The following is a 288,358-nucleotide window of genomic DNA, read 5'->3' as shown; positions in this document are numbered from 1 at the left end:
GGGAGTTGGTGGTGGACAGGGAGGCCTGGCGTGCTGTGGTTCATGGAGTCGCAAAGAGTCGGACACGACTGAGCGACTGAACTGAACTGAACTGTATCATTTATTTAAGCACAGTTCTGTTGAGGCTCATCTAAATTGTTTCCAATCTTTTATGCTTATAAATGAAGCTGATATAACCATCTGGTAACTAAATATTTGTACTCAATCACTCTTTCATTCTGAAGGTAAATTCGTGCTGCTGCTATGTCGCTTCAGTCGTGTCCGACTCTTTGTGACCCCAGAGATGGCAGCCCACCCCAGGCAAGAACACTGGAGTGGGTTGCCATTTCCTTCTCCAATGCATGAAAGTGAAAAGTGAAAGTGAAGTCACTCAGTCAAGTCTGACTCTTAGCAACCCCATGGACTGCAGCCTACCAGGCTCCTCCGTCCACAGGATTTTCCAGGCAAGAGTACTGGAGTGGGGTGCCATTGCCTTCTCTGGGGTAAATTCCTAGAACCAGTATTTTTCAATTAATGGGTGGGCACTCTTTAGCTCGTATTGTTGCATATTCCTAAAATATATGCACTATTTCACTATCAAAATGATAGGGTTTCTTTTCTTCCTTTCCTTACCCCTTGTTGGGAGAGATCTTTGGAAAGACAGAGGGAGTAGTCAGATGTTTTTAAAATATAATGATGCGGACTTCCTTAGTGGTCCAGTGGTTAAGACTCCACACTCTCAATGTACATGGGTTTCTGAAGGATATTATACTCATATCATAACAAAAAAGGAGTATACAAGTCAGGTTTGAGAGCCTTTTTGTAAGATAATAATAAATGTCCATGTATTAAATATAGAAATATTCCCTCTGGTCAGGGAACTAAGATCCCACATGCCACACAGCCAAGCAAACAAAAATAAGCTACCAAAAAAGTAAAATATATTAATAAATCAGTGTAATACTGGGAGATTTCATTGATCATTAAATTGGCATCACGTCCCATATATTTTAGTACCTTGAATTCAGCTGGCTTTCATTAAATGTAAAACATCATCAAGTTTAAGATGCATAATTATTTTATGTAAAATTGAGAAATTTTACAAATCTCTTCCAATTAAGTCACTGTGCAATGCCTTCATAGTCCTTTTAAATACCTTGATTGATCACACCATCCTTTGAAAGTCCCTTCATCTGTTCCCAGGGATTTGGCACCTTCTTTTACCGCTTGTTGCTTGGCTTGATGTGACAAGAAACCCTTTAGCGTGTATCTAAGTGACAAAATGTAATACAGCTTCATCTATCATGGATTCTTCCTTTTAGGGGTTCTGTCAAGATCTGGTTGTTAACTTTGCAAGAAAATATGAAACTGGAGTTGTTCCCTCAGACAAGAATTTGCTTCATAATGACCAGATCTCCACCCCTCTGCTGTGCTTGGGTGTCTTTCTGTGCACACAGAAACTTCCCATTCAAAGCCAACTCTGATCATGGCGTCATCTTTCTGAAAATACGTTAATGGTGATTGAAATCAACATGTGGAGGCTGGGCGGTGTACATGACTCAGCTGAAGTAAGGACCATCTGAACAGCTAGGACCAAGTTGGCTTGGGCACAGGGAGTGACATGAGATCACACCAAAATGCATCTCAGTTTCAGGGATGTTAAAATCAGAAAAAGCGTGCATTTTAGAATGGATGTAATAGGATTAGTGGGAGCCTCACAAAGTTAAAAGAGATAAATATTAACACAAGTGTGCTGGTAATTTTACTCCCCTTTCCACTCAGTGTGCCCCAGAATAGCCCTGAGATGGGAAATGTAGACCTGTTGCTATGACATTCAATAGCAAGAAAACTTTTCTTGAATGGCCACCAGACCTTACCAAGATCAAAGCACTGTGATAAGAGCTTTGCTGACTTCTTCATCCATTCCCCATGGCAACCTTATGAATTAGGAATTACTGATTTCCATGGTATAGATGAAGAAACTGAGATTTTGGGAGACCAAGAAACTAGCCTAAGATCACAATTTGGGAAATAGGAAGTCAAGTGAGGAGGAGACATGAATGGCATGAGGAGACAGGATCCCTGTTTGTATCATGTCTTACTTATTGCTGCATCACAAATTACCCCAGACTTAGAGGCTTGTGGGAATTCTGTACTTTCCACTTAATTTTTTCAGTAAATCTAAAACTGCTCCAAAATTGTATATTAATTTTAAAGCATATATCCTTGAAAACCCACCATGCAAAAACAACCACTTTTCAGTGATTAAACTTTCATTCTCATTTCCATGCAAATATATTTATGTATGCAATGAGCCTTTGCTCAGCAAGGGCATGCCCATTTTTAAGAGTTTCAATATAGAAGGTCAAACCCCAGGAAACATGAGTGCGGGGGGAGCCCTGCACCCTGAGCAGCACTGGAACTCCCCCCAGGCTCACAGGGAACCACAGGCCTCTTAGGTTTGTTTTATTCCTTTTATGCTCGCAGCAAGTGGCAGGTGCTGAGGGACGTCTGGCTGGCTGCCTGCTGTACCTGGCTGTGTAGAGGGATCAGGGGACGGAGTTCACCTTGGCTTCAGCCTCAGAGCCCCAGGCCTGGCTGTCTCTGCAGATCTCAGCTGGGGAGAATTGGAATGGAGGCCGAGAGGTGCTCAAGGCAGTTGAGTTCTGGCTTTTCGCCAGGATTAACAGTTGTCAATAAAGCTCCTGCAAAGTCTCATCAGGATCAAGTCCCACAGCCTCTCCACGTCTGCCCCAAACCCTGGCCCTCCTGAAACTATACCAATCAAAGTCAATTTGACAAGAGTCCCACGCATGATTCCAGTCCTAGGGCAAGACAGCCCAGGAGCGGGGACAGCAAGCCGGCCATCAGACAGACATCTCAAAGTGCAAAGCTAATGGTAAGTGACCCTGGATAAATAATCTTCCTCCAAACTATAAGGTTGAAAACAGCCCAAATCCTTAAGAGTGTTGGTAAGAAACCTAAAACAGAATGGGTGAGAGGGTCAGCCCCGCTGCTGACCTTCAAATCCCGACCCAACACTCAGCTGTGTCTCCTGGAACAAGTTAACCTCTCTGAGCCTCAGTTTCCTCATTTAGAAAATATCATAATGGTGCTCACTTGATAGGATTCTTGTGGGAAGTGAATGAGATGATTGATGTTAAGTGTTAGTCCACCATAAACCCTCCATTTAAAAAGCTGTTATAAATATTCAAGAGCCATTAGGGACCTGTGAATGTCATCCCTTCCCCACTGGTTTGCAGATTAGGTGACTGAGGCCCAGAGAAGGAAATATCTTGCCCAGAGTCACACAGTGAGTTTCTGACCCTGGCTAGAAGTTTGGCTTTTGAAGCTCCAATCCAGTGCCCTTTTGGCTGGACCCCAGTGGCCTTTCTTGGAAGTTGCAGAGTGTTCAGATCCTGACCTTTTCCAGGGTCCTTGGCTCTGTTTTGCCTCTGGAGGCCCTAATGAAATATGGGGCAGGTGCAGGCAGCATCTCAGACAGTAGCTCTCTATTCAGAACATTATTTAGGGCTCAAGCCTGTTCAGCATGAATTTAATCACTCCATCAACGTTGTAACAAGCTTGTCAGAGAGCTGGGGACAGGCTGGGAGGGACCTGGTTGCCAAGGATGCTTTCAATCCTTTGGTTTCTCCTTTGGATCTTCAAGAGCCAATCCTGAAGTCAGGGTTTAGGGGGGACCAGGGAAGTTTTTGGCCACCTCATGCGAAGAGTTGACTAATTGGAAAAGACTCTGATGCTGGGAGGGATTGAGGGGCAGGAGGAGAAGGGGACTACAGAGGATGAGATGGCTGGATGGCATCACTGACTCAATGGACGAGAGTCTAAGTGAACTCCGGGAGTTGGTGATGGACAGGGAGGCCTGGCGTGCTGCGATTCATGGGATCGCAGATTCGGACACGCCTGAGCGACTGGACTGAACTGAACTGAGGGAAGTTTCTCATCTTGGCTAATGGCTAGGAAAGTGGACAGGGACACTCTGAATGATCTGGTCCCTCTCTGCCTCCCTCCCAACCTCATCACTACTGTAATCCCTGGTGCTTCCTGTGCTCAAACCTCTCTGCTTTTCTTTTCATTCCTTGAATACACTGATCCCATTCAGGCCTTGGGGACTTTGCACCTGCTGTTTCCTCTGCCTGCAATACAGTTTCCAGCACTTTGCACAGCTGGCTTCTTCTTATCACTCAGGTATCAACTCAAATGTCATCTCCTCAGATGAACTTTCCTGATGATTTTATCTACAGAAATTTCCCTCTTCCACCATCACTCAACAATAACTCATCCCAGGTTATTTCCCACAATACCTGTCACCTTCTGAAAGGATCATATTTAATATTTGTTCATGCAATTTGTTATCTGTCTTCCTCCACCAAAAGATAAGCTCTAGGAGGCTAGAGATTTGGAGCTGTTTTATTCATTGTTACCTCCTTGCCTGGGCCCAGGAAAGTCTGTCATTAGTAGGAAGGAGGTTAACAGTTTTTGCAGATATGCGTATATGTCACACACATGTGAACACCTACACATATGAAATCCCTGCTCCTGGAGCTTAAATGTAATGGGTAAAAAGGCAATCAAATAAACCATACACTTAGGCATGTGTACACACAATTCATTCATATATATCAGGGGGTGGAATTGCTATTTTAAATGAGGTGGGATCCAGAAGGCCTGGTTGAGAAAGTGGCGGAATGAGCCACATGGATGTCTCGTGATAGAGTGTTCCAGGCAGAAGATTCGGCGAGTGCAAAGACCCTGAGGTAGGAGCACATCTGACGTTCTAAGGGAGACAGAGGCTAGTGTTGCTGGACAGAGTGAACAAGGAGGGCTGTGAGAAGAGCTGAGGCCAGAAGTGGGTGGAGGCTGGAAATTATACACGGCTTGGTAAGCAATTTGAAAGACTCAGGCTTTTACTCAGAGCATATGGGAGGCCCCTGGTGCATTTTGAGCAGAGAGTAACAAGCTTTTGCAGCACTTCCAGGTGTTGCTTTCAAAATAGAATGGAAGTCAACAACTAAGTTGCAATTTTAAATTTTTATTTATTTATTGGCCATGCTGCCTGGCAGGCAGGATCTTAGTTCCCTAACCAGGGATCAAACCCATACCCCCGCAGTGGAAGTATGGAGTCCTAACTACTGGACCAGCAGGGAATTCCTTAAGATACAATTTTTGTGTGATAGAATAAATTCAAAGCTGGCTGAGCATAATAGTGCAAAAAGTGTGTTGAATAGATTAAGACATCTTTAGGGGAGGGGAGAATAGAATAGAATAAAGGGACTGAGGATGCAGTTGGGAGACTATTACAATAATCTAGTAAGGAACTATGGTGGCTTAGCCCAGACCCAAGACTGCAATAGTTAACAATGTGTTTTCTAACAATTCCATGCTCGCCTTCTTCCATAGAGATAGATGAGCACATGGCTGCTTAGCTGGGGACTACATTTCCCGGCTTCCCTGGTGGCTCAGAGGTTAAAGGGTCTGCCTGCAATGTGGGAGACCTGGGTTCAATCCCTGGGTTGGGAAGATTCCCTGGAGAAGGAAATGACAACCCACTCCAGTATTCTTGCCTGGAGAATCCCATGGACAGAGGAGCCTGGTAGGCTGCAGTCCATGGGTCGCAAAGAGTCAGACATGACTGAGCGACTTCACTTCACTTCACTTCCTGGGTCAAGATGGAATTAACCAATGGAATGCGAGCACAAGCAATGTGTTAGCTAGTGCCACATTTGCTTAAAGGAAAATTGTGCATGGTATTCTTTTTCTCCCTTCCCCTTTATGCAAAGCACAGGGATGTGCTTGGATGCAGCCTAACCATGCAGATGAGGACAGTTCTGGGGAAAGAACCTGAGTCCCAAAAGAGGATGTGGAACAAGATCTGATGTATTCCAGACCACACATCCCAGGACTTCTTCACAGGTAAGAGCTTGTGCCTTCCTTAATCCACTGCATTTTGGGGTTCTTTGTTACAGCAGCTTAACCTTCACCTCAACTACTGCACAGACTTTGTGGAAGATTTGGGACTATCAGGAGTGAATTACAGCATAGTGTGAAATAGGAAACAACCTAACATACAATATTCATCGTCTCCATCCTTTGTTGTTGTTCAGTCGCTCAGTCGCGTCCAGCTCTTCATAACCCCATGGACTGCAGCACGCCAGGCTCCCGGAGCTTGCTCAGACTCATGTCCTTTGAGTCGGTGATGCCAACCATCTCATTCTCTGTTGTCACCTTCTCCCGCCTTCAGTCTTTCCCAGCATCAGGGTCTTTTCCAGTGAGTCAGCTCTTTGCATCAGATGGCTAAAGTATTGGAGCTTCAGCTTCAGCATCAGTCCTTCCGATGAATATTCAGGGTTGGTTTCCTTTAGGATCTCTGTCCTTAAAGCTCCTTAACTAAGACCCTGCCTGGAACTTCTTGCAGACTGGCTTTCCCCTTAGGTCCCTTGCCTGAAACCTCTTCTGATTATTCATCCTCACTCCCCCGATCTACATTCTTTGCCAGCTTCCCCAGTGCCAGAGGTTATTTTCTTAAACAAATGAGTATTTTCTCAATCTTTAACACAGACAAGCTCCTGAGCCTTCTTCAGTGTTAATCAAAATTCTTGGTGGTGCATCCTCACAAAAGATGGCGGCATCCAGTCCAAGTCTCCATCCTAATACTAAGAATTAGCAGAAACGTGGAAATCATGGTTTATGTTTTGCTTGTCTCATAGTGAATTTGTTGGTGGATTTCCCTTCCCTGAACAAATACCCTCAATAAGCACATAGCAGTGGGGGGATGGTGGCGCAGGAGAAAATATATCTTCCTCTAGCCTGAGAAAACTTTACTGTTTGCTTCTGGGGTTTTAAACCCTCTCTCCCATTTACTTGTATACAAATATTTATACAAGAGGCAGCCCTGGATCCTAATCCACGTGGCTCTTCCTCACAGGCAGACACTCAGGCACACACAGACTTGCAGAGAGCTGAGTCATTCAGGGAGGTCCCTGGCTGGCCACTCTACTGTTTGCCTTTCCAGTGCCAGCTCCTGAGCACACTTCCCTGCCCCCAGCTCTGTGTCCTTTCCGCTCATTGATTCTTTGGGTGCCTTACCAGAACTCTCGGTGGGGACTTTCTGCTGCCTCATTTCCTCCCTGCTTTTCTAGTCTGTTACATTCACTACTAACACTGTGAAGCCAGTTGTAACATGCATCAGAAACAAGGCCTCTTCCTAAAGCCCCCAGAAGCCAAACCCATGCTTGGCACAGTAGGGTTTTGCTGTCCTATTAGAAAGGACTGTCTTTTCCACCCCTGGCTAGGGCTACTGACCACAGGACACGTCTACTCTGCTGAGCACCCACACCACCCACCACCTGCTCAGCCAGTGTGGGGCAAACATGATGCGCACACTCTTGGAGAATGAGCTCCAAGACTCTGGCCCAGGATCTGAGCAGAAGTAACCCCCATTGCCTCCTTGGGTGTGAGGGGAAGGACGGGAATCAATCGGGGAATTATGTCTTTGTGTGCATGTCTCTGTGTGGACTGGTGTGGATGCCTGTTGTGTGCTGACCAGGTGTGTTGTTATGTGTTTACGGTATAGGTTATCTACATAGGCAAATCACTTCAGTATTCTTGCCTTGAGAACCCCAATATCAAATGTCAAAAAGATATGACACTGAAAGATGAACTCCCCAGGTCGATAGGTGCCCAATATGCTACTGGAGAAGAGTGGAGAAATAGCTCCAGAAAGAAGAGAGGAAGCCAAAGCAAAAACAACACCCAGCTGTGGATGTGACTGGTGATAGAAGTAAAGCCTGATGCTGTAAAGAGCAATATTGTATAGGAACCTGGAATATTAGGTCCATGAATCAAGGCAAATTGGAAGCGGTCAAACAGGAGAGGTCAAGAGTGAACACCGACATTTTAGGAATCAGTGAACTAAAATGGACTGAAATGGGTGAATTTAACTCAGATGACCTTTGTATCTACTACTGTTGGCAAGAATCCCTTAGAAGAAATGGAGTAGCCATCATAGTCAACAAAAGAGTCTGAAATTCAGTTCTTGGGTGCGACCTCAAAAATGACAGAATGATCTCTGTTCATTTCCAAGGCAAGCAATTCAATTTCACAGTGATCCAAGTCTATGCCCCAACCAGTAATGCTGAAGAAGTTGAAGTTGAATGGTTCTATGAAGACCTACAAGAACTTTTAGAAATAACACCCAAAAAAGATTCTTTTTGTTATAAGGGACTGGAATGCAAAAACAGAAAGTGAAGAGATACCTGGAGTAACAGGCAAATTTGACCATGGAGAACAAAATGAAGAAAGGCAAAGGCTTTTGCCAAGAGAACACACTGGTCATAGCAAACACACTCTTCCAACAACATAAGAGAAGACTCTACACATGGACATCACCAGATGGTCAATACTGAAATCAGATTGATTATATTGTTTCCAGCCAAAGGTGAAGAAGCTCTATACAGTCAGCAAAAACAAAACTGGGAGCTGACTGTGGCTCAGATCATGAGCTTCTTATTGCCAAATTCAGACTGAAATTAAAGAAAGTAGGGAAAACCACTAGACCATTCAGGTATGACCCGAATCAAATCCTTTACAATTATACAGTGGAAATGACAAATAGATTCAAGGGATTAGATCTGATAGAGTGCCTGATGAACTATGGACAGAGGTTCTTGACATTGTACAGAAGACAGTGATCAAGACCATCCCCAAGAAAAATAATTGCAAAAGGGAAAAATGGTTGTCTGAGGAGGTCTTACAAATAGCTGAGAAGAGAAGTGAAAGGCCAAGGAGAAAAGGAAAGATATACCCATTTGAATGCAGGGTTCCAAAGAATAGCAAGAAGAGATAAGAAAGCCTTCCTCCATAATCAATGCAAAGAAATAGAAGAAAACAATAGAATGGAAAAGACTAGAGATCTCTTCAAGGAAATTAGAGATACCAAGGGAACATTTCATGCAAAGATGGACACAATAAAGGACAGAAACAGCATGGACCTAACAGAAGCAGAAGGTATTAAGAAGAGGTGGCAAGAATACACAGAAGAACTGTACAAAAAAGATCTTTATGACCCAGATAACTATGATGGTGTGATCACTCACCTAGAGCCAGACATCCTGGAATGTGAAGTCAAGTGGGCCTTAAGAAGCATCACTACAAACAAAGCTAGTGGAGGTGATGGAATTCCAGTGGAGCTATTTGAAATCTTAAAAGATGATGTTATGAAAGTGCTGTACTCAGTATGCCAGCAAATTTGGAAAACTCAGCAGAGGCCACAGGACTGGAAAAGGTCAGTTTTCATTCCAGTCCCAAAGAAAGGCAATGCCGAAGAATGCTCAAACTACCACACAATTGCACTCATCTCACACACTAGCAAAGTAATGCTCAAAATTCTGCAAGCCAGGCCTCAACCATATATGAACAGTGAACTTCCATATGTTCAAGCTGGATTTAGATAAGGCAGAGGAACCAGAGGTCAAATTGCCAACATCCGTTGGATCATCGAAAAAGCAAGAGTGTTTCAGAAAAACATCTACTTCTGCCTTATTGACTACGGCAAAGCCTTTGGCTGTGTGGATCACAACAAACTGTGAAAAATTCTTAAAGAGATGGGACTACCAGGCCACCTGACCTGCCTCTTGAGAAACCTATATGCAGGTCAGGAAGCATTAGTTAGAACTGGACATGGAACAACAGATGGTTCCAAATAGGAAAAGGAGTACGTCAAGGCTGTATATTGTCATTCTGCTTACTTAACTTATATGCAGAGTACATCGTGAGAAACGCTGGGCTGGGTGAAGCACAAGCTGGAATCAAGATTGCTGGGAGAAATACCAATAACCTCATATATGCAGATGACACCACCCTTATCAGTTCAGTTCAGCCGCACAGTCGTGTCTGACTCTTTGTGACCCCATGAATCGCAGCACGCTGGCAGAAAGCAAAGTGGAACTAAAGAGCCTTTTGATGAAATTCAAAGAGGAGTGAAAAAGTTGGCTTAAAACTCAACATTCAGAAAACTAAGATCATGGCATCTGGTCCCATCACTTCATGAGAAATAGATGGGGAAACAATGGAAACAGTGGCAGACTTTATTTTGGGGGGCTCCAAAATCACTGCAGATGGTGACTGCAGCCATGAAATGAAAAGATGCCTGCTCTTTGGAAGAAAAGCTATGACCAACCTAGACAGCATATTAAAAAGCAGAGCCATTACTTTACCAACAAAAGTCCGTCTAGTCAAAGCTATAGTTTTTCCAGTAATCATGTATGGATGTGAGAGTTGGACTATAAAGAAAGCTGAGTATCAAAGAAATGATGTTTTTGAACTGTGGTGTTGGAGAAGTCCCTTGGACTTCAAGGAGATCAAACCAGTCAATCCTAAAGGAAACCAGTCCTGAATATTCACTGAAAGGACTGATGCTGAAGCTGAAACTCCAATACTTTGGCAGCCTGACATGAAGAACTGACTCACTGGAAAAGACCCTGATGCTGGGAAACATTGACGGCAGGAGGAGAAGGGGACAGCAGAGAATGAGATGGTTGGATGGCATCACCAACTCAGTGGCCATGATTCTGAGCAAGCTCCAGGAGGTGGTGATGGACAGGGAAGCCTGGTGTGCTGCAGTCCATGGGGTCACAGAGTCAGACACAACTGAGCGACTGAACTGATCTGAACTGAACCGACATAGGTGTGTGGGTCTACGTAAGTGTGAGGACCTCTCTCTGTATATTTATATGTTATTGCTTCCTGCTTATTTCTCCAGCCCGCCGCATGCTGTTCTTCTTCCAGTCCGCGTTCTAAACACATGCTCTTCGTATATTCCTCATTCTCTCCAATCCCTGTCCCTCTCTCAGGTATTCTCTTTGCATCTTTCTTTCATTGCCTCTTACTGTTTGTCCCTTTCTCTCTTAACTTGCTTCTCTTTCTTTCCCTTCTCCCTTCCCTTTTCCCTCCTCCTCCTCCTTTTTCTCCTCCTCACCTGCCCTCACCCTTCCTTCCCCCCTTCCCCCTACCCACCAGCGTCTTTCTCCACATCCATCTCACCTAGCTAACTCCTCCTTCTCCTTTGCCCTCAGCTCAGCAATCCCTTCTTTCTGCCTGAGCCCCCAGACAGCCTTGGCCCCTGCTGGGGGAGCACCCACAGGCCTCCCCTCGTCCCCCTCCATAGCTGGCTCCCCAGCTATGACGCTACTCCCTGTTTACTCTGCCTTGCCTTCTCAGAATCATCTTACATTGTGTCACCTTAGTTAAACGAAAATCTTTGCCCCAAACTGCCTTCCCTATACGGTTCTGCGTTTGAATCGGCCACGAAAGGATTTGAGGCAAGCTTCAGAAGGTCAGTGATGTCAGTTCAGTCCTGGGGGCAACTCACACCTGCTCTTATGGGTCTGGTGGTTCCCCTTGCTGGGGGCTTGTGGGCCAGAGCTATGACAGACCAGAGCTCCCCTTTTTCCTCCTCTAACTCCCAGCCTCAGTTTGGGTGCAGCTTTGTGGTCTTCCTGTAGGAGTTAGGCCAATGTGATTTTAGGAGAAATCTAGTCTGAACCCCCATCTCTGGCTCTGCTTTTTTGGGATCTTGATCTAGACATTATTGAAAAAACCTGAAACCTAGGTTCTGTCTTACTACAAAGCCTGGGGTTGCCTCCACACCCCACTGCATCCTCCTTTGGCATTTGCCTTACAATTCATGCTCATCTGGGTTGATTTTCCTATACCTTCCTCCAGAGGTAGCAATGAATAGGAATTGTTTGTTTGTCTAAAAGCAGAGTGGAAGCTAAGTGTTTTAGGCTGTGAAGCAGCGTAATGGTCACGGCGCCTGTTACATTACTTTTTATGGTTCTATAGCAATTACACTGCATTTTATGGTGTCATAACATATTACATTTTATGGCTTAATATCAGCTTTAATACAAGACATCATGGCCCAGAATTTTAACAAGGGAAGGCTTCTTCTGATGGGATGGTAATGGCCTTTCTGCATGATCATGTGCCTTCCAGCAGGAGGCCGAGGAAGGTGAAGTAGGGACCGAACTTCCCTCCAGCGTCCATAGCCACCCCCTCGCATGCCCTGTCAGTCAAGCCTGGCATTCTTGCTAGGGGTCTTTGGGCAAACTAGTTGAACAGACGGTGCCCTGGGCTTCCAGCACCGCCATCTCTCCCGCATCCTCATTTTCTTCTCCTCACGACAGACAGGATGGTCTTTCTAAAGCACAGAGGTGGTTCTGCCGCCTCTCCACTGAAAATCTATCCCTAACCTCCCGTTGCCTTCAGGGACGAGTCCCTGATCAGTCCCCACTCAGCCTGTGGTTCAGGGTCCTTCTGCTCCCCCACATCCTGTGCTAAACCTGCAATGAGCTTCCTGCCATCTCCAGATGTTCCGGGCCCTTTTGCATCCCATGCCTTTGAACTCACAGTTTCTTCTGCCAGGATTCCTTTCCTGTATCTTTACTTTTCTATGCCTGCATGGTAAGTCACTTCAGTCGTATCCAACTCTGTGCAATCTTATGGACTGTAGCCTGCCAGGCTCCTCTGTCCCTGGGATTCTCCAGGCAGGAATACTGGAGTGGCCAGGCCCTCCTCCAGGGGATCTTCCCGACCCAAGATTGAACCTCCATCTCCTTCCTTGGCAGGTGGATTCTTCACCACTGTGCCACCTGGGGAGCCCCTTATATGCCTTCATTTAACCAATATTTATTGAGCACCTGCAATGCTGGGCATTGTTCTGACTGTTAGGGATGTAGCCATGAAAAAAAACACTCAGTCTCTACTCTCGGGGAGCTTACTTTCTAGTGGAAGAGATGACTTTGTATCAGTCCTTCGAAACTCAATCATGTCACCTCCTCCAAGAAGCCTACCTGGATAAGCCTAGGCAGTGAGATATGCATTCCAAGGCCATGGCATGACACTCGGCCTCACAGTTGTACTCATCTGATCCCTTCTCTGACTTTCCCAAAGGCAGCGACAATATCTGACCCACCTTTACTTTTCTATTGTTATCACTAAGCAAAGTCCTTGGCCTGGCCCTTGACATTTCTCAACAAGTTGACCAAATAAATGAATGAATAAAGCAAGAGAGAATAAAAGATTACTGTGAATTAGAATAAAGCCAGTGAAAATCAGCCCCCATCCTGAAACATCTCCAGCACAGTTGCCTTAAATCCTCTCACTAGGAACTCATCACTTTGGGTTAAGCATTGCCCTCTTCCAGCAGGTCGCTTGAATGCAAATAGCCCTGAGAGTAAGATGTTTGCCTGGCTTATTCCATCGGGGCTCTTGGGAGCTGACTGGAGACTACAAGACTTGAGTGAGCTGCTCACCTGGACTAGAAGATAAAGAGAGGAGAAAAGGAAAGAGGCTTTGCCCAGGATTCCTGCCTGTGCTCAGGAAATTGGTTGCAGATGCTGACAATTACCTTGCGAAAAATGCCTTGAAGGGACTTTCGTGGTGGTCCAGCCGCTAAGATTTCAAGCTTCCACTACAGGGGATACAGGTTCAATCCCTGAGGAACTAAGATCCTGCATATTGCGTAGTGCAGCCAAAAAGTATATATTTTTTAATTAAAAAAAAAAAAAGCCTTGGAAATCTTAACACCAATAGAGAAGGGTTATGGGGGATACAAAACGCTCTGGGTTGGGCATCAGGTTCTAGCCCTGATTCTGCCACTGACTTCCTGTGCAACCTCTGGCAATACCCTCAGCCTCTCTGGGCCTTAGTTTCTTGAACTACAGAACTTGGAGGCTGGGAAAGATAGGATTAGAATCTCTTAGGAGTTAGCAGGGATCAGTGCTGACCAATGAACCATGAGGGGAAATCTGTCGGAGACTTTGGGCCAAGTTTCCCCTACTCTTAGAAAAAAGGCCAGTTCCTCTGAATGTGACCATTTCTAAGTAGGACACCAGGAACTGCGGTGCGGTGTTGGTGGAATGTTTATGACGGGCCAGGCCCTGTGCTAAAAGTCATGTGATCATAACAGTACACTTCTGAAGTATTACCCTGAGGCCCATTTTACAAATAAGGAAACTGATGTTCAGAGTGGTGAACGTTCTTCTCCAGGGTCATGTGGGGAGCAAAGGGCAGAGATGGGATTGGAAGCCAGGTCTGTCTGACTGCAAAACTAGTGATCTTAACGTCCTCTTCTATACTATCTCCATGCTAAAAAAAAAAAAAAAAAAGCTAATCCAGTTAAGCCCCTTCCTCTCACTGATCCATATTCATGCTGCTCAGAACCAAGTAATTGGGGCTGCCAAAGGGTGCCAAGAAGCCATCCTAATGAGCTTGCTCAGCTCCTCTTCTGAAACTACATCCCCTGCTGGGCTGTGGGGCCTCTTCTGTCAGTATTAACGCCTGTCTGAGACAGGCAGAAGCTGCCATGAACTGGGGAAGCAGCTGCTGCTGAGATTTAAAGAGAGAAAGGCAAAAAAGAAAATTACAAAACCCCTAACAACGCCACCGCTTGGCATTGCAGACCTAGCAAACCCCTGCACATCTGGAGAAACTGGGGAAGGAAAGTCGAGATGAGATGCCAGCTGACCTGCAAGGTGTGTGCTTGGGGTCCTGCACCCAGAGTCTATTACCCTACCCGTGGAAGGCTGGGGAATTCTGTCTGGCAAGGGGAAGATGCGTCTTTGCCAGGTGTGCTCCTGTGGGAGCTGAGATTTTAAGTTCCACAGCCCCTGGAGGGGCAAAGTCATGTTTCTGAGCAGGGGCAGAAGGGGAGTGAAAAAGCAGGGGTTTGGAACGGGGCTTTTTAAGAAGGATGATGTAACTGTGGAGTCAGACCATTCTAGGCTTGAACCTGTTAATAAGTGAGTACCCTTTCTGGCAAATGGGATTTATTCACTCAACAAATATCCATGCATCTGGAGACCAGGACAGTCCAAAGTCATGGGCATATAGGTAAAATACATAGAGCCTGGTTGCTTCCCTGGTGGCTCAGATGGTAAAGAGTCTGCCTGCAATGCAGGAGACCCAGGTTCAATCCCTGGATCGGGAATATCCCTTGCAGAAGGGAATGGCAACCCACTCCAGTATTCTTGCCTGGAGAATCCCATGGACAGAGGAGTCTAGCAGGCTACAGTCCATGGAGTTGCAAAGAGTCAGACACGACTGAGCAACTAACATAATAACATAAAAGTAATATAGAACCTGGTACCTCGTGTGTCCTTAGGAATGCAGAAAGTCCACATGGATCAGGCAGGCGTCATCACCCTGCCTGGATAAGGCTGGGTGCCCTATCCGTGGGGAGTAACATGGCCGTGTAACAAGAGCTTTGAGGACAGCTTGAACTCCAGCCACCAACACTGTCACACAACCTTGGATTATTATTCCTGTGATGGTTATTTTTATGTGCAACTTGACTGGGCTGCAGGTGGCCAGATATCCTGCCAAACGTTATTCCTGGTGTGTCTGCAAGGGTGTTTCTGGACAAGGTTCACCTCTGAATCAGTGGAATCTGTTTCAGCAGATTGCCCTCCCTGATGTGGGTGGCCCTCTGGGTGGTCAGGCCATTCAGGATGGCTCTTCTCTTGCTCCCTGCACATCCCCTGCTTGACCAGCCCCTGCTCCACTCATGTATCTATCCCGTCGTCTTCATTACAGCACTTGGTGAGAACTGCCTATGTGCTCGCTCCCTGCCCCAGCCGCTGGTTTCCCCGGTAACTGATAAGCCAACCTGCCGCCAATTCCTCCTATAAATAGTAGCCTCCTCCCCCACATAGCGCACGTTGTCTCCACGTCCTGCATATCATCTGCCATACATCCACAGAGGGGGTGTCATTCCAGGACCCTTCATTCTGGGTGTGTAAGATCCCCTATCTAAAGGGTATTGATGTCTCTGTCGCTGTCTCTACCTGGCTCTTTGGTCCTGAAGCTGGGTTTGCAGGCCTGCGGGGTACAGCCCAACAACTGGCCAGCCAGGAGGCCAAAGAAATCCCCACGAGCGCTGAGATGTCTGGAAATAAGGATGGGGAATGGAGAGTTGCAGGGGGTGACCCTGAGGTGGCCGTCCACTAGCGCGTGTGTGGGGCCTTGTGGCAGCTGACCACTCTGGGAGGTGTCTTCCATTACATTGAGGATATCCTGGTAAGCTCAGAGTTTCTTTCTGATTTAGAAGGAGTAACTCTGTGTTCATGGCTCATCTGACTGCCTGGTGATGGCTGGTGAATACACACAGAACGCAACAAACTGAATCGTCTATTACATAATTGGGTGTTATCTGGTCAAGAAAGACCAGTTTACCCCCAACCCAGCTCCCCTACACAATGAGACACACAGGCTTTAAGTATATTAACTCAGGGACAGGCTTTCGGATTGGACTTGGCCATGTACCCAGAATGTGAATAACAAGAATACCCTTGGGCTTTTGGTCCCAGTTCCAGTCCATGTTCCTGGCTACAGGAGAAGGCAGAACAATGAAGCAGAGGGATGAGACCATACCTAGCTACCGTCTACACTGCGTTACAACAGGTGCGAGACCTTACAGAAGGCCAACCCTGGGTCGTCAAGCACTGCAGAAAAACCACTGCTGGGAGCCTATAACAGCTGTGTGCAAAATGAAGACCCACCGTGGACATCAACATTGGCCGAGGACCGCAAAGTCCAGGGGTGGGCTGGTAAAGATGACATCCATCGGCATTTCCACAGCCTTACAACCCCACCGCTGCCGGGCTAATGGAAAAGATGAACGGAGTACTGAATGACTGAAGCAGGAAACCCATGTTCTCAACCTGTGGCCAGGAGGCTGATTCAAGCCCTGCGAACTGTAACTGAACATCTCAGGGCATCATCCCACCTGTTGTCTACTCCTTGTTCACCCAGAGTCAATACCATCTGAATTCAACTCTTAACCACCAAAGGAGCCAAAGGTTGCCAACTATCAGTCAAGACAATAGCTCACTTTTGCCTACAGGATCTCCCCCCAGAGGGGCACATTATAAATGACCTGGGACTGGCAGGTAAGTCCCCAGTGGCTGGGTTTGCCAACTCGTGGGGAATAGATTAGAAAGGGACTTACAGATCTCACCTGTTGTCTTCCCAGCCCCACTGAAGACTACTTCGGTAATTAATCTTGTCCCCTACTAGAGAAAGGCACCATTATATTATACCTCCAGTAAAATTTCTAATATTATAACCCTCCAATACTCAGCACCACCTCTGGAGACTGCTGGTGGACAGGTGACACAATACTGCTGGCCAGGACAAAAATCCCAGGTGGGGTTGGCATGATCTCAGAGTGCTGTTCCTGCTTGTATTCTGCTTAATGGTCATAACCTCCCCGGTGTTGTGCCTGTTAAGCATCTTCTATTTCCTCCCTAGTCTGAGTGGAGAGAATCTGCTTGCAGAGGTGGAGACACTGGTGGCCTCACTATGAAATGAATCTGATTGCTGGGTCTGCAGAGAGATGCTGTTGTCATCATCCTCTGGATTTTCATGAAAAATTGACCCGATAAGCACTTGGCCCCAAAGTCTCCTCACCTGTAGGCAAATCACTGTCCCTAGTTTACCAGGTATCTTAGTCTTGATGCTCCTTAGCTGCTGTTGCTTGTGTCACATTTGTGGTATTGCAGTGCACCTTTGTACACTTGACCTCAGGGCCGTCATAGAAGAGGGGTGCCCAGGAGTGTGAGGGTCATGCAGGGTAGGTGGGGTGGAGCGCACGAGCAGGCCATTCAACGTGGCTATTCTCTTGATCTCTGTTCACTCCCTGCTCATCCAGCCCCTGGTCCACTCATGTGATTGTTGTTGTTGTGCTTAGTTGTTCAGTCTTGTCCAGCTCTTTGAGACCCCATGGACCCCATGGAGCCTGCCAGGCTCCTCTGTCCATGGGGATTCTCCAGAAGAGAATACTGGAATGGGTTGCCGTGCCCTCCTCCAGGGGATCTTCCCAACCCAGGGATTGCACCCAGGTTTCCCTCATTGCAGGCAGATTCTTTACCATCTGAGCCACCAGGGAAGCCCCATTCATGTGATAGGCATAATCAATAACTGCCTACAGGCTTCTCACCTGCCCCGGTTGCTGCCTTCCCTGGTAACCGATGAGCCAACCTGATGTCATGTCAGTTCCCCCTATAAATGGTGGCATCCTTCTCCCCTGAGTGGTAAAGATTGCTCCAGGTCCTGTCTGCTATACAGGGTGTGTGTTGCTCCAGGACCTTCTGTTTCAGACGTGTAACACCATGTTGTGTTAATTTCTACTGTATAGAAAAGTGATTTACACCTATAAATATGTTCTTTTTCATCTTCTTTTCCGTTATGGTTTATCATAGGAAATTGACTATAGTTTCCTTTGCTATGCAGGAGAACTTTGCTCATCCATTCTCTATACAGTAGTTTGCTTCTACTAATCCCAAACTCCCAGTCCATCCATCCCTCACCCTCCTCCCCCTTTGGCAACCATGAATCTATTCTGTCTGTGAGTCTGTTTTTGTTTTGTCAGTAAATTCACTTGTATCATAGTTTAGATTCCACATATAAGTGTTATCATCTGACTTACTTAGTATGATCACTTCTAGGGCCATCCATGTTGTTGCAAATGGCATTATCTCATTCTTTTTTATGGCTAAATACTACTCCATTGTATATGTGCACCACATCTTCTTTATCCATTCACCTGTCAGTGAACATTTAGCTTGTTTTAATATCTTAGTTACTGAGAACAGCGCTGCAACAAACATTGAGGTGCATGTGTCTTTTTGAATTACAGTTTTCTCTGGAAATTTGTGGCAACTCTTTTTGTTCTCTGAAGAGTGCCTCTGAACCCTCCAAGGTGATGTAACTGTTCTATAGTGTTAAACTTCATTGTGCATATCCCAGGTGGCGCTAGTGGTAAAGAACCTGCCCAACAGCACAGAAGATGTAAAAGACATGGGTTCGATCCCTGGGTCAGGAAGATCCCTGAAGGAGGGCATGGCAACCCACTTTACTATCCTTGCCTGGAGAATCCTATGGACAGAGGAGCCTGGTGGGCTTTAGTCCATAGCATTCCAGAGTTAGACCTGGCTGAAGCGACTTAGCATGCAAACTTCACTGTAATAAAATGAGAGAGAAAAAAATGTTCCTAGGAAGAACTTGTGTTCTTCTGGGTGTTTTCACTGCCACCGCCTCACCGCCCCTGCCCCCGCCCCCCGCACCCTGAGGTTCATATGTTGAAATTCTAACTCCGAAGGTGATGGTATTTGGAGGTGGGGCCATTAGGAGTAATTGGGTCATGAGAGCAGAGCCCTCACAAGTGAGATCAGTGCCCTTGTAAAAGACCCCAGAGAGCTCCCCACCCCTTCCATCCTGTGAGGATACAGGGAGGAGTCATGGGCTATGAACCAGAGAAGTTGTCCTCAACAGACAGTAAGTCTGTCGGCATCTTCATCTTGGATGAACAGCCTCTAAAGCTGCAAGAACTGTCTGTGATTTATAAGCCACTCAGTCTGTGGTCCTTAGTCTGTTGGGGCTGCTTTAACTAGAAGCAGAAGATCTTAATTTTGATGAAGTCTGATTTGTCCATTTGTCTTTATATAGATTGTAATCCTGATGTCATAGCTAAGAAATCTTTGCTTAAAGCAGGGTCACGTGAGTGTTCTCTTCTGTTTTCTTCTGGAACAGTTTCTCCACCTTTTAGTAATAAGTTGGGCCAGGCAATTCTTAATAATTCTGTGCTAAACTCACTTATTAGCTCTTTTGTGGATTCCACAGGATTTTCTACAGAAATCTTCATATTAAAAGTAAAGGTGTTTTCCTTCTTCCTTTCCAGTATGGATACCTGTTACTTCTTTTTTTTTTTTTTTTTTTTTGGATACCTGTTACTTCTTTGCTCTTGTTTAGTTGATAAGTTGTGTCTGACTCTTTTGCAACCCCATGGACTGTAGCTTGCCAGGCTCCTCTGTCCATGGGATTTTCCAGGCAAGAATACTGGAGTAGATTGCCATTTTCTTCTCCAAGGCATCTTTCTGACCTAGGGGTCAAACCTAAATCTCCTGCATTGGCAAGCAGTTTTGTTTTGTTTTGTTTTGTTTTTACCACTGAGCCACCCGGGAAGCCCCAAATATCATTATTTCTTTTTTGTTGTTGTTCAGTTGCTCAGTCATGTCTGACTCTTTGCAACCCCATGGACTGCAGCACACCAGGCTTCCCTGTCCTTCACCGTCTCTTGGAGTTTGCTCAAACTCATGTCCATTGAGTTGGTTATACCATCCAACCATCTCGTTCTCTGTTGTCCCTTCTCCTCCTGCCTTCAATCTTTCCCCTGAATCAGGGTCTTTCCTAATGAGTCAGCTCTTTGCATCAGGTGGCCAAAGTATTGGAGCTTCAGCTTCAGCATCGGTCCTTCCAAAGAATATTCAGGGGACTTCTCTCGTGGTCCAGTGGCTAAGACTCTGAGCTCCCAATGGAGGGGACCCAAGTTCAATCCCTGGTCAGGGAGCAAGATCTCACATGCTGCAACTAAGACCTGGTGCAGCCAAATAAATAAATATTAAAAAAAAAAGAATATTCAGGATTGATTTCCTTTAGGATTGATTGATTGAATCTCCTTGCAGTCTGAGGGACTCTCAAGAGTCTTCTCCAACACCACAGTTCAAAAGCATCAATTCTTTGGCATTCAGCCTTCTTCATGGTCCAACTCTCATATCCATACATGACTACTGGAAAAACCAGAGCTTTGACTAGATAGACCTTTGTTGGCAAAGTAATGTCTCTGCTTTTTAATATGCTGTCTAGGTTGGTCATACCTTTTCTTCCAAGGAGCAGGCATCTTTTCATTTCATAGCTGTAGTCACAATCTGCAGTGATTTCAGAGCCCCCCAAAATAAAGTCTCTCACTGTTTCCATTGTTTCCCCATCTATTTGCCATGAAGTGATGGGGCCGGATGCCATGATCTCAGTTTTCTGAATGTTGAGTTTTAAGCCAACTCTTTCACTCTCCTCTTTGACTTTCATCAAAAGGCTCTTTAGTTCCTCTTCACTTTCTGCCAGAAGGATGGTGTCATCTGCATATCTGAGGTTATTGATATTTCTCCCAGAAATCTTGATTCCAGCTTGCGCTTCATCCAGCCTGGCATTTCACATGATATATTCTGCACATAAGTTAAATAGGCAGGGTGACAATATACAGCCTTGACATACTCCTTTCCCAATTTGGAACCAGTCCATTTTTCCATGTCCAGTTCTAACTGTTGCTTCTTGACCTGGATACAGGTTTCACAGGAGGGAGGTAAGGTGATCTGGTAATCCCATCTCTTTGAGAATTTTCCACAGTTTGTTGTGCCACACAAAGACTTTAGAATAGTCAGTGAAGCAGAAGTAGATGTTTTTCTGGAACTCTTGCTTTTTCTATGATCCAACAGATATTGGCAGTTTGATCTCTGGTTCCTCTGCCTTTTCTAAATCCAGCTTGTACATCTGGAAGTTCTTGGTTCAGGTACTGTTGAAGCCTGGCTTGGAGAATTTTGAGCATTACTTTGCTAGCATGTGAGATGAGTGTAACTGTGCATAGTCTGAACATTCTTTACCATTGCCCTTCTTTGAGATTGGACCGAAAACAGACATTTTCCAGTCCTGTGGCCACTGCTGAGTTTTCCAAAGTTCCTGGCATATTGAGTGCAGTACTATCACAGCATCATCTTTTAGGATTTGAAATAGCTCAACTGGAGCTATTTCCATCACCTCCGCTAGCTCTGTTCATAGTGATGCTTCCTAAGGCCCACTTGACTTTGCATTTCAAGATGTCTGTCTCTAGGTGAGTGATCACACCATTGTGGTTATCTGGGTCATTAAGATCTTTTTTGTACAGTTCTTTTGTGTATTCTCACCACCTTGTCTTAATATCTTCAGTTTCTGCTAGGTCCATACCGTTTCTGTCCTTTATTGTGCCCATCCTTGCATGAAATGTTCCCTTGGCATCTCTAATTTTCTTGAAGAGATCTCTAGTCTTTCCCATTCTGTTGTTTTCCTCTGTTTCTTTGCATTGTTCACTCCAGAAGGCTTTTATATCTCTCCTTGCTGTTCTTGGGAACTCTGCTTTCAAATAGGTATATCTTTCCTTTTCTCCTTTGTCTTTCACTCATCTTCTTTTCACAACTATTTGTAAGGCTGCCTCAGACAACCATTGTTCCTTTTTGCATTTCTTTTTTTGGGTGGATGGTCTTGATCCCTGCCTTCTGTACACTGTCACGAACCTTGTCCATAGTTCTTCAGACACTCTGTCTATTAGATCTAATCCCTTGAATCTATTTGTCACTTCTACTGTTTAATTATAGGGGATTTGATTTAGGTCATACCCTAATGGTCTAGTGGCTTTCCCTACTTAATTCAATTTAAGTCTGAATTTTGCAACAAGGAGTTAATGATCTGAGTCACAGTCAGCTCCTGGTCTTGTTTTTGCTGCCTGTATAGAGCTTCTCCATCTTCAGCTGCAAAGAATATAATCAGTTGGTGATGACTATGTGTAGAGTCTACCTTGCCTTATTTTACCAGTAGGATATTGTGAAATAGAAAAGGTGATAGTTGTTTACTGTTTCTGATCCTATGCTCATCTTATTTCTGATACTGGGGGAAAGAATCCAGTCTGTTACTATTAAGCATTATGTTAGCCATCTGGGGGAATCCTGCTTTATAGACTTTTTACAAACAACTTGTTCAGTCTGGAGCTAACTATTCCTCACCCATGAAGCAGGACCCTTCTGCATTCTCTATAGCACCTTGGGATCCATGAGGTTATCTGTCCTGGTTAATGGGAAGAGTCACTGTCTTGGGCCATTGGGATACCCCCCTCCAGTATCTCTAGTTTTTGCAGAAGAGTCCCCAGTGGCCCCAACCTTGGGGACTCACAGGCATGGGCTTACCAGGGCTCTACCATTTCTCCAGGTCTTCAGCTGTTAGCGAGGATGGAGTAATATGAATGAGTGCTCTTCTGATCTGGGAACTGAGCCACCATGGGTTCCCCAGACTCTCAGCAATGGCTTCTCATTTCAGGGGGTCCTCCAAGCCCGCTCCCTACACTGCACCCTGGAAATTCTCTCACGGAGGAATGCTGAGCTGACTTTTTGTTTCTTGCCTCTCAGGGATCACTGACCTTGTTTCCTGAGCTCCAATAGCTTGAAATCATTGTGGCATATATTGCATCAATTTTTTAGTTGTTTCAGGCAGGAGGTTATTCCCATTCATATTACTCCATCCTTGCTAACAGCTGAAGACTGTTCAGTTATTGAACTAATTCCAGGTTTTTGTTGGAGTTCCATTATTTGTTAAGAAAAAGCATTGTTATTATTAGTCAATAGCTTGTCTGATCCAGGAAAAATTGAGCCAGAGCACCTTATTTTGGTGTGCATAAAAAGTTGGGGAATGGTGAGAGATGGTAGTAATTCTTGTTAATTATATATTACTATGTAGTAGTTGTGGTTTAGTTGCTAAGTTGTGTCTGAATGTTTGCAACCCAATGGACTGTAGCCCACCAGGCTCCTCTGTCCATGGGATTTCCCAGGCAAAAGTACAGGTGTGAACACCTAGGGATAGAACCTAGGTGTCCTGCATTGCAGGCAGATTCTTTACCCTCTAAGCCACGAGGGAAGCCCCATATGTTACTACATATATATCATCTATTACTGCACCAAGTCTTACTACTACAGGCGAGTAATAGGAACCCAAGGTTAAAAGGAAAAGTCTTAAACCTGCTTTAATTCCCAAATATTCCCACTCCATTTCCTCCTCCAATTCATGAATATTCTTTTTGGAAACAACTGTTGTTTTCTGAACAGAAAAAGTAATGTATTATCACAGGAGAAAAAAGTTGGAACAGAAAAAGCTCATCAAGTATAGATATAATTCTCATTTTCTCAGAGGAACACAGATCCTTCCAGTCTTTTTTTCCCCCATGCAGTCATAGCCGTATACTCTCTTTCCATAAAACATATTGTACCATTTAGTGTGATGGGAGTATGGAAGGAGTGGCCAGGCTTTGATCACATAATGGAATATTTGAAATCCTGGAAAACTAGGGAAAAGGTCACCAACCAACTGTCCCCACCCCCCACTAAACTGAAGCTGCCTGCCAGTTTGGGTATCCTGATCTGTTCTCTCTACAGGCTATAAACTCCCAGAGGGGGAACCACACCTTTGAAAACTTTCCCCATAGGACCTTGAAAATACTAACAGTTAGAAGCTTTATGGAGAGATGGGCAGGTTCTTGTTAATACCAACAGCTAAGGTTTGCTGAGTACTTGCCATATTCCAGGAACCATGTTAAGAGCTTAACCTCTGTAAATCCTCAAAACATTTAAAGACCCAGAGGCTTCCCTGGCAGTCCAGTGGTTAAGACTCAGAGCTGCCAATGTGGCGGGTGCAGGTTCAATCCCTGGTGAGAGAACTAAGATCCCATATGCTATGCGGCATGGCCAAAAGAGAATTAAAAAAAAAAATCAGATGGTACTATTATTACCATTTTATAGGAGATAAAATTGAGGCTCAAAGAGGTTGGATAAATAAGCCCAGGGTCACAGAGCTCTTGGGCGGCGGTGGTGGTGGTGGGTGATTTGTGTCCAGGCACGTGTAACTCGGCTCCATTACTCTGACACTACGCTGACCACAGTGCCATCTGGGTTTGGGTCAGAGTTCCAGCCTTCTCTCACCAGCTGTGTGGCCTTCAGCAACTCATTTAACCTCTCTGAGCCTTAGTTCCCTCACTTGTGGAATAAGTATAATAAAACATCTGAGTTGTTGAGAGACAAAAGATATAGAGAGTGGCTTTGTGTCTGTTAACAGTGGCCACTGCAAAAACGCTAGAGCCTCTCCAACCCTTAATAACAATTCACTGAAAGAATGAAGATTTCCCCTCCTCAGCATGCAGAGGGTTAACTTAGAACCTCAGGCTGTTAGCACTTCTCTGATCTTGGCACTAATTCCATACAGAAATCATTTTGCCTCTGCCATGTCTAATGAAAGCGACTGTACAGAAATGGAATTTATCATGATATGTGTTAGGAGAGTTTTTTTCTTCTTTAAAAGACTACCTCAATTTCCCCCACTTTTCATTTCCCCTTCTCCTTGCCAGATAATCAAATACAAAAGTTATATTAACCTCCCAACCACTTCAATTAAAACGCTCATCCAAAATTTGAAAACAATTAAAAAACCCATTATCTCAGATTTAACGTTCTCTGATTCCATGTCTATTTTCTGCCATGGCGTAAATGGCAGGTAACATTATCACAGTAGGTGCCTTCTGGAAAGCATTGCCTCGTTCTCTGCCAGTCAGTCCCGGGGCTGCTCGCCCGGCACGGGCCTTATTAAAAACCCACATGCCCTGGTGTACTTTTGTCATGTCCAAATGCATTGAAATAATTGATTGTTTTAATGAGCTCTCCATCTGTCTCATTTTCTTCTGTCTTTCTCTACTCAGGAATGGATTTCAGAGAGAGGGAAGGACAGATCCACTCTTGGGAGGTCGTGGGCTGAAAGATGTGAGGGTCCTTGACTTGGATTTATTGCCCTGGGGTTCTGCATTCCGTGATGAAATTAGAAATGGTTCTCCCAAAGAAGAGCATGCCATGAGGTGTGTTAGGAAGCTGTGGTAGCTGCAAAGAACACAAGATGCCTAAAGTTGGGTCAAGAGAAGTAACGCTGTAGTCACTCCTTGTGACTTCAGGTTGTGTCAAACGTGTGCTGTGTGCCTGTTGTATACCAAGATACCATGACAAACAGTGGAGATTTAATAAAAAATAAACGAACAATAACAGCAAGCAAACAAAAAACCAAAATGCAAAAATCAAAACAACCCCCCACCCCTCAAATCCCCAAACTTCCTGGATCAGACACATTCATACACTACTCATGGAAATGTAAATTTTTGCAACCTGCCTGCAGTATAATTTAACAATAACTATCAAAACATTTAACAGATATGCATGCCTATTCACCTAGCAATCAGCCTTCTAATCATTTATGATAAGGAGATAATCACTTATGTGTATAAAGATTTAACTACAGCTGTGTTCTTTGCAACACTTATAAAAGCATAGGGAAAAAAATTGGAAAATCTAATTGTCCGATGACAAGGAATTATATAAACTAATGACATATCTGTAGAAAGCAATATGATGAAGTCATTTAAAAGCATACTAGAGAAGAAAATAAATTGAAGCAGTAAAAATGAAGACTGTGTTGTTAGTTCCCTCACCAGGGATTGAACCTGCACCCGCCACATTGGCAGCTCTGAGTCTTAACCACTGGACTGCCAGGGAAGCCTCTGGGTTTTTAAATGTTTTGAGGATTTACAGAGGTTAAGCTCTTAACATGGTCCCTGGAATATGGCAGGTACTCAGTAAACCTTAGCTGTTGGTATTAACAGGAACCTGCCCATCTCTCCATAAAGCTTCTAACTGTTAATATTTTCAAGGTCCTATGGAGAAAGTTTTCAAAGGTGTGGTTCCCCCTCTGGGAGTTTATAGCCTGTAGAGAGAATAGATCAGGATACCCAAACTGATAGGCAGCTCCAGTCTGGTGAGGGTGGGTAAGCGGGGACAGTTGGTTGGTGACCTTTTCCCTAGTTTTCCAGGATTTCAAATATTCCATTATGTGATCAAAACATGCCCACCCCTTCCATACCCCCATCATGAATCTCAATTTTTTCTTCTTTGTCTTGAGAAAAATGATCCATTTAATCACCTAGAAAAGTATTAAGGGTATTAGACTTCACCTATGGCACCCCGCTCCAGTACTCTTGCCTGGAAAATCCTATGGATGGAGGAGCCTGGTAGACTGCAGTCCATAGGGTCGCGAAGAGTCGGACACGACTGAGCGACTTCGCTTTGACTTTTCACTTTCATGCATTGGAGAAGGAAATGGCAACCTACTCCAGTGTTTTGCCTAGAGAATCCCAGGGATGGGGGAGCCTGGTGGGCTGCCGTCTATGGGGTCGCACAGAGTCAGACATGACTGAAGTGACTTAGCAGCAGCAGTAGGCATTGAAGTTGAAGGGCAGGTTTTGACCTTGTTTGGAAAAGTGAGGTTGCCAAGAATTTAGGCATCATGGAAGGTTTTAGTTTCCTGCATTTGGAGAAACTCTCTGGCAGGGCTTTAGGAGCAGGCAGTTTGGGGAGCTCCATCTACTCTTTTGGGGACAGAGTGCCCTTATCCAGATTTAAGTGTCTTCTCTCCCCTAAAACTGATGCTGCAGGCCAAGGGGGATTGGGCAGAATTCTCCAGTTTGTTCTTGTCCTCAGATTCCTTTGCCTACCAAGCAACAGTAAGGATCATTTATGGAGTACTTCCCCTGCGTCAAACGCTGGCCCCATATGTCCAGCCCTTCTCACCTGCCCCACGGTTACTACCTAGTCTGAGCCACCATCATCTGCCACCCAGGTCCTTGCAGTAGCAAGGAGGGATCCTAATCGGTCCCTCCGCTTCCTCTCCTGCCTTCTGGAGGCTATTGTCAACACAGCAGCCAGAGGAATTGTTAAAACCTAAGTCAGATGAAATGACTTCCCTGTGTGAGATTCTGCAACGAGTCATGGTCTCACTCGGATTAAAAACCAAGATCCTTACGATGCCATGAGGTTCACTTGATCCAACACCTGAGCCTATTCTGCCCCCACCTCCCACTGCCGCCCCCTCTGCTCACTGTGCTCCTGGACACTGGCTTCCTTTCGATTCCCCAACACACCAGACACATTCCTGCCTCAGGGCCTTTGCACTTGCCGCTCCTTTCCCATCACACACTTCTCCAAAATACGCACATGGTTCACTTGTCGCTTGTGGTACTATGGTTCAGAATAAATGTGTGTGTGTGTTTACACATATAGGGAGCAGGAGGTTTGAGGAGCTCCATCTACTCTTTTGGGGTCAGAGTATCCTTATCCAGATTTGAGTCTTCTCCCCTCTGAATTCAAGTGATGAAATCAACAAAGGTGTCTTTTGTTATGTTAATGAGGCAACTTTTGAACCCCACCTACCAATGGGAGCTGGTTGCTGGGAGAGCCAGTCTTGTAATTAGAGGGTTAAAAACTTTCAGTTCCACCCATCAACTTCCGGGGAGAGAGGAGCTGGAGGTTGAATCAATCCCCAACAGCCAGTGAGTCCTGCAGTCATTCCTATGTAATGAGGCCTCCAGAAAAACCCCAAAAGGATGGAGTTGAGAGCTTCCAGACTAGGGAACACACAGAGGTGCTGGGAGGGTGAGGGCATAGATGCTCTTCGTCCTGAGTGTCTCTTCCACTTGGCAGTTCCTGAGTTGCATCCGTTAATGCCTGTCATTGTTGGCTGACTCTCAGTCGGGAGAATGCCAGCTCCACAAGGGCAGGGAGTGTGGTCTGATGGTCTGTCTGCTTTTTTGCTCTATTCCCGGTGCCTAGAACAGTGCCCGCCATACCCTAGATGTGCAGTGAATGTTTGCTGAATGAATAAGTGAATGTATGAGTGAACACCAGAAGTGTGACCGGTTTATCATCCACAGATGAATGAGGCCTGGCATCCAGGGGTTAAACTTTAACAGGGGTTTAGGTCATCATGAGCCCAGGTGTATAACGTGCCTGGCATACAGTAGGCACTCAGTTCACAGCAGTATTATTGTTGTTGCTGCTGTTGCTCTCAGACTTCTCGGCTCAACACCTCTCTCCTCCATCTCGGATCCTCTCACATTTCTGGCCCCGTGTTCCCAGCCTCCCCATAGTTCCCCAGGGTTGGTTCCCACCAGGTCTCTTCCCCTCCGTTCTCCTTCCCTATCCACCCCTTGATTATCCTCTCTTCCTGTTCCTCAGGGGAGCAGTCAAATCCAGCAGGCATCTGGGACCTCATTCTGCCTCTCCGCTGAGTCTGTCTCACTTGCTGGAGGAGCAGATCATCAGGAGCCACTTCCTCCCTGGACCAAACATCAAGAGCATCCTTGACAACACGCACCGGTTCCGGCTGCCGACAGACCTTTTCAGATGGGACGAGCTTCCAATCAATTCTCATTTCTTCCAGGTGAGAGAAAGAAGCAGTTGGGTGACCCAGGGGACCCTGTGAACCTCCCACCAGAAATTACTTCGGCTTCTACTTTTCTGCTCAGCTGGGCTGCCAGTTTCTCTGCAAACTCAAGTTATTTCTCCAAATGATTCGCAGAAACCAACTCTCCCCAAAGGCAGAGGCAGGTCTACTCCTGTGAGCTGGCATCCAGTGCCAGAGTGCCATTCACTAAATTAAAAACAAGAAAGAAATGATGGTAATAATAATAATAATAAATTTTTATAAGGGTGCCAGGCCCTAGACAGATATGATAGCTTATTGAACCATTACCACAACTCTTCGTGGTAGATACTTCTCTATGTTATAGAGGAGGAAAATTAGGCACAGAAAGGTTAAGTAACTTGCCTAAGGTCACACAGCTGAAGAGTGGAGAAGCCAGGATTTCAACTCAGGTCATCTGGCTCCAATTACTGAATAGATACCATCTGGCCAGACACAGCTGGGTGTTGTGTGTGTGTGTGAGTTGCTCAGGCGTGTCTGACTTTTTGCAACCCCATGGACTGTAGTCAACCAGGCTCCTCTGTCCATGGGATTCTCCAGGCAAGAATACTGTAGTGGGCTGCCATTTACAAACAAACAAACAGAAACACAGAGCATGCCTTGATGGAGCTAGTGGTAAACCAGCAGGGGGGGGCATGAAAGCATTAAACATACAAATCAGTGTCTAGCTACAGGTTGCGATGATACCAGGAAGATAAGAGAACATGACAGGCCCTTTGGCTTCCCCTTGGAATAAATGCTGAGTTTGGGCTTTCACCAGGGCCCACTGGTACCTTTCAGACCCTAGTAGCCAAGTGGTTATTGTTTCCTGGGTACCCAATCTGTGCCAGGTACTAAATGGCATGATTTATGCCCAGGCTCCCTCTAGTCATTACTAAGAGGGAAGTATTTTCATCCCCTCTGACAGATGGGACCCAGAGACTCAAAGAGGCCAAGAGACTTGGTCAACAGACTTGCTTGAGGTCTTCTGATAGTGACTGGCAGAGCTGGGACTGACCACAGTGAGTTCATTCTTTCTTCCATATAAAAAGTCTGATTTCTCATCCTCGGTGCTATTGACGTTCTAGATTGGATAATTGTTTGCTGTGGGCTGTCCTGCGCTTTCTGGGATGTGGGGCAGCATCCCTGGCCTTCACCCACTAGATGCTGGTAGTGCCCCCTCTTGCCCCAGTACTGACAACCAAAAATGTCTGCAGACATTGCACCATGTGCCCTTTGGAAAGTAGAGACTCTTTCCTATTTAAAAACCCTTTCTTTATAGTAGCAGTAACCCTAGGAGCCCCCCCAAGCTTCTTCACGGCACAGTATTTTAACAGGGATTAATTGTTATTTCGGCCAAGAGGATGTCAACTGGCCTGGGACTCACTTCTCAACACCCAGGTCCTGCCATCTCTAGCTCTGCAGGGTGTGGCTAATAACACCAGCGCCCCCTCAACTCAGAATGTCCTCAGACTTGGGGACTGCTTTCCTATTTGTCTATTTCAATCAAGACAAGCACCAGCGTTGGCAGAGCAGATGTTTCCTGTTGGTGCTTTCTGTGTCCTGAGCAGGCGGTCCTGTTACAACCTTTCAATGAGGTCTTTATTCCTGGATATGAGTGATGCAAGGATGGGGTGGGCAGGGAAGGGGACTCTGATGTCAAATCCTGGCAGGAGAGGCTTTCTCATCCTAGCATCTTCCACATGCCTTCAAACAAGACAAAGATGTGTCCTTGTTTCGGGCACCTGGTGAAAAGCGTGGCATGTGAGAGTCACACATGGAAAGACCTTCAACACTTTACTAGTCCAGTGACTGTGAGATGATGGAAAACAGATATATTGGTCTCTGGCCCCCCAGCTTCCTGGCTCCTAAAACCCTCGTAATGTCCTAAGTGATGGGAACACTAGGAGCATTTTCTGTTCTAATGAGGCGATTTTAGGTTGCCACTGGTCGCCCAAAAGACCAAGTTGTAATTAGAAGCTTGAAATTTTCAGGCCCTGCCACCTTCTCCAGAGAGAGGAGCGGGGCTGGAAATGTGGTTAATGATTGATCACGCCTACATGAAGCAGCTCCACAGAATCCCAATAGTATGGAATCTGGGGGAGCTTCCAGGTTCGTGAGCACATCCACACACAGTGGAGTGATGCTCCCAGCTCCATGGAGACAGATGCCCCCTCGGTCAGGGCCCTCCCAGACCTCATCAACCCAGGTATCTCTTCATCTCTCTGTTATTTTCTATCCTTTATCATATCCTTTATTTTAAAATAATTATTTGTTTGGCTGCACCAGGTTTTAGTTGTAGCATCAGTTCAGTTCAGTCGCTCAGTTGTGTCTGACTCTTGGTGATCCCATGAACTGCAGCACAGCAGGCCTTCCTGTCCATCACCAACTCCCAGAGTTCACCCAAACCATGTCCATCGAGTCAGTGATGCCATCCAACCATCTCATCCTCTGTCGTCCCCTTCTCCTCCTGCCCTCAATCTTTCCCAGCATCAGGGTCTTCTCAAATGAGTCAGCTCTTCGCATGAGGTGGCCAAAGTATTGGAGTTTCAGCTTCAGTGTCTGTCCTTCCATTGAACATCCAGGACTGATCTCCTTTAGGATGGACTGGTTGGATCTCCTTGCAGTCCAAGGGAGTCTCAAGAGTCTTCTCCAACACCACACTTCAAAAGCATCAATTCTTCGGCACTCAGCTTTCTTCACAGTCCAACTCTCACATCCATACATAACCACTGGAAAAACCATAGCCTTGACTAGACAGACCTTTGTTGGCAAAGTAATGTCTCTGCTTTTTAATATGCTGTCTAGGTTGGTCATAACTTTCCTTCCAAGGAGTAAGTGTCTTTTAATTTCATGGCTGCAGTCACCATCTGCAGTGATTTTGGAGCCCCCCAAAATAAAGTCTGACACTGTTTCCACTGTTTTCCCATCTATTTCCCATGAAGTGATGGGACCAGATGCCATGATCTTAGTTTTCTGAACGTTGAGCTTTAAGCCAACTTTTTCACTCTCCTCTTTCACCTTCAGCTGTGGCATGCTGGGTCTTAATTTTGGCATGTTAACTCTTAGTTGCAGTACGTGGGATCTAGTTCCTTCACCAGGGATTGCACCCAGGCCCCTTGCATTGGGAGGGCAAAGTCTTAACCACTGGACCACCAAGGAATTCCCTATCATATCCTTTAATAAGCTGGTAAATGTGTTTCCCTGTGTTTCTAGGAGCTGCCTCTAATAATTAGGGTCATGGGAACCTTTGATTCGCAGCTACATCTGACAGAGGCTGTGGGTACCCTGAGGACTTACCACCTGGGGTAGGAGCAGTGGGTGGGACTGAGCCTTTAACCCATGGGATCAGCTCTCCTCCAGGTGGATGGTGTTAGAATTGAGGTAGATCGTAGGACCTCCAGTGGATGCCCTGGAGAATTGCTTGGTAGGAAAAACCCATGCACTTTTGGTGACCGAAGTGTCGGAAGTGAAGTGTACTGTGTGAGTAATTAAGAATACATCCAGGAGGGAAAGACTGAGTTGTTCTAATACAGTGACTTTCGAGAAACTGCTGTCAGCTCTTGGAGTCACAGCGCCTTCCTTTGTAGATTAGAAATACTAATATATCTCCTCTGATGCTACTAATACAGAGAGCTAGGCGCATTGTAGGTTAGTTTCAGGCTCTGTTGCAGTAACCTGGGGACTTACTTCAATTCATATATAAATGAATTGAAATCCTAGAAAAACCCAGGTGATTGGGGAGGTGATAGAGTGATTTGATTTGTGACATAAAGAACTGACTTGCTGACTTTAAACTGAAGTTAACTTGACTTACAAGGGTGTGGGGCCAGAAAAAAAAAAATAACCAGAACTTGCTTCTGTCCAGCTACTTCCTATGATAACACTGAAGGGAATTCCTATTTATCAAGACAATGCCAAGTTCCATCTCAATGCCTTTATTATCTGGAGTTTGGGCTCTGTGTTTTAATTGGGCATGAACAGGAAGTTCCTGGCTCAGCTTAATTGTCATGAGTTTTCTTCTTTTTTTGCCAAGAACAGAGCTGGTAGATATATATGAATGGTAGGAAAACTCTTCAGATTTCTAGACAAGGTGTTGATGGTATAAAGTTTGAAACAACAACAAAAAAAAGCCGTGACTTTATGTCGGGTCCCATGTGTCAGAATCTGTATGTCATACGGGTGTGACTCATAACCTCTCCAGTCCACGGTACAATGAACACTGTAAGTTGTTTCTGGAGACCACTCACTCTTTCCCACCAAGAGCACTCACTCACATTTCCCTGTGGGTAACTCCACCCCCACCATCTTTTGCTCTATTGTTTTTGGTGGAATTGATCCCACCCTCTGTTCTGGAGTGGGCTCTGGTTGGCTCAAACCAGTAAGTGCCTATATCCATCATCCATTGTGACTGGTTGAGAGGCGGGCATCTGACCCAGTTCACACCAGTAAGACACTAAGAGAGGTTTTTCTGATATTTCTGGGACAGACAAATGCCCTGTCCTCCATGAAGCCTGCCGCAGGAACTCATCTGTTCCCATTTTGGGCTTTGTGACATGAAGATGTGAGAATAGAAGGCCACTATGAGTCAGCCTGAGGATGAAGCCAACAGAACAGCAGAGAGAGTCACACAGAAAGCAAGCCAGAGCCTTAACAGCAGCACGGACCCCCCGATCAAACCAGGCCCGAGTCAGAACATGTCAGGGCAATTCAGCCACGTGAGACAATGATCTTACCGTCTCCTGCCCCCTGCAATTTTCTTTTTTCCTCAAGCTAGTGTAGGTTGGGTGTTCTCTCGCTTGCAACCATAATATTCCCAACCAGTACACTCTATTTTCTCTGCCCTCTTCCTTCTCACATTTCTAGAATGAAATGATTAAAAAAAAAATTTGAAAAGTAAGTGAAAATTTTAGGTAAAGTGTAAAGCACCATACCAAATAGATGTGGTGGAAATCAGAACAATTTTTCTTTTTGGCTGTGCTTCATGTCTTGTGGGATCTTAGTTCCCTGACCAGGGATTGAACCTGGGCCCTTGGCTGTGAAAGCATGGAGTCCTAACCATCAAGAAATTCCCGAGAGAAACCATTATCACTGCCTCAAGGACATCCTAGCTCAAAATAATTCAGTTTTCATCAACTTTAGAATACTTCCTTCCATTCCTCTGAAATATATTAGTTTCATTACATTGAAATTATTAGATCATGCATTGATAATGGTGCTTAATGGGTTCATAGTATTATTCTCCTGTAAACAGATATGTATATAATTAATAAGTATGTTAAGATTCCTTGTATTCACAGGTACAAATTACACCCCAGCCCTCATCAGTGTGCGTCCAATTTGAGTAATCTGAGTGAAAATAGACTGTCCTTAAGAAGATGTGTAGGAGGGCTCAGCATCTTCACTGGCTTCCAGTTGGTAGCCCTTGTTTGGAGAAAATAGGAGGCTCTGTTCCAGTTCTGCCATTGAACCTCTCTGTGACCATGGACATGTCACTTAGCTTCTCTGGGCTCAGCTTCCCCATATATAAAGTGAGGTGGTTAGACTTACTAGAGATGCTTAACTTTTGGTGAACACCTGTGAAGAAGCTGCTGACAACTGTGGGTCTTCTCCAGACAAGTGCATTTCTATATTTTATATATGGAATTGTTTACTGTTTATAGCAAAAGGCCCGTCAATTCAGTTCAGTCACTCAGTCGTGTCTGACTCTTTGTGACCCCATGGATTGCAGCACGCCAGGCTTCCCTCTCCTTTACCAACTCCCAGAGCTTGCTCAAACTCGTGTCCATTGAGTCGGTGATGCCATCCAACCATCTCATCCTCTGTCATCCCTTCTCCTCCTGCCTGCAATCTTTCCCAGCATCAGGGTCTTTTTACAATGAGTCAGTTCTTTGCGTCAGGTGGCCAAAGTATTGGAGTTTCAGGTTTCAGCATCAGTCCTTTCAGTGAATATTGAGGACTGATCTCCTTTAGGGTGGACTGGTTGGATCTCCTTGTAGTCCAAGGGACTCTCAAGGGTCTTCTCCAACACCACAGTTCAAAAGCAGCAATTCTTTGGTGCTCAGCTTTCTTTATAGTCCAGCTCTCACATCCATACACGACCACTGGAAAAACCATGGAAAATTACTTCATCTACCTTTCCTTTTTCACCAAGCCAAATAAACCTTAAAAATCCAGATTAAATGACCTCTGAGGGCCTCTTAAACTCTGTATTTTAAGTGTCCGCGATTCCATGATTTCTCAGAAGTATCAGGACCATTTTGAGTTTTAGAAAGATTACTTAATTTAAACATGGAAATTCTTTGAGCATGGGTATCAGTGGGGAGTCAATGAAGAAGCTATTGCAGTCATACTGGTAAGAAATGACATGGTTCAAAAGAGAATAATAAACGGGGATGGATTGGAGCCAGGATTGCTGGGAGACAGGGCTTGGTATAAGATTAGATGTAGGGAAGGAATTCCAGGATTCTGGCTGTCACTTAAAATAAGGCATAGCTGTGAGTAACAGAAAGTCCAAAACTACAGTGACTTATACAAGAAAGAAGAATATCTCTGAGGTGAAAGACGTCTGGAGATAGGCAGTCCAGGGCTATGCGGAAGCTCTTCAATACTTAGAAAACCTGGTTCTTTCTATCTGTTCTACCATCCCATCCCATTTGTTCTAACCTCAGGGTTCCAAATGACTGCAGGAATTCCAGCCATCACACTTGCATTCCAGAGTATAAGAAGGAGAACACGTGGAAGTACAAAATGGAGCCCCCTTAATGAGATTTCCTGGTAACAAAACTTCCAGTTTATATCTCTTCAGCTGGAACTCAGTCATGTAGCCACAGCTAGCTGTGGTGAGGCTGGGAAATGTAGCAATATAGTGATTTCCTGTGAAGATTGCCCAAGATTCTACTACTAAGAAAGGGGAATGACCATTCAGAAGCAACTAGAAGCTTCTGCCACAGGTCCCATTTATAAAGAGACAAAAGAAGGTGAAGGGGTGGAGGAGGAGAATCAGGTTTAGGGATGATGGTAATGAATTCACTTTGGGACATGCTGGCTGTGAGTGCCTGGTGGGACAACTATGAGAATTGTTTAACAGGTATTTGAATATACAGCTGGGAAAACTCAAGGAAAAGGCTTGGGCCACAGCTAAAGATTTGAGAGATACTACAATATGAGGGACATGTGGAATAAATCATCTCAAGCATCCTTACCATCTTTGAAATCGTTTAAGATCTTCTCACAGCTTTCAAAGATGAAAATTCTTAATGTCATCTACACTGATTTTCATATCCTGCCCTGACCACCGGTTTCCTCTAATACCACTTCCCCCTTTACTCTCTCAGCCTAGGACGTGCACGTCTTTCTTCAAGGGCCTTGTGGGTGCTGGTCAGTCTCGCCTGTCCACCTCCACCTCAGGCTTTTACTCTACTCTAGTACTTCTGCTGACCTTTATAAGCCTTGTAACTTGGGGAGATTGGAATACTTACCCCATTTTACAGATGAATATAACATTGGTTTAAAGGATGAAGGAATATTTCTGGAAAGAAAAAAGTGTTAGTCGCTTAATCATGTCTGATTCTTTGTGACCCCAGGGACTGTAGCCTGCCAGCTCCTCTGCCCATGGAATTTTCCAGGCAAGAATACTGGAGTGAGTAGTCATTCGCTTATGTCTAAGGTCACACAACTAGTAAGTGGCAGAATCAGAAATCAGAGCCGAAATCCTATAAGCAGCTGGTACCCTGTTCTCTCCACTAAGCACACCAGACAGCTACTTTTGGGTGGCTCTCAACTCTCTTTAACAAGAAGCACAGACAGAGAGATGGGGGCAGGAGTGGGAGAGCCCCAGACACTCTAAGCGCTGACTCTAGTGGAAGGCTTATTAAATCAGTCTGGACAAAAGCCTGCCCCATCACTCGCCTCCCACCTTTTCTTCCTACTTCCCAGAGGAACTTGATTAATCCATTAGGTTTAACCTCTCTTTAACTTCCTGATTAGTTACATTTATAAACTCCATTTGTTTTTTGCTTTCTCATCAAGCCAAACCAACACCCCCAGAAAAAATAGGGCAATTTTCGATGCCACTGATTTACTGCAATTTCTGAAAATCAGACCGAACTAAGGAGAGACACGACTGGAATTTCAATTTCTCCCGCTCCCGTTGCAGGCATCTTTGCTGAGTGGAAGAGAAGTGCAACAGAGAAAAAAGCTCAGTGATGGCAGGACCCCAGATTCGACCAAGGTGGCAAAATATCCAGCCTGTTAATAAAACATTAATAAATTCTGTAATTTCCATCTTCTGGTTGAGTAATAAAACCACAAAGTAAAATAACAACAAAGCCCAAGAGATATGTTTTTATGGGCAGAGCGATTATACGATTTTATGGGCAAAGTGCGGAGAAGGCGATGGCACCCCACTCCAGTACTCTTGCCTGGAAAATCCCATGGACGGAGGAGCCTGGTGGGCTGCAGTCCATGGGGTCGCGAAGTCGGACACAACTGAGCGACTTCACTTTCACTTTTCACTTTCATGCATTGGAGAAGGAAATGGCAACTCACTCCAGTGTTCTTGCCTGGAGAATCCCAGGGACGGCGGAGTCTGTGGGGTCGCACAGAGTCAGACACGACTGAAGCAACTTAGCAGCAGCATGGGCAAAGTGAAATACTTAGAATTATGATATTGGTTCCCTCCTTCCATTCCCTGCCCCCCCCCCAACCCCCGCAGTCTCTGGGTTCAAACAGCAGCTGGAGGGGATGTTTTAAATTAAATTACTTTTTTTATTTTGACAAAAATGACGCGTGTACATAGTTAAAAGCCAAATTTTATTATAAAAGTTTTAACAAAATTTCAGCAGTCCCCTCTACTTCCTCATAAAACATCACTCCCCACTCCTGCTCCATCAAAGCAAATACGTTCACTTTTGGGGGATGTCTTTTCTGGTATTTATCTCCACATTTTAAGTAATGTACTAATACTGTTATTATTTTCACGACCCTATTTACTTGGGGGTCTCCATTGCTGAGCGGGCTTTGTCTCCAGTTGCAGCGCTCCTGCGTCTCGTTGCAGTGGGTTCTCTGGTCGCGGAGCATGGGCTCCAGGGTGTGTGGGCCTCAGGAGTTGTGGCTCAGAGGTTCAGTAGCTGCAGCCCCCAGGCTGTAGAGCACTGGCTCAGGATTTGTGGTGCTCGGGCTTTGTTACTCTGCAGCATGTGGTATCTTCCTAGATCAGGGATTGAACCTGTGTCTCCTGCACTGGCAGGTGGATTTTTTTTTTAACCACTGTGCCACTAGGGAAGCCCTAATGCTGTTATTTATTGGGTTGTCAATTGTAAGCATTATCTATTATTTCTATTGCGGAAGATAATTAGTTCTCTTAGTGACCCTGTCCCCAGTTTTTCTTTCTTTCTGCCCCCCATATATTTCATAAACTATATTCCGTACAATATCACAATTTTTGTTTAAACTAGTATTTAGTGTTATCATTAGTAGAACTAGATGCCAGTAACACTCTCCTTCTAGCTGTGCCAACAGAAATACTCCAGACATTGCCACATGTGCCCTGGAAACAAAGTCATCCTTGATCAAGAATCTTAGGGTTCCTCTGCATGGCTCCAGAATTTGCCCATAGACTCGGAATATGGAGCATTCCTTTGCCACTGAAACTGGGGTAACCAAGGTCACTTTTTTTTAAGACCAAGATTTTTTCCCAGGGAAAAAAGTCCCCAAGCAGAGATATATTAATTCCCAGGACTGTGCCAAACAGTAGAATGGAGAAGACAATGTCACATATTCCATGCCTTTAATGATATCATGGAGGTCTGTGGGACAGTCAGGGTGGAAGGGGAGCAGGAAGACAAGATGAAAACCAGGAATTCCAACCCTGGGTGTGCCCAAGAGCTACCATGGAAGGAACGTATTACCTGGATGTGATCTGCAAACAGCATTTATTTTAGGATTAATTCTTTCCGTCTGGACCTACCTAACAAAGTCAGGGGTAGGACACAGGGTTGCTATGTTTTAAAAGAGAGTCTCTCCTGATGGGTGCAATGGCTGGCACTTGGCACATGAGTGGTGGCTACACTGGAGGAAACCAAGGGGGAGGGACAGAAGGTGCAGAGCTTTGCCTCTTTCTCTGCAGCCTCCATGGCCCCAGAAGACAGCCTCTCCAGAGTCTGCCACTCCAGTTCAGCCACTGTGGGCTCCTGGGAGCTCAGCGGGGGCATAGACCTTCCACTGATTAGCCTCAGAGGTGGCGGGGCAGCTCCAAGAGGCTGGAAGCAGAGGACAAGCAGGGAGTGGGGAGGTAGATGGGTCTAATTTTGCAGGAGCTGTTTTCTGTTTACATAAAAATATCTTGAGTAATCAGCAGTGATGAGCAAGTAGAGGAAAGAGCCTGCCTGAGAGTCTGAGGACGTTATGATCAGTTAAATGCCATCTTTCAAAGCATTTGCAGAGGGGAATTTTAAGGTGGAACTGACTTTAATTTGGCAAAGAAGACTTGAAGTGCTTTTCCTCGAGGATCCCAAATACATACATATCTGCCTAGCTCGTCACTAGCTTCGCTAAGGGTGTATGTTCTGCTCGTGTTAGTACCTCTACATTTTTAGAATGAGTTTTAAAAAAAAAACTTCTTTAAGTGATGAGGGTGCCAGGTGTTTTGCATATATTATTTCTAACCTCATGGAAACCCCATAAAGATGGGCAATATAAACTCTACTTTATAGGTAAGGAAATTGAGGCTTTAAGAGGTAAAGCAATCTCTCTAAGATGACCCAGCTAGATGGAGATATAGGGTCTGTTTTCACAGTTATGCAGAGTTGGTATGACTCTTGTGTTTTGTTTCCAAAGTCAAAGGCAGGATTTGGGCGGGGGGTGGGGGGCAACAAATTCACCGCTTCCCCTGAAGGATGGAAGCTGGGCTTGATACAAAGATGTTAAGGTCCCAACCAGACTTTTCCTCCACCTTTACTCCAAAGCCAGGCTGAGCACAGTGATCAACAGGCCCTTGTGGCTGAGGAGAAGCAAATATTTTGAGCCACAGACCCTGGGTGGAGAGCATGTGTATTTTGGAGCCACTTTCAAACTGAGTGACCTTGAGAAGTTACTCAACCTCGCTGAGCTTCAGTTTTCACCTAAGTGATTTGGAGGGGGACATTAAATCGACAATGCAGGATTCATTATGACGGTGTGTTAATATGAGTACTCAGCACAGAGGGTATGCTTATCAAAGCTAGACACCTTCCTGTCCCTTCTCTGTCACCCGTCCCAGGTGAACCCCAGGCTTGGGGCCCCTCTCTCTTTTGTGCAGTAATACCTGTCCCGTGAGGCTGTGCCGTGTTCAGAATTGGCTCAGGTGTGTGAGCTGAGCACAGACACACACAGGGCTCATCATAAGAGCACAACAATAAGAATTATGATCATATGTCAGCACCTATGAGAAGAATCATTCAAATTATTATTGATTGAAAATATGCTCCTATCATCCAAAGATAACCTCTATTAACTTTTTCACATGTATCCTTACAGATAGAGTAAAAGAGAGAAACCAGACGGTATACAACCTATTTTTTCTGCTTTGTTCACTTTACTTCTATACTAGACATCTCTTTTTGTGTCCACAAATATCCATTGGCTCCTTTAACTTGGAAAACCAATGTAGAATTCCTGTGCATTGACAAACCCAAATCCTTGACAGATATTTAAATTTACGTCCCTTTTGCTCCTATAAAGAAACCAGCCATGAACACCGCTGTAGCTAAGGCACCATACACATTCTTACTTTTATTCATCCAACAGTTTTAAAGCCCAGAATACAAACATGCCACAATTAATTTATATATTTATTTGAACCAACATCCTGCTGTTGTATGTTTAGGTTAGATATAACATTTTGACTCCTACAGATAATATTGATATGAATGTCTGGATATCCCATCTTCATATCTTATCTATTTCCCTGGGATAAATTCTAAAGAAGGGGAATGAATGGGGGGCGTAAGGAATTTTTTAAAAACTATTGGTTTGGCTGCGTCGGGTCTTAATTGTGGCTCCCGGCGTCCTCACTGCACCATGTGGGATCTTTCACTGCGGCCTGTGGGCTCTACGGTTGTGGCGCATGGGCTTCACTGCTCCGTGACATGTGGGAACTTAGCTCCCCAACCAGAGATTGAACCAGAGTCCTCTGCATTGCAAGGTGGATTCCTAACCACTGGAAGACCAGGGAAGTCCTATAATTTATATTTTTCAGGCTTTTGTCACACTCAGAAAAACTGTCCCTGTACAGGTTTATAGGGGTTTTTTCAACCATCATCTTCCTCAGTCACTTGCATTCATCGAGCAAACCCTGACTCAGGAGTCCTGCCCTCTCCCTTCTTGACACAGTGGTGCAGTGTTGCAGCCGGGCCCTAACTAGAAATGCAGTGGCCACTCAGCTTTCAGCTGTGTGGCCCCTTGAAGAAATTGCTTCACTTTCCTGGGCTCCCGTTTCCGCCACCTCACCAACATCCAAGCGTAGTGCAATGATCACATGGGAAGCGATATTTGAAAGAGCTTTGAGGCCTGAGCAAACAGATGGGACTTATTGCCAACACAAAGGGTATTTCTCATGCAGCATTCTCATTATTTTGTTTTTGCACAGAACTTTGTTTGCCAGGAGACTCCTTATTAGGTTTTCTTAACTCTCCCCTGCTGTGGTTACCAGGACACAGATCACATATAATTTCTTACAGAGAAAACAGGCCTAGAGAGACCCTGTGCTTTTCTCTAGACCATATCAACCTCAGGCCTGCCACCCCACCCTGCATCAGTCTGCTTTCTGAGTTGCCTTTCCTTTTCCTAGATTAGCAGCATAAAAATGGCTATTACCCCCCAAAGATGCACTTGATGCAGACTGAATCTGATGGTTCTAGCAATTTAAAATGTAAAGGCAATTTACCATTTAGTGTTTCTTAGCTGGATAAAACGCAGTGACCCTTTGTTTCTCGTACCAGAAGATTTGGAATTCTCTCTGAGCGTTGGAGTCTGAGGAGAAAGGGAAGAAGACTGCAGGTTTCTTGAGCTACTTGTTTCTGTATTTACCAAGGCATTGTCTACTTCAAAAAAATTAAAGAATGCACAATCTAAAAGTTGAGAATTATGTTTTATTCAGTGGGATTTTCTGAGGACTTAAGCCCAGGAGACAGCCTCTCACGTGGCTCAGAGGGACTGCTACAAAGAGACAAAGAGGGATCCAGGATATATAGAAATTTTTGCAATGAAATCTAGGCAGTTGGAACATCAAAAATTACTGTAAATTAAAGAAAACCAGACATCTCAAGTTAATGAATCTAGTGCTTTTCTATAGATGGGAAGATGCGGGAGTCTGGGCTCACTGAAATTATTTCTTCGATATGCACCTTAGCTCTCCAAGGCAGTATCCTGGGTTTGTTTTTTGTTATTTTTTTTCCATCCTGGATTGCTTCGGCGTGCACAATTTGAGTGGTGGCAGTGGCTGCTGGCTTAATGGCCGCCAACATCCTTTGTTTATTGACATGGAGGTGACATTCTTCCTCCACAGCATCTAGTGGCTCCAGATCCCCGTCTGCTGTGACAAGGAATAAGCACTGGTCTCAAAGCTTAAACCCTACAGCCTAAATGGCTTTGCTACTTAATAGCTGGTCAACTTGTCAGTTGCCTACTAGGTGTCAGACGCTGCACTAGGCACTGTGGAGCCTTGGTCAAGTTAGTTCACCTCTCGGAACCTTTGTTTCCTCTACTAGAAATCATAATTCCTACCCAATAGGAGAATAAAAGGAAAATATCCAGAGAAAATCTTGGTCACATAGTGGAGTTTCAATGACAATGTGAATCTGAGTAAGACTCACAGAATGACCTTTCAAATGACAGAGTAACATCTCTTTGTGCAAACATGTAATTGTGCATGGTATGTGGAGGCATCTATGAGAAACACCCCAAAACCTTTGACAAAGGGCAGTATCATTGTCCTCCTCGACTACCACTTCAGTGCACGTGGATAATGTGGCCTTGGTAACTCATGGCACACACTCCTGTGTCCACTCTCCCTTGCCCCGGGCAGACATTGCCTATCAAGCACGTTGATGTTTGCTGAAATCCTCCTCAAGAAGGAGTTCCAGCCAGCTACAACCAAGAGAACAGGGTTGACTAGTGTGATGAAACATAGCCAACCTCAGATTAAATTGATCAGAGCACAAGTATTTTAAGTAATCCTCCATGGAGGATTTTCTTCTTGCAGTTGCTAGAACACAATGCCCCTTTAAAGATGATGTTGGAGAAGTGCCATTTCCTCTGTACTGGAGATGTCAAAGCAAGCCTTTCAAGAGGGTTCAGACCTTGTAAAGGAGCCATAGAGTAGCTGCTTACAACTGCCGGGGAACGCCAGAAACTCCTTAAGCCAGGAACCACCCACGCTCAGCCTGGGTTTTAGTCCCAGCTCAGTCAAAGTGGTCCTTGTTCTCCCTCACACCCCTCCTCCACAGAGTGTGTCCAGTGCAAAGAGAAGCTAGCCTTTGTACTAAATGTTTGACCTTGCACAGGTTGCTGAACTTCACTGCCCCTCAGTTTCTTCAACTATAAAATAGGACACCGAACAGTGTCCACTTTACAGACTTGATGAAAACATTAAGTGAGATGGTGCAGGCAGAGCCCTGGTGCACAGGATGTGCTCAGCAAGCTTAACTTATTATGAGCTGTTATTATTAAGCACTTATCCAGTGCTAGGCATCATTGAGCATTATCTTAATCGTGTCTTGAAAACAATCGTATGAGGCAGGTTTTGTGTCGTTAAATTTTTTTGAAACTAATTGTTGCGGGTTGATTTGTACCAGCATATGGTGTTTGTTGATATAAAGCATTTAATGATGAGTTTGTTTAGTTCTTGCCCACACTTTCTTTCTTGGGAGTCCTAGCCCAGTACTGCGAGAGCATTACGGCAGGGGATATGACATCCTGTATTTTAAGTGGGACAGCTGTGTTGGGATGCAGTGAAGATTTGAGCCCAGGTTGTTTTGGTGCTGGGGTGCCTTCATTTGGGTACCTGTGATGCTGCTATGTGTTCATCTTCTCTGCTTTATGTCACTGTCACAACAGCAACCCTGAATGTGAATTTCCTGATGTAAGCCCTTACTAGCTGTAGGAACTTGGGTCAGTTGTCCATGTCCCATTTCTTTGTCTTTTTTTTTTAAAATATTTCTTTATTTGGCTGCGTCAGGTCTTACTGAGGCACTGAATCTTTCGTAGCTGCACACAGACTCTCTAGTTGTGGCACTTGGGTTTAGTTGCTCCAAGGCATGTGGGATCTTAGTTCCCCAACCAGGGATTAAACTTGTACCCCCTGCACTGCAAGGTGGATTCTTAACCACTGGACCACCAGGGAGGCCCCGCCCCATTTCTTTATCTTAATGATGGGAATAATGACCTCTACTGCACAAGACTGTCATTCACTCATTTGTTCACTACATGTTTATTGAGCATCTAACGCCAACTGTGCTATGGGCTGGATAGATACCAGAAAACAAAATGGGCTCCATTTCAGAATTCAAGGACTCTCCTCTTTGGGCTTAAATGAGATGATTTAAATACAACTCTTAGCACAAAGCCTGACAAATAAAACGTGCTCAATGAAAATTAACATCACGATTGCCATTACTATTGTGGCAGAATACTTTCCATAAAATAGATTTTTGTAGGGGGACAGCATGAGACAAAAGTAGAAGGGCACCCATTAATACCCAGTGCCTTCAAATGCTAATTTTTAAAAATATGTGCAATAGCAACCTGCCTGATTCCTTATACTTTCAAAGCATTGTTAGGTCTTCTTGTTCTCTTTTTCATCATCCACCCAAGCCAGATGCCTGCATGTCTTTAAATTTCCATAAACATACCCCTCTCTGTGGGGATAAATGTGTTTTCCCTTAAATGCAGACCCTGTGTGTTTGATTTGCCTGGAAAGGTGTGGAAGCCACCCAGACACGGTGCTAATGGGATGTGACAGCACTCACAGCTTCTCCCAGGCCTGGAAGGAAGAATGTTGACGAAGGGGAGTTTAATGAGCTTCCACCCACATTTCAATTATCCTAACAAGCTGCCAGAGGAAGTCCTGTTGGTGATACTGTATTCTGGAAGGTTTTGACAAGCCCAGGAGGAATCTCTCTGGGCTGAATCTGAGAATGTGTAAGGAAGGAAAACAGTCTTCCTCCAGGAGAGATATGTATGGATGACAAGGCCAAGCTGGCCATCAGCTTTGCCACCTGGTACTGGAGAGGGACCTCTGCTCAAAAACAACTGCCTCATTAGTTATCCCAGCGCAATTGTATCAGTTACCTGCTGCCAGCATAACACTGCATAACAAACAATCAGAAAGTGTCAGTGGCATATAATAGCAATTATTTTTAACCACAAGTCAGTGGATCAGCTGGGCATTTCTGATCATTGGAGCAGAGCCCAGTGAGGTTCACACACATCTCTGTGGACAGTTTGATGGCTTTGCTGATCTTGGTTGAGTAGTCTCACATGTCTCAGGACAACTGGGCTGACTCAACTCTTCTGTATGTGATCTCTCACCCTAGCCACAGATTTGCTCACAGGGCAGCAGAAGGGTTCCAAAAGAAAAGCCAGATTCCTGAAGGATCACTTGAAAAGGCTCAGGAAATGTATACTGCTACTTATGCTGCAGCCTATTGGTAAAAGCCTTCCCTAGTGGCTCAGAGGATAAAGCGTCTGCCTGCAATGCAGGAGACCTGAGTTTGATCCCTGGGTCGGGAAGATCCCTTGGAGAAGGAAATGGCAACCCACTCCAGTATTACTGCCTGAAGAATCCCATGAATGGAGGAGCCTGGTAGGCTACAGTCCACGGGGAAAGAGTCAGACATGACTGAGCAACTTCACTTTCACTTTCCTTGGTAAAAACAATTACAAGGTTAGTGGAAATTCAAGGTTTGGGAAATAGATTCCATCCTCTGATGAGAGGGGCTCCAAAGTCACATGGCAAAGACAGGATACAGGAAGACCTTTGAGTCCACAACAGTATAAAAATAACAACCACCTTTACTGAACAGAAACTCTGCAACCTGGTTGTTAGGACTTCCATAGTGGTCCAGTGGTTAAGAATCTGCCTGCCAATTCAGGGGTCATGAGTTCAGTCCCTGCTCCAGGAAGATTCCACATGCTCTGAAGCAATTAAGCCCATGAACAACTAGGCACACAGGCTTTAGCAACTACTGAAGCTTGAGCACCTGTGCTTTGCAACTGAAGAAGCCACTGCCATGAGTAGCCCCCACTTGCTGCAACTAGAGAAAGCCCACAGACAGCAGTGAAGACCTTGTGCAACCAATATTAAATAGATTTTAAATTTATTTATTTATTTTTAAAAAGAGGATGTTAAAGTGGAATGCTTTGGGTCTTGGTTTCAGCTGAGGCCCCCATGAACCAAAAGTAAGATGTGATATTCAAACAGTTGACATTTCAAAACAAGATGCCAGCCTTACAGTTTTTCCAGGCAAACACAGTTTTGTAAACGTTGATCCAATACCCACCTCCAGAGTATAAAAAACTTGAAGTTGGAAAATGGGCAGAAGATTTTTTTGGAGGAAGCATTCCAAAGTGAAGCGAGTCTCAGTCTCTCTTGGGAAGGGAAGAAGCAATTACTCCTGGCTGCAAAGTTGTGAGAGAAAATTCAGGGAGTCAACTGTTAACAGCTTGTTATGCCTTGCCTGGACTCCTGGTGGCTGGGCATCTGACTCAGACCTGGAAAGTGTATGGATTGTCATTTTGTGGCTGCAGCCTATCACAGGATGAGGGAAGAAGGTTGCAGTGGAAGCAGGTGCCAAGGGTGTATGTGTTTCCTGTGAGTTGAGTCGATGTGTAAAGATTCAGCACAAGCAAAGAAGAGAACACCAGCCCGATTGAAGACAGTCTTTTAAAATCACATCTCCAAAGTCACATTCCATCTTTTTACTGGAGTCTATTAATGTGAAGCAAGTCACTAGGTCCAGCCTTAGGGGTAGGGAATCACAAAGGGTATAAATACCAGGAGGAGGAGATAACTGCTGGAATGGGTGATGGGCGCAGTGGGGCCGTGGTCATCATAGAACTTTTGTCTACCACATATACTGATTTTATTAGAGCAGCGTACCACTGGCCAAAGATCAGTTATAAGCAAGACCCAGACCTACAGTGTCTATGATATGAACAGTTCCTACTGGTCTCTTATGCCATGTGTGCACGTATTAAGTCACTTCAGTCCTGTCCGACTCTGTACGACCCTAAGGACTGTAGCCCGCCAGCTCCTCTGTCCAGGGGATTCTCCAAGCAAGAACACTGGAGCGGGTTGCCATGCTCTCCCCCAGGGGATCTTCCCGACCCAGGGATCAAACCCGCATCTTTTATGTCTCCTGCATTGGCAGGCGGGTTCTTGACCACTAGCGCCACCTGAGAAGACTCTCTTGTGCCATACAACCTGCCAGTCACCTGTGGTTGTCTGAGGAGATGCTTTATCATCTTTTTCAAACATATTATTCTAGGAATTTTCAGCCATTTATAAAAATAATTGCTTCTCCCCTTCCCAAGAGTGACTGAGACTCACTTCCCATTGGAATACTTTGTCCAAAAAATCCTCTTTCCTTTTCCCAACGTCAGTAATATAAAATAAAAACAAAATAAACCTGGCCATTCTGGTTTCACTTATGCCCCAGCTCTTTCCCCACAAGCTGCCAGCTGTTAAAAAGCCGATCTTATACATCATGTTATGTCATCTGCAGCAATTCAACATGAATCTCCCCATATCATGTTTACCATCACAGAGTTAACGAGACTTCCTTAATTTCATCTGATACTATCTAGTCAGTGCTCGTATTTCTCCAGGGGCAGGGTTATAAATTCCTGAAGATGTAGATCTTTGCCCCTTTCCTTCCCTGCTGTGTTTTCAGTGTTTAGGAGAGTGCCTAACTTGTAGTTAGTATTCCCTCAAGATTTATTGGTTGAATAATATATTTAATATCAAACTTGTCATATGTTTGGGTGGTTGTTCAATGAATAACAACAGGCATTTCTGGAGAGAAAGGATGCAGGGAAAAGATTGACACAAAAATATTTTCTCTGCTTGGAGGTCTAGGATGAGAAGTTTGTTTGAAGAACCAAATAGCTGTTCCAAGTAGAACACAGCCCCTGGTCATTCTCAGACCAGAAGGGCCATCTGCTGCTGAATCAGCAGGAAAGAGCACCGGGGCCCTGGGTAAGGTACAGCTTGGCAGCGAGGCGGCGGTTTGGCTGCTGATTTCCTTCTATGTTTCAGCATAATTGAATTAGCATCCATGGAGACCGTCTCCCAGACATCAGCACAGGCACTGCTGTGGAACGGGCACTGCCATTCATCCACATTATGAGGCACTGAATTGCCATCCAATCCTCCACGACTCCTCATTGCTTTGTGTGCGCTCATTAGAGGAAATTAGGTGGATGCCACGAGCCTGGGAACAATTAAAATCTTCCCACTTCACCGGTTCCCAGCAGTGGTGCCCAAGTTCCCCTGAAAAACTCTCAGGTTTGCTCAGCTAGTGGGCGTGATTTTGTGGGCATGCTTTCACATTTTGAGTAATAGATACCCAATCGTTTGGCTCTAGCTAAGGTTATGGACTGTTAGGACGTAGAGGAAAGAGGATTTACAGGGACAGTCATAATATGAACCAAGCAGAATAGCATCCGTGATGGACAGTGCCACAAGGAGGAGTCCTGGGCCTCAGCCCAACTGGGAAGAGCCTTTCTCTAAGCAATGGGGCTTGACAATGGGCCAAAGTCAAAGGCTAGGAAGGTAGTGCCCAGCGTTGAGTCTAGAGGATAAGTTAAGGCTAGAAGTTGAGAGGATTAAAAGCAGGATGAAGTAGGGATTGAAGAATGGCATTGGGCAAATGACTTCGAAATAAGGTTGAAAACATCAGGAGATGGCAAGATTGAACACACTCTGAGGCTAGATAGGAGTGGCCACTGAAAGGACTTTTGTTTATGGACTGCAGGGAAAGGGTTGACAGCTGCTGGAATGCAGAGTCGTATGGGAGAAAAAGCAGGTCTTTGGAGAAATATGAATCTTAGATTGAATCCTAGTCTTACCATGATTGATTGGTTAAACAACTTCACCCCTAGGCTCTTTGCCTCATCAGTGCAGACAGGAAGACATCTCTCTTGAGAAATGTGGAGTATCAGGGTTGTTCTAAGGGTTGGAAGTATTATGTGTGTCATAGTTTGAGTTGCACCAGAAAGGGATGTTAAGGATTTGAGGGCAAGTAATAGTTTTACTTAGGAGATGATGGAGAGGGAGTAGGAGGTGAGGCAAGAAAGCCATTGAGGGTTTGGCTTTCAAGCCAGTGACCACTCTGGGCATCAGAAATCATCTGATGGGGAACTCATCACATGCCTCTGAGTTAATCCAACTTGGGAGTGAGGAATTTTTTATACTTATTTTTATTTATTTATTACTTATTCAGCTGTACCAGTTGTTACTTGCAGCACTCAGGATCTTTAGTTGTAGCCTGTGGGACCTAGTTCGCTAATCAGGGAGGAGACACAGGTCCCCTGAATGGGGAGCATGGAGTCTTAACCACTGGACTACCAGGGAAGTCCCGGATCTGGGAATTTTGCACATAGATTCTCACTGGTCATTGGCTCAGGGCTGCTCCTAGGGACTTTTCATTTCCTGGCACTTCTTGTCTGCCTTGGGAGTGAGACAGACTGGTCTTCCTCACCTCCCAAGAAAGTCCTCGGGCACAACGATGCCAATACTGTCAGATGGAAATTGGCCTTTCCACTCTTCCGCAGTAAGTTCTGATGGGACACTTGACAGTTTCTACTGCTGACTGACATGTTGTCCGAATTTGGGCTGGGTCCCCTAAGCAAGCGAGGAATGAAATAGTAAATGTCAGGTCTTCCTGTGTTCCAAAGAGAGGGATAAGATCCCCGACAAGATGGGCAAAGGGGACAAATATGTTTCATTGACCCTTAGCCTCTCACCTAACTTGAGGGTCCAAGAGGATTCAAGGTAACATATGAAGAGAGTAGGAATAAGAGAGGAGGATCTCTCTACGGTGAGATGATGGAGAGCTCCCCACTCCATGGGGGTAAGAGGACCGTGTTCCCTGATCTAAAGCCTAGTGGAAGAGCTTTGAGGAGAACACTTGCGAGCATGATCTGTGTCCCATGGGGAATGGAATTCTTGTGGACCAGAGTCTGACTTGTGCCTGAGAAATGTAAGGGGTGGAAGGCCGACTGAAGATGGGTGCAGTCTGAAAAGCAGCTGCACCCCCACAAAAGTCCAGAGTTTTCCTTGGTGAAGGAGAAGAAGGTGGGGGGAGAGTGAGAGAGAACGTGCTGACCTAGAGATATATGAAAGACACTTTGCCTAAGAAGGCTTCTTGGAGGGATGGTGAGACCCAGTTTGTGGAGGTGAACCACACTGAGTCAAAGCCAGAGGGAACATCATCACTGCACAATTAGACAGGCAAGCCTGGTGCCGGAGAAGCACAGGTGAGAGATTGTGCACACAGGGTCCCCACAGACAGGCAGACATTCAGTGCATCGGACAAAGTTTCAAGAGAGTGCATTTTGCAGAATGCAGAGCCACACGCTGCTCTCAGGGTGGGCACACCACTATGCGCTTGCAAAAATGTGGAAGGAGAAGGCTTTTTTAAAAAATGAATATTTATTTATCTGGCTGCGCTGGGTCTTAGTTTCGGCATGTGGGATCTCCTGTCTTTGTTGCAGCATGCAGGATCTCTGGTTGCAGCATGAGAATTCTCAGTTGCGGCATGTGGGATCTTTGATCTTCATTGTGGTATGTGTGATCTAGCTGCAGCATGCAGTCGCTAAGTTGCGGCATGTGCAATCTAGTTCCCTGACCAGGGATTGAACTAGGCCTCCTGCATTGGGAAGACAGTCTTAGCCACTGGACCACCAGGGAAGCGTTTTTCTAACTTGCAAAAGACAGTAAGCTGAGCACCCATAAGGCTGTGTCTGAAGGCAGAGGAGGTCTTTTTTCCCTTCTTCCTGTAAAGGTTTTGTTCTGTTTGGGAGCCAATGGAGACAGGTCCAAAGTTCATGCTAACAGCCGAGGAGGGAGTGGAAGCGAGCAGAAATCAGCTCACAGCAGTCCCGGTCAAGTGAGACCTTTTCCTCCCCATCACCGCCCCTCTGTGCCCTTGCCAACCCTGGGAGGTGGGCAGAGTGGCTGGCTAGGGAAGGAGTTGGAGGGCAGGGTTCCCCCTCACTTAGAGTAAACTCTAGAAGCTGCTCTGGTCCTTTCGCAGCTGCTTCTGCCAGCAGCGAACCTGAGGTAGTGAAGCCCAGAGGTCTGACCCTTGCACTGGACTGGACATATCCATTACTGAACTGAAATGGTTTGGGGGATCAAGACGTCATGTTTTTCTTACCTGCAGATAAGCAGATGAGCTCTAGGGCCTGTCTGACCTTCATTCAGAGACAAGGAAGACCAGTCCTGGAAGTGCTCAAGAATTAGGATCATACCCCACAAGCCCTCCTGTTTCAACAAACAGGTTATGAACAGAAAACCTCCCATAGGTGTTATACGTAGAAGGCAGCTGGTTGTACAGATGAAGTTTCAACCAGAATCTTCAGATGGTTAGAGTGAATCCCAGGGTGTTTGTATTCACTGATGAGCCACGGGCTGGACCTGCTCTCGCCCCCATGGGAGGAATGAATGATGGACAGCAGCATCTGTGTCACCAAGCAGATTGTGGGGGGCCCACGGATGACTGCTGTGAGTCAACAGCCCCAGAAAGGTTACATTTGCCCTGTTCGTGATGCCAGCTCGCGCAAGAGCATCTTGTTTGTTCCTATCAGACAGCAGTTAGAGAAGGAGACTTGCTAGTTATTCTTTCTGAAGCTAACCCTCAGGATAGATTGGGGATAAGCAGTAGGGGTGGGAGCCAAGACTCCATGCTGCCTGCACCAGCATCGGAGCACAGCCAGCTGATGTGGCCCCCAGCTCAGATCTCAGACAGGTGCTGACAACAAAATCGGAACTAAGACGAAGGGGTTCCAACCCACAACTGGAGCCCTCAGCCCTTCTTTCCTCACTGGAAAGCTGTGATATGCTCCTATGTATGTAGGCATGCTTCGAGATTCAGAGGAGAGCTCTAACCAAGCTGGTTCTTATTTTCTGTAAGACGTGGGGCTCTGTGAGGGCACGGCTATCTCAGTTCATCTCTGAATCCCTGGGACCTAGCCCAGGGCCTGGGCTAATATAATTAAAGGAGAGTGGGTTTTAAATTCATCCAGATCAGGGTTTGAATTCTAGCTCTGCCACTTACTCGCTGTGTGCCCTCAGGCAGGTCACTTCACCTCTCTGAGGTTAGTTTCCTCAGTGAAACCTGGAGATAAAAATACCTCCTTCCCAGTTTGAGGGAAGCATAACTATACTTAACATGCTGATTACAGTGACTGGCCCCCAGCAAAATAGAAATGCATCATCATTATCTCCATCATTTGCCATTGACATCTCCTTTCATCACACTTATGTTCAGACAGTTCTGGTTCTCTTATAGAATTTAGTGGGAGAGTGGCCGGATCAGTTATCTACTGACGACACTTTCCATTTTGGGTACAAATCCTTAGTTACACAGACTGTAGAGGTTGTCAGAGCTAAATATACTTTTTCATTATCAGATAAGAAGCTCCTTTCCGCAATGTCTGCATGCTCTAATTCTGTTCCCATTTGGTCCTGAGGGAAAGTAATCTTGCATGATGCTTTAGCTTTAAAGCTAAAATCTAATTTAGCACCCCAGTTCCTAACAGGGCAAACCCAACACATTCACACACTTCCAAAATGCCCAAGAGAATAGCTACATGTTTTGTTTCAAGCCAGTTTCCTCCAAGTCAGTTTTCTACTGAGTCATCTCTCTGAGCCTCAGTTGTTCCATCTGTAAAATGGAGCCAGTGAACCCCTCCTCTCTCGAAGGATTGCTCTGAGGACGGATGAGTGACCAGAGATCTCAGACCGTTGGGGTGGGCATTCCACTCAGGTCTGCAGCACCAGTGGAGGAAATCAGGCGCTAGTCCATCATCATTGTTGGCCAGCATGAGGTCCAGGCTGGATTTGATCAAATTTGCTCTGTTGAGCAAAGCTGATCAAGTACGCTTTTTGTGAATTCTGATCGAAAACCTGATCTGGTGTGACTTCCAGATCCTATTTAGTTTTTGCACTTAACCATCTCAGAGCTCTGTAAGTACAGCAGCATGGAAGGGAGGTAGAGCTCTTTAGGGGAGTAGAGGGGCCAGGTCAAGGGTCTCTGGGTGAGAATGGTTAGAGATGGAGCTAAAAGGAAGCAGGACAGGATGGGGAGGGTGAGGAGGCTGCCTGCCAGGGAAAGGCATCCAAATCCTCTCCCTTGAGCATCAGGGAGTAGGGAGAAACATTGAGACAGAAAATGCCTTTCCCTCACCCAACTCAACCAAGTGACCACACATGGAAAAGTCCCCAAGTAAAGAAAAAGGAGAGGTGAGAGTGAGTAACGCTGTGCATAGCACCTTATATATAGTATCTACTTAATCCCCACAGTAACCTGATGAGGTGGGTATTCCTATCCTCATTATACAGAGAGACGATTGTCGAGCTCAGAGAAGTACAGTTCTCAATATTCCCCAAATGATTCGATCTTCAGCAATTATTTACTGAGTGTCAGGCACTAGTCAGGTCAGATCAGGTAGGCAGAGAAGAGAAACGATTTCAGATGAAGAGTAGAGGTCCACAGAAGCCAGAACCAGCCTTTGTCTCCCAAAGTGCTTGGAATAATGGTGACAGCAAACTGTACCCAAGGGCAATCAGAAATAAAATAGACTCACAGACCCAGGATGAGGGGGGTCCCCTCACCTTGTCTCCCTGAATCACAGGCTTCCCGAAAGCAGAGAAATGACAGTAACACTCAGTAAGCACTTCGCTTTGTGCTGAGCTGGTTATGCGCTCACTTCAGTGCACCAGCCCTTGTAACCCTCACAATGACCCTATAAACTGTGTAGGATAATGGTCCCCATTTAATAGGTGAGCTCACTGAGGCTCAGAGAGGCAGTACTAGAAGTGTTGCACAGCTTGGAAGTGTTGACTGAGGGGAAAAAAAGGCAGCCTAAAAGTTGAGAATTATGTTTTATTTGGCCGACTTTCTGAGGACTCAAGCCCAGGAGGCAGTCTCTCAGATCACTCAAATGGACCGCTCTGAAGAGGTAAGAGAGGAGCCAAGATACAAAGGAATTTTTGCAAAACAAAAAACAAAAAACAAAAAACACAGGTAGTTGGAACATCAGAAGATTACTGTTAATTAAAGAAAGCCAGACATCTCGAGTTCATGAATCTAGGGCTTTTCTGTGCATGGGAAGATGCGGGAGTCTGGGCTCACTGAAATCATTCCTTTGATTTGCACCTCAGCTATCTAGGGCCAGTGTCCTGTTCTTTTCCGTCCCGAGTTCCCTCAGGGTGCACCATCTGGGGGGTGGCTGCGGGGGCTGAGAGTCTGGCAAAGGGCAGTGTGTTTGGTAATGACAGATGGCTTGATGGCTACGGCATCCTTTGTTTGCTGATACGGCAGGCTACAATTTTCATTCACAGAAGTAGCAGAACTGAGATTCAAACTCAGATGCACCCAACTCTGGAGTCTGTGTCCTGAATTCTGCATGTAACACCATCCCTCCCAGAACCCAGCAGTCCTGAGCCCACCCCACTTCCCTGTGGACAAGGGTTGACCCACTCCTGGCAGGTGAGGGCTACACAGTAGGAAGAGTAGCACAGTAGCCCTGCCACCTAAGAACTGTGTGATCTCAGGTCAGCAGATCTCAGCCTCTCGGAGCCTCAGTCCCCTCATCTGTAGAATGGGCACATATGGAATCACACGGGACTTCATACTCAGGAGATGTGCTCACTGTCCACGCTCCTTCCCTCTGAGGGGCTCTCATACCATCCTTACTGCTTCATGGGAAAAACAAAGACCAGGAGCCCCTGGAAAGGTGAAGCAAGGCCTGCAATTCCTCACTGCTGCTAGACCAGCAGACCTAGAGGCTGGGGCTGGGCCTCATTCCTCTTGTTTCCCACAGGGCTGGTCACATGACATGAACTCTAAAAGCACACGCACTCACATACACACATACACAAACACACACCAACTCACACATAGCACAGGAAGGAAATAGATCAGCACATTCTCCCCAGATATCTCTGAATTGTGACACTTTATCTTTCTTTTCGCTTATCTCCATTTTCTGACTTTCCTAGAAAGCACACATATTATGTGTGGCGTTATCTAAGATCTTGAAAGATGTCACGTTCCATTTGTACTATTTGTTACCTCTAGGAAATTGGATGAGAAGGACTAATTAGGAAGACTTTTTCACCCTATATTTGCATTTTTACTTTTCAAATTATTTTTGTAATTTGTTATAAAGAAAAATATAAGCACATGAAGACAGAAATAGTGTGACAAAACTTGCCTTTAAATCTGGGCTCATCTACTCAGTAACCTGTCTCAGTTTCTTCCTCTGCAAAATGGAGGTAAAGTTGTTATTTTGTAGAGTTCATTGTAAAGATTAAAGATAACGCGTTAAAAAGTAACTGAGCATATAGTAAGTGATTAGTAATTTAAAACAGTTACAGAGGACTTGTTTGGGGGTTATTTTTCTGTGGTTATTCTACACAAGCAGGTGCTTTTCTAGGAATCTATATGATGAAAAATACATCTTTATCAGATGCCTAAAATTCTACATCTCACCACAGTGAAAACATATTCAGTTCAGTTCAGTTCAGTCGCTCAGTCGTGTCCGACTCTTTGCAACTCCATGAATCGCAGCACGCCAGGCCTCCCTGTCCATCACCAACTCCTGGAGTTCACTCAGATTCACGTCCATCGAGTTAGTGATGCCATCCAGCCATCTCACCCTCTGTCATCCCCTTCTCCTCCTGCCCCCAATCCCTCCCAGCATCAAAGTCTTTTCCAATGAGTCAACTCTTCACATGAGGTGGCCAAAGTACTGGAGTTTCAGCTTCAGCATCATTCCCTCCAAAGGAATCCCAGGGCTGATCTCCTTCCGAATGGACTGATTGGATCTCCTTGAAGTCCAAGGGACTCTCAAGAGTCTTCTCCAACATTAGAGAACATAAAAGTGCATGTGAAATAGTTTATCTGCTTATATTTTCTAGTATTGAACTTGAGATGGTTAGATAGCTTCATCAACTCAATGGACATGAATTTGAGCAAACTCTGGGAGATAGTGAAAGCTAGGGAAGGCTGGCCTGCTGCAATCCATGGGGTTGCAGAATGGAACACAACTTAGCAGCTGAACAACAACTACATTGAACTTGACCCCTTTTGCTCCCATGGCTTCCTTCATAGCTCAGTTGGTAAAGAATCTGCCTGCAATGCAGCAAACCCCAGTTTGACCTCTGGGTCAGGAAGATCCCCTGGAAAAGGGATAGGCTACCCATTCCAGTATTTTGGGACTTCCCTTGTGGCTCAGCTGGTAAAGAATCCACCTGCAATACAGGAGACCTGGGTTCAATCCCTGGGTTGGGAAGATGCCCTAGAGAAGGGAAAGGCTACCCACTCCAGTATTCTGGTCTGGAGAATTCCAAGAACTGTATAGTCCATGGGGTGGCAAAGAGTCAGACATGACTGAGTGACTTTCACTTTCACTTTTTTTTCCTTGTGCTACCTTAGATTCAGCAGTCAGTGACAGATTTTGGACTTCTTCAAGCTGAGCAGAAAAATCTGGAGTGTCTTGTTTTGTTTATATTTACTTTCTTTTTGTATTCCACCACAGAGCCTTCCTCTGGCTGGAAAATTCACCAAGATCACCCTTCCACCCACCCTCATCCCCATAAGATGAGGAGGAAGTGAGCTTTGCCCCAGATACAGTGGTGAAGCTGAGCTAATCTTTGCTTCTGTCTTTGGGAATTCGCTTGCCTGTTGACCCAGCTGCCCTACACATGCTCACAAAAACCTTCTGCCAAACTTCATTAGCCATTTAGGCTTCTGCAGTGCTGTTCTGAGTCCCTTATTTTCTGGCATTAATTTAAAGCAACGTTTTCTCACCTCTGTAGGCACGCTGCCATGAGTTAGAGGCTTAAAAAAATGAATTGCAATGGATTTTGTCACAAATGGCTTAAAATCAAAATGTTTAGTTTCATCTCCTCTTTCATTTCCAAATGATGAACAGCAGCTGCCTGTAGCGCCTGTTAGGAAGGACTCAGACCATTCCCAGTCTAAACAAAAATAAAACAAAGAACAATACTGAAAACACACCATGGCCTTATTAATTAGTATCTTTTGTTAATGAGTTATGGATGTCTGCCTTGGGCATGAAATCAAGGGCTGATGGCACATCTGACACCACAAATGCAAAAAAACGCTTTCTCTTTGACTCCAAAGAAGCAAATTGGTGGGAATTCCATGTGGTATAGTATGGCAATAATAAGCTATTGTTTATGGAATGACCCTCTGAGCTAGGGGCTTCCCATACACAATCCACCTTACAGAAACCACTCAATTATCAGGACAGTTTTAGTTGCAAGTGTCAAATAACCAACGCACACTAGTTTAAGCATAAAGGGAGTCATGCAGAGGGGATTATTTGGATTCATGGAGCTAAGAGAACTGCATGCACGCTTAGAGTCACAGGGACCATCCTCCACAACTGGCTTCAGAAACTTCCTCTCTATAGCTCTCATTTTTACTTATCTCTTTTTGTCTTTGCCTGTTCATCACATTTCCCCCTACTGTAAGTAGGCTTGTTCCATGTGAAGAGGAACATGATTGCCATTTCCTCAATGAATATAAAGTGTTACTTCCTTCCAACATGGGTATGTCAATCCCAGGGAAAAGTTCTTTTTGGACTGTTCGGGTCACATGACCAATCTGTGACCCAATCGCTATTGCCAGAGGCTTTAAGCAGAATTGGGTTATGTTCCCATCCTTTGGGATGGAAGAGAAGAAAGGTTAAAAAGTCAAATCAAATAGGCTGATATAACAAGGCCACTGTGAATAGTTGTGCAGGTCACATGCTGCACAAGGGCAACCAGTAGAGGGGCTAAAAGGGAAATAGAAGCCTGCCCTGTGCTCTGCTCAGTAAGCCACGAACTCTGGCCCCAGAAACATCTGCTAGAAGAAGGAGTGCCTTTTCCTGATTTACAGAAAGCTTTCAAATGAGCCAGCATCAGCCCTGAGCAAGACCAACAGTTGCTGCTGGCCACTGCAAACTCTAGGAAGTAAATAGTAAGGATCTCATTTATATGATGAGGAAGCAGAGATCCATACAGATAAAGTGACTTCCCCAAGCGTATACTGCAGGATATTTTGTTGTTCAGTTACTCATTCTTATCTGACTCTGCAGCCCCACCGACTGCAGCACAGGCTTCCCTGTCATTCACTGTCTCCCAGAGTTTGCTCAAACTCATGTCTATTGAGTTAGTAATGCCACCCAGCCATTTCATCCTCTGTCGTCCCCTTCTCCACCTGCTTTCGATCTTTCCTAGCATCAGGGTCTTTTCCAGTGAGTCAGTTCTTCACATCAGGTGGCCAAAGTATTGGAGCTCAGCTTCAGCACCAGACCTTCCAGTGAATATTTAGGGTTGATTTCCTTTAAGACTGATTAGTTTGATCTCTTTGCTGTCCAGAGAACTCTCAAGAGTCTTCTCCAGCACCACAGTTTTTGAACATCAATTCTTCCATACTCAGCCTTCTTTATGCCCCGAATTCTTACATCTGTGCATGACTACTGGAAAAACCATAGCTTTGACTATAGGTACCTTTGTTGTCAAAGTGATGTCTCTGCTTTTTAATATGCTGTCTACATTTGTCATAGCTTTTCTTCCAAGGAAGAAGCATGTTTTAATTTCATGGCTACAGTCACCATTCACACTGATTTTGGAGCCCAAGAAAATAAAACTGCAGGGTATAGTATAATCAGGATTTGAATCCAGGTTTGTCTGGCTACAAAGCCCATGCTTTCACCATAAGAACCCATGCAGCCAATTGTGGGAAGAGTAGCGCTCACCAGTCTCCTAACAGCACAAGGAAGAAGTGAGAAAAGTTGATTCTTTGTGCCTCTTCTCTTTGAAAACCCAGCTAGCCCCACGGGAGCAGACAATCTAACCAATAAATCCAAGCCAAACCCAAGACAAGACACTTCACAAACACTATATTTGCAAACAGCTTTGAAAGTCATGGCGTTTCCCTTAAAGAGGTAATTTCTTGCTTGGAACAGTGAGAAATTAGATGCAATCTGTTTTGATTTCTTCCCAATTTAGGACACGCTTTAGTGACCAATCTGAAGACATGCTAGCATCCTTCTGTCTCGAGGATATGTTAGCTTGGTTTATGTCTCTGTTCACAAAGGAAATCTAAATCATCCAGCAGGAAAAGCGGCCCAGGATTTATATGGCAAGTGTGGAGACAGGCTGAGCTGCCTCTTTCTGGTTATTATTAATAATAATAATAATTACCATTCACTGGGCATTTACTATGTGTCATGCCTGGTACATGAGCCATCCATCACCACACAGCCCTATGAGAAAGTCAGGGTGGAGGGTATATTTTAGCTACTCTGCATCTGAACACCCTTCCTGTTGGGGGAAAATCACCCACTGGGAGATTCTTGGTGGGCATGGGGCCCCTCTTGCTCTACAGAACCAGCAGAGACCAGAACTCCAAGAGCTCCCCAGTATCCTTCCTGAACATTGCCTTCTTGCTTAAACTACCCAATGTCTGTTTTTGTTATTTGCATCCACACACTCTGCTACATAAAATTGTTGTTAATCTCCATCTCACAGATGAAACCCTGAGACTTAGAGTACAGGACTTGATTTTATTTAACTTTTTATTTGGCTTTTTAAATTTAATTATTTACTCATTTAGTTTGGCTGCACTGGGTCTTCATTGCTGCATTCTTCCCCTAGTTGTGGACAGTGGGGACTACTCTCCATTGCAGTGTGCAGGCTTCTCACTGCAGTGGCGTCTCTTGTTGGGGAGCACAGGCTCTGGGCGCTCAGGTTCAGCAGCTGTGGTGCCCTGGCCTCTGCAGCATGTGCAGTCTTGCCAGACCAGGGATTGAACCCATGTCCCCTGCCTTGGCCGGTGAATTCTTAACCCCTGGACCACCAGGGAAGTCGAAGACTTGGTTTTAAAAATTTGGAAAGCTCTAGAGGGGCAAAGCAGAGTTCCAGAAATGCGCTGGAGAGGCATCGTGCAGCCAGCACAAGCATTGCTTTGTTGTCTGATTGACTCGGAGATGAACGCCAGCTTCATCACTCCCCAACAAGGGACCTCCGGCAGGTCACTTCATCTCTCTTTCTACCTCCATTTCTTCCTCAAAAAAATGCAGACAGTGGTGCCAGTAGTGTGGAGTTCTTGAGAGCATTAAAAGAAGCCGTGTATGTACTGCTCCCAACCCAGCATCCAGCTCGTAGACAGCACTCAGCCTATGGAACCGACCCATCTGTCATTACTTTCTATGTGTCCTCTTTCTATCATAATTACGTTGCAAGTGGTGTTTATCTTTATCTGACCATCTAGTAAGATTCTATCTGCTTTATTTGTCATCCTCTCTCCCCTAGAATCACGGTTGTAGGAAATGGAGTGTGGGGTGAGCAATACTGCCACCAGCGTATCCTTCACTGGAGGAGTGGGGGTGGGGTGACTTCTGAAACCAGCCACATTCGCTCAGGTTCTCTCTGTGTCTCAGGAGGGCCCTGGCACAGACCAGCAGAGGCGCAGCCTGTGCTCATTGATCACACTAATGACGATAGATTTCCGCCCCTTTGCCACTTGACCACCAGCTGCCCCGGGTTTTATCACCGTTTCCCAGGGCAGAGCAGGCCACCCCCAACTCCCTCTCCCGCCCATGAGGGCCTTTTTGTCTTACTCTATGTCACCCAGAACAGAGCCAATTAAAGAACTCATTCATTTCTCCACCCTCCACCCCTTTAATTACAAACAGTGCTGAGAGTTGAATAACACAGAACAAAAGACGGATTTATTTACCCTAGGACATAAACAAGATTATCAGAAACCAGCATTCAGAAGCCCTGAGCCCCTGGGAGAATTTTAATTTGCTGACCCCTGCCTTACAGAAATCTCAGGTCTTTCCACCTAATTATAAAACCCCAAGAGCTCTGCCGGCTTGAATTATTTGTTGGCACACATTCACCACCCTGGCTACTTGCTCTCACTGGCCGATTATGAACATCTCTGTTGGGGCTGTAAACCAGGCTCTTATGAGACAACGCAGGAAGCCTGATAGAAATTCTCTTTTCCTGGTGAAATGTTCCTACTGTAGGCCACCAGGAGTGACTGAGGTATATTAACAGGAGCAGAGAGGGGGCAAAATTACATTGGTTAGTATGTGTTTGGTTACAAATCATTTAACCTCACATCAAAATGTCATTAAGCCCAAAAGGGAATCTGTTGGCTCCTGTAATGGAAGCATCCAGTATTGAAGAAATTTTTGAGCTCAGCTCAATTCAGGGGCTTTAAGCGTGTCATCGGGCATCCCTGGTGGCTCAGTGGGTAAAGAATCGCCTGCAGCGCAGGAGATGCAGGAGACACGGGTTCAATCCCTGAGTCAGGAATATCCCCTGGAGGAGGGCATGGCGACCTGCTCCAGTATTCTTGCCTGAAGAATCCCATGGAAGAGGAGCCTGGTGGGCTACAGTCCGTAGGATTGCGAAGAGTCAGACATGACTGAAGCGACTGCATGTCATCAGGCTCAATCTCTACATCTCCCACCTGTCCTTCTCTTTGTTGGCAACTCTCTCATAGGAAAGATGGTCCCTGTCACTCCAAGCTTCCAAACTATCATCTCCTAGAATAGAGTCTCACTGGATCACCTGAACCAATCACTGTGCCCTCTGGAGGACAAAATATACCCATTGGCTAGATCGGGGTCACATGCCCAATCTTGTATCTGGAATATGAGGCCAATCCTATCTGAACTATATGGACTGAGGGTGTCAGAGTGGTGAGTCCCCCTACCCTTCTCCCCTGCCAAAAATTTGGGATGCTGTTCCCAGAAGAAGGAAGATGGATGCAGGGCTGATAAAAACAATGAATATCCATCTGAGTACTCCTCTGGGATTAGGGGTTGCAGAGCACACCACAGTCTTCCTGGGGCAATTTAAAAATGGTCAGTTTAGTATCTGTTACAGGTTGTTGAATGGTGTCTAGGAAAAAAGGTACAATGACAATATTAAAAGTTTCCAAATGATGAGTGCCTACAGTGTAACAAGCCCCTTATATTGTTGCCATTTCAGTCCTCAACCCATATCATTATCCCCACTTCACAGATGTGAAGTCGGAGGCTTTGGGGGATTAATCAGCTGGTCAAGGTCACATGGCTAATAAGTCAAAGCTATGATTCAAACTGGTGTCACCGATTAGAACCCAAAGTCCAGGCTTCTTTCCTTAAAATGAAAGGCTACTAGGACAGACTTCAGAATATTTCCAATTCAACTCCAGACTTTACCACAGGGATAAGTGACCCCTCCTCCACTGACTTCCAGTCAAGAATATTGTCACCCATGTTGATCTTAAGGCATCAACATCTCAGTTCCAAATAACCATCTTAATAGTAAAGGTACTAGTACAATCATAACAACAAACGGCCGAGGCAGTAGCCATCATTTGCTGAGGATGTGCTATGCGTCAGGCACCTTTTCAGGTATTTGTCATTTCATCTTCACAGCTGCTCTCTAAAGCAGAAGCTTCATCTCGTAGAAGTGAAAACTGCACGGGTTGGGGCAAGACTTGGATTTGAATCCAGGTTCAACTAATTCCAATGGCTCTTCTCTTTCCATGCATGCTTGTGTGCGAAGTCGCTTCAGTCATGTCCGACTCCCTGCAGCCTACTGGACTGCAGCCCGCCAGGCTTATCTGTTCATGGGATTCTCCAGGCAAGAATACTGGAGTGGGTTGCCATGTCCTCCTCTGGGGGATCTTCCTGACCCAGGGATCGAATCCACGTCTCATGTCTTCTGCACTGGCAGGTGGGTTCTTTCCCGCTAGCACCATTTGGGAAGCCCCTTCTCTTTCCATGAGAGTTAAATAAATCTGCTTTCTCCCCAGCACCTTGTCCCTTCTTTCTGTGGATTTAGACATTGTAAGCCTTTAAATTAGTGCAAGTTCTTGGGAATGTTTGTGAGTTTCTTGTTTGAGCAGCTGTTTGTAGGTGATGAGGTACTGCGTGTGAAGATGAGCTCTGAGGATGGAAGACGCTCAGACCTCACTTGCCCGTGCATGGAGAGGAGGTGGGGCAAAGGACTGGCCTGCAAACCCTGGATGCCCTGCAAAACCAGAATGCGCTGACAGTGGGCAACTTGGTCCAGGAGTATGAAGCGTGATGGTGAATTGTATGTGTCAGCTTGGCTGGGCCATGGGGAGGGGCCCAGATACTTAGGGAAACATTATTTCTGGGTGTGTCTGTGAGGGTGTTTCTGGATGAGCTTAGCATTTGAATCAATGAGTCAAGAGGTCCCACCTCCCCAGTGCAGGTGGGTCTCAGCCTATCATCTGTTAGAGACTTCAAGAGTAGGAAAGGGTGAGTAGAAAGAGAGGATTCTCTCTGCCCGTCTCTCCTGACTATTCTCTCTGTCTCTCCTTAACTCTCTTGGAGTTGGGACATCAGCCTTCTGCCTTCAGGCTCAGACTGGAGCCTCATTGGCTCACGTGGATCTGAGGCCTTCGGGCTGGGATGGCAATTATACCATGGCTCTTCTGGGTGTGTTCTACTCAGCCTCCATGTCGTGTGAGGCAATTCTCTATAATAAATCTCTGCACATATATATGGCAACCCACTCCAGTACTCTTGCCTGGAAAATCCCATGGATGGAGGAGCCTGGTAGGCTGCAGTCCATGGGGTCATGAAGAGTCGGACATGACTGAGCGACTTCCTTTTCACTTTTCACTTTCATGCATTGGAGAAGGAAATGGCAACCCACTCCAATGTTCTTGCCTGGAGAATCCCAGGGACAGCAGAGCCTGGTGGGCTGCTGTCTATGGAGTCTCACAGAGTCGGACATGACTGAAGCGACTTACCAGCAGCAGCACATGTATACATATATACACACATGCTGCCATCCTCAGCATCCACGGGGGACTGGTTCTGCGACTTCCACAGACCCAAGAATCTGTAGATCCTCAAGTCCCATTGTCAGCTTTTGTATCCATAGTCTCACATCTACAGATTCAACCAATCATGATTATATAGTGCATGCACGCTAAGTCGCTTCAGTTGTGTCCGACTCTTTGTAACCCCATGGACTGCAGCCCGTCAGGCTCCTCTGTCCATGGGATTCTCCAGGCAAGATTACTGGAGTGGGTTGCCATGCCCTCCTCCAGGAGATCTTCCCGAACCTGGCAGGCAGGTTCTTTACCACTGCTGCTGCTAAGTCACTTCAGTCACGTCCGACTCTGTGTGATCCCATAGACGGCAGCCCACCAGGCTCCCCCGTCCCTGGGATTCTCCAGGCAAGAACACTGGAGTGGGGTGCCATTTCCTTCTCCTCTTTACCACTAGCACCACCTATATGTATTTATTGAAAAAAGATCTGCATATAAACGGACACTGGCAGTTTTTAAACCCATGTTGTTCAAGGGTCAACTATACATATCCTATAGGTTCGGTTTCTCTGGAGGACTCTGACTAATACAGAGGGCCACAGGGCAACATCTCCCTGATAATGGGGCTGGGTTTCGCCTGAAGGCAGTGGAAATTCCCACTGCCCACCATCCCGGAATGAGGTCAGACAATGAGGATGTGGAGAAGCAGGTCTTCGGCTGGGCAGTAGGTGCGAACACCGAGGCAAGGCAGTGTCCTGACCACCACGGGCACTGACACCATGAAGGGAGGCGGGGGCGTCTGTAAATGTCTGGAGAGTTGTGTCCATGATCTCTGACCACGTTCTCTCCAGTAACAGTTAGAAGCCGACACTTCACTTCCGCTCCCCTCCCACTGCCCTGGAATATTCAGGCAAGTCAGCATAAAAGTTGCAACCTGTTCTTTGCTCATGCCACCGTGGGTGGCAAGGTCTGTGCTGTGCTTGAGGGAAGATGTGCAGAGCAGAGTGGCAGCTGGAGGCAGAAGGAGGGGAGCTGAAGTAGAAGGAGCAAGCAGTGGTCCAGAGAACCATGGCTGGCTGCAGTGACAAGCAAGATGAATTTGTGAAACATGCATGTGGTCCCCAGTGGAGGAAATCTGACTTTACAAGGGAAAATAAAGAGAAGAAGGGGAAAAAAAAAAAAAAACACACACACACCCAGAAAGACAGGAAGAACGGGGAAGGGGGAGGGAGAGAAGCTTCTTGAAACTGAGAGGGTTAGCTTGAGCCTCATAATTAAGGCCTTTTAAAAGGAAGCACAGCACCACAGACTGGTAAAATCTTGGACCTCTTGGTGAATGAATGAATGAATTTTAAAAACTGTGTGCCCTGGTGCTGAACGGAGCCCTTTCCAAGGCTCATTCAATTTATTCCTTACAATGGCACCAAGGTCAGTATGCCTGTCTTACTTTGTAGATGAGGATATTGACACTCGGAGAGGTTTAATAGATTTCTCAAGGTCACACAGCTCAGAACTAATACAGCCAAGAACTGAATCTAATTCGCTCAGACTCCAAATCAGGGACTGTTAACTGCTACACTCAAGCTTCTTAAGGACATGATCTGCAGAACAACATACTCAAAGATCTCTGTTTAAAAGAGGAAGGGAGAGGGAGGGAGGGCAGGAAATCTGCCCAAATAAAATTGGAAAATGTAACATATTATCACTCACTTGGAAAGTCACACAATGCAGCTGGCAGGCTGAGAGGCTGTGAGGGGCTATTATGGTTAGCTATTGCTAGGTAACAAATCAGCCAATGATGGTTAATTTATGTACCAACTTGGCTAGACCATGGCCTAGCCTACTAATCCAGGTGATGTTGTGGAGGTTTTTGTTTTTTTTTTCCAGATGAGATTAACATTTATATCAGTAGACTTTCAGTGAAGCAGATTTCCCTCTATAATGTGGGTGGGCCTCACCTAATCAGTTGAAGGCCTCGAAAGAAAAAAGTGTGATGTCCTCTAGGGAGGTCAGGGAAAGTGTTAGTTGCTCGGTCATGTCCAACTCTTTGTGACCTCATGGACTGTAACCCACAGCTCCTCAGTCCATGGGATTCTCCAGGCAAGAATACCGGAGTGGGTAGCCATTCTCTTCTCCATGGGATCTTCCTGACCCAGGGATTGAATCTGGGTCTTCTACACTGCAGGCAGATTCTTTACCTTCTGAGCCACCAGGGAAGCCCCAGATGTCCTGTAAGGAAGAGGGAATTCTGCCTACTGCTGCCTTTGGACTTGAGAGATAGACATTGATATTGGTTTTGTTTATCTTGAGGATACTGATTAATACAAACCCTAAACTTAGTGGCTTAAAACAAGAACCATTTTTTTTATGCTCACTAATTCTGTGGTTTGGGATCTAGGCAGGGCACAGCCAGGACTGCCTGTCCTTCCTCCACAATGTCTGGGACTTTAACTCAGAAGCCTCTCCCAGCTGCAGCTGGAGGGTACTGCTGCCAGAGAGCTTTTTCACTTAACCTGTCTGGCACCTCAGCAAGATAACTTGAAGGCTGGGCTCTGCTGGGAACTCAGCCAGAGAGGATCTATGTGCCTCTCAGAGGGCTGGCCCCAGGGTACTCACACTTCTTAGATGCAGTCCAGCATTCCAGTGAAAGAGATGGAAGCGCTATGGCCTTTTATGGTCCACCTTGGATGACACATAGCTTCATTCCCACCATCCTCTGTCTGTCTCAGGGGATGGGACAGAGGCTGCAGCTCTCAATGGGAGGAGTGCAAGAGGTTTTTCAGTAAGGTTGTAAAAGCGCCACAGAGGCCCTAAATTAATCTGTTTAATTTTGCTGAACCCAGCTTTTCTCAGGGTTCTACTTAGCGGCTGTTATGGTTTGAACTGTGTCCCCCTGCCCCAATTCAGATGTTGAAGTCTTAACCTCCAGTATCTCAGAATGTGATCCTACTTGAAAACAAGGTCAGAGCAAATGTAATTAAAGATGAGGTCATACTGGGGTAGGGTGGGCCCTAATCCAGTATAATTGTGTCCTTATAAAAAGGTGAATTTGGGGCACAGACACAAACACACACATGGAGAGAATGCCACTAGAAGCTAAAGGCAGAGGTTGGGGTTATGCATTTATAAGTCAGGGAATATTAAGATTGGCCTGAAAACCACCGGATGCTAGGAGAGAGAGGCATGGAACAAATTCTTACAGCCTTCAGAAGGAATGGACCCTGCTGACACCTTGATCTAGGACTTCTAGCCTCCAGAACTGTAAAACAAGAAATTTCTGCTGCTGAAGGGCCTCAGTTCATGGTTCTTTGTTACAGCAACAAAGTAATACAGGTATAAACTCCATTCATTCATTCACTCATTCATGTAGCCAAATTCAAAGCCCTTCAAAACATGGCTCCTGATGATGGACACTTCTTTTCCTCCTCTTCCCTTTCATTCCCTGAAATTAAAATTTTTATGAAGACTGAATAAAATAATATATGCAAAATACTTGGTAATAGGAAGTACATTATAAATATCAATCCACTTTCTTTAGTCATTTGTCCTTTCTTGGTCACTCCTGCTTATTCCACTGACCCTGCCCTGCTGATTTGTTTTTCTTGTTGGGCCCTGCATCTTATGCCTCCCTTTCAGACACCCAGGTTCCCAGTCTCCTAAAGAGTTGGAGCCTGACTGTCTGTTCCTACACAAGCTCCTCCTTCTAGGTCTATGCAGAGGCCCCAGGCAGCCCCAAGGACAAGCAAGGGGCTTATAGGAGTAGGAGCGTCCAGGGAAATGAGTCTTTGAGACATGTCTGGCTTTGATGTAAGCAGCACAACCGAGGGAAGCCTACCTGAGTCATGTGGCGGGAACGTTGCTAAGCCATGGCAAGAGACTGTGCTCAATCCAGGCTCTAGCAAATATTAGCTGTTTGGACAGGTCTGGAAACTTCTCTGGGCCTTGGTTTCCCCATATATGCAACTCAGATGTCCTCAGGGATCTTCTTTCCTTTAAGAGCTAGACAAGGTTGATATGGACATCCTTTGTAAAATCGTAGAAAAATGTCACCCTCTCTCCGAGATTTCTGTGAAATCCCAGGAATACTTTCCTTTTGTTCTTAGTTCTATTTAGGGATCATTTGGATGTGCCTCTCAGGGAGTCCATTTCTACACTGGGGCAAACAAAGCAACTCAGAGCCCCACTCACTCTCTACTAAGTTCACGCCTCCCACGAGGTGTTGTGTCAACAGGCATGTATGTTGTGTTTGCCTCCCACCATTGGTTCTCCCATTGTGAACCCAGTTTTCTGCAAACCACTCCTCACCCACCTCAAGCCAAGAAGATGTGAATGTAACACTATCTCTAGATCCAAGCATGAACATGTGATCCGGCCCTGGCCAATCAGAGCTTTCCATCCCCCTGGCCACAATGATTGGTTCAAAGATGGTCATATAATCCCAGTCCATCAAATAAGAATTAGCCTGAGGTCTTTTTAGAGAAAACTATTGGGAATTAGGGCTTCCCTGGTAGCTCAGCTGGTTAAGAATCCGCCTGCAATGCAGGTGACCCCCGTTTGATCCCTGTGTTGGGAAGATACCCTGAAGAAGGGAACGACAACCGACTCCAATATTCTCGCCTGGAGAATTCCATGGACAGAGGAGCCTGGTGGGCTACAGTCCATGGGGTCACAAAGAGTCGGACACAACTGAAGCGACTTAGCACAGCACAGCACACATTGGGAATCAATACCTTAGAATGAACCAAGAAAAAGGGAAAGATATAAAAAAGATACCAAATGTCAGTGGCATTATTCGAGACCCTGAATGTCTGGTGTATTCAATTTTGTAAGTGAATAACCACTCCTAAGAGTCGGACACGACTGAGCGACTTCACTTTGACTTTTCACTTTTATGCGTTGGAGAAGGAAATGGCAACCCACTCCAGTATTCTTGCCTAGAGAATCCCAGGGATGGGGGAGCCTGGTGGGCTGCCAGACTGAAGTGACTTAGCAGCAGCAGCAGCAGCAGCTTATTTTTTCTTAATCCAATTTGAATTGTATTTCCATCACTTGTTGGAAAGAAATCTGAGTAATATTAAGCCTTACTGAACACCTGAGAGAGTAGATGGGTGTACAGCACAGCAATGCAAATAACAGAAATTCGATATTTGATATTCTTGTTCCTGCAAGTCCTTTGTTTTGTTCACTCAGGTTCTACCCCGCTCTACCATGTGGCTTGGTGGTCTCCATCCCAGATTTGTTTATTCCTGGCATGAAGTGGTTCAGCCACTCCTTCTACAGCAGCCTCCCCACTCAAAGCAGTTATAAAGATATTTCTGTAAACAAAGAAAATTTCCTCCCTGAGGGGAATTCTTGTACCAGCTATCAAGAAAATAAAATTTTCACTCCTCTGCGAATAAAAATAAGAGACTAGACAAAACCTCCTCTATAACTCCATGCAGCTTAAAAACTGTGGAGTTCAAAATACAATAAAGCTATTGAAATTGTGACCTAGGAGAATATTTTTCAAAATGCAAGTCACAACCCATTGCTGTGTTGTGCTGTACTTAGTCGCTCAGTCATGTCCAACTCTTTGTGACCCCAAGGGCTGCAGCCCACCAGGCACCTCTGTCCATGGGGATTCTTCAGGCAAGAATACTGGAGTTGGTTGCCATGCCCTCCTCCAGGGCGCAGCCCATTAGTGGTCTCAAAATCAATTACTGGGTCATAACCTGTATATTTTTAATGAAAGAGAATAAAACAGAAAATAACAGAAAACACCATACATAATAGTGGTGAATAGTGGTTCAGGAAAGTTTTATCCCAATTATAAATATATATGTACTATATGCACACATCTGAAATGTATTTCTCATTGTGGTACCAAATGTATGAAAGATAATGGTGTAACTCAGTATTTGCTGACAGGGAAAGACTTCAGTAGGTTTTAAAAAATTAGTATATTTAATACAGTCTAATTTTTGTCAAAATAAGAGATAAGATATAGATATAGATAAGATATAGATATAGATGTATCTGGAAAAATATGGACTTGTATATGCCAAAAGACTAAATAATAATTGCTGGATAGGGGGGTGGTAGTTTTTCCCCACATGTATACTTTTATCATATGAAACAAAATTCATTCTCAGTTTTTTTCTTTTTTAATGTATAGATCCTAGAGAATATTATACTTAGTGAAGTAAGTCAGAGAAAGATAAATACTATGTGATGTCATATGTGGAATCTAAAAAAAAAAGAATCTATATATAAGGTACGTATGCTTTCTAAAATCTAATTTTAAAGATACATATGTTACTTCTACAGTCAAAAATTTCTTAAAGCCTATTTTTATTTTGAAACATAAATATACTTTTAGAAACCTTCTGAAAAGAATATCTGGAAGAAATATACCCAGGTAATAACTGCACTTTTATTTTTGGTTAATTCTTTATAATTTTCCTACAACGAACATATGTTATTATGAAGTAAGAAGAAAAAAGTTCATTTTGATTTCATAATTGTTCAGTGGGAGAAAGAAGTTTGCAAACAAAAGTCAGAAACTTGGAAAACATATTTAGGGGTAGGACAGTGTGGGGGTGGCTAGGGGGTGGCAGATATGCAAATCCTTTGAATGGATTTTCCACTTCAATGAGTTCCTTTTCTTCTTTTAGCTACTGTCTGATGAAGGTATATGTTAGAATACAGCTATTATGTATTCCAAATGTCATATTCCTCAACACCTGTTTGAAAGAGCATATTTCATTGAGAAAGAAGTGTCACTGAAGCTAAGAGAAAGACAGTTTCTACCAAAGTGCCAGAAGTCGGGTGACTGCCAGACAAGAAATAGTTGTGTACTTCTGAGGCTGTCCTTGAACAGGACGCAGACAGCGGCAGAGGACAAAGCCAGAGAGAGCAGGCAGAGAAAGTCTCTTGAAGGTAGATGTCAGGAAGTTGAAAATTGGGCCACCCCATCCCGACTGTCTAAACAGTGATGCTTAGAAGAAGGTAAAAGCAGGAAAATTGCCTCTGAATGGGTAGTTGAATTGTGAGTTCAAAATTATAAGTTATGAAAAGAAATTATAGTGAAAACATGGGGAGAGAGGTAGGAAAAGGAGGAGGGAAAGAGAGGAAACAGCATAGTAAACTAAATTCTTAGCTGTCACTTTCCAGAAAAGCGGGGTGTGGGGGGGATGCAGCAAGGGGGAAGAGATGCTTTGGGGATCAGATAAACAAACATATGGACATTTCAACTTCATCTTCATAATGATCAGTCTAGCAGCCTTGCCTAGCCCACTGCGCCCTCTAGGGAAGAAGCTTGTGCCCACGGTCTGTACCTGGAACAGGAAGCCATTTGTTCTCTCTTTTTTCAGAGGATTATACTTTTCTCTTTGCTTCTGTGTGCACAGTGGGGAAGGGAACTGGCATTTACTTCTATTTGTGCCTTTGTAAAGTAATGCTTGCACATGGGCTAGGCAAAAAGTCCAACAGTGAGAAAGGCTCTCCAGTGTAAAGTAAGTTGTGCTTTATGCTAGTCATCTTCTGCTTGCTGCTCCAGACCCACTTCCGTGGCACCAGCAGGTTCTCATGCGCTCTGGCTTCTAGGTGGGTTGATTCAATGGGAGACACAGGCAGGAGATGAGGGAAAGTAGCCGCATGTGTTTAGGAAAAGGCAGCTTACAGCCGGCAATCCACAGCATTCCTCAGCTTGTAGACACATCACTCCATCCTCTGCCTCTGTTGTCACCTGCCCTTCTGTTGCTGAGTCCAAACTTGTTCTGCTTGCCACATGACAGGCCAGTGAATCAGAAGATGAAGTGTTGGGGCAAGGAATAGCGACTTTATTTGGCAAGCCACGAGTCTGAGAAGATGGCAGACTAATGTCCTAGAGAATTACCTTACTGGGCTCTGGGCTTTCTTTGATAGAACAAAGAGAAGGGAGATGAAGAGGTAAAGTACAAAGTGGTAAGTTGTTGAAAGTAGGGGGCAGGTTCTCGGAGATGGACCATTATGTTACCTTAAGGCAACATCCCTTTAGTGATTGCTGCTGCTGCTGCTGCTAAGTCACTTCAGTCGTGTCCGACTCTGTGTGACCCCATAGACGGCAGCCCACCAGGCTCCCCCGTCCCTGGGATTCTCCAGGCAAGAACTTGAAGCCAAAACAACAGAATACAAAGGTTAAAGTAAAAGAGACAGATCTAATATGGAGTCAGATTTGGTATTCCCTACTCTATTCTCCTTGCGTGTCCTCTGTCTCTATGTCCAAATGTCATTCTTCTCATAAAGACACCGATCATGAGTTTAGGGCCCACCCTAATCAGTACGACCTCATCATAACATGATTATAGCTGCAAATAATCTTATTCCGAATAAGGTCACATTCATAGGCGCCCCAGGGTTTAGGACTTGGATGCATCTTACAGGGGTAGGGGACATGGAATTCTACTCTTACAGGTAGGAAGTAGGATAGAGTGTACTGAACAGAAATTGTGAGCTACTTGGAAATCATGGGAATACGTGGCAGGGGAGTGTTCTCCTACCAGGGATGAGGGTGGGAGGGTGTTGATGAAGGTGTCTTTTTTGTATATGTGTCTTTTTTTAAATTGAAGTATGGTTGATTTGCAATGTTGAGTTAGTTTCAGGTGTATAGCAAAGTGATTCATACACACACACACACACACACACACACATTCAGATATATACCTGTGATTCATATATATGTATGTATATGTATGACATACGTATACATATATGAGATGTGAATTCAGCCCCTGAGTTGGGAAGATCCCCTGGGTGGGGCATGGCAACCTACTCCAGTATTCTTGCCAGGAGAATCCCATGGACAGAGGAGCCTGGCAGGCCCTAGTCCATAGGGTCATGAAGAGTCAGACATGACTGAAGCGACTTAACGTGCACCCATATTCATATGTATACATATATATATATGGTGGTGGTTTAGTCACTAAATCATTTTGCAACCCCATGGACTGTAGTGCCCCAGGCTCCTCTGTCCATGGGATTTCCTAGGCAAGAATACTGGAGTGGGTTCCATTTTCTTTTCCAAGGGATCTTCCCAGCCCAGGGATCGAATCCCAGTCTCCTGCATTGCAGGCAGATTCTTTACTGGCTGAGCCACCAGGGAAGCCCATAGATATAGATATTTTCAGATTCTTTTTCCCTTATAGGTTATTACAAAATATTGACTATAGTTCCCTGTGCTATACCGGTCTTTATTGTCTGTTTTACATACAGTAGTATGTATATTCTACTCCGAATTTCCTAATTTATCCATCCTCCCCATGGAGAGGTATGTGGATGTTAAGGGAAATCTCCCAGTAGACTTGGGAAGCTAATCACCCCCATGCCCCCCCCCCCGCCCCTGGTGGCTTTGAAATCCCTTGTTTTGGCATACCTTGCAGAGGTAACCCTAGGTTATTTTGCCGTGTGAATATACACACAACCACACACACACACACACACACACACACACCTTGAAGCATGTAGCCAGTGCGGCAGAGTGCTGAAAGAACCCACTAAATTCAGAAGCATAAAACCTGGATTCTCAGGCCACCTATACCACTAACAAAGTGCTAGATCCCAGGAACTTCAGTTTCTATCTTGGTAAGATGGGATTCACAATTCCCTATTCCAATCTGTCCTGCAGCCTCACACATGGCACCCTGAAGCGTGAAAGAATGGAAAGCTTTATCTGTGGAAGTAGCTTCCACCATATCCTAGCTCCCCAGTGGGGGAAATTCACGAAGAATGTTCCTGTAGCCCATACCACATCCCCTGCTGCTGGGTCTGGTGAATCAGAATAAAGAGAAAGGGGAAGGGAGCAAGGTTAACTTTACATTTTCTCCTCTTTGTTTACAAAGATTCAAATTCACTGCTCTCCCCCTGGGGTGTAATTTAGAGAATGGAGTCGGGCCAGAATGGGGCAAAGAGCCCCCAAGGGGCCATGCAGCAGGTAGTCATCCTTCTTTAATCTAATGAAATACAGGAATCAGTAGAGTTAGTGCTAATACACATAATCCAGTGATATTTCATCCTGGCAGCAAGTCATCAATAGATTTTGCCAGTTACCAGGTGTCATGGGAGCCCCAAGCTTTACTTTTGCCCTGGGCCCCATAATTTGTAAATCCAGTGCTGACATTTCAGTAAAAACACCCAGAAGGAGTTCTCTGGGTGCTAGATGCAACACAGACAAGTATATTAAAGATACTCAGAAAATGATGACTTTTCCAATAGGTTTTTAATGCTAGACATATGTAGTACTGACTGAAATGCAAGTGTTTAGCAGATTTGGAGATTTCACTTGGGCTACCCCAGCTGGCATCAGACACATTCTCAAATTTTTCTTCTACTTGATACATCTATTTTTAATCCCTTCAAATGCTTTTCTTTGGGGCAAATTGGGAGGATAAAATACCTGTCGCTTCACGTCTTTCAGTTTCCATTTTGCATAAATCAAGCAGGAATTAAGAATTAAACAATCACTTCATATCTGAGTTGTCAAATATTTCATTGTTGGGGGATGTATTTGCATATCTGAAAACACGTTGGCCTCTCAGTGTTTAAGGGATGTAGAGAATACCCAGAAACACCTAGAGATCTATCCATGTGGGCATAGATGAAGAAGCTGATGATGGGGCAAGAGGACCCAAGAAGGTCACAAGTCCAGATCTTGAGATGAGAAAGAGGGAAGATTTCCAGACCTGACTAAGTCTGACTTCCTGGTTATCTCAGTCAACACTGACTTAGCTTGGGTTCTGCAGAAACAGATGAGGAACAAGAGTTTGGAAATAACTGGGAGGCTGTCCAGGCAGTCCTAGAAGGGGAGTGGGAAAATGAAATAGGAAAGGGTAGAAGCCAATGCTGGGTCCTCGGTGAGCAGGCAAGTGCTGCAGGCAATGGGGTTGCCCCAGGGCAGTCCTGAAGGGGACCTCTGGGAGATCACAGAACATGCTCCAGAGATGTCCTACCTGAGGGGCCAGGAGGCGAGGGATTAGCCACGAACTCCCAATAGCTGTTGCTTTCATGTCTACTCACATGGGTGTTAACCTCTTGCATAAGCAGGCTACTCAGCCCAAAGACAGTAAACAGGCCTGCCCTGAGGTTCCAAACTGTGAGCCAAGGCACCCAAAGGTGCCACAGAAAATTCATAGGAGAAGATAAGGAGATTTTACTTTTTTGAGGGAAACACAACAACATCTATCCAACAGTCTGTGAGCTTTTAGTCTGAGGCAGCTCACTGTTATAGTTTGATTTGTGTCTTCCCCCAGATACCTATGTTGAAGTCTTAACCCCAGGACTTTAGAATGTGACCTTATTGGGTTGAATACCTCTGGTGCTGGGGAGCTCATTCTCTCTCAGTGGACCATACCCCTTCATGAATAGAAAAGGGAACTAGCATGTAGTGAGCCCTTGCTGGGTACTAGACTCTATATAGTCATCATTTCACTTAGTCCTTCCAACTGTACAAAGTGGGCATTACCATTACTATTTATATATGATACATGATGAAATTGAGGTTTGCAGAGGTGAAGTAACTTAACCAAGATCTCATTACCAGTAAATGACAGACAGAGCCAGGATTTGAACACAGGTCTTTTCTATTCCAAGACCCTTTCTACTTCCAGTTCTAATATGGCTCTGACAGGTGGTCGTTAATAAAAAAAGAAATGAGCTAACATTTATTGAGCACTTCCTTTTTGCTAGGCACTGGGCTTCACCGGATTTACTCATTTCGCTTCATCGTCCTATGAGATGGTCACTGAGGGTGCTTAGTGACTGGGTCAGTCTGACCCCAGAACTCATGCCTTTTATTTTTTTTAATTTTTATTGGAGTCTAGTTGCTTTACAATGTTGTGTTAGTTTCTGCTGTACAGCAAAGTGAATCAATTATATGTATATGTATATCCCCTCTTTTTTAGATCTTCTCCCATTCAGGTCACCACAGAGCACTGAGTAGAGTTCCCTGTGCTATACAGTAGGTCCTCATTAGTTATTTATTTTATACAAAGTAGTGTATATATGTCGATCCAAATCTCCCTGTTCATCCCACCTCTAGTCCCCGCCTTGGTATCTGTAAGTTTGTTCTCCACATCTTTGTCTCTATGCTTTGCAGTTAAGTTCATCTGTACCATTTTTCTAGATTCCACATACAAGTGATATCACACAATATTTGTTTTTCTCTTTCTGACTTACTTCACTCTGTATGATCATCTCTGGGTCTACCTATGTCTCTGCAAATGACACTATTTTGCTCCCTTTTAAGGCTGAGTACTATTCCATTGTATATATATCACATCTTCTTTGTCGATTCCCCTGTGGATGGACATTTAGATTGCTTCCATGTCCTGGCTATTGTAAATAGTGTTGCAGTGAACATGGGGGTGCATGTGTCTCTGTGAATTATAGTTTTCTCCAGGTGTATTCCAAGGAGTGGGATTGCTGGGTCATATGGTAGCAGAACTCATGCCTTTGAAAACAATATTTTGCTGTGTATTTTCTCATATTGAGCCTAAACCTTCCTATTCTTTGGGCTCATACAAAACTAGTTGAATTCTTCTTTGCCAAGCCTGTCCCTCAAAGCCATATGAAGACAGCCCTTTGTTCTGCTCAAGGCTGAACATGTTTCTCATTCTATCTTGTTTTTCTCATCCCCACCCCATATTCTGAACACAATTCAGTTTATCCTCATCCTGCAAGTGTTTGCTGATGGCTTAATGCTGCCTACAAAGAAAGCAGGAAGACCAAAACTTCCTGTAAAAAGGAAGGTCAGACTCAGTCTTTAGATGATGGCAGGAAAATAATTACTTCCAAGCATCAGCATCTGGAACTATGTGGCTGGGTGTTTTGAATTTTATGGAGAGTCATCTTGCAGCCATGCCTTCTAAAGAGAAGGTGAGGTCATTGTGTGGCTGTGATGATGTCATAATCCTTAGCCGCTCTGGGGTTAGAGATAAAAGGAGTCAGATTGATCCAGTGTGAAATAATGCCAGGGATAAAGCACATAAATCAGAACAGGTACAATCAATCTGCAAGCTGGAACCTATCCTATAGGGCTACTGGAAGGATTAAATGAATTAATGTATGTAAAGTGCTCAGTAGAAGGCCTGGCACAGAGCCTGTGATCAATAAATATTAGTATTAATATCTGCTGTGAAATGAACACTGTACTGCAAAAATGACTAATTCTTCCTGGGAATGGGGTGTCAGGACATAATACTAGTTGCCACTTAACTAGGCCTCCTCATGTGCTCAGCCTTTACATAATGATCTGCTTTAATCCTTGATACCTGTAGCACAGCTACTTTCCCCATGTGAAAGCGATGGAAGCTAAGCCTCATCCAAGTCAGGTGTCTTATCCAGGCTCATGTGGCTGAGAGGTTGGATTTTAGAATCAAACAGGTCTGGCTTTGAATTCTAGTTCACACACTTTCTGTGGGTCCTTAAGCATATCAATCTCTCTGAACTTCAGTTTTCTAGTCTGTAAAACAGGATAAGGAAATACCTTCCTTAAAGATGTGCTGTGAGGACTGAGTTAATATAATTAATAAGACAGCACAATATCTAGCACATCCCAAGCACTTAATTTCATTCACTTCATGGCAACTAGATGGGGAAACAATGGAAACAGTGACAGACTTTATTTGGGGGGGCTCCAAAATCACTGCAGATGGTGACTGCAGCCATGAAATTAAAAGAGCTTGCTTCTTGGAAGAAAAGCTATGACCAACCTAGACAGCATATTAAAAAGTAGAGACATTACTTTGCCAACAAAGGTCCAACAACAAAGCTCGTCAAAGCTATGGTTTTTTTACCAGTCACGTATGGATGTGAGAGTTGGACTATAAAGAAAGCTGAGCGCCAAAGAATTGATGCTTTTGAACTGTGGTTTTGGAGAAGATTCTTGAGAGTCCCTTGGACGGCAAGGAGATCGAACCAGTCCATCCTAAAGGAAATCAGTCCTGAATATTTGTTGGAATGCCTGATGCTGAAGCTGAAACTCCAATGCTTTGACCACCTGATGCGAAGAACTGACTCATTGGAAAAGACCTTGATGCTGGGAACGATTGAAGTCAAGAGGAGAAGGGGACGACAGAGGATAAGATAGTTGGATGTTATCCCAACTCAATGGACTGTGAGTGTGAGCAAGCTCTGGGAGTTAGTGATGGACAGGGAGGCCTGAGGTCGCAAAGAGTCAGACATGACTGAGCGACTGAACTGAACTGAATGTTATGCACACATAACATATACATGTATACATTTATGTGTGTGTATGTATATGTGTTGTTTCTATGAGGGATCTGAAGGATGAGCAGGAATGGTTGTTAGGTGAATAAAACAGAGAAACCTCACGGTCAAATAATTGAGGGGTTCAAGGCCCACATGGATCTACCCAACTCAAGGCACTAGAGAATTATGGCAGGACAGGGCAGAGTTTGGAAGGAAAGAGACGCTTGTAATTAGACGAAGAGAAAGGGTCAAGGTCTTCAGGCCTGAAAGGTAAAACCAAAGTTTGGAGAACGTGGTTCCCTGGCTAGCCGCCAGCTCCCAGCCAGGGGCCCAGCGGCCCGGGCGAGTTCGCGACCACGCCCCTATTGATCCCAGCCAATAGGAAGCCCTCCTCGGGGCGCGCCGTTGCCAGGCGACCGCGTGGGCCCAGGCCTGCCCGTTAGCGGCGGTGGCTTTCCCTTCCACTCGGCCGGCCGCTGCAATCCTAGGATGGATTTCGGGGGGCCCCTCCATGGGCCCCCCTCAGACTTTTTCAACGGAGTTTTATTTTTTTAGTTTCATATTTTATTTTTGTTTCTAGAAGACAAAGCTGTCCCCTTCCGAAACGGGGAAAAACATAAAAGTTTGTGACTTTCTAAAAAGTCAGTCCGGGGCTTGCCTGATTTCACCCCGCTGCGGCTTCCTTATCTTGTTGGTAGGAAACCCAGGAAGACTTGCTTTTCCAATTAATTCCTCCCCAGTCAGAAACCTGTCTGGAGTCTCATTAGGACCTGTGAGTCAGGGAGAAATTGCTGGAAAGCCCTTGACACCAGTGACTGCTGATGTAGAAGATTCTGGGGGGAAAACAAAACAAAACAAAACCTTCCCTGCTGGACACAGTTTAGCCTGAAGGATTTCCAAGATGACCAAGGTACCAGTCACCAAAAAGATGCAGAGTGCCCCTGCCTCCGGGGCCCTATTTCCCTTTTTTGCCTCAGCTCTCCTAACACAGGTGAGTCTCTTGTCTCTTTGCAAAAGCAGTCTTGTTTTCAAGACGAAAAATAGAAATTAGCCTCCAGACCAACCAGGGACATCGGGAGAAAGAAGTGTCAGGGTGTAATTAAATTGTGACACATTCCTGTTGCTATCAGTGGTTGGTTACTCGTGAAGAATGAAAATGCCAGCCAGAACGGGGAGCTGGGCCATCCTATTAGCTAGTAATTCCAAAATGATGGAATAAATCGGCAGTGACACTAGAACATCAGGAAAAAATTAAGATGAATTGTAGGCTTGCCATCGCAGAAATTATTTTCAGAGTTCCACTGTGCTCAGGGTACGTGCACATCCTCTCTCTTCGCAGAGAGACTACAGAGTGTCAAACTTCGGAGTTTGAAGCCTGATTTGGCGTCTCACCAGCTATTGAGATGAGTTGCTTAGCATCTCTGAGGCTTTATTTGCTCCTGTCTATGAAATGAGAACAGGAACATCAAGTAGGCAGAACGGTGTGAGGACTGAGTAAGATATGGAAATTGTTTAGGGTGATGCTAACACTTGATCATGTATGTATGGGACAAGAAATACTGTTGTTGGTTTGAAAGACAAATCAAAAATGAGTATGTGTTTAGTGCTGGGCATCAAATTGTTTCTGGTTTTTAATGATCAGAACTGGGCAGGCCAGTTTTGTCTGTGTTAAACATGTCTTTGTTATTGTATCTGCAAACCCCCATGTTTACCCCTACCTTGGCCAAGGTAAGTGAACAGTGGGAGGGGAACAAAGCCTATTACTGGCCTTCTGGGGTCCACCCACACTGGTATATCTTGTGGCTCAAGGTCCTGCCCCAGGAAGGAGGACTTTGAGAAAAGTCAAGGCACAGAAAAGAGTTTAAAACTCACCCATGCTAATGTGGTGATCCAAAGCGTTCCTGAGCTCCTACTTTCCAAGGATTGACACAGCTCTGTGCAGCCCTCATTGCTCAGCCCTCTTACTGAGTTCCCTCTGAAATATGCAGTCTTCACCAGCGTCCCCTCTGGTTTCAAGATGCTACACGGAAATGGGTTTTATGCAGAGCCCCCCGCCCCCCCGGGAATGAACTTCCCAGCATAGCAATGAGAGAAGGGAAGGAAGTAGATATTTCAGAATCAGCGGTGAGTGTGAGCACATGGCCAGTGGACCCAAATAGCCTGGCTTGAACCCTGGATCTGCCTCTTTGCAGCCCTGTGACCTTGAGCAAGTTACAGAACTTCTCTGCTCCAGTGTTGCCTGTCTGTAAGATGGGGATATCATAGGACCTCCTCTTGGGATTGCTGTGAGCATGCTCTGATATGTCCAAAGTTGAAGAACAGCATCTTAGGTCGTTAGCACTTCCTAGATTTTTGTTACATGGTTGTTGCATTCATTTAGTGAACTTGTTGAATTTCTCTTGTGTGCTGAATACCTGCTCTTGTAAAATTTAAAACTTGCCTAAAAAATATTCACAATCTGTAGTGTGTATGTTGGGGCAGAAAGTAAAAGAAATAGTTCACTGTAATGCAATGTGATAAATGGTATGGGAGGGATGTATCATTGGGTATAGTGGGAATGCAGAGGACAGGTAATTCAGGCTCGTGTGTGTGAGAGAGAGAGAGAGAGAAAGAGAGAGAGAGAACCTGTAACCAAGTTTTCCATCTTGGGTTAGAGACATTGGGGAAAGTGGAGGAGGACGCAGAGGTTGAAAAGATCATCTCTGTGTTGAGAGGAGCGTAGATAGGACTCTGGAAGGTCAAGAGCAGGGAAGCAGGCTTCTAGGCATCTGTTGGATAAACAAGACCTCAGGCACAAAACCACAGAAATCCTGCTGCCCACACCCCACTGTCTAGGAAATAATGAAGACCCTAGGGTGTCCCTGGCTAACATTTGAAATATCATGAAATACCTTTAGAAATTTCAACTTTTTAGAGCTACTGTAAAGCATTGATTGCTTCCCTGGTGGCTCAGTGGTAAAGAATCACCCTGCCAATATAGGAGACACAGGTTCAATCCCTGGGTAAGGAAGATCCCCTGGAGAAGGAAATGGCAACCCACTCCAGTATTCTTGCCTGGAAAATCCCATGGACAGAGGAGCGTGGCAGACTGTAGTCCATGGGGTTGCAAAGAGTCAGACACGACCTAGCAACTAGACCACTAAACCACAACAAATGCCAGGCAGCCAGGTGTCCAGTGAGGCGTGATTTGAGGAAGAATCTGGCTTCTCAGGGGAGGAAGGTGAGACCAGCTGGGCTTAATGGGAATGCCACTTCCTGCTGTGTGCTGGTGTAGTGGGTGACACCTGGCGGCGACTCCCAAAAGTGTCCTGAAGCCCTCTGGCCGTTTTTCTTCTCCCGGGGTTGAAAGTTGCTTTATCATAACTAATGTTACAACGGAACCTTTCTCAGCACAGCATCTTCGTGTAGATTTTTCGGCGGAGGGAGGGAGTGTAAATAATGCGTGCAAATCCTCTGCTTGAATGTCTTGTTGAGGAAACCGTCTAGCCTGCCCTAAGTCAGATGCCCTAATCTGTTTAAGGAGTTCCTTGTCCCCTTGTCCCTTGGTTTCTCAAGGAAGCAAAAGAGAAGTTTAATGGGATTAGCCATGGGGGAGAGACGGAGCAGAGCATATGTAGATTACCACGGGTCCACATTTTTTTCTTTGGAAGAGGCTGGAACAGAGAAGGGCACTTCAGACACCCTCTCCATGTTCTAGAATGGAAATGTAGGGATGCATTTGGCAAAAACTATATAAAGGCATGGAATCCTTTATAGAAGCTCTGTGTCTGGGTGGCAGAGGGGCAAGAAGGATCCTCAGTTTGGGCAGACACTGAAACAGGCAGGAGCTAGACTGGGTGCTTCAGTGAATCCTAGCTTTGTGATTAAAAGAGCAGATTCTTCAGCAAACGATATGGGTTCGGACCCCAACTCTGATACTCAGCTATGTTGTGGGTCCTTGAACAAATCAGTGCCTCTCTGTGCCTCAGTTTCCTCCTCTGTGAAATGGGTACCTTGTATTTGATCTAAGGCATCTTCCATTTCAAGAGGCATCACCATTTTCTGTGTGCCAACAAGAAACAAAACTCTACTGACTAAACTATGCCCTACTTTCAATTATAAGAAGTACCCCAGTTTAAGAGATGCTGAAATGAGTAAAGAAAATGCACATCTTAGAATAGAGGAAATCCAGCTTAAAATGTTCTGGTCTCATAGGGTTTTGTGGGGATTAGATGAATTAATATGGGTAAAGCTCTTAAAACAGGGCCTGGCGCAGAGTAAATACTAGGAAATGTTAGCCATTATGACACTGTTGCTTAATCTTTTAATTGACTCTGTGATAGAGTGTAGTTATTACAACCCCCTACCCCCCGCCAGCCCCCACTCCCACTTTGCACCTGAATAAACTGAGGCTTGAAGAGCCCCAGGGTCTAGTTCTCTGCTGAGAGGTAAGTTGGCAGATTCAGGGAGATGGAGGCAAGCTATATACAGTCCCATCTAAGGAGAAGACCTTGGCCTGAGCATCACTGTCCTGCAGCCACTACCATTCACCCCAACGGTGAGAATGGAGTTGCCCAGGGCAGTCTCAGAAGTTCAGCCCACCATCCAGTCGGGCTATCTGGAATCAAACAAGCACAGGTTTCCTCCAACAAGAGAAACCTTGACTCCAACATAATACATTTCCACCGCCAACATGAAGCAATTTTCCTCTTTGTTCAGATAAGAGAAATTGTGGCCTAAAGTGGTAACTTTGTTCGAAGTGGGCTCAGCACTGGGTAATTTCTCTAGTCTCTAATCATGGAGACTATGCCCCCTGCCCTGAATCAGTGATTACCCTGAAAAATAAAATAAATAAGAGATCTGAAGACCACTTGAGATTCAGTTCTAAAAAATCCCAGCCAGCTGCACCTTCATTTTTATCGTCACTCATGACTTTTAGGCCAGGAAGATAGCAACGAGTCCTTTTTTCTCCCCCAAGGGATTCTTTGGCTCCATTGTTACTGCATGGAGACAATTGCAGAGTTCGAGTTGTTGCTTTGTTTCCTTTCTGCCCTGAAGCTCTGGACTGGTGATGTTTGCCTCAGTGAATATGGCTGTGTCTAATCACAGACCCATGTGACAGTCGGCTCCCTCTGTGATAAATCAGGGTGCCAGGAAGGCATGTGTTCATTACCTTCTGACATGGGAAGAACGAGAGGCACTTTCTTTATGCTGGACGAAATGAAGTGAGTTCTTTGTCTCATCTGCGAAGAAGCAGCTGCTGAGCATGGAGAGGTGAGGGGGGGGATGGGAGGGGAGCAGCAGAAGAAAAACATCAGAGTCTAGTTGATATGATGCAAGCTTAGTGACAGGGTAAGTTCTCCGCCTTTGAAATCAGACAAGGTGGGCTCGAATGTGCTCTTTGACCCTAATGTGAGGTTCTGTGAAACGGCCTGAATAATAATAGGGTCTACCATGTAGATCTTTTGAGAGGATTAAATAAAATAGTGCGTCTGAAATACTGAGCGTGGCACTCAGTACACAGTGAACTCCTGAGTAGGTGATGACAGTTGTTATTATGACTCATGCTCCTTTGTCTTCTCTGGCTGGACACGTGTGCCTCCATCACTGTTCTGAAGATAGCCCAGATGTGAAGCCTGAAGGAAGCTGAGCATTAACTGTAAAGTCGCAGACTGGGATCCATCATTAGTGATGCCAAGTCCCAGTTTAAGGGTAGAAGGGAGGAAGCAGGCCTAGGCATATTTTTAAGAATTTGTGTGAGAGTATATTTTTATGGAGATCAAGCCAGTCCTAAAGGAAATCAGCCCTGAATATTCATTGAAAGGACTAATGCTAAAGCTTCAACACTTTAGCCATCTGATGTGAGGAGCCAGCTCAATGGAAAAGACCCTGATGCTGGGAAGGATTGAAGGCAACGAGCGAAGAGGGCAGCAGAGGATGAAATTGTTAGATGGCATCACCGACTCAATGGGCATGAACTTGAGCAAGCTCTGGGAGATAGCAGAGGATGGGGAAGCCTGATATGCTGCAGTCCATGGGGTCACAAAGAGTTGGACACAACTTAGTGACTGAACAGCAACACCATTAGCATAATTTTGTGAAGGATGAGATGCCTTGCAGGAGAGAGTTCATCCTGATGGCAGAAATGCATGACCAGTTCAAAAATCCTAGTTGTAGGAAAGGGAGTGCCCTTAAGAATGATTTAAATCCCTTGGTTTTAACTTTCAGCCCAGTCTCATTAGTCATGTTTGAATCCTATGGAGAGACAGAAGTGGCTAAAAAAAAAAAAAAGCCTTATGTATCAATTAGGATCATTCTTGGTTGCAAGTAAGAGAAAAAACTCAAAAGCAGGGTCGCAAAGAGTCGGACACGACTGAGCGACTGAACTGAACTGAAACAAATGTGGATTTATTTTTATTCTGTGAAAAGTCTGGAGGTATATGCCCACTGGCATGAGTTCAAGGAGGAACTAGTTAATATTAAGACTGGCAGGTCCTTTTCCCTCATGGTCATAGAATGGCTACCTCATCTCCACCCATTACATTCATATTCCAGTAGAAAGAGGATAAAATGGAGGGTAAGAACTATTTTTGTCTTTTAAATGAGGCAAACAAAGCCTTTCCAGGAAAATTCCCAGCATGTTTCCTCTTATGTCTCATCTGCTAGGGTACTGTCACCTGTCTTTTATTAATTGCAAGAATGGCTGGGGGTGGGGAAAAAAAAAAAAAAACAATGGCTGGGAAAGTGTGTACCTATCCTGAGTGTGGAAAAGCAGGAGCAAGAGAGAGGTGAAAGTATTGGAGAGAAGGGTCAGGTTGACTGATCAGCAATAACCAGCACAAATGACTTCACAAAAAATCAGATATTGGGTGGGTCCCAAGCAATACAGTAACCTAAAAGAGAGAGAGACAGCTCTTAGCCTGTACCACAACTGTGTAGGGATATCAAGGGCCTTTGTCCATAGAGGCACTTTTAAAAACTGGACAGAATCCACTGAAGGGCTGAGGGGGTCAGGATAAGGGGGAAGTCACCAAGTGAAACATTCATTCAGCTGCTGTTTACTGAGCTCCAGATATGTGCTAAGTGTGATTCTAGGTGTTGAGGATACCTAGAAGTGAAAAAAGACAATCACATGGGACAACCTTCCAGAAACTGAAAAATATAGGGAGTCAGATGAAAAGAGATGCAAGATAGTGGACTGTCTTTATTCCTTTGACTCCCTTCTGTTTTCATCATTTGGAGAGTGGAGGGTAGGGGGGCTTAAAGAATCAATCTCTGGTTAGATAAGCCTTTGCACAACCGTAGAAAGAGACCTATCCTTGACCCCTTTTTCAGCATTCCTGCAGCCTCTAAAGACTCAGCTGTCATCTGTTCAGTTCAAAAGCTGCAGAATCCACGTGGGGTTCAGTGGCAAGTAGCACTTACAGAAAATCTGACAGAAGCCAATTAAACCTTTCTTGGACTGAACAAATCAACATATTTTTCTCAGAGATCTTTCTGACAGTTAAATTCAAAATCATAATCACCAGTAATGGGATACCTTCTATCATGAGATGGTGGCATTTTCCCTTCTGAATTCCTGTTTTCAAACTCTGCTGAAAAAATTTCTTGCAGGTTCAATTTTGATCTGATGTATTTCTAAGTTGGAATTTATGCAATCGGGAGTTGTATTTAATAACTCAAAAGTTAGCTCTGTTTGGAGATCTGCCTGTAAGTGTGGAAGTGCTTTGGGATTTCTGGATTTCACTAAGTGGGAAGATTATACAGTTGGGATGATTTCTGGAATGGGTTCAGTGTTGTCAGGGGCTTCAAGGGGTCCATGTCTGGCTGCAACTCAGTGGCAGAAAGAATGGAAAGTAATGCCCCATTGTAGCCTGGTACAGCAGAGACGGCAGTGACAATGGCTACTCCAGTACTCTTGCCTGGGAAATCCCATGGACGGAGGAGCCTGGTAGGCTGCAGTCCATGGGGTCGCTAAGAGTCGGACACGACTGAGCGACTTTACTTTCACTTTTCACTTTCACACATTGGAGAAGGAAATGGCAACCCACTCCAGTGTTCTTGCCTGGAGAACCCCAGGGACGGGGGAGGCTGGTGGGCTGCCGTCTATGGGGTTGCACAGAGTCGGACACTACTGCTGTGACTTAGCAGCAGCAGCAGCTTCAGCCTAGTACAGGGTCAATATGACCCCCTGAGATGTCTATTAAATATATGACAGGTGTTTTGGATGCATTAATATGAATCAGACTTGGGGGCTTCTCTCAAGAAATCCATAATTCTGTTGGAGAGAAAATGCATAAATAATCATGAATCAAAATGGCTAATAAGTTAAAAAGGAAGGTAAAAGATATATTAGAGTTGGAGACAGAAGCAAGTTCTATCATGGGAAGAAAGGTGCAGTGAAGCCATCTGACCTGCAACTTCAGTGTTGGCTGGATGTGGACTTGGGGTGATACAAGACACTCAATCGTGGCTGGATTTTCTTATTTTCTAATGCATCAGGGTGAGGCAGAGTTTGTTGCCATTCACCCCCAAAGAACAGGTTCTTTCTTGATTTCCTGTTGGACAAAAGGCTGTTCCACAGAGCTCCAGCAGGTAAATCTTTCCATGCTCTTCTCCACACACAAAGTTACCCAAGTTTCTGTTCTGGGGGGGTTTCAAATTAGGGAGGATTTAGCTCCATGAGTTCCCGTTAAATCTTTCAATAACTGAAAAGTTCTAATGTTTTACTTCCTTTAAGACTATGAATTTCAGCAGAACAGGGTTTCTCAACCTTGACTCCATTGACATTTGGGGCCGATGGGCTGCCATGTGCATTGTAGGATGCTGAGCAGCACCCCTGGTCTCTGGCCATTAGACGCCAATTTTGACAACCACAAATGTGTTGATATTACCAAATGTCCTCTGGGGAGCAAAGTCATCTTGGGTTGAGAATCATGGCAGTGCAGGACCACCCAAGTCCTAAGTACCTTTCCCCAGCTGAATGGTGAGACGTTCCCCTTTAAATAAATGATGCCATTGTGTACCCAGTTGTTCAGGCAGAAACCTGAGCTTCATCTTTGCTTTCTCCCTCTTCATCATCTCTTATGTTCAATCAGCTGCCTCAGGGCAGGCACTCTGTGGACACTGCCTCCTTCCCCAAGGTCACTACCTGATCCAGGATGCCCTCATCTCCATCTCTAGCCTGGACTATTCCACTAGCCTCCCAACTGCCCCCTTTACCTTCAATCTGACCTTCTTCCAACCCGTTCTCTTTCATTACAAGTGTGATATTGTCATTTCCCTGGTTAAAACAATTAATGGCCCTCAAAATGAAGATGATTATCTTTAATAAGGTTTAAAAGGCTCTGCATGATCGAGTCCCTGCCGGCTTTTCCAGCTCCATCTTTGATTACTTGGTCTACTTGGAAGTCACACTGGGTTCCGAAGGTGCTGTGCCTTCCATCTTCTTCCTCCTTGTAGAACTTTCTCCCCTTTCCCTCCTCCCCACAAGAAACTGTAGCTTTCCACAGCAAGATGTTTCCAGGGTTCCGAACAGTGGTGGAATGGGGGTGGCCCTTGCTGGGAATTAGGAGGTCAGTTTGGAGTATGAGCTCTCTTGCTACATAGCTGTATGACCTTGGGCAAATCACTTCACCTCTGTAGTTTCTTCATATTCATATGCAGAACCGAGAACCCTAACCTCACAGTCTGGGGGTATCCTCCTTGCTATATGACTCCAGAGAGCAAATAATGGCTGCCACTTACTAAGCATCTATTATGCCCCTACTGTGTTCTGCGTATTTTATTAAAGTTAGCGCCTCAGTCCCATGGGGCAAATGCTGTCATTACCCCTGTTTGTAGAGATGATAAAACTGAGGCTTGGAGAGATTTTGTGACTTGCCCAGAGATACCCAGACATGTAGGTGATAGGATTTGAATCCAGGACCAACTAACTAGAGACATTCTATGCTCTTAAGATCAGTCTGGTTACCTGCAGTAAGAAGAAACAATAGACAAGTATCTCTCTACAAGGAGTACCTGTCATTCGCATTTTTAAAGAGTATATTCAGGAAGTCTCCAGCAGAAAAAGAAAAGTGCCAGTTTTAGCTGTAGGTGATGTAAACAAGAATGTGACTGTGCCCCGTGACCACAGACCAGGATATTTGCATTTTCTTGAGCTCTTGCTAAAATACGCCAGTGAGCTTTTCTGGAAGAGAAGCGCAGCTGGGGACAAGGAGGGACAAGGGTGGGGGGAACCCCTGTTTGTGGCTTAGATGCATCTTTCTAAATAATGCTCATTTCAATGAAGGTTTATCAGCCATTTCTAATTAGAGTCGCATTTCTAAGAAAGACGTGTTTTAATGCTGGGTCAGTACACTGTCAAGACCTGCTAGATAAAATGGCAAGGAAGACAGGCCCAGCTAATGAGGAATGAGGTTCTGGGGTGTGTGTGGCTGAGATGTTGATCACTGTAAACAGTTTAATTGGTTTGAATAATATGGATAAATATCTAGTTAAATGGATTTAGTCTAAATCCAAGCTCTGACCTGCTGAATTTTTTATTTTCTACCAAAAGGAAAAAATAACCCTACATCATAATTGCCTGTTAATTTGTCTGGTCCCACCAGTAGACTTGGAGCTCATTGAAGGGAAAGGACCCTGCCTTGCTCACAAGTCTATCCCCAGAGCCTAGCACAGTGCCTGGTGCAGGATTTAAGTTCGGTATGAGAATAGTCTGTATTCTCAGGACCAAGGATAGCTCTGCATGGCAAGTGAGGCATCAGATCCCCCAGGGTAACTGTAAATTTCACTTAGGCAAAGGCTGTAGGTGTTTTACACACCAGTACATCCCCAGCACATACTGGGTGCCCCATAAAGAGAGATGACATTCTAACATTTGCTATGTGTATGACTGGGGGCAAGTTGCTCTCTGTGTCTCAGTAACTTTATCTCACATACAGAAATAATAACAACTCTGGCTTTGGAGTGTTGTTGGGAGGATCAATGAGATAATACAAAGGAAAGCCCCTGGCACATAATAGGTGCCCACTGAATGCTCTCTCTTCATATTTCCACTTAGGGGTTGAAGCCATTGGCTCCCCAAAATATCAACCATTAAAACATTTAAATACTGACATTTCCAGAAATGATGACTCTCATGCCGATCATTTTTTTTATACATTCAGGAAATGGCAGCCAAAAGGGTAACATGACTGAAATGTATTATTTCCAAGGGCCCTTGAAGCAAATGCCCAAGCGGCAATTAGCACATGGTTGTCACCTGGGTTGCTCTTGCTTATTGGCTGATCCCATCTTCTGCTAATCAAACTGCTTCTCTGGTATTTTTAGACCTTCTTAAAAAGTTCTCTCAAAACTCAGGAAGCAGACGGATACCAAGGAATCTGAGAACATGAATCTGGCATTCTCGTAGGAAATGAACTTGGTGGATGTGGAAGAGCATTCCACGGGTGCATGGGAGCTAGCATGGGCAGCCTGATGATTCTTTAACCCTGACCAGTCTTCTCACCTTTTCCCTCCCTGCCTCGAACCAACAAATAACCCTGCTTGTTCCCTTTTTTGTGCAGCTCCAGGGCTTGGGATTTAAATTGTCTCAGTAAAAGGATTAATTCTTGAGCTTCCCAGTCTGGCCAGACAAACCCTTGTCAGGGTTGATTGACTTAGCACCTGGGCCACAGATCATTCCAGGGTCTGAGTCCTGTTGCTCACCTGCTCTGTGACCTTAGGTTATCTGCTTCTCCTCTCTGATGAACTGACCAATGCCATTCACTCCACAACACTGAGAGGTAGGCAATATTTACCGCACTTTGCAGGTGAGGAAACAGAGGCTAAGAGAGCTACCCTCCACCTTGCCGCCCTGCCCTAGAAGCACGACCCAGCCTGCTCCTGTCCTCTGGGTTTTCCCCGAAGGTATCAAAGACCAGCTCGCCAGCCCCCACCTGCAGGGGTCACATTTTATGCTCTTGAGCATCACGGCAGCTGGTCTCTCATTTGATTTGAGCTGAAGGATGCAGCCGCCTCCTCCCTTTGGGTTCACAATTCAAAGCGTCCCAGCAGCTGCTGTCAAGTCACTGCACAAATCTCTTTCCCTCTCCACTCTGTTTTTATATTCTCAGCGTGGGGATACAAACAGAGAGTCCTATGTGCTCCTACCGCTGCCTCGGAAATGCCTTCCAGGTGGTCTTTCTGACCTTCTTTTGGAGTCTGATGTCTGTGGCATCTTGGATCCATACAAGGACAGTGTGTACTGTCCTACAGCCTATTTTACTTGTTAGCCTACTGTTTATTGAGGATTCGGATTGTACCAGGTGATTTATCTTTGTAAATTTGTCTTACTTGAGACTTTATGACAACCCCATGATGAAGGTGTTGTCCCCTCCATTTTATAGCTGAGAAAACTGAGGCTCAGACACAGAAAGGGACTTGTGTGATGGAGAAGCTGAGATTCAAAACCAGACCAGTCTGGCTCCAAAGTCCCGTTTTGTTTTCCCCTCTCTGCATGGGGCCCAGAGCTGCTACTCTTTTATTTGCTGAGATGGAGACATGGCTTCACTTTCAAGCCCCCAGATTTAGGTCCAAACTGTGCTCCCCCAGCCCGCACCCTCCCCATTGCAGAAGCCCTTCCGAGCTCATCAGACATTATGGGAGCATCCTGCGGGGGCGGGGGGGGGGGGTGGTATGTCACAGTGTCCACAGAAGTCACTCCAAATGCAGCCATCTCTCAGTTCCTCACGAAACAAAGGGGCCCCTTTTCTTCCTTTTTATTGTTAGAACCTGGTCCTACTGCAAATAGATTTGAAACTAGACCTCGCCTGCCTCTGAAGGAAGAGAGCCCCTTCTGGCACCTAAAGGACCTGAATTTAGCCTGTGGTAGGGCCCTTAATGAAGTGGGTGAGGAGGTTGGTCAGAGGTCAGACACCCTCTAAGCCCCCAGCCCTGATTCAGGGAGAATCAGAGAATGTCACTCCACAGAGAGCAGTTTTCGCTTCACCACAGGTTTGGAGGCTGAGCGTGAAGTGTCTGTCTCCTCTCGCTCCCTCCTCCCTCCTCCCTCTCTGCTCTCTCCCCACCCCTCTCCCCTTTGCATCCTGAAGCCTAACAGTATTTGCTAGCTCCTCTTGTGCTTCCTTTTAGCTCCTTTAATTATTATAGCAATTTCATCTGTTGAAAAAGAGACAAAGGGAAAAAAACCCCAGGACAGCCTGGTCACTTGGACACCGAGGGCAGAGAGCGGTTCAGACCAACTGCCAAGCCATCCAGTCCTGCAGGCTCTTGGTTTCGTTAATGTTCTTTCATCTGCCCTAGATTGTAATGGGAGGCTGGTCTGTGATTGTGTACTTTAGGTAAATAGATCGTTAGGTAAGATTGATAGCAGAGCGGAGCAGTCCAGGTAATGTTTTAAGCCCAAAGCAAAAGAGCACAAGGGTGTCTCCAGCCGTAAATGACAGGACCACAATTCACGCAGTTTCAGTGAAGGGTGTGTCAGGGGCATTTTCAGCACAAATGGCCACTTTCTGAAGGTTTGTTTTTACTGCCTTCACAAAGGGAGACTTGCTTTTTCAGCTAGACACAGAGCCACAAGCCTTCAGGCAAATGAAGGGTTTGTTTTGATAATGAACTTGATATCGAGTTACAACTCATTAATATAGACCACACAATGTTATTGCAGCTAATTTCTTCATTTTACAAAGCCTGGTTCTCAACAAAGCATATTATTGGCCCCAAATGAATTTTTTTTTAAAGAAAGAGTAGATGCCACAAAGGCTCAGCGGGTTCAAGGCAGAAATGGCACAGCTGTGTGCAGAACGTGAATGCACCAGCGGCTGCTGCTTCCAATTCTGCCAGGGTCACGAGGCACTCAGACTTGGGCTTTGTATTCAAGGAGAGGTTTACATCAGAGCACTGGAACCAAAGCCAAAGCATTCCTCTCTTATGTTCAGGAGGCAGTATAACGCAGATCAACGCATTTCCCAGAAACTCTGAAGCCGGGGACTCGTCACCCAGAAGCAGAGTCTTTGGGAAACCCTGAAGGGTGTTTCGGCAGCTTTCTGCCTGCACCCAGAGAACGTGATGGTAACGTTTTCTGTCGGATGAGCCCTGGTTCTGCAGTTGCCCAGCTGTATGACCTGAGGCACGTCACCACCTTCCATTCCAAGCCTCAGTTTTCTCAAGTGCAAAATGGGGATGAAGATAGTCCCCAGGAGCCTCCATCTGGAGAGGACCGGCCAGATGTTGGTGCCGAACTTGGACGTGCTCTGGTCCTCTACACTCTCTTCCTAGTTGCTGTCGGGCAGTTCTTCCACGCAGCCAGCTTCCTCTGACTCCCTCCCTTGTCGCTTTTCTCCTCAGTTGTGTGGGGTGCCACGGTCATAGCCCTCATCACACACCTCCTCACAGGTCTGCACCACCGCCAACAGAGAGGGCCACCGACAAGGGACCATCATTAATCTTTGTATTCAGTATATACAGCCACTGTTTGCAGCACACCTGTTATGTGCCAGCCTCATGGAAGACAAGTGATAAATGTGTGTTGACTGAATTCATCCAGCATCTTCTGCAAAGAGAGGACCTGTTATCTCCTTGTACATCTACTTGCTCTGAACAACACAAATCCTATTTAAAATGTGTTGCTGGAATTCCCTGGCAGTCCAGTGGTTAGGACTCCACACTTTCACTGCTGAGAGCGTGGGTTTGATCCCTGGTCAGGGAACTGAGATCCTACAAGCTATTCGACATGGCCAAAACAGCAAAAAAAAAAAAAAATTGTTGCTTGTGGTATTTTTTAAAATTTCCACGCCTTGCCTATAGGTTTTCTGTTAATTCTAGAAGTCTACTTCTGGGGATATGGTCTCCTTGCCATCTTTGGTGAAATCCTTTTGAACACCTAAGTACACTGAAGCTCTGTGGAAGTCTAGCTTTCCTTAGGTACTGTACCCATTGCTTTATTATTTGAACTATGCATAGTTATTCATTTTTATTTCATTCATAGTTGTTAATTCATTTCCATTTAGTTCATTCATATCCATTTCCTTCCTTTCCTTCAAAATTTCATTTTCTAGCCTTGCCCACCCTTCTAGCGCCATGTTTCTTTCTAGAGACCTTGGCCATGAGGGCATATCACTCTTTCACCAAATCTTTAGAACATTTCTGTTTAAAGTCTAGTGAGGAAGGTGATGAGAATTCTCTTCCTTCTCAATACAATACCAACTTTCAGGTACATACACTGTGGTCACCTTTCCCCAAAGTTTCCTGCAGGGTTTCCTCCTCTGTTGATTCCCTGTCTGTTTTTCAGTGGACTCCTGTATCTGTACAGAGGTTAAATTTTTGGAAATGCAAATGAGAAATACACTTTGGGTTTATAGCAGAGGCCTGAAAACTGGCCTCTCACCACTGAAATACCTTGCATCAGGACCAATTTTGCAGTTTCTCATACTCACCTGTGTGTTCTGAAGCCTTTTACTCTATTAGATTTTTTTTTTCTAAATCATTTTACTCTCACTCAAATGCTTTAAAAATTTTTTCTTGAAGTATACATAAAAATGTATATAGATATGTGTACAGTTTGCTGAGTTTTTACATGGTGAAAAGATCCGTTCTCCTTCACCAAAATCAAGATGTAAAGCATTACCAGAATCCCCCAAGCTCCCCGACCCCCACGGTGGTAATCATCTTCCTGACGTCTATCACCAACAGTATGTTTTGCCTGGTTTTCAGTATATATAAATGGAGTCATGTGTACATACATTTTGGGATCTGGCTTCATCTGTCTATTATGAGATTCATTTATGTTTTCATGTGTAATTGTCATTTGCTCATTCTCTCTGCTGCTGTATCGTGTTCTTATGTGTAAATGTACTACAATTTATTTGTCCATTTACCCACTGAAGGACTTTTGGGTTCTGTAGTTTCGGAGGGAGAAGGGGATGGAATTATTACAAAAATGCTGTTATGAATGTTTTTTGTACGTCTTTGGGGGAACGAATGTTCTTGAATACACACACACATATTCTTGAAGAGAGAAAAGTAGGTGGGTAGATGTTGTCGTTGGTGAATCAGTAAGTTGTATCCAACTCTTGTGACCCCATGGACTAGAGCACACCAGGCTCCTCTGTCCTCTACTGTCTCTTGGAGTTCGCTCAGGTTAGTGTCCATTGAGTTGGTGATGCTATCTAACCATCTCATCCTCTGCCTCCTCCTCGTCCTTTTGCCTTCAATTTTTTCAGCATCAGGGTCTTTTCCATGAGTCTGCTCTTCACATCAAGTGGCCAAAGTATTAGAGCTTCAGCGTTAGTCCTTCCAATGAATATTCAGGACTGATTTCCTTTAGATTTGACTGGTTTGATCTCCTTGCTGTGCAAGGGACTTTCAAGAGTCTTCTCCAGCACCACAATTCAACAGCATCAATTCTTAGGCATTCATCCTTCTTTACAGTCCAACTCTCACATCTGTACATGGCTACTGGAAAAACCATAGCTTTGACTACGTGAACCTTTGTCAGCAAAGTGATGTCTCTGCTTTTTAATATGCTGTCTAGGTTTGTCATAACATTCTTTCCAGGGAGCAAGCATCTTTTAATTTCATGGCTGCAGTCACCGTCTACAGTGATTTTGAAGCCCACAAAAATAAAACCTATCACTGTTTCCACTTTTTACCCCTTCTATTTGCTGTGACATGATGGGACCAGACACTGTGATCTTAGTTTTGTGAATGTTGAGTTTCAAGCTACTTTTTCACTCTCTTCTTTCACCTCATCGAAAGGCTCTAGTTCCTCTTCCTGAGGTGGTACTATTAGAGTGATATCATCTGCATATCTGAGGTTGTTGATATTTCTCCCTGGCAACCTTGAACCCAGCTTGTGAGTCTTCCAGCCCAGCATTTCACATGATGTACTCTGCATAGAAGTTAAATAAGCAGGTGATGATATACAGCCTTGTCATACTCCTTTCCCAATTTTGAACCAGTCAGTTGGTCCATGTTCTGTTCTAACTGTTGCTTCTTGACCCACATACAGGTTTGTTTCTCAGGAGACAAGTAAGGTGGTCTGGTATTCCCATCTCTTTGAGAATTTTCCACGGTTTGTCATGATCCACACAGTCAAAAGCTTTAGTGGAGTCAATGAAGCCGAAGTAAATGTTTTTCTGGAATTCCTTTGCTTTCTCCATGATCCAGTGAGTGTTGACAGTTTGATGTCTGGTTCCTCTGCCTTTTCCAAACTCAGCTTTTACATAGGGAATTTCTCTGTTCACATGTTGCTGAGGCCTAGCTTGAAGAATTTTGAACATAGCTTTGCTAACATGTGAGATAAGTGCAGTCTTAATGGTAGTTTGAACATTCTTTGGCATTGCCCTTCTTTGGGATTGGAATGAAAATTGATTTCCAGTCCTGTGGCCACTGCTGAGTTTTTCAAATTTGCTGGCATAGTGAGTGCATCACTTTAACAGCATCATCTTTTAGGATTTGAAATAGCTCAGCTGGAATTCCATCACCTCCACTAACTTTATGCTTCCTAAGCCCCACTTGACCTCACACTCCAGGATCTCTGGCTGTACATGGTTATCTGTGTCATTAAGACCATTTTTGTACAGTTCTGTGTATTCTTGTCACCTTTTTAAAATCCCTTCTGCTTCTGTTAGGCCCATACTGTTTCTGTCCTTTATTGTGCCCATCCTGCATGAAATGTTCCCTTGGTAGGTCCAGTTTTCTTGAAGACATCTCTAGTCTTTCCCATTCTATTATTCTACTTCTTTGCGTTGTTCATTTAAGAAGACCTTCATATCTCCCCCTGCTATTCTCTGGAACTCTGTATTCAGTTGGGTATGTTTTTCCCTTTCTCCCTTGCCTTTTGCTTCTCTTCTTTCCTCAGTTCAGTTCAGTCACTCAGTTGTGTCTGACTCTTTGCGACCCCATGGATTGTAGCATGCCAGGCTTCCCTGTCCTTCACCAACTCCTGGAGCTTGCTCAAATTCATGTCCATCGAGTCGGTGATGCCATCCAACCATTTCATCTTCTGTCATCCTCTCCTCCTGCCTTCAATCTTTCCCAGCATCAGGGTCTTTTCCAATGAGTCAGTTCTTCGCATCAGGTAGCCACAGTACTGAAGTTCCAGCTTAAACATCAGTCCTTCCAATGAATATTCAGAACTGATTTCCTTTAGGATTGACTGGTTGGATCTCCTTGAAGTCCAAGGGACTCCTCAAGAGTCTTCCCCAACACCACAGTTCAAAAACATCCGTTCTTAGGTGCTCAGCTTTCTTTACAGTCCAACTCTCACATCCATCCTCAGATATGCAGATAGCACCACACTTACGGCAGAACATGAAGAAGAACTAAAGAGCCTCTGGATGAAAGTGAAAGAGGAGAGTTAAAAAAGTTGGCTTAAAGCTCAACATTCAGAAAACTAAGATCATAGCATTGGGTCCCATCACTTCATGGCAAATAGATGGGGAGACAATGGAAACAGTGACAGACTTTATTTGGGGGGGCTCCAAAATCACTGCAGATGGTGACTGCACCCATGAAATTAAAAGATGCTTACTTCTTGGAAGAAAAGTTATGACCAACCTAGACAGCATATTAAAAAGCGGAGGCATTACTTTGCCAACAAAGGTCCATCTAGTCAAAGCCATGGTTTTTCCTGTGGTCATGTATGGATGTGAGAGCTGGACTATAAAGAAAGCTGAGTGCTGAAAAATTGATGCTTTTCAACTGTGATGTTGGAGAAGACTCTTGAGAGTCCCTTGGACTGCAAGGAGATGGAACCAGTCCATCCTAAAGGAAATCAGTCCTGAATATTCATTGGAAGGACTGATGCTGAAGCTGAAACTCCAATACTTTGGCTACCTGATGCGAAGAACTGACTCATTGGTAAAGGCCCTGATGCTGGGAAAGATTGAAGGCAGGAGGAGAAGGGGACGACAGAGGATGAGATGGTTGGATGGCATCACCAACTCAACGGACATGTGTTTGAGTAAACTTTGGGAGTTGGTGATGGACAGGGAGGCCTGGCAAACTGCAGTTTATGGGGTCATAAAGAGTCAGACATGACTGAGCAACTGAACTGAACTCATATCCATACATGACTACTGGAAAAACCATAGCTTTGACTAGATGAACCTTTTATGGCAAAGTAATGTCTCTGCTTTTTAATATGCTGTCTTTTTAACATGCTTCTTTCCTCAGCTGTTTATAAAACCTGCTTAGATCACCACTTTGCCTTCTTGCGTTTCTTTTTCTTTGGAGTGGTTTTGGTCACTGTCTCCTGTTCAATGTTACGAACCTCTTTCCATAGTTTTTTAGGCACTCCATCTTCTAGATCTAATCCCTTGAATCTATTTATCACCTCCACTGTATAATCATAAGGGATTTGATTTTGGTCATACCTGAATGGCCTGGTGGTTTTCCCTACTTTATTCAATTTAAGCCTGAATTTTGCAATAAGGAGCTGATGATGTGAGCCACAGTTAGCTCCAGATCTTGTTTTTGCTGACTGTATAGAACTTCTCCATCTCTAGCTGCAAAGAACATAATCAATCTGATTTCAGTATTGACCATCTGGTGATGTCCATGTGGAGAGTCATCTCTTGTGGTGTTGGGACAAGGTGTTTGCTATGACCAGTGTGTTCTTTTGACAAAACTCTGTTAGCCTTTGCCCTGCTTCATTCTGTACTCCAAGACCAACTTGCCTATTTCTCCACGTATCTCTTGACTTCCTACTTTTGCATTCCAGTCCCCTATGATGAAACGGATATGTGTTTTTTTTTTTTTCCTTTTGGTGTTAGTTATAGAAGGTCTTGTAGGTTTTCATGGAATGAATCAACTTCAGATTCTTCAGCATCAGTGGTTGGGACATAGACTTGGATTACTGTGATGTTGAATGATTTGTCTTGGAAATGAACTGAGATCATTCTGTCATTTTTGAGATTGCACACAAGTACTGCATTGTATACTCTTTTGTTGACTATGAAGGCTACTCCATTTCTTCTAAGGGATTCTTGCCCACAGTAGTAGATATAATGGTTATCTGAATTAAATTTGCCCATTCCCATGCATTTTAGTTCACTGATCCCTAAAATGTTAATGTTCACTCTCGCTACCTCGTGCTTGACCACACTCAACTTACCTTGGTTCATAAACGTAACATTCTGGGTTCCTCTGCAATTTATTTACAGCACTGGACTTTGCTTTCACCACCAGACACATCTACAACTGAGCGTCATTTCCACTTTGGCTCAGCCGCTTCATTCTTTCTGGAGCTATTAGTAATTGGCCTCCACTTTTCCCCAGTAGCATATTGGACATTTTACGACCGGGGGGACTCAGCTTCCAGTGTCACATTTTTTGTCTTTTCATACTGCCCATGGGGTTTTCCAGGCAATAATACTGGCGTGGTTTCCCATTTCCTCCTCTAGTGGACCACATTTTGTCAGAACTCTTCACTAGGCCCATCTTGTGTATCTAGGTTGGTCATAACTTTTCTTCCAAGAAGTAAGCATCTTTTAATGTCATGGCTGCAGTCATCATCTGCAGTGATTTTGGAACCCCCAAAAATAAAGTCTGACACTGTTTCCAGTGTTTCCCCAGCTATTTCCCATGAAGTGATGGGACCAGATGCCATAATCTTCGTTTTCTGAATGTTGACCTTTAAGCCAACTTTTTCACTCTCCACTTTCACTTTCTTATTCTTTTTAATTAGTGGGTAGTATTTCATTGTTTGAATATATAATCTACTGATACATGCGTTACCCTTTGGTGGACATACAGTGTTTTCAGCTTGGGACTATCATGATAGTCTATTAAAGTCTATTAAAGCTATTTAGACATTCTTTTATATCTTTTGTGAGAATATACATGTACACTAAATTCTCTTAGGAGTTGCCGGGTCATAAAATAGCAGTATGTTTCGTTTTATCAGAAGCTGCCAGCATTCCACATTGTTGGCCATGGATGGGAGTTCTGGTTGCTCCACATCCTCATGAAAACTTAGTCTTTTCAGTTGCAGCCGTTCTAGTGGATGCACAGTGATGACTCGCTGTGGCTTTAATTTCCAGTTCTCTGATGAACAATACTCTTGGGCATCTTTTCAAATGTTAACTGGTCATTTGATTTCTTCCTTTGTGAAGTATCTGTTTCAGTCTCCTGTCTTTTTTTAAACTGATTTATTTGCCTTTTTATTATCGACTTGTAAGAACTCTCTCTATATTCTATATATGAGTCCTTTGTCACATGCGTGTATCCATCCAGGCTCTTTTGACTCCTTTGTGTGCATGGTCAGTCACTCAGTCGTGTCCCACTCTTTTCGACTCCATGGACTGTAGCCTGCCAGGCTCCTCTGTCCATGGGATTCTCCAGTCAAGAATCCTGGAGTGTGTTGCCATTTCCTGCTCCAGGGGATCTTCTCAACCTAGAAACTGAACACGAGTTTCTTACTTCCTGCATTGGCAGACAGATTCTTTATCACTGCACCACCTGCGAAGCCCCTTTGACTCCTTTAATGGTGCTTTTTGATGAGCAGAAGTTCTTTTTTGTTGCTGTTATTTTTTAGTTATTTTTTAAGTTGAAGTATAGTTGATTCACAATGTGTTTTTGGTATACAGTAAACTGATTCAGTTTTATAAATATATATATATATAAGTTCGTTGTCGTATTCATTTCCATTAAGGTTTGTTGCAGGATATTGAATATAGTTTCCTGTGCTATGCAGTGAGACCGTGTTGTTTATCTCTTTTATAAAAAGTAGTTTGTATCTGCTAATCCCAAATTCCTAATTTCATCCCTCCCGCCTCTCTTTTTCCCCTTTGGTAACCATAAGTTTGCTTTATATGTCTGAGTCTGTTTCTATTCTGTAAATAAGTTTATTTGTATCATATTTTCGATTGCACATATTAGGTGATATCATATGGTGTTTGTCTTTCTCTTTCTGACTTTTTTCACTTAGTGTAATAATCTCTAGTCCATGTTGCTGCACATGGCATTATTTCATTCTTTTTCATACTGAGTAGTATTCCACTGGGGGCTTCCCTGGTAACTCAGCTGGTAAAGAATCTGCCTGCAGTGTGCGAAACCTGGGTTTGATCCCTGGGTTAGGAAGATTCCCTGGAGGAGGGCATGGCAACCCGCGCCAGTCTTCATGCCTGGAGAATCCTCATGGACAGATGAGACAGTCCATGGGGTTGCAAAAAGTCGGACATGACTGAGTGACTCAGCACAGCACAGTATTCCATTGTGTGTGTGTGTGTGTGTGTGTGTACGTACCACACCTTCTTTATCCATTCACCTGTTGATGGACATTTAGGTTGCTTCCATATCTTGGCTGTTGTAAACTGTGCTAGCATAAGTTCTTAAATTTAACAAAACCAAACTTATGAATGCTTTTTATTATAGTTGTTGCTTTTTTCTATATTTATTTTAAGGCCACAAAACAGTTATTAATGTTGCTTTAAGCAGTCAGTTTTCTACCAATGTGAATGCATCTTTTACTCTTTCAGATCTCTTTATTCTTTCTGTGGGTCCCTATTTCCATCTGGGATCATATTCCTATAGCCTGACCACACACTTGCTTTAGCGTTTCTGACAGTGCATGACTGCTGCTGGCAAACTCCCTCAGCTTCTGTGTGTCCGTAATGTCTGCATTTTCCTATCATTTTTGAAGGATGTTTTTTATTGTATAGGTGGGATTATTTATTGTATAGAACTATGGGTGGGCAGGGTGAGTCTGTTTCTATTTTGTAAACAAGTTTATTAGATGGTTGTTTTTGTTTTTAGCACTTTAAAAATGTCACTTCATGGTCTTAACGGCTTTTATAATTTCCATGAAGGACATTTCTCTCTATGGATTTTTCACCTAGACTTTTATTTCCAAGCATTTCAGTGTCTTTGAAATATTATTTTTTGTAATTTATCTTTCTAAACCCGATGAGAACAATGAGTTTTCACTAACTGCCACATCCTACTTAGAAGTCTAGCTCCAGCTTGTGGAGAATTCAAGCTAGGAAACTTGCTTCCCCTCTTTCTTTCTTTCTTTCTTTCTTTCTTTCTTTCTTTCTTTCTTTTGTTTTGTTTTGTTTTGTTTGCTGCTTCATTATTTCCTTCCTTATTTAATTGTTTTTGCTTTTTTTTAAGTTTAGTTAGTTTTTAATCAACTTTTGGGGTATAATTTACACGCAACAAAAGGCAAACATTTTAAGTCTATACGAGATTTGACTCGTGTACATACTCCCATAATCAAGACCCCAGTAGACTAAGACTAGTTCAGTCATCTCCCGCACTTCTCTGCTGGCCTTTGAATTCAGTGCCTCCCTCCCACCCTCAGCCCCAGGCAGCCACTGGTCTACTTTCTATCACTGTAGATAAGTTTCGCCTGCCTTCACATGTCCTGTGAATTAAACCATACAGTATCTACTTTTCCATCTCTGGTTTCTTTCATTCAGTGTTTCAGACTCCTCCGTGTTGTTGGGTATACCAGTAGTTTGCCCCTCTTATCACTGAATTGTTTTCCCTCAGATGAGTATGTCAGAGTTTATCCATTCCTTTGTTGATGGATACTTGGATTGGTTCCAGGTTTTCTTCCTTTTTCAAATCTGAAATGATATGTGTCATTTGTGGTGTGTTTTATAACTGATGCACACAGAGCTCAGTCCCTACCCTTGCGTAAGCTTCAGACCAGAGGAGGAGGTGAGTGTTGGACAAGTAATTTCAAGCATAATGAGTCTTGCAGAAAGGCAAACACAGGCTGTCCTAGGAGCAAACAGCAAGAGCACCTAGTTTACTCAAGGGCTTCAGGAAAAGCTCCCCTGAAAGGCATTCAAGGGAAGACTCTAGGATGACCAGGAGTAAATGAGGAAAGACTGAGGCAGGCCCTGGGGCATAACAGAAAACCCAGTGGAGGTGGAAGGCAGGTGAAAAGTAATACATCACTGAACATAAGTGAGAGACACTGTGATAGGTATCTTTTAAAAATCTTTATTTGTTTCAACTGAGGTGTAATTGACAATACCATATTATACCGATTTGGGGTATACAGTGTAATGGTCCGATATTCATATGTAGGGTGAAGTGACCAATACAAATAGTCTAGTTAACATCCGTCACCATACATAATTACCGGATATTTTTCATTGTGATGAAAAGTTAAAATCTACTTTCTTAGCAACTTTCAAATATGCAGTACTGTATTATTAACTATAATTGCTGTGCTGTACATTACACCCCTATGATGTTATTTTATAGCTGGTAGTTTGTACCTTTTGTTTCATTTCACCCACCTCCAGCAACCACCAGTCTGTTCTCTGACTCTGTAAGTTGGGTTTGGGGCTGTTTTTTAAGAGTCCACATATAAGTGAGACCATACAATGTTTGTCTTTGTCTGATTTATTTCACTTAGCTTAATGCCCTCAAGATCCATCCATGTTGTCACAGATGGCAAGATTTCTTTCTTTTTCGTGGCTGAATAATATTTCGTTGTGTATATCTACCACATTTTCTGTGTCCATTCATCCATTAATGAACATTTACACTGTTGTCATATCTTGACTGTTGTGAATAATGAACATTTAAAAATATTTTTCATTTACTATTTCACTTAATGTACTATTTTAAGTGTGAGCATACAGTAAGCTCCATTTTTACCAGTGAACAGCCTAATATCCAGAAAGATGAGGACTTGTCCCAGGTGACACCAGTTGTGGTAGAGCAGGATTTGAACCCAGTTCTGTCTGGCTCCAAAGCTCATGCTTCCCCCCAACCTGAAGTCAACACTGGTTAGACTGACTGCAGTAGAGATGAAAGAAAAGAAACAGGTTAGAGAAGCGTCAGCATGCATGTCCTTGGCACTGCTGCTGCTAAGTCACACCAGTCGTGTCCAACTCTGTACGACCCCATAGACGGCAGCCTACAAGGCTCCCCCGTCCCTGGGATTCTCCAGGCAAGAACACTGGAGTGGGTTGCCATTTCCTTCTCCAATGCATGAAAGTGAAAAGTGAAACTGAAGTCACTGAGTCGTGTCCAACTCTTCGTGACCCCATGGACTGTAGCCTACCAGGCTCCTCCATCCATGGGATTTTCCAGGCGAGAGTACTGGAGTGGGGTGGCATCGCCTTTGGCATGTACTAGACAACAAAATATACACATATCTATTAAATGAATAAATATCTAAGAAAAGGAAACACTCTAGCATATGTTTATATTTACTTGTATTTATCTAATTTCTTAAAAATAGAGACAAATGTATCAAATATATCAAATCCTATCCATTCTTCCCTCACAATGTCATATTATGCAAATGTAGATTTTGGGTATGTGTGTGGGTGGGTATGTGTGTTTTGTGGTCAGAGGCAGGCACTAGAAGAAAGTGGGATCAGAGAAATACCAAGAAGTGTTTACAAACTAAAGGGCAGCGGGATCTATCAGTTAAGCAAAGTGAGATAAATGGAACTGCCAATTAACTTCGTATTCTCAGAAGCAGGGAGCAGAGCACGCGTCTCAAACAATGAAAGCGTTGCTGGGAGCTTTCATATTCCGTGTTGTCTCCGTGTAATTTGTTCCCTTTTACATAGAAATATATGGTATTAACTGGGGGATGTGATTAGAATACAGGCGGAGGCTCACTTTGATGGGAAACACACAGGCAGGCGCCTAACAGCCACTGGAGATCAGAGACAGTCTCTCTCCAGTAAACTCACAAATTGCAGGGCCCACAGTCTGCATGAGTGAAGAGCACTGGGGCTGAGACTGCAATGTTCAGAGACCCAAGCCTCCCACTGGGGTCCTGGCCTCACAGTAACAGTAATAGGCTGAGAAGCGCCACGAGCCCGCCTGTTCCTATGTGCTGCCTGCACTCAGGTGCTGTCCACAAACTCATCCGTTTCATCCTCAAGCAAACAGGAGGGAGATGATCCAATTGTCCCCACTTTAGAGATAAGAAAACTGAGGGTAAAGAGGCTCAAAGACTGGGTCAACGGTATGGAGCCAGGAGCTCCTCCTTGCTTTTACTGAAGCCCTTGGTTTCACCCTTTGCTCTATCCTGCGTCCACACCTCGTAGGGGACAGGGAGCAGCAGTGGGGTGTGGGGTGAGATCCTGCCCCTGCTGGAAGGCCTGAGAGACCCCACTCCCACACAGACCAAGAGACTGTGCTCTGGAGAGCGGGGTGATGACCCCAGAGGAAATCCCAGTAGTCGGAATCTTAACGCTCCTAGGATACATGCACCCGTTCTCCTAATTTCATGGCCAGGAAAACGGGTCCTGAGCAGGGCCAGTGGGTCTGTGAATGTTTCTTCCATCAAATATGGCCTTCAGGGTATACCCGTGGGGTCAAGGTAAGCAGCCCCCGAAGACCTAACCAAGGTAGTAAGAGAATTAATAGCAAACGCTTGTACTCACTGTATGCCAGGCACTGTTCTACTTTTGCAAAGATGAGCTACTTAGCCTCTGTTTACTCCTAAAGGGTAGGCATGGTCACCGTCTCCCTGTTTTACAGATGAGGAAACTGAGGCACAGAGAGTCTAATAGACTTCTTGGGGGTGACTTAGGTCCACGTTCCCACTCTCTGGAGTGTGTCCACCCCTCACTTTTCACACAAGAGCCGTACACCCCCCTAGACAGAGCCACCAAGTCTCATTCTTCCCCTTGTTCCTTCACGATCACTCGGAGCTTTCCCTCCCTTCATGATAATCCCCCAAGTTCCCCCAAGTTGTGCACTCGACTTACAGGCACTTCACATCGCTCCTCAATAACATGGAACGAGATCTCTGTTTTAGCATTTGTGTGCAGGAGCCAAGGAAACCACCCTGGGTCTTAACTGTGACCTTCAATAAGCTTATACGATGTGGAGATTGACACGTGAGCTCTCCCCAAGAGTCCATCAGCTGAGGAATGGATAAGAACGAAGTGGCACACCCACACAGTAGAATCTTACTGTTAGTCACTAAGTCGTGACCGACTCTTTGCAACCCCATGGACTGTAGCCCACCGGGCTCCTCTGTCCACGGGATTTCCCAGGCAAGAATACTGGAGTGAGTTGCCATTTCCTGTTTCAGAGGATCTTCCCGACCCGACGATCAAACCCATTTCTCCTGCTTGGCACGTGGATGCTTTACTACTGCGTCACCTGGGAAGCCTACAGTGGAATTTTATTTGACCATAAAAAGGAATGAAGGGCTGATGCATGTGACAATGTGGATGAACCTTCAAAACATGACACTCAGTGAAAGGAGCCAGACACAACAGGCCACATACTGCAGGATCCATTCATGTGAGATGTTCGTTGTGGGCAAATCTGTAAAGACAGAAATCAGATTGGTTAGTGGTTTCCAGGGGCTGAGGAGACTGTAAGGTTATGCGGTGATACCTAAGGAGTGTCTCTTTGAGCTAGTGAAAATGCTTTACACCGACTGTGATGTTCACCTATCTGAATGTACTAAAAATCATTGAATTGTACACTTTAAATGGGTGAATTGTGTAGTATGTGAAATATATCCCAATAAAGCTAAGAAGAAAAAAAGAAGAGAAGGGAAGACAGGGAGGAAATTGGAGAGAAGAGGGGGAGGAGGAGAGGGTGTTTTATTACTGTTTTTTCTTTTTTTTTTTTTTTGACTGCACTGTGTGGTGTGTGGGATCTTAGTTCCCCAACTAGGGATCAAACCTATGTCCCCTGCAGTGGAAGCCTGGAGTCTTAGCCACTGGATCACCAGGGAAGCCCCCAGGAGGGCATTTTATAGCCTGGATTCCGACTCCAGATCTCTCACTTTATAGCTGTGCAGCCTCGAGGTAGTAGCCTTTTCCTGTCCAGTAATAGCTGAAGATGAGAGCAAACACTATCAAAATGTTGGGCAGGCAGTAATGGCAAGGACACAGATCAGCTGTTAACCTTTTTGTTGCTGGATCGCGTGGTGCTGCAAGGGGCGTGCAGATGGACTGGGGTGACCAGGGGGCACCAGGCTTTGCCAACCAGTAAAGAATTATACCTTCAGTTCTAAACTCAGAGTGTGCTAACATGAAAGAAGCCACTTGAAATTCGATTTGTCATCAGTGGCGACAGAAGCCTTGACTTGCATGAACGCATCAAGGCCTACGGAGCCTGTTTCCTCCTGCGTTTTCCCGAGCGTGGTTTTCCAGTGCGGAGATTTCCATGTAATTAACATGAGTTCATCAATGTGCCCAACTTGGGTTTCCATGGAGACTCCTTGTGCTTAATTAACGTGGCCAGGGTTGCGTTGCTTTTCCCGGTTCAGGCTAACCTCCACTCGCTTGCCATTTTATTTTTTAATAATACCCTATGTTTAATCGGTGCTAATTATTTCTCCTCTGCTGGTGTTCACCTCATCACTTGGCAGTTCTTTTTTTCCTTTTTCTTCCTCTTTCTTACTCTTCCTAAATCATACCTCTAGAGGAGGATAAAGGGGGTGGGATAGGGGTGGGGTGAGAAATAAAACCTGTTCTCTTTGACAACAGAGGAAGAACCCTGGGAGGGTAAAGTACCAACATCCCATCACACATCTCAGCTGATAGAACTCGTGGCTGCCGAACTAGGGACATGGGAGATAGAAACCAGGCAGGCAGGTTTGTAGAAGGAGATGAAGACTACAGAGGCATGACCTTATATGGGGCCTTCCTCGCCTCTGCATGAGTAACGGACGCTGAGTCCAGGCCTGAGAAGTTGCCATATTTGGAGAGAAAGACCCTTGCCATGTAGATTTCAAAAAGATATACAGTGCACAAAGCTCCCAGGCTTATCTTCCAACAGTCTCCCTTGAAGCCCAGAAAGGGGTGAAAATTGCAAGCAGAGGGCTGACAAATGGCATTCCTCAGGAAGAGGGAGACGCTTTCTAGTTTTATTGGGTTAAAAAACACTTGCATGAAATTGCATTTCTCAAATCTGCAGAGCGGGTGAGCTTCAGAGGGCAGCGGGAGTTTAAAGCCAGATGAATCTCTGAAAGCTAATGTAAGCTCCATGGGAATCAGCCTTACCAGAGAAACAGTGGTGTATGATAGTTAAGGATATGGACTTGCCAGCTGTGCAACCGCAAGCAAGTTACTTCACCTCCCTGAGCCTCAGTGTCCCCATCCACAAATTGAAGATAATAATTGTACTTACTCAAGGGGCTGTTGTGAGCATAAATGAGTCATGAATTGAAGCAGCATCTGGCAAGTGGTAAATCATCAGCGAGCCTTAGTTCCTACTGTCCACTGCCTCCCCAGCACTCCTGCTCAGGGCCTGGCAAAGAGCAGGTGCCAGTGAATGATTGTTGAATGAATGAATGTGATGAAATAGGAGGCCAGAGCACTACCGAGGGCAGCAGTAAGTATCTGTGTTACCCAGACCTGTGTCTCTTAACTCATTTCCTAAGAGCAGGGATTTCAAATTTAAATAAATGCCTTCAAGGGTCATTCAGAAAATACAAATGCATAAAGTAGGCTTGGAGATGTGGACACACACCTCTCTGACACTGGGGGAATCCAGCCAGACCCAGCCTTGAGACCTGGTCAGAATCGGGAGTCTCTCAACCTGCCCAGACCTGCGGGGACCTGTGGAAACCCGCCCGCCAACTGGCTCAGCCCCACCCCCTATCGCTGCACTGAGATGATGCGGAACGAAACGCAGTCCACCTTTAAAGTTCAGTTTCTCTCCAGCCCGCAGTATCCGTGATGAATTAAGGAAAGCATATCACGCATAATCACGCGTTGCCGTTAACTTCTTGGCAAAGTTGCCAAATGTCAGGCAGCGGGTGCGCCCTTGGTGCACTCCGAATCTGGATGCGAGGCTTCAGTTGTCATCATAATGAACTGCCCTGCTCACTTAGGCTTGGGAGTGGATCCAGGATACCATGTTAGGTTGGAAAAGAAGTGTGTCACCAAGAAGCACACACCCGGTACCTTGTTCCCAAAGCAGCAACCCCAAACACACATCGCCGTGGGATGCGTGAGAGAAGAGTCTTTTCAACACAGCTCTTTACAGCTGTACCTGAGGGTCTCAAGTTTGCATGAAGGGACCACACAGGTAGAGCATTGCGCTCCTCCCTGCCCATCTCAGCAGTGTTTCTGACGTCTAGCCTAGGACTCAGAGGCTGAAATGCAGATGCTCAGTAATAACAACGTGGGTATTGGTGGTGGTTTAGACGTGGGGGCATTTGTCAAAAACACTTGCATTCCAACCATTTGGTTTAAAAGCTGTGAGCAGCTTTTTAATCAGCCTGACACCTGGAACCTACATGCTTCAGCCATTGGGTGCTTTGGCTCTCTCTACATGATTCCATTCCTTGGAACATTCTCATATTTCTTCATTAAGCGGCCGACGCTGGGGAAATGATTCCTTCTGTAGGAGAGCAAGATCGTGAGATTGTGTCTACATCAGCAGAATAGATATTTAAGATAATTAACAAAAAATGCAAGACCCCCAGGTGATGCCTATGTCCACTGGGGGTAGGGGGTAGTGGGGCTGAAATCCAGAAAATTCCAGGGATTTGTCTCCAGAGCCCAAATCTCAAACATCACTCCTAACTTATTCCCATGGCCTAATAGCTGTGGAATGAGTGAGTGAATGAATGAATGACCCAGTGACCTATGTGTCAGGACAAACAGCTACCTTTACAGTCAGAACTGGGTTAGAACCCCAGGTCTGTCACTTAGAGGCTAGCAGGTCGTGGTCAAGACACTTGGTTTTCTGAGCCTCCATATTCTCCCCCATGAGAATCTCAGAAACTCTCCTAAAGCTGCTATGTAGATTTTGTGGAACAAACCCCAGCATTCACCCGTTTCTCTAAGCAACAGCTGTGCTTTCTAACCCCAAGCTTGTTCATTTCATCAGGAGTAGGCTTTTCTCCAGACCAAAAAAAAAAATATTGCCTTGGAATTCTCTCTTCTCCCTCCTGCACAAGCTGGCTGGGTACTACCCCCGCCTTTCCATCCCTGGGGAGACCCCAGCATCTTAAGCCTACATCCACTATTAAAAGGCGTCTGTGCTGATTTCCTGTGACGATCATGCCCTACAGGGGCCCTTCCAAATCCGGCGATCCGAGATGGCAGATGACAGCAGGTCAGGGACCAGGGTGGCGGCTAGGCATCGTTTCTCACGGCCTAGGTTTTGGAGCTAGGCTAACCTGGGCTCAGAGCTGGGCTCCTCCTCTGGTCAGCTGTGCCACTTTGCATCTCTGAGTTCTCATCTGTCAAGTTGGGGTTTAATATATACCTTTCACGAAGCTTGAGGTCTGGAGCTGACGCATAAGGAGTATGGTGACTGCGAGCCATCCACCCTCCCTCAGCCCGGCCTCCAGGATCCCGGCATTGGTGCTAACTGGCTTCTTGAAAGTGCCAAGTCTCTAGAGTCCACGGGAGAATCCCCACTCTCAGAGACATCGTGGTGCTTGGGCAGGCCTCTTTGTCAGGAGACGGGACAGATTTCACACCACACTTGGGCCGTGATGCCTGGAGGCTACTACAAGCCACCATTGGTACAAAGGATGAGCTTTATATGTACAGCCACTTTTAATCTTGATAATTATGTGTTAATTTTGATGGTGCATTAGGAAAACTCAAGCACTTCAAAGGCATAGTGTCATGGGCATTATTGCTTAGGAAGAAAAGTAGATTGAGGTTTTTCGTTTAATATTAATGTAAAGAAAAATGTTAATGATAAAAGAAGTGGTATGTGAATGCCACAGTAGGCTATGATGACTGTGTGTAAGTGACTCAGTTTCAGAAAACTTGGAGTCAGGCCGAGGGGCGCACATGTCAGGTTTCAGTGGCAAAGCAGGTGGTGGTGTCTTTACAAAGTCCTGACGTGCGGGCGAGATGGCTGACCTTGACCCAACCCCAGAGCAGCTTTAACGCCCCAGTGTTAAGTGGGGCGCTCTGGACAGTCCTCTAGCTCCTTTTCTGTGATGACTTGCTGGCGTGTAGCACATCCCCGAAAAGCAGTTGTGTTCTTATTATGGTGCTTAAGAGGCGGTGATTGTGGCCAGTTGACCTAATGGGTTCAGATTCCTGTCAACCCCACCAGCAGCTGTGTAACCCTAAGCAAGTTACCTAACCTCTCCGAGCCTCAGTTCCCTGAACTGTGAATGGAGGTTTTCCTCAGACCAGTCCTGTTTATCAGAGGCAAGTCATTTCCATGAGAAGCTTGCTCCCAAATCACTTACGACCTGCCTATTCAGGCGGGACTCTGCGCCTGGCACCATGTCGAGCAATTTCTGCCAAAGTCAGACAGTGCGGTGGGGCTTAAAACCACATGGCTGAGAGTTTATACCCCAGCTCTGCTGCCAAAAAATCCAGGTAACCTTAGCAAGGTACTTCCTTCTAGGAATCTTGGTTCCCTGATCTGTAAAATGGAGGGGGTGTCCTTCAATCCTGTGCGTTCTCATTAAGCAAAGCTTGGGTTGGCCCCTTTGCTGCCATCCAGATGTTTCTAAAATACAGCAGTTCTGACACCACAGAGACCAAACATGTGGGTGATTATCTACGTTTTTCACATTTCATTTGTCATCTAGACAGGCTTTAAGCACATGGATAATGAACTCAGAATTCCAAATGATCTTCAACCTGTTCCTCTCTCGTTCTCTGTTTGAGGCAAGAAAGTTTTCTGTGAAGGAGATGCGGAGAATTTCATGCTTTTTTTCCTGCTCCCAGCAGAACTCCGGGGCTGGCCCAAGCCTGCGTGGTGAGAAGCTGACTTGCCAGAGGAAGAAGGTGGATGCTTCAGAGGGAGGTTAAGGTGTCGGTTGGACACGCAGGCTCTGGAATTCCAAAAGCCATGCGTTCTAGTCTTGCCTCTGCCACTAAACCACGGTGAGAGTTAAAATCTTAGGGGCCTCCTCGAATGGATAATAATGCCGGCCACTGGATTATTATCAAGCCTGGATGAATTAAAATAGCAAATATAATGTATTGTGCCAGTCCTCCAAGGCAACTGTAAAGAAACTGCCCTAGGAGGTTTAGTGCTATTCTTATACCCATTTTATTGATGAGAAACCTGAGACATAGAGATTAACAACTTGCCCAACTTCAGAGGTAGTCAGCCGTAGAACCAGGAAAGGAAGCACTGACTGATAAACATGTGGACCATTACAATTGCAAAGGAAAGGGTGTGAGAAGAAATGCCCTGAAGGGATCTGGGGCTGGGGGGGGCGGGGGGGCGATGCCTCTTAGGAATGGGTCCATTCCGACAAAAGTTTTTGTCCCGGTGACATGCTGATAAATGCCTAACAGCTCTGCAGGGAAAACAAAACCAAACAAACCATCCAGGTTTGTAGTGTTCACCAGGTTCTGCGGTGTAAACACTGCTCCCACTGTGGCCAGTTTCAAGCTACCGATGACGCGACTCCGCTGAGCACAGAGCGAGGAAGGAGACCTAGGCTCTCAACCCCCACACCGTCGCTCTCTCCTCTCTTTTGTCCCCACCTGACTTCTGATCATCTCTCTTGAAACCACCCTTCTGCTGTCTCTTCCGGGCCACGTCCCTCCACCTGTGCTACGAACCCTCACAGAATGTGCTGGTGCGAATGATGTGTATCCGTGGGGCCCCACCTTACCTCCCCAGAGGCAAGCTTCTGATTGTGATCAGAGCAGTCAAAGTGATGGGGTGTGGGATCAGGGAGCGATGTCCTTCCTTGAGCTCAGTGGTCCCTGCACACAGCAAAGACAGTTTTCAGCCAAATGGACAGCAGTGGAGCCGTGGAGAGAAGTGGCTCGGATGTCGTTAAAATTTCATGTACTACCGCTGCACGCAAAATGCAGTGGGGTGGGGGGAGAGACCCACCAGCCCCCGAGCCAGTCTTCAAAATGAATCAAGTCCACGGCTCCTTCCTGCCACAGCCACCCCCTCCCTTGGAGCTCTTAATGTAAAGTCTGACAAATGTAGAGCCACCTAATTAACTTGCCTATTGTCTCCTAAAAATACCTCTTCTCCTGGATTTCCTTTGGCGAAACGCGCAGAGTGGTAATCAGACGGAAAGGTCACATTATACCAAGAAATGGGACTGTGTTGGACGAGGGCCCGCACCCCCCACCCCGCTGCCCAGACGCATGTCTTGAATGTGGTTCCTGTCTGCATCTCAATAACCGAGAAAGCAAAGTCGCTTTCAAAGAAACCCACTTGCTACTGCCCCAGGGAAGCTTAGTGGAGGGACCCCTCTCCTAGCTGAAGGGTGGGGTTTTCCCAACTGCCTTACACAGCAGAGGCTCTTGCTTGACCACCTTGCTACCTCCCTCCCTGCCCTCCCACGAGCACGTACAGGGATCCAGTTAACCAGAGTGAAGACACTGGCTCATTCTGGCAGGAGGAACATAGGTGGTCGTTTCCATTGGGGTCCTTTGGGAAGCAGGTACCAAGACAGAGTTAGAAGGGTGAGGGGACTGTTGCTGGTCATGCCTGTGATTGTTCAACAGGAGAGGAAGCAGGATTGAGCAGGGCGAGCCTCAGACTGTGCTGTCTGGCACTGGGGAGAAAGGGGAAGAAGACGGATTGAGGAAGGAACACGTGAGGCTTCCATGCAGCTCTGAGCATCTTGGCCAGCCCAACACAGAGCTTCAGCGCAGCCTGCCTGTGGGAGGAGTCAGGCAGAAACGGCCAGCCCAGGACCCTCTTGGTGCTCTGTCACCACGGGGCTGTCCCGGCAATGAGTGTCCACAGCTCCAGTGCTTTGCTCTTAAATCTCTCAGGTGCTTGCCCCAAGTGCAAGCCTGAAGTCACCTCAGGATGCTGGCTTTGTCCGGTCCAGCCTCAGTCTTCCCCTCCATTCCTTTAATCAGTTTACCCTGTATTCCCAACAGCAGGCCGCGTTATAGGCAATGGAGTACCAGTAGCTCGGAGTGGGGGTTACTTCCCCATTTCGGAGTAAGAGGCGGGGGGGGGGGGGGGTGTTCTGTAGCTGCAAGGACTTAGGGCTAGAGAGAGACTTTTCCATGCCCTGGGATGGCAACCCTCGATATTCCAACCCAAGTCACAGGAGGTGGAGAAATAGGCTAAGAAGGACTTCCCAGTTTCCAATTTGACAATTTCCAGTTATCATAAAGCCTCATCTCTATGACCCACAAAATCTGGGAAACTCCAATAACCAGTTCTGTTTCCCTTTATTCTCAGTGTTTATATACATGAGTAATAACATAAGCACTCACCTTGTAAACAGTTATGGTACTGTAAATAAGGTTGATGTCATCTTTGACCATCATCCCAAAACAGTTCTACTGTAGAAGTAACTGTTGTCAGCCATTTAGTGTGACTCCTGCCACAGCCCTGCCCTCTACCCCCAACCCTTTTATGCACACCTAGCAATGGGGTTTCTCTTCCCTTGGGCGTGGGGTATCTCTTCACGGCTGCTCCAGCAAAGCGCAGCTGCTGCTCCTTACCTTGGACGAGGGGTATCTCCTCACCACTACCCTTCCTGATCTTCAATGTGAGATAGCTCCTCTAGGCTCTCCTGCGCTTGCGCAGCCACCGCTCCTTGGACGTGGGGTTGCTCCTCCCGGCCACCGACCCCTGGCCTCGGGCACAGGGTGGCTCCTCCCGGCCGCTCCCCCTGACCTCATTCTCGCGGGGTAGCTCTCTCAGCCACTGCCCCTAGCCTCGGACTTGGGTAGCTCCTCTCAGCTGTTCCAGCACCGTCGCAGCCTGGCACTCTCGGCTGCTGCCCCTGACCTCGGACATGGGGTAACTCCTCTTGGCCGCTGCCCTTTGGGCATGGGGTCCTCCTGGCTTCTGCCCCTGACCTCAGACGTGGGGTAGCTCCTCTCGGTCGCGCTTAGTGCACCGGTTCACAATAAACTGGAAAATTCTGAAAGAGATGGGAATACCAGACCACCTAACCTGCCTCTTGAAAAATCTGTATGCAGGTCAGGAAGCAACAGTTAGAACTGGACCTGGAACAACAGACCGGTTCCAAATAGGAAAAGGAGTACGTCAAGGCTGTATATTGTCACCCTGTTTATTTATATGCGGAGTACATCATGAGAAACGCTGGACTGGAAGAAGCACAAGCTGGAATCAACATTGCCGGGAGAAATATCAATAACCTCAGATATGCAGATGACACCACCCTTAGGGCAGAAAGTGAAGAGGAACTCAAAAGCCTCTTGATGAAAGTGAAAGTGGAGAGTGAAAAAGTTGGCTTAAAGCTCAACATTCAGAAAACGAAGATCATGGCATCCGGTCCCATCACTTCACGGGAAATAGATGGGGAAACAGTGGAAACAGTGTCAGACTTTATTTTGGGGGGCTCCAAAATCACTGCAGATAGTGACTGCAGCCATGAAATTAAAAGACGCTTACTCCTTGGAAGGAAAGTTATGACCAACCTAGATAGCATGTTCAAAAGCAGAGACATTACTTTGCCGACTAAGGTCCGTCTAGTCAAGGCTATGGTTTTTCCAGTGGTCATGTATGGATGTGAGAGTTGGACTGTGAAGAAGGCTGAGCACCGAAGAAGTGATGCTTTTGAACTGTGGTGTTGGAGAAGACTCTTGAGAGTCCCTTGGACTGCAAGGAGATCCAACCAGTCCATTCTGAAGGAGATCAGCCCTGGGATTTCTTTGGAAGGAATGATGCTAAAGCTGAAACTCCAGAACTTTGGCCACCTCGTGTGAAGAGTTGACTCATTGGAAAAGACTCTGATGCTGGGAGGGATTGGGGGCAGGAGGAGAAGGGGACGACAGAGGATGAGATGGCTGGATGGCATCTCCGACTCGATGGACGTGAGTCTGAGTGAACTCCAGGAGTTGGTGATGGACAGGGAGGCCTGGCGTGCTGTGATTCATGGGGTCGCAAAGAGTCAGACACGACTAAGCGACTGAACTGAACTGAGCGATGGGGAAACTTGGAATCAAACCCAGGGCAGTTAGGTTTCAAAGCCTTTTCGTTTCACCTCTGTACATTTTCTCCTCCACCACATGTCACTGCTCTGTGAACCCAGGCTCTTAAATGCTTTGCCAAGGAACATAAAGAAGTACTTACTGCATACCAGACTCTGTGCTAAGTACCTCAAGTAACCTTTGCAACAGCCCTGAAAGGGGGCAGTGCTGTTGGTCCCATTTTACAGACACAGACTGAAGCTCAAAAAGATTAAGTAAGTGGCCATAGAGCTAATGGATGTCAGAGATGGGATTTGAACCTAGGTCTGTCTGTGCTCTTGACAAATATGACACCTTCCTCCCAGGAGGGCTTCCCTGATAGCTCAGTTAGTAAAGAATCCACCTGCAGTGCAGGAGACCCCAGTTCAATTCCTGGGTTGGAAAGATCCGCTGGAGAAGGGATAGGCTACCCACTCCAGTATTCTTGGGCTTCCCTTCTGCCTCAGCTGGTAAAGAATCTGCCTGCAATACAGGAGACCTGAGTTTGATCCCTGGGTTGGGAAGATCCCCTGGAGAAAGGAAAGGCTACCCACTCCAGCATTCTGGCCTGGAGAATTCCATGGACTGTATAGTCCATGAGGTCGCAAAGAGTTGGACATGACTGAGCGACTTTCACTTCACCCTCCCAGGACATGGCTGAAATTTAACCTCCCTCCAGCAAGTGGCAAGTGCATTGCTGAAATTTATTTCTTTTGCCAAACTTATCAAGGCACAAGCCTAGAAAAGATCACAGGCAGAGCCCTGTGCACAGGTCAGGCTTGACGCAGGCTTGTCGAGACAGCAGACAGTGGCCCTGCTGGATGTATGTGGAGATCCAGGCCCACTGATGGAATCCTCCTTCCAAGTACGTGGTGTTGAGCCACTAATTAGTTGGTACATTAATGTCAGTACCAACTGATGCTCAGCTCACAGCCAGCACATTCTGGGTGGATCTGGGACCAGTACACATGGTCATTAGATGACCAGTTTTGTTTAACAGTTCTCTATTCATTCTGGAAATCCCCAGCTCAGCCTGGCCAGGTTATACCAGACAGTGGCCAATTCCAGCATTGAAGGGGGAAAGAAAAAAGGAAAAATAGCTCCTGCCAAACCTTTTCTGGGAAGCTAAAAATAGCCGTTGCTGTGATGGCCACAGATCGTGAAACCCATATGCCAACATAATAGCCTTTGTAAAATCACCCCATGTGGGGCTTCCTCCAAGCCACTCACAATTAAGCTTAAGTGGTGATATATAGGACGTCGTTTTTCAGGTGGAGAACACTCAAATGCTTTGTGGCCTGAGCACTCAGAAAGTGTTGGGAAGGCCAGGCTGAACTGAAGAAGAGCCAGGGCTAACATCTGGAGCTGTTGGCAGTCCCACCACCTTTGCTGAGTGTTGCCTGGGGACCCCCAGGACCCACAGCACTGTTCTGGGCTTCATGGGGGCACAGGGATAAAGAGAAAGCATGGCATAGCATGCCAAAGGTGGGTTAACATCTTGTGTTACAATTCTGTGAAACAGACACCGAGTCCATGGACATGAGTTTGAGCAAACTCCAGGGAATAGTGAAGGACAGGGAAGTCTGGCATGCTGAAACTGAACAACAACAAATAATCATATAATGCGTGGTGCATAGTGAACCCTCAGTGAAATGTTATTTATACCCAGTTCTTCCTTGAAAGTATCTATGGCGAAATGTGCAAACAGATCAGATGAAGATTTAATCACCACAGCAATGCACAGGAATTCACCTGCATATAGATGCAGATGGTAATTGACATGTGGGAGATGCTAGACCTTGAAAGGTGATGGCAGGTGTGAACTGACCCAAGGAGGCCACTGAAGGGGGCAATGATCCTCATGCCGTGACTTAAAAGTTAAGCAGGCAGGAGTCTGAACACTTTGCTTGGATATGAAGCAAAGCTACAGTTGAGAATATACAGCAGGTAGAATGCAGATGTGAATTAAATATAGATGTGCCGAAAGCAGGCGAGTTGAAAGTCAAGCCCAACCCTGGTGGTCACTGAGCTGTCTGGGGATGCAGGCAGGAGGGTACTTCTGAAGTGCTCGTGAAAGGAATCCGATCATGGAGTGGAACTGCAGGAAGTCTAGTCCATGCTTCCCATACACACAGGTCCTAGGAGAGGGCCAGGTGTCTCAGAAGCACTTAGGTTTCTAAGTACAGGCACACCTCACTTCATTGCTCTTTGCTTTATTGTACTTGACAGGCATTGTAGTTTTTTACAAATTGAATGTTTCTGGCCACCCTGCTTTAAGACAAGTCTGCTGGCACCATCGCATTCGCTCACTCTGTGTCTCTGTCTCATTTTGGCAATATGTCAAACTTTTTCGTCCTTACTGTATTTGTTATGGTGATCTGTGATCAGTGACCTCTCGTGTTACTGTTGCAAAAAGATTGCAAATCACTGAAGGTTTAGATAATGGTTAGCATTTTTTCTTAGCAGTAAAGTAATTTTTAGTTAAGGTATGTACATTGTTTTCTTAAGACATTGCTGTTGCACACTTATAGTATAAACACTACTTTCACATGCACTGGGAAACCAAGAAATCATGTGACTTGCTTTATTGCAGTGGTCTGGAACGGAACCTGCAATATCTCTGAGGTGTCCTCTATTGGAACTGAATATTTTGGATGCTGTTTATTTTATATCCTTAAGGGGACAACCACAGTGGGTGGAAATGTCGCGTGCTGGCTCCAGCTCATCCAGGTTCCCAGAGCCTATTGTCCTCAGCTTCTCCCAGAAATCTGCATTCAGTGACATCTTGAAAGTAGCTTGAAATCAGTCATGGGGGAAGTATTTACACCATAGGAATGGGCAAAGGCTTCAAGTCAAGGTTTTGTTTTGTTGTCTCGCTGGAGAACAGATTGTTTAATTTATCAGCACTACTGGGTAGGAAACTCATCATCAATGATATGATGAGCTCATAAAATCTCAGAGTCGGAATGGATTTTAGATCTTCTCTTACCCAGCCTCAGATCTGGTGCTGGAATGCTTCTCCTGGAGGTTTCCCTGAGGGTAAGACAGGTGCCACTAACAGTGAGATGAGTTTTCCGTGTGGCACAGACTAAAACATGAAATGACATAGTGGAAAAGGTCGTCTTTATTCAGTTCTCCCCTGTCCTTTTGTATTATGCAGAAGAGAAAGTCTCAGTTTAGTGCTCCTTGAGTCTGTAACCCCTCTCTAACCCTTGTAACTCTCCCTTTTAACCAGAAGAGGGCAGCCCCCCCCAAACTCAGAGCCTTGAGCAGACAACCTTGCAAGCTCTGATTGAATAACATTATTTTGTTTCATCGTATTTACTTTTATGGTTACCTTCTGTTTGAGACAGGCAGTAGCGACTTTCCACTTACAGGGCTGATATCAAGTTTTCTTTTTACTGTGTTTTTAAATGAGCCCATTTAATTATTCAGTAATTAAGAATGCAGGTGGTGCAGAGAGATGACAAATACCCTGAAGGTGGTTTGCAAATGACCAAAGTATGAGGACCCCAGATGTAGCCTAGATCAGGCAGACTTTACTTGAATACATCCCGTCAGAGAGGTCACCACTTCACAAGGCATCACTTCTGTTAACTGTCATCAGTGAGATGCCCCATTCAAATAAAACAGGATTGTTTTGTCTTCCTCCTTACCAGCACCATTTTAAAATTAAGTGTATTTTCTATACTGCTTTCCCATTGAACCAAACCCCATCTCCTCCCTCCCTATCCTCAAGATTTCCTGTTTCTACTCTTGCCCTATCTTTGGCTCAATTTTCAATAATTATCATGGACTTTTGAGCCTTAGTGGTGAATTGAGCTGTAATGTCCCTGAAGGTCTAATTCTGCCCTTGATGTGTCAACATTTTTCCTGTTAAAGCTATTCCGCTTATACAGGAGGAACTGAGGTTGCAGGTACCCAGTGAAAGTGGCAGGATAATGGGTTTCTATGCATATGGTGCCTGGAATTACATCCTGCAGCTCCTGCTCTATGCCCTTCAGAAACCAGCTTCTCTGTGTGATGTCCTGACATTCAGACTCGGTGGTAGCTGACGTGAGCTGCTGTAGGCCATGGCCCTGCTCGGTACCAGGAACCAGGCACCAGGCTCCAGGCTGAGAGCTCTGCATGCATCCTCTCACCCACACTTCACAGCAGTCCTATGGGCATCGGCTATTCCCACCCCGTTCTCCACACAGTTAGCTGCAGCTCAGAGAGGTTAAGTCACTCTCTCAGTCACCCAGCCAGTGAGCACCAGAGCCCAGATCTCTGAGCAGATCTGTGAGCTGCAGTCTTAGTCCCTGACAAGGAGTGCCCCTCTCAAACCCACAGACCTGCAGTAGGAGGCTGAAGCAGGTGACAAGGAGGGCTGTCCATGCTGTAACCAGAGAACCTCTGAGAAAAGGCCTGAGAAATCTTTAGAAGAATGTGCCAGTGAGCACAGAGCAGGCAGGCTGTCTGCAGGCAGCTGGCACCGCCTCATGATCTTCCATCCTTATCGTTAGCGACCAAGAGTGTGCGTGAGAGAGAGAGACAGAGAGGCAGAGACCCTGCTTAACCGTCATCTAGACAAACGCACACCCTTCGTCCTCCTCAGCAAACTTACAGCCGGTTTTCTGGTACTTTAGCCCAATTCTTTTTCTCTTGCCAGTATTCAGTCATTAAGAAATACATCAGTGAACAAGCTCAGTAGCAGTCTGTTGTGTTTGACCACGAGGCAGGGATGCGTATCTTCCAGCCCCCTTTTCGGCATGTACCCACGGAGCAGACATTGCCCACTGCCCTGCTGCATGCCAGGAAGCACAGTGGCCATCGTGGGTCGGCGGGAAGCAGGACGGCGCCATCTCTGCCCTCTTTGTGCTTCCCATCACGTGCTCACCACTATGGAGGGTGTGACAGAGGAGGGTGACAGAGGGTGCAGAGTGCTGTGGAAACACCTAGCCGCTGAGGGGGTAGAGGGAAAAGTGTTTTCTGCAGGCAGAATAGAGTCTGTGAAGGCTCTGAGGCCTGAGAAAGGAGGAGGGACTCCAAGAGGTCCAGGAGGGCCTGCACGGGAGGACTGGCCCATCCTGTGTTTTCAGTAAAGTGTGAATAAGTGAATGAATGCATGAGCAGAGAGGGTGAGGGGGAGCAGTGGGAGCTGGGCATGGAGAGGTGCACTCAGGTTGGGCTACGAGGTCTCTGTTACAAAAATTTTGGCCTTGACCTTGACAGCAAGGGGAGGCCTTAGAAGCATTCTGAACAACAACACTATGATCATATTTCTGCTTCTCCAGAAATGCTGGGCCACCAAGCTGTGACTGGCTCGCCTCTCACCCTCCAATTCCAATAGGAAACTTTCTTTCTCCCCTGGGCCATGAGGCAGGTGAAAATGCCCCAGCCCCATGGGAACTGTCTCTCCTCTGCCATGGGCCACTCCTCTGACGGTTGAGGTCTGCGCATGGAGGAACTGCTCCGGGCCAGCCTGTTAGCCGTGTTGTCGAAGCTCTTCTTGCGGGCATGGCTCCGGGTGGGGATGGCGCTAGACCCTGCTCCTGGGTTGGTGGACCAGCTAGCACACTGTGTATGTGCTTTGATTTTGTTTTCTGCAAAAGCAGAGCCTAAGACAAGGACTTGGGGGGCAGGGAGATTATTTGGAAGGTGATTCCTGGAGGAAGGAATTGAGGAGTGGGGGGCAGTGAGAAGATGATGACAGACCCACTCAGGGGCCCACTTTGGGGAACCCTCAGGGCAACTAGTGCAGAGGAATGGCCGGAGCCTTCATCCACTCGCCTCATCCACCGTGGGTTGGGGGTTGTCCCACAGGTGTTAACTCTGTGTTGAATCTGGTCTGAATTTGGTGTGAATCTGCACTGTGGGCTCAGCTGGCTCCTGGGGCTGTGGAGAGAGGACCTGAGGCAGAACTGAGGACAGGCAGGTGCTGGAGGTGGGGCAGTGTCACTGCAGGGGACCTGTCCCCACCACAGCAGCTGAAGTGGCGGAGGGCCCAGGGGATGGAGTGTGTCCCGCCAAGTAACACTTAGCAGACATTTCCCACGTGCGACCTACGTTAACCACGTTCAGACATCCCTCAACTCATTCAGCCCACCCAAAAATACCACGAGGGAAGTCTTACGACTCCCATTTGCCAGATGAAGACATGAGGCTTAGAGAAATTATGTAATTATGTAACTTGCTGAAGGCCACAGGTCTGGAGGTGGTTTCACGAATAACAGTTTAAATCCAAATCTCCTTTTGCCAGAACAGCATCTCTTTATGGCAGTTCTAGAGAAGTCATTCTGGCTCCAGCCACATTCCCTGTTTCCACATACCACGTAGCCCCTCCCTCCACGGCACAGATAATTGGACCAAAGGACAGCATCTGATACAAACTGCACCAGTCAGGTTTGGTGGGAATTTGGACTTTGGATACTGATCCAGGTGGCCACAGAGTCCTTACTCTGTGAGATGAGAAATGCTGGGGCTGGAAGCACCAGTTTGGCACCGCTATTATGGGCTCTGTAAAAAGGGAGCAGAGGGAGCCAGGATGCAGAGAGAAATAAAGCAGCAGACGTGCAGAGAAATAGCACGTGTGAGGGCCCACGTCTTTTTTGACGAGCTCAAGAGACAGAGCAAGGAGCTGAGCCTTCCCGCTCATTGGATTCCATTTCCCCCCCACCACTGGCGTTGGATGAATGTGTTTCTGGTTCTTCCAACCACAGATTCCTCCAATAAAATGCAATCTAAAAATGACAAGCACTATCAAGAGGGCATGTTTGTGAGATGCGTGAGTATGTTATGGGCAGATGAGAAGATGAGGGGTGTCCATTGGTTTTTTCATCATATCTTTGTCTGGCCTCTTTAAAGAGACAAAGCAAAGACGGTGTTCAGACAAGCGAGAGAAATGGGAGAGAGGTGTCAAACACAAGGCTGCAGGATGAAGGATGCTTCACTGGGGATCCAGCATCTGATTCTTACATAAAGGACTGCAGCTCAGGCCTCCTCTCCAACTCCTGCTTTACCACTAATAAAAGCAGCTGGTGATGGGTTTCTACATCTGGCAAATCCCACTCTGTTTTTCACCCCTCTGTTGGCTGCAGTATAAGACAATTCGAGAAGAAATTAATACTCGGAGTCGGTGTCAGCCCTGCCGACAGCAGATCAAGGCTGAAAGACAAATTGCTCATTACAGTTCAGGGAGCCGGAGCTGGGAGGAGACAGCCGAGCCGTCCCCGGCCAGCTCCAGGCGGCTCCCACCAGTGACTGACTCCAGCCCGGGACTCGCCCTGGCTTCTGCCTGCCTTGTGAGGGGGGTGCAGGGGGCTGACTCTGGGCAAGCAGCCTGTTAGGACTTCCTTGGGGGCCCCTCGTCCGCTCTGTTTGTATCATGTCACCAGCGTGACGCAACCCAGAGCTCTAGAAAAGCTGCCTGTCCTGGGCCATCGCAGTGGCCCTGGCTGGCAGCAAAGCCTACAGGAAGGCAGAGGGACCTGGGAGCAGTGAGACATCAAACATAGACACAGTCCCCACTGTCTCCCCTCACCTCGCATGCTCTGTCACTCTCCTCTGATTTTATTAACGTATGAAGCCGTAACTGCTTGACATTCAGGGGTATCGTGTTTTGTTCACTGAGTCCCACACAAGCCCGGACCCAAAAGGAAAGCTGATACCCAGACAGCGCTGCACGTACTTACCACATCCCCTGGCAAGGGGCTGCATCTGTTCAGAGAGGGGGTGTCTCTGTCTAATTTGCACAAGGGTGCTGCTGCTTGAACATATGAAGGTCCTGGAGACATTATGTTTGAGAGCTATTGAGTGTCTCCCCAGGTAGAATATAAGCTCCACGAGAGGAGGGACTGTGCTGGAAAGACTCCACTTGCCTCTCCAGGTTCACTGGCCACCCACCTCCTCCCTGCCTACTATGTGCCCCAGGGTGGGTGATGCACCGTTGGCATCAATGAGCAGCCTTGGTTGGATTCAACCAACAGGAGGCACCATTAGGAGATCAAAGGGCAGGGAAAGGGACTGGCCAGAGTACTGTTCTTGGTCTCCTTCCTGTCCTGCTGATGTGGTGGGTCATGAATCATTGTACAGCCGCGCGCTTGGGTTCTGGTCACTGTTCCCTTGCTCTGCCCCTTCTCACATCTCAGAGAGGCTCCCTGCTGCTCCTGCCCTGGTAGGTGTCTTTGCGTCCTGCCCACACCTTTGTGAACAGTCCCTTTATTCACCATTCCTCAAATTCCAATATGAGTGCACCATCTTTCCTACTGGGAGCCCTGTTAGGATTTGCAACTTTGCTTGGTTTGTTGCTTGGTGGCCCCGCTAGTGCCTTGTGCAGAGCAACTATTAATACTTATTGAATGAATGAATGCTTTTTTTTTTTTTTGGTAATATATGTGAGTTTTATTTCTTTTTTATGGGAATTTGTTTTACCTTTTTATTTTGTATTGGAGTATAGCTGATTAACAGTGTTATGATAGTTTCAGGTGAACCTGAATGTATGAATTCTGGAGCCCCAAAGTGGGGACAGGCTCTTGGTTTTTCCTGGTGCTTTGTCAAAGGCTCACTGGTATCTTCTTTATTCAGTTATTGCACAGTTGTTAGAAACTGGTCACCAGGACTGTCCCTCCCACCTCATCCTTTCCTGCTGAGCAGAACCCCACATCACCCCCACTGCCAACCCTTTATTTCAGGGACAACAGTTAAGACTCTGAAAAGTTTTGCTTTTCTCTCTCGCTGGGAATGGGGTGGGTAGGAAATAAGTGAAACACTTAGAGAAGCATCCTTTTTGATTTCCAGAAAATCAAATATTCCCTCCACCATTCGTTCCTTTGGCCAGACCTCATCTCCTAAGTTAGCACTGGTGGGCGCTACTTGGCCTGGAAAACGTGGGGCAGTCACAGGAGCAACAAAGCGAGTCAGTCTAGGGAGGCTTGGTGCAGTGGCAGCAGAGGCGCGAGTCCTCCGGAACCGCCATTCACGGGCTGTTGGGCGTGATGACTGGCTGGCGGCATTCCACCCTGGAGACCATGCAGGATTCTCCCGGCAGCATTTCGTAGGAACGACAGTGTCAGAGAAGACAGTACCTTCCTAGCAGGATGACAGCAACCTTGAGACAAATGGTGCCCAACCCAGGAAACGGGGCCCAACCAACATAGGCCACAACGAAAGGCAGTCGTCACTCAGCCCAGGCCCACAACACTGTCATGACCATCTGGGCATCCCAGGAATCCTCTCGCCTGGGGAAAGTCAGACTCACATGGTGCTAAGCGGCTGCAGGAGGAGGGCTGGTGCAGGGCGACACAGGCTGGGTCTCTGTGTAGAGAATTCTCCAGAATCATGTGGACAGCAGCCCACCCACTGCCCTTTCTCTCCCTCTCCTCCTCTCTCTCTTTCTGTGTCTCTTACACACACACCCCCACACCCACACCCACACCCACCCACCCACCCAGCCAGCCAGCCAGCCACCCACACACGCACGCCCACACACACCCACCCAACACAAATGGTGCAGCCCTGGGGACTTCCCTGGTTGTCCAGGGGTTAAGACTCCATGCTTCCAGGGACCCCGGGTTCCATCCCTGGTCAGGGAACTAAGATCTCACATACCACACAGCAAAACCAAAAAAAAAAAGCCTGCGTACAAATGATGAAGTCCTTCCACCTCCCAAATCCAGTCCCGCAGAGCTTTGTTTATACTGGCATTACCCACTGGACAAGCAGCTTTTGATTAAAAACACTGAACTCTGCCCAAGTCATTGTGCTGCATACAAGGTAAACATTTGAGGGCCTGAAGAGAAGTTCCTCTTTGTTCCCAGGAAGCCTGAAATCGTGGTTTAAAGAAAGAAAAAAAAAAAGACTTCTGGCTTGCATGGTCTGAACAAAACTTACATTCTGCCACATTTTTCTATAATGAGCATGTGGGATGTTTTCTGCACTTTAATTTTAATGGCAGAGGTCATAAATAAAATTCACTAGTATTGCCGGAAAAAGCATTAAAAAAGTAGAAGTCTCCTTTAAGTATCACCTTCTGTCTGTCTCCAGCTGGAGATCAATATTTTTATGTATGTGGTGTGGCTACCTCCATCCACTTTCTCTACAGGTATGACTGTAAATATTTATGAATCTTTACACAGATTTTGTTTTGAGGATTATTTTGCCTGTTCTCCCATATGTATAGTTTCAGAACTTTTTAAAACCTAAGAATGTATCTAGGAGATACATGGTGGATCCAGAGTATAAAGACTAACTTTATTGTTTTTATTGGCTGCCTGGAATTCGGTAGTGTTACCGACCCATAATTTATTTCCCTAGGTCCCTGCCGATGCATACTCTGGTTACTCCTAATATGTCATCATGGTACGTGGTGCTAACAATAAAATGCTGGTGCATTGACTATCTGGACATATGAGCCACTGTTTCTCTATGGAAGAGGCAGTTACATCAATTAAGATACTCTGGGCTTCAAGGAAAAGAAGACTCAAATGGCCAAACAACAAGGGCTTTATTTTCTCATGTTAATGAGAAGTCAGATGAGGGTCCATTACAAAGATGGTTAGTTCAGGGGTGTGAAGCCATCTTCATGGACCCAGGTGCTTTCTCTGATACCCTTAGTGAGTTGGGAATGCCTCCCCCTTAGTCACAGGATGGCTGGAGATGGCCTCGGCGACATGTGCAGCCATATCTTCAGCTCCCTCTGGTCCCACATACACCGGTTACTGGTGAGGGAAATGGAGCCGCCGTGACTGGCCTGGACCATTACGACTGTTCCTCAGGGGCTTGGAAGAAGAAGGGAGAGAAAATGGATTTTATTAATCAATTCCCTGATAGCTCAATTGGTAAAGAATCCGCCTGCCATACAGGAGACCCTGGTTCAATTCCTTGGTCAGGAAGATCCTTTGGTGAAGGGATAGGCTACCCACTTACTTCCCTTGTGGATTAGCTGGTAAAGAATCCACCTGCAATGTGGGAGAGCTGGGTTCAATCCCTGGGGTGGGAAGATCCCCTGGAGAAGGGAAAGGCTACCCACTCCAGTATTCTGGCCTGGAGAATTCCATGGACTACAGTCCATGGGGTCGCAAAGAGTTGGACACGACTGAGCAGCTTTCACTTTCACTCTCCAGAAAACATGTTCCAGCTTGCAGCCTGCCAGAGGTACTGAGTACAATTTCCGCACATATTCACCTACTCTAAATAAGATGTTTAAACTTTTGCCAATCTGATGGTCAAAGAGAGTGTCTCATCATGGCCTTCCTGCATTTACCTGATTCCTAAGTGATGGTCAGATGTCTGCATACTTGTGATCCATTTGTGTTTTCTTTTCTGAGGATTACCTTTTGAATCACTTATTTTCTACCGGATAGTGTGCTGTGTTTTTCTTGATTTGCAGCAGTACGACATATACATTCTGAACACACACAATCAAGCAATTTTAAAAGGTTGTTAAGAATGAAGAACACTTAGATCATCTATCTCTGTTCTTCCTTGGATTCTCAAGGGTTTCTATAACAGTTCACAAAACAAAGGAAGAAATCCCATTTCAAGGAAAAGGTTATGATGACATGCTTTCCAAACTCTGTGCTTCAGAACAGAAGTGCCTTGACAGATGTTAAAATGTGATTTTTAAACACCACATTAAAAAAAAAAAATCCGCCTTCAGAGTCTCACAATTCACAGATAGCATAGGGACCGGCTCTGTTTTGACTATGACTGCTTCTGAGCTATGTGACCTGAAGCCCATCACTTCACCTCGCTGAGCCTTGTTTTACTTATGGTCAGAAGGCCTCTCATGGCCAGTGGGGAGGGTAGCAGGTGCATTAGTGTTCTCCGTCTCCCCTTGACTCTTCCCAGGCTCACACACATCCACGACTTCCTACAGCAGCATCTCTGGCTCTCTGTCTTGGGTCTGGGGCAGTCCAGAAGGGGCAGGAAGGTGATGCCCTCCGGAGCAGCCCCCCTCTAGTGGCAGACCAGTGTCTGTGGAGAAGTCCCTGGCTTCACTGCCCTGAGATACAACTCCGAGGCCCATTCTGTGTCAGGAATTGACAGACAACATCTCTGCAGCTGAATCCACCCCATCGCCTGCTGTTATGAATACAGTTTCATTGGAAAACAGTGACACCCACTAGTTGACACAGGATGCATATTGCCTGTGACTGCTCTCCTATGTCACGTTGTGCGATAGACCGCGTACCCTGCAAAACCCAAAGTAGCTACTGTGTGGTCCTTTCCAGACAAGTTTGCTGAGCCCTACTCTGTCCTGTTCCCCATTGGTCCCAGCAGGATGAGCCCTGGGTGGCCACAGTGGTAACCTGCTTTCTCATTACAGGCTCTCCTCTCCTGGTCTCATCCCTCACTGTGCGTTCTGGGGTCTCCTCCCAAATATGCGACTTGTGCTCATAAAGTGGCAGTGACCTGGGCAGACTTGGAAAACAAGTAGAATAGAATGGAGAAAGGAAGGGCACTACAGACAAGAGTGGGTCTGAGATCCAGGGCCAGTGCATCTTGGGGGAGTGGAGTCTTCCACCTCACACAGTGAGCTTGCCACTTGTTTGGGACAGTCGTGTTGCTCCCATCTGTGTTAGGGGTTGGGGGCTTACAAACTAAGTGGAAAATGCAAAATGTGAAGATGCTTTTCTCTTCTCTGTACCAAGGAGAACATCCCAATCCTGCCTGGTAAGTGGCCACATGCACGAATTAGACTCTCAAAGAGAAATGCCTCTGTTTAGTCTGTGACTGTACTTATTTTCATAAGTGTAAGATAAACGAGTCATCAAACACCTCTGATCTAAGGGAAGGGGCCCTTGATGTCTCACTGTTACACACACTGTTGCAATAATGCCGGTCGCTATTCAAGGGACAAGGCTATAGTGTCTTAAACACGTTCAACATCCTCCTACCTCCAAACACCTGCACAAGCTGCTTCTGCTACCAGAACACTCCCTCACTAAAGACACTTTTATCACTGCTTGGATCTCAGTTTAAACACCACCTCCCCCAAGGAACCTTCCCTAATTCTCCCTCCAAATGCTCCTCAGTAACACTGTTTGCTGTGCTTACTAGGCTTTTCCATTGTGGTACTTACTTACCATAGTAACTAAATCAATGTTTGTGTAATATCTTTGTCTCCTAACAAGACTATAAACTTCATGGGTATAAAAGCTTCTTTTGAGTATCTACCCAGAAGCAGAATTGCAGGATCATGTGGTAATTCTGGATTTAATTTTTTTAGGGAGCCATTGTATGTTTTCCATAGCAGCTGTTCCAATGTGTGTTCTGTCGAGGTACTTTCAGGATTTATAGATACTCTGAGCTATAAACCTGAGTTCTTGGATAGTAACCATCAAATTGTTGGAATGCCAGAGAACAGATCAGTGCTTCAGGATTGGATGAAAGTGCTGGAGCTTGGAATCTAGTCTCAGACTGATCTGAGATTGGAATATCAAATCCCAGACTTCATAGCTGTGTGACTTTGGGCAAATTACTTAACCATTCGGAGCCCTGCTTTCTGCCTCTGTACAATGACAGCAATAAGAATCCTGACCCAAAAGGCTGTTGTGAATGTCCTGTGGGAGAGTGAGTGTAAAGCGTGTGGTGTGGGCTCCGGCGCGAAGCACAAGTCAGTACGTGAGAGCCGTCATCTTTGTTTCTATTGTTGCTGTGGTTGATACCCCTGGAGAAAGCTAAGAGAATGTTGACATGTAGATTGAAGGGGCTTTTCTGCATTAGAATAAGTGAAGGTCTGGTGTCTTTTTCTTCCTCCTGAACCCTGGGAAATTGCTCAGCCTGGGGTTGCCGCCCCTGGAAGCCTTTGACTGTGGGGTCCCACAACAGTGTGCCAGTGGGTGGCTCAAAACCTGTGTGGTCTCCTACTTCTCCCCGCTGCAGGGCGCAGCATTGCCAAAGGCAGAGGCCAAAGCTCAGGACAGCACCCTGGAAATGCTGAGAAATCTGTGACTTCAGGGACAGCTAACCCAAGCCCTCTTGGTCATCCATGACACAAACGCTTCCAGAGAAACTTGATCAAAATGGGGGATTTATCCTAGAATAGAGATGTCCTGTAGTTCAGTGGCAGAAGGTACAGTGGGGCATCTCTCCTCCCAGCCCTTCGAAGGCCTCTTGCCACATCCAGTGTCTGCAGACAAGTATACATGGAGGAAGGTAGCTGCTCCCAGAGACCTCACTTCTCTGAGAACTACCTTCTGCTGGACTGCATCCAGCTTGCTGTGACACAGCTCCACCCTCTTTGTCCAGCTGTGAGCTGGGGTGGACACATGACCCCAGCCGGGCCAATCAGATTCTTCCTTGGGAATTTGGAATCGAGGCTGATTAGTCTTGGCAGAATGGTGATCATAGTGGTTCTCCTTACCTTATGGGATGGTGGTAGAACTGAATAGGGAAATCCAGGCCAAGTTCAGCTCAACACGGGCCACATAGAAAGCACTCAGTAAAGTATGACTGATATTATCCTTGTCATCCCTAAAACCAAGCTCTGTAGCACACAGCCTGGGACACAGTGGTGCTCAGTATATATTTTTGGATGAATGGGTGAATCAGTCAGTCAGTCAACAACAGAATGCCACAGCCACCCATGCTCTTTAATGATGCTCAGTTACAACACACAGACTGCACGTTTGTGCAGAATTTCTCTCTCCCAGATATTTGACTTTGTCTCCTAAAGAAAACCAAGCTGAACACCCCACAACCCCAGACCTCATGGAGTGAGATGCAGGTGCTGTGTAAAAGAGTTTTGAGGGTTGCCAGGTGCCAATGATACATTTTACGGGTCATTAAACTTCTAGTTAGACAAACTCAATCACGTGTGTTCGTTGAAATGCGATTTGGGCCATTTCAAAGATTAGGCTCATAGTACAGGAAATATGGGTTATGTTTTCCCTTGACACAGAGGAGGGGGAAATGCTTTCCGCAACAGTGTTGCAGATTCCACAGCACATTTCTCATTTTATAGTTCCTGCAGTCATTCTCTGTCTCCGCCAAATGATTCCTTGCTCTGCTTCCCCTACTCCCAAATAGTATCTATTTTGTCTGAGTCTCCACCTACACCACGGGCTCAAAAATGTACATCCTGGGGATTTGTACCTGCATTGAAATCGGGAGAATGTTTATATTTTTAAAAGGTAGCTGGGGTAAGCGACTTTTGGAATGCACCTTGAACAAATACAAACATGGTAAATCAACTCGCCTTCAGAGAGGCAAGTCATAAGGAAAGTTTTGCAAATGGAATTTTCTCCTGGTGGTTTAAAAAAGAGCCTTCAAAGTGGTGCCTGGGTTCCCACCTGGGCGGATTTCAGTGAGGAGAGAAAGCTGAGTCGGGTAGCTCCCTGCTCCTGTGTGGCATCTTCAGCAAAGGGATCCAGCAAGGAAATAAGGGCTCATTTCACAGAACTCCCCTCAGAGGTGCAGACAGGATAACAGAGGGGCAGATGGCCTTTCTGGTCCAGTCAGACCACAATGAAGCCATCAGACATCAAGTACCTTCGGGAAGAGAGTGTTCGCACACCTTTGATCGCAAAAAACAGTGTTTAACAGCCCTGAATATCTCGAGTTGAAACATTTTTTTAGCCACCAAGATCCTAGAAGGATGACAGACCCTTTATAGGACCTCAGAAAATATTTGTTAAATTAATAATACTCCTTCCAGACCAAAAAAAAGAGAGGGATACCATTCACCAGCAGTGTCACAGGCCAGGCACTTCACATACAGTGTCTCATGGCACAACCACACTGCAAGGCAGGCCTTGCTATGAGCTTCTTCACCATGTCAGAGGTGAGAACAGAGAAGATAGAAGACTTGTCCAGGCTCACTCCACCCAGCAGTAGAAGACCGAGGATTTGAAGCCGATGTCAGCCTCTTGCTGATGTCCACCCTCTGGCCACTTGTCCCCTCCGCTTCTTAAGTGTCCCCTTTGGCTTCATAAGTGCATCTCCTCTGGTTCAGTCTGTCTGTCATGAAGCAGGGGATGACTCATGATGAGAGGGGTCCATGCCCTTAGCATCCACCCGCCAAGTTGTAGTCCATGTGAGGACCACACTCCTTGCTGCTTGCCTCCAGACTGTCCCCACCCCCCGACAAAGGCACTTTGCAAAGGCACCCAGAATGGGAAGGCTTCTGGCTCTACAGAGAACAGTAGTTCTCATGGGTGACCCCATCATGGCGCACATGGCAACATGGGCAACTGGCCTCCCCAAGACTGATTAGGAAAAGTTATCATCTTGACCCTTCGTGTCCTGGTCATCTTTGCATATATTCTGCCACCTCTCACCTTCGCATCTCCTAGTCAATGGTATCAGTTCCCTCCATCTTTCAGTATCCATTCCGAAGAGTTATTTAGTCAGTCAACAAACATGTATCAATCCCTTACAAAGATAAGACCATCTGATCTCAGAGCTCACAACTAGTATAAGCGTGGCTGCATCAAACAAATGGCATTAGTGTGTGAACTCAATGTTCAAGGGAGGGAGGCTTTATGCTGTCGGAACTAGCTTGGCCAGTGGAAGGAGAATAGAAGAAGAGGGTGTGCTGGGGAAGGCTTCATGGTGGTGGTGATATGTAAATTGGGCCTGGAAGGATGAGCAGGAGTGTTCCAAGTAGGAGAGGAGAGGAAGGGCCTCTCCTGCAGGAGACATGACATGTCCCAGGAGTACACACGTTTCCGAGGTGTTTAGACGGGAGTATGGGGTGTGTGTACCAGCAGATGCAGGCATGAGAGACTCGATGGAGTAACCCCAAAAAATTGGGACTCTGCTTTGAGGCCACTGAGGAGAGTGGTAGAGACATTTGTTTTATGGAAAGATGGAGGGTAGTTTCCTAGAGCCATTGTAACAAATTATCGCAAACCGGGTGACTTCAAATGATAGAAGTTGGTTCTCTCACAGTTCAGGAATTCAGAAGCTCAAAATCTAGGCCCGTTGGGCAAGCTTGGCTCCTTGTGGAGGCTCCCTGCTGGCTCCTTGCTACCAGCCCCTGCTGGCCTCTGGCAGTCCTCAGTGCCCCCTGGGTTGTAGATGGTTCCCTTCAGCCCCACCTCCATCTCCATATGGCCTCCTCTGCTGTCCTCTCTTCTTAGAAAACACCAGTCATTGGATGTAGGGCCCACGCACATCCAGTATGCACGCATGTGTGTGTATGTGCGCACACGCTAAGTAACTTTAGTCGTGTCCAGCTCTTGGCGACCCAGTGAACTGTAGCCTGCCAGGCTCCTCTGTCCGTGGGATTCTCCAGGCAAGAATACTGGAGTAGGTTGCTTTGCCCTCCTCCAGGGGATCTTCCCTACTCAGGGATCGAACCCGCATCTCTTACAGCTGACCTGCATTGGCAGGCAGGGTCTTCACTGCTAGTACCACCTGGGAAGCCCTCATCCAGTAAGACTTTATCTTAACTAATTGCATCTGCAAAGACCCTCTTTCTGAATAAGGTCTCATTGTGAAGTTTCACATGGGTGTAAATTTTGGGGATGATGCTGTTAAGCCCACTGTATGTAGATCATAAAGAGGCAGGAATGTCAGTGGGAGCCTGCAGGACTAGCTGGGAAGCCAGTCCTGCAAAGACAGCATGGGACCTGGATGTGGCAGCAGCAGAAGGACCCACCGCCACCCAGAGGACTTGCTCACGTGGGTCTGTGACCACGGGGAAGGGACACGTAATGACACAGCAAGCCCCGTGGAAGGGACCTTAAAGGCCAAATCATCCGCTTTTCCTCTGTTTACTGAGAGGCGTGGTCACAGATGCCATTACCTGGTGGAACCAGCATCTTAAAGCCAGACAGTTTGTCTCAAGGACCCATCTCTATTCTTAAGATTGTTTTAATGCACACTCGCTCTTCCTGGTCTCATTTAGACAGGGCCTTGAGCTGAGAAGCTTATTGGCAGAACTCATAATCGTCTTAATAGCCAGCATTTACAGAGCACGCGTTAAATGCTGGGTGCTATGTGAAATGCCTTGAATTCATTAGCTGTGATTCTCACAACATCCCTAAAAAGAAAAGCCGTATTATGGATGTCCTCCTTTTACACGTGAGGACACTGATTCTCCAAGAGGTTATAACTTGCCCAGAGTCACACAGCAATGAATTGGAATCCAGGGCCAAGTGATGCCAAAGGCAGTTTCTAAGCGAATAATAGTAATAATTTTAGAGACTTGCCTGGTGGTCTGGTGGTGAAGACCTTGCCTTGCAATGCAGGAGGTGCAGGTTCAATCCCTGGTCAGGGACCCAAGATCATGCATTATGGCCAAAAAGCCAAAACATAACACAGAAGGAATATTGTAACAAATTCAATAAAGACTTTTAAAATGGTCCACATTTTTTAAAAAGTCTTAAAAAAATGATAATTTTAAAATGCCTCCATTAAAAAGTATTTATATATATATATATATATATATATATATAATCCTATATATATGGGATTGCTGGAATGGGGTATGGAAATGACATCAATTCAAGTAGCCCCGATTTATCCCACTCCCAGAGAAAGTCTCCATGTCCCTAGCATGGGATAAAGAACCAGTTCTGGCCTGGATGACAAACTGGGGTCATCCCCCCAGCCTGCAGGGGACTTAAACGAGATGCACACAAGACCCAGAAGGGCATCTGTCTGTCAAGTGAGGGGCCGGGGCTCCAACTTAATTAATGCCCTTCTCCCTGCCAACATTTCTTTTGCCCTCCCATCTGTTCGAAGGAAGCCTTTTCCTCTCTGGGGATTAAGGGACCTTTTCGGTTCCAGCTTATTCAAAATAAAGTTCCTTGGAAGAAGTGCCCAATTTCTTTTTTTCCTTTGAGCCTGACATGCAGAGCCAGCTGTTGAATCAGGAAACTCTGCCAAGAGGGCCTGCCATGCCCAGATCTCGTCTGGTATCTGCTTGGGTGCGTTTTTGCTCCTCCCCACCTTTTTAAAAAAAATTCTTGTAGGGTTTTTTCCACTTAATTATTAGTATTCTTCCAAGGGAACCTGGAACTGGCAGATCCAGAAATCAAAGCCTCAAGAGAGGCTGTGTTCCTCCCTAAAGACATAAACAAGGCTCTGAAGACACAGGACCGAAGATAGGGTGGAGGTTGATGCCGTCAGCCTGACCGACCTCAGCCCTCCCTTTTCCCACAGCTTCCTGTGCTCATCTGTCTTCACCCGGGCTGGCTGCCTCTGGGCATCCTGACACACCAACTGGTCCCCTTTGTGTTGTGGCCAGAGGAGGAGGTTACCTGGGTTGAGGGTGGAATCTGAGGATGGAGCAGCTTGGTCTCACCCTAAAACATTCCCCAACACCCTAAATTTGGTATATACCTGAAATTACACCACTGACCAAGCATCCCAGTGGATTTGCCTGCTCCCTGGCCTCAATTTTCAGGGGAAGATGCTGCTAGGTGCTCTCATATGTTAGCCATTCCCACTTTAGTATGAAATAGTCTACAAGTTGGTTTCCATAGGTCAGAGCAGCACAAGAATGTTTGGTACCTTGAGGTGGAGGGAAAGGAAGAATTAAAGGGAAGAGGAGCATTTATACATCAGTAGAGAAAGAAAAGGAAACCCAGCGTTATTATGTGCCTACTGTATCTGGTCCTTTCCATTTTTATTATTTATATTTTCATGACAACCCTAAGGTTGTTCATTATCATCTACATTTTGTAATTGACTCACCAGTGACCATCATCCCAGCTGAGTGGTCTAACCCAGTGGTTCTCCAGCTTGGGTGTAAGAATCCCCAAGAGTGCCTGATGGGGATTCCTGGACCCCACCCCACCCCCAGGTCCTGTTTCACTTGTATGCGGCCCATGAATTTGCAAGTGTGATACACTCCCAAGTGATGCTAATGATGTTGGTCCATGGGCCGCAGCTTGAGCAGGACAGGTCTAGTCACGGCAGTTTTACCTAGCCAATGATGGGCCCGAATGACGGGCCAGGCCTGAGCCTACTTGGGCCAGTGAGACAGGGAAGTAGATTTGCCAGGGGCTTCTGGGAAAGAAGCCTTGACCCCGCTGGCTACCAGCAGTCATTTTACAGGCACACGTGGAGGATGTCTAAGGGTGAAGCTGACTCTGGACAGCCGACTCCATGGGAAGCTCAGTGAAACAACAGAACTTCAAGGCCAGCCCTGGATTCTACTCTGGAGTCCCTCTTACGTGAAGTAGGAAATTTCCTAATTGCTTATGCAAGGGTGGATGGAGTTGCCTGTTGCTTTGAGCTCAGAGCATCCTAACAGATATTAGGTCATATCATTGTCATTCTCAGATGAAGAGAGGTAGGTTCGGTCCAAGCCCAAGGTCACTCAGCCAGGAACACAGGTCCGTGTGATGCCAATTTGTTATACTTTCCGGTGTACACTTTCTTATACTTTCTCTCCAGTACCTGATGTGACTCCCCATCTGGCCCAAGTATTTGGGGCCAGACCCACTGAATCTCCCATCACCAAGAGGTTCAGGATTCCATCCACCCATCTGTCCATCCAGCTTCCACCCAGTCATCAAGTCAGCCTTCCCTTCACCTAGTGATTATCGTGTGCTTGGTGCACATCAAACTCTGTGCTCAATGCTTGTGATCCCTGATGACAAGTTTCCATCTTAGCCCTGAAGGAGCTCAAATCCAGAGGAAGAGAGAGCCCCACAATATCTGCATCTCTGCTGCATCCCCAAGACTTTGGCATAGCAGCCAGTCCACTGAGGCCGGATGCCCAGTCCTGTTGGGTTTCTAACCTGTCAGCATATCGTAAAAACCCAGTCTTCTTTTATTTAACTCAGATTTATATGCCTTTGGAAAGCTGGATTTCTTTTTGTTCGTTTGTTTAACGTCAGTAAAGCAATTCCAGATCTGCAGTAATGGGGATTATATACATATCCAGCCGTCACATTTCTATGTTTATAGAGCATCAAAGAGCACAGCACATTATTAAACTTCTAATTAATGCTCGTAATGCTCTGGAGTCATGAGCAAAGGGCGGATAATAACCTTATTTTACTGAGGGGACCAGCGGCCACTGTAATTCAGCAACTTGCCCATGGTCCTGTGGCAGATCACCTGCATTTTGCACCTTTGTTAACAGCACAGCTTATTAATTATAACAGTTACATGAACAGCTAGCATTTACTGAGAAGACCCCATAAACCCGGCCCCATCCTGAGAACTTGACACACATTAGCACTGAATCTCTGTCAGCACCCTGAGGTAGGCTCTGTGCACGAGGAACCCAAAGCTCAGAGAGGTATCGTATTTGCCAACGACTCTTGTCTGTCACGTTGAGAAGTGAGAACTTGTACATACTTGTCCTCAGTCTTCTACTACTTTGCTGTGTGACCTTCAGGAAATTCTCAGCCTTTCCAGATCTTGGGTTGCTCATCTGTTAGTGGAGCAGGGAGAGTACAGACTTTGGAACTAAACTGCGTGTTGGATCTGAACCCCACCTCTGCCCCCTGCTTGTCATGCAACTCTGGAAGCGCCCTTGACCTCTCTGTAACTCCATTTTCTACATCTGTATAAGGGAGGTGATGGACAGCCCTATCCCACACCCTTGTGTCGCAAGGGTGAAATGAGTTAATGCTGCACAAAAATGTTTGCAACAGTGCCTGGTACTTAGTAAGCACTCGATAAATGTCAGCCATTTCCTTAAAATTTTATTTTTTAATTGGAGGATAATTGCTTTACAGTGCTGTGTTTCTCCCGTTCAACAAAGTAATCAGACATAAGGATACATATGTCCCCTCCCTCTTGAACCTCCCTTGCACTCCAACCCCCATCCCACCCCTCTAGGCCGTCACAGAGCACCAGGCTGAGCCCCCTGTGTTATATGGCAGCTTCCCACTAGCTATCTGTTTTACACATGGTAATGTATGTGTTTCGATGCTTCTCTCTCAGTTTGTCCCTATTGGCCATGTTAAGTTTATCTGTCATGTGGTGAAAAGATTGTGCTGGGTGGTCTCTTAGCGCTGATACTCTCTGATGATCCTGAAATTAATGACCTCCCATGGGATGTGATTTAGCCACAGGGAAATAGTATATACAGCTCTCCTTGGGCGTTGTTTGGGGTCATCTAGACAAAATACTTGCCATGTGCTAACAAAAATCATGGTCAAGATTCTTTTCATTGCAAATGAGAGGAAAACCCAATTCAAAGTGGCCTAAGCAAAAGAGAAAATTGCCTCAGGTAAGCAAGAGTCCGCAGGTAAATCTAGCTTCTGCTTATTATACCTGCCTCTCCTTCCTCACTACTCTGCACCCCTACCCCACTTCCGTGCTCCACTTGGACTGAGCCATCTTCTGTGTCAAGTTCTCGGTCACCTCTAGGATTTTTCATGCACTGTTACGTCTGCCTGGAACTCCATCCTTCTCCTTCCTCTTTTACACCCTCCTAGACTTAAAGACCCGCTTAGACTAAGAAGTCACCTCCGTGCCCTGGCTACCCCTCTGTCCTCGATGAGTCAGACATGCCCGAAGCCGCCAGGCCCACCCTGGCCACAGCCTGCATAGCGCGGCGTTATGGATTGCTTAGTTGCCTACCTGCCCCCTTGGGACTCCGAAAGGGTGTGTCTATCCTAGTCCTGGGCTGGCCCCCTCAGAGGAGCTCAGTAAGCCTTTTCTGAATGAACGAATATCCAATGTGTCCTACACAATGGGGACGATTCATTGACAATTTCAAAGACTGGAGTGCCAGGAGCAAAGCCCAGAGTGGGCAAGGGAGTTAGAAAGCCCTAGACAACTGTCAGGAGACCCCAGCGCCGGCGGGAGCAGTGTAGGTCTGCACGAGGTTAGGCAAATGGGCACTCTTGAATCTCGCCTCTGGCTAGGTTCTTACCCCAGCCCGAACACTACATCCCAGAAAAACCTGGACTACTTCTCCCCGAAAGGTACATCCGAGGTGGTTTTATTTGCAGGTCCTGCATAGGATCTTGTGAAAACAAAAATAATCTCTCACCCACCTCTGTGGTGTTTGGTTCGCTTCCCTCTCATTTGCCCGACAACCCGCCTCTTTTCTGTTGAGGCCCAGGAAAGTGTGAAAATGAACATTTGCCACCATCAAGGGCATCCGTGCTGTCGCCTTTTTGGAGAAGCGCTCTTTGTTCAGGCTTTCACATTTGAGAAGCATACGCAGGTTCAGCTTCTGAGTTTCTCCACCCCAGGCTGTCAGCCACAGTCTTCGCCCTTCTCTGCTCATCCCCACCCCCTGCCCACGTTTGCTAACTCTGAGAAGGAGGACGTTTTGCTTTTTTAGACAAGCCTGAACCCCAATTAGTTTCTCACTAACTTGATACTCATTGGTGGCGACTGTGGTTTCTCATCTAGCGTTGTTATTGATTTGGTCAGAAGTAATTAAGGAGATAATTCTTACTCAATTACATTTCCCTGAATTTCCTGAGGTTGCCAGCTCTGCTCCCTGTCTGTATTTTCTTTTCCAAATTAATTTTGTCTTGACTCTGAAATGAGAACGGATATGACTGGCTTGTTGTGTTGATTTTCATGAGAACAAAGCGGGGCTCTGTATTTTAATTCCAGCTAGGGCTCCGACATTCTTTTAAGTTAGATTTTTTTTGAAATTCTTGATTTTTTTTTAGGCCGTGCTGCGTGGCATATGGGATCTTAGTTCCCTAACCAGGGATTGAACCCGCATCCCTTGCATTGGGAGCGCAGAGTCTTAACCGCTGGACCACCAGGGAAGTCCCCTTATGTAATTTCTTTGAGCTGATATACACAAGTTAAAAAGAAAAAATAGCACGGAAAGGCTTTTACCGAAGAGGACCCTGTCTTCCTGGCCCACATCTCACTCTTGATGCCATTCCCCAGGCAGCCTCGTCTAACACTTGTTTCCAGCGAGCCGCACCTCCAAGTTATTTAAGTTTTATCTCTGTTTCTCAGTTAATACATTTAAGGCTGTGATGATTTTCTATGAAAGATGAGGATCTAGTTTCTTTCTGGCCCTGGGCTCTCACTACCCACTTCCGAATCCCATCCCCTGGAGGACAGTGCTGCTTTAATAGTTCCGGTACTGGTTAATTTTATATCTTTTAAAAGTATGTTATCAGGTCAATGAATCTATTCCATGTGATGCGATCATGATAGACACATGACTTTAGACATCTGTGCAACCCCATGGACTACACAGCAGGAGCGAATCCTAATGTAAATATGGGCTGTGGGTGATGGTGTATCACTGTAGGTTCGTCACTGGTAAGGCGTGCACCGCTCTGGTGGGGATGTTGTTAGTGGTGGAGAATGTGGACGTGTGGGCCTGGCGTGGGGAGGTGGTGAGAGGCAGGGGGGTGGTAAGGGAGCTCTCTACACCTTTTGCTCAGTTTCGCTGTGAACTTAAAACTGTTCTTTAAAAAATTACCTTTAAAAGCAACTGTTAGACTTGTAGCATAGCTCTATTGACCCTGAAGAATAGGAGAGGAAAAGACTGACTCCTCACTGGGACTGCTCATGTCTGACTGCGGCTCTTCCATTGTCGAGATTGATAACACCTGCATTCTCTTCGGGACTGGTAATTCCGTTTTCCAGGCTTTGTCTGTGAGCTGAGTCTAAAAGTTGAAACTCAACAAACATTGCAGTTGCATTTTCACCCATTCACCCACTCGCTCAACCAAGAAACCTCTCTGTCCTTGCCATGTGCCAGAGACCGAAGATCCACGTGACAAGGCCACACACACTCCCTGCACGAACTGCCAGGCTGGAATTTAGAGGAGGAGCGAGGAAACATACAATTTACAGTGTAAGCATAGTAACCGCTTAAATCGGTGGTTTTTAACTTTGTGGTCAATACACAAATATGGAACCTAACAAAGAGGTAAGCTGAATATATAGCTAATATCTTAACTAGGAGCCACTTGGCTGTCTTTGTGAGCATAGGCAGAATCTCGGCCCGTCTGCCCCTTCCACTGATCCTCAGGCCGAAGCCCCAGCTCTAGAGCATTCTGCACGCCGAGGACTGAGAGGTGGTGAGAGGCGTCGCAGCTGCAGTTCTGTTTCACAGTTGTAAAGCCCCCACCAGGGAACCTGTGCAGCATCGGGTGCACTTGTCCAGGACACACTGCTGCGAAATAGCTCTCAGAGGACAGCTGGGGACAGACATCTGCTCATCGTGAGGGGTGCCAGACCCGTCTTGACGATGCCTGTGGCCCAGCCCAGGGCACCTGGGGGGGCGTCTCTGGGACCGTGGAGGGGAATATTCTGACTGCCTTTGACATGAGGGTCCCATCCAGGTGGGTGCGTGTGTGTGTTTGCTTACTGAAGTATAAAATCTGTCTGGAAGGATACAGAAGAACTTGATAACACTAGTCATCTCCAGAGAGGGAAATGAATGTCTGGAGGACAAGGTGGAAATAATAACTTTTTAACTACATACTCTCTTGTATGTTTTTAAATCATTTGAAAATATTACCTATTCAAAAAAAAAACTAAAATAAAAAATGAAGTGAAATGAAGTAAAACTCAAGGCTTCATTTTCAGTTCATAGTGAGGACCCTCATCTCTAAGCTTATCTTGCTGAAGTGGCTTCTCATGGTTCCTCGGCAGCGTTAAAGCTTTAGGCATCTTTCCTCCAGCTTGGGGATGTCAAGAGAACCCACATCAGCATCACACTCCACATTTCAGTTTCTCATGGTGCCTGCTGTTTGAGAACCTGTTTCTTCCAATCTCTGTGTTCAGTTCAGTCTGAAACCGGGGTAACAATCTCCCTCACCACCCCCAAGCCGTGTTTGGTGCCTTGATTTGTCACATTGTAGTTCAATTGCCTGTTTGATACAAGTCTCCCCACTAGACCATGAACTCCTTGAGGGCAGAGATGGTGTCTCATTCTGAGTCATGTCCCCAGCTGGTTGCTGACTCCCGGTAGGTATTTAAGAAACAGCGGGGCTACTCTTGCTCCTCACCCAGCCTCCTTAATGTGGTTCATGTACCTTGGAACTGAATAGCACCCTGTGGACAGCGCTATAGGGTTCATACCATAGCAGGCCTGGAGTCACACAAAGCCTCGTCCCAAGGGGAGAGGCCCCACCCAAGCTCTTCTGCATCTTGTCTGTTTTCTCTTTCAGCGCTGGCTTAGATACTCTGCTTCTGCTTCTTAAATGGAAGGTGAGCAGATATTAACCAATGGAAGGCTGGGTTTCCTTGGACCTTCAGGGACTTTGCCCAGATTTTGCAAAAAATGTTGATGTCATCTTCCAAGTTAAGAAAAAGAACTGAAGCTACATGGGGACTTAATCCCCTCCCCCCACCCAACCCATAGGCCCACCTGGCTATTGACAACATGAGGGAGATTTTCTCGGGTCACTACATGTTTCTTTTCTCCAAAATGAATTCCCAAGGAATTTGTTTCGTTTTCTAGAAAGGGAGTAAGTTGTGATGTGATCAGCAATACAGAGAGCCCCGTGATCAACTAGATGGCAAATTCTCACTCCTGTAGCCAAAATCCAGTCTTTGTACCCCTGTACTGAATTGAGTCTCGGAAACAGTTTAGGATGAAGTAGAAAAGAGTAGCTTTATTGCTTTGCCAGGCAGAGGGGGCCGCAGCAGGCTAATGCCCTCAAAACTGTGTGTCCCAACCCGGAGATTGTAGTGAGTAGTTTTATGGTAATGGTTCAAAGAAGACAGTGTGATGCATTCGTGGACATTCTTCTGATTGGTTGGTGATGAGGTTTCTAGGAGTCAGCATCATCAACCTTTTGGTTCCAACAGGTCTGGGGTCTGCATACTTGTGGGCAGTATGCAGTTAACTTCTTCCACCTGGTGGGGTTTCCGTATCTGCAAAACAGCTCAAAGCTATTGTTACATGTATCCCTTGAGGGGGACCAGGACCCTGCCCCAAGGCCACACTATTGTTTCCTGATTGTCTCTCTCTCTCCTCCCTGATTAGCTGCTGTTTGGCCACTGTCATCCAGGGAAGGTCTGGAGGCAAATGAAACCTATTTCCCATAATCAAGAAACCAGGGACACAAAAAGACTTTTGTGCCCAGGAGCCCCACAGGATCTTGCTAGGTTTCACTCTTACCAGCTGGGTGACCTCATCCAGGTTATTTAATTAATCTGGTTTCAGTTTCCTCACCCATAACATGGGGATAATAACAGTTACAGCCCTTAACTTTTGGAGTGGTTGTGAAGATTTAATGCGAAAACATATGTAAAGCGCCTGGTAAAGGAATGGCAGTCACGTGTCATGACGCTGATTTTCCTTCCTGGGACCATGGCGGACATTGATGATCAACCACAGAACTCTTTTCTGGAGAGATCCAACTGCAGGGAGCTACAGGCAGCCACTGCTACTAATGGGTAGATTGAAGCTAGCATTCAGCTTGGAGCCCATTTGCCATCTCTAGCCTAGTATCTTTCCAGACATTTGGGAGGTGCTGAAAATTCAGGCACTGTTATCATTATTAAACAGAAGCACCTTTGGCAAGGTGGCTGTTACATCCTGGGGCCCCTTCCCTGAATCTCCTTCAGGAGGTTGAGTGGCAGACTGTCATATACATTCCCATTGGCTACTAATGCTCAGCAGCTGGCCTGCTGGCCCCTCCTATTTAGTCTTTCAAAAGAGCTTATGAAATTAATATATTTACCTTTTAAAGAATTTTTTTTTAAACTGGGTGGTTAGCACATTTGCTGCTAGCAGGCCAGCTCAGTCCCAGGGCTGATGGGGGCTCACTGACGGTGGCCTCCGATTTCCATTTCTATCAAGAGCAGGGAGGCAAAGACAGATTAGGAGGAACCGGGACTTGATTGCAAGCTATGGCATCTAGCGCCACCTACTGTTATATCCCTGCATTGCTGCCGTTGCCAACTGCGTTGAAGTTGATAGCCTTACTCTGCCCTTAGTGAGTAAATGGGAATATTTTCATAATCTCACTCAAATTACATTTTTCCATTTATAACTTAATTTTGTAAAAATTCCAGATCCTCATGATGTCTTGGCAATGAAAGTAACATTTCCTTGGCATGTTTGGTTCCAAAGACCTACATACCAAGTGTGTCTTTTAGTCCTCATGTCTTTTGTTTTTTTTTGTTTTTTTTTTTTTTTAATTTTATTTTTTTTTTTATTAAATTTTAAAATCTTTAATTCTTACATGTGTTCCCAAACATGAAACCCCCTCCCACCTCCCTCCGCATAACATCTCTGTGGGTGATCCCCATGCACCAGCCCCAATCATGCTGTATCCTGCGTCAGACATAGACTGGCGATTCAATTCTTACATGATAGTATACATGATAGAATGCCATTCTCCAAAATCATCCCGCCCTCTCCCTCTCTCTCTGAGTCCAAAAGTCCGTTATACACAGCTGTGTCTTTTTTCCTGTCTTGCATACAGGGTCGTCATTGCCATCTTTCTAAATTCCATATATATGTGTTAGTATACTGTATTGGTGTTTTTCTTTCTGGCTTACTTCACTCTGTATAATCGGCTCCAGTTTCATCCATCTCATCAGAACTGATTCAAATGAATTCTTTTTAACGGCTGAGTAATACTCCATCGTGTATATGTACCAAAGCTTCCTTATCCATTCATCTGCTGATGGACATCTAGGTTGTTTCCATGTCCTGGCTATTATAAACAGTGCTGCGATGAACATTGGGGTACATGTGTCTCTTTCAATTCTGGTTTCCTCGGTGTGTATACCCAGCAGTGGGATTGCTGGGTCATAAGGTAGTTCTATTTGCAATTTTTTAAGGAATCTCCACACTGTTCTCCATAGTGGCTGTACTAGTTTGCATTCCCACCAACAGTGTAGGAGGGTTCCCTTTTCTCCACACCCTCTCCAGCATTTGTTGCTTCCAGATTTTTGGATCGCAGCCATTCTGACTGGTGTGAAGTGGTACCTCATTGTGGTTTTGATTTGCATTTCTCTGATAATGAGTGATGTTGAGCATCTTTTCATGTGTTTGTTAGCCATCCGTATGTCTTCTTTGGAGAAATGTCTATTTAGTTCTTTGGCCCATTTTTTGATTGGGTCGTTTATTTTTCTGGAATTGAGCTGCATAAGTTGCTTGTATATTTTTGAGATTAGTTGTTTGTCAGTTGCTTCATTTGCTATTATTTTCTCCCATTCAGAAGGCTGTCTTTTCACCTTGCTTATAGTTTCCTTTGTTGTGCAGAAGCTTTTAATTTTAATTAGATCCCATTTGTTTATTTTTGCTTTTATTTCCAGAATTCTGGGAGGTGGATCATAGAGGATCCTGCTGTGATTTATGTCTGAGAGTGTTTTGCCTATATTCTCCTCTAGGAGTTTTATAGTTTCTGGTCTTACATTTAGATCTTTAATCCATTTTGAGTTTATTTTTGTGTGCGGTGTTAGAAAGTGATCTAGTTTCATTCTTTTACAAGTGGTTGACCAGTTTTCCCAGCACCACTTGTTAAAGAGATTGTCTTTACTCCATTGTATATTCTTGCCTCCTTTGTCAAAGATAAGGTGTCCATATGTGTGTGGATTTATTTCTGGGCTTTCTATTTTGTTCCATTGATCTATATGTCTGTCTTTGTGCCAGTACCATACTGTTTTGATGACTGTGGCTTTGTAGTAGAGCCTGAAGTCAGGCAAGTTGATTCCTCCAGTTCCATTCTTCTTTCTCAAGATTGCTTTGGCTATTCGAGGTTTTTTGTATTTCCATACAAATCTTGAAATTATTTGTTCTAGTTCTGTGAAAAATATGGCTGGTAGCTTGATAGGGATTGCGTTGAATTTGTAAATTGCTTTGGGTAGTATACTCATTTTCACTATATTGATTCTTCCAATCCATGAACATGGTATATTTCTCCATCTATTAGTGTCCTCTTTGATTTCTTTCATCAGTGTTTTATAGTTTTCTATATATAGGTCTTTAGTTTCTTTGGGTAGATATATTCCTAAGTATTTTATTCTTTTTGTTGCAATGGTGAATGGAATTGTTTCCTTAATTTCTTTTTCTACTTTCTCATTATTAGTGTATAGGAATGCAAGGGATTTCTGTGTGTTGATTTTATATCCTGCAACTTTACTATATTCATTGATGAGCTCTAGTAATTTTCTGGTGGAGTCTTTAGGGTTTTCCATGTAGAGGATCATGTCATCTGCAAACAGTGAGAGTTTTACTTCTTCTTTTCCAATTTGGATTCCTTTTATTTCTTTTTCTGCTCTGATTGCTGTGGCCAAAACTTCCAGAACTATGTTGAACAGTAGCGGTGAAAGTGGACACCCTTGCCTTGTTCCTGACTTTAGGGGAAATGCTTTCAATTTTTCACCATTAAGGATAATGTTTGCTGTGGGTTTGTCATATATAGCTTTTATTATGTTGAGGTATGTTCCTTCTATTCCTGCTTTCTGGAGAGTTTTTATCATAAATGGATGTTGAATTTTGTCAAAGGCCTTCTCTGCATCTATTGAGATAATCATATGGTTTTTATTTTTCAATTTGTTAATGTGGTGAATTACATTGATTGATTTGCGGATATTGAAGAATCCTTGCATCCCTGGGATAAAGCCCACTTGGTCATGGTGTATGATCTTTTTAATATGTTGTTGGATTCTGATTGCTAGAATTTTGTTGAGGATTTTTGCATCTATGTTCATCAGTGATATTGGCCTGTAGTTTTCTTTTTTTGTGACATCTTTGTCAGGTTTTGGTATTAGGGTGATGGTGGCCTCATAGAATGAGTTTGGAAGTTTACCTTCCTCTGCAATTTTCTGGAAGAGTTTGAGTAGGATAGGTGTTAGCTCTTCTCGAAATTTTTGGTAGAATTCAGCTGTGAAGCCGTCTGGACCTGGGCTTTTGTTTGCTGGAAGATTTCTGATTACAGTTTCAATTTCCGTGCTGGTGATGGGTCTGTTAAGATTTTCTATTTCTTCCTGGTTCAGTTTTGGAAAATTGTACTTTTCTAAGAATTTGTCCATTTCTTCCACATTGTCCATTTTATTGGCATACAACTGCTGATAGTAGTCTCTTATGATCTTTTGTATTTCTGTGTCGTCTGTTGTGATCTCTCCATTTTCATTTATAATTTTATTGATTTGATTTTTCTCTCTTTGCTTCTTGATGAGTCTGGCTAGTGGTTTGTCAATTTTATTTATCCTTTCAAAGAACCAGCTTTTGGCCTTGTTGATTTTTGCTATGGTCTCTTTTGTTTCTTTAGCATTTATTTCTGCCCTAATTTTTAAGATTTCTTTCCTTCTACTAACTCTGGGGTTCTCCAATTCTTCCTTTTCTAGTTGCTTTAGTTGTAGAGTTAGGTTATTTATTTGACTTTTTTCTTGTTTCTTGAGGTATGCCTGTATTGCTATGAACTTTCCTCTTAGCACTGCTTTTATAGTGTCCCACAGGTTTTGGGTTGTTGTGTTTTCATTTTCATTAGTTTCTATGCATATTTTGATTTCTTTTTTGATTTCTTCTGTGATTTGTTGGTTATTCAGAAGTGTGTTGTTCAACCTCCATATGTTGGAATTTTTAGTAGTTTTTCTCCTGTAATTGAGATCTAATCTTAATGCATTATGGTCAGAAAAGATGCTTGGAATGATTTCGATTTTTTTGAATTTATCAAGTTTAGATTTATGGCCCAGGATGTGATCTATCCTGGAGAAGGTTCCATGAGCACTTGAAAAAAAGGTGAAATTCATTGTTTTGGGGTGAAATGTCCTATAGATATCAATTAGGTCTAATTGATCTAATGTATCATTTAAAGTTTGCGTTTCTTTGTTAATTTTCTGTTTAGTTGAATAAAGACCCGGCAGGTGCCTGCCCGCTGAGAGCCCTGGTAACTGGAGGGAGTGACTTGCCTGGGGTCACACCGCTGAGGGCCAAGGACTCGGGGCTCTGAATTCACATGCTTTTATTCTCCCTCTGTGTCTGTCACTCCTCCCCCCAGGGCCATCTTGGGACCACCTAGCTCAACACCTTGCCAGGCCCCTCAAAGCACAGTTTGCGTTCCCGTAGTGGATCCTGCTGGCTGATTCACAAAAGAGAGGAAGGGGAAGGCTGTATTGCGCCCCATGGAAGAAAAGCCAGTGAAGCAGGTCTCTATGCTTTTGCGCTTTTTTCTGAATGTCAGTTGTGCCCACCCCCACCCCAAGGCTCCCTCCTCACCCTCTGTAACACATCACTCTGCCTTCATTAACTGGAACGTTCATCCCCTCCGTGTGCTTCTCCAGAATCCATCATCACACTCGTCCTCCTTCTCGAGGAGACTGGATGGATGAGTCAGAGTTCTTCAGAGAAAGAGAACTAATGGGACACGTTTAGGTAAAGATACAGATTTGTCGTCGTTGTTCAGTTGCCAAGTCGTGTCCGACTCTTTGAGACCACACGGACTGCAGCACGCCAGGCTTCCCTGTCCCTCACCGTCTCCCGCTGTTTGCCGAAGTTCACGTCCACTGGAATGGTGATGCCGTCCAGCCATCTCATCCTTTGTTGCCCTCTTCTCCTTCTGCCTTCTGTCTTTCTACAGAGATTTATTATAAGGAATTAGTTCATGGACTTGTGGGGGCTGATAAGCCCCAAGACCTGCATTTGGCAAACTGGAGACCCAGGAGAGCTGTTGGCGGAGCACCAAAGGCCTAAGACCCAAGAGAGCTGATGGTGTAAGTTCTAGTTCAAAAGCTTCCAGACTCAAGACCCAGGGAGGGCCGACATTTCAGTTTGAGTCCAAAGGCAGAAAAAAACATGTCCCAGCTGGAAGGCAGTCAGACTAAAGGAATTCCCTCTTACTGGGGATGGTCTGCCTTTTATTCTGTGCAGTCCTTCCAAATGATTAGATGAGGCTCACCCTCACTAGGGAGGGCTGTCTGCTCTGTCAGGTTAAATCTTAAACTCATCCAACAGCATCCTCACAGAAAAACCCAGAATAACGTTTGTCCAAATGTCTGAGCAGCCCATGGCCCTGCCAAGTTGACACACAAAATGAATCATAGCACCAGGCGTCTGATCGTGCCTCTGCCAGCTGACAAGCTATGTGAGTGCGGATGATTGCCTCTCTGCTTCTGTCTCTCTTTCTGTACAATGGGTGGCACTTTCAGGATCCGCCACAGCTTTCACACCAAGACGAGGTCAGTCCATCAGTCCCCAGTCAGTGAGTCGTTTCTGCCCTACGCTTGGACTCCTGCCGGGGGCCAACTTTGCTCTGGAGCTCGCGTTGCACCGGCTGAGACTTCAGCAGGTCCCCATCATGGTCTGAGACTCTCTCTGCCCAATCCGGCTCACTCCTTTTCTTTCTCACCCTCAATAAGACTCTTGTGCCCCTGTCTCAGTGCCCACTTCCCAGAGGGCCCAGCTGATGTAGATGTTAACATTCTTAAGGAGTTCAGGTCATTTACTCTGCAGAACGACTGTACCGCAAGGTGATTCTAGTTAATAATACTGTATTACATATTTGAAAGTTGTAAGGGAGTCCATCTCAAAAGTCCTCATCACAAAAAAATATTTCTGTAACCGTGTAAGGTGACAGATGTCAACTAGATTTATTGTGGTGGATTTATCTTGTGGTAGATTTTTTGTGGTGTACTATACAAATATCAAATCATTGTGTTGTACACCTGAAACAATGTTATATGTCAATGATATCTCAAAAATAACAAATGCTGTCTAAAGGAGGCACCCTGCCTTTAGTGAAGAGAGTCTCTAAAGAATTCAGGAGCTCATTTCATATTTCAGTTGCAAGGTCTGCATCTGGATGAGGTCATTAGTTCAGGGTTATCCATACACTGTAAGTGGGTATCTGCCTTATACCCTTATGGCATAGAAGTTTACTCTCCCCAAAGGAAAGCATCGATCACCATCATAAAACCACCAAAAGCTTAAATATCAGTATGCAAGCTGAGACTCGTGTACACTGGACTCATGTGTACACTCTTCCCATGGACCCTACCCACTCTCTGCTTGCTTTGTTGTTTATACCTTGTCCATAATGAGTCTGCAGTTTGCTAAACATCTTGCCTATTCCTCAGTGTTCTCTTTTCCAACCGTCTCCCTTTCCCCCGCCCCCCTCACCACTTGACAGAGCATCCCCAGCTGTTCCCCTGACGTCTGTATCAACCCAAGTACATTTAGCAGGAATTCATTTCCATCTTAATCTGATTCAAGGAAGTGGATCATATTTTAAGAACTAACGAAGATGGGTTTAGAACATGCTTTCATAAAAGACAAGAGAACAACAGACATTTCAAAGATTGCCTCTCTGGCCTTGACCTTCAACCAATCATTCTGATCTTCTGCCGTATAAAAATTCTTATGACAAAATCTAACAAAGCGCAACGGGCCAGCTTTGGAGGCAGCATCCATAAATTAATAGCTGTCACTGCTATCCCTTGTCTAGCCCCTGCCATGCAAAATTGGGAGCAGGGTAAAGTAGTGGTTAAGAGCACATGCTTTTCAACAAACAGCAACAACAAAACCCGATTGAAAACTAGACAGAGGATCTGAACAGACATTTTTTAAGGAAGATGTATCCCGATGGTCAAGAAATACATGAAAAGACATTCGGCATCTCTATAATCATCAGGGAAATGCAAATCAAAGCCACAATGGGATATCGCTTCACACCTGTTAGACTGGTCACTCTCTAAAAGGCAAGAATGGGAGAATGTGGAGGAAAGGGAGACCTTGTATACTGTTGATGGGACTGCAAATTGGTGCAGCCACTCTGGAAAACAGTATGGAGATTCCTCAAAAAATTAAAAAGAGAACTGCCATATGAGACCTAAACGTTCCATTTCAATAGCCAAGATATGAAAACAGTCCAAGTGGCCATCAGTGGGTGAATAAATAAAAAAGATGTGTGGTGTGTGTGTGTGTGTAGTACTTCTCAGCCATAAAAAGAATGAAATCCAGCCATTTGTCACAACATGGATGAGCCTTGAAGGTACTATGCTAAGTGAAAGAAATCAGACAGAGAAAGACAAATACTGTATGATTTCACTCATACGTGGAATCAAAAATCAATAAATGAAATAAAAACCAGATTAGTGGTTACCAGAAGGGAAAGTGGTTGGGAGGTGAGTGACACAGGTGATGGAGGTCACCTGTTTGCTGATGGATGGTTTTAGTCTTGTGGTAGTATCACTTTGTAGTGTGTACAGATGTCAAATTATAATGCTGTGCACCTGAAACTTATACACTAAGAGAGACAACAACAGAAACCTAAAACAAGACACGTGCTTTGATGTCACGTGAACTGATCTCAGTGCCTGACTTTGCCATTTAATAGCATGTTGTTTGCTCTTTTTGAAGCCTCTGTTTGCTCCTCTGTAAAATGGGAAGAATAGTAATGAGGCGAGGACTAAGTGGAATCATGAATTTCAAAGAAGAACACGCTTAGGCTCATGTATGGCACGTAGGTGAATGATGATGTCGTTGGTAGACAGCATTAGGGCCTTTTCACCGATGAGGAACAGACTCAGGGCAGATGTATGACTTGCCCGATTACCCGATAGTGAAGTGACAGAATCAGGACCCCAACCTGGGCCTTTTGGACAACAAAGATCTTTCCATGCATTCCTATCACCTCCGCTTGTCAGCTATCAAGTTAAGCCAAATCGTTTCCAAGTGCTACTGTCTAAAACAGTCCCAGCGCATGAGTATTAAGTGTGTGTGCATGCCCGAAGTCACTTTAGCCATGTCCAAACTCTGCAACCCTGTGGACCATAGCCCACTAGGCTTCTCTGTCCATGGGGTTCTCCAGGCAAGAATACTAGAGTGGGTTGCCATTTCCTCCTCCAGGGGATCTTTCTAACCAGGGATCAAACCCATGTCTCCTGCATCTCCTGCATTGCAGGCAGATTCTTTACCACTGAGCCACAGGGTAATAAGCCCCTAAATGTGAAGGTACCTGCCCCCGAACCATCCCTACCTCAGGCTCCACTATGGGTCTATACAAATGCATAATCTTTCAACCTGACACATTATAGGATGTTACGTTGCGTTTCTCACAGCCCTGCCCTCAGAGACCCATATGTAGATGAGAGGCAGGACACGTGATACAGAAGGGGACAGGGCAGAGATTCACCTTGGCTTTCCAGGCAGCAGAGAATGGAGGCGCCACCCACACTCTGCAGAGCAATGGAAGACCTGAAGGATCTTAAGACTAGGGGCACACTCAAGGGAAGCAAAGACAAAATCAAGTCTCCCAGGATAGCTTTTATGAAAGTCAGCTAGGGATAGTCACAGAAATTAAACAAAGGACATCCAGAGACATGGTGATAGGATTGTACTTGGCTTTTATTTTCTCCTTTTTTTTTTTTTTTTTTTTACCTCTTTCCCTGGTATCTGTTAGTTCATTTCTTAACCCGGTGATGATCTAAAACGTAGAGTTGTATTGCAAACGTGTTACCTCAGTAAGGAGACACCCTAATCAGTGTCTGTAGGGAGGAAATACTTAGCATTAGCTTGTTTTTCAGCAGGAAGGACCTAAAGGGTGTGGTACACAGAACACAGGAGTTTTGATACAAGCAGAGCTGGTCTCCGAGGTCTGGAATATACAGTACTTCCTGAGGGAAGAAACTGGGAAAAGTCGGAGAGTTCTGCATTTTCTCGAAAGGTGGGTTTTGATAATCTTGAGAGAGCTAGAATGATCCTAATTCTGGATATGCATCTTAGCCACAGGAAATTCTGAGGGTGTCAGGCTTAGAATCAAAAGATAAGGGATGTACAAAGTTATCATCTGCAAAGGGGTCCTCGGTTAAAGGGAAAACCAGCTTTATAGTCTAAAAATAACTGATCAGGACCTGGAGCCAAGGCATTTGTATAAGCTATAACATAACCATTGGTGGGGGGTGGGAGGAGTCATTTTCATTTCCTAGTCCCCGTGGAAGACTGATCCTCGCAAACTACATTTCCCAGGTACCCTTGCCAGCTGGCTTCCCTGTAGGTTTAGCCAGTAGGAGGTGGAGTAGGAAACTGGAGGGAGGGAGCGAGAGGGAGGGAGGGAGGGAGGGAGAGAGAGAGAGAGAGAGAGAGAGAGAGAGAGGGAGGGGGAGGGGGAGAGGGGGAGGGGCAGGCAGGCTACTGTTTTTCTCCCCATCTCTCACTCAGCTTCCGGTGGCACCTTCAGCTGAAAATACACTCTTCCACGAGTCCAGCTTCTGCCAAGTGGCCCAATTCTAGAGCTTCTGAAGGCTACCTTTTCCCTTAGTCCTTCCAGCACTGGAAGTGGTAGAAGTTTCATTTTGCTAATCTCTAGCATGACTTATCTTCCCTAATTTGGCTTTTCAGCTCTTCTGAGACCTTTGTAACTGCTCCCCTATATTTCAGTCTTGAACTGCATGATTTCCTACCTGTAGCCCTGCCTGATACTGTGTGTTAAAATATACTTTAATTTTTTTTTTAACTATAGTTTATTTACATAGAGGCTTCCCTGGTGGCTCAGCAGTGAACAATCTGCCTGCAGTGTAGGAGATACGAGAGACACAGGTTTGATCCCTGGGTCAGGACGATCCCACGGAGGAAGGAGTATTCAGTATTCAGTATTCTTGCCAGGAAAATCCCATGGCCAGAGGAGCCTGGCAGGCTACAGTCCCCTGGGGTCTCACAGAGTCAGACACGACTTAGTAAGTGAACACACTGAACACAGTTCATTTACAGTGTTGTGTTAGTTTCTGCTCTACAGCAAAGTGAACCAGTTATCTATTATTTATATGTCTATATATAGATATATCTATGTACATACGTAGACACACGCTGTGTTTTAGCTTCCTTTCCATGGTGTCATTGCAGAGCACTGAGGAGAGGTCCCTGTGCTGCGCAACAGGCCCTTACTGTCTGTTTTATATATAGCAGTGTGTATGTGTCAATCTCAATCTTCTAGTTTATCCCCCCCCACCAGTAACCATAAGTTTGTTTTCTGTTAATACATCTGTAACTCGATTTCTGTTTTGTAGATAAGTTCATTTGTGCCCAAAATAGACTTTTAAATTACATCATTCCAGGCTCTTAGATTACTCATTTAAAACAACATTAAAAACTTACATTTTGCTTATTTTGATAGTTAGAATTGCTTTACAAATAAGAACAACGCTATTATCTTATTATAAGTGAAAGTGAAGTTGCTCAGTCGTGCCCGACTCTTTGCGACCCCATGGACTGTAGCCTGTCAGGCTCCTCCGTCCATGGGATTTTCTAGGCGAGAGTGCTGGAGTGGATTGCCGTTTCCTTCTCCAGGGCATCTTCCTGACCCAGGAGTCAAACCCGGGTCTCCCACATTGCAGGCAGATACTTTACCATCTGAGCCACCAGGAAGATCTATTTTATTATTTATCATTTTATTATTAGATAGTTGATATAAGTAAACTATTTTAGAATCAGGAAAAAAATGTAGCCCAAATAAATATTATTATTTATCTACAATTCAAGCAGTCTAAGATAACATTCCTTTTAACAATATGTTATATTTACTTCCATGGGCTTCACCGGTGGCTCAGATGGTGAAGAGTCGTTCTGCTAATGCAAGAGACCCAGGTTCCATCCCTGGGTCGGAAGATCCCCCGGAGAAAGGAATGGCAACCCACTCCAGTATTCTTACCTGGAGAATTCCCATGGACAGAGGAGCCTGGTGGGCTACAGCCCATGTGATCACGAAGAGTCGGACACGACTGAGCGACTAACACTGACTACCTGCTGATACCTTGCCATGTATCAATATTTTAAATCATAGTTTATATCAGTTTATATATATATTTTAGGAATTTCTGTAGATTTTTATGAATGCAGACCTTAAAATTCTCTATGATCTAAGTTCTTAAACGCTTTGTAACATTGATTTTTCCCTTGAAATTATACTTCCTTCCACATCAGTTGAGTATGCATCTCAGCCACATTAAATAGTAGCACCCAATTCAGATCATCATACACCATTGTCTGGCTCGACCACAATTTATTCGCCCAGTGCCTGTTGCTGGACATTTAGACGTTTTTCACTATTACTCACACTGCTGTGGTAGACATCCTCGTGGATAAATCTTTTTTTATCCTTGCTGCATAATTTTCTTGGCTAGAAGCAGATTTGCTGGAGCAAAAGAACATGTATTTTTAAGACTTGTCATTACATATGGTGAAATTGCCCTCTAGAAAGGTTGTAGAGATGGCAGTGCTTGGATGCTTTGTGAACTTCTCATTGTGCTCACATCGAAGTGCGTTTATAAATATCCTGACAGCCAGTTCTCCCTCATTCAATGCCCATTATTACCAGTGGCTTATTTCACTTGTAATTAAACAGTTGTCACAATAAAAATGGTCTCCTAAGAATCCACGAAAATACTGCAATAATTTCAGCACTTGTGGAGCGCATCTTCTCCTAAAGCCTTGTGTCAAGCCAAGGACACAGTTGGGTTTTGCAGCTGTAAATTGTTCAGCACCAATCCCAGTCTATATAAACTCAGTCTTTTACAGTAGTGCGAATTCCTGGTGCACAGGCAACTGTCATTAGGTGAGATTTCAGGGAAAATCCTTGAAGTTTGGACAGTTATCATAGTTCCTTCATGAAGGGGGTGAAACCTGGGATGTTTAGGAGAGTAAAGGGCACACAACTGACACCAGGAAGCATTTCAGTCATAGATTTTCAGATTATGGCAAGGAAATCTGAATGTGTTCATTTTGTCTTTGTTCATAAATGTGTTCTAATCATAACATCTGTGATGAACATTGCTTTGGTTCTGAAAGAAGGAATTAATTGGATGCTCAACAAAGGGGAGGGGGATTAGAAAAAGGCAACCCTGATTTCAAATGTTTGATCTCGAAATAGGGCCAATATCATTGCTTTCACTGAAAAAACTGCACCAGAACAGGGATCATCTGGTCTTAATTTTCTAGAGGAGAAAGAGAACTGGTTGAAATAATTATTGATCTGTTGCTGCCCTGACACATCTAAGGGAGGAAGCTGTTTCAGAAATATTGTGGTTGTGAGGGAAAGAAAAGCCAAGTCAACTGGCTGAAAAGTAGTAAAGGAAATGTTCGTGAAAAGGTCAGGTTCTGGTGAAGGTTGATCAGTTCAACAAGGTACCATGGAACAGGTTTTTCTTTGACTCTCCTGTCTGTTCTTCCCCACATTTTCAGCTGGAGGGTGGCTCCCTCATGGGCACAGAATGGCTGCCAAAAACCCCCACAGGTATCTGCTTCTCTGTCCACAGTCTCTGAGGAAATAGAACTTCTCTGCCTGTGGTTCCTTAGACTTAAGAATCATGTTTCTTAGAAACTTGTAACTCATTAGTCCCAACTGGGTCACATGAGCATCCCTCAGCCAGCCTGTGATGTCAGGTGGGCTCTGTGCTGTCTGGCTTCGGTTAGGACCACCCCTGTTGCTGATACCATGAGTTTTTTCCGAGGCACACGTGCTCCATGGGAGAGGGGCAGGAAGTCTTAGCAGGCAAACCCATATCAAGAGGAGAGAAGGGATACCAGGAGTGTGAAAAAAGCCAATGTCCATTATTTAGAAGTTTTAAGAAGAACTCCTGGAAATTCTTACAGGGCTCCTTGGAAATCTACCTCTCCCCCCTCTTCATCATCCCTCAAGATGGAAACTGATAGATTTGCCATCAATTTTCAGCCAAGGGATAGAAACACCATTGTGTATTGGTATAAGCTTGATATATTACCTGTAAGTTATTGCTAATGATAGCTAGAGAGATAAAGTTTATAAATGACTTCATTGTTTCATGTCTGCTGCTGCTGCTAAGTCGCTTCAGTCATGTCAGACTCTGTGCGACCTCATAGACGGCTCACCCACCAGGCTCCCCCGTCCCTGGGATTCTCCAGGCAAGAACACTGGAGTGGGTTGCCACTTCCTTCTCCAATGCATGAAAGTGAAAAGTGAAAGTGAAGTCACTCAGTGTCTGACTCTTAGCGACCCCATGGACTGCAGCCTACCAGGCTCCTCCATCCATGGGATTTTCCAGGCAAGAGTACTGGGGTGGGGTGCCATTGCCTTCTCCAGTTTCATGTCTAGCAGAACTTATTCAAGGCTGTCTCAGATACCTTTTTGTATCCTCTATGCTTAATTTGGGCAGGTGGTGCCAGTGGTAAAGAATCTTCCTGCCAATGCAGGAGACACAAGAGACGTGGGTTCAGTCCCTTTTAACAATATGTTATATTTACTTCCATGGGCTTCCCTGGTGGCTCAGATGGTGAAGAGTCATTCTGCCAACGCAAGAGACCCAGGTTCCATCCCTGGGTCAGAAGATCCCCTGGAGAAGGAAATGGCTACCCACTCCAGTATTCTTTCCTGGAAAACTGGATGAACAGAGGAGTCTGGCAGGCTACAGTCTATGGGGTCTGAAAGAGTCAGACACTATTGAGCACACACGCATGCTATATTTAGTGGATAAGAAGGAATACCCTGGGGACTTGCAGTAGCTTCTCCTCCTCTAATCTGAGCTGCCTGCACAGGACGCATACTAGGTGACCCAGGAAACACGTGGTTCAGAATGAGGCAAGCCAGTGACAGTCCCTTCCCTCTACTCCAGAGCCCTCTCTCCATCTCCTCCATCCCACCAGAAATGTCGTTCAATTTTGCTTTGTTTTTTCAGCACTAAATTAACAGTTTATTTTCCTTATAGTCTAGATGTGCATGGGGCCAACAATTCACTTTATATATTTTTTAATATAAATTTATTTATTTTAATTGGAGGCTAATTACTTTACAATATTGTATTGGTTTTGCCATACATCAACATGAATCCGCCACAGGTATACACATGTTCCCCATCCTGAACACCCCCTCCCTCTTCCCTCCCCGTACCATCCCTCTGGGTCGTCCCAGTGAAAAATATTTTATTGGAGTATAATTGTTTTACCATGTTGTATTAGTTTCTGCTGTACAGCAAAGTGAATCAGTTACACAATATGCCTATATCTACTCTTTTATAGATTCCTTGTCCATATAGGTCATAACAGGGTATTGAGTAGAGTTTCCTGTACTACACAGTAGGGCCTTATTAGCTATCTATTTTATACAGAGCTGTGTGTATATGTCAGTCCTATCCTCCAAATCTAACCTCCGATCTTAACCTCCTCCATCCTATGATAACCACAAATTCGTTTGCTAAATCTGTGATGCTGTTTCTGTTTTGTGAATAACTTCATTTGTACCATTTTTTTAGATTCCACATGTAATCAATAGCGTACGATATCTGTCTTTCTCTGACTTACTCCTCTCAGTATGACAATCTCTGGGACCATCCCAATTCGTTCAGTTTTGATATGGATCCATTCCCTGCCTTCTTCATTCCACTCACAAGGCCCAGAGCAGCAGGTACCACAGCCCAGTCTTATTTTTGGAGAAAGTGGGTGATAATGGCTGCTGAGAAAGCACCACGCCTCCTCCCACGTGTCCACATTACTATGATTTCTGTTAATGAGCAGCTGACTTGTCCTCACTGTGCCTTCAGAAACCACTCTCAGTACAGTTCCACCCTCCACCATGGTCAGATTTCACTTGCTGTTTCTTTTTTCATCTTTTCTCTTTGTTTATTATATAACTGATTAACATTTACTGCAGAGCAATGGGGAAATCACATAAGCTAAGAGAAAATAATAAAATCTGCCATAATCCCACCCCAGAGAGAATTGCCACATGACAAGGGAGTTGTTTTTTTTTTTTTAATATCTTTTGATATGTGTACATCCAAACAGATCATTTTTCCAAAAACAAAGAATCATGCAATAGCTATTACTTTGTAATGAGTCTTTCTCAGAGAACTCCTCAGAGCATCTCTACACTTTAAATTGTTATACTGTCATTACATTTAATTGCTGCATAGCATTCTGTCCTTACGAGGCACCATGACTGCTGAACCTGTCTTCTGTTGTGAAGTTGTGATTTCCACGAGTTTGCTGTCACAGGCAGCATCCTAGCAGTTTTGTGGATGAACCTCTGTATGCGTGCAAGGATAGTCCCACAGGATGCCTGACAGCAGAAGAATCATTAGACCCAAGGGCATGCCCGCTTTTACAGCATTTAGTATGCACTGATGAATTGCCCTTCAGAAAAGGCATTACAATGTATTCTCCCACCAGTTTCTTCTGAAAGCATCCATTTTCTCATAATTTCTTGGCATTTCCTTTAATTAAAAAACCTAATATTACGGGAATTAATTTTAAGACAAGATAATCAAGTTAATAGTCTTGTTATTGTTCACCAAATTGGTGGCTGAGAAAAGTGACTTTTATATTAAAATATAGTTAATTGAACTCTCTTCTTTATATTGACCCAGGATCCACCTTTGAGTAATAAATCTGTCTTGTGAGGTTTCACCCGTGGCTAAGAAACGCAAATGAATAGCAAAAAGGGAAAGAAAAACCCATAAACAATTACTTGGATAAGTCACTCATAAAATCCTGCTAGGGGAGCAGTGGGAAGGTTACATTTGCATCTTTATATTGACAAAATTCAGCTGTCTAAATCCACTACCTCTGCCACCTACAACAATGATTATCAATATTCAACTTTTTGTCTGAGTATAATGCTCATAATAGAAGCTACTGTTTTTCCAAAGCTTGCTGTAAGTCAGAAATTTAGCAACTAATTTGATCATCACAACAAGGTAGGAAATGGTCCCCCATTCTTCTGCTGAAGAAACTAAGACCCAGAAAGGATGAGTAATTTTTCCAAGGTCACACAGGCAGTCACCAGACAGAATGAGGATCAGAGCTCAAATTCGTCCATCTCCAAAACTCTTGCTGTTTCCAGCATGCCCCAGGATCTCTCTTTGGTGGAGACAAGGATGCTGTGACCCGCAAGGGCCCCTCCAACCTGATTAGACGTCTCATATGAGCACACGGGCCTCCTGCAGCCCAGCTCTGCTGCTAACAGTTGTACTAATGCTTTTCCTCTCACTTCTTGACTTCCCGTAGGTCCCAGAAAAGCCAATGAGAAGCATCAGGTATATGGAGAAGGAAATAATAAACCTCAAGAAAGACCTTAAACGAAGCCGGTGAGTGAGCCCTGCACTGAACAACCCGCAGACAAGCTGATAGGGACGAGCCCATAGGCTTCGGGATGATGTGTGTGGGACTTTGCCCAGTCTCAGTGCCCCTCAGCCTGAGCCATAAGCCAGAGATTGGCAGGAGGGCAGCCCTCTGAGGACTGGGGACAGAGCCATTTCTTGGCTGGACTTTGCAGGGAGTACCAGGGTGACCTGCACCAGAGTCACCTCCCCATTCTTTCTCAGGCCAGTCCCGTGCCTATAATTCCCTCTGCTTTCCTTCCTGGGACTGAATCCAACTCAAGAGAGTCTTCATGTGCTCCAGAAAACTCTTCCCTTTTTACAGCACAGCCACAGCACGGTAGCCAAGAGTCAGACGGACTTGGTCTCAAATATGGGCCCAGCTACCTGCCAGCTGGTGACACTGGAGGAGCTACTTAACCTCCCTGAGTCTCTGTTTCCTTAACTGTAGAGTAAATATAATAATACGGGGCTGTTAGAAAGACACGGTGAAATAACACACTGAAATGCCAGAGCCTTGTATACAGTGTCACTCATAGCTTTTTCCACCCCACCAATTCCTTCCTGCATGGTAGCAAGAGCAAACTGAGATCTGGGACCATATTTTATTCATTGCTGTGGGGTGAGGTGGAATTTCCCTCTCCTCACCCCTTAACTCCTTCCTGGGACCTGTAACGTTCCAAGGTGGCATTGTACATAGGGCTTTTGGCAGAGCAACTCAAGGCAGGGTAAGAAATGGAGATTCTTTTAACAGAAAACACACAGGAGACATGCTCAGCAGGGGGTGCTACAGGCAGTGTGGGGGGTTGGCGGTCTGCTTTTCTTGCACGTCTCCCGCTCTGAGCCAGACCCCGGTAAGAATCGCAGGGACACGTTTCCTTCCTCACTGCTGTGGTCAGGGAGTCCTTCCTTCGCTGCCCACCCAAGTCTCTACTCTGTGTAACAGCACAGCTTTGACTGAATGGGATGACTCAACCCAAGAAGAGGCAGGAAGCTATGGGCTTTAGAAACTGGGGAGAAGGAAGGGAGGAAGGGAGGCATCAAGACAGGGCCCCAGAGAACAATTCCCCACCAATCACCGGAGGGGTGGCTGTATCAGCTCTGAGAGGGTCTCTGGATATCCACTGTCCAGCAGAAATATAATGTGATCTGTTCATGTAAATTAAAAATTTTCAGTAGCCCACATTGAAATAAAATTAAAAAGTGGGCAAAAAAAAGGTGAAAGTCATTCTTATAATATATTTAGCCAAATATATCCAAAATATTATCATTCAACATGTAATCAATATAAAAAGGTATTTTTAAAAAGGTATTAATGAGAAATTTATATTCTCTTTTGAACATGTGATGAAAACAGGTGAATGATGAAAATCCACAGTGTACAGTTACACTTAGAACATATATTAACTTAGACCCACCACATTTCAAGTGATCGGTAGTTATTATGGACTGAATTGTGTCCACTCAAAATCTGTATGTTGAAACCCCAACCCTCTACATAATTGCATTTGGAGAGAGGGCCCTTGAAAAAGTCAGTTCAGTCTCTCAGTCATGTCTAACTCTTTGTGACCCCATGGACTGCAGCACGCCAGGCTTTCCTATCCATCACCAACTCCCGAGCTTGCTCAAACTCATGTCCATCAAGTTGGTGATGCCGTCCAACCCTCTCATCCTCTGTTGTCCCCATCTCTTCCTACCTTCAGTCTTTCCCAGCATCACGGTCTTTTCCAGTGAGTCAGTTCCTCGCATCAAGTGGCCAAAGTATTGGAGTTTCAGCTTCAGCATCAGTCCTTCCAATGAATATTCAGTACTGATTTCCATTAGGATTGACTGGTTTGATCTCCTTGCAGTCCAAAGGGACTCTCAAGAGTCTTCTCCAATACCACAGTTCAAAAGCATCAATTCTTTGGTGCTCAGCTTTCTTTATAGTCCGGCTCTCACATCCTCTCACATACATGACTACTGGCAAAACCATAGCCTTGACTAGACAGACCTTAGTCGGCAAAGTAATGTCTCTGCTTTTTGATATGCTGTCTAGATTGGTCATAGCTTTTCTTCCAAGGACCAAGTGTCTTTTAATTTCATGGCTGCAGTCACCATCTGCAGTGATTTTGGAGCCCCCCAAAATAAAGTCTGACACTGTTTCCACTGTTTCCCCATCTATTTGCCATGAAGTGATGGGACCGAATGCCATGATCTTAGTTTCTGAATGTTGAGTTTTTTGTTTTTTTTTTTTAAGTGGAATACAGAGGAGTGATTGTTTTATTATTATTTTTTTTCAATTGGAGAATGAAAATTTCACTTAACAAAGGAAATGAGTAACACATCATCATAATTTATGACTTGATCTGCTGTTGTGATAAGTTAATATATACAGTGCTATTAGGTTTAGTTAATTTAAAACATACATATCACTTTTTAATCTCCCTAAAACTTTACAAAGTAATATCATTTTTCCCATTTTATGGACAAGAAAACAAAAAATCAGAGCAGTTTATAATGTGTCCTCACCAATCACACATTAGAAAGGAGCAGACTGAGTTGTGAACCAGTGCTCTTAAATACTATTTTTTACCACTTATAAACCAAAATCACTTGCGGTCTAAGGTAACCCAAACAGTTAAGGGACTCTGTTCTTTTCAAGCCTGTATGGCAGCTCATCTGTTAACAACATGGTTACTGAATATTTTAAGCCCCGTGTTGAGACCTACCACTCAGAATAAAAGATCCCTTTCGAAATATTACTGCTTATTGATAATGCATCTGGTCACCCAAGAGCTCGGATGGAAACGCAGGAGATTCGTGACGTTTTCGTGTCTGCTGACACAGCATCTGTCCTGCAGCCCATGGATCAAGGACTAATCTCAGCTTTCAAGTCTTTCACTTAAATGCATTTCATGAGGCTGCCATACATAGTGATTCTTCTGATTAATCTGGGCAAAGTAAATTAAAAATATTCTGGAAAGGATTCACCATCTTAGAGCTAGTCACCATCTGCAGTGATTTTGGAGCCCCCCAAAATAAAGTCTGTCACTGTTTCCACTGTTTCCCCATCTATTTGCCATGAAGTGATGGGACCGAATGCCATGATCTTAGTTTCTGAATGTTGAGTTTTAAACCAACTTTTTCACTCTCCTCTTTCACTTTCATCAAGAAGCTCTTTAGTTCTTCGCTTTCTGCCATAAGGGTGGTGTCATCTGCATATCTGAGGTTATTGATATTTCTCCTGGCAATCTTGATTCCAGCTTGTGCTTCATCCTACCAGCATTTCACATGATGTACTCTACACATAAGTTAAATAAGCAGGGTGACAATACACAGCCTTGACATACTCCTTTCCCAGTTTGGAACCAGTCTGTTGTTCCATATATAAGTTCTAATTGTTGCTTCTTGACCTGCATACAGGTTTCTCAGGAAACAGGTAAAATGGTCTAGTATTCCCATCTCTTAAAGAATTTTCCACAAGTTTGTTGTGATCCACACAGTCAAAGGCTTTGGCTTAGTCAACAAAGCAGAAGTAGATGTTTTTCTTGAACTCTCTTGCTTTTTTGGTGATCCAGTGGATGTTGGCAATTTGATCTTAAACGAAGCCTGTGAGCGAGCCCTACACCAAACGACCCACAGACAAGCTGATAGGGCCGATCTGATAGGCTTCGGGGTGATGCGTGTGGGTCTTTGCCCAGTCTCAGTGCCCCTCAGCCTTAACCATAAGCTGGAGACTGGCAGGAGGGAAGCCCTGGGAGGACTGGGGACAGGCCCATGTCTTGGCTGGACTTTGCATCAGAGTGACACCACCCCCCGCCCTCCTATTCTTGCTCAGGCCAGATCCTTTGCCTTTTCTAAATCCAGCTTGAACATTTGGAAGTTCACAGTTCACGTACTGTTGAAGCCTGGATTGTAGGATTTTGAGCATGCTTTGCTAGCATGTGAGGTGAGTGCAATTGTGCAGTAGTTTGAACATTCTTTGGCATTGCCTTTATTTGGGATTGGAATGAAAACTGACCTTTTCCAGTCCTGTGGCCACTGCTGAGTTTTCCAAAGTTGCTGGCATATTGAGTGCAGCATTTTCACAGCATCATCTTTTATGATTTGAAATAGCTCAACTGGAATTCCATCACCTCCACTAGCTTTGTTTGTAGTGATGCTTCCTAAGGCTCACTTGGCTTTGCATCCCAGAATGTCTGGCTCTAGGTGAGTGATCACACCATCGTGGTTATCTGGGTCATGAAGCTCTTTTTTGTATGGTTCTTCTGTGTATTCTTGCTACCTCTTCTTAATATCTTCTGCTTCTGTTAGGTCCATGCCATTTCTGCCCTTTAGTGTACCCATCTTAGCATGAAATATTCCCTTGGTGTATCTAATTTTCTTGAAGAGATCTCTAGTCTTTCCCATTCTATTGAAAATGTAATTAAAGTCAAATGAGGTCAGAAAGGTGGGGCCCTAGTCCAATAGGATTGTTGTCCTCATGCCAGGAACATGCACCCACAGAGAAAAGGTCAGGCAAGGCCTTAGCTAGTAGATGTCTTCTGAACTGTAGGAGGTGCACCTTGATCATGGACTTCTGGCCTCCAGAACTAAGAGAAAATAAACATCTGTTGTTTAGACCATGTGTTCTGTTCTGACAGCCCCATCAGACTCATGTAACTGTCACTGTTGTAATTACCCTGCAGAGAATGTCCCAGCGCAAGGGGGATGATGGCGTGCAGTCTGAGTTTGAAGCAGAGCCAAGCTCAGAGATGGCCTGTGTACTTCCCTCAGAATCAAGGGATGAGATCCACAGGGACCCCTCTGTTAGTTGTGGACACATTGCCCTGTACAGTGTGTGAACCCAGGTTAAAGGGCTTTGAGTTCCCCTGTGGCTCAGCAGTAAAAAATCTACCTGCCCTGCAGGAGATGTGGGAGATGAGGATTTAATCCCTGGGTCAGGAAGATCCCCTGGAGGAGGAAATGGCAACCCATTCCAGTATTGTTTCCAGGACAAATCCCAAGGGCTGCCATCCAGAGGGTCACAGAAAATCGGACACATCTGAGTGAGTGAGCGTAGAAGGCTTTAGAGGTTGATGGTTTGGGAACCCAGGAGCCCCAGGAACCCATGAGAGGTAGAGTTAAGAGGCCAGGAGTTACCTGTGTGCGGACATGCAGGCAGGCGGCAAAGAAAGAGGGCTGTGCACAACCGAGGGCACACCTCCCAGCGGGGATTTGTCCTCTGCTCTGCAGTCATGCCTGGAGGATGTTCCAGGCTTCAGAGGGAATGGCGCAGCCGGGAAACTGGATCAGAGGTGAGATTCAAAATACGGGACCATCACGTATGTCATGGCAGTAATTGATCGGAATAAACACTGGCCATACAGAACCATTATGACCGTGTCAGTTCTCACCAGCTGATAGTAGGCAGCCTTGAGGTAGATGACTCTAACTCAACATGCAAAGACACACCAGAGTCTCTGGAGCCTGGAAATGAGAGTTCCACAGTAATCTGTACTGTAGACTAAAGGCTGATAACTGTGCCTTGATCCATGAAAGTTCCAGATACCAGGACTCGACCCAGTCCGAGGAGGGCAACGAGCAGTAGTGAGTCAGCCTGTAACCAGAACTGACTTGCTAAATTTCCAGGAAATCTGCAAGCCAGTTATTAAGCACAGCTACTGTTAAGAATTAAATTATATAAACTTACATGTTGGGTTGTAAGTTTCTAAATCATATAAACTTAAATATTGGGTTGGCCAATAAGTTCATCTGTGTTTGTCCACAAGATATAACAGGAAAACCCCCAAACGAACGTTTTTGGGCAACCCAGTACATGATATTAAAACAAACGTGATAAATACTCGTAACTCATCACTCCTTAATGATTTCATATATTTTTACTGCTGGCTGTGCTCTTGAGATTACGTCTGTTTATAGTATCTGTGTGGTAGACATTACTGTAAAATGGGGGCTCCACATTCACTGACTTCATATCAGTAGCTCAGCATCAGCCACAGTGGGAATACATGTGCACAGAAATCATCAGAAGCTACAAATCAGGCTCATTGTCCCTCCAGAGAGGACCAGCACCCTCTGCGGACATGCCCCCAGATAACCAAGGTAGAGCTTTCCTCTAAGCCTGTAGAGCAGAGGGGTGAAGGAAAGGTGATAAAGACAGTGGCTTTTCTGCCATCCTTGGTTTGGCAGGCTGAGTCTGTCCTTTTTGCCAGACGCATCTACCATGGCTAGAATTTAACATCCTCATCAGACAGGCTTTAACATCCTTAGCCAAGTGCTGGATGTGAAGGACAGTGTGGAAAGAGCCAGACAGAAAAGCCACAAGGCAAGAAAACAAGAAACGACAGTAAAACCTTCCACCTGGCCATGCTCCTGGATCCCACTGACATTTAAGGAGCCAGAGATCCCCCTTCAGAAGCAAACACCTTGTTTTCCAGGGGAAATCACCCCTCTAAGAGATGCACACCCCTTGGCCTCATCACACAGTATTAAATGAGGTGAATGATTAGCGGAGAAGATAATGTCTTTTCCACTTACTGTTTTTAATATCCGTTTCACCTCCTGTTAGAATCCAGCCCACCTTGTGTCAAACACCTTCACTGTCTCCTTGATTTTTATTTAATACTTCAGCCCTCTTATAATTCAATTGCACCATCCCTGGTTTCATGGCCAATTTAACATGATGCTAAAAAGAATAAAAATCTAACTGCTTTCCTCCTCGCCTGTTCCACCAGATGTTCGGTGGCACTAAGCAGCCACCGTACGCTCACTTGCCGATTTCTCTTCCCTAGCAGAAGTTGACACCCAGGGCTTCTATGTGTGCCCAGTTCTAGGTCGACTCTTGAAGGCAATGGCATGTCTTCCTCCAAAGCTGTTGATGCTTTTTATTGCACATGTTTTAAGGGAAACAGACATCTCTGCTACTAAAACAACAGACATGTCGAAACTGAAGCTATGATTTACCCACACAAAGTTTAGTTAGGTGCCAGCAATTGCAAATAAGCAGTGACGAGTTAGCCCTCTCCCCCAGCAGAGCCCAGCAGGGTACAAGCTATGCAGGTGCTTCCAAGGTCTGAGGCTTTGCTTTCCAGCTGCATTTTGGGAGACAGCCGAAGCAGGGCAATGAGAAATGACAGAGGTGGGATTTGGGCACAGGAAGAAGCTTTATCTTTTTTATGAAGTTAGACACTTCTTCTTGGTCCCTCCTTAGTTTTCTGTGATCATTCATTTTCTTCAACAAATATTTATTGAATACCAGGAATCACCAGGTACACACCAGGCATCATTGTGTATACCGGAGACAGGGCAGTGAAATAGACAAAATTCCTGTCCTCAATGAATAACAAACAACAATGTGTGTTGAGCAAAAAGACAAACAAGTTAGCGAGTAAATGTACAGGACTGGGGTGGGGACATTGACCATATCCTGTGAAGAATATAAAAGAAGGTGATGTGCAGGCATACTCATTTTACCTCGCTTCACACGTACTGCATTTGTTATAAATTCAAAATTTGTGGCAACCCCACAAGTCTGTTAGAGGCTCCATTTTTCCAACAGTATTTGCTCACTCTGTGTCTCTGTGTCACATTTTGGCAATACTCCCAATATTTCAGACTTTCCCATTCTTACAGTATCTGCGATGGTGATCTGTGATGTGACTGTTGCAAAAACATTAAAATTCACTGAATTTTCAGATGATAGTCTTCTCCAGCACTGAAGTATTCTTTAATTAAGCTATGTACATTTTTTAAGATATAATGCTAGTGCATGCTTAGACTACAGTACAGTGTGCATGCTAAGTTGCTTCAGTCGTGTCCAACTCTTTGCGATCCTGTGGACTGTAGCCCGCGAGGCTCCTCTGTCCATGGGGATTCTCCAGGCAAGAATACTGGAGTGGGTAGCCATTTCCTCCTCCAGGGGATCTTCCCAACCCAACTCCCTTACGTTTCCTGCATTGGCAGGCAGATTCTTTACCAGTACAGTATAAACATAGCTTTTATATGCGCTGGGAAACCAAAAAAAAAAAAAAAAAGTGTGACTTGCTTTATTGCAGTACTCACTTTATTACAATGGCCTGCAACCCAACTCACAGTATCCCCGATGTCTGCCTGTACGCTGCAGTGGGGCTGATGGGGAACAAGTGCTGCTTTAGTGAGAGGGGTCAGAGGAAACAGTTTTGTAAAGGGGGCCATGGGCTGACGTCTGAATGGTGCCACTTGAATGGAGTATTTTATGGGACAAAAAGTGAATGGGTACCAAAGCCAGAACGAACCAACAGTATTGGAGAAGCAGAAAGAAAACCACCATGACTGGAGCAGATGAGGGAGATGGGCGCAAGCTGGAGCCTACAGGGCCTTCAGCCACACAGACCATGGGGAAAGGCTTGGGGTTTTAGTCTAAGTCCAGTGAGAACCCTCTGGAGGATTCTGAACAAGAGAAAAATATCATCTGATTTTTAAAAAGAACATTTCATCAGCTGCGTAGAGGTCAGTGGGAAGGCTATGGTAAGAGATGTCGATGGGTTGGATCACCAATAGCAGTGCCTTGGAGGGAAGTGGGTAGATTTGGGATTTTATTTTTTCTATTTTGGAGGCACAGGACTGGATCAGATATGGGAAATGAGGAAGAAGGTGCAATCTCTTCCTCCCTCACTGGGATGTAAGATGTGTCCTAACCTAGAATATATCATGTCCACCGTCATGGTTCCTGAGTGTTTACTGATGGGATATTAATTCTGTTGTCCATCCCTGGAACTTAGCAGTTAAAACGAAAGGGGAAGACCCGTATGTTAATTTAGGGGAAGTGAGTGAAGGAGACAGCTTATCTATAAATCTGTGGGATAAATCAGTTGATGAGATGGCAAGTCAATTGCTGTCTCCTTTGGGCCAGTCTCTCTCTTCCAATGCCTTCAAACTGGAGTGTTCACTTTGCCTTTTTAGGGAATGGCCTGTGATTGGGAAGAGAAGGTATTAATGTTGTCCTGCAACATAATCAGTCTGTCCTGCAAATCCCCAGGGTCTAGCTCAGTTCTTAGCATAGAGAAGTCCCTCAATAAATATTTGCTAAAGTTTATATTTGCATCATGTCTTAAAAATCTTCCCTGAGGCAAGCAGGAAAGTTCCTTTTGCTCCATTTCTCAGATGAGAAAACTAAGACTCAGAGAAGCTCAGAGATGTCCTTGCTGTCATTGTGACAGTTAGCTATCACCACATAACAAATCGCCTCAAAAAACCGATAACTTTAAAATAATCACATTTATTAATGACTGTGAGTCTGTAATTCAATTGGGAGATTCTCTGGTCTCCGCTGGGCTCTCTTGAGCATCTGTCATCAGCTAAGGGTTGTGTAGGTGACTTTGCTGATCTTGGCTGGGCTCGCTTCTAGGCTTGGAGGACAAATACCATAGGTGGGTCTAGGATGACCTTGGCCCTAACAGCACAGTGTCCCATTCCCAAGTGGGTCAGCTGGGTGAGAATAGGATTCTGAGGGAGAATGAAATTGTGTGAGGCCTCTGAAGCTTTAAACTAGGCAAAACATCACTTTGTGGCCAAAGCAAGTCACATATCCAGCTCAAATTAAAGGTGCGGGAATAGATTCTGCTTCTTGATGGGAAGAACTGTCAAGTTTCCTTGCACAAGGGCAGAGATTTCAGGTCATTGTTCTAGTCAACCACAGTCGGGTAGCCAGTTCCGAGCTGGCCCTTGACTCATGAGCTAGTTTCCCCAAAATTAATTTGTACAAATCAGAGTCTCCCTCTTGGGAGTGTAAAGTGGAAACCACATCAAGAATCAAGCAGGTGACAGTGAGGGAAGAAGCTACAAGGTTAGGAGGAAGGGAGGCCAGGGAGGCTGTGGAGAGCTGTGGGGAGCCAGGCCACGGGGCGCAATGACTGTGAGTGTGAGCGGATGCTGTGAAGAGAGGAAGGGTGGAGGACCCGAGCAGGAAGTGAGAGGAGAAGACGGCAGCAGAGAAGAGGGTCACGTCCAGGCTCAACCTGAAGACTCTCAGATCCTGCTCCGAGGACCCTGAAACTCTCTTTCTGGAGAAAATCTCCAGTGCCTATCTATGAGTTCCCAATCTTGGATTCCCACAAGATTTTTCAAACCCTTTATCACCTAATATATACTCTTACATAAACCCCTCTTGAGTGGAACAGCTTGGCAATCAAGGACCCTGACGACTGAAATGGCTTCTTAGTCTATAAAGACAAATAAATCCAGAGGGAACGTGACACTTTTATCATCCCACCCTGTTTCTGGGCTGCCTTATGAGTTAATGGTGTTTAATAAGGGAAATTCACTTTGAGTTATGGTTTGTGTCTAAGCTGGCAGGTGAACTTCTCTTTCTGAAACAAAAAGAGATGAAACTAATGATTTAACTAAAAGGTAAATCTAGATGGGTGGCACAGATATTCCCCCACCAGCACTTCTTTCTCTTGTGCCCAAGATAGACATCATTAATGGATCCCAGTACTCTTTCCACCTGAGCCCAGACTTGGTCTTGAAAGTCCTCTCAGACCAGAACGGCAGACAGCCACCACCATTGATTAGAGTTGTTACACAGAATGTAATTTATTTGTCATCTCTCAATTAGAAGACTCAGAAGGAAACATTGGTATCTGTAACAACGATTAATCCAAACTGAGGGATGGAGAGTAGGAGAGCAGCAGGAGAGCAAACCTTACCCAAATCCCTTCGTAAATGAGGCTGATTTAATCAGTGAATTTAAATATGTTGAAAACCTGCAGTTGACCTCTGACATTCACTGACAGTTCTCAATAGCTTTTGCATCCCATCAGTCAAAACCCAGGATCTCCACATATACAGCCTGCAGCCCAGAACGTCTTCACTTAGAAATTCAAGCCTGATTCTTCCCACTGCCTTCCCCTCAGACTTGAGACTTGCCTCAAAACCCTAGAATTGTTCAAGATCATGGATTTATATGCTGGTCGATACCTTGGAATGCAGACAAGGTTAAGGCTTCTGAATTGTACCTTATGAATCATTCAGAGAAGACCTCAGTCCCCTCTACATTACATCATCCCCCCACACACACCCATACCCTGCAGCCAGTGGGCGGGCATTAATGAGTCCCCAGCATGTTCCATAAAGGAAAGTACTTGGCCCTGTGTCCTTAGCCCAGAACTGATCAACATAGCTGCACACCCAGAACTGATCAACACAGCTGCATACCCAAAGGGTAGGTCACTGCTGCGGGCTGGAGGAACCAGGCTCAAGTTAATTGCGTTTTTATCATCTTGAATGTGACCCAGAGGCCCTGCCCATTTCCACTGGCATCTTGGTGTGTCTTTGACATCTCTAGTTAACTACAGTTCCAGGGCAAGTTTTCCTCTCTGTTTTTCTTGCACCACTCTCCACTGAGGGTGGGTATCTTTGTTTAATTTCTTTCCTTATGGCTAAGGCTGCCTCAGAGGATCCCACCTTAAAAAAGAACTTACCTGTTTTCAGATTTAAGCATCAAAATATCTTAAACCTTGAACCTTTGTTACAAAAAGGTTTGCACAGAAAACTCTGTTTTGTGAAATCCTTTCCCAGATGACAGGCAGTGTTCTCAGGCTGATAGCCAGGCTTGAGGGTCAAGGTGGGGGAAGCGAGGTGGTTCAGACCGTACAGTTGAAAGTGTGCTGACTTTGGAGTCAGCTGTGGATTCAAATCCTGATTCCACCAGTTACTACCTGGGTGGCCATGCACGAATCAGTTCACTTCTGTGGAACTGGTTTCTTTATCTGTGGGATGGGATGCACGGGCAAGACGTCTGCTGCACACGGTGGTTGAGATTTGTGGAGCCAGATACAGGTGAGGAACAGCTCGAGAAAAGGCAGTCGTCATCTTTGAGCTGGTTGTCATTAGAGCATCTGCTCTAATGTTATTCTAGGGTTATAACTGCTCTAGAGTTATTCAAGAGCAGCAACAAAGAGCTTCGCAGACAAAGAAACCCCGTCCTCCCCCTCATCAGCCAAGTGACCTCAGCCTGGTCATTTTACTTCTCCAAACCTCAGTTTTTCATCTGTCATATGGAATCAGTGCCTTCTTTCAGGGACATTTTGGTGAGGACCAGGGGACTCACAGTTCCTCCCACCTGTCTTGAGCTAGAAGACCTCAGGCTTCTCCCATTTTCTAGACCTCAGTGGTCCTAGACCATGCAAACACATGCTCCCCACCATTGTAGGGGAAGCCTTCATAGTACAGACAATATGTGCTTCTCTTGTGGGCAAAAAAAAAGATTTAACTCAGTCTTGTGCTACCCTGTAAAACTTTTAGGTAAATAGGTCCTAAAAGGTGAATTTATCCTGTTGATTAAATGTGTATGTGTGGCTTTGTGTTCAAAAGAAAGAAAAAGAGACAGTCTGTGATCTAAAATAAAGATCTCACACTATATTTCGCTCCCCCAGAGTTCAAGTCAAAGATTAGTGGGTGACACTATGTCCTTCACCACTAAAACGGGGTCTTTGGGCCACCAGTGATACTCATCACCTCTCTCATCACCGTACCTAGAGCCTCCTCACTTTCGCCCAGCACTTTGGCTGGTCTGGGCTGTTGCCCTGGTCATTGTGCCTTTCTCAGACCATGGCTGCTGCTCTTGTCCGTGGCTGGCCAGAATTGGTCAGGGGAATGCACAAGTGTCCCAGTGGCTTTGTGGTTGTTTAGTCACTGAGTCGTGTCCGACTCTTGGTGACCCCATGGATTTTAGCACATCAGGCTCCTCTGTCCTCCACTATATCCCAGAGTTTGCTCAAATTCATGTCCATTGAGTCACTGATGCCATCCAACCATCTCATCTGCTGTTGACCGCTGCTCCTCCTGCCCTCAATCTTTCCCAGCATCAGGGTCTTTTCCAATGAGTCAGCTCTTGGCATCAGGTGGCCAAAGTATTGGAGCTTGAGCTTCAGTATCTGTCCTTCCAGTGAATACTCAAGGTTGATTTCCTTTAAGATTGACTGATTTGATCTCTTTGCAGTCCAAGGGACTCTCAAGAGTCTTCTCCAGCATGACAATTTGAAAGCATCAATTCTTCTGAGCTCAGCCTTCCTTAAAGTTTCCACTTTGGTCCAGCCAATTCATTCTTTCTGGAGCTATTTGTAATGCCCTCTGCTCTTACCCAGTAGCATATTTGACACCTTCTGACCTGAGGGGCTCATCTTCCAGTGTCTTATCTTTTTGCCTCTTCATACTCTCCATGGGGTTCTCCAGGCAAGAATATTAGAGTGGTTTTCCATTTCCTTCCCCAGTGGACCACATTTTGTCAGAACTCTTCACTATGACCCTTCCATCTTGGGTGGCCCTGCGTGCCCCGGCTCATAGCTTCATTGAGTTAGGCAAGCCCCTTTGCCATGACAAGGCTGCCATCCATGAAGGAGTCTCAGTGGCTACCTGGGGCCAAGCATGGTAACAATATACAGCCTTGACATATCCTTTCCCAATCTGGAATCAGTCTGTTGTTCCATGTCCAGTTCTAACTGTTGCTTCTTGACCTGCATATAGGTTTCTCAGGAGGCAGGTAAGGTGGTCTGGTATTCCCATCTCTTTAAGAATTTCCCACAGTTGGTTGTGATCCACACTGTCAAAGGCTTTAGTGTAGTCAATGAGGCAGAAGAAGATGTTTTTCTGGAACTCTCTTGCTTTTTCGATGATCCAACAGATGTTGGCAATTTGATCTCCGGTTCCTCTGATTTTCTAAATCCAGCTTGAACATCTGAGAGTTCTCAGTTCTCTGGGCTTCCCAGGTGGCTCAGTGATAAAGAATCCGCCTGCAATGCAGGAGATCTGGCTTTGATCCCTGGGTCAGGAAGATCCCCTGGAGAAAGGAAATGGTAGTCCACTCCAGGAGAGGAGCCTGGCGGGCCACAGTCCATGGAGTCACATGAGGTTGGACACAGCTTAGCAACTAAACAGTACTGTTCTCCATAGTGGCTGCACCAATTTACATTCCCACCACAGTGGAGGAGGGTTTCCTTTTCAACACACCATCTCCAGCATTTATTATTTATAGACTTTTGATGGTGGCCATTCTGGCCAGTGTGAGGCAATACCTCATTCTGGTTTTGATTTGCATTTCTTTAATATTAATAATTAGTGATGTTGAGTGTTTTCTTGTGTGCCTGTTAACCACCTGGACGTCTTTTTGGAGACATGTCTATTTTGGGCTTCTTCCCATCTTTGATTGGGTTATTTGCCCTTTAGATGTTGAGTTGCATAAGCTGTTGGTATATTTTGGAGATTAACCTCTTGTCAGTGGCACTGTCTGCAGGTATTTTCTCCCATTTTGTAAATTGTCCTTTTGTTGATGCTCTTCTTGGCTGTGCAGAAGTTTATAAGTTTGATTGGATCCCATTTGTTTGTTTTTGCTTTTATTTATTTTGCCTCGGGAGACTGACCCAAAATATCATTTTAGAGTCTACTTCTGAGGACCACTGCTGCACCTAACTTCTGTAGGTTGGTTTCCCAGGGACAGACTCAAGATGGAGATTTGCATGCAGGTTCTTCATTGAGAGGTGCTCTTGGGAGCAACACCTGAAGCAAGTAAGGGCAGCAGGATGGGCAGAGAAGAAGCTGAGCCAAGAAGCAGTCATAGCACCAGCTTCAGATCAGCCCACAGGGAGCTCTGAAGCTGGGAGGGTCATTCTGAGATATCCCAACTTTTGAGGCAAGAGGACCAGACCTTTGTACTCTTACAGGAGCCGGTTACTGAATGCAGGCTTCCTCCAAGGAGGGGTATACCATTTTTGAAAGCAACTCCTTTTATTTGAGGGCAATTCCTGGGAAAGAACTCAGCTATGAGCCCCCAGCACCTAGAGAAATGGGGGCCTCCATCTAGAAGGAGGATTCTGGTGGCACACCCTGGCAACTCCTAGCATATGTGTCCAGAAATAGAAGCTTGAATAACAAGGAGAAAGAGGTTATAAAAAAACAACCAAGCCCACAATGGAATGTTTTATCCTCAGGCGCAACCATCCTAAATTAACATCACACAGAAGGGGTGGTCACTGGAAGTCAGCTTGGGAATTGATCATCTAGACTAAGGCCTTCTTGTGCCAGATGAGGAACCCACAGGCCAGAGAGAACTGCTTTGTCCAAGGGCGCAGGGTGTGTTAGTTGCAGCGCTGGCACTCACATCCACTCTGGGGCCTTTGTTCCACATCCCACTTTTGCTTACTGAGTGTAATTTCACTGTTTTGTTTAGTTATTTGAATAATGGCCATTTCCCACTAGAAATAATGGCCATTTCCCCTGACAACAGGGGCGGTATCTCTTTCTGCTCACTAATTTATTGCCAGTGTCCAGCACAGTGTCTGAAATGTACTTGGTGATTAGAAGTATTTTTGTTGAATGCATGTTTCAGAATTCCTGAATTCTGTGTCTAATTCATTTTTTGTATTTTTTTAAGGCATCAGGCTGAGGGGAGGTGGGGAGATGGAAGGTGACTAAGATACACCCCTGAAAAGATCAGGTGGCCAGGCTGAGCCATGAGGGAACCCAGCTCAGAGTAACAGGCACAGACAGGCTGTCGTGTGAGACTGTGCAGGCTCTGAGCCAGACAGCTTGGGTTTAAATCTCAGTTCTGTGGCTTACAAGCCACGCAGTGATCAGCAGTCTTCCTAGTGTCTCTATTTCCCCAGAGCAGAGATTGCAAAAGTACTTTCTTCCTCTCTCAGGGATCTTGTGAGGACTAAATGAGTTAATACAGGTAAAGCACTTAGAGCAGTACCTGACACGTCGTAAATGCTTGATAAATGGTGGCTGCCTGGGTTCCATCCTTCATGTTCCCTGTGTGACTGTAGCTGGTGTACAGTACGGCCATGGTCTCATGGATTTCTCCCTGCTCCCAGGCACATGGCTACAGGCAGAGCCCCAACATAAGATCCAGCCTGTCATACCCGATCCCAGGCACTGAACCTCAAAGGTCCATGTTTAAGGGACCACAGGACAAACCTGATGTGGAGAGGAGGGAGACATCAGGACAGATAGTTTGTAAGTGGAGGCTGTGCAAATGCAGCTGTTAGTGCTGGATTTCCATATTAATTTGAAATCTCTTCCTATTGGGATTGTTCAACAAGCCATTATTCTAATGGATGTAACCACAGGCTGTACAATAAAGCTCTAATCCACCACTTAGCATAAATGCTGCCTGCATTAAGCCCTGTAATTTTTTTGAACTTTTTATTGAAATATAACATAATACAGGAAAGCACACAAATCATTAAGCCTACAGCTCAATAAAATTTCACAAAATGAACACACCCGTGGAACCCACACCCACATCAAGAAAAGGCGCATTACCAGTCCCCACCCCACAAGAAAACCTTCTCATCCCCCTTGCAGTCACTGCCCTACCCAAAGAAAATCACTCTCCTGACTGCTTAGACTTACGTTAGTGTCTCCTGTCTGGAACACTGCGTAAGTGAAATTGTACAGTTGGCACTATTATCATATTTTTTTCTACTCGACATTATTTCTGAGATTTATTCTCATTGCCTTACAAAGTCGGGGTTTGTAATCTTCCAGTTTCTGGGCAGTTTCCATCGTGTGACACAGCGTACCGTTCTGATATTGATGGGCATTTGGGTTGTTTCCACTGTGGGGCTGTTATGAAGAGAGCTGCTACGGACGTTCTTATGCATGTTTTTTGCTGAACATCTGTATGCATTTCTGCTGGGAACATACCTAAGGGTGGACTTGTACAGGCTCAGCTGTGGTTGATACTGCTAAACAGTTTCTTGAGCCCTGTATTTTAAAGAACTTTTAAAAATACACAAACAAGATGATTTAGAAAAACTGGAAAATATGGAGAAGTATTAATAGTATAAATGAGTCATTGAACCACATTCAATTACATCACCTAGGAATCATCTCTATTTGTATTTTGGTATGTCAACTTTTATCAATATTTTTATATGTACATGTGTATTTTTTTTATCAAGAATAATAGAACCATTCAGCATATACCACTTGGTAAACTGATTTTTTTATTTAGCAATAGATTGTGAACATCTTCCATGTCAATAATCGCACATCCACAATTTCATTTTTTAAACTTTTTAGTATGAAAATTTTTAAATATCTGTATTTGAACCATACAGATTTGAACAAAAATATTATAATGAACTTCTATGCATGCATTACTTAGACCAATGATTATCAACTTGCAGTCAGTCTTATTCCATTTACACATCATCCTCCCCTATTATTTTGAAGCATTTATAATTTTATCTGTAAAAATTTAAACAACTGTCTAGGGAAGGACTCTCTTTAAAACCATAACCACAGTAATATTATCACATCTAAAACAAATAGCAATCTCTTTCCTATCAAATATTCACTCAAGTACAACCATCTGGATGGTTGTAGAATTATTTCACTCTAACCATATAGCTAATGATTTATCTGTACTCTAAGAATGTGGCTAACCATCTCCTGTCATTGTACTTGCTGGTTCTCCTTTGATTTATTCCCCTCTTATATAAACAATGCTTAGAGGGACATCTTCAGAGTTACATCATTACTTACTCTAGTTCCTTAAGATGAATTCCCAGGACATGCAACTTTCAGATTCTTCACCCTTAACTAAAGTCCTCTAGATTCACACTGGGCTGCTGAAAAGTAGCTAGCTCATAAATGCTTGGAACAAATGAGCTTTTCTCATAAGAAATCAGAGCAGAACAACCAAAAAAAGAAAAATAGGGTGTGAGAGATTGACGATACCTCAGTCTTGACTTTTGCCCTTTTCACCTTAGGATAGTCATTGCAAGCAAATGAGCAGTTTATAGAAAGGGAAATTAAAACATAAAGTAGTCATGATATAACCACCCACTAAATCTACTGTCCAGCTGAGCGCTAGGCAGACCCAACGTGCATCTATGAGACCATTTCTCTTCCTCAGAGTTCTTCTCATAAAATTCTTGCCCTACTCAGCACTCCCTTTAATAAGCCCCTTCATAAAGTGGTTGTTCTGATGGTTTTCACTCACATGAGCCTGTTGCCCAAGGCTGTAATCCATTCACCTTTTTCAGTGCAAGGGAAAACTTCCATTTGTCCTGAACAGACTATCTCTAGCTTTTGACCACATCTCTGTCTGGATCATCTCTGTAATATCAGTTGACATTTTGCAGTCATGATTTCACTTGAAAGTAAAATAAAATGATATTAAAAAGTCAGAAGCCTCACAAGTTCACCAAGCTTATCTCTGAGCATCTTACAGCCCCCTGTGAGAAAAGTGACACTGTCATTTGTCCAACCCACGGCCCACAGGAGTACAAAGCAGTAATAATCAAATAGGCAGTTCAAGCCCTGTTATTCCAAAATCAGTGCTTGTAAATATATTTCAACAGGTATTAATTTCCTCAGGGCTCTCTGCTCCAAAAGTGCATAAGAATCATTTTTGAAACCGGTTTCCCAGCCACATACCCCACCTTTGATGTAATGTATTGATAGGCAATAGAATACTGGAGTGGGTTGCCATTTCCTTCTCCAGGGGATCTTCCCCACCCAGGGATCAGAACCTGGGTTTCCTGCATTTCAGACGCACTCTTTACTGTCTGAGCCACCAGGGAAGCCCGAAATATATCATGGCTTTTGGACCCAGCTTGAATCCTGGCTCCACCACTGACAAACTGTTTGAATATGGATAAACTACCTAATCTTTCCGAATCTCATTGCCCTCATCTGTAAAATGAGAATAATAATAAAACCTGGTTGTGATAGTTTGGATGGTCCAGTTAAATAGGTTAAGATGCATATATCTGGCACTTGGATTGCATGTGTTAAACATACAACTAACACAGTCAGTCAGTACTCCTGATGGCTGGTGTTTATACATCACGCTGACTGCTTGACCATGCCACTGGGATTCTGTCCACTCTTCAGCAGATATTTTATCATCTGTGTGGGGACCAAGCATTTTCTCTTTCCTATCTTGACTGTAAGGAAAGTCAAATGCTGGAGAGCATACAATGAAGAAGCTTAGAGCGCCATAGTTTTTTCTGTGCCTTGAGAGACAAAGAGCTAGATACTTTCCAGACATTGTTTTTAAGGTAAAATTAGTACAAAGAAAGCATTTAGAATATAAGCAGCTATTTCATAAAGACCATCTCTTTTATAACTTAAAGAGGTTACAAATTTAAGGCACACTTCCTTTATTTTTCCAGTTAGCCGTATGAACCATCACATGAATTTTTCTAGTGTCTGCCTCTGGGAGCTTCACCCCGCACCCGACCCCCACCTCTGCTCCCCCCCACCACCCCAGCCACCCACACCTTGAACTGTCTAATAAATGACTTTCTTGGTTACCTTCCAAACCTCAGAGGTGGAGGGAGAAAGTTGATGCTGTGTCCTCCACCACCATTGCCGCTCACAGCCACAAGGGGTCGGTATCGAGAACAGGTCCTCCATGATCTTAGAGACCATACTGGCCGTTCTTCCTGACATCTCACTAATGCACACCATTATAGCTCTCAAATCCCATCGGGTTTGATTAGGAGCCTTCCCCCAGACAATCAGGCTACTTGCCTATGAGAGTTTATCTTTAGGGGTTCCAGGATGCCCTTTCCCCACTCAGTCCGAGGGAAGCTGCCCTGCCCTAGTGTCTAACCATAGAGCTTTTTGGGCTTTTTCTCATCGAGAAACTTGTAGAGAGAGCAGTTTTGCATTGTTTTTTTCTATTGAGGAACCCAGGTACATTACTTAAATCATTCTGAGAGACAGATGGTGATATGGAGTGAGACATTTTTCCAAAATCAAACCCCCCAGAGCCAAACCTTGCCATCCCCGCTGCGGTTAGAAGGCTTCCTTATAAACTTACTTGCCTGGGCTTTATCTTCCCCAAATTTTCCATGAAAATGAGAACAAAGTCAGCAAGAATGCTTGCAGAAGCACTTTTCTTTCCTGAGCTTCAGGAAAAAAAAAAAAAGGCAGGACAGTCAAACAGCCTGAGAAGTGCCGAGAATGATGTTTCAGCAAGTTTCCTTAGGTTATATCTGAGGCAGATAGAGTTTTGGGGCTCAGGAAATTACATGTGTTTTGATGCTGCTCTGGCAGGCCCATAGGCACCATTTACAGAAAACACACAGCCTGGCCCTTCAGCACATGTATGTGTTTAGCTTTAGGAGTCATTCTGGGTCAGATTAACACCAGACAAGAGTTTCTTGGCAGAATGTGTGTGCAGAGGTAAAGAAATTAAAATATCTCCTTGCAAGATAATCTTTAAATCAGAAGAGCTTATTCAGTAACCTGTTGTTGTTCAGTCACTAGATCATGTCCAACTCTGCAACCCCATAAACTGCAGCACGCCAGGTTTCCCTGTCCTTCACTGTCTCCCAGAGTTTGCTCAGTTTGAGTCAGTGATACCATCCAACCATCTCATCCTCTTTCGCCCCCTTCTCCTCTTGCCCTTCATCTTTCCCAGCATCAGGGTCTTTTCCAGTGAGTCGGCTCTTCGTGTCAGGTGGCCAAAGTATTGCAGCTTCAGCTTCAGTCCTTCCAGTGAATATTCAGGATTGATTTCCTTTAGGATTGACTGGTTTGAATCTCTTAGTAATCCATTAAATAAAACCAGATCCAAATGACTAGTTAAGGCAGGAATCTGAATCTCTACCCCTGCCCTGAAACAGCCCAAAATGCACATTGGCTGAAAAGCAACCTTTAGATCCAGTGAACTTTCTCTGAAGGTCTATTACCCATGCGAGGCCTGGGGTGGGGAGGCAGCGGTATGTGTTCAGAACAGGGCGGCCCCTTTGCACACTTACCGGGACTACTATCCATAGTGTGTGTTTCACTGTGAATAGCATCCCACCATCCCAACTCAGTTTGTAGGCTACAATGTTAATAATGGCTCCGAGGTTGTACAATTAAGCAGCCCTTTAGTGGTAGTTACACATAGATAAAAAATAAGAGCTTAAAGAGCTCTCAGGGCCTGGGGCCTGGGAGCAGGTGGTGTTAGAGAAGGGATCACAGGCCAAATTATTGGTATGAGTGCCTGTGGTGATTTATAGGCTAGATGCAAGCCTTTAAAAGTGTGCTTGGACTCATTTACCTTTTCCCTGCAATACCTCTGTGGTTCTTTGAGTTTACACCCTTTGGAAGTGTTTGATCTAGAAAAGTGAATAAGAAATGACCAGGTAAAAAGGATGCAGAGTTGAGGGAGGGTCCCTGGCAGAGAAAACAATGTACACAGGATTGCAGTCAGGACGCGAGCTGGAAAGTTGGGTGACTGTAGACACTGTTTGCTAAGTTTCTGCTCTGTCTCAGGCACTGACTGGGCTAGGGACTGATGTAAGGTCACCTCTAACGTGAGAGGAAGATGAGAGCTTAATCCTGGGGATCAATCAGATAGTTAACAGAACAGCTTTCACATCTATGCAGCTCAGCAGATCCTGGGTGAATGGGGGTGGGGGAGCTGGCCATGGTCCTGAGCAGAGATTTTGCATCTCCTGGGATCCTTTTGAATGTTTCATGACAAGGACAAGCTGTGACGGGCAAACACTTCCTGTCTAGGAAGCCATCAGAAGCTGCTTCTGATGGTGATGGGCAAGACCCAAGTTGTGAATTCAGAAGAGAATCTTTGACTACACACTCCTCGCCACCAACTGCTCCGTACCTTGTGTGTGTGTGTGTGTGTGTGTGTGTGTGTGAGTCTCTCAATCATGTCTGACTCTTTGCAACCCCATGGCCTGTAGCCTGCCAAGGTCCTCTGACCATGGAATTCTCCAGGCAAGAATACTGGAGCGGGTAGCCATTCAATTCTCCAGGGTATCTTCCTGACCCAGGGATCAAACCTGGGTCTCCTGCATTGCAGGCAGATTCTTTACCATCTGAGCCACCAGGGAAGCCCATCCCCACACCTCAGACCCGTGCAATTTCCCCTTGTACTGAACTCAGTGGAAAAAGCCATTGTGAATTCCTGAGTGGTTCTTGTTCTCTAGCAAGTAATCTCCACCATCAATCAAACAGAAGAACATGGATCAGAAGCTCACAGGCCAGTGGTCTTGTGCCTTATTTCATTGTCTGTTCCTAAATTATAAGCCAGGGGTTCTTTGGAGATAGTCAGTGCACTCTAAAAGAAACCTGCCTCCCTGCTGATGCATATTTTCTGTCCACGCTGGCTTGGTCCATGAAGAATAATTCTTCCATCCCATTTAGTCATTAAGCACAATAGGTAATAATGGGTGCTGCAGGGTGGGGCTTGCATTCTTTAAAAAGCAACAACAACAAAAAATACTTACTTACCTCCGAACCAAAAACTGACTGCTGAACCACCTCCAAATGCTGTGCTTTTTTTCCTCAGGTGGGATAAATTTCTGTGTCCTGAAAGATGGCACAAGAGGGCAGTGGTTAGGAAAACTACTATATATAAAATAAATAAGCTGCAAGATATATTGTACAGCATAGGCAAACGTAGCCAGTATTTGATGACTCCATTTTTCCCTGTAACTTTTCACTTTTCAGTACTCACAGAGGCACGGGAAGGTATGAAGGCAGTAGAGGCTAGTTTCCTCCAGCAGTTGCATCTTACGTGAATGCAGTACAGTGTCACTCTGTGACCACAGTAAGCAAGCTGGCAACCAAAACTGCTGAGAAAATGTTTCTACCCAAAAGCTGCCGCTGCCCTGGAGATGCCTGTAAAGATGAAGACTAAGGAGTTGGCTACAACCAAGTGCTTGAGCATCTAAACCGTGGACCTTCTAGGTGAAGACCTAGAAAAGGAAAGCAAGATGTAATGGTGATGAAGAGAGAAACCCTCCAGGCTTCTAATCATAATCTCTGATTTCTGTTGCCAAAAACATGGAGAATCCGTTAGTTTCCAATGAGTCACATTTTTTTCTTGGGGGAGGCTGCATGAGAGCCTGAAGCACTGATTGCATTTACGATCTCACCTGAAATTCAGTATTGTCCACTTACCGTCAGTTCCCCCTGAGAGATATTTACTTAAAAGTTTTACTTTTATTAAGAGCCTTCTAAAAAATTGGATGGGTTTCCTAGCTGGTGCTAGTGGTAAAGAACCTGCCTGCTGATGGGGGAGACAGAGGAGACACAGGTTCAATCCCCGGGTCGGGAAGATCCCCTGGAGGAGGGCACGGCGACCCACTCCAGTATTCTTGCCTGGAGAATCCCATGGACAGAGGAGCCTAAAGGGCTACAGTCTACAGGGTCGCAGAGAGTCATACACGACTGAAGCAACTTAGCATGCATGTGCGTAAGTGTTGAATATGTAACTTGGGAAAACCTTTATATGTAAGGATCACTGCTAAGAAGCTCAGTAACATCTTCATTCTGCAGAAATCTTGAAGGTAGAAACTACTACTATATTTATTCTATAGGAAGAAAACTTAAGTTCAGGGAGTTCAGCGGTTTCACTACATTCAGACATTGGTGAGCAGCAACTTAATGGAGATGGTAACAAAGTAGAGATTTGGCCCTCAAAATATACGGAAAAAGAACATTAGCTGTTATTCCAATAGTCTAGACGTGTATTTAGCCATTTCATAACTTGTCAACATATCTTAGATTTTGTTATTGTTTATTCACTGAGTCGTGTCTGTAGCCTGCCAGGCTCCTCTGTCCATGGGATTTCCCAGGCAAGAATACTGGGGTGGGTTGCCCTTTCCTTCTCCATATAATAACTTTAAATGGGGTATAAGCTATAAAACTTCTGAGTCACTGTGTTGACACCTGAGACTAATATAAAATTGTAGATTAACTATACTAAAAAAACAAAAGACGGTGGCTCCTGGATTCAGACAGACCAGAGTGAAAATCCTGGCTTTGTTACCTTCTCATTGTGTGTGACTTTAGGCAGGCAGCTTCAATTCTGTGAACCTCAGTTTCTCCAACTTTGAAACTATAGTACCTGCCTTGCGGGGCTCTTGTAGGGATTAAATGAGATAATACATGTGAGGCCTTGGGGCTCTGCCTGACGCTCAGAAAGTGCTCTGTAGGTAATGACTATCATGAGGGTAATTTTCCCAGTCTAAGTCCTCCCCAGAGTTTCTGTACTCAAGGATAGTTAGCTGCTTCCATACCCCCTCCAAGCTCTAATTTGCTTCTGGGGTGAATAGACAAAACGGGGGTCAGGGAAGTGAAGGCATCATGAAGAGCACACTACACCCCTTCACAGGGCCTGCTCGCCCATCTTCCCTTCCCTGTGAGGTTCAGGACTCCTGATAGCAGTTGCCTAGAAACCGGACCCGGGGGGCTCCTGCTACCTTCCAGAAATCGCCCTAATTGGGGTGCATGTGGAACAGTTTGATGACCATTGGTGGGTTTTTATTCTTCCAGAAGCATTGCATACATCCCTCATACAAATACTGACTCACATTAACGGAAGAGTAGCCCTGGGGCCAGGTACCTTTTAACCATAAAGGAGTCAGAGGGATGGCAGCCTTGTTCAGCATCCTCAGACAAAATGGCCGTTAGGTTGCTGTCACTGTGTTTGCATTTCAAGAGGTTTATAAAGTCTGAAATGGATTTGGGGAGAAGATGGTGTGTGAACAAGGGTGTGTGTGTGTGTGTGTGTGTGTGTGTGTGTGAACTGTGAGCTCACAAAAGCTTTCAAAGTCCATTTGTGCCATCGACTAAAGCACAGTGTGTGCCTACTGTGTAAGCTGGTATTAAGGGCTGGATCTGTGTTCCTTTGGGGGGGATTCAGCACCTCTTGTAGTCATTGGGCACAAGGTAGGTCAGGGACCACACTGCAAGTTAAAGAAATAACTTTCCTGAGAGGCACACGGATGGATATTTCATTTGATCACTTCTTCCAGAACACCACTTTCTATATTCTAGTTCCCAGTTGGAAAAAAAAAAAAAAAACTCAAAGGCATCCATTTATCTCTATTCTGTTTGGATGAATCAGCTTCTGCACAGACATTCTGCATACCTGCTCCATCCAGAGAGAAATATGAACATCCCACATCAGATAGGGTGGTGCCATTGTACCCAAAAGGAGGCAGGTGTTTAATTCAGATTTGAGATACAAGAATTTCAAGCTCTTAGCTATTTAGGCAACAAGCATTTCACTGAGGACTCCCCATGTGCTGGTTCTAGGGACACAGAAAAGACTTGGAAATTGTCCCTGCCTTACAGGCGCTCCATCTGGTGGTGGGGGTGGGAGGAGGGTGTATACAACCAGAAACAAGTCAACAGGCTGTTGAGGGCTGCACCCACCAGAGATGCCTGGGAAAAGCGGAAGCAGCTTCGGCACAGGGTGGGGTTTATGCCTGAGTAAGTTCTAAAGGTTGAGTAGAAGTTAACCAGGTGAGGAAGAAGAAAGGGCATTGCAAGCAGAGGGACAAAGGTTGCATGATGACGTTGCTAGAGCATCCGGTGGCAAGGAAGAGGCTCAGTGAAAGCCACTCAGTCCTGTCTGACTCTTTGCGACCCCGTGAACTATACAGTCCATGGAATTCTCCAGGCCGGAATACTAGAGTGGATAGCCGTTCCCTTTTCCAGGGGATCTTCCCAACCCAGGATCAAAGCCTGGTCTCCTGTATTGTGGGCGGATTCTTTACCAGCTGAGCCACAAGGGAAGCCCAAGAACACTAGAGTGGGTAGCCTATCCCATCTCCAGTGGATCTTCCCGGGGCAGCAATCAAACCGGGGTCTCCTGCATTGTAGGTGGATTCTTTACCAGCTGAGCTATCAGGGAAAAAGGCTCAGAGGGTGGGACAAATCCAGCTCATGCAGAGCCCTGGAGGCTGGACTGGGAAGCCCAGAGACAATGTGCAACGTTGGAAAGCATTAGCGGGGAGTGAGGGGAACAGGGCAAGTGCTCCAAAGTAAGGAGGCCAGTGAAGAGGGAATGGCAGGAAAAGATACTGATTTGAGGGCATGGCAGTCAGGGTGGAGCCCCAAGGAGGGGGTCCAGCCCTGAAACAAAGCAGGGTGGAGCCAGCCCAGATGGAGGGAAGCTGTGAGAACAGCGGAGGGGAGTGGAAGGGGATGCTCTCGTCTCAGGATGAGCATCTTCACGTTGAGGAACGTGAGGCTGGTACCTGGTGGAGGACCAGAACATCAGGGGTGCGGGGCTAAGAGGCAGAAATGCTATGGTCGTTACATGGCCAAGACTTTTGGACTCCAAACCCCCCGCTAAACATGTCATGCCTTTTTCAGTTCCTTGAGTAATGCCTAAGGTGCATTTTTCAGTTCCTGAGAAAGGTGCAGAGGGTTGAGAAGAGGGAGATTCACAGAGATACAGCTTTTTTTGCATCTTAATTTACTCATCACCAGCTCACCTGTGTGTGTACCCTGTATCCATGAGAAGACTTGATTTTTTTGACTGTGGCCTTGGCAATTAGCCATAGTGTGATGGGATGGTAAGGACCAATCCTCCTCTTTTTAAGGCAGTTTTGAGTATCTAATTTACAACTGTACTTCGTTGTACAAATTGTACTCTGACTTTTTTTTTAATGCTTTCACATCTACTTCCTCACTTTTCATCTTTCACAGGTCAGATAAAAATAATATTATCTTTAAAAACAGATGAGGAAGACAGGTTCAGGCCTAAATACTAGTACAGACTCCACTGCACCCCACCTGGGTGACGTTGCAAAAGTCAGGGAACCTCTCTGTATTTCAGTTCCTCACTGTGAGGTGGGGTTAATAATAGCTAAATTAGTGATTGTAAAGCATTTTTCATAGTTATTGGCACGTGGTAATTATTCATGTTCTAGTGGTGATGGTGGTGGTGATAGAGGCAATGGTGGTGATGGTTATCCCTAAATTATAGTAACTGAACAGAGTGGTTAATTATTCTGCCTAAATCACAGAGCCAGTTGTCAGTAGAATTAGAACCTGGCTTCCTGAAAGTGTCAAAAGTGTTAGTCATTCAGTCTTGTCCAACTCTTTGCGACCCCATGGACTGTAACCCACTAGGCTCCTCTGTCCTTGGGATTCTCCAGGCAAGAATGCTGGCGTATGTTGCCATTCCCTTCTCCAGGGGATCTTCCTGACCCAAGGATTGAACCCAGGTCTCCAGCATTGTAGGCAGATTCTTTACCATCTGAGCCACTAGAGCAGCATTTCAGCTACCTGATTACAATCCACTGCCTTCAGCATCGTTTCCCCCTAAAGCATCCACGAGGCTGGATGTGGGTTCCTTATATTCTTCTTTCCATCTCTTGCTCCTCCTTGGTTTCCTCCTCGTCCTCCTTTCCTGCTTTCTTCATTTTCTTTAGTGAAGGTCTGAGACAGAGATTACGTAAAGAAAGAACCCAGAAAAAAAAAAAAAAAACACTTGAAGCAATTAGGTCTCTGCATATCACTTCTTATTCAGTAGAGCAGAGGTTAACTTTCTGGCCCTTTAGCTTAATAAATCTCATCACTTAATATGATAACCGAGCGTTGATCCTACCGCTACCACATAGGGTAGATTCACAGACCTTTATAAATCACTGCATGATGCAGCTGACCAAATCTCAAAATGTTAATAATTGCCGTCTAATTAGACTGTTCTCTCTTCCACTCTTGGAGAAGAGAAACCCCTAAGCTTGACACTTGAAGGAAGTGCCACTTTCCAGAAGCCCATGGGAACTTGGAGCCAAATGGCCAACCTGGCTGTGTGCAAAAGCAAGAGTTATAACAGCAGTCATTTATGGCTTCATGGAGATGATGATGATGATGATGATGATGAAGATGATGGTTGTCACCATTTACTGAGGAGCTTCCCCGGTGGCTCAGAGGTGAAGAATCTGCCTGCAGTGCAGGAGCCACAGGAGACGCAGGTTTGGTCCCTGAGTGGGGAAGATCCCCTGGAGGAGGGCATGGAAGCCGACTCCCATGTTCTTTCCTGGAGAATCCCACGGACAGAGGAGTCTGGCATGTACAGTCCAGAGAGTCACAAAGAGTTGGACACGATTGAAGTGGCTTAGCACACATGTACATTCACTGAAGATCTCCTGTGTGCCAGGCAATATGCTAAGTGCCTCTCGTTTCAGCAATATCCTAAGAGGGTATCCATTTATCCCCATGTTAGAGGTGAGCAGAGTGAATCAGACAGAGGAAAAACTGACTCACCCAGAGTCACAGACATTGAGTGACAAGGAAGCGATGACCAATTAAACCCAGAGAGACTTTTTCTAAAAACCAGTGCATTTTCCTCTTGCAGCACTTTGAAATCAGGCTACCTGGGTTTAAATTCCACCTCTACCAGTAACTAATCTCTGGTCAAACTACTGCTTAACCTCTCTGAGCCACGGTTTCCTCATGAGCGAGATGGAGACAAGAGTACTTCCTTCCTAGGGATGCTGTGTGGGTGCAAGGAGAGAATTTCCCATGAGAGCTCAGCTCAGTGCCCCTCAAGCCATCCTTGTGCACTGCCTCCCAGTGCCCCCAGGCAGTACCTGCTTCTCTCCAACTGCAGCCACTCGCTAGGGCCCCCAGCCCTCATTCCTTCCAGGCTCAGACCCCCCTGTTGAATATTTCCCAGCTGTTCAGACACACTCCGTGGAGACGATCCCAGGCCTACCTCTCTTGGCAGTTTCATGCTTCTAAGTTTCTTTGCCTCTTTCCCGTGATCCAGACTAATCCATCCTAATATCACTCTCTAGTCTATGGCCAGTGATTTACCCAAGATGACAGCATTTTAAATGTGATAATCATGACAGTTTAGTCCAAGAAAAAAAGGGAGAAAAAGAGACAGAGATTGTCATTTGCAGACTGTATTCAACTGCAGAGCAAACAGAGCCCTGAAATTACCATGACTTAAGTAAGACAAAGTCTTACCTCCCTCACATAGAAGGGTGTTTTGGTTTGGCTTGGTTTTATTTTTTATTTTGTTTTATTTATTTGTCTGTGCCGGGTCTTAATTGTGGCATGAGGGATCTTCAGTCTTTGTTACAGCACGTAGGATCTTTCAGTTCTGGCACCTTTACTTGGAGCTAATTCCCTGACCAGGGATAGAACCTGGGCCCCTTGCATTGGGAGGGCAGAGTCTTAGCCACTGGACCCCCAGGGAAGTCCCGAGAGGTTTACCTTGTGGAAGATGTACTGGTTGTCCAGGACCCAGGTTCCTTCTGTCTTTTCATCTCCTCTCCTTAGTGTTTGCTTCTGTCTGCAGGGTTTCCTCATGCTCACACAATGGCTACTGGCACTGCAGCCATTGTAGCTAAGTTCCAGGCAGCAGGAAGGAAGAGAGGAAAAAGGGACCGAAGGACAAATGCCACCCTGCTGTGTTAACTTCCTTTGTCACGCTTTCCTAGAAGTTCCTCCCAGTGATTTCCTCTTGTACATCATTGGCTAGTCCTACCTCCAGAAGAGCTGGAAAAGGTAGTTTTGTTTGTTGTTGTTTTGATGACTTTTTGTCTGGGTATTTGACGTTCACAATAACTTGGTCTGTTTCCAAGGAAGCTCAGGAAATGGATATTGGCACTTGCTGCCTTTGGGAGAAAGGACAAGAGGTAGGGAAATAAAACCAGCAAATGCTGACCACCTACTCTTTGTCAGGCACTGTCCTCAAGGAGTCTGCAGTCTAATAGGAAAAGCAGACAAGGAAATAGGCAACTGAACAGATAGCATGACACGTGCAACTGTGGGGAGCACATAGGCATGGGGAGCTGTGGGGGCGCAGAGGAGGCACTTGGCCTAGCCTGGACTTGAAGCAGCGAGGAGGCAGCAGTATTGAATGGTCAGCAGCTGACAGTTTCTCCCAGACCTTAGAATCAGCCAGTGAAGGAAGGGAGGACATGCTGCAGGAAGGGGCAAAATCATAGAGTTCTGAGGGACGGAGAGATACAAATGAATGACTGGGTGAGTGGTCAGAGATAAAACCCAGGTCTTAGAGGACCTGATTGCCATGGGGAAGAGTCTGGCCTTCACCCTGAGCGCAGTGGGTTTGGAACACTCTGATGGGAATGAATCTGCCTTTCAGAAGAGCCCTGTGACAGCAAGGTGGACAATGGACTGAGGAGGAGGAAGATGAGATAGGAAGCTACTCAGAGGAATAGAGGCAATGAATGATGGCTTCTGGCTAGGGTGGTAGCAACAGGAAGTCAGTCTAGTGACATTTAGAAAGTACTTGATATCACTTTGTGATCAGTTAATGATGAAGGGGGCGAAGCAGACAAAAGCAGTCACTCCATTTCACAGGTGAAATGAATTGTATTTTGCTGCACTGAGGACTCCTGAATAGCATACTTATCTGTGTCCAAAGAAAAACTCTAGGCTGTGTCTTCTTCCAGCTCAAACGTCTGCTAGGTGCGTGTGCGCTCTTCGCCCAGACCTCAGAAATGCCACGTAAATTTCACAAAGGAGCCAGAGAGAACAAAACCTGAAGCAGATAAAGCTACTTCTCTAATTGTGAGTCAGTTCTTCTGTGTCTTTATCACAGCCTCAGTAGCATCTTTCTGCCATCTGATTAAAAGGAACCCTTGAACCAGCTCTCCTTTTTGGGCTGAGTCATTCAGAAAGGAGAGAAATCCATCTGAAACTTCTGATCTCAGAGATGAAATCCTAACTTGGCAAATCTCCCATTGTTAGGCATTGCAATTAGCCAATGACCCAGGGCCGGTAAAGAGATGTTCAGATGTGATTTAATAAGAGCGTGGTTGCAGTAAGCACTCAGAATATGTTTGCAATCAATTTGCTGTATACACAATATGCTACCAGAGCAGTCTTTTGTGTATGCAGTTGACCTTTTTTCTGGCAATCTTGTCCTGTAAAGAAGAGTGAAATCCTCCATTGCAAATCACTGGTGCTCAGGAATTGGCTCTAATTTGCATGCTGACAAAGATATTAACTTGAGGGGGGTGGGTGTTGATAATACAACACGTCCTTTTGTCTGAAAGGTAGTTCAAAATCTGTGTTGTGACTACAGTTGACTGAAGTTCAATTACTGTAATAAATGTATTCCAAATTTCATCTCAATTGCATTTGCATTTTAATGAATGATTCTCACCTTCTTGTCAATTTGGCAGCTAGGCTAGATTTATTAAGTTATTGTATAAACAGGGCATTCTAATGCGGAAATTTAAATGCAAAATATTTGCTCGGCCACATTTGAACTGGGGCTGCTTTATTAATTCGTCTGCAGGGGTTGCCTCAAAATTCAAAAATTTAAGGACCGTGTTTCAGATCCCTCCGTTCCATCATGTTTGCCCTGTCCTCCTCTGAAATCGATCTGTCTGGGTGGGCTGACAAAGCAAGACGTGAGCCAGCCAGATGAAGTGGGCTCTCTAAGCTTTCAGCCTCCACAAGCTGGGAAGAAACTGATTTATTTGCTATTATTTGAAAACAGTAAAATTTGTTAAGTGAAAATTTCCCACGTAGGCAATTCCCTTCTGGGAGAGCAGGACATTCCTGAAATCAGATTGCCAAGAGTGTTTGTTCATCTTAATGTCATTCCACCTTCCCCGTCGAAGCTCTCCTGGCTTTATAGCCCCATATTTCTTGCAGGCAGAGACAGAAAATTTGAGTGAAAACCAGCTGGATGCAGAGACATAATACCATTAAAAGTTGTGGTTGTTTTTTTTTTTTTTTAAGTACATCTGGGCTGTTGATTTTTAACAAAACGATTTGCAGTGGTTAATCCCATGCCCCACATAATAGAAAGGTTGAACGTGAGTTTCTCTCCCTGCCTCCTAACTCTGCAGTACTCCACAGCTTCCTGCCAGGCCCCTATGAAAAGAACAGAGGCTGTCTGTTTTAGATGACCGTCAGTTTCTTCAAGGCTCTGGGGATGGAGGCTGATTCAGGCATTGGGAGACTCAGAAGAGCAGAGTGCCCTCCAAGAGTGAGAAGCGGCTGCCACAGCTGTGCTCGAAGAACTTACTGAGACGAATCGACTGCTAGTGTGGGTCACAGTTTTATTTCAAACTTGTACCAAGGGAATCAGGCTTCTAATAAAGCCAGTTTGAAGATTTCTTTCTGCAAGAGTTTTGTTCTGGCTTTTTTTTTTTTTTAATAAAAGGAATAGGACAGCTAAACCAGTGCGCCTCAAACTTCTATGTGTATATGAGTCATCTAGGGGTCCTGTGAAAATGCAGACCCTCATTCAAGAGGTCTGAGGGGAACACCCAAGATTCTGCCTTTCTAACAAGCTCCTGGGTGTTGCTGATGCTGATGGTCCAGGGACCATACTTTGAGTAGCAAGAAGCTAGATAACATCACTCAAGGGTGGAATGGCTCGGTAAAGATTAACAGTAGATGTGTGGGTAAATCTCACAATCAGAAAGGATTCTTGATCTCACAGAAAATTACACAGCTTATCAGATATGCTATCAACAGACACTTCTCTGAGGGGGCTGTTAATTGCCTTACGCCCCGAGCTCTGTGCCACATCGTGTCTTCTCAGGTCTGAGGCATGATTGTCTCAGCGCCATATTTTGTCATATCTAATAGGCACACTTTTCACATTTTAACAGCTCTGTACTGGAAATACCACATACAGTCATGTCTCAATTGACTTTTCATGGGTTTTTCCTTCTTTGTGATTCGTGAAATAATGTCATGTCTTATAACAAATGGTGTATTTGTCAGCTATTTTCACCACAATGCTGTGTAACAAGCTACCCTGAAACTCAGTGATTTTCAGTAAGTATTTCTTCCTTGCTTATACATCTGTGGGATAACGAATTTGGCTGACTTAGGTTGAGATCAGCTGGTTCAGGTCTGTTCTATGACTTTTTTATTCTTCTGGGGTCAACGAAATAGTGGGTTTGGTTCTTGTCATGGACCCAACTGAGCAAGCTTATTTCAAGCTTCTGTTCAGGTCATACCTGCTAACATCCCATTGGCCAAAGAAGTCACATGGTGAAGCTCAAAATCAGGATGCTGGGTGTACATTCCACCCCTGAATGTAGGGAAGTGGGGAAGAGGGGATGGAGGGAGTATCCGGTGAACGATGACCTAATCTGCCGCAGGTGGTGACTTGGATTGGATTAAACATGGCCTAAAGAAGGAACATGTACACCACCAGTTTCTCTTCTGAGGGCCTAGAGGTGAACCCTGTGCAATAAGAACAGCCCAGAGATACATAAACTTGAAACTTCAAAGCTCTCTACTGAATAGTCTGTATAGGCTGTATATTGTCACCCTGCTTATTTAACTTCTATGCAGAGTACATCATGAGAAATGCTGGACTGGAAGAAACACAAGCTGGAATCAAGATTGCCAGGAGAAATATCAGTAACCTCAGATATGCAGATGACACCACCCTTATGGCAGAAAGTGAAGAGGAACTCAAAAGCCTCTTGATGAAAGTGAAAGAGGAGAGTGAAAAAGTTGGCTTAAAGCTCAACATTCAGAAAACGAAGATCATGGCATCCAGTCCCATCACTTCATGGGAAATAGATGGGGAAACAGTGGAAACAGTGTCAGACTTTATTTTTTGGGGCTCCAAAATCACTGCAGATGCTGACTGCAGCCATGATATTAAAAGACGCTTACTCCTTGGAAGAAAAGTTATGACCAACCTAGATAATAAATTGAAAAGCAGAGACATTACTTTGCCAACTAACGTCCATCTAGTCAAGGCTACGGTTTTTCCAGTGGTCATGTATGGACACGAGAGTTGGACTGTGAAGAAGGCTGAGCGCCAAAGAATTGATGCTTTTGAACTATGGTGTTGGAGAAGACTCTTGAGAGTCCCTTGGACTGCAAGGAGATCCAACCAGTCCTTTCTGAAGGAGATCAGCCCTGGGATTTCTTTGGAGGGAATGATGCTAAAGCTGAAGCTCTAGGACTTTGGCCACCTTATGCGAATTGTTGACTTATTGGAAAAGACTCTGATGCTGGGAGGGACTGAGGCCAGGAGGAGAAGGGGACGGCAGAGGATGAGATGGCTGGATGGCATCACGGACTCGATGGATGTGAGTCTGAGTGAACTCCGGGAGATGGTGATGGACAGGGAGGCCTGGCGTGCTGCGATTCATGGGGTCACAAAGAATCGGACACGACTGAGCAACTGAACTGAACTGAACTCAACTGAATAGGCTGGTGTTTGCAGCATATGCAGGCGAAGAGAGAAATCCCAGAATCAGCCCTGGGGGCTCCCAACCCTTGCTTGCTACTTTCCAGCCACTATGATCTTCATCATTCACTTAACCTCTTCCTTCTGTTTTCTTAACTGCAGATCACAACTGCTCAGTGAGCTGACAGTAGTAATCATAGTACCCAATCATTGAGATACTACGCTAAGCTCTTTACATCCCCTGTCTCATTCAACCCTCCCAGCAGCCCTTGGAGGCAGGAATGACTTTTTCCTCATTTGGAGGTGGAGAGACTGTGGTTCAGAGAACTTCAAAATCTGCCGAAGCAGGTAGCAGAGACCCACCCCATCCAGAGGCTGCCCCTCCAAGCCTCAGCACCGCATCCACTGGCTCTCAGATCAGGAGGTGCTTGGAGGGAAACCCGCCCCTTCAGTCTGACTCAGCTGTGCCCCAGGAGACTATTCCTATTGTCCTACTGCGCATTTTTCATTCATCAGCTCACACAGACTCCTGTAGACAGAACGTATGTCCCTTAAATGTAAAAACCTTCTCTACTGCATCAGTGAAGAGGAAGTGGTTTTGGGTGGAGGAAACTTTCCTTTCCATAATCTGCTTCTTCCTCTGCTTGCCTGATGCAGTTAATTATTTGCCTCCCCATTGCTCCTCTTGCAATGTTAGCCGGGGGAGTTTTACATTGTGGGAAGCAGTGAGCAGGAGGTGCTGGGTGAGTGGACTTAAAGGCGGAAACTGCTCTTCCCTGTAAATACCTCCCTTCCCGCAGATAGCCTGGTAACAGCAATAATGATGAGGAAAATAGAGGGGACATGCAAGGGAATTAAACAAGAATTTGATGAAATATTAAGCAGTTTTAAATGGACTTCTGCAGTAGCAGGGGTGCGCTTCATGGCACGTGGAATGAACACCCCACAGTCCTGAAGTTCCCAGAACAGGCTCGTGGGTCTGACCTGAGGGCCTGGACATTTACCCACCACCCCCCCCCCCACCCACCACCACCACAGACACACACACACACTGCCCCCAGCCACCTCTGTTCTTCTCTCAACCAGTTCTTTCCAGAGGATCTAACAGCTGGGAGTCTGGCTGCCTTGCTTGACAGAAGCTGCAATTCTACCAGAAAACTTGCTAGATTCCTCAAACTGGCAACCACCATCTCCCCTAGTCTCTTCTGTGAGTTCACCAGTAAGACAGGCATTCAGCAATACCCACATCCAGAGGTGTGTTGCAGACTTAGCTTTTCACCGTGTCCTCCTTATTCAGATCCTTGAAAGAAATCTCTTCCTCTTCCACCTGGAATGGCTAGCCATTACCCAAACAGCTTTTTGACGTCTCATGGTCATTGGAAATCACATGAGGGGTTATGTTTCCCTCTTTGCATTGGCTTCTAGGATGCTCAGGGCCAAATCTGTGTACTAGCTCGTGTGTCATGAGACTTGATACTTGTCTTATCTGATCTTGTTTCCTTATTCGTCACGTCTCCTGCCTTTCTCACTTTTTAAATTGTCTGCGCCTAAGCAGAGACATTACTTTTGTCAACAAAGGTCCATTTAGTCAAGGCTATGGTTTTTCCAGTGGTCATGTATGGATGTGAGAGTTGGACTGTGAAGAAAGCTGAGCACCAAAGAATTGATGGTTTTGAACTGTGGTGTTCGAGAAGACTCTTGAGAGTCCCTTGGACTGCAAGGAGATCCAACCAGTCCATTCTAAAGGAGATCAGCCCTGGGTGTTCTTTGGAAGGAATGATGCTAAAGCTGAAACTCCAGTACTTTGGCCACCTCATGTGAAGAGTTGACTCGTTGGAAAAGACTCTGATGCTGGGAGGGACTGGGGGCAGGAGGCAAAGGGGACGACAGAAGATGAGATGGCTGGATGGCATCTCCGACTCGATGGACGTGAGTTTGAGTAAACTCCAGGAGATGGTGATGGACAGGGAGGCCTGGCGTGCTGCGATTCATGGGGTCGCAGAGTCAGACACGACTGAGTGACTGAACTGAACTGAACCCTTTTTGGAATAAGGGCATAACCAAGTCAAATAAATTTCTTGCCAAACTCTTAATCTCTACTTTTGTAGAAATAAGGTAACTTAGATGTAGAGGTGGAGTCTGTGAATTCTTTGAAGATGCATCCTTCATTTTAATGCCAGTGCTTGAACAGAACTTGACACATAGTAACCGCCTAGCACAGACTCTGAGACAAAATAGGTGCCAGCTCAGGGCTTGGCACATAATACTCAAGGCCCTTTTATTTGCTGTGGCATGGACCATCAGCCTGTCACTTATTATAAAATTCATAAGAATTTTGTTAACCTTCGCAGTCAAAGAAAACAAAGAGTTGGGCTGTTCCACGTGTAGGTTTAAATATGTGATCATACTACTTAGTTTCCTAGGGCCACAGTAACAAAGTACTACAAACTGGGTGGCTTAAACAGCAGAAATGTGTTGTCTCAGTTCTGGAGGCTAGAAGTGCAAGATCAAGGTATCAGCAGGGTGGGTTTCTTCTGACTCCTGAGAGAGAAACTCTGTTCCATGCTGCTCTCCTAACTTCTGGTGGCTTGCTGGCCATCTTTGGCATTCCTCGGCCTGCAGAAACATCCAGGCCTTCACTGACCATGAGTTCGAAATGGCACTAACCCTTCCGCCAGCCCTGTCTCTCACTCTCCCGTGTCCCTGCTTCATGCTCCTCCCAGTACTTAGCGTGTCACCTACCGTTCACTGCTTTGTTCCGTGTCTGTCTCCACCCCCTGGAATAGGAGCTTCGTGAGGACCAGGATGCTGTGAGCTGTTTTGTTTGCTGCTGAATCTCAGCACCTAGAGCAGCTCCTGGCACACAGTGGGTATTCAGTACGTCTTTGTTGAATGGTTAATAAAGATGCAGCTGTTTAGGCAAACACTCACATTTGAAACTGGCTGTGAATCAATGCTATGACGAGTCTGACTTCACTGTTTTAAAATTTATTTCCAGTTGAAGGATAATTGCTTTACAATATTGCTTTGCTTTCTCGTGTAAGGAGATTGGCTTGCCTTTTTGGAGGTCTGGGGTCTTCAGCTGTCATGTAGAAGTGGTGCTGTAGGAGTTGTTCCATATTCTGATGAGTTTGTGGGGAGGCAGGTGATCCTCCCCGTCTTACTCTCCACCGTCTTCTTCCTTCCTTCTGATTTCATTGTGTGACCGTTGACGCTGCTGAGCTGCCCAACCCGCCTTCCCTCTGCCCACATAAGGGGGAGCGTTATAATAAGAAACCCAAGGTGCTCCTTGTTTGTTGCTGGAGAGCTCAGTCCCCACACAAACAAAGGACCCCTTGCTCCAGCCCTACTCCCACAAAACCCTAAGCCACCCCTGCTCTGCCCAGAAAGCCTCACAATGTGAGTTGTGTCATTTTATACCTTTGCGCTGTGTGTATGACGACAGCCTTGACCTCTGAACCAAATTCTGAGCAAAGAGGCTCCATGAAGTAACGTGATCATGAAATAGCCTTTGCTGTCACGCCAGCCCCAGCTCCCAGATTAACTCTGCATTTGCTTTGTTTGCGCCACATCAAGAAAATCCTCTTTTGTGGAATTGAAGGGTTGCACATGGTTCCGGTTTTTCTATCAGCTTATCTGGCAATCTCAGGGTGTCCTTTGATGCGTGGGTTCAGAAGCTTGAAAGTGAGACAGAGGAGCGTTTTTGTTTCAAATACGAATTCCACCTCACATCAACTGCTTGCATCCCTAAACTTAAAAGCCCACATGGACAATTCAGGGCCAGTTATGTATAATCTGGCCTCACTGTGTTCCACCCAGTACACAGTCATTTGATTTTGCACAGTTTTATGCATGAGGAACCTGAGAGATTATTTTGCTGTGACAAGAACGTGGCTGGACAGGTGACACCTGATCCTTGCCGCCACATTTTTGTGAAAATTTCAAATTGTTCCTATGAGATAGATGCTATGGTTAACCCCATTTTAGAGATTAAGAATGTGGCATGTAGCATAGAAATTCAGAAAAGTTTACGAGCTGAGAAGCAAGGTCTACACTTAGGAAAAGATTGCCAGTGACCTTCCAGTGACATACGTGTATGGAACTCAAATACCACATGTCGTGGAATCTAAGACAAACCATGACAAACAAAACAAATAAAAATACTGCCGATTAAATCGGTCCTCCAGGATGTGAATTGTTATTCTCATTTCATAGTACCTAGCAGAGTGCCTAGCACACAGCAGGCACTCAATAAGTATTTGTTGAGTGGTGGAACCAGAACCTGGAAAGGTTAGATAATTTGTTCAAGGTCTTTGGTAGGGGGTGGTCTTTGGTCGAAGTCAAGCTTAGGGTAAGTAACTCTGACTTTGGAATTCTAAAGACAGGAAGTCTCCTGCTACTGGGCCTGAGAGTGTCCTTCAGTTAATTGTCGGTCCCGAGATAGTAAGACATTGCCTTGAGAGCCAGCCCATCTTTCTCCCTCTTTCTTTTCTTCAGCACCTTAATTCAGTGGGTGAAGACTGGCCGTGGATACTTCACCATCCTGAAGGAGGAGAGTGCCTTGAAAAAGAAGCAGCAACAGCTGGAGAAACTAAAAGAGGAAGAAAGAAATAAATTCCAACCAGCCAAAATGCTGTCAGACATCCAGTATGGGGATTTGGTTCTGCCGTAAGTAGACCTCTGTCGCTGCAGCCCCGTGGCCTTAGGAAGGACCATTGAGAAGGAACACTGGCTGGTTGGGTTGAGGGGTGGCAGCTGTCTCGCACGGGAAGCCCCTTCTTAGGCTGGTGTCTGGTGACTTCTTTCAATCTGACCCAACCTACTTCGCCAGCCTCACCTTCAGATATTCAGTGATCTTCTACTACGCATGTCCGTTCTCATATCCAGAGCCAAGAGCGAACCAGGAAATCGTGCAGGTCCCCAGGTGCGCCTCTCTCGCTCTTCTTCCAAGGTTTATCCCTACCTCTATTTTCTTGTGCTGTTGCCTACTACATCCTCTCCCTGCTAAAGTGCTACTTATCCCTTATCCTTACAAGCTCAGCTTAAATGCCACCCTCCCCTGCAGCTTCCCAGATTTCAGCCCACCACCTCCAAAATCCGTTCTGGACTCTTGAGTTCCCATACTGTGTTTGTATGCTACTTTGTTTCATTACAGATCAATATCCCTGTTCTAGACCTTCTCCTGAAACCTGAGATCCTAGTTCAGTGTCCACCCAAAGCAAGTGAACCAAAAAAAAAAAAAAAAATCGTTGTGGTTTGTTGAATACAGTAGCCTCCCTGTTTTTGTAAAGGTCTCTCCTCTGGTTGGGAGAGGACCATCAACAGACTGGAACATTATGAAATACCCTATCATGTAACAATAACCATGCTAATAATCACAATTTATAATGGGTGTCTGTCTACCGTGTGCTTTGTGCACATCTTTCTGTCAAATTTTCGAAATGTTCCTATGAGATAGATGCTATGATTAGCCCCATTTTAGAGATTAGGAAATGGCAACCCACTCTAGTACTCTTGCCTGGAAAATCCCATGGACAGAGGAGCCTGGTAGGTTACAGTCCATGGGATCGCAAAAAGTCAGACCCAACTGAGCGACTTCACTTTCTTTTCACTTTTAGAGATTAGGAATGAGGCTTAGAGATGCTTACATAATTCCCATTATTGAATTATGGAAAGCGTCCCCTAAGTCCCAAACTGAGTGACACCAACTTTCATGGATTGTGCCATTCTGCAGAAACAAGCTCCGGGGATACTTCTCTTGGGCAGAGCGAACAAGGCATAAATCAGGGATGAGAAGGAAATGCTACAGCAGGAAGAGAGGAAGTGTTGGGTTGGCCCCAGTTTTCCATAAGGTGTTATGGGAAAAACCTGAATGAACTTTTGACCAACCCAATATATGCGATAGAAATGGCCTGCCACCATAGCCACTGTCCTGATAAAGCAATGGGCTCTGCCCTGGCTTCACATCAGAGTCACCTGGGTGCTTCTCAGACCCATGACAATATCAGACTTTCTGGGGGTGTTACCTGGACATAGCCTTTTTCAGAGCTCCCCTCGAGAATTCCCATGTGGAGCCATGGTTGAGAGTTACTGTGCTAGAGTTGACTTTAGGAACCCAAGTTGCCATGTTGGTGCCTAAGGAGGAAATGGGATCCCCAGCAGATAGTCCCTTTCTTCTGCACCACTCCCCAAATTCTGTTCTTCACAGTCCTTCCAACGCAAAGATCGAACCCGCATTTCTTATGTCTCCTGCATTGGCCCATGGATTCTCTACCACTCCACTGGAAAGCCCTCTTGTTAACATAAAGAAATATGAATGTGTGCATCTTAAAAGCGATAGTCCTGTCAGTGGAATCGCACAGTATGGGACCTTTCTGTGTCTGGCTTGTTTCACTTACCCGAATGTTTTGAGGTTCATCCCAAACAGAAAGTAGACTGGTGGTTACCAAGGGCTGAGGAGGTGGGGCAGATAAGAGAGTGACTGCTTAGTGGGTGCAGTGTCTTCTTTGGGGCTGATGAAAATATTTTGGCGCTAGAGTCAGGTGATGGTTGTACAACCACTGGTTCAAATGCCATTGAATTGCAACCTTTGAAAGAGTTAATTTTATGTTATGTAAATTTCAACTGAAGAGGGAATGAAGGGAGTTCTCCCCTGGGAGGCCCTGGAGTGGGAGTGAGGGTCAGGCTGGACACTGGTGGTTGCCAATCCTCTTAAAGCTCAAGGTTCCCTGTGACTGTTGGGAACCCTGAGTGTGGACCACGAGGGGCTGGTATGGTTCTAGTCATCTTCCCCCTGAAAGTGTGGCCCTTGGGAACCACACTTATTGTAAGGAAGGTCTCTCTCCTCTTTGATTCCTCATTTGGGCAGACTTTGTTTTCCATCCCCCTTGCCTTGTGAAGCTGTCAGAGGGACTAACCTTCTATAGCTTGACAGACGTCCTTAGGACCAAAGCAGCACTCAGGCTGCCTCACCTTTCCAGTGGTCTCCAGTCTCACTCCAGTTTTGGCTAAGAGATTCCCACTTTGTTGTTGGCTCTTTGACACTTTTTTAAAAAGAATATTTTGTCCAACATTTTTGGTTATTTATATCTAAAGCGTTGGTCTAAATAAACTAGCCCACCATTTGGGCATTTATTTAAGAGGAGAGAAAATTCTGTGACTTACAGCCCCCGCCCCCATACCTTCCAGGGAGTGAGCATCCCAAGGAGAAGCTGCCTTCGGCGAGCAAAGGGTATTCAGGTGAACAAGCAGATACAGAGAAAGAGCACAAAGGCTTCCCGGATAGATAGAATGGGGACATTCAGCAGACAGGCTAAGGGTGTGAGGAGAAGGGACCCTTTGGAAGAGAGAAGAGCGAAAGGGCAGCCATCACTGGGTGAGGGTTTTTATAAGGCTTTGCCTCAGAGTGTGAGATGTAAGGCCTTCCCTGGTGGCTCAGCGGTAAAGAATCCACCTGAAATGCAGGAGATTCAGGAGATATGGGTTCAATCCCTGGGTCAGGAAGATCCCCTGGAGGAGAGCATGACAACTCACTCCAATATTCTTGTCTGGAGAATCCCATAGACAGAGGAGCCCAGTGGGCTACAGTCCATAGGGTCACAAACAGCTGGACTCGACTGAAATGACTAAGCACACGTGCATGAGAAATGTAAAGCTATTTATTGGTTTCCCCACAAGATCTTCACTAAAATATTCATGGCCCCTTAGCACATTATGGTCTTAGACCTTTATCTTGGCTTCCCAGTAAGCATAGGGGTGAGACAGGGGCACAGTCTCGACCCTGGCCCAGTCTCATTGTATAGCCAGCCATTTATGTACTGAAGACCTACTGTATGCAGGCCTTCTGATGGCACGAAGATGTGAAAAGGGCGGAGGAACAGCCCCCACCACGCGTGAAGCCACGACACGGCACCATGGCATGCACCCAAAGTGTGCCTAAGAAAGGAGGACCCTCCTCACGTGTGTTTCTCCTTTGCTCTCATGCCACGGCCACACTCACACTTCGGACACCAGATGCGTGGGGTTTTCCCCCACACCAAGCAAATGTCTGCAACACCAGTGGGGTGTCCTACCATCCTATTCAGTTCTGATGCTTTCCACGTGGAGTTAGCATCAGAGCCCACAGGTTAAGGGTTCACTCCCACAAGGTGACCCCCCACATCAGATGCCAATCACTAGTCCCAGGCTGTCAGCTGTACTTCTGATCAGCCAGCTATAAATCAGGGTTCTCATGACCTCCTCTTTGAGTCTGATCATTTTCTAGAGTGGCTCGCAGAACTCAGGGATACACCGACTTACATTTTCCTATTTCAGTTCAGTTCAGTTCAGTCGCTCAGTCTTCTCTGACTCTTTGCGACCCCATGAACTGCAGCATGCCAGGCCCATTTATTATATAATAAAGAGTACAGATGAGCACCAAGATAAAGTACATAGGGTGAGATCTGGGAGGGTCCCAAGCACAGGAGCTTCAGTCCCTGTGGAGTTGGAGGGTTTGCCCTCCTCCTGTTACTTGGATGTGGTTATCAACCCAGAAGCTCTCCAAACCCCATACTTCTGGGATTTTTATGGAGGCTTTATCACATAGGCATGAACTGTTGTTAATTCAGCCTCTAGCCCCTCTCCCCTTCCCAGGGAGTTCTCAGCTTCTAATGGCTCAGTCTTTCTGGTAACCAGTCCCTATCCTGAAGCTATCCAGGAGCCCACTAAGAGTTGCCACATTTGAATAAAAAGACACTCTGGTCACCCAGGAAATTCCAAGAGATTTGGGAACTCTGTGTCATGATCCAGGGTATAACACCAAACATTAGAACAAGAGCTGCTCCTGGTGCTCTTGTATCACTTAGGAAGTTCCAAGAGTTTTAGGAGCTCTGTGCCAGGAACTGGGGGCAGAGACTGATATATAGATACAGATAGATAGATTTCCATTATTTCACAGTGTCCAGCCCCTTCAGTTTTGGAAGTGGAAAGGAAATCTGGAAAGAATTCCCCAAAAGGTCCCACTGAAGGTCCCCACAGGACCTTCAGTGCTCAGTGGGAGTTTGTTGGGTGACACAAAAGAGATGTGGTTATACTCTGCTATTTCAGTCCACCAGAAATCTTACAGCCAGCATGCCTACTTAGAAAGGCCAGGGCTGGAGGAGGAAGCTGTGATGGTGTTTATCTTTTGCCAAAAATCAGAAATGTGATTTTCAGAGTGAAAAAAGAAAAGCAAGCAATCCATGACCTGAGCCACCACCATCCAGCCACTCAGGGGACCCTAGTGAAGTGTCCTCCCAGGACCTTGAAGGGGCACAGGATAGACAAAGCCACTCAATGAATTGAAGGAGTCTCACCCTTTCTGTAAAGGTCCCAAGAGCTCAGAGCAAATCTTGCCCATAGTGTCACCTAAGAGCCCAGTGATGCTCTTTGAGTCTGGTACTTCCAGTGACACTAGCCAGCTGGCAGCCTTTCTCTAGAATAAAGAGAAGGAATGAACTCGTGGCTCTTATTTGGAAGAGCTTTTTTCTCGGATTAACAAGCATACAGACAGGTGCTGGGGAAGATGGCCTCTGTTAAGGACCCTTCTGTGACCATTTCAATAGTTCAGTTATAATGTTTGCACGTGGTCATTAATCCATGGTTGCAGAACACAATCCTTCCCCCTCCAATCCATGTTTGAGTGTGCATGACATGGTTTATTTAAAGTTTAATAAGTTTAAATATGCATGAGATCATGCCTCTCATAGACATTGGTCTGGTTATGTCCTACCCAGTGGATTCTATCAGCTGTGCAATGCTGGTTATTAAAATAAAACTGGAGGCCATTATTGCACATAGCCATCAGATGCAGGTGGGGAGGCAGGTGTTAGAAAATAGCACTGGCAGATGGTCCATACCAGTACGAAGTAGTGGGTAAGAGCACAGGACTGAGGTTCAAGTCCCAACTTTGCACGTAACAGCTGTTCAACTCTGGGCAAGTCACTGTGCCACTCTGAGGCTCCTCTCTCTACACGCTTGTGAACCTCACCAAGCTCTCAAATTTGTTGTGAGGATTAAATAAAATAATGCTTAATATAGAGCCTGACATATGAGACATGCCTAGTAATTGCTAGCTGTTATTACACAGTGAAATGAATTTGATCTCCCTGGGCCTCAATTACCTACAACCCTCAGATCTATGGCTAAAAATCTCAATTTCCAGGCAGGCTAGAAAGTATCTCACATCTAAGAGCTATGTTCTATAAATATAATTCCAATCACAGAATTATCAAAAATACAAGTGTTCATTTAGAACTGCTTTTTTAACACAGTGTTTGATCCTGTGCGTTATAAAAGTAAAAGGGATTAAAAGGAATTATCCCCCCCTCTCCCCACCATCCCATCCCCCGATCTAAGACCATAGGGTAAGTTCTTTCAGACCAAAGTTTTAAATCTGACAAGCTATTTAGGGAAGAAAGAAAATCAAGCATGTCCCCAAAGATTCCTGCCTGCAAGCAGTCTTTCTCACTGTGTTCAGTGACCTCATTTCTCAGCTGCAAATTCAGCTGAAAAAGGTGAAAAAAAACAATGGGTAGAATTTGTCTTATTATTGCAGTTGAGAGGAAACATAAAACAAGCAATTAAGGAGTGTAAAAGCTGGGTTAATTTCCACATATTCCAAACTACTGGGGGACTAGGTGGAGCCAGTAAGACTCCGAGCACCAACATACTGGCTTGTGGTTTCCTCAGCTCCAGGGCGGAATTAAGAGCCTATGGAAATGGAAGTCTGGGGACCTAGATTCTGCTCCTGTTTATGTTTCTGGCGTGCCTTGCGGCTTGCGAGATCTTAGTTCCCTGCCAAGGGATTGAACTCCTGCCCCCTGCATTTGGAGTGAAGAGCCTTAACCACTGGACCACTGGGAAAGTCCCCTTATTCTGGTCCGACTCTAGTTAACTCTGTGACCCCAGGATTGTCCTCAAAGTCCCAGGAGGAGGGTAAATTCCTAGTGGGTGCCCCCTCTTCTGCCTCCCTCCGTCTCCTTTCCCTATGCTAAGCCAGAGTGATCTTTCCAAACATAAACTGCTGCCGATTTAAAATCCTCAACGGCCACCATTCTTTACAAGATGAGGACTGGAAAAGTCTGAGCCGGGGTTGCGAGGCTCCGGACAGCCTGGCCCTTGTCTTCCCCTCCAGCCACACTTTTCCCCACCTTCCCTCTTCCACAGGGCCTCTTGCCCCACCCTCTGCCTACTTAATTCTCATTCAACCTGCAGATCTCAGCTCAATATTTACTTTTGTTCCAGTTACTGTTGCTGTGAGCAACCACTCCAAAACCCGTTAACTCAAGACAGCAAACATCTATTTCACTCACACATCTGCCATTTGAGTGGGGTTCAGGGTGGAAGGATCATCTACAGAACCAGCTGGGATGGCTCAGAGTGAGTGTCTGTTTCCGAGAGGGCTCATCCATGTGAGTGGCACCTTGGGGCTGCTGTCACTCTGAGCTCGGCCAGGACTCTGCCCCCAGGAGGCTCTTCACAGCCTTCCCGCGTCTCCGCCCCCCCACTCTCCCCCCCACCCCCCACCGCCACCAGCACACTGGTGGCTAGGAATTAAGAGTGAGCCTCCCAAGACATAGAACAGAAAAGCTGCCAGTTCCTGGAGGCTGGGCCCAGAAATGGGCATCATGCTGCTTCTGACATGTCCTGTTGGCCCAGCCATTCACAGAGCCAAGATTTCAGGGAAATGGGACTATATATTATAAAGCCACCTTCCCACTGAAAGAGACTTGGGGCATATATTTCTAAATTGATACACCTCCCTCCGGACAGTATTCTCAGACTCAGTTTCAGCTAAATTCTCTGTTTGGGGCTATCTGAGCACCATTCATGTTCCCACTGAGTCTTGTCACAACTGTGTTTGTGTGAAGCTCATCTCCCCCATGAGGCTTTAAGCTCCAGAGGGCAGGGCTGGTTCTGTCTCCTGCATCACTGCACCCGCAGCCCCCAGCACAGAGATGTTGGATAAATGTGGGTAGACATGAATGAATCAGGGAACCTGTCAATGATTCAGTCAATGTTTAAGTGCTCAGGCTGAGAAAACTACAAGGCTTTAAAGGAGCACGCAGGTAGCCTGAATACTCAGGGCAGGCTGGGGGTGAGATGCCAGGGGCTCTTAAGTCTCAAGTAACCCAAGGGGTACCCACCTCCTGCATAGGTGGGCAATGGTCTTGATCTTGGACCCCACCCACCTCTTACCCAGAGTGGCAAGAACTTTACAGACTCCATCTTTGTGTGACATCTCCCAGTTTTAAAATACAGACAACTGACTCCATTATGCGCACAGTAGGCTTATTAAGATGTGTCTGTGGTCTCGATTTGGTCATGGGCAAAAAATGTTTGCCCTATGACTCAGGCATGCCAAAATTAAGGGGAGAAAAAGACTGTTTTCTCTGACTGAAATGACTTACTCCATGATGGTGCTGAAAAAACAAAAAACTTATTTATGTTATTAAATGTAGCTTAATGTTTTTCATTTTTTGAAGCAGTCTTTTTTAGACAAGTGTCTGTCTGGGCTGATTCACGTCTCTGTAAGCATCATGTCCCCTCCCTTCCTGTGATGGTTTTGGCTTCAGAGGAAGCCCTTGTGTTCCCTGTGGGGCAGGGAATGGGCTTTGGAAGAGGTATGCCTGGTTGTGGCTGATCTTTGGGGGAACACTTGTGCCCACTTCTGAAGTTCGAGGTCCACGCATCTCACAGCCAATTCATCTAGCTGGTGAGTCAGCTGTCTGGAGGGTTGGGAGAAGTCTCTTTAAGGGAAGGACCACAACTGAGAACCACTGACTCCAGGCAGCTCCTTCCCTGTGTCCATCCTGTTGTTTTCACTTCTCACCATTCCCATTGCTAGGACCCTGGCCCAAGCCAGCATGCTGTCTCCAGCTGAAATTATCACGGCACTTCTCATCTGTCTCCTGGCCCTCTTCCCCTGCCATCGGCCATTCTCAAAACAGCAGCCAGAGGGCTCCTTTGTAAGAAGTTGCATCATGTCTTGTTTCAGTTCAGAATCCTTTACTGTCATTCACAGAAAAGGCCAGGGTCCTCGCACTGGTCTGCAAAGCTCCTGTTCTCTCTGCATCCCTCCCTCTCTCCTCTTTCTGTTGCTCACTCCACTCCAGACAAACGTGCCTCCTGGCCGTCTCTAAAACACACTCCCACTCCAGGACATTTGCACCCGTCACTGCCTCTCTCCAGAAGGCTCTGCCCCCAGACGGATGAACGGCTCGCTCCCTTCCACTGCAGATTCTTATCAAATGTCACCTTCTCAGTCATGCCTGCCCCAATCATTCTGTTTAAGATTGCAGCCCCTAGCTCTCCCAGCCCTACTGAACTCCCTTCTCTTTTATTCTCCCCATAGCATATATCACTTACTAGTGGGAGTGAGGGGGTGAGGAACGGGTCAGCAAATTCCAGCCCTTGGGCCCCCAAGCTGGTTTGGTAAATAAAGTTTTATTTAAACCCTGCCATTAACTTACTGTTTACATCATCAATGGCTTTCATGCTACTAAGTAGTCAAGATGTGGACTGAATGTCCTACAATAGCATAACTGTTTGTCTCATCTAGTATATCAGTGTACCACACAGCTGCCTGACTGATGTTATGTGTTCTCTCTGCTCGTTCACAAGAATAGATGCTCCATGAGAGAAGGGGGTCTTACGTGCTCTGATTACTGGCTGCTTCTGGGACCTTCACCTTTCCAGCTGAAATTACTGGCTGGTGCACAGTCGGTGCCTAGTGATATCTGCCAAATAACCCCTCGCTAAAGATGTGGGCAATTAAAACTGCTGCTTGTCATTCGTTCTGCTTCTGCTTCTGCTTCAGCGCATACGGGGATGAGACGACGAAGAAGGCAGTGGCTGAAGTCATCCTGCGACCGTTCACCCCCATGCACAGCTGCATCATTTCGCCCTCGCTGCCCGAGGCCCACGTGTAAGTAGTCCCACCTCGGGCTTGTTTGCTTCACTGCTTTATCATTCACAGCCAAGGTCAAATGACTCAACCAGCTAACGGTCATTGGGAGCTATTCCTTTGTCCTCTTGAAAGGGGCAGGGAGCCTGGGGCCAGCAACGCTGTGTGGCGTATAAAAATAACAGAAAGCAGACATGGTGCCTTAGAGCTAAACGGCAATCCAGCTGGGACCGAGTCATTCCATTCCTTACCAAGCCAGACACTCTAATATCAAATAGTTTGCAAAGCCTGATAAAATCTATCTGCAACGCAAGCCTGGCAGATGTCTCACCTGAGCCTCTAGGGGCACGTTTTCCCCAAGACTCAGGGAGTTATTTCCCAGAGAAGCCCCTACTGCCTTCTGAGCCAACCCCAGGTACAAAATCATCATTGCATGGTGTAACAGGGGCTCAGCAACCCTCCAAGGAATACTCAGGCTTTCCAGAACCTTAACATCTCATTCCCCTCCTATCTATTCCAGAGAATTCTCAGCCCAGCTTTTCCTTTCTCACTAGTTAGCCCTTTTCAACTGGGAGATTTCAGGGACAGAGATTAAGGCAAGACTGCTCAACCTCAGCACTATTGACATTCAAGGACAAACAATTCTTCTTTGAGAAAGACTGTCCTGTGCGCTGTAGGATGTAGGATACTGGGCAGCATCCATGGCCCCCACCCACCAGATGCTAGTAGCCAACCCCCTCCCCAGCTCTGACAACTAGAATGTCCCCAGGCATTGCCAAATCCCCTGGGGGCACAATCACATACACACACAGGTACCCCAGCCCCCTCCTATAAGAACCACAGCTTTAGGGCAATGGGCATGGGGCAGTGGATTCTAGACTTCTCTTTCTGCTCATTTGTCAAATATTTGTTAGGTCCCAAAGGCATGCACAGTAAAAATGACACTACTGACTGCTCTGGTGGGCCCTGTTCCACTCAGTCCTCTCAGCAGCGCTTTCGTACAGGTATCTTATTAGCCTGTCTCTGCAGATGAGAGAACAGAAGCTTGAAGAGGTATAGAAGCCTGCCCAAGGTCACAGAGCTCAGCATGTCACTGCACTGGGGTGTTAAGCCAAGTGTGTCTAATTTCAGAAGCCTGATCTCTCACCACCACACACTACACAGAAGGTATATCCCAAGGTTTTACCTCTGAGGAGCTCATGATGTATTTGGACTACCAGGTCTCATGTACTTAAAGTGTAAAGTAATGGACTGAAATCCCAGGACAATATGTCAAGTCATTAATAAGAGCACTTATTTTGTGGGTGGATAATGCCGCCATTACCAACACTATTGACAACGTCATCATCACCAGCACCACTGACCATATCACCATCCTCCTCCTCGCCATCGTCATCACCATCAACACCATGTATTTGGACACATTCCTCTCCCTAACTAGTATTTCCACTTTTCATGAGCCCCACTCCCCACTTTTTTCCTGTCTCCCTTTGATGGATATTATGACTAGTTTCATCACAGACTTATTTGTTTAGGGACGTTCCAACTGGCCGCCTCAACTGGATGTTCTTAAAACATCTCTTTACAAAAGTAAGTTTTGCAGTTTCTCATAATGACCCTTGGAAACACTTACACTTCCATATGTCTCTCCATGGACAGGCCTTCTGAACCCAAATGGTGTAAACAAGTGGTTCTTAGGCTTTTACTTGGATCTGAACCATTTGGGGATCAGGACTTGGGTGAGGGGAATGTCAAGGTAAGGAAATGCCTGGAAAAACACATATTCCTAGGTCCCAAAACCCATTTCCTTTGATCTGAGCAAATAGAGGTTTGCATCAGTTGCAGAAGGGACTGGAGTTTTTGCTCATCTTCCTTCAGTGCTAGATGGGGAAACTGAAGCCCAGAGAGAAGGAAGAACCTGCCAAAATTCTCACAACATTCTCACAAAATTCTCCTGACTTTAAAATCAGACCTTTGTGTCAAGTTTTTTGGATGATAATGGTAGTGGTGACGATCACAGCAGTGGCTGTTATTTGTTATGGCCTAGAACAGGGATCACCAACCTCTTTCCTAGAGGGAAAAGGGACAGGCAGTAAGTATTTCAGGCTTTGCAGACCAGATGATCTCTCTGGCACCTGCAGACAGGTATCTGTGGGGGATTGGTTCCAGGACCTTCCACAGATACCAAAATCTGTGATGCTCATGTCTTTTATGAATATAAATGGGAGTAGTATAGTCAGCCCTCTGCATCCAGAGATGCAGAGAGTCAGCTGTACTTTGTAGTTGCAGCATGAAAGTAACAGTGAATGGATGATGTGGCTGTGTTCCAATAAAGTTTTATTTGCAAACACAGGCACACACTCCTGCAGTAGACTGAAGGCTGACTCTTCTCTTCCTTGGCTATTAAGAGGCTCTGGCTGCATTTGAAGACTGTAACAGTAATATGTTGCTGTATGACAGAACATCTCAAAGTAGAGTAGCTTGAAAGAGCAGCCGTTTATTGTTCAAAGTCTGCAGGTCAGCTGGGTGGGTCTGCTTGTCTGGATCAGTTCCGCTGGTCCAGGCTGGGCTTGCATGTGTGTGGGAAGCTAGCGGCAGGCCCATCCAGGGCAGGACCTTACGCCCAGGTCTCTTGGTTGGTTGGTGGCTAGGCTGACAGGAGGGACCATCACTGTCATCACGCAGCATGCTAGCTGGACTTGTTCCATGGCTCTCAGGAAGGGCTCCAAGGACGAGAGCCTGAGCACTCAAAGCCTCTTAAGGCTTAGGCTCAGAATGGACCCAAGGACCTTTCCACTGTGTCCGACTGGCCAAACAAAACATCAGGCACGCCCAGATACAAGGGATGGGGGAAATGAAGATTCCACCTCCTGATGCAAGAGACTCCAGATCACACTGTTAAGTACATGGATGCGGGGAGGGGTGGAGAATCCAGGCAGTTTTATCATCATTCTACCACAAAGCACCGGGCAGAGCCTGCCGGGTCAGTTCTCAAATTCCGAGTCTTCACACCAGCCAAGGTGGAGTTCAGTCCCAATAGGAGTGATCCTAGAACCAGCTGAAAATTCTCGAATGACTTTATGGGGATCAGTTCAATGATGCCAAGGAAGACTGGATACTTAAAATATATATATATATATATATATATATATATATATATATATATATATATATATATATAGAGAGAGAGAGAGAGAGAGAGAGAGAGAGAGAGAGAGGGAGAGAGACAGAGAGAAAGAGAGAGAGAGAGAGAGAGAGAGAAAGAGAGAGAGAGAGCGAGGGAGGTGAGGTGCTGTCTGCAGGAAAGAGGACAGCCTGTCCTTTCCTCTCAGAGCTGACTGGACTGTCCTTACAACCCTTCCTAAGCAACTGTGCCTACAGCCACTATCCTGGTTTGCCCTCAACAGTCAGCATGGGGCGCCTTATATGCATTTTCTGATTTCTCTTAGTAAAAGGACAAAACGTTGTTTTCTTCTCAGGGATGTAGATGCCCACTTGTATTCTGGTTGGTGTGGCCGTTTCAACAGAGTGGGCTGCTTATTCAGGTACACGGACCCCTGGGAGCTCTCCCAGAGTTCTGACTGCTAGGATTTTAGAAGCAGGATTTGTGCACCCTGGTTAGCGTTTCCATCTATTATGCCCCACATTTAAGAAAAGAAATGCTTTCTCTTTTAATTTAAGAACAGTCAAGATATTGTGCTTTGACCTGACAGATAATCACTATGAAAAAGGAACAATTTCTATCAAGCATGTTTCTGGGGACCCTTTCTTTCTGCCTCTCTGTTTTGCTGCGTGTGAGATGAGAGATCTCTGGGTTTGAGACACTTTATTTTTTCAGTAAGACCTTATTTTTTTTTAGAGCAGTTTCAGGTTTAGAGTAAAATTGGGTGGAAAGTGTAGAGATTTCCCACTTACCTCCTCCCTCTGCCCAGCCTCTCCAGTGCGTCCATCCCCCACCAGAGTGGGCTTTGTGATAGAATCGATGAACTGACAGTGACACCTCACAATCACCCACAGCCCTGGTTTACATTAGGCTTTGCTCTTGGTGGTATACATTCTATGGGTTTAGACAATTGTATAACAGCATGTATCCATCCATTCGTGTATTATTCAGAGTATTTTCACTGCCCTAAAAATCCTCTGTTTACTCTGCCTATTCTTCCGTCCCCCCATCCCCAGCCCCTGGCAACCACTGATCCTTTTACTTTGTCCATAGTTTTGTGCTTTCCAGAACGTCATATTGTTGGAACCATGCAGTATGTAGCCTTTTCAGATTGACTTCTTTCACTTAGTGATACGCTTTTGAGATTTCTCCTTGGCTTTTCATGGCTTAATAGCCCATTTCTTTTTAACACTGAATAACAGTCCATTGTCTGGATGTACCACAGTTTATTTATCCATACGTCTCTAAAGGTTACTTCCAATTTTGAGCAATTATGAACAAAACTGCTGTAAACATTTGTGCACACATTTTTTAAGGCACTTTTTATAAATGAAAAAAAAGGTGCAGACCCATTGGATGAAACCCTGTTCTGCTGAAAAGGGAAGGAAGGCTCTGTCCTGTAACAAGAGACATCAACTTTGTGTTGATGGTTAGAACACAGATTCAGTAACCAAGCTATCTGGGCTCAGGTTCCAGCTTTGCCATTTGCTGCCTTTTTGACCTTGGGTAATTTCCAGGACCTCAGTTTCTTCATCTGAAAAATGGGGATACTGATAGTGCCTTCCTCAAAGTGTTGTTACAAGAATGACTTTAACTAAGGATGTAGAGCAGTTAAAACAGTGGCTGGCACAGAGTAAGTGCTCTCTGGGGCGAGTTTACTATTATTGTCATTTTGCTGTTGTCGCCACTCTCCTTTGTTACCTCTGTGGTTGTACACAGAAGAACTGTGCCCAGATTTTCAGCTCCAGAAAATGAAAGATCCAAACCAGTTTATTCCCACCATATCCCATTTAGTAACCAGAAATGTACTGAGCCTACTCTGTGCCTGGCACAGAATTGCCTGTGGTAGACAATACGCTGAAGCTCCCTGGCTTGTGGGCTGGGGAGACAGGTAACAGGCAGTTACGAGACAGCAGGGACACAATGTGTATGGACAAAGGGACACATTGTAAAGGTAGGAAGGCTTCAGAACCTCCTCAGAGAGAGGAGGCTAGAGAAATCAAGGAAGGCTTCCTGCTGGAGGTGACATCTGACCTGAGACCCAGTCATTGAGAGGCAGAGGAGGAGGAGGAAAGGGAGTGTGTATCAGGAGCACAGAACAGTGCTGAACGCCTCACCTCACCTTCACTGGAATGATTACCACCATCATACAGATGAGAAAACTGAGACTCAGGAAAATTAAGTACTCTGGCCAAGACCACATAGCTAGCAGATGGCACAGCTAGGGTTTCAACACAGTGCAGAGAGAGTACAGCAAGCTTGTGCCTCTGAGCAGAACTGCACCAGGCTGCAGATGGCAGCACAGTGGGGCAGGGGGACTCGGGGCTGAGGAGGGGGACAGTCTCTCCCATGTGAAGGGGTGTTGGTTTACCAGGGCCATCATAGCAAAACACCACAGACCAGGTGGCCCAGACATTCCCAAACAGAAATGTATGCTTTCCCAGTTCTGGAGGCTGGAAGCTCAAGATCAGGGTGCCCACGTATTGGTTTCTCCTGAGTCCTTTCTCCTTGGCCTCACACAGTCTTTCCTCCATGAGCATGCGCTCTAGTATTTGTGTGTCACACCTCCTCTTCTTATAAGGACACCAGGCAGATTGGATTAGGACCCACCTTAACAGCCTGATTTTAACTTCATCGCCTCTTTAAAGGTACAGTCACAGTCCAAGATGCTAGGGATTAGGATTTCAGCTTGTGAGTGGAGGGGGACATCATTCATTTAGATGGTTTAGGGAGTCTGAAGATTTTCAGCAAAGGTAGGAAAGGGCCAGGCTTGTGCCTGTTCCTGTCCCTTGCAGAAATGAATCCAAGGCTCACCTGCCCCTTGTCCCCCTGTGATGCAACAAAAAGGGGATATCTACAGAGGGTCAGGCACATGGCACAGCCACTGCTACTGTTGGCACTCAGAGCTGCCAACATGCACTTACCCTGTGTGGATCAAGATGATATAGGGAGGAAGAGGAAGGGGAGGAGGACCGTGGACTTGTAGTTTCTTTAAAGCAGAAGAGAAACAAAGGAAGGAAGGGGCTTAGCAGAAAAAGAGAGAGAGAGAGAGTTGCTGACTCCAGTTTTCCTAATACCTGGTGGACACGTCTACCCCAGAACATGGGGGCTGTGAGTGGAGTGCCTGGAAGTAGCTCCCCTGCAAGCTGAGGGACTCTCTGGGATACCCCTGGGCCAGCTCTACACTTGAGCCCCAGGGCTCAGGTTCCATCTTGGGAGCCAGGCCTTCCTGGAAGCTAGAGGGTGGATGCCTGCATGCCCCTCTGAGCATGAGGCCCAGGAACCCTGGGGAGCATCGATCAAGCCAGGAGCAGTTTCAGAGAAGAGCACTTACACAGGTTCTAATGGAGGCATCTGGCGCATTAGTGTAAGAGGAGGAACCAGGCAAGGAGGGGCGGCTAGTTAGGACTCCCCCTCGTTTCCAGGAAGAATGCAGGCAGTGAGTTAACCCTGTGCCAACCTTGCTCAGGGTGGCCACTGCACTGGGCCCAAACCAGCACCACAAACAGAGCTCAGGTCCACAAAAGAACAGTCTCTGAGATTAAACAGATGTAGGTTCAAACCCTCACCAATCCTAGTGTGACCTCGGGTGGCTCACTTTACTTCCCCAAGTCCCTTGTCTGCAGAAAGGATGGTGTAGAAGCGCCCTTTTATAGGACTGTTGGTGTTGTTAAATAGGATATTCATCCCATCTCTGTCAGCAGCAAGCTGTGTGACCCAGAGCACACTGATTGCCCCTCTCTAAGCCTCCGTTTCCTCTTCTCTAATATTCATATATGATTTATACCCAGCAGGGTTTAGGGAGAATTAAATACCGTGTTAGATGGTTAGGTATCATCACCAACCCAGTGGTCATGAATCTGAGCAAACTCTGGGAGATAGTGAAGGACAGGGAAGCCTGGCGTGCTGCAGTCCATGGGGTCGCAAAGAGTCGGACACAACTGAGCAGCTGAACAGCAACAAACACTGTGTGTCAAGTGTCCTTCTCAGTGTCTGGCTCATCATAATACAAATTGCCCGCAAGTCACAAAATACAGGTTAAACCTATCTTTAAACAGTGTCTTAGTTACACTTTCAAATGATGTATTCAGTGTGGTTTTCCTCAACATCCAGCTACATCTGGGGGCAAAGGATTTATAAATCTAAAGCAGTGAGTCCAGTTGTTAATTGGAGTAGGGGGAAGGGAAGACATACGATAAATACACTAATTTCCCTGTGTTTCCAGACGTCTTAGACAATGCTAGGATATTTATTGTATTTTTATCGGATGAATAGTTGGATGTCCATTTTGTTCAATCCTCTTGTTTGCCTGAGTCAAGACCTCTGCCTTTCGGGCCCCTCCTTTGTTCCTGCCTGCTATGCATGCCGACTGCCAGCAACTGGCGTGGGGTCATCTCATATCTGATCATGGTTCTGCCACCTGGCCCAGTGACCTGCACAAGCTCCTCACCTCTGAGCCTCAGATCCCTCACTGTAAAAGCAGGCCCAAAACATAGCTCAGGAGCCCATTGCAAAGCTTTACTGCTGTGCACGAGAGACAGTGCCACACACCCAGAGCTTGGCGACAGCTCTCCAGCCAGGAGCCAGCACAAGTCCTGTCTCTGTCGCCACCATTGTGAAGAATGTTGCTCTAACAGGATCCCCCTGGGCTCCTGCCCTCTGTCTTTGCAGCGAGCCCATCTTCCGCCAGCTCTGCGTCCTCCACTGGCTCCTGGAGGCCCTAACTATCGACCACAGCCACCATACCATGAAGCCTGTGATCACCTGCTGGAATCCCAAGTAGGTCTCAACCCTTCTACCTGGGTGATTGGTGGGGCAGAAGCTCCTGTGGGTTCCCCAATCGTTCTCCTGGTTTTTTTGGGGGGTGGTAGGTTGCTTATAGGAGTTCTATCCTACTGGGTCGAAACTGTAGCAGTGAGAACCCTCGTGTGCACGCCCTCCCAGCATCTCTTCCCCAATTCCACATGCAGTAACATCACATGAGAAGCTCAAAGTCTGTCAGCCAGGGCGAGAGTATTCACACCACAAAAACTGGCTGGCCAGCCATCCCAGCCCAACTCAGCACAGCTAGGTTCTCTCCAGCCCTCTTCCTGGATCCTGTCTCCCCACACTGTTCATCATCTGACCCTCTTCCTGTTTCCCTCCTGTCCCCTTCCCATCTCCTCTTCCCATTCTCCATGTTTTTCCCCTTTCTCTTAAGGTGGTGTTTTTTCTCTCTCTTTTTTTTTTAGTATATATTGAAAACTGTTTCTCCACTTGGACCCAAGGGAATATTCTGTGTTCAGGTCCCAGGAGCAGCTGACTTTGCTCAGGCAGAAGCTCCAGCACCTGTTATCTAAGCCATGAAAAGTGTTAGATGCGTCTCCACCAGAGAGCAGGCCTCCTCAGCAGCCTTGGGGCCACTGTCACAGGAACTGCGTGGCACATACAAGGCAGAGCGAGGAACAGGCAGGCATGTAAGGTGTAGTTTCTTGAAGGAGAGTCGAGTTGTCTGCAAGAACAGAACCAGAAGAGTTCTTGTAAGGATTAAGCAAGATAAAGTATGTAGAACATTCAGCATGATGTCTGAGGACACAGTGAGTGCTCATTAAATGATAGCTATTCAAGATCAAAATCCTGATTTTAAAGAGCAGTTAGGGATGTGACTGTCAATACCATTGAGACTTAGGGCAAGGAAGGAAATACACCTCTGAGCAGAATTTTACCAATGGCTGAGAGCTATGTTCACTGAGTGAATGGAAAAACATACAAAGAGATGGAGAGGGAGGGGTGGAGAAGCTACATGAGTTCAACCCAAATCTGGTTGCGAAGATGGGCAATCCAGGGAATGACCCCACGAGAAAAATACCAAGTCTTCAGTTCTCCTGACTGAGATTTTCTGAGTTTCCACTATCAAGCAGCAAGCATCTCCTGCTACTGAAGTGCTTGAAACATAAACCCTGAGTCCTGACACCCACCATGCATTTTCCAAAAGGAAACATCCATCCTCTGGGACCTGTAGGTTCCTAGAGGTTTCATTTCTATTAGACGTAATGATGGCTGTAGGTCTAGTCCCTACCCCCTTGTGGATTTTATAGAAAGAAAGTGGGGTGATCTCATGTCTGATCATGGTTCTGCCACCTGGCCCAGTGACCTGCACAAGCTCCTCACCTCTGAGCCTCAGATCCCTCACCTGTAAAAATGGGCCCAAAACATAGCTCAGGAGCCCATTGCAAAGTACCTCAAAGTGGGCTTTCTACAGGCAGCAAAATTTTACTAACTGGCAGCAGGCATGCTACAAACATGATCTTTGTTCATCTCAGGAAGATCCCATATTTGGGTAGATGGGTGGCTGGTCGGGAAAGTGGAGAGATGACAGATTTTAGGATGTCCTTCTGAGTTGTGTCTGAGTCTCCACTTTATTTAGAAAGGAAAAAAACAAAAAGATCTTCCCGATTTCATCGTGTGGCAATAGAAACACATTATCATTTTCTAGTATCCTCATTAATTCTACTTCTAACAGGAGTTTATTTCAATTGACAAGATGATCAGGTCCAAAGAGAGCAGAAAAAAAGCCTTCAATCATGAATGTGCCAATTACTCTCCTCTGAGAGATGGAAGCTTCTGTTTAGGCAAAGTAAGACTTGTTTTATACATGAAGGGCCACAGATTTTTATTCAAACCTTTGGGGCCAGCCGCGTTTCAAAACTGTGGCTGTTTTTTTCTTTTTCGGCATTTTAGAATGGAAATATGAGACAATAGAGCATTTTACTCCCAGAGGGAACTAGGACAGCACCCTATTGTCAAACATATTTCTGCAGAAAAAAAATGAATGTTTACACTAAATGGATACTCAAGGTAAACAAAGGTCATCAATAGTCTTCCATCAGTTCAGATCATGTTTTGCTGCCAAGTAAATTATAAGTTTTTGTTTTGTTTGTTTTCAAGACCCTTTGGATTTTGGAATTGAATAAAGGGTTGTGAACTCATATCGGTTTTATTCTTATTAGAGACTCACTTTCCAAGGACTGACTAGAAACGAGTGGCCCTTTACAGAGCAGCAGACAAGACCCGGTGTAAGCAAGCACTTCAAGCCTTAGTGACACCTCTTCTTAGCCCCACTCAGTGGGAAAGAGCAAGTGCTCTGCCCTGGAGCTACGTGGGCACACAGTCAGGTGTGTCTTATTGCCTCAGCTGTCCAGAGACACCACTAGACCCACTCTTTTTTTTTCTTTTTCCTTTTTTGACTGCATTATGCAGCTATAGCAGTGAAAACCTGGAATCCTGACCAGTAGGCCACCAAGGAATTCCTGGACCCACTCTTTTTTTTTTTTTTTTAAGATTTATTTACTTATTTCATTTTTGGCTTTAGTTCTTCGTTGCTGCATGCAGGCTTTCTCTAGTTGTGGTGAACAGAGGCTACTCTTCATTGCAGTGCATGGGCTGCTCATTGCAGTGGCTTCTCTTGCTGTAGAATACAGGCTCTAGGCACACAGGCTACAGAGTTGCGGCTCAAGGGCTCTAGAGCACGGGCTCAGTAGTTGTGGCTCATGGGCTTAGCTGCTTCATGGCATGTGGGATCTTCCCAGACCAGGGATCGAACCCATGTTCCTTGCCTTGTAAGGCGGATTCTTAACCACGGACCACCAGGGAAGCCCTAGACCCACTCTCAACTGGAGACTCCAAATAATTTTGACTTTCATTAAGAGAGTCCAGACACTCAAGGGCTGGGCTTCTAGGCCCAAAGAACCCACTGCCTCCTTTAGAAAAAGATAGATGCCTTTCTACATATAAAACATTTCAAATATGACAGAGGTACCTAAATCTAGCCACTGTGTTATAAGGAAACTAGCTGTCATGTGAGTGGTTTCTATGTCAGGCACTGGTCAGGAGATGTGATCTCATTTGAGCTTCATTCTGACTTAAAAATAAGGAAACTGAAGCAAAGAGAATTTAAGTAACTTGCTGTATGTTACACAGCTAGTAAAAGTCAGGATTTGAACCCAGGTAGCCCAGAAAGTGAAGAGGAAATAAAGAGCCTCTTGATAGAGGTGAAAGAAGAGAGTGAAAAAGCTGGCTTAAAACTCAACATTCAGAAAATTAAGATCATGGCATCTGGTCCCGTCACTTCATGGCAAATAGGTGGGGAAACAATGAAAACTGTCACAGACTTTGTTTTCTTGGGCTCCAAAATCACTACAGATGGTGACTGAAGCCATGAAATTAAAAGACACTTGCTCCTTAGAAGAAAAGCTGTAACAAACCTAGACAGCATATTAAAAAGCAGAGACTTGACTTTGCCTACTGCAAAGGTCCATCTAGTCAAAGCTATAGTTTTCCCAGTAGTCATGTATGGATGTCTGAGTTGGACAAGAAAGAAAGCTGAGTGCCAAAGAATTGATGCTTTTGAACTGTGGTGTTGGAGAAGAGTCTTAAGAGTCCCTTGGATTGTAAGGAGATCCAACCAGTCCATCCTAAAGGAAATCAATCCTGAATATACATTAGAAAGACTGATGCTGAAGCTCCAATACTTAGGCCACCTGATGTGAAGAGCTGACTTATTAGGAAAGACCCTGATGCTTGGAAAGATTGAAGGAGGAGGAGAAGGGGACAACAGAGGACAAGATGGTTAGATGGCATCACTGACTCAATGGACATGCGTCTGAGCAAGCTCCAGGGGGTGGTGAAGGACAGGGAAGCCTGGTGTGCTGCTGTCCATGGGGTCGCAAAGAGCTGGACACGACTGAGTGACTAAAGAACAACAACAAAGCCCAGGTGCAAGGCATCTGCACTTAACCACTAAATGATTGTTTCCTCTGTTTCTAGCTAAAGCCCCAAAATCTTCAATTAATTTAGGAAATAATCCGGTATCAAAAAAAAAAAGGATAACTCATTATGAAGTATTATTTGCCAGGATATAAAAAGGGACCATAACTTACTAAGATCATATGACATGTAAATATATACTTTCCTTTAGAAAAAAGAAAGCTAGTCTACATTTATTGTTCTGCAAATAAATTTTTGTTGTTTACCTTAATACATGGGGATTATCTCTCCATGTCAAAACTTCTTTTAATACCTTTGGGGTTTATCAACATATTCAACCAATTCTCTCAAGATCTTAAGTGTTTGCCAGATTGTCGCTTAAAAAAAAAAAATGCAGCATTGTTCTGAACAAGACACATAATAGTAATTATTAAACTAAGTTGTTTTTCCCTTATCATGCGTCCCCACCACCCCTACCCTGGAAAACCTCATTTTCCTCAAACCTACTTTTTTCAGGCACTCTTGGGGATACACCCGTGGGAAAAACAGACATTGTCCCTGCCCTCTGGAGCTTCTATTCCAAGGGAGGTGGTGGGGAGCAGCAGATAATAAACACATAATAATCAAGATACTTTGAGATAGCAGTGGGTGTCATGAAGAAATTGACAGGGTGATGTGATTGTGACAGGGTAGTGGGGTGACTTTTAAGTTGAGTCGTCAGGGGAAGACTCACACAGAAGGTGACGTCTGAGTGAAGTTTCTGATTTCCCCTGCACTGATCCTCCCACTCCTGTACTCAAGCAGACATCTCTGCAGGAGTGGGAGAACATGGCTGGGCAGCCACAGAGCCTATTACTCCAGAAGTGGGGCAGGCACCCTGGCCAGGGAGAACACGGGAGCTCTGATTTCCGGCCTCTCTCTGCTGCAAAGTCAGCAGGTACCTCCGTCCTCCATCTCCAGTTGTGGACTTGTGAACATGTCCTAAACCCGCCAGCAGACCCTCTACCCTCAGAAGCAAATGCGGATTCAGAAAGAGCAAGTGATGCATTTGAGAAAATGACCCAGATTGCACTGTGGTTAGATGTCTTTAAGTGGCAGCCAGAGTTAGAAGGGACGTAACAGTGCTCAACAACCCCTTCCCTTGATGTCTAGCCGATAGAATCCCCCGGAAAGCTTTAGCAGGGAGAGACTGTGGTCTGAAGATCGCAGCGGCTTCTCCCCCACGGATGTGCCTGAGTGCCTCCTACCCACCACCAGCACCTCCTCCATACCACACTGAGATGTCTGTCAAAAAAAGCGCATGTCGTTCATAGTTCAGCTGTATTCAGTTCTCCATACAAGGCATCCTGCCAAGCTCCTAACAAGCCCATTTCTTTGCATCTTCACTCTAATCATCCTCTGACTCAGCTACTATTTCCCCATTTGACAGTTGAGGACACTGAGGCTCAGAGAGGGTCAATATTATTTTAAAAATTGCACATCTCAGAAGCAGCAGGGCAGGCAGAGACTCAGACAGCTGGTCCACCAGATTCTTAAACCCACAGTTAACTACCCAGATATACCCCTTTTCCTGGTTCTGATGCTCAAAGAGACTGGCCTGAGATCACACAGACAATAAATCAGAGCTATAAATTAGGTCGGGTAAATTAAGCTGCCGGACGATCAACCCCCCAGTTTCAGCCACTTAGCACAGCCCAAGCTCACATCTCGCTCACCCTGTACATGTAATCCACACGGGAGTCTGCTCACCTCAGTCGCCTGGGGGCCCAGGATGATAGGAATTCCATCTCAGCGTAAGCTTCCCCATCAGCACAGCAGAAAAGGGAGTCTGACTTGAGCACTGGCCCTTAAACCATCCTCCCTGCAAGCTACCGGTCACTTGCACTCATGTTTTTTTTTTTTTTTAACAAAGCAAGTCACAGAGCTATACCCGACTTCAGAGAGCCAGGAAAACCTGAGACCCCAGTGGGTGAAGGGCTCTGACTCTGCCTCCAGGCCTTGGGAAGGAACACCAGCCTGCCTGCCCTCCTTGCTTGAGGTGTGTGCAGTCAGCCCACTGTGGACAACAATGCTCAGGTTATTGCCTTTTCTCTCCCTATTGATCCTCCTGTTTGGTTTATTTGCTACTGAAAATGAAACATCAGAGAGACCAATCCTGTCTAACCAGGCCCTTTCTTTATCAATGGCTTTGCAAGAGCAATGCTCAGGGCTTTTTAAGATCCCTGGGAAGCCTGCTGCATTTTTAGCTCATTTAACCTGCTGCCTGAAGTTGCAATAGATTTCGGGTTGTCTTGGAAGTCTGCGTGAACGATAAACCTCCATCTTTCCAATTGGGTCTGAATATTTAAGATTTTGAAAGCTTGGCCGAGACCAGATTTAATTTTAAAGGGGAAAGAGGGGCTGCTTTTGAACTTCAAGAAGAAGGCTGGAGGCACAGCAGGGGCTGAGTTAGCAAAGGGAAAAGGCGAGAAAAGCCCTGTGGTCTTGAAAGAAAACGCTCCAAAGCAGAAACGCTAAAGTTTCCAGTTGGTGAGCCTTAAATCAGACTTCAAAAGCGCCGCTAGTTTAAATATTGTTTATAGGACTGAAGTATCGCTCCTTTCTCTGGCTAGATTTTGAATATTCCCTAATTTGATTACTCGGGGGAGAGGCAGGCAGAATCAATGTTAAATGAGCTTCACTGTTAATTATTCAGAGGGCTTTTTATTGTGTAATCAAACATAAAGTCTTACAAAAAGCTTGAAGGCACATTCTCACCCCGCCCTCCGCAGCCCGACTTTGACCCTGTGTGCATTTCTCAGGCGTTGAGGCTGTGAGCTAGGAGATGCCCAGCAAGGCTCTGCCAACAAAGAGCACACACATCCCCCTCTCCACTAGGGCTGGTAAAAGCCTTTGATTCTGCTACTCAGACCCCCATGCCACAGAAACCAGTCAGTAAGTAAGGTTCACCTCTGGCTCCTATCTGAGCACCTCCCCTGACCAGCAGCCCCTGAGGAGCCTCGATTCCTGTTGGTGCCTCCCCACAGTCAAACTGGTCTGGCTGTCTCGTTCCTTCTAGCCCCTCCTCTATGCTGAGTGACAGCCAGCCAACCGATTTAAAGGCTCCCAGGCATCTAAAAATCCTTTCTGCAGGGAAAAAGCAGATAAACGCATGGATGGATGAATGGAGAGATCAAGAGATCAGTCAATCAGTTGTTACAAAGGTAGAGGTCGTTACTGAGTCTTCCAGCTTGCTTGACAGCAGGGCTCCACCACCCTGTAGCCACAAGTCCAAAATCCAAAAGGCTCTGAAAACTCGTTTTTTTCCCATAACTCAGTTTGGCAGCAAAGTCTGACATGAACCAAACTGATCTGGTGGCAAAACTTGAAGCTATTTGTAGTCATTATCCCACCTAGTGTAAATATTCATATATACTGCTGCAGAAATATTGACATGTTGAATTAAAAAATGGTGCCTCAAAGCCCACTGGCAAGATTATGTTAGTATGTAGTATTCAGTTCAGTTCAGACACTCAGTCGTGTCCGACTCTTTGCGACCCCATGAATCGCAGCACACCAGGCCTCCCTGTCCATCACCAACACCCAGAGTTTACTCAAACTCATGTCCATCGAGTCGGTGATGCCATCTAGCCATCTCATCCTCTCTCGTCCCATTCTCCTCCTGCCCCCAATATGTTGTATACATACAGCGTATTTCCGTTGCAAAATGCCAACGTTCTGAATTTGGCAGCACATCTGGTCCCATGGGTTTCAGATAAAGGGTTCTAGGTAGGCCACTTTCCAGACCTACTGGGGCTTCGGTCTCCTACTCAGAAAGTTACAACCCACGAGGGAAGATCCAGGTTTCGTGGGACCTGAAGTTTATTCAGTTGGGGAGAGGGGCACTTTAAGAAAAAGAATACAAAGTTAAAATACAAAAATTAGGTACAGGGCCCTGGAGGGGCCCACGCAAGGGATGGTCATTAGATCCATTGTAAATACGCATCTGGGCAAGTGACTGAAGACCCCAAGTTTGTTTTCTCATCTGTAAAATGAGATGATAAATATCTGCATAACAAGGTGGTATTGAGGTGATTCAGCGAGAATGCACAGAAGCGTCTTGCATGTAGGATTGTATAGAACTTTCACTCAGTAAACTCCAAACCTGTGATTTTCATTGTGCAACTCATCCCACAAGCTTCCCCTAGCACCCCTCCCCGCAGCAAACACACCCAGAAATTCTCTCTGTGTCACTCAGAATTGTCCCTGATGTGAGACCCTTAGGCACTAGAGTAGGCAGAGATTCAGAAACAAACATGCTTTTCGATTCACCCCCAAGAGGAACCACAGACCTGCTCTGGAGTCTGCTAGAGGACCCGAGTCCAAGATGCAGATAGATGCAGAATGTGGACAAATACGCTGCACCTCCCTCAGGCCCTACCCCTCAGGCTGCGGTCTCTCCTAACCTCGATCCCCACTCACAAGACCCCGGCCATGGAGAACTGCCCCTCCCACTGTTTCCAGAGTACAGGAGTGGGGAAAATCACAGCAGAGAAGTGCCACCATCCATCACCGATTTATTGCTTTTCTTAAAAGTACTTGTAATAAACTGAGGCTCTAGAAACGGAAAACTCATTAAGCTGTTTTCTCACTCAGGGACCCAGGTGGAAGCAAGAGCACAATAAAAAAAATCAATAAGGACAAGTCCATGGGACAGAGATGGGAGCACTTCATCACAGCACCGAAGGTAACCGTTTGCTCACCACTCTCTCGTCTGGTTACCAACCCCAACTTGGAGGGGGAGGCATTTTTTGCCAGTCTTTTCTCTGATGGGATTTTTTTTTTTTTCTAGTTGGTGCTCTGAGTGAAGGGAAATCAGAACCTCATGCTGTTGGATGGCTTTTGTGAATTTAATTAAAATGGTTATCTGGGGATGGTAGAAGAAATGCCATTTGGCTAGATACCACTTCGCCGAAGAGGGGAGGAGTAGCGGAGGAGCTGCCTAATAAGGTGTCACCGGGAGGAGATGGATTCACCTCGCTCTTTAGCTCTATATTTTTAATCAATAACAGTCATTTGTCTTTCTCTCTCTCTTTTAACTCAGAAAACAAGAAATGAGTGACTGAACAGACAGGGCTTTCTACAAACTAGAACGTGGGTCTATTATTAAGAGAAAATCCAGAGTGCTGTTCTCTTCACTCAAGAGTATTCCTAACTCCCAAACACATCCACTTAGCAAACAAGCCCCATAATAATAATAATGGCAGGAGTAGAGCGCTTAAGGCTGTTGAGAGAACACACAATGAGATTTTTGTTGAACCCATGCCCCAGCCCACAGAATGGAAATAGTGTTGGTTTCTGCCCATTTCTCAACCTTAGCAAAGAACCCCAGGAAACAATACACAGTCTCATTTTGAAAATGTTAAAATGCTGTGCATTATTGTGGTTATATAGTTTTTAGAAGCCACTCTGTAAACGGAAGTACAATGGGCCAGGTTCTGTGCTAAAGAAGCTCTTTAGGTATATTAACCAGTCCTGTCCTCCTGATTACTCTGTAAATACTATGCTTATTTCCAGGTAGGAGATCATAAAGTTGGGGCTCAGAGAGGTTAAGTAATTTGCATGAAGCCATGCAGAGCCAAGAGTTAACTAATCCTGGGTCTATTTATTAAACCCTGTTTATTAAACACCAAGCTCTTCAAAAGCATGTTTTCTCTGGCATCATGATTATCATCGCCCCTCAGGAAGTTTCACCGTTTTCTTGCTTTTTCATCAGAACACTCTACATCTGAGAAGTAGAGCCTTTGTTTTTATCACTGAAAGTTGCTATGGAGATACCATGTGCATCTGTCTCCAGAGATGCACAGAAAAAAGCGGCAGAAGCCACGAACCTTTAAAAAAAAAAAATGTCCTTCAGGACTATTGACAGCTATAGTTGGAGGAGGGGTGAGTGAATCACTTGCCCTTGAACTCCGAGTTGAAATCCCTCCTGGGCAAGTTTGTGGGTCACACTCTAGGCTGCAGTGTGGTCTGTCCTGAGGCTGGGGAAGCACTGAATCAGGAGTCAGGAGACCTAATTTAGCCACTGTGACCCAATTCCCTGCATGGTGTTGAAGAAGTCCTTTCCTCTCTATTGACCTCAGTTTCTCTACCTGCAGAAAAAGGACTTTGAAAGAGAGGCTCCAGTCAACTTCCACAGCAATCAATATTCTTCTTTATGTGTAGAGCTCATCAGTGCCAGGGCAGTGATCCTCAAAAGCTGGGGAAATTGCATAAATGGAAAGATTAGGCTGGGTAATATAGCAGGGAGTGGGGAGGTCTATGGCAAACAAGAATTCTCCTGCACAGCTAAAGGAAACAACCTTTGCCTAGCTCTACTCATTTCACCATGTGAAAATGGGATCCAGAACTTATCATTTTCAAGAGAGACCAGTAACCTCAGTACTTCATATGAACATATGCCCAGTTTGTAGAATTCTGAGCAGTTAAACATGTCTCCCCATGGGCCACCAGTTTGAAACCCCTGCTTCTAAGAAAGTATAAGGAAACCTTTTCCTTGTTTTGCAAAAAAGCAGTCCTTCCTGGTTGGAAGCACAGCAGCCAATTAACACCACTCCTTGAGTGAAATACCAGACACAGAGAAGAAGCATTTGGGGATTTAAGTCAATTCAGGAAGAGTCAGTTCAATAAAGGGCAAGCAGGATGCCGAATCTGCCTATCACACCTCCCCCCACCCACATTTTATTCTTCTGCCACTCTCAATTAATCAGAAGTGTCAGCCCTTCACTTTGGATTTCCTGGCTGTGACTGTTAATTGAATTTTAATTAATGGCAGCTTTAGGAGCACAGAATGAAATCCTAATGCAAGGAAGATGTGCACAGAACTCTGGGTGGAAAGCTCTTCTGTGATCATCCCAGCCCATCCTCTCTGTTGTACAGATGAGGGAGAGGAGGTAGGGGAGTGACCTGCTCCAGGCAAGTCCCCGAGCTCTGGGTCCAGTGCTCATTGCAAGACTCCAGGCTGTCCTGGTGACACAATCTGTCCAGACCTCAAAAATGACATTGATGTAAAAGAGTCTGGTTTCCAGAATCAAGAATTCACGTTGTGCCAGGTGAGTCAGGAAGAGCTGACTTCTACAGGTATTATCACAGAGCTCTGATAGTCTCTCTCCCTAGCTGGGGCAGGGGGCAAAGGAGCCCTCTGACCGTCTGGCAAGCTCTTGTCCAGTTGCAGTGCCACGACAAAGGGGACACCACACCAGGCTGCTAATTTATCAAAGGCGAGAGCATGTCAGCTTTGGGCATTTGCTTTTTCTTTATCTCAGTCATTTTGTAGCTTCATCTACTCCCTTGGAGATCTGGTTAAACCCAGTTCGAACTCTAGGTCCCCGGGCTATCACTTTCTGAAACATTCCATCACTTGTGTGGCTTTTCCCTGAAGATTTGTTGGGGGAGGTGGTGTTCACAGGGAGACATCACATCTTAAGACCCACAGCCTCCTCCTGTCCCTCTTCCCCGGCCTTCTTCTTGCCTTGTGTAATGGAGAAATCCCTTCCCTCTTCCGGAGCAGGGAGGTTCTATTGCAGGAAGAGGGGACCCCCTTCCAGGGCCAGAAACTGGGCTCTTGTCTAACATTCAGAAATGAATTGTCGGAGGAGACACATGTGCTGACAAAGCAAGATATTTTATTGGGAAAGGTGGAGAGCAGTAGGGTAAGGGAACCCAGGAGAACTGCTCTGCTGCGTGGCTAGCAGTCTCGGGTTTTATGGTGATGGGATTAGTTTCCGGTGGTCTTTGGCCAATCATTCTAATTCAGAGTCTTTCCTGGTGGCGCACACATCGCTCCGCCAAGATGGATGCTAGCGAGAGGGATTCTGGGAAGTGGACGGACACGCGGTGTCTCCTTTCAACCTTTCCCGAACTCTTCCGGTTGGTAGTGGCTTATTAGTTCCATATTCCTTATCAAGATCTCCTGTCATAAAACAACTCATGCAAATGGTTACTATGGTGCCTGGCCAGGGTGGGCGTTTTCAATCAGTGTGCTTCCCCTAACAGTTCCACCTACACTCAGGGCCCCTGAAGTAGTGATAGCTTACTGTGAACAGTGAAGAAGATATAGCTTCGGGACTGGGGACCAGGATTGATCACTCAAGAGATCTCGTATAGCAGAGTTTTATTAAAGTATAAAAAGGAACAGAGAAAGCTTCTGATATAGACATCAGAAGGGGAACAGAGAGTGCCCCCCTTGCTAATCTAAGCAAAGGAGTTATATACTTTTTAAATTAGTTATTACAATAAATCCAAAGAATGTCTCAAGGTTGTAAAGATCTTACTAGACCCACTCCCATAATTTACATTTTAAGATAACAGGATTAGCCAGAAGGTTTTCAGGAGAGAGAAACTGTCCTCAAGCAGGATACATTGTTGTTATATAATCCTTAGTACAGAGTTTAAACTGAGTTGTTTGTTATGTAATCATCAGTTCTGGGCTTAAAGAAAAAAACATTTTATGTGACAGACTAAGGGAATATAGAGGGGAAAAAAAAAAAGATGTTTGTCCTTTCCTCCTCCTTGAGAATTCCAGACCCCTATCTCTGCTTTGAGAGTCCCAGACCCCATTCTCCTCCTCGGGGACCCCAGACTTCTTATCAACCTCCCTAGAAATTGACTCCAGTTCAGTTCAGTTCAGTTGCTCAGTCGTGTCCGACTCTTTGCGACCCCATGAATTGCAGCACACCAGGCCTCCCTGTCCATCACCAACTCCCGGAGTTCACTCAAACTCACATCCATCTGGTTGGTGATGCCATCCAGCCATCTCATCCTCTGTTGTCCCCTTCTCCTCCTGCCCCCAACCCCTCCCAGCATCAGAGTCTTTTCCAATGAGTCAACTCTTTGCATGAGGTGGCTAAAGTACTGGAGTTTTAGCTTTAGCATCATTCCTTCCAAAGAACACCCAGGACTGATCTCCTTCAGAATGGACTGGTTGGATCTCCTTGCAGTCCAAGGGACTCTCAAGAGTCTTCTCCAACACCACACTTCAAAAGCATCAATTCTTCTGTGCTCAGCTTTCTTCACAGTCCAACTCTCACATCCATACATGACCACTGGAAAAACCGTAGCCTTGACTAGATGGACCTTTGTTGGCAGAGTAATGTCTCTGCTTTTGAATATGCTATCTAGGTTGGTCATAACTTTCCTTCCAAGGAGTAAGCGTCTTTTAATTTCATGGCTGCACTCACCATCTGCAGTGATTTTGGAGCCCCCAAAAATAAGTCTGACACTGTTTCCACTGTTTCCCCATCTATTTCCCATGAAGTGATGGGACCAGATGCCATGATCTTAGTTTTCTGACTGTTGAGCTTTAAGCCAACTTGACTCTCTTAGTAGCCAGTCAAAAAATAACTTCTGATTACACACTGTGGACTCCCTGAGATGAGGCCTGCTGAAAGCCACCCTCTCCACCCTGTTAGGGAGATGGCAATGGCACCGCACTCCAGTACTTTTGCCTGGAAAATCCCATAGATGGAGGAGCCTGGTGGGCTGCAGTCCATGGGGTCGCTAAGAGTCGGGACAACTGAGTGACTTCACTTTCACTTTTGATTTTCATACATTGGAGAAGGAAATGGCAACCCACTCCAGTATTCTTGGCCTGGAGAATCCCAGGGACGGGGAGCCTGATGGGCTGCTGTCTATGGGGTCGCACAGAGTCAGACAGGACTGAAGCGACTTAGCAGCAGCAGCCGCAGCCTCCCTGTTAGACATTGATCAGACATTGTGTGTCTTCAGGTGTGCCTCTCCTTATCTTCTTCCCTAGGGCATCACAAGCTATGAGTTTCAGCCAAAGAAGATCTCAGACTGCCCTCCAAGAGCTTTCATTTCAAATGTTCTCAAATGAAATTGTTTCTATTTTAACGGAGTGTAAACTGTAGCCCAGACCTGCATTGAGCTCTTACCCGGAGTAGCTGAGTAAATTGGGACAGGTTAGGAAACCTAAGACCAGGACTTTAATACTGTATTTTACTTAGCCCAATTAATTAATCATGAATTAAATGAGGACATAACCACACAAAGTACATTCTAAAGTGACAGCCAGTCATACAAGAGAGTGTGCGCGCACACACACACATGCACACGCACACATACCTGTAACCTGCCCACTCTGACTCCTTTCAAAAAGTCACATTCCTCTCACAGGACTTTCCCTACCTTCCGCCTGTTGCCTCCTAAGACTTGTCAGCTCGGTCTTCCTGCCCGCCTCCATCATGGCGCCTCCCCTTCTCCTCATCAGTCAACTCTGCCTCCCCAACTCCACCTCCTGAATGTAAAGGCTAGAGCTTTCTCCATTTCGTATTCTTCAGAAAACCCCAGCGAATATAACTCTTGATTCTTTGAGGCCCAGGTGTCATCTGGTGAACACAAAGTTGATTCCTCGAATTGGGGGAGGAAGAACAAGATAAAGCTAAAAGAAATTAGACCCATCCTCCCCTAGTTTAAAAATCAACTCTGATGGTTGTTACGAAAGGGAAGTCAGGATGTGTTCTGGTTCATGGCAGCGTCACTGGATTTCATGTTCAGCTTCCTGTGGCGACTACTGGGCAATCCTGGCACTCACTGAATAGAGTAAGTCCCACCAAACTTGCCTGTGGTGATACACGCGTATGAATGACGTCACTTTGTGGCAGGTTTCCCCAGACCCAAAATATATCTCATGGTGTTTGGAAAGAGTCAAAAAGAATTTACATTCAGAGCCAGGGTTTTGCTTTTTTACTTCCTTCCCTCCCCTCTCCCCTCCTTCCTTCATTCTTTCCAAAATTTCCCTTTCTTATTTCTTTTCTTCAGACCAAGAAATTCAAAATCCCTGTAGCACGCCCCACCACCCGCAAACCAAGCCGGCGAGGCTCCACCCTCAGTCTGTCTCGGACGAGTGGAGGGTCATCCCCCCAGAGCAGCATGATCTCCGTGATCCCAGGCTCGGATGAACCTCCAAGTGTGATCATCCAGGCGACAGGCAGCAAGGACATCGAGGACAATGAATCGTCTTCGACCAAGCCTGAAGAAGAGCCTCTCCATATCAGTAAGTCCTGCCTTAGATCTGACCAGTCTGTGCTGACTCTGCCTTGAAGCCAGGCATCAAGAGCCCCTTATGCTTCACCTTTACCCCCACTCAGTTAAAGAAGACACACAGGTCCTCTAGCCCTGGCCAATTTCCAAGGACCCCTTTGCTTTTCCCCAGTGGAAATCAGAAATAAACTCTAACCTGGGTTACTCTGGACCATTTCCACTTGGGAAACAGCCCATGGTCAGCAATTGCTCTTTTAAAAAATTTTAATACTATATTTTACTTAGCCCAATTTCTAAAATATTGTCATTTTAACATATAATCATATAAAAATATTGATAAGGTATTTTATGTTTTCATACTATATTTTTGAAATTCGGTACCTGCTTTTTTAAACTTTAATGAGATATAACTTGCATATCATAAAATTCACTTGTTTTAAGTGTACAATTCAATGATTCTTTGTAAATTTATAGAGTTGTGTAACCATTGCCACCATCTAATTATAGAACATGTCAATCAACCCCAAAGGAAAGCTCATGTCCATTGACAGCCTTTCTCCTTTCCCACCACAAACTTAATTCCTGTCTCTGGAAATGTGCCTTTTCTGGAAAATTGATATAGGAAGTTGTGTCACACTGTGACCCCCTTTCTAAGACACCTCTGACCCTTTCCCAGTGGCTTCCCTCCTCCGAGTCAAACTGCAGCCAGTGGCACCTCCCCAAACGCTTTTGGACCCTGCCCCCTCTTTACCCCTATCTTTTGTCTTAGTTTAGAGATAGAAAGGTAGGGCACATAGGCTGTTTCCCGCCATCCATGTGTTATTTAGCACAGAAGTTATTATTATTATTATTTTAAGTAGGAGTGACTGTTTAAGCTTGAGAGTTTGGACATCGAAATCCTGGCTTTAAAAAACATTACTATTTGTGGCAACAGTTGGCCAGCAAACTGTATGAAAATATTCAACTGGAGCCGCCCTTCTTAAGTGAGACGTAGGCTCTTCACTGCAAAGTTTTCCCTGCTTTCCTCTCAGTTCTTCATATTTTTACTTGCTTGCATAAAGTCGTTAAGTGCATGCATGCTCAGTGGTGTCTGACTCTATACAACCCCAGGTACTGTAGCCCACCAGGCTCCTCTGTCCACGGGACTCTCTAGGCAAGAATACTGGAGTGGGTAGCCATTCTCTTCTTCAAGGCATCTTCCCAACCTGGGGATTGAACCCCCAACTCCTGTGTCTTCTGCATTGGCAGGTGGATTCTTTACCACTGAGCCACCTGGGAAGTCCCATTAGGTACTTACTTTTCACTTAATACAACGACGTCTCCCTGTTTCAGGTAGGAACTTCTTTTGGCTAGGTATGGAGACCTGAAAAATACTAGTTTAAAAAAGATAAAAATTTATTAACTTTTTTTTTTTTTTTGCAGGTTAGAGATAGTGAAAGTTGCTCAGTTGTGTGCGACACTCTGCAACCCATGGACTATACAGTCCCTGGAATTCTCCAGGCCAGAATACTGAGCCATTCCCTCTCCAGGGGATCTTCTCAGCCCAGGGATTAAACCCAGGTCTCCTGTACTGCAGGCAGATTCTTTGCTAGCTGAGCCACCAGGGAAGCCCAGATTAGAGATAGGGTGGTTCCAAAATATCATTAGGGATCCTACTTCCTTCTGTCTGTCTTCTTCACCATGGATCACTTCATGGTCCAAAATGGCTGCTGGAATGCCAGTCATCAGAGTCACATCCTTGGACGGAAGCAGAAGGAAGTAGGTGAAGTAGAAAAGTGCTCACTTCCAACCGAGCTTAAGCAGTCTTCTCAGAAGCTTCATACAACATTTCTCCTAAAATCTCATGGCCCGGAATTTAGCCACAGGACTTAGTCACAGCATTTAGTCCTTTAGCTGCAAAGGATGTTGGGAAATTGGGGTAATAAATGCTTCCTCCCACGCCCACCCCCTTCCCCCCCTGACACACAGAGTACATATGCATATATATATTTCTGTTACTAAGGAAGAAAGGGGAAAGGCGTGTGAGCTCCCTTCAGGCGTGGAACAATGTCTTAGCTTCAGCCTGGCACACGGCAGGTGCCCAGCAACGGCTGGGAGATGCATTCCCACCAGAGACCGACATCCAGAGAGTTCGTTCTCCTCCCTCCAGGTCCTCACCCTTCTCCTCTGTTCATCCCTTAACCTCTACTGCGTCTGTCAGAGCCTGCACAAAAGTAGATTAATTTCCCAGACTTTCATTGCCTTCTAAAACCTCCTCAAATTGATTCTGAATTCATGAATCCTATTCTGAGAGATGCACCATCTGACCAAGGTTTGCTTTCCAGGGCTGGCTGCATAATGAAGTCTCTGTAGACACAAATCACTGGGGACAGCGGGCCGTGGCCTCTGAGTGGACTGGTCTCCTCCCAAGTCAGTGATCAGGGGATTCCAGAGAAACTAAAGCCCGTGCCGTTTCTCTTGCCAGTCTTAAAGCTGCTGGTGTTGGAACTGTTAGAGGAAAAACTCACTTAAGTAGTAACTCAAAAAGAAGAGTCCTGTGGCTTCTACTGTCCCCCCAACCCCCTGAACCAACCGCATACAACAAAAGGACTCCCTCTCTTTTCCTCCAAAGAGAGGGTATAGGTGCTCTCAAGTAAGGTTCTTAGACTGGCTGGGGATGATGGGTGATGGAGGAGGGAACTAGAATTTTTTCTTTAGGGGTGTGGCTTGTCATCCAGAACCAGAGGATGCTGTTGTCTCTGAGCATTGGGTAATGGCATGTCCATAGCCCTGGGGACTAAGAACTAGGCAGGTTCCTCCAAGTGTGGGCATCCATCACAGGGCTGTCTTCCTCAGGGAAACTCTCTCTCGTGGCATCTGTACCTTTTGCAAACAAGTCTCTCCTTTCAGTTAGCCTCTGTGGGTAAATGCGGGCCTCACAGCCCAAGGCTTTGTGCCAGTTCATACACATCCAGCCTCAGCTATGGGATGGATGGACCTCGATGTCGGCAGGCACCATTCCTGCCCAGAGGCATTACTGGCTCGCAGGAAAAAACAAACAGACAGACTTCAGTGCCTTAAGTGGCATATGGAGCCGTAGAGGGGATTCTCTGGGAGAGCTGCCCAGTGCGCCAGGTCGCTTTGGGCATTCTCTGGGATCCACCCACTAGGCTGATTTGCTTACAAGGAGGGGCAGAAATGGGGGAGCAGAGAAGGGGAGAAAGCCAGAGCTCCCTCACAAACAGGCTTCTGGACACACCATAAGGATGCTGGGATGCATAGCAGGAGGGGAGGTGGGCATGATGAGACAAAAATGAAGGTCAGAGTCAGGTCGAATGGAACCCTGCCCACAGGTTACGAGGAAGGTGGGGTAGAAAATGGCTAAACGTTGATGATTATGACAGCCTGGATGGCCGAGGGGAGGTCGCTGAGGGGAACACCCTCTTGCCAGCAACCAGTGACTGCGTTCACAAACCAGGCTGGACATGAACAGACGTGGGAAGCACTGGCTTCACCCGTCCAGGTATGGCTTTTGAGACTCAACCCTGAGGCGACTACAGACACCTACTGAAGGAAAGTGTCTACACTGGCATTGTGTTCCTTCATTAATATTCCACATCTAGCTCAGAGCTTTCCAAACCCTTCCTGTTTTTTTTTTTTCTCCTTAGTCATTTACTTATTTATTCTGCAAATATTGACAGTGCCTGGATGACAAGCACAGTGCCAGCTACTTACCTTACCCATCTGTATCCGTATAAAGCACTTAGAGCTTCTACTCTCCTACTCACCCTGAAGCATGTAGCTCACTCCAGATATATGTTATTTTTCAGCTTTTAAGAGTGTCCATGTACTAGATCCCTGGAGCTGCCTTAACGGAACACCATGTCCTGGGTGAAAACAGCGTTAACTCATTGTTTCACAGTCCTGGGGGTTAGGCGCCAAGGTGTCGGCAGGGCTTTGTTTCTTCTGAAATCTGTGGGGAAGAACCCTTCCCTGCCTTTTTTAGCTTCCCGCGGCTGTTGGCAGCCTTGACAGTTTGGCTTGTAGAAGCAGCAACAGTCCAGTCTGCCTCTGTCCTCACGTGGCCGTCTTCTTCACTCATTACAAAGACACCAGTCATACTGGATGAAGGGCCCACCTTACCCCAATTTGGAGCTTCCCAGGTGGTTCCAGTGGTGACGAACCCACCTGCCCATGCAGGAGATGTAAGAGACACGGGTTTGATCTCTGGGTTAGAAAGATCCCCTGGAGGAGAGCACGGCAACCCACTCCAGTATTCTTGCCTGAAGAGTCCCATGGACACAGGAACCTGGCTAGCTATAGCCCATGGGGTTGCAAAGAGTCGGACACGTTTTGCAGGTGGATTCTTTACCAACTGGGCTACCAGGTGACAGTGCTCCAAAGCAAAGATGATATCAGGCTGGGGGCTGGGCCCTGACCTGCACAGTCCTGTCTCACAGGCACCCTGCAGGCAGTGACTTCTTGTGTTTCCATCAGGTCTGCAGAAGCTCCTAGAGATGGTTCGGGAAGATGCTCGGAGAACAATCACCCTGGAAAACGAGATGCAAAGACAGGCACCCAGGTATATTCTCTCGATACCTGGTCAAATAAAGGATGTCAGCATCAGAGTGATATCGTTCAGGCCAGCAGTGCCCCATGGTTGAGCATTTTCTCTGTGACAAGTGCCGAACCGCGTACTTTGTTCACATATATCACCTCCCTGAGCCCTTCCAACAACCCCACAAGGTAGGTACTGTTGTCTATATTTTACAAATAAGGAAATGAGGTTCAGAGAGGGTAAGGAACTTGTTTCAGGTCTCCCAGCTAACGAATGGTAAGGTGACAACTCAAATCTGCAACTTTCTTATTTCAAAAACTCTTCCTTTCACTACTCCGCTGCCCTTCTTCCCAGGAACCCAAAGGTTATTCATTCATTCTTTTAGTGAGTATTTATGAATATGGATGGACCACCTGTACTCATTATTGCAGGAAGTGTTATGAAAGAAATCTCAGACCTGTAAGAGGAAGTAATAGGAGCATCTGATCTCGTCTGGGATGGGGATCAGAGAAGCTCTGTCCAAGGAGGAAACTTCAAGCTGAGATTTTGGATGAAGCATGAAGAAGAGCTAGCTAACCAAAGTTACGAGAGAAGCAGGGAGAGCAGGCAAGGGGAGTGAACATTACAGGCATGCATGTGCAAACATGCTCAGAACGGACCAAAATGCTGCCAGAATGGGATGGGAAGAGGTATAAGTCTGCTGGGACCTTGGAAGCCACCTCTGGGATTCTGATTTCTATCCATGGAGCAAAAAGAATCCCTCTGCAGTTTCGAGCTGACAGGCAACCAATGTAATTGGCTCAGAGAGTCAGAACTTGAACCCAAGGTGTCCTCCTTCCGGCGGAAAGCCCCAGGCACTGGACGTCTGACCCTCTAAAAGCCTCAGAGACCATGCAGGCTAGAGCTGAAGCTCCCTTCCCAAGCGTGGATCCCTCTAAGTAAGCAAATTACTTCCCCAGAATGAATGAGGCATGAGAGAGGTTCATCATCGCCTTCAGCCTACTAGGATGCTGGCTATGACTTATTGGTTATTGTTATTACCATAATTACAGTTCACCAAGCAAGCTCACATGCATCACACCCGCCTCTGCTTATTCATGATGAGTTGGCAGCTGCTACTGCTTCAACTTGCTTCGAGGCCCTGAAGAGCGGCTCTGAGGCATGCGGCGACAGTGTTGGCCCTTACGGCCCCAGCCTCTTTGCCTGGCTTATCAGCATTAAAGACATGACAGTGATGAAGCATCAGCTCCAAGAAGCTCCTTTCCTGTGTGAGCATTCACATCATGAACACTGGCTTTGGAATCAGACTGACGTGGGTTCAAGACCTAGTGCCTTTGAACAAGTCCCTCAGCCTTTCTCTAAACCTTAGTTTTCTCATCTGTAGAATGAGATTGTGTATCATCCAGGCATTGGCAGTGGTACCAAGCAGAGGAGGGTTGAGCTCCATTTCCGAGTTAATGGCTGTGTGCTGCTGAGCAAGTTGCTTCACCTCTCTGAGCCTGATTCCAATTCTGTTAAATGAGGCTCATTAATAACCTATCCCAAAGGGCTGCAATGAGAATTAAATGATAATTTCCTGGTAAAGTGTTTTCATTATTATGGAAATAATGTCTACGTCACCAAGTCATATTAAGCATTTAGTGAGATGATGCATTTAACATATTAGCCTGTGCCTGGCATATTGTAAGCATGTAAAAATTGGTGACAGTGGAGGCGGTGGTTACTTTTATTTCATGTGCAGTGTCCTGTGGAACCTTTGCAGCACTTTGCTGAGACAGATTGATTAACCTGTACCCAATTCCTTTGTCCCATCTCATAGATGGAGAAGGATGACTTGCTTCAGGCACTCAAAGACTAAACCACATGAGAACCTGGTTCTCACAAAACTCTTCACCTGGCCCCTGCATTCACTTTAATGATAAGATAACCATGGTTTCAGTGCAAGAACCTGTTGAAATTTCCTATCTGCTTCCATTCCTCTAGGAGAAAAGTTTCCCTAATCTCTCACAAAGACAGCAAATATTGGAGAGCTTCACAGAAACAGTTAGGGAAAGCTGCAGGTTTTCATTTGCCTGCCTCACTTTAAAAATATAGATTCCTATTTCACTTTAGACACCAAATCTGCTCCCATCAAGACAGACATAGAATTCTGGGCTGTTTAGAAACCCCTGAAAGCCTGCCTTTCCAGCCCCTAGCCTCAAGGACCAGACTGCCCTCTGGTCCCATGTCTTCGTGTGTTCAGGCTGATATAACAAAAACCATAAACGGAGTGGCTTGTGAACAGCATTTATTTTGCACAGTTCTGGAGGCTGCGAAGTCCCGGATCCAGATGCCAGCAGATTCAGTGTCCAGCAGGGATGCTCTTCTTCATAGACAGCTGCCCCCCTCTCTGCATCCTCACGTGGTAGAAAGAACAAGCTAGTTCTCCAGGGTCTCTTTTACAAGAGCATCAGTTTCAATCATTAGATCCCCATCATGATCTAATCAGCTCCCAAAGGCCGCCACCTCCTAACAGCATCCTCTAAAAGGTTAGGATTCAACATATGAATTTGGCGGGCGGGTGGGGGGCAGTAGTAGTAGACCATAAACATTCAGATCATAACATTGTCTAGGAAGATGACCTTTTCTTAAAATCCTCTAACAGTCTTTCCCAAACATCCCTGAAGATCAGAATCAGCTGGGGCACTTGTGAAAACTACAGATCTATGGTCTTCATCCCAGACGCACTGAACCAAAATCCCTAGAGGAAACCATATTTTTTAACAAGCACTTTGAGCAGGCATTGTTTCGTGGTGTGTCAGGAAATTCTAAGGTTTTCAAAGTATGTTCTCTGCGAACCCGAGTCAGAAGACTGTGCGTGCGTGCGTGCGTGCGTGCGTGCGTGCGTGCGTGCGTGCGTGCGTGCGTGCGTGCGTGCGTGCGTGCGTGCGTGCGTGCGTGCGTGCGTGCGTGCGTGCGTGGTTTTAAATGCAGCTTTGGGGTCCCACTCCAGGCCTGATGTTTCCAGATCTCTAGGAATGTGGCTCAGGAGTCTACACGTGCATTCTGGGTGGTTCCTCCAGGTGACTCATGTGCCCTCGTATAGAACCTAGGATCCCCGCTGTACATGAGCACCCTCCGTTCGTTCTCCCATGGATGTTTACTGCCTCAGAGCATTATATGTTCAGAGCCTTATTAAGTGACTCATCTTGCTTTGCAGCATCTTGTCAGTGCTCAGACAAAACAAGAGCGATTCTGCCTATAAGGACATGCAGACCACCCGCAAATCAAGGTAGGAAGGCCCGGGGCCCTAGCGGGTAAGTCAGGAGGCAACACACGGTTACAGGGGGCATTGCAGAGACACCCTCACCAGACTGTGGGAAGGCGGGCAAGGAGGGGGATCTTCTTCCTTCTTCACTGGAAATAAGTTACCTGACTCCCAGGGCTTGGTGGTGCGTCTTTAGCTGTTACTTCCCAACGATCATGAGCCATAAAGTTAGTCTTCTCTGGTAGTGGAGAGATGAAGGGGGGAGGGTGTGTGTTGGAACTACCCCTTCCCTCTTTACTCAGGTGACTTGTAACGGGGCAGGGGCAGGTCTGCCCCCAGTTTATTTGTTCATCTAGAGAATACTTCTCAGTCCCCACTATGTCCCAGGAGCTGTGCCCGGCTCTTTTGAGATTCAGCAGCAAACAAGACAGATGCAGTCTGCCCTGTGGGTAGAGCCCACTGTCTGGTCTGGCATCGTAACTCCTGTATCATAGACTCTTTGGCCATCCAAGAAAGCTTATGGATGCCTTTCAGCAGAATGCTTCCAAATGCAGACTATAAACTACAGAAGTTTACAAAGAAATCTAGTGATATTGATTATAATATTACAACCAAATATGGGATATATAGTCATCTGTGAGCTTCGTCAGCAATGCCTCATACAACAAGACATAGCAGCAGCTCTGATAACTACTGTAGTCTTGGATTAGTGTCAAGTGTAAATGATCTTTCAAAGTATCTCCCATAATTTTAATGTGATGTGGAAAAACCTGTGATTTCCATTTCTGCGAAAGGCTAAAGATGCAAGCTGTTGGGTTTTTTTTTGTTTGTTCGTTTTCCATCTGCATTCTTGGACTCCTTGAATCCTGCCAGTGGTTAAGAGCTACTGTTCTAATGGGAGAGTCATGCATTTATCAAATAATCCCACAGAGATAGTTGTGTAATCATGACCCTAGATAGCATTCTGAAGGAGAATTATGGAGGATTAGGTGAATGTTGAGCACCAGGATTCTAACCAAGGCTGAGTCTGACATTTAAGCTAGGACCTGAGGGAAAAAGAAGAATTAGCTAGCTTCTGGCTGGAAACAGTAGGATCTGAAATCTGCATTCATTCTGAGCAGTCTCTGCAGGTGATTCCTGTACCTTCCCATAGAACCTAGGATCCGTGCTGTGGAGGGACTAGAAGGAATAGCATTCCAGACAGAGGGAACAGATGTGCAAAGAGTCTGAGGCAGGAGGAAGCTTAGAGGCACTGAGCAAAGACCAGTAGGGCTAAAATTCAAGGAGGGTCGAGGAAAGGATTGACTGAGACAGGCAGAAGGGTCCTTTGTTGTTTGTTTTTTTTTAAATCACAGCTAATAACACTACTTCCTTCACCTCCTGCCTCCCCCTGAGTCACACTCTCTCAGCTCTAGAAGAGAGCCATCTATAGGAGGAAGGTCAAAGCCCACTTGCTCCCCTAAAGAATTCATCAGCAGAGGCAGGGGCAGCTGGTTGGAATCCAAATGCAATGCCTTCTGGGTATTATTACCGGGGCTCTGCTCCCTAGCAAGATGGGATAAGGGTTTGCTCCATCACCTGCCAGACCTGAGACCTCTGGGTCCAGTCCCATGAGCCTCTGGGAAAAGCAGCAAAGGCCGGGCCCTTTCCTGTGGGGAGGAGTCTGAGAAATGGCTGGCCTCCCTGAAGAAGTCCAACATGTCACAGAGCAGGAAGGGGAGGATTTGCCACACATCACAGGGATAAGGAAAACAGTCTCACTCTCTAGAATCACACAGATAAAGCAGTCAAGTGAGTGTCTCAAATGTTGGGAAGAAACAAAGCGGGGCAGGGTGTGAGAGAAGATGCTGGACATGGGTGCTGAAGGCCCAGGTCACTGGAGGAGGACCTAGCAGAAGGTATGGGGGACGGGGATGAGCAAAGAGCTTCACCCCATCTAGGGACCCCAGCTAGGCAGTCACAGGAGGGAGCAGCCACTTGAGGAATTCAGTCACCTCCCAACCTAGAAAGGGCAAATGGCACCAGGAGTTGCCTGATCACAGATGAGGAAACTGACACTCCAGAGCAGAGGCACTTCTCCACAGCCCAGGAGTAGACAGTGCCAGGGCTGGGCTCTGAACCCAGCTCTGCCTGTCTCCCAAACTGAGTGAATTGGGTGTTCAGCACTAGGGTCCAGTTAAGAGAATCCTTGAATGAAGAGGCAGCCTGGGGCTGGGACCACCCCAGACAGCATGACCAGGAGGACTTGCCCCTCCCCAGATCTGCACTCAACCCCAGGAGAAGTGCAGAGAGAGAGGAGGATGGGAGTGTCCACAGTGAACCTGCCCTCCAGATGGAGAGACCGATTTTATACAGAAGAAGCTGGGCTCCTGAAAACTTGTCATCCCAGCAACATGCAGAGGCAGTAGGCCACCACTGGACTAGGAGAGGCAGAGCAGCACTTGCTCTAGGCCATGAGATCCGGCAGGATTTGAGCTGCTGGGGAAGAAACAAGGAAGACTCTGCAAGCAGAGTGTCCAGTGGGAGCAAAGATCAAAGTGTGGGGAAAACACGCGGTTCTATCGAATGCCTTGATTAGAACCGCCACACTCACCTGAGGCTGGCAGATGTCATGGGGGCCCTGAAGTCACCCTTTGGGGGGGAATCAGACTCCAGGCAACGTGAAACCATTTCTCTGTGTCTCAGTGACAGATCCAGCAGTACAAGCGGAGACAGCCACTCCCAGGTGCTCCAGAAGAAGCTTAAAAGGTCTGCCAGGTAGGCAACGGAAGGTGCCAGGCAAGAGGGACTGTGGCAACTGCAGCCTCCATCTTCCCAGGGATGTAGAAATAACCCAGTGCCAACCAGGCTCCCTGAAGCCATAGATACAACTGAGGGACAAAGGACGCCAGAGCAAGGGGCTTATAGCCAAGATGTGGAGCAGCCCATGCAGACAGGGGCAACAGAGCCTTCCTCCATGCTTGTTGTTCAGTCACTCAGTCGTGTCTGACTCTTGGCAACCCCATGGGCTGCAGCACGCCAGGCTGCCCTGTCCTTCACTGTCTCCTGGAGTTTGCTCAAACTCATGTCCATTGAGTCGATGATACCATGCAACCATCTCATCCTCTGTCGCCCCCCCTTCTCCCCCTGCCCTCCATCTTTCCCAGCATCAGGGTCTTTTCCAATGTGTCAGTTCTTCACATCAGGTGGCCAAAGTGTTAGAGCTTCAGCTTCAGCATCAGTCCTTGCAAAGAATATTCAGGGTTGATTTCCCTTAGGATTGACTTGTTTGATCCCCTTGCCGTTCAAGGGACTCTCAAGAGTCTTCTCCAGCACCACAGTTCAAAACTGCTATATTCATTCTTGCTTATTCCTCAGAACTAATTCTGTGAGGCAGGGGTACTGTCCCATTCTACAAGGAAACAGTCTGAAACCTGGCCAGATGAAATGTCTCACCAGAGGCCACATAGCTAAAACGTGGTGGTAGGGAGTTTGAACCTGAATCTACCTCCCAGCTCCAGGTTCTATTTTCATCTCACTGTCCTTAGCCCTTGCTGAGCTAAAGTGACCAGATGTCTCATCATGGGCTCGTGTAATAAGGCCTAAGTCACCAGTCCAACATTGTTGGGAAGGTCTGTTATTCCCTACATCCAGGGGAATGCTGAGGGAGGTCCCAGGTGAGGATGGAGAACCTGGCTGTGTATTATTGCAAAGCACCTTGGGCCCCAGGGATGCGTCTGTCCCTTGGGATTGGTCCCCTAAGCCCATCTTATCTGTGTCCACAGTCGTGCCAACCGTGACATCATCCAGTACAAGAGTGGGGTGTGTAACACCATGAGGGCCAAGTTTTACAGCGTGGCCCAGGAGGCTGGCTTCTGTCTACAGGATAAGATGGAAATCCTCATGAAGTAAGCACACGTGTATCCATTCACCCAAAGGATATTCATCTGGCACTTAGTATATAACCACCAGATGCTTGGTGTTGGGACAATAACAGGGATTGAGAAGGACATGTTCCCTACTCTCAGGGAGCTTATAGTCTCCTGGAAAATATGGGCAGAGACAAAACAACTGAACTGATAGATTTATGGGTACAATTTATAGTCACTGCTCCACGGTAAGGGAAAAGGGTTCTAGGAGAAGGAGTGAAACCATGAGGACCTAATGCAGACTGGTAATCCCGCAAGACCTCTCTAAGGAGGTGGCATTAAGGCTGAGCCCTGACAAGCTGAGATTTATCTCAGAGACTTTGTTCACTTGTGCTCAGTCAACTGAGTCATGTTCGACTCTTTGCGGCCCTTTGGACTGTAGCCTACCAGCTTCCTCTTCCTCTGCCCATGGAATTCTCCAGGCAAGAATACTGGAGTGGAGTGCCATTTCCTTCTGCAGGGGCATCTTCCTGACCCAGCTCATGAACCAACCCTAAAATGCTGAGAGAAAAGGGATAGAAAGGGTAGAGATAAGGCTGGAAGTTGTTGTAGGGGCTGAATAATCCAGAGCCTTAGGGGGTAAGTCACTCAAAGGACTTTATTCTGAGTAAATGAAAGGCCATCGAAATGTGTGTATGGTTGGCGGCATGGGTATATTTGTAATATAGTCTCTTTGGAGAGAGAAGATGTATGCACAAGATGATGAAGGGCATGAGGAGGAGAGGAACCAACATGAGTTAGACGCCTGCTGTTGTGAGTCAGCACTGACCTCAGCACTATACACACGTTATCATTTACTCCTCACCACTGGGATCTAGGAATGATGATTATCCTCCATCTTACCAATGAGAAAACTGGAAAGACAATCAAAAGTAGAGAGAGAATGAGGGCTGATTAAAAAGTGACTGGGTTTAGTAAGACAATGAGCATTTCAGGACCTTGGAGAGAGCTGTAGCCTCTTAGGCCCAAAGCCCGCTGGTATCTTACAGGGTAGCTGAGAGGGTTAAGAAGGACCTCAAGAAGGAAAAGGTGTTTAACTCAGATCTCTGAGGGCAGCTAGGAACGTGAAAGAAAAAGAGTATCTGATTCATCTTCCTCTTTCTCATATCATCTGTGATGCAGGCGCCAAGAAGAAAGAGGTATCCAGAAGTTCCACTCTTTCAACCTTATCTCAAATTTCCAAAAGGATATAGCCAAAATGAGACACCAAGTCTCCGCAGTAAAAGCCGATGCAGAAGAAATTGCAGACCACTGGTAAAGATCCTGAGAGCCAGATAAGGCAGTCCCTGGAAGTGGTGAACGGGGTACTGGTGTTACAAAGTTACATTCAGTCCCATTATCCTCAAGACAGAGAGGCATCACTCCAAAACTGTCCTCGGCCACCAGGAGGGCCCCTCTCCCAAAACAGGCTATATCCAGAGTATAATCAGGCAAGAAACCCCACAGTTCCTGAGCCACAGATAATCTACCTAGCTGCACTCTCCATATTTACCTTCTGTTTGCTTCAGCTTGCAAATATAGACTCACTTGCCAACCCTTATAAGAGAAGCAGAAGAGGCAAACCAATCTGAAAATACCAACAGATCCTGAAGTCTGTGGGGGGAGAACTATATTCCCCAAATAATTTAACTCTTAATGATACAAAGCCAGACAGGCATACCTCAAGAACAGTGTGCACAGGGGTGGTAATTAATACAACACAGAATAATGCAAATTGGGTGATAGCTGGATGGTAGACACGCCCCTCCTAAGCACTTTTCATGAATTGTCTATTTTATTCCCCACAAAAATCCTGAAGGGTACATATTACCCCCCACTTTACAAATCAGGAAACTTTAGGATTTAAACCCCTGTCTGACCTGTCTCTATGCTTATCTGCAATATAAAATTGGAGTCTGATTTCCAAAACCTCCATCCTGTCAGGGTGAGTAAATCAAGATCTTAGAGTAAGATAGGAAAGCCTAAAAATGTACCAAGAATCCCTTCAACAATTTTAATAATGCAGAGTGGGAGCTTACAAAAAGATCAGAATAAATATATAAACAGATACAACAAATATAAAGCAGTATGAGCAGCCAAAATGTATGATGGATGATCAAGTTTTTCTTCAACTTTTTCTACAATCGGGGGAAAAAACCATTTTCCATGAGATAACACCCCTACCTTCACCCACACCTGAACCCCTAGGTTAGAACCTACCTTTTTCCCACTGTCTCAAGGATGCATTCCCAAACTACCTTCACACGCTGTCATAATGTTAATATTTTTTGTTCAGTCAGTCATGTCCAACCCTTTGCAACCCCATGAACTGAGGCATGCCAGGCTTCCCTGTCCTTCACCATCTCCCAGAGTTTGTTCAAACTCATGTCCATTGAGTGAGTGATGCCATCCAACCATCTCATCCTCTGTCCCTCCCTTCTCCTCTTGCCTTCAGTCTTTCCCAGCATCAGGTCTTTTCCAGTGAGAAGGCTCTTTGTATCCAGTGGCCAAAGTAGGTTCTTAAAACCCACTGAAACACCAGAATCATGGCCTCTGATTGTTCATTTTCAGGAACATGGAAAATACACACACACAGAGACACACGTCCTCAGCAGCTGGTATGTGAGAACCTCTTGCATCCTAGAAGGTATCCCACAAGTGTGTCCATGTCCTTCTTGGCCCGATTAACTCTCCAAGAGTAGCTTCAGAATACCAGTATTTTTCCTTCCTTATAACTTTTCACATTGTCTGCTTGGCAGAAAAAATCATCAATGCCTGTCTTTAAAGCATGCCCTTAATTTTCATTGTTTTTGTTGTTGTTAAGTTTCTAAGACATATCTGACTCTTTGCAACCCCATGGACTGTAACCCACTGGGCTCCTCTGTCCATGGGATTTCCCAGGCAAGAACACTGGAGTGGGTTGCATTCCCTTCTCCAGGGGATCTTCCCAACCCAGGGATCAAATCTGTGTCTCCTGCATTACAAGCGGGTTCTTTACTGCTGAGCCACTGTGCTAATCGTGACTCCCGGTTTTTACTATCCCTAAAAACAAAGACTTGCCTGATCTGTGGATACTTTACGTTGAGGAGGGAGGAAAGTCCCCCAGATAAAGGCTGTTGCTACCCTGGAGACATCCCAGGAGTGGAGATGAGGTCCTTTGGGTGCCCAGACTGTCTGCCAGCAGTTTCCTAACCGATCCTATCCTTTTGGAATTGAAGGTACTTTGACCTGCTGTCCAGACTCCCTGAGGATCTGAAGAATTTCCGCCCTGTGAGGAAGATCCTGGCAAAACTGCAGAAGTTTGGGGAAAATCTGGACCTGAGGATCCGACCGCATGTCCTCCTAAAGGTGCTCCAGGAGCTAAGAGCCTGGGAACTGTGCTCCCCGGACATCGCAGTCGCCATCGAGGTGACGAGCACTTCCTTTCCTCTCATAACACCCCAGACACACTCATTCTGGCCTCTCAACATCCAGGCACTGTTGAAGTTTTTAAAGTTTTTTAAAAGGCATAAAAGCCTTCATGGAACTCATCATCCAATAGAAGAGGCATTGTCCTGTGACCTTGGTTGGTCAACTCCAGGGGACATTATATTCTGTGTAAATGATCCCCCTGGGAAACTTGGAGTCTTTGGAGAAACATAAATGAATGGACATGTGAGTGCAATAACTGACAGTCATAGTGAGCAGCACTGTGAAGCTTGCAACTAAAATCGTGGCCTGTGGACCTCACATGGGTGCGTGTTAGAAATGCGGCATCCTAGGCTCTGAACTGTATCTGACCAGCTCAGTGTCTGTGTTTCAGTGAGATGCCAGGTGACTGATACGCACAATACAGTTTGAGGAGCCCTGACTTAACATAAATGTGGAAGAGGCTTCTCTGAACGAGAGCCCCCTGAGGAGGATGACTTTTAAGCTGAGATCTGAAAAGGCAGCAAGCTGAAGAGAAAGGGAATGAGCAGGTGCCCAGGCCCCGGAGCAGGACAGAGCTTGAGCTGCTAGAGGGATTCAGCGCAGTCAGCGGCTCTGGAAGGAAGAGAGCAGGAAGGTGCATGGTTCCCAGGGGACCAGAAATGTCAGCGTGTGCAGATCTCTGAAGGTCAAGTTAAGGATTTAGGTCTTTATCTGAAGGGTGCTGAGGAGCTTCACAAGGGTCTGCAGTAGCAGCCTACCTTCCCCACCTCCCCTAGAAATTCCTGGTGCCCTATTTCCTTAGGGCATCAAAAGGTGTCAGCAGATGTGGGGAGGAGGAAGGGCCCTCCAACTAAGGTATTAACAGATATCTGTGGAGTCACTTCCTTAATTTTATGTGATGGCAAATGTACGTTTTAATAGGGTTTTCAGTGTCTCAAGACAAAGAAGTGACTCAAATGGTGGCTTTCTTGGGCCTCTCAGTGTTTTCATGATGGTCTGGCCCTTCCACAGGCTGACCTGGCTTGTGTATGTGGGCACACAGTCAGGAGTTGGGGGAGGGAGAAATACCTTGTGGACAAGCTCAAATATCAGATTCCACTTCCCACATCTCATGAAGCTCTTTTGTGGGAGAATCTGGCAGGCTAGCCTGAAACTAAGTCTCCAGGGCATCTTTCCAGTTGTGGGGTGTGCATTCCACCTGCCACTTAGAGAAAGATTGAAGGCAGGAGAAGGAGACAACAGAGGACAAGATGGTTGGATGGCATCACCGACTCAGTGGACATGAGTTTGAGCAAACACTAGGAGATGATAAAGCCTGACTAGGGAAGCCTGACCTGCTGCAGTCCATGGGGTTGCAAAGAGTGGGACACGACTCAGTGACAGCTTATGGAAAAAGCCGTTTCTGAATGGGTGAAAGGAGGGGACTATGGATATGGATGTTCCCCTTTCTCTGGGCTGAGTTTTACTAGCCCTAGCTCATAAAAGTTAGCATGCTCTTCTCCCAGTAGAACATCACAGAACTTCTGTTAACCTGGATGTGGGGGGTCTCTTAACCTGAAATTTATGTGAAACTCTGTGCTTTGTATCTTAACCCTTTCCTGGAAGCAAGCCTGTGGCTGTCCTCAATTCTCAAGGGAGTCTGTGAACCCAAAAATGTTTATGGACAAATGACTTTTTTAAAAGATATTCTGCAGTAGAAAAGAGAAAAAGATGCAGACAGCTGGGTTTTTCTGCTCTCCCCAGATTTCTCTGGGTCAGTGGTGACAAAAAGGGACTTAAAATTAGCCTGCTGAACTGGGAAACTGGAAAGAGGCCCTTTTCTTGATTATGAATGCCTGAGGGGTTGGAGGTATCCTGGGGCCACCAGCCTTAATCACAAATCATCTGGGATCTTCTTGGGGAGGGTAGGGGGCATGGAGTCTAGCTTTCAGACCAAATCTGAGGCTATCTTGTGTCTGCCCCCTTAGTTTGTGCGAGAACACATCATCCATATGCCTCAAGAGGATTACATCAGCTGGCTGCAGAGCCGAATCAACATCCCCATCCGGTCCCAGAGTGCCCAGACGTAGTGGGCCTGGGTCGACCAGTGACCCCAGTGGAGGAGGGCTGTCTACACCGTGTGCCTGCTCTCATGGAGACTCATTATGATCTGGTAGGGTCATCTGGAGACCAGATTCTGAAAACATTCTAGGGGGCGCTGCTCCCAGGTGGAAGCCCCCTTCTCCCTCACATACCAGCCTCAGGCTCCCGGCCTCTGATGCTCCTTGGTCCAGCCTGACTCTGCCTACTCCCTCTCCAGGATCCTTCCCTCTTAGCCTTCTCCTCAAATTCTGGATAATAAAATTGAGTTGAATGTTTGCTGTCTGGCTGGGGAAAAGTTGGAGCTGTGGGATCTGGGCATGATATTGAAATCCTAATAGTAACATACAGTTATCATTTATTGATATGCAGCAGGCCCAGTGCTGGGTGATGTTCTTGCCTAATAATCTCACAACTACAGTTAAGTAGGTGCTGATGTTAGGCCCATTTCACACCATTAGAGTGAGAGTGTAGTTCTCAACTTTATGTATACTGTCCTAGATAGAGATGAGTAGGTGGGTTGGTGGGTGAATGGATGGAGCACTTTCCAACAAGGCAAGTGATGTGCAAGAAAATCTCATCCTTAAGAGTCCTTGTAATATCTTGTGTTGGGTTTGGTTGTACAAGGAAGCTTAACTTCCAGTCATCTCAAAATTGTGTGGGTTTATTGCCATTTAACCTCTTCTCTCATCTTCGTCTTCTTTTCCCATCTTGGTCTTCCCCCATACATCTGACTTAAGTTACAGGACCTGTAGTCATTTTAACCCTCTCACTGACAGCCAAACTGAATTAACATTTAAACATCTGGACTTGATTATTGGGATGCTCATATAGGCTGGACCCCAGCATCTCCCCATGATCCAGAAGGGGTGGAAAGAAGAGAGTCGAACTATTTTTCTGTCTATGCAGCATCTCACCTATTCAGTTATTTACTCTTTCTAGTCAATGAATATTTATCAAGAACTGAATATGCATCAACCAACCAAGTTCTAGGTTCCAAGGGTAGAGCAATGACCAAAGCAGACAAGGTCCCTGATCGCAGATAATTTACCTAGAGGCACAGGTCAGCAAAGGGCGATGGAGAAGGCAGAGGGACTGCATGATATCCACGGCAGTACTCTTTGTTTAGTGTGATGTCGTGACAAGCCACTGGGGTGTAGAGGTGAGATGCAGTCTATAAGGAGGCTGCTCAGTTAAGAGATTCTAAACTTCTCTGTGTGTGTTCAGTCACTCAGTCATGTCCGACTCTTTGCGGCCCTGTGGACTATAGCCTGCCAGGCTCCTCTGTCCTTAGGATTCTCCAGGCAAGAAATACTGGAGTGGGTAGCCATTCCCTTCTCTAGGGGATCTTCCTGACCCAGGGACTGAACCTGGGTCTCCTGCATTGCAGGCAGATTCTTTACCACCTGAGCCATGAGGAAAGCCCCTCAGGATTGGGGTGAGGGGGAGTGGAGAAGAAAGAAGGAGGGCAAAGGCCTAGAGGCAAAAAAGAAACTCAGTGTCATCTGAGGAACTGAAATAACATATGTCTAGCTGGACTGTAAGGTCAGGTTGGTAGTGAGCACAGGGAAGGAGAGGAGACGGAGGCTGGGGAGGGAGGTAGAAACCAGAGTTTTAGGTGCCTTCTAGGCCATGTTAATTTTCCCTGGTGGCTCAGACAATCAAGAATCTACCTGCAGCGCAGGAGACCCAGGTTCAATCACCAGGTCAGGAAGATCCCCTGGGGAAGGGAATGGCAACCCACTCCAGTATTCTTGCCTGGAGAATCTCAAGAACAGAAACAGGCTACAAGCCAGAGTCGCAAAGAGTCAGACACGGCTGAGTGACTAACTGTTTTCTTTCTTTCAGGCCATGTTAGGAAGTTTAGGCCAACTTACTGGCCATGGGGAGCCAGGGAAGGATTTTCAGCAGGGGAATAATCATATTTCCATTCAAGAAAAACAAATAGCCACTGTGTGAGTGCAAGGCAGGGAACAGGGTGCTAAGATACGGCTGCCGTAGCAGTGATTATAGGAAGCACATGCCAGTGGGGCCAGGGAGATCCATTAAAAGGATATTTAAAAGGTGGAATCAGCAGAAGTCGGTTTGGTGTATGACAAATGGACAGAAGACAAGAACATCGGGAATCATGTCCAATTTTCCAGCTCAGACCACTGGGTGGAAGTTGGTACCTTTAATGTAGCAGAAGGAAAGGAAGAAAAGAACATTCAGAATGAGAAGGTAAGGAGTTCCGTTTTGAGCATACTGAGTGGGAGATGCTTCTGGGGCAGTCAAGTGGGGGGATTTAAAACTCAGGAGAGTGGGTGGCAGTGGAGACAGACGTAGGACCTCAGCATCCTATGGGTCATGACAGTTAAAGCAGGAAGTGGGAGGAGAGGGCAGAAGAGGAGAGGGAAGAGAGGGTCTTGAGGGAGGAGAGGGCAGAAGAGGAGAAGGGAGAGAGGGTCTTGAGGACTGGGTTTGCAAAAAGCGTCAAGCAGCCACTCACAACCTCGCACAGACGGAGGGACTGCTTCCTTCCAGACACTGTGCAAAATGCTTGCTATGTGTTATCTCATCTCTTCATCATCATCCTGCAAGGTAGGGCTCCCCTGCCTTACAGATGATGAAATGGAGCCTCCAAAAGGTGTTTTGTACCCATGTTCAGCTAACTCTGCATTCCCTCCCTTTTGCTCAGAGGTTCAAGTGTCTGCCTCCAATGCAGGAGACCCAGGTTTGATCCCTGGGTCGGGAAGATCCCCTGGAGAAGGAAATGGTAACCCACTCCAGTATTCTTGCCTGGAGAATCCCATGGACAGAGAAGCCTGGTAGGCTACAGTCCACAGGGTCGCAAAGAGTCAGACATGACTGAGCGAATTCATTTCATTTCACTCCCTTGTGCTGCTGCCCTCTGACCCTGCCCCCCAGCCCTGATCATATGAGACAAGGAGGTCACTAAAGTTACCTTGCTTTTGGAACCATGCCCCCAGGAGTAGCTCTAGTGATGGGACTTCCTAGCATCCCGTTAACTTACTCTGTGTTCCACAGTTTGCATCCTACTTGATGGTCACGACATACCTCTGATGTGAGCATTGTTATAGTCCCCATTTCACAAGTAAGGATGCAGCACTTGAGGTCATTTGCCAACAGTCACATAGCCGGTAAGTGGCAGAGCCAAGTCTAGAACCTGTGTGTCTGTCTATCTTGGGCAGGGGAGATGCGAGACTTACTCATCACTTTCCCAGCCTATTTCTCAGAGCTGTAGCTCCATCTAGTGGTGTGTGTTGGTATCATCCTTCCATCTTGCTCTCCAGGAAAATATTTAAAACCTGCCAAAAAGGAACTGGGCGGGCATTAACAGCTTAGGCGAGGAGTATTTACTCAAAGGAAGATCTTTTACGACTAAAATAGACTAGGGACTAGAAGGAGGCAATACATCACCCCCCAGCTCCCAAGCTCAAAGAATAACCTCAGGGAGAAGTATCGAGTACCTACTGCATGCCAAGCCCGTGTCAGGTGGTGCCCTGTCCCACTGCTCTGACTGAGCCACCTGCAGCCACCTGCATGGTTATCATGAGAGCACCCCATGTGCACTGGAGAGGCTTTTTCTGTGAAGGAGCAGGAGCAGATATAGCAAATATCTGTTGCATATTCTTTTTATATACATGGCCATTTAAAAATGTAAAAACCTGAGATTGCAGGTCATATAAAAATAGACCACAGGTCATAGTTGGAGCATGGACCAGAGTGGAACAGAGGGATGGACATGTAAAGTAATCCGATAAAAGTCAACCTCTGATCTTGTGTTGGAACTGGTGAGAGCAAGGAACTTTCTGCTGGAATTAATGACAATAAGGATAAAATAAGTCTACAGCTTCCAAGGAAATGGCAACCCACTCCAGTGTTTTTGCCTAGAGAATCCCAGGGACGGGGGAGCCTGGTGGGCTGCCGTCTATGGGGTCGCACAGAGTCGGACACGACTGAAGCGACTTAGTAGTATAGCTTCCAAGAGCCACCACACAGACACTGCCAACCAGGAGAGGAAAATGAAGTTGAGAAATGGAGTAAGAGAAGTCTCAAATCTCCACCCTGAGGGTATCTGGATCAAGTCGGACCTTTGAATTGGTTGTGTGGACAAAGCCTGCTCAGTAAGCCAGATTTGGTTTGGTCTCCTTCACTTGCAACAAAAGGATTCCTAGTTAGAGAAGAGGGATCCACGTGTAAGTGTGGCTAAATTCCAGACAGCCCCGAGGAAAGGTCCTTCCTTTCACAGGGCCAGTGGCAGAGTAGTGGGAGAGACTGTCTTCAGATTCATTGTGCAGGTAAAGCAAAGAGAAAAATCAGAGTTAAAGCCAAAGCATCAATCAAGAGACAGAGGAAAGACTAGGAACATAGATGTTTTATCACTCAGCTTTGCAGTAGCTTTGAAAATGTCCATTTTGCTTTAAAAGAGCATAAAATACATGTAAGGTGGGGGTCATTATCAGAGCCAACCTTCCTGTATGTGACAGAACGTGCTGGATAGGTGACATCCCAGCTCCATGGTCTCCAAAGTGGGAGGTGAGGAGGTAGAAGGGGTGGCCCTGTCAAAAAGGATCCATTAGGGAAAAGATGATATTGAAATTTAGAGTTATTTTAACTAAATTAGTAATTTAGATGTGGCTTAACTCCGGAACCTTTGCTTAGTCTATACTAAGAATGGTCCCATGCATCTGGTATCAGTCAAGCCAGGAAACCCAAGAGGAGAGAGTTCCACAATATAAAATGGTTAATCATGGTATCATTGTCTTCTCACCCTCAGTCTTCCAATAAACTATGATACTTCTTTTTTTTCTATTTTTAATTTTTTTAATTGACATATACGTTTAGTTAACATATAACATTGTATTGGTTTTAGGTATACAGCATAATGACATATATATATGTGTAAATTGTGAAAGGATTACCAAGGCTAGATGTTATCCATCATCAACTCACACAATTACTTTTTTTTTCTTGTGATGAGAATTTCTAAGGTCTACAGTCTTAGTCACTTTGTCCAATATGGTAGCCATTACTTGCTTGTAGCTACTGAGCACATGATATGTGGCAGGTGCAAACTGAGCTGTGCTATAACTGAAAATATACATGGGATTTTGAACACTTGGTATGAAAAATGTGGGATATCTCATTAACATTTTTTTAACATTGATTGCATGTCAAAACGATAATATCTGGGGTATATTGGGTTAAATAAAATGTTGTATTAATTTCACTTGTCTTACCTTTTTAAAGTGACCCATAGGAAACTTAAAATTGCATGTGTGGCATGCATTATGATCCTACTGAAGTAGAGGGCTTGAGACTGAAGGTGAGAAGACCAATGAGGCGAAATCAGGAGAGGATGAGGCATCCTCAGGCTGTGGGGTGGGAAGAGAGTATAAAAGGGGAGAAACTCAGGCTTCTGTTGCAGGATGTAGCATAGTGGTGGAGTTGCAGTGTTTTACTCTAGAATTAAAAGCCTGGGCTCTGGGACCTGGTAGCCTGCTGGTCTGGTAGCCTGACTCTGACACTTACCAGCTGTGTGACCTTGGGAAAGTCACTTAACCTGTCTGTTGTGCTCCAGTTTCCTCAATAATACAGTGTGAGTAACAGTACCCACTTCATAGACTAGCTGGGAGGATTATATGAGGACCTTCACTGAACCTCATCCTTGACTGCACATTTGAATCACCCAGGGAGTTCTTAAAACTCTTGCTGCCCAGCGATTCTGATGTCATTGGCACAGGGTGTGGCCTGAGTATCAGGACCTTTAGAAATGACCCAGGTGATTCTAGTGTGCAGCAGAGTTTGTGAACCACCGAGTTAGTACACATAGAGGGCTTAAAACCCTGTCTGGCACCAACCACGATTTAGTTGTTTGCTGTTGGTTTACCTTTAACAGCCAGAGTAATTCACAATATATTTATATTATGAGAACAATTGAGAGCCTACTATGTGCCACTAAATGTCCCTGCAGGAGCAGGGCATCTTCCAAGTCGATTCACAGAGCTCATAGCAAGCAATTCAACATGTCTTCCCTGGCGAGTACAGGTGCACCAGTCGGAGACCAAGGTCAGATCTGGCGGCTCATTCAGCAGTTCCAACTTTCCAGAGCCTCGGTTGGCAAAATAATACAGCCCATTTCCCAAAACACTTAACTCCCAACAACAAGGTTTTAGTGTCTGGCAACATACAAGCAGAATGCAATTAAGCCTTGGAGCTGTGCAGTAGGTGTCTACCAGCTGGAGCCAAATGGAAATGGAATGAGGTGAGGCTCCGTTTGGAGTGTGGGATAAACCCATCTGTCTCAGGCCCTCATGGTGGGAGACACTTCCGCCAGAACTGGCTGAAAATGGTGAGAGCCCTTCAGAACTCAGGTTGTCATCAGAGAAGGAGGCATGGCTGGGCCAAATGAGGACAGAAGGCACTAAAGTCACAAAGAATGACCCTTCTCTCATGGACAGAGCTGAAAGAAGAATCGAAACTCTTTTCTGATTCAGTAGGCTTAGAGGGAGCACCCACATTGTCTGCAGGCAGATTTAAATGATAATCATTGTTAACAATTATTAGTCACTTATTATATGCCAGGTGCTATCTTGAACACTTTATATGCAATATCTTTTTAAAATATTCATAACAATTCTATGAAAAAGGGATTACCATCCCTTTTAATGAGAAAACCAAGGCTCAGAGAGTTTGCAGCAAATAGGTTACAACGAACAGAATTCCACTTTAGACTAATTTAGAAATTTGTTGGAATACAATGAAGGATTGAAACAGCAATAGGATGGACAAAAACATGCCTGGATCTTTGGATTCAGCTGGTGCCAGGGCCCTTTCTGTCTGTGCCTCAGCCATACGCTGTCCTGCTACAAGCCTTCCTCTTACACAGATGGCAGTGTGGCTTCTAGTCTCCCCCAGGCTCCCCTCCTCTGTTCTGGTTTTTTAAATTCCAGGCAAAACTTTAATTGGCCCAGCTTGGGTTAAGTGTCCACCTTGGATCAGTCACCAGTGACCAAGAGAGTGAAATCGCATAAGAACATGGCAGCTCACCCAAATACATGGGTTGGAGTTGGAGGACAGGAAAAGGAAAACAATTTCCCCAAAGGTGGGTAATATATTTTCCCGGAAGAAAGGAAAAACAGCATGTCATAGCTGAATGATGAATGATGGAGGTAACAGCAAGGCATAATGGGTTTTCCATATGTGTGCGTGCTCAGTCATGTCTGACTCTTTGGAACCCTGTGGACTACAGCCCGCCAGGCTCCCCAGTCCATGGGATTCTCCAGGCAATAATACTGGAGTGGGTTGCCATGCCCTTCTCCAGGGGATCTTCCTGACCCAGGGATCAAACCCAAGTCTCCCACATTGCAGGTGGATTCTTTACCATCTGAGTCCCCAGGGAAGCCCATAGCTGACTACCTCCAGAAATGAAAGCCACAAATCTTTTAAGTATGGAGGAAAGTGACTCCTCCTTAAAGTTACACCACTATGAAATTCCTCGGAGGATTTGGGGTTCAGACCACTTATGACATTTCAACTCAGTCCAACATTTTAACTTTTACCGTATATTGGCATTATGTACCAAGCTGGTGCACAGTATGGGCTCAATAAATATTTATTGAATGAATTATGCAAAGATGAACAGGGGGTCCCTGTGACCAACAGAAAAGGTAGGAAAAACCCAAGTGTCCCTAACAGATAAATAAAGTGTGATATACACATACAATGGAATATTATTTAGCCATACATACAAATAGAGTTCCAGCTCATGCTACCACATGGATTAGCCACAAAAACATTATAGATCAGACACAAAAGGATAAATGTTATATCATTTCACTTATATGAAATATATAAAATAAGCAATTGGTAGAAGCCCCAATTATAGTCTAACAGGGACCTAAGAAAACAGCCCAGAAGAAATGTATACAGAATTCCCAAAGCCCAAACAAATTAAACATCACGTTGATTTGATTGGAGGGACAGTAAGTTAGGAAAGTCATCAAGGAAGGAGATAGCATTTAAGGTAGGACTTGAAAATGAAATGGGATTTTAACAGGCAGAAATGTTAGGAAAAGCAAAATGTACACGAAGAAGAACCAACTTTGTGACTAAAAGCACAGAGGCGGGGGTGGACAAGCCATCCAGTGTTGTGTGCATGTCTGTGTGGCAAAGTATACATGGCATAAAATTGGCCACCTTACCCTTTTAGGCACATAATTCATTCACATTAATCACATTCACACTGCCGTGCAGCCATCACCACCATGAAAACCTTCTCATCCTCCCAACAGAAACTGTACCCATTAAACAACAACTCTCCAATCTCTCCAATCAGCTGGTCACTTCTAGTCTACCTTCCATTTCTATGAATTGCTTATTTTAAATATTTCACGTAAGTGAAATCATATAACATTTATCCTTTTGTGTGTGATTTATATACTCAATTTTTTTGTGGTTAATCTATGTGGTAGCATGAACCTGAACTATATTCTTAAGTATGGCTGAATAACATTCCATTGTGTGTATATATCACTTTTTGTTTATCTGTTAGGAACACTTGGGTTTTTCCCCACCTTTTTTGTTGTTCAGTTACTAAGTCATGTCCAACTCTCTGTGATCCGTGGACTGCAGTACACCAGGCTTCCCTGTCCTTCACTGTCTCCTGGAGTTTGCTCAAATTCATGTCCATTGAGACAGTGATGCTATCTAACCATCTCATCCTCTGTTGCCCTCTTTTCCTTTTGCCTTCAATCTTTCCGAGCATCAGGGTCTTTTCCAATGAGTCGGTTCTTCACATCAGGTGGCCAAAGTATTGGAGCTCCAGCTTCAGCATCAGTCCTTCTGAAGGATGTTCAGGGTTGATTTCCTTTAGAATTGACTGGTTTGATCTCTTTGCAGTTCAAGAGACTCTCAAGAGTATTCTCCAGCATCACAACTCAAAGACATCAGTTCTTTGGTGTTCAGCCTTCTTTATGGTCCAGCTCTCACATGCATACATGACTACTGGAAAAATCATAGCTTTGACTATACAGACCTTTGTTGGCAAAGTGATGTCTCTGCTTTTTAATATGCTGTCTAGGTTTGTCATAGCTTTCCTTCCAAGGAGCAAGCATCTTTTAATTTCATGGCTGCAGTCACCATCCCCAGTGATTTTGGAGCCCAAGAAAATAAAATCTGTCAGTGCTTCTACTTTTTCCCCATCTATTTGCCATGAAGTGATGGGACCACATGCCATGATCTTTGTTTTTTGAATGTTAAATTTTAAGCCAGTTTTTTCACTCTCCTCTTTCACCCTCATCAAGAGGCTCTTTAGTTCCTCTTCACTTTCTGCCATTAGAGTGGTGTCATCTGCCTATCTGAGCTTGTTGATATTTCTCCTGGGAATCTTGATTCCAGCTTGTGCTTCATCCAGCCCAGCATCTCACATGATGTACTGTGCATATAAGTTAAATAAGCAGGATGACAATATACACCCTTCTCATACTCCCATCCCAATTTTGAACCAGTCCCTTGTTCCATGTAATGTTCTGTTACTTCCTGACTTGATTGAGAATACAAGTTTCTCAGGAGACAAGCAAGGTGGTCTCGTATTCCCATCTCTTTAAGAATTCCACATTTGTTGTGATCCATACAGTCAAAGACTTTAGCGTAGTCAATGAAGCAGATGTTTTTCTGGAATTCTCTTGTTTTTTCTAAGATCCAATGAATTTTGGCAATTTGATATCTTATTCCTCTGCCTTTTCTGAACCCAGTTTGTACATCTGGAAGTTCTCAGCTCATGTATGGTTGAAGCCTTGCTTGGAGAATTTTGAGCATTACTTTGCTAGCATGTGAGATGGGTGCAATTGTGTGGTAGTTTGAACATTCTTTGGCATTGTCCTTCTTTGGGTTTGAAATGAAAAGTGACTTTTTCCAGTCCTGAGGACACTTATGAGTTTTCCAAATTTGCTGGCATATTGAGTGCAGTACTTTAACAGCATCAACTTTTAGGATTTGAAATACCTCAACTGGAATTCCATCACCTCCACTAGCTTTGTTTGTAGTGATGCTTCCTAAGGCTCATTTGACTTCGCATCCCAGAATGTCTGACTCTAGGTTAGTGACCACATCATTGTGGTTATCCAAGGCATTAAGACCTATTTTGCATAGTTCTTCTGTGTATTCTTGCTACCTCTCCTTAAGATCTTCTGATTCTCTTAGGACCTTACCATTGCTGTCCTTTATCCTGCCCATCCTTGCATGAAATGTTTCCTTGATATGTCCAGTTTTCTTGAAGAGATCTCTATTCTTTCCCATTGTTGTTTTCCTCAACTTCTTTACATTGTTCACTTAAGAAGGTCTTCTTATCGCTCTGCTATTCTCTGGAACTCTGCATTCAGTTGGGCATATCTTTCCCTTTTTTTCTTGCTTTTTGCTTCTCTCCTTTCCTCAGCTATTTGTAAAGCCTCCTCAGACAATCACTTTGCATTCTTGCATTTCTTTTCTTGGGGATGGTTTTGGTCACTGCTTCCCGTGCAGTAACAAATTCCTATCCATAGTTCTTAAGGCATTCTGTTTACCAGATCTAACCTCTTGAATCTATTCATCACCTCCACTGTATAATCATAAGAGATTTGATTTAGGTCATACCTTAACGGCCTAGTGTTTTTCCCTACTTTCTTCAATTTGAGCCTGAATTGTGCAGTAGGGAGCTGATGATCTGAGCCATAGTCACTTCCAGGTCTTGTTTTTGCTGACTATATAGAGCTTCTCCATCTTTGGCTGCAAAGAATATAATCAATCTGATTTTGATTTTGACCATCTGGTGATGTCCATGTGTAGAGTCGTCTCTTGGGTGGTTGAAAAGTTGTGTTTACTATAACTAGCATGTTCTTTTGACAAAACTCTGTTAACCTTTGCCCTACTTCATTCTGTACTCTAAGGCCAAACTTACCTGTTACTCCAGGTATCACTTGATTTCCTAGTTTTGCATTCCAATCCCCTATGATGAAAAGGACATCTTTTGTGCCTGTGTGTGTTATTTCTAGTTCTAGTTCTTGTAGGTCTTCATAGAACCGTTCAGTTTCAGCTTCTTTGACATCAGTGGTTGGGGCATAGATCTGGATTACTCTGTTGTTGAATGGTTTGCCTTGGAAACCAACTGAGATCACTCTATCATTTTTGAGATTGTACCCAGGTACTGCATTTCAGACTCTTTTGTTGACTTTGAGGGCTACTCCATTTCTTCTAAGGGAATATTGCCCACAGTAGTTGATATAATGGTCATCTGAATTAAGTTCACCCATTCCTATCCATTTTTAGTTCATTGATTCCTAAGATGTTCACTATTTCCATCTCCTGTTTGACCATGTCCACTTTGCTTTGATTCATGGACCTAACATTCCAAGTTCTTATGTAATATTGTTCTTTACAGCATCGGACTTTACTTTCACCACCAGACACATCCATAACTGAGTGTCGTTTCTGCTTTGACCCAACCACTTTATTCTTTCTGGAGCTATTAGTAATTGCCCTCTGCGCTTCCCTATTAGCATATTGTATACCTTCTAACCTGGGGGGCTTATCTTCCAGTGTTATGTCTTTTTGCCTTTTCATACTATTCATTGGATTCTCACAGCAAGAATACTGGAGTGGTTTGCCATTCTTTCCTCCAGTGGTCCATGTTTTGTCAGAACTCTCCACTATGACCTGTTCATCTTGGGAGGCCCTGCAGGGCATGGCTCATAACTTCATTGAGTTACACAAGCCCATTTGCCATGACAAGGCTGTGATCCATGAAGAGGTTTCCACCTTTTATCTAGTGTGAATAGTGTTACAGTGAACTCCAACATACAAGTATCTGTTCAAGTCTCTGTTTTAAGCTCTTTGGGGTATGTACCTAAAAGAGGAATTGCTAGGAACCACAGCAATTCTATGTTTAGCTGTCTGAGGAATGGCAAAAATGTTTCCCACAAAGACTTTATATTTCCACCAACAATGTTCAGTTCAGTTCAGTTCAGTTCAGTCGCTCAGTCGTGTCCGACTCTTTGCTACCACATGAATCGCAGCATGCCAGGCCTCCCTGTACATCACCATCTCCCGGAGTTCACTCAGACTCACGTCCATCGAGTCCATGATGCCATCCAGCCACCTCATCCTCGGTCGTCCCCTTCTCCTCCTGGCCCCAATCCCTCCCAGCATCAGAGTCTTTTCCAATGAGTCAACTCTTCGCATGAGGTGGTCAAAGTACTGGAGCTTCAGCTTTAGCATCATTCCTTCCAAAGAAATCCCAGGGTTGATCTCCTTCAGAATGGACTGGTTGGATCTCCTTGCAGTTCAAAGGACTCTCAAGAGTCTTCTTCAACACCACAGTTCAAAAGCATCAATTTTTCGGCGCTCAGCCTTCTTTACAGTCCAAATCTCATATCCATACATGACCACTGGAAAAACCGTAGCCTTGACTAGACGGACCTTAGTTGGCAAAGTAACATCTCTGCTTTTCAATATACTATCTAGGTTGGTCATAACTTTTCTTCCAAGGAGTAATTGGCTGCAGTCACCATCTGCAGTGATTTTGGAGCCCCCCAAAATAAAGTCTGACACTGTTTCCACTGTTTCCCCATCTATTTCCCATGAAGTGATGGGACCGGATGCCATGATCTTCATTTTCTGAATGTTGAGCTTTAAGCCAACTTTTTCGCTCTCCTCTTTCACTTTCACCAAGAGACTTTTTAGTTTCTCTTCACTTTCTGCCCTAAGGGTGGTGTCATCTGCATATCTGAGGTTATTGATATTTATCCCGGCAATTTGATTCCAGCTTGTGTTTCTTCCAGTCCAGCATTTCTCATGATGTACTCTGCATAGAAGTTAAATAAGCAGGGTGACAATATACAGCCTTGACGTACTCCTTTTCCTATTTGGAACCAGTCTGTTGTTACATGTCCAGTTCTAACTGTTGCTTCCTGACCTGCATACAGATTTCTCAAGAGGCAGGTCAGGTGGTCTGGTATTCCCATCTCTTTCAGAATTTTCCACAGTTTCTTGTGATCCACACAGTCAAAGGCTTTGGCATAGTCAACAAGTTTCTCTGCATCCTTATCAATACTTGATACGTTTCAATACATCACCCTATATACTGGAGTATGTATTTACATCCATCCTAGTAAGTGTGAAGTAGTACCTCATTGTGGTTTGGTTTGCATTTCCCTAATACCTAAGAATCTTATGCATATGCATCTTTTCATCTGTTTACTCAAGCCATCCGGTTTTATTGGTGCACAACCCAAGAGAGATAAAATTATGGTGTTTAGGCTTTATTGTGTACACAAAGGGAGCCAATTATAGTTTGGTGGCAGAAAAGTGTCATTATTAGAAATATAAAGTCTGCTCAGAAGAGTGTACGATGGAGACGGAGCACCAGTTAGCAGGCTATTTCAATGGTCCAAGTGAAGGTCAGCCTGAGCCAGGGAGGCGACAGTGATGATGGAAGGAAAAGACAGACCCCAGAGACATCCCCCCTTCAGCACACTGGAAGCAACCTGTGTACAGTCATCAGGGTCATGTAAATGTGGTACAGCCTGTCTGAATAATTGCTCCACATCCATAAAAAAGTGAAAGATGCAGGTGAATACATAATGAAAGCAAAAGATGTTCACAATATATCAAGTGAAAAAAATAAGGTTACAATACAGAATGTACATCATGATCCCATTCTCAGGTAGATGATATATAGTTAGCTCAGGAGGGCAGATACTGAGGGGAAAGAGACCCTGAAAAAGCACACACATGAAAATGTGATTAATGGTCATCTCTTCTAAACTCCCAAGAAGTTACTCTCTGTGCTCTATTTTATTTTCTTCACTGCCCTTAATGCTTTCTGAAAATGCCTTATCCATTTGTTCATCTGGTTTTAAATTCCAGGAAAGAAGGAGTCTTTCATTCTCCCTCTATTCCTAGAATCTAGAAAAAAAATCATAGGAGAATCTCTATAGATACTGTTCAGTGAAATTGCTCGATGATGTGATCCAGCTTTTTTTTTCTTATTTTTTTAAAAATATGCAGTGGTTTTATGACTTTCGCCTTAAAAAATGGCAAAGAAGCGAGAATTAAAAGGCAACATTCTCACCACCAGCAATACCCATCACCACCACCCGCGGCCAACTCCACTGGTTCTTTGATCACGGCTGTGGTCCCCAGAAGGACCTCACAATCAGAGGCTAACTCCAGACACCAGTAGCACAACATCAGAGCACTTTGCTCAGCCTGTGAACCCACCAGTGCCTCCCTTGCCTGCTTCCTGGGTACCTGCTTTGTCCATCTGTGCCCACTTAGCACAGAGGATATTATTAACATCATTGCACCCCCATAGACTCAGGAGCCCAGAATAACCTGCCATCACTAAGGCAGGCACTCAGAATATTTCCAGGAAGGGGAAGTCACCAAACCATACCCACGTCTGTCCTGTCCTCATCCCCTCACTTCCTTTGCCCCCAATCCTGAGGACAGTGGAGATCATTATTAAACAGCAGAGTGAGCTGGAGTCGGGGAAGGGACCCAGGCTGTGGGCACGGAAAAGGAAGAATGAAGGCAAGTAGATGACTCGTTCTGTCCTTTTCAAGTCAGGTATTGACTGCCCGGTATTGTTCCAGCCAACAGAAGCAGGCCCAGTTTGGTTCAGAAACAAACGAAAGCTTTAATTGTTTGATCAAAGAATTGTCAACTACCAATTCATTTGCCATTTGCTTCTGTATGAGTTGAATCCTGTGCTGCTGCAGCTGTTGACCTTCAGTACACCCTGAGGGAGTTCAGGGTGGAGAATGAGATACTTTATGCTCCAGGAAACTAGTGGAACATGTCTTTAGATAGATATTTTCAGGAATTGATCCCAATCCTTGCATCTCCTCATATCTAGAAAATCAATCAATCTCATGGTGACTTCAGCTTCTCGTTATTAGTAGAAAACCTTTTGTAAGATAAGGGCTTGATTGCATCAAACTCCCCCTTCGCCAAAATCATACATATTGATCTCTCACTGTTTGGAGCAGTTTCTCAAAGCTATCTGAGGTGCTGTCTCCTTGGCTGCAATCCTCATTTTGTCCCAAATACAACTTAACTCAGAACTTTCACGTTGCGCATCTTTTTTAGTCCACAGAATGGAGACACGTAAACCCCAGCTCCATAGGATAGGCACTCAGGACAGGCTGTGGTTGGGAGCCACTTTATAGGGCCCAGGTCAGCAGAAGGGGCGGAGCTCTCACAGGGCAGGTGCATGCGCTGTTCACAGCTCCCCCCGCGCAGTGCGTTGTGGGCAACATCTCTGCAAGTCACGAAGCCGTTTTGCACTAGGAGGTCTGGCCTGAATTGTTTGGAGTTAAGACCTCTGCCCGGCGCCTGCAGCTTCCTCCCTGGAGGAAGTGAAACCAGACCAAGTTCTAAGGAAAAAAGGTTAGACTTATTTCCCTAGAATTGTTCACGGGCTTTGCTGGTGACAAAGGCCTCCGCTTGTCTTTCGTTGTCCTGCTCCTCACTGTCAGGGGGGCCTCAAGGCTTAGGGCATCTTCTGTGGAGGTGCAGAGCGCCCCTTGAACGGCCCTAGAATTGCCCTAGCTGCCTGCAGGCCTGTAGGGTGGTCAGTAGGCCTCAGCCCTGACTGTTTATCCCCTGAGCAGCCTCAGTTTGTCTAACTGCTGGGAGACAAAGGACGCCTGACAATTGATGTTGAGTGGTCCAAAGATTAGCAGCAGCACATGGTCTCAGGTTTTTCCTGAAAGTGAAACTCTCTCGGTCTTCGGCCTGCAGGCAAGTCTGCTATGGTGTGGAAGCTTGCTGCCAGGGTGGAATCTTCCTGGTCAAGCTTTGGTTGTTTTTTGTTTGTTTTGGAGAAGCAGCTTGAATTCAGGTTACCTGGCTAGAGGTTGGGGTTTCGAGGCCTTTTCCCTCGAATGTGTTGCACCTCCAGAGTGACCCCTGCAACTTAGGGCAGATGGGTGGGATGTAAAGTGGGGTCAGTCCACTTGGGGGTGAGCTGGGCCCGCGGGCTCCTGGTTTTCCAGGGTTTTAGGTACACCCAGGCCCCAATACAGGGAAGCACCTGGTCTCCACATTCCATGAGAGCTTTTGGAGTTTGTCCCGCCTGGAGGGTACGTTTGATTTATTCCATTTCGGCGGGCTCAGGTGTCCCTGTCTCAAGCTTGAGGAATGGGTTTACTATCTGTGAGCTCTAACACACTGAACTTTACCTTACCGTTTGGGGCTAGCTGCTTTCAAGCCAGGCAGTTGGAAGCAGCTGCATCTAATTTTCCCGAGTCTCCTGGCACAGCTCAGCTGAGGTTCGTTTTCAGGTCTGATTGGCTCCCTCTACTTTCTCGAAAGATTGGAGTCTCCAAGCTGAGTGCAAGGTCCACTTTATGCCCAGGGCACTCATTCACTTAGTCACTTGAGATACAAATGCTGGACCACTATCACTTTCCAGGGATCCTGGAACCCCAGACCAGGGTTGGAGGGGAGGATTATTTCTTTTGGTAATGCCTTTAGCTACGTGAGCTGCTGTTTCACTTCTAGCAGGATACACTTTCCTGTCCCACCCAGATAATGTGTCTGCCGGCACCAAGAGGTGCCTGAAATTGCCAGGTATTCTGGGCATGACAGTGAAATCCATCAGTCTTCCCCAGAACATGTTTCTCTGGTCTGAATGGGCCTTATCTGGGGGCCTCCTTATGTGGGGTCTGGTATTGGGTTGTTTGTGTGTAGATGAAGCTGGTCTGAACTCTCCAGACTGATTGTATGTTTCATGTCAGATGTTACCCTGATCTCAACTAACCAGTTATGAAGCGCTTTGCTTACCTACTGAGTTCCCTGGATGAGCCTCCCGGATGGCTTGACAAGCTGCAGTTGGGGGAAAGAAGTACTGTTCATTTTCATTAGCTAGCCACCCAAGACCTCCCAGACCTCTGTTGAAGGCGCATTCTAGGGCTTTTTCTCATTCTTCCTTTGTATAGAGTGGGGAATAATTGGATGGATCTGGACTTCAAGGTATGAGAGGTTAGTTGCCAAGTTACCGGTTCTAGGCCTGCTGTTTTGGCAGTTGCAACCATCTTGTTTCCCTTTATCACCTCTGCACCCGCTCTTGGTGACCCCGATGGTGAATCGTTGCCACTTCTTTTGGAATCTGCATGGCTTCGAAGAGCTTCCATATGCTGAAGCCACGATTTCCTGTTTATTCTCCGCAGTAAGTGTATCTCTCTCTTCCCAAAAGCCCTATGCGCATGTGGAATGGTATATGCATACCAGGAATGTGTGAAAACTTAATATCTTCCCTGTTCCAAGCCCTACGTCTTGGTTTGCAGGCTCTCAGCCTGGCTTTTGGGGCATAAGTCCCTGGAGATAGGTTTATGGCTCCATGACTTGAGTTTAGGAGGTCACTGTGTATGCCAGCAGCCTTTTTCCTTTTCCCATAAAACCGCTTCTGTCTGTGAACCATTCCGCCTTGACATTCCCCTTCCTGGGTCACAGCGACAGGAATAGATCATATCTGTGGTTTCCATATAATCATGCTCCAGGGCCCCTATTTCTGTGGTGGGGGGCAGGATTTAGTGTATTTAGATTTTTATGGTAACCACTACGTCATCTGAAAGTATAACCTGAGCTCAAATTGACCTTCTGTAGGAAACCTGTTCTCTTCCCTTAGAACTTGCCAAAGTCTGAACCTGGTGTCAAGTCAAACAGCAATTGGTTGATCACGGGTTAACTGTTCAGCCTCCTTTTGAAGGGTTGTAGCAGCTACCACTGCCCAGAGGCAGGCCACCTCTTAAAGATTTGATCTAATTGTTTAGAGAATTAAGCAGGGGCATCCAGTCCCATTATTTTCTGGCAAATAGAAAGGGAAAAAGTGGACACAGTGACAGATTTTATTTTCTTGGGCTCCAAGATCACTGTAGACAGTGAATGCAGCCATGAAATTAAGACACTTGCTCCTTGGAAGCAAAGTGTGACAAACCTAGACAGTGTATTAAAAAGAAGAGACATCACTTTGCCAACAAAGGTCCAGATAGTCAAAGCTGTGATTTTTCCAGTAGTCATGTACCTGATGTGAGAAGGAACCCTAGGTAGCTCACCCTGCTGCTGCTGCTAAGTCGCTTCAGTCGTGTCCAACTCTCTGCGACCGCATAGGCGGCAGCCCACCAGCCTCCCCCGTCCCTGGGATTCTCCAGGCAAGAACACTGGAGTGGGTTGCCATTTCCTTCTCCAATGCATGAAAGTGGAAAGTGAAAGTGAAGTCGTGTCCCTAGTTTGTGGTATCTGAGCCTTTTTCTATCCTTAATTGGCTAAGTGGTGCAAAGTGTAGATACAAATATGAAGTTGATTCCAGTAGAGATAAGAATCTGAGAAAGTGGCAACAAACCTTTTTTCTATAAATGACCAGATGGTACATATTTTAGGTTTTGGGTCCTGTGGTATGTCACAAGTGCTCTACTCTGCCACTGTAGTGTCAAAGCAGTCACAGCCAGTGCATGAGCGAAACTAGGCACTGTTGAATTCCAGTAAAGCTTTATTTACGGACGCCGAAATTTGAATTGCATACAGTTTTCATGTATCACAGAATATTATTTTTTTAACTAATTTCAGAAATTATTCTTAGCTCACAGGTTATCTAAAAGCAAGTGCCAGGCTGGATTTGGCTTCTGGAATGTAGTGTGACTATCCTGTGTGCGTTAGTTCCTCATTCATGTCTTACACTTTGTGACCCCATGGACTCCAGGGTTCCTCTGTCCATGAGATTCACCAGGCAAGAATACCGGAATGGGTAACCAGTTTCTTCTCCAGGGGATCTTCCTGACCCAGGGATCAAACTTGGGTCTTCTGCATTACAGGTGGACTCTTTACCATCTGAGTCACCAGGGAAGCCCTTGGCTATCGTAAGTTGTCAGTTAATCTTAAATATAAGTAATAATAATTTAAAATATTACTTTTAAGTTATTTTAGAGAGAGTTTTGAGAATTTGCTAAGTATCAGGTGCTATGTTAAATACGTTTCACTATAATAGTATTATACTTATATTGGGTTGGACTAAAAGTTCATTTGGGTTTTTTCCCCCCGTAAGCTATTACAGGAAAACCAGAACAAACTTTTTGGCCAACCCAGTAATTAAACTTTCCAGTGGACTTTTTGTGTGGTAAAGGAGAGAGTGGCATTGCAGCTACTTCTCCCAAGAATTGAGCATGGCTATGGATGATGTCAGCCTATGAGCATCATCCATTTCATCTATCTCTTTTTAGAGAAAGTGTTGAAACAGCTGACCTAATCACCTCCTCTCAAAACTCATCAAATGCCACATAAGAAGGGATCATAAAGTCCAATTCTTCCACTTTATTAAAGAATATCTTAATCTTAGAGGGACTTACAGAAAAGGCACCTAAACACAGCAGTCCTGCTCCATGTCTCCTGGCCCCATTTACTACTGCCTTCCCCCCAATGGTCATCCAGGTTCTGGTCACAAGTTGACAAGTGGGAATCACAGAAAACCAGGTGGCCTTGTGTCAGCAGAGCATCTTGACCCAACCAGGGAACATCTGGCTAAGAGTGACTCTCTCTGGGTGGGGAGATACAAGTTAATAGGTATCTAGACAGGAAACACTGCCCTGTTTATTGATGGAAAACTGTTTGCCAGATTAAGAGCCCTTTGGGGACCTTTGAAGATGTTTGGCAAAATCCAGTCCCAAACTCTGATGTGTGCTGAGAAAAAAATCTGTGGGCCTCTAAAAACTGAGCAGCCAAAAGGCTACCTCCCCAGAAGCCTGTGAATGGAGCAGCATGACACGTTCCACTCCCAAAGAGAATGCATGGGAGGGAGCTACCATGTCTTTAAGAGATGTTCCTTCTCCAGGAATTAGTCAGGCACTCCAGCCTGGCCCTTCAACTTCTTTGGAGCAATTTGCGCAACTGTAGTTAGTCACTTGTATGTGTTTTATACCCACAAGGCCCAAACCTGTTCGCTATGCTATACTAGCAAAGTGCCAGGCGGTGGGTTAGTTGCTAAGTTGTGTCCAAGTTTTGCGACCCCGTGGACAGAGGAGCCTGACAGCCTCCAGTCCATGGGATTCTCCAGGCAAGAATACTGGAGTGGGTTGCCATTTCCTTCTCCAGGCAAAGTGCCAGACACATGATAAAAACATTGACCACACAATGAGTTACCACTTCACACCCATTAGGATGACAGCTGTCAAAAGAAATAGCACCTGTTTGGGGATGTTTTTGGTCACATGAGCCAAGAAATCCTCTCAGGTTCATCTTGCACTCCAGGGAGGGTGGGAGTAAGTGGAAAGAGTGGGGAAGAATGTGACTACAAATGGATAGCACAAGGGATTTTTTCAGAGTGATAAGACTCGTGGTCATGGTGATTACACAGATCTATGCATATGTTAAAATTCCTAGAGCTGAACAGTCCCCAAATGGAGAAGGAAATGGCAACCCACTCCAGTGTTCTTGCCTGGAGAATCCCAGGGACGGGGGAGCCTGGCGAGCTGCCGTCTATGGGGTCACACAGAGTCGGACACGACTGAAGCGACTTAGCAGCAGCAGAACAGTCCCCAAAGCCAATTTTTCTGTGTATTAATTTAAAAAAAATAAAATTTATTAACAAAATGGGGGGAAAAGAGTGGACAAAAAATACTAACCTGCTTATATAATCAGGAAATTCTGAAAAGTAAGAAAATGGAACTATTAGAAATTTTTTATTGTAATCTGGTAATTTAAAACCCAGAGGATGGGCTAAAAGGCAGTTTAAACGTAGCTAAGTAGAAAATTGATCTAACTAAAAAATTCTAAAGAAATTACCCAGAAAGCAACATGGAGACAGATAAAATATATGAAATAAATATCAAGTGACATAGAAGATAGATAAGAGGGCCAAACAAATATCTAATCAAAGTTTATGTAAAGAATAGAAAACATGACATTTGAAGATAGGATGGTTGTGCTTTTTCAAAATTAATAAAAAATGTGGATCTGGAGATTAAGAAGCCCAGCAAATCCCAACCAGAGCAGATAAAGGTCTTACTTACTATATGTTATACATCATGGTACAATTACAAATAGCAAAACAAAAACCTTAAAAGCAGCCAGAAGGAAAGAAGGTCATTTGTAAAGGACAGGCAAGTAAACAGACAGCGCGCATCTTACCAGTAACAGTGAAAGCCAGCTGTGAGTGAAATAACAGCTTTAAAATACAAAGCAGAAATAACTGTCAAACCAGTATTGTGCTTTCTGAAAAAGCTGTCTTCCAAGAATGTGGACTACATACAGACATTTTCCAAAAATCAAAAACTGGCATAGTTTATTCCCAATCCTCACTCAGTCATGTCCAGCCCTTTGTGACCCCATGGACTATAGCCTACCGAGCTCTTTCCACGGAGTTCTCCAGGCAAGAGTACTGGAGTAGGTTGCCATTTCCTATGCCATTATTCCCAATAGATCCCACTAATAAAGATCCTGAAAGATATATTTCATAAAGAAGAAAAGTAATCCCATAAGGAAAATCTGAAATATAAGAAGGTATAATACCAAAGACATTGGTAAATAGGTAAATATAAACAAATATCTATAAAAATGAACATAATAATAATACTTGATTTGTGGGGTATAAAAATAGACTTAAAATATTGTCATGGGAATGTGAGCACTTTTCAAGGCTTTACAAATGAGTGTGTGTATATATATATATTTATATATACATATATATTCCATTGACCCTTGAACAGCATGGTTTTGAACTGTACGGGTTCATTTACAGACAGATTTTTTTTCAATACATACTACAGTACAGCACAATCTGCTGCTTGTTGAATCCACAGATGAACTGCAGATATGGAAGACCCACTCTAAAATTATATGCGAACTTTGCATATTTTTCATTTATATATTTTTCATATATATGTGTGTGTATGAATATAACTCAGCCATAAAAATGGCAGTCCTGCCACTTGAATTTTTTGACAGTATGAATGAAGCTGGAGCACATTTTGCTGTGTGAAATAACCAAGACAAATTGTGTATAGTCTCACCTCTATTTGGAATCTCAAAGAACTGAACTCACAGAAATACAGAGTATATTGATAACTGCAGGATCTGGGGGTGAGGGAAATGAGATAATGGTCAAAGAATATAGACTTCCAGGTATAAGTTCTGGGGATCTAATGTACAGCATGGTGACAGTAGTTAGCAGTGTTGAACACCTGAAAGTTGCTGAGAAAATAAATCTTAAATGTTCTCACCATAACAACAAAAAAATGATATAATTCTATGAGGTGAAGGATGTGTTAATAACCTTATCATGGCAACCACTTCTCAATATATATTTACATTAAATCATCACATTGTACACCTTAAACTGCTGCAACACAGCATGTCAACAATATCTCAACAGAGCTGGGAAAAAAACAATAAAAGTAAAAGTAGTCATAACATTATGAATAACAAAAAGAGGAAATATTTTTCCAATATTTGAAACTGTTCTCCAGTTCGAAAAGTTGCTCATATCATTGACAAAAAGTGAAATTCTCACAAGTCTTGATCCTTTCATTTTTGCCTTTCTCATTAACCTAAGCAAAAATGTCAGTTAACATTATTGCCAAAGCTACACTCATTCATCAGTGCAATCATAGACTTAAGAGTACAAGAGTTTGATGAAAATCAACAAAAGGATTCTGTGAGAATTAATTGGGTATTTGGAGTTTACAATAAAGAATACTGTGTTTTTAATTATTTGTAAACTGAATGTTACACATCCTTTATATACTAAAATTTATAATAAACACATATAACTTATATGTGTGTAGATAGATAAATGAGTTTTCCAGAGCAGTCACTACAAAAGCTGTATGAAGAGATACATCTAAAAGCACTAGAAATCAAGATGGAATCTTTAGAAGTATTCAAAATGTTATGCCCAGTGTCCGAGTCCCCAAAACTGAGAGAATAAGACGTCCACAGCAATGCAAAAGCATAAAGGGGTTTATTGCTAGCTCAAGCCAGGGCTCCTGCCACATCCAGCACAGTGGAGGAGAACAAGAGCCCCGAGCCCAGATTTACAGCAGTGTTTATAAGTTTAGAACAAAGACAGGGAGTTGGCAAGGGTTGATTGGCTGCAGGGGTTTCCTGGTATTTACTGATTGGCCAGTTATCATCCCTCTGATTGGCCAGAGTTATCATCCCCGGAAGCCCCAGAAGCATGACTCAGGCATTATTTTTGGCCTAGTGCACCTCTCTGAGCCTGTCATGGCTCTGGTGAGGTTGTAACATTCCCCCTTGTCTTTAGATCATATAGAGGAATCTTTTTCTTTGTTTTGGGGTACAGTTTGATAATGCTGTCTAAGCACAAATAGTTGAACTGTATTAATACGCTCTTTTGTAAACGTAATGAGCCTGCTGAGGATGCATGGGCCAAAGGTGAGTATTAGTAAAAGCACCATAAGAGGTCCCACCAGGGTGGAAATTAATGTTGTCAGCCACAGAAATTGTTGAAACCAAGTTTCAAACCATCCCTGCTGGGCTTTTTGCTCTCCCTTTCGCTGGGCTAGTCTTTTTTTCACCTTTGCCATAGATTTTCTTATTATCCTGGTGTGGTGTGCGTAGAAACAACATTTTTTTTTCCCCAGGGCCGTGCAGAGCCCACCTTGTTGCAGAAAAATTAGATCTAGCCCTCTTTGGTTTTGCAAGACCATCTCGGACAGGGAGGTCAGCAATTTTTTTAGGTGACTAGTTGACTCTTTTAGGCGGGTAATGTCTTTATCTATGGCTGCCCGCAATGAAGTAAATCCCTGGCCTTGGAGGGACAAGGCTGTTATCTCAGTCCCTGCCCCAGCGATCCCAAGGCCAAACATGGTCGCTATGGTGATGGCTGTAATAGGTTTTCTCTTGGTTTTGCCTTGTATCATTTGACTGGGTGTTTGTTTTTTGGGCCCAGTAGTCGTACATTATTTTTTAGGGTGGTACAGGATTTTTGGCACAGCTGCCACCAAGATGTAGAACTCTTTTTTTAGGATTGAATATTGAGATGTGTAAACAAGGGGTTAAGTTCAGCTTGTAGGGGGTATTATGCACACGGAAGAGAGTGAAGGGAAGGAGAGTCACCCAGTCCCCGCCAGTCTCTATTGCCAATTTTGCCAAAGTTTTTTTAGAGTCCGATTTATCCTTTCAACTTGTCCTGAGCTCTGGGGATTGTATTTACAATGCAACTTTTATTTGGTCCCCAGAGCTAAGGCCAGTCTCTGTATAATCTGACTTACAAAGGCAGGCCCGTTATCAGAGCCAATAGTCACCGGCAGCCCAAACCTAGGTACTATTTTTTTTAGGATCTTTTTAGGTACTATCATTGCTGTTTCTCCCTTAGTAGGGAATGTTTCCACCCACCCAGAAAAAGTATCCACCAAAACTAACAGATAACGGTACCCATATATGCCTGGTCTTACCTCTGTAAAATCTGTCTCCCAGTGTTGCCCTGGCCTCTCTCTCTGGTACCTTATTTCCGTATGCTGTCCTTTTCCCGGCTTCATCATCTGGCACGCTTTGCAGGCCTGGACTATGTCTCGTACAGTCGCCTGTTGTTGGGGAAATCACAAACGTGCTGTCTGTAAAAGGGTTAGAGTCTTTTCTTTCTCCTAGATGGGTGGTCAGATGTAGGTGCGTACAGAGGTGTTGACCCAAGTTGGTGGGAAGTATCAAATTGTCATCTTGGTCCCGATACCATCCGTCTTTGCCCTCCTGAGGGCTGGCATTTTCTTGAATCCAATTGAGATCAGAAGAGGAATACTTGGGGGTTGGGGGCAAGGTTCTCATACCTGGGGGTGGCAGCCCCACAGTTAGTATAGGGGCTGTGCAGTCCCTGTCAGCCGCCTCATGAGCCGCCATATCAGCGGCTCAAGGGTTGCCTCGAGCCTTGATGTCTCTTCCCTTTTGATGTCCAGGGACATGTACTATTGACATTGCTCGAGGCTGTTGGACGGCTGCTAAGAGTCTGCGGATCTCAGGCAGGTTTTTAACTTCTTTTCCCGTGGCTGTCAAAAACCCCCACTCTTTATATATTGGGCCCTGGATGTGTACAGTGCCGAATGCATACCGACTGTCGGTATAAATAGTGACTCCTTTTCTTTTTGTTCTCTCCAGAGCCTGTATTAAGGCTATTAGTTCCGCTTTTTGGGCGGAGGTACCCGGGGGAAGGTCTTCAGCCCGTATTATCTTCCCAGAGTCATCAACTATTGCGGCTCCAGCCTTTCTCTGTCCATCCTTTATAAAACTGTTTCCATCTGTAAACCATATCAGCTCACTGTTATTTAAAGGCACATCTGTTAGGTCTTTTCGTATTGCCGTCGTCTCAGCCAATATCTTACCACAGTCGTGGAGGGGGCTGTCTTCCTCCGGGTTGGGTAAGAGAGTAGCAGGGTTCAGGAAGCAGGGCATCTGGAAGTGTATCCATGGGGTGTCCAGCAGCAAAGCCTGATAATGGGTCAAACGGGCATTAGAGATCCATTTACCCGGGGGCTGCTTCAGATGGCACCTTTGTTCACTCCCTTTGATGGCATGGGGAGTGTAGACCAGGAGTCGCTGTCCATAAGTCTGCTTGTCAGCATCATGGACCAGGAGGGGAGTAGCGGCAATGATTTGGAGGCAAGGTGGCCACCCCGCAGCCACCGGGTCCAGTCGTTTGGATAGGTGGGCGACTGGTCGCCTCCAAGGCCCCCACTGCTGCGTCAAGACTCCTTTTCCCATTTTCCGTTTTTCATCTACGAACAATTGGAAGGGCTTGGACGGGTCAGGGAGAGCAAGGGCTGGGGCTTCCAGCAGAGCCTGTCTGAGTTCTTGAAAAGCCCGTTTCATTGGCTCAGTCCAAGTCCAGTTTTTATTTTTTTCTACTTCCTTCATATAGTGGCCAGGCCTTTTTAGCAAATCCCAAGATCTATAGCCGGCAATACCCAATAGTCCCAAGAAATTCTCTCACTTGTTGAGGAGTTGCCGGCTCAGGGATCTGCAATATGGCCTCTTTCATGGCCTGCGTCAGCCGTCTCCGTCCTTGTTTTATTTTATACCCTAGGTATATTGACTTGCTGCTTAGCAATTTGGGCCTTCTTTGCACTAGCCCGGTACCCCAAAGACCCCAAAGTTTGAAGGAGGTTGCCTGTTGCTTCTAGGCATGCCTCCTGAGTGGTTGCGGCTAGCATAAGATCATCAACACACTGCAATAGAACAATGTTGGGGTGGTCAACCCGGTACTCATGGAGGTCTTCACCCAGAGCCTCATTGAATAGCATTGGTGAATTCTTGAAGCCTTGCGGAAGTCAAGTCCAAGTTAGCTGTCCTGAGGTCTGGCTGCCTTCTTTTATCTATTCGAATGCGAAGATCTCTTGGCTCAAGGGGGCCAAGGGTGAACTGAAAAAGGCATCTTTCAAGTCTAGGACAGTATACCAGAGGTAGTCTGGCAGGAGGCCACTCAGAAGGGTGTACGGGTTAGGGACGGTTGGATGTATATCACTCACCCGTTTGTTGACTTCACGAAGATCTTGCACAGGCCTAAAGTCCGTTCCCCCTGGCTTTCTCACAGGTGACAAAGGAGTATTCCATGGAGATCGGCACCTTTTAAGAATTTTTGCCTCCAGAAGCCGTTGTATATGTGGTGCGATTCCTTGCCGGGCTTCTAGGCTCAAAGGGTATTGTTTTACCCAGATAGGGGTGGCGTCCGATTTCAGTTCGACAATGATGGGAGGCCTCTGCTTGGCTAGTTTTACCCCCGCAGTTTCTGCCCAGGCTAGAGGGTATTTTTGGACCCAAGATTGTACACTGGGGTCAATGGCCATGAGCGGCTTTGGCTGATACAGTCTGTATTCGTCCCTCAATGCCAGAGACAAAACTTGTATGGGATGTCCGGTCCCATCTAGAACTGATATCTCTCCGTGGTCAAAGTGAATTTGGGCATTGACTTTAAATAGTAAGTCTCTTCCCAACAAGGGTGCTGGGCATTCTGGTATTACAAGAAAAGAGTGAGTCACCTGCTGGGCCCCCAAGTTCACTTGACGTTTAGTAGTCCATCCATATCGTTTAGTCCCGGTTGCCCCTTGTACCCAGCTGGTCTTTTTAGACATCAGTCCGTCTTTCCGGTTAAGGACTGAGTATTGAGCTCCCGTGTCCACCATGAAGCCAACCGGTTTCCCCTCCATATGTATAGTTACCCAGGCCTCAGGGAGGGGTGCCGGGTCCTGACCCCCCTAATCGCTATCTTCTCCTGCATATAGGATGTGGGCCCCCGTGGAGGACGTGGAGGACACCTCCTGCTTGGTGGGTCTTTCCCTTAGGTGTCTCTTGGGGTACTTACTCTTCCAGTGTCCTATCTCCTTGCAAAATGCACACTGGTCATTTTTAAGTCTTTGCCTTGCTGGCTTCCCTTCACCCTTCGAATGGACTTCCCTTGTTCTCTGAGAACTAGCTCCCTGTTCCACCCCTGCAAAGAATATCTGGGCTAATTCTTTCTGATTCCTACGGTTTTCTTTGGCCCTGAATTCTCTTTCCTCTCGCCTAACATGTTCCTCCCTTTCCTCTGGAGTCTCTCTATGATTAAAAACCCTCTCTGTTGCCCTCACCAGGTCTTGCAGGGATTGCTCTCCCAACCTCTCTATTTTGTTTTTTTTTTTAGTTTTTTCCTGATATCTGGGGCTGCCTGATTCACGAATGCTAGCATGACGGCTGCGTGCGACTCATTGGCTTGTGGGTCCATAGGGGTGTACTGCCTAAAAGCTTTCATTAATCTCTTAAGGAAAGCTGCCGGGCTCTCATTTGGCTCTTGTCTAACCAGATTTACTTTAGCCAAATTTGTTGGCCTCCTGGCGGCTGCTCGGAGGCCAGCCATGAGAGTCCAGCAGTACACTCGGAGACGCTCCCTACCTTCAGCGCGCTCGAAGTCCCAGCAGGGCCGCGTCAGGGGAAATCCCTCATCAATCAGGTTAGGCTGCATAGTGGGTCTCCCATTTACCCCCGGCACATTTTTTCGTGCTTCTGACAAGATCTGTTCACATTCCTCTGTAGTAAAGAGCACTTGTAACAACTGTTGACAGTCATCCCAGGTGGGGTTATGGGTGAAAAGGATAGATTCTAAAAGGTCAATGAGGCCCTGAGGTTTTTCAGAGAATGAAGGGGTCTGAGTTTTCCAGTTGTAAAGATCACTGGTGGAAAAGGGCCAGTACTGGTATGTCCGTTCTCCGTCTGCTTGGGCAGGTCCCACCTGAACTGGAAATGCCTGGACTGTGGAGGAGGAGGAGGCTTCCGGGTTGTTTTTTTCTGCCATATTGGTGATGTCCCTGGTTTCTTTCCGGGTCCCTTGGGCGGGGCCTCCTTCCCGGGCTGGGGCCAAAGTCTCAGTGTCCCTTTGTATCCCTCTAGAAGAGACCTGAGGAACCTGCAGGGGCAAAAGTGGATCTGCATAGGGGGGCGAGGAGAGTTCAGTCTCCAGGTCGAGTAAACCGCGGCGCGGGCGTGGCTGGACAGCGGCGCCCCCCGGATGGCAGTGCAGAAAGGGAAGCATGGGGCTGAAAAACAAAAGGTTTTAGCTAGGCCAGGGGGGTTTTAACAAGGTCCTGCCAGACCGGAATGTATGGAGTTTGGTCTGGGTGCCCTGAAGGGTAGGGGGTGAGCATCTTCTCTCTGACCACTCGAATAGTAGGCAGGCTGAAGGCGCCCTCTTGTGGCCAGCCGACATCAAAAGCAGGCCACTCGGCAGAACAAAAAGTTACTAACTTGCTTTTTTTTTAACCAGCAATGATAGATTCTGTGCTCTAGACTTAAAATCAGAGAAGTGGTTAGTCATAAGAGATAAAGGAGTAGAAGTTGTTTGTCCCGTGATCACAGAAAAGTACACTGGGAGCCAACAGAGCACACAAAGAGCAAAGATTGGCGCCAGCACTCACGCAATCACAACAAATAGACAAACAGACAACAAACGCAAAGTGGCCACCAACAGCACAACACTGGGTCTTCTTGAATTTTCACTCAGTCTTACCTGCAGGATGCTCACAGAGCCAGCTGCCCCCCAGCTCGATGCTGGGCCTCGGCGTTACGCTGGACTTAACCTAGTAACCAGAGCCAGCTGCCTCCCCAGCTCGATACCAGGCCTCAGCCTAACGCTGGACTTAACCCAGAACTAACACCGGTGTTCAGATAGCTCTCCTCCTAGTGGAAACCCCTTCTACTGGGAGAATGTTATTCTTCCCAGTTAAAGGGATCCCGGACAAGCCCCTAAATGTTATGCCCAGTGTCCGAGTCCCCAGAACTGAGAGAATAAGACGTCCACAGCAATGCAAAAGCATAAAGGGGTTTATTGCTAGCTCGAGCCAGGGCTCCTGCCACATCCAGCACAGTGGAAGAGAACAAGAGCCCCGAGCCCAGCTTTACAGCAGTGTTTATAAGTTTAGAACAAAGACAGGGAGTTGGTAGGGTTGATTGGCTGCAGGGGTTTCCTGGTATTTACTGATTGGCCAGTTATCATCCCTCTGATTGGCCAGAGTTATCAGCCCCAGAAGCATGACTCAGGCATTATTTTTGGCCCAGTGCACCTCTCTGAGCCTGTCATGGCTCTGGTGAGGTTGTAACACAAATAACATACAGGAAAGCAAGAAATGAGAAACAGGGAAGCAAACAGAAACCACATAGTAAATGGGAGACTTAATGTCTTAAATGTTAAATGGTCTGAATATACCAGTTAAAAGGCAGAAATTGGCAGCTTGGCAAAGCAACCAACAAAGCAAGATCAACTGTATTCTGCTTTCAAGAAACTCACTTCAAGTGCAGTGTCATAGGTTAAATTAAAAAGATGAAAAAATATATACAAACATTAATTTTTTAAAGGCAGAAATGACTGTAGTATCAGAAAAAGTAGGCCTCAGAGCAAAGAAAATTACTAGAAACAAAGACATTACATAATGAGAAAAGAATTCATCAGGAAGACCTAACAGTTTTAATTACGTACACATCAAACAGTAGAACCTCACAATACATGAGAGGAGAAATAGAAAAAAACCACCATTGAAATTAGGACTTCAACATCCTCCTCTCGGCAATAGAATTACTAAAAGAAAATCAGCAAGGATACAGAAAATCTGGACCACGTGGTCATGCAACAGGATTTAATTGACATATATAAAAGACTCCAACAACGGTAAAATAAACATATTTTTTTCCTAGTGCTCATGGAATGTTGACCAAGGTCGATTATATTCTGGTCCATAAGACAAACTCAGCAAAAAATTTTAAATCATAAAATGGTCAAGGATATGAGAGACAGCTGAAGAACTATTCCAGATTGAAGGAGACATGATAACAAAATTCAGTGCCTGTTCTAGATGCAGTCAGGACCCACCTATTGGGACAGGGAGCAGCCTTTGAACAGGATCTGTAGGTGAGATGGCAGTGTTGCATCAAGGTTGATATCCTTACTTGAAGGGTTGTATGGTGATTATGTAGGAGAGTGTTCTTGTTTGGAGAAAATACTGGAGAATTTAGAGGGGAGAAAGGAACACATCTGTAGTTTATATTCAGGTGGTTCATAAAAACTAATGATAATGAGTTTGCACACACATACAGACATTATAGAAAGAAAAAGAGAATAATGAATTAATGCAGTGAAATGTTAAAAGGTTGAGAATCTGAGTAAAGGAGATACAGACATTGTTTTTGCTGTTCTTCCACTTTTTCATAACTTTGAGACTATTTCAACATAAATTATTTTGAAACAGTGAAAGTTAAATATATACATATTAGCAAAAGCTGGAGAATTCCATTCACTAAAAGAAACACAAAGTAGATTCTTCAGACAAGACTCATGTAGTTATAGATATTTCAACAATCCAGTACTTCTGCAAGGAGAAATTAGTAGGCCAACCAGTGGAACAGACCCACATGTATTTAGATATTTGATTCATGACAAATTATTAACGGTGCTATGTTCAGTCAGTTCAGTTCAGTCGCTCAGTCGTGTCCGACTCTTTGCTACCACATGAATCGCAGCACGCCAGGCCTCCCTGTACATCACCGTCTCCCGGAGTTCATTCAGACTCACATCCATCGAGTCCATGATGCCATCCAGCCATCTCATCCTCGGTCATCCCCTTCTCCTTATGCCCCCAATCCTTCCCAGCATCAGAGTCTTTTCCAATGAGTCAGCTCTTCGCATGAGGTGGCCAAAGTACTGGAGCTTCAGCTTTAGCATCATTCCTTCCAAAGAAATCCCAGGGCTGATCTCCTTCAGAATGGACTGATTGGATCTCCTTGTAGTCCAAGGGATTCTCAAGAGTCTTCTCCAATGCCACAATTCAAAAGCATCAATTCTTTAGCACTCAGCCTTCTTCACAGTCCAACTCTCACGTCCATACATGACCACAGGAAAAACCATAGCCTTGACTAGACAGACCTTAGCCGGCAAAGTAATGTCTCTGCTTTTCAATATACTATCTAGGTTGGTCATAACTTTTCTTCCAAGGAGTAAGCATCCTTTACTTTCATGGCTGCAGTCACCATCTGCAGTGATTTTGGAGCCCAAAAAAATACAGTCTGACACTGTTTCCACTGTTTCCCCATCTATTTCCCATGAAGTGATGGGACTGGATGCCATGATCTTCGTTTTCTGAATGTTGAGCTTTAAGCCAACTTTTTCGCTTTCCTCTTTCACTTTCATCGAGAGGCCTTTGAGTTCCTCTTCACTTTCTGCCATAAGGGTGGTGTCATCTGCATATCTGAGGTGATTGATATTTCTCCCGGCAATCTTGATTCCAGCTTGTGCTTCTTCCAGTCCAGCATTTCTCATGATGTACTCTGCATATAAGTTAAATAAGCAGGGTGACAATGTACAGCTTTGACGTACTCCTTTTCCTATTTGGAACCAGTCTGTTGTTCCCTGTCCAGTTCTAACTATTGCTTCCTGACCTGCATACAGATTTCTCAAGAGGCAGGTCAGGTGGTCTGGTATTCCCATCTCTTTCAGAATTTTCCACAGTTTATTGTGATCCACACAGTCAAAGGCTTTGGCATAGTCAAGAAAGCAGAAATCGATGTTTTTCTGGCTCTCTTGCTTTTTCCATGATCCAGCGGATGTTGGCAATTTGATCTCTGGTTCCTCTGCCTTTTCTGAAACCAGCTTGAACATCAGGGAGTTCATGGTTCACGTATTGCTGAAGTCTAGCTTGGAGAATTTTGAGCATTACTTTACTAGCATGTGAGATGAGTGCAATTGTGCGGTAGTTTGAGCATTCTTTGGCATTGCCCTTCTTTGGAATTGGATGGTCAACACCGAAATCAGATTGATTGTATTCTTTGCAGCCAAAGATGGAGAAGCTCTATACAGTCAACAAAAACAAGACCAGGAGCTGACTGTGGCTCAGATCATGAACTCCTTATTACCAAATTCAGACTCAAATTGAAGAAAGTAGGGAAAACTGCTAGACCATTCAGGTATGACCTAAATCAAATCTCTTATGATTATACAGTGGAAGTGAGAAATAGATTTAAGGGTCTAGATCTGATAGATAGAGTGCCTGATGAACTGTGGACAGAGGTTCATGACATTGTACAGGAGACAGGGATCAAGACCATCCCCATGGAAAAGAAATGCAAAAAAGCAGAATGGCTGTCTGGGGAGGCCTTACAAATAGCTGTGAAAAGAAGAGAGGCAAAAAGCAAAGGAGAAAAGGAAAGATATAAGCATCTGAATGCAGAGTTCCAAAGAATAGCAAGAAGAGATAAGAAAGCCTTCTTCAGCGATCAATGCAAAGATAGAGAGGAAAACAACAGAATGGGAAAGACTAGAGATCTCTTCAAGAAAATTAGAGATACCAAGGGAACATTGCATGCAAAGATGGGCTCGATAAAGGACAGAAATGGTCTGGACCCAAGAGAAGCAGAAGATATTAAGAAGAGGTGGCAAGAATACACAGAAGAACTGTACAAAAAAGATCTTCACGACCCAGATAATCATGATGATGTGATCACTAATCGAGAGCCAGACACCTTGGAGTGTGAAGTCAAGTGGGCCTTAGAAAGCATCACTACGAACAAAGCTAGTGGAGGTGATGGAATTCCAGTTGAGTTATTTCAAATCCTGAAAGATGATGCTGTGAAAGTGCTGTACTCAATATGCCAGCAAATTTGGAAAACTCATCAGTGCCTCCAGGACTGGAAAAGGTCAGTTTTCATTCCAACTCCAAAGAAGGGCAATGCCAAAGAATGCTCAAACTAGGTGCTATGTTAATCAGATATTTACATGGAGAAAGAATATTGACCCATTCTCACCCCATTCACTGCATATCCCATTTTCACAAAGGATGCTGTGAGATTTAGATTCACGGTCAGGAGATAGATGGCATCCTCCCCACTTCTTTACTGATCAGAGGTTACCATTGTAGCACTTCAAGCTGTGGGCAGGATTAAGAAATTGTACCTTTGGCGTGGAAATCAGGGTTTCAGGATAGGACCAGCAGCAATGGGCTACCTTCAGATGGCTGCACAGCAGAGTACCAGAGCTAATGGGTTCAAACACAGGAGACTCGACATAGCGACTGAAGCTGGCAGACCTGCCTGCAAGCCAATGTGACACACCACCAGAGTCTACCACACGGGAATGGAGGATCCCTTGCCATAATCTGGACGTTCTGGGTGCGTGGGTAGAGGCAAGGGCCAGTTGGCTCTTCCTGTTTCAGTGACTCCAGTTGAACTCACAGGAACACAGACCGATGAGCTCCCCATTGGTCTGGATTAGGTCTTATCTATTACTACCTCCATGTCGCCAGTGCCTGGCATAGGGTAAGTGTATTGACTCAGGCTGCTGTAACAAAGTACCGTAGACTGAGAGGTCTAAACACAGGCATCTGTCTTATAATTCCGGAGGCTGGAGTTCCTTTGTTGGTGGGGTTGGCTTCTTTTGAGGTTTCTCTCCTTGACGTGTAGATGGCCATTTTCTCCTTGTGTTTCTACCTGGTCTTCCCTCTGTGTGTCTGTGTCCAGATTCCCTCCTTCCATTAGGACACCAGTCATACTGCGTTAGGCCCCACCCTAATGATCTTAATCATCTCTTTGAAGACCCTGTCTCTAAATACCATCCCATCCTGTAGTCCTGGGGGTTAGGACTTCGACATATGAATTTGTTGGGGGCAAGGCACAAAGCAGCCCGTAACAGTAGCCATTTGAGACTCTATGCTAAGTAAATGAATGAATGAATGAGTGAGTGAGTGAAAGACGCCTCTGTCTCTTCTGTGAGAGAAGGTTTCAAGCCCAGATGCCTGAACTGAGAGCATGTGGGCATTTATGATTGTCCTGGACTCCTCCTGTTCAACCAGTGAGACAAAGTAGAGTGCAGCCGTCCCCAGTAAGACACCAGGGAGCCAAGCTACCTGCTGATACAATCTACTTGTTAGGGCTACCGCCTTGATGTCTTCAACTTTGTAACACTAAACGTTGAGGCTAATTTTCTAAGTGCCAAGGAGGCTTCCAGAGGTCAAGTTAAGTCACCTTTTGGAAATTAACCCTTACCATTCACCAAATTCTGTAGAAAACATTTAGACGCACACAAAAACCACCCTAATAAAGACTTTCATTGTCAGGATATGTGGTAGAATAAGCTGACCTATAGCCATTATTTTTATTTATTTATTTATTTTTTATTGATGGATAATTTCCATGTCAATACAACCATTATGGCGAGTATCCTAATTTCAAATACACAATTCAGTTGTCTTCACATATATCCTTGCAATCATGGGAGCACATGCCCAAATTTTGGTAGCTGAGAAAACTGTGGTAAAGAACCTGGATAGTAAATACTAAACCTCGTCCTACTCACCACCTGTAAATATGCATGCTTTGAAGTTAATCATCTCACCAGTCCCTTGAAGTCTTAAGGTTGCTTGTCTCTAGATACCCTTCAGTTCAGTTCAGTCGCTCAGTCGTGTCTGACTCTTTGCGACCCCATGAATCGCAGCACGCCAGGCCTCCCTGTCCATCACCGTCTCCCGGAGTTCACTCAGACTCACATCCATCGAGTTGGTGATGCCATCCAGCCATCTCATCCTCTGTCGTCCCCTTTTCCTCTTGCCCCCAATCCCTCCCAGCATCAGAGTCTTTTCCAATGAGTCAGCTCTTCGCATGAGGTGGCCAAAGTACTGGAGTTTCAGCTTTAGCATCATTCCTTCTAAAGAAATCCCAGGGTTGATCTTCAGAATGGACTGGTTGGATCTCCTTGCAGTCCAAGGGACTCTCAAGAGTCTTCTCCAACACCACAGTTCAAAAGCATCAATTCTTCGGTGCTCAGCCTTCTTCAGAGTCCAACTCTCACATCCATACATGACCACTGGAAAAACCATAGCCTTGACTAGACGGACCTTTGTTGGCAAAGTAATGTCTCTGCTTTTCAATGTGCTGTCTAGGTTGGTCATAACTTTTCTTCCAAGGAGTAAGCATCTTTTAATTTCATGGCTGCAGTCTAGGTACCCTTGCTCCTTTATATTAAAAAAAATCGTGGCTTTTATACTCATTTATCGCTTCATATTTTAATCATTTATTATTTTGACCAAGGTTTATTCATTCAGTATTCTTTCATCTGATCAGTATGTACTGACTGTTTACTATGTGCTAGGCATTGTTCTAGACCTCATGTACAGCAGTGAAAGGTTGTTTCTGCTACCATGAAGCTTATGTATTAGTGGGGAAGATAGATGCTAAGTAAATAATAGCAATAATAATTGAAAAAATGGAAAAATGTAATTGGAAACCATGTGAGGATCAGAGATACAATCCAGCTGAAGGGAACAGAATATGCAAAAGCCCTGAGGTAAGAGCAAGAGTGAAAGGATATTTGTTTTTATAAACAAGTAACTTCTCCATTATTCCTTTCATGAGTTTAGACTTAGATCATGGCTACTCTTAAACTTCATCCTCTAACTTGAAGCATCTCAAGTCTTCTTGATAAAAATAACTTTGTCTTTTTTGAATTCCCAGTACTTAACACTTATCACGTGTCAGGTACCCTGCTAGGCACATTACATGCATTTCCTCCTTTAATCCCTACAGCAACCTTGTTAGGGATGGTACCATTTTACAGGCAAGAAAACAGGTTCAGAAAGACTAGATGACTCATCCGAGATCACTCAATTTGGAAATGAGAGACAGGGATTTGACTCATCCAGGCATGTGCCATGCCACTTTTGGCTACACTCTGTTGGCTACAACCATTATCCACCATCTGATGTACATGACCCTTGACCTAAAACAGTGCCTAAATTCAGGGAGGCTCTGAGGGAGTCCTCAGGCTCTTCTAAGGAACCTTTCAGTCCTGCCAATTTATTGGTTTCAAATGCCTTTTGGGACCAGAACCAGGTTGACTTCATCTGCATCTCAAGGGAGGATTTTTTTTAAATAGAGGTGCTAAGATTTGAACCCCAAGGCTGAAAAATCATTTGCTTCTTTAGGAAATCTCCCTCAGGTAATTCTGGTGAGCAGCCAGGAAAAGGTTAGGTTTATCCAGCCTGACCTTCCTGATGTAAGCAGCCTGTGCCAGGTAACTTTCAGAAAGTGGAGAATTCATCACACATTATTTTGCTAGTCCTAGTATTGGGGAACCTTCTTTCTTCTTTGCCTAAATTCTGCTCTTCCCAAACTTTGGTCACCTGAAGAAAGTCATCCGGTGTCAACCAATACTGTATGGCTGAAAATTCTTATAGCTGATAATTGCACATCCATTTCCTGGAACCGTGCTGCTTTGCCTGGTTTTTGTAAGGGAAATAAAAGCGCAAGCAGAGCACCTTAGAGTACACATCATAAAACTGTTTTTTTGGTGTGTGTGCCTCATTATATTCAAAACTCTGTGTGCCTCATTATATTCACTTTGCAAAAAGATCAAAGGCACAGAAAGAGAAAAATGGAAAGAGGAACAGGGGAGGAAGCATCTGATAGAGACAGAAAGAGAAAGAAGAAAGATTAGGTCAAATATGGGCCCTACTGACTGTGGTTCTGAATTTTTTAAACCCACTTTCACTCTTACTCGAAAGAACCATAGAGAAAATTTTCCCTTACCAAGAGCAGTTTGTACCTTCATTGGCCCCAAAGATCCAGGGAAGTTTTAATCCTTAATGCACAAAAATTCCCCAAGAGCCCAAGAAAAGCTTTTTTGCTGGATTGTGATAGAAAACCCATTCCTTTATGTATAATTGAAGACATTTAGGGCAGCATTACAACCCTTCCTGCTTATACACAGCCTCCAAACCCTTGCTAAAGTGCAGCTTTCCCAGGAAGCTCTCTTAAGCAATTAAAAATGGTTATTCTACTGCCTAGAAAGAGTCTGAGCTCACCCCAGCCTTTGCAATTACAACAACACATTAAGGAGTTATTCACTTCACTTGTACTCATTCTACAAACTTTTCTCAAACTGTGCTTGCTGAACATGTAGATGAGGCACATTACAGTTTTTTTCCAAGGTAAATAGTGAAATGATTATTTTTGATAATAATTTCCTCTTAGTTTCTCCAGTTGGTTTCTAATTTGCCAAGTGTAGGAGGTAAAGTTGTGTGTGGTCTCTATACACCTCAGAAAAAATTTGCTTCTGAAATTTTAATACTGGAATCTGCATCTTCCACATAGGAGATTTAATTTCATTCATAGCAAATGTTGTCCTGAATGGAGTGTTAATTTGCATTTCATCTCTGATAAGCACAGTTCTCCAAAAATGGAAGGAAACGATGGTTAGACTTTGTAGTTCAGAGCAGTTTTATTCAGTGTGATCTACAAACCAGAAGCACCAGAAGGGCCTAATATTTTATAGAAATAAAAAAGCACTGCTTCAGAGCAGTGATAACCCAGTTGAAGGAATTTTTGCCTCCCAGGAAGCACTGAAGATATTTCTGGTTGTCACCACTGGAAGTGAGGATGCTATTGGATTCTAGTGGGTAGAAGCCAGAAATGCTTCTCAACATTCTTTATGGCACAGGACAGTCCCCACAACTAAAGAAATATCTGACTCAAAATGTCAATAGTGCTGCCGTTGAGAAACTCTTAATTGGGATAGTAAATTGGAAACAGTGGGGTGGGAGTGAGGAGAGTAAAAAGAAAGTGTTTCAAGAGGATAAACAATAGAAGTAAAAGAGAAAGAAAAATATTGGCAAGAGAGTCCTGGAACTTGGGCTGTGATCATGGGGGCTGCATGCCCTTAAGGAAGTCATTTACCCTCTCTCAGTTTCATTTTACACATTTCATAAATGAAGGGAAAGATTGAACCAAAAGAATGGGATTCTTATCCCTAAGATTCTTTTCAGAATAAATGTGTTATAACTTAGGCAGTATTTCTCAGCTAAAGTTATCCAAAGATCACCTCACTATGTTTGCTGTCTCTGTCATCTTTGCACTTTAAATTTTTACTTTGACGTATTTTTCTATTTTTAAGATATATTTTTAAAGGCAGTGTTATGTCACTGTCATTAATTTATAGCCACTCCTGCATGTCTTAACTGGAAGTAGGCACCATTAAAAGAAAACAATTCGGGCGAACTAGAACATCTTTTCACTTTAAGCAATTATATTTCTTTTGTGGGTTGTCATGTCCTCTGCTTTTATGTATTGGGGTCTGATGAATTTGTATGAGCTTGTTATATGTTAAAAATATTAACCTGTTAAAAAAAAAATTCAAGCAATGTTATTAAAGTCTAGCTAGACTGAGAGGCTTGAAGCCAGCCCTGGCAGAAGATTAAATGATGTTTAAGAAAAAGAGAGAAGAAGTCTACAACCTATGTGACTAACTATAGAGAAAATACAAGATAGATAAATTATTAGAGCCAGTAAGAAAGTTCAGCAAGATTATTGTGTAAAATAACAACGTACAAATAGCAGTAAAATTTCAACATCCCAAGAGCTACCAGTGAGAAAATGCAGTAGGAAAAAATATATCCTATTCAGATAGCAACAAAAAATGTACTGTGCCTAGAAATAGAAGACCTTTATAAAAAAAGTGTAAAATATTGGATACCCAAAAAAGATCCTAGATAAATATAAATTAGGGAAGACTTGGAAATGTTATCATTTTTTGTTCCTGTCCATATAATATATATGTATGTGTTTCAGAAGACTTATTAAAAGTGATTATGAATTTTCTAAGCCAGTTTTGCAAATAAAAATTATGAGGAGGGTTTACCATATTTTATCACATCATACAAACTCATAGCATTAAAAACCTGAAGTGCTAGTTTAGAAACTTGCTATCAAACAAACCTTCAATCATAAATGATTTGGGGAAACTAGCTCATTATTTGGAGAAGGCAATGGCACCCCACTCCAGTACTCTTGCCTGGAAAATCCCATGAACGGAGGAGCCTGGTAGGCTGCTGTCTATGGGGTCGCACAGAGTCGGACACGACTGAAGCGACTTAGCAGCAGCAGCAGCAGCAGCAGCAGCAGCAGCAGCATGAGAAAAGTCATGGCCTGTAAATAAATGAATGTGTGTGGTTGTGTTTCAATAAAACTTTATTAACAAAATAAACAGTGAACCATATATCCTCAGGCTGGATGCAAAACACTCCAAATAATCTACCAGGTCAGAATATAGGGTGGGAAAATGTGAGGAGGGTTTCTAGGGTTCAACAGAATGTATCCAGCATCTCTTCTCCAGCCACCCCATCGAAAATATAAAGTACCTCACTCCCCTCAGAGATACAGAGAAGAAGCTAGTGGTTACTAATGGGAAGAGCGGCAAAATGGAGGTAGGGAATGAAGAGGTACAAAGAAGCACTATCCATAAAATAAATACGCTACAAGGATATATTGTGGGCTTCCCTCATAGCTCAGTTGGTAAAGAATTTGCCTGCAGTGCAGGAGACCTGGGTTCGATTTCTGGGTCGGGAAGATCCCCTGGAGAAGGAAATGGCAACCCACTCCAGTATTCTTGCCTGGAGAATCCCAGGGACAGAGGAGCTTGGCAGGCTGTAGTCCATGGAGTCACAAGAGTCGGAGACGACTTAGTGACTAAACCACCACAAGGATATATTGTACCAAACAGTAATACAGCCAATATTTATAATAACTCTAAATGGAGTATTATCTGTAAATATTCTGTATCTCTACGTCGCACACCTAAAACTAAAATAGCATTGTAAATCAACTGTACTCCAATATAATACAGAGGGTAAGAGGCGGTGGGAAGGCTCTAGTAAACAGAGAGCCCATGACTTGGCATTGGCTGAGTCCTTGCGAGGAAAGAAGAGGGGTCTTTCGTCTTCTTGTTGGGCTCTATTATCTTCACAGGGCATGAGAGCTACCACTTCTGGCCTCCCACCTCTGTTTAATTGAAAAGTAAAGTGAAAGTTTTTGTCACTCAGTCGTGTCCAGCTCTTTGTGACCCCATAGACTGTAGCCCACCAGGCTTCTCTGTCCATGGGATTCTCCAGGCAAGAATACTGGAGTGGGTAGAGCCATTCCCTTCTCCAGAGGATCTTCCCAACCCAGGGATCAAACCCAGGTCTCCTGCATTGCAAGCAGATGCTTTACCATCTGAGTCACCAGGGAGCCTTATTTTCAGAAACTATTTAATTGAAGTTTCTGATTATTTTGTATAGCAGGTTCATCCATGAGTTGCAGAGTATAGTCCAAAACAGAGCATTCTTATATATTATCAGGATATATATGTCATCCAATCAGCAAGGAAAATGATGGGATAGATACAGTTCTCTGGTACGATGGAGGATGAATGGGAAAAGGATTGTATTTTAAGTCAGAGAGTTTGTGTTTTATCCCCCTCCATCCTCATGTGGCTTTACAAATTAACAGTCCGTAATCTCTCTCCCCCTCATACTCCCTCTCCCACGTTTTGCTCTTTTTTGCCCCCTTGTAAGAGGATCAAAACTGTTGGAAATTTGAAAGGTAAATGATTTTCTAATCATATTAACCAAAAAGACACAGTTCTTTTGTAGCAAACTCCTGAGACCACAGCAGTTACTTTATGGCTAAAGCAGGGTAGTTGAGACTAATGCAAAATTTGGCAGCAAGCACACTGGACTTCTTACCCATTCCTAAGATCTGGAACCTTTCCCTTGCATTTTCACAGATCAGCAGATTCTCAGTCAACATCTCTTTCTTTCTTTCTTTCTTTCTTTCTCTACCCCCCACCCCCTTACTCTCTACCTCCCCTTACTCTCTCCCTCTCCTGTTTCTCCCCCTCTCACCTCCCTCCTTCCCTCTCTCTCTCTTCCTTTCACCTTGCTTCCCTCCTTCTATAATATTATGGAATCCTAGTTCTTGCCTAGAGAATCCCAGGGACGGGGGAGCCTGGTGGGCTGCCATCTTTGGGGGTTGCACAGATTCAGACACGACTGAAGCGACTTAGCAGTAGCAATAGCAGCAGACATAACTAAGATCAGAAAGCATACATTCAGCGTCACCCTCATTGAGTATTGTAGTTCTGGGGATCTATCTAGCATTGAGAAGTTGTTCTTTGAATACATCTCATTTCATCTAATTTGAAT

At 45.3% G+C, this 288,358-nt stretch overlaps 1 protein-coding gene across 1 annotated transcript; it reads left to right on the top strand.

Moving 5' to 3' along the window:
* The first annotated feature begins 79,182 nt into the window (after window positions 1–79,182).
* On the top strand, window positions 79,183–246,844 carry CCDC60 (coiled-coil domain containing 60). The gene is made up of 14 exons (XM_068989616.1): window positions 79,183–79,272; window positions 158,835–158,914; window positions 197,319–197,489; window positions 206,659–206,766; window positions 214,580–214,687; window positions 223,289–223,379; window positions 229,472–229,706; window positions 234,170–234,254; window positions 237,430–237,501; window positions 240,163–240,225; window positions 241,242–241,364; window positions 242,508–242,639; window positions 244,583–244,772; window positions 246,743–246,844. The coding sequence occupies exons 1-14, from the start codon at window positions 79,183–79,185 to the stop codon at window positions 246,842–246,844; spliced, it is 1,650 nt and encodes a 549-aa protein (XP_068845717.1).
* The last annotated feature ends 41,514 nt before the right edge of the window (window positions 246,845–288,358 follow it).

This window comes from Capricornis sumatraensis, chromosome 17 (genome assembly GCF_032405125.1).
Source record: "Capricornis sumatraensis isolate serow.1 chromosome 17, serow.2, whole genome shotgun sequence".
In the NCBI taxonomy this organism is placed as follows: Eukaryota; Metazoa; Chordata; class Mammalia; order Artiodactyla; family Bovidae; genus Capricornis; species Capricornis sumatraensis.
This window is presented reverse-complemented; position numbering and strand designations above follow the sequence as displayed.

Coding starts and splice junctions, on each gene's coding strand:
- CCDC60 (XM_068989616.1), top strand. CDS start 79,183: ATGACCAAGGTACCAGTCACCAAAAAGATGCAGAGTGCCCCTGCCTCC. Junction 214,688..223,288: donor ATCACCTGCTGGAATCCCAA/GTAGGTCTCAAC, acceptor TTTCTCACTCAG/GGACCCAGGTGGAAGCAAGA. Junction 242,640..244,582: donor GAAGAAATTGCAGACCACTG/GTAAAGATCCTG, acceptor TTGGAATTGAAG/GTACTTTGACCTGCTGTCCA.